This window comes from Onychostruthus taczanowskii, unplaced genomic scaffold, assembly GCF_017590055.1.
Source record: "Onychostruthus taczanowskii isolate IOZ18803 unplaced genomic scaffold, ASM1759005v1 scaffold76, whole genome shotgun sequence".
Lineage (NCBI taxonomy): Eukaryota > Metazoa > Chordata > Aves > Passeriformes > Passeridae > Onychostruthus > Onychostruthus taczanowskii.
In genome coordinates, this window is record NW_024505450.1 from 50028 (window position 1) to 338385 (window position 288358).

General features: G+C 37.5%; 1 protein-coding gene across 1 annotated transcript; it reads left to right on the forward strand.

Annotated features, from left to right (window-relative positions):
- Nucleotides 1-27189: 27189 nt before the first annotated feature.
- LUZP2 (leucine zipper protein 2) lies at nucleotides 27190-179986 on the forward strand. Its single transcript, XM_041423248.1, has 12 exons — nucleotides 27190-27310; nucleotides 93577-93694; nucleotides 95792-95862; nucleotides 98825-98903; nucleotides 106748-106810; nucleotides 124432-124494; nucleotides 128706-128768; nucleotides 143873-143947; nucleotides 148528-148692; nucleotides 172008-172100; nucleotides 178710-178787; nucleotides 179352-179986. Exons 1-12 carry the CDS (start codon nucleotides 27249-27251, stop codon nucleotides 179454-179456), a joined length of 1035 nt encoding a protein of 344 aa, XP_041279182.1. The 5' UTR covers nucleotides 27190-27248; the 3' UTR covers nucleotides 179457-179986.
- Nucleotides 179987-288358: the final 108372 nt, after the last annotated feature.

A 288358-nucleotide genomic window follows, 5' to 3' on the forward strand; every position in this document is an offset into this window, starting at 1 on the left:
ATTAATGAAAACATATTAAAATGGGTGGTCCTTCATTATAAGTTTTTTGATAGTGGTAACAGAGCAGTCTCATGGCATTGTTAAACACTTCAGACTTTATCACTAGGCAGTCTTGTGTAGTGTGCATCATCAGCATGTTCATCATCATAATCAGCAAATTAAGCAAGCTGTATGTTTCCACCCATTCAGATCACAAGGTGTGACTATTTTATATATGTATATATAAAAAAATAAAACATGGGTACATATCCATGTTATTTTAGCAACAAGAACAGCGTCAAACTTTGATTAAACACTCTGGGCAGTGTTGGCTCTTATTACTTATTGTTTTGTGAAGTAATAAAAAGACTGCTCTTCAGTGAATGAAATCTGACCTGGTGTTGAAAATCCAAATATGGTGAGAACACAGTATTCTGTTTTGCTGGTGCTGAACTGCTCTTTTAAAAATTGCTGAAGTTTAAACTTTTGACTCCAGGAATGCAGAGAACTCTGTGGAAGTCATCTAGAGTTAATTGTACTTGAACTTGGGATTCTGGAAAGATCTTGTCTTGAGTCAGTCTGTCTAGTGTGTGTGAAATGGGTTATCCTCTATAGATGCTTCATTGCTTGTAGCAATTGCAGGGAGGGTTTAGACTTCCCTTTAGGTGTTTATAAATTGGTGTCTCCATTGAGCTAAGATGAATCTCTCAATATCTTTGGAATAGGAGAAACCAAGCAGACTTTGCCATTACAGCTGAGGCTTTCCTAATGGCTACCTTGCTTCATATTAGTCTTTAATAATTGCTAAATATGTTTGGAGGACTACACCAGATGAGGATTAGTAAATAGCTTTGGGGTTTTTTTTATTATTATCAGTTGAACTAAAAATTATTTTTTCCTCATTCTGAATGAATTTTTTTTTCTTCCTTTGCTGGTTTTTGTCTCTTTCTTTGATTTTTTTTTTTCATCTGTCTTCTTTTCCTTCCCTTATGCTTTTTTTCTGACTCTATCCTTCCTTTTGCTTCCTGGCTGGAACATCCAAATTGGTGTTTTAATCAGCGAAGAACCGCAACATAAAACACAATCTTTCATCTGCAAAATCACAAACGCATATGTGCTATGAAGGAGATTGCTAAGAAGACTTTTGATACTGTTTCAGGTGCTGTTTAAATCATGTGAATAAGTATGCAGCTAACAAATGTTTGGGAGTCCTGGGCATCAAGAGGATAAGGAATTCATTGTGCAGTATTTCTTTCCCTAAGAACAGGTGAAAGGTCACAGTTTTTAATATTTCAGTTTTCCCTGCACAGATGCATAAAATCTCTTTTATTTGTGTTATGTTGTTTTGGACATTATTTTCTATGTAAAAATGTTTATCCCATCTCTGTTTTCTGATACCTTTTTTTTTTCTAAATTCTGGCAACTGAGCTTCTAGCTTCAGTTTTCTTAACACAACATTGTTTGGGGAGCTACTGCCCCTGAGACATACTAATGTCTGTGAAACAGTTGATTCATTCTGCAGCCTGAAACAGTTTGGGCTCCACAGACTGCCAGCATTATCAGCGTGCCATGGACTCCCATTCCAAGGAGCTGTCACACCAGATCACTGACAGCTCTCACATAGCCATTTCCCATATTATCATCTCCTTAGAGCTTCCAGTTGGCAGCACTGGAGACTCCAATGAAAGAAAGCAGGCAGTAAAACATTTGCCAATTTTTTAAAATAAGGAAACCCCAGCTGAAATGAACAGTAAAGCTACACTTGGGTAATGAATAAACATTCATTCAAATGTAAAGTTTGTTGCCTCACTCTATTTATTACGGAAGTTGATTGGTGCTGCTTAACTCACCTGAAATGAAGCATGGTATATGTCAACAGAAACAGAAGAACTGGGAGGATGACCATAATTTTGCAGAGTTATATGTTGTGTTTGGTATTCAAACATAATGGTACACACTTGAAGAGCTGAGTAATGAAAAAGAAATATCTTCAACAGTGGCCAAAATCTGTGATATTGTGATGCAAATATCTCATCAATGCAAAAAGAACTGGTCCACCCAGAGGTTGCTAATGTTTATGTATTTTAAACTGTAATAGTATAGGGTATTATTTGTGTTGTTGTAAATGCATTGTTTCTATCTTTCCAAAATTTTTCAGAAAGGCTGGGACCTTCACTGGGAAATAGAAAATTCACCTCTACTATTTAATTTTGAAAGCATTTTTTTGAGGCTTAATTATTTTAAGGCCTGATCGATACAGTAAATTGAATTTTCCTGATTCAGATGTTGATCGTATTAGTAACTTTCTTAGACTTCATAAAGAGTATCTCAGCTTTCTTCTCAGCAAAGCCATTGCAGAAGTGTTAAAAATGCTGTTGCATAATAATAAAAAAATTGTGTAAAGTTAAGCCTATATATGAAGTCTTTTTCAGTCATGTTATTTTCTACCTCTGTTATAAGGGACTTCAAGTCCCTTTATCTCTAAAATCTGCATTTTGATGAAAGATGGGTAGGAAAAGAGTATTAAGGAAAAGTCCCAGCTTGAGGAAGATATGCAATAAAACAGTCTTTTAAAGCTGGTGATAGCTACTTTTTTTAATCAATGATAAAAAAAAAAATAAACCCAAGAAAATAAGAACATTGAGGTACTGATTTGGCAAGGTTCTGTTGAATAATGAACTGTGCTGGAATTTCATATGCATACCAGCTCCTTTTAGAATGTGCTTAAAGAGCAAGTCTTGATTAATGAAAATTTTTTAAAAATAATTTATTTAATAAATGGTCCTTCCCCTCTACCCTCTCCCCTTAGTAGTCATTTGTCTTGGTTATCCTTTGGTATGGAAGCTGATTGTGTTGAGTACAGAAGAAAACTTTGCAGACACCATATATCAAAATTGTCTACTGTTTCTGGATAGTCTTTAGGAGGATTTTCTTCACCCAAATTACTTGCAGTAATGAAGAGGGCTATTTTTTGTCTCCTACAGTTTATTTTCCTCCTGTAATTACTTAAATAAGCTAAGACTTCAAAAGATACTGGGCCAAGCCCTCTAGTATGAATTGATTGTGTATATGTGTCTCAAAGGACTTAAAATGTCTCAAAGGACTTAAAAAGGACTCAAAGGACATCTCTATTTTGTTGAGGCTTTGGATAGAATAGGTCTAAAAATAGTATTTATGCCAGATTATGGCTGAAAGGACATAACTTGATTTTAAAAGAGAAGAAAAAGTTTCCAAGGGTGTCACTGTCTTGTGATAAACATTGTGAGAAGAACTGGAGATAAATCAGATAAAACCCAGACATCTCAATGTCATTGTGACAGTGGGGATTTTGCCTCTTTTGTGAATCAACACATACAGGTAACCAGGGCAACTACCGAGCCTCGGCTGAAATGCAAAGAGTAGATTTATTTAATTACGGCTCTAACAACGCCCAGTTGAAATGCAGATTTATTTCATTCCCTCTCTAACAATGTCAGGTGGCAGAGACACGTGGCTCCATCAGGCTTAGCTAAACCTGGAGGGCAGCAGGGAGGGGAGGCCCACTGCCAGTCCAATATAACAAACGACTTCCCACGTGCACAGATGATCTCCAGGCTGTGCTTTTATGATTTCTCTCTGTCCCAGCAGGAGGCTCAGGCATGTCTGTGAGAGTGTTATCTCTACACAGGAATTCTGCTTCTCCAAACAGGCAGAGTATGAACGCACATGTCATGCACTCAGGAATTTCCCACCACTGGGGCAGATCTCTGGGCAACCTTTCTGGAAATCTCAGCCCTAATTCTGAAAGTGTTGCAGGCTGTACAGAGGAGACATAGCAGAATTATCAAAAAAGCATGGTGTCTTCAATATTTACAGGGAAGGAACACTTTCAAAAGATAATGTGTCAGACCTAAAGGGGAGAAGGAGGTGAATGGCTGGGAAAGATCATTCCCTACTGGTCCACCAAGAGACTGTGTGAAATTTTTGCTAAACCCCTGGAAGTAGCAGCTGAGATCAGGACAGGCAAACAGCAATGAATACACATCCCAAATAATATTCATTGTCTCTGATGTTGTTTTGATGTAAGCTGGTACCACAGAGTATATCAACAAAGCAATCTAGACTTGTGCCCCTGATCCAGAAAAGATTCATCTTGTGGGCAAATTGTCCAATATCTAGTATACAAGATTCAGGATTCAGTGCTGCATCCTCATGATCAGACTGAGCAGTATGGTGACCAGTGAGATCTGTACACAATGTATAAATATTTTGGACAAAATTGTTATTTTTACACTTTCTTTCTCATGCCCCTTTAGCTGGGCAACAAATTTGTCATTTTTTTAGGACAATTTTAAGAGGTGGACATTCTAAAATGAGTTGTGTCCCCTTATAGCTTTAACCAGTCCCTTTCCACCAATAGGGAGAAATGAATGCAAGTGGATACTAGTAAAAAAATTACAGCTGACTAGAAAGACTTTTACTTCTTAATCTAAATCAGCAGTAAAGACAGTGGACAGCTTTTAGGAAAAAAAGAGAACTCAAAATGGGACCTTCCACCTGTGCTGCCTCTGCTCTACAGCAAAAACCAAGAGGCAAGAAGCAAGAAAGATACAAGACACAGCCAAGAGGCAATCCAAGAGGAGAGAGAGGTGTCCCTGAGTGCTCCTCCAAGCTTAAAAAGCCCAGGGCACCCCCTGCTCTTCCATTCTGTTTCTCAGCTACAGGCTCTTAAACAGGTAGTGACAATTTTGAGCACAGTTATACATGGAATACAGTAAGATTTGAGGTTACCTAGGACAATAGTAAATATCAAATTCTGATGAATGAATCAGAATTTGAGTGAAGTGCCAGACTAGCTGATATAGAGATTTAGGCGGCCTAATTTTAACCAAAACCTTGCTGTTTGCATTTCTTTTTAAGTAATTTGATCTCTACCTTTTAGAGAACTACATCTAATAATTAGAATTTGGTCTACTGAATATATTCTAAACAGGTTTTGAACTGCACCAAGCAACTCTGAATACATCAGTTAAATTAGACTGCTTTCTTCGAATTGAATGTGTATTCATAATATTAAAAATAAAACTTTATCAATATGCAGGTAGTTTTTTGAGTGGCTTCCTTAGTTTTATGTCTTGAGGTCTTCCACAGTCAGTAAATCCTATGAACTGTGCAATAAAGAAGGATTGCATTATTATTAATCCCACAGAGTAAAAGAATGGTATCTAAGAGTTGTAATGGGCTGGTTTCAGCATCTTTGTGATTTACAGTCTTTTTCCAGCAGGTCTATCCTTAGGAGGCTAAAACTAGGAATTCAGTATGCTTAGGAGGCATTGTATAATTAATGAACAACTATTCTGAGTTATGCATTAAATTTCCTGCCTTTGAGACTGTGTTAATTAGCTAAATGCAGTCTCTTCTGTAAGTACACAGACAGAATGTGATATTTTGAAAACAAAAATATGATAAAAAATGTTTATGATGTTCATGTCATGTAAAAATGACTAGCGAATGTATCACAGATTGTTCAGGGTGCTATTCTTTGGAGACTTTTTGTTCCACGTAGTTCTGCTGTTTTGCATAGCTAATGTATAAGAAGACTTGGATGTGGCATAAATGTTTGATGTAGTTGAAGCATGTCCTAGATGGATGGTGGAAAACCTTGGATGTACTTGAAACTCATGTGGATTTCCCTAAAGGATGGGCCAAATCAGACAAGTGACTGTGACAGCGATTACGTAGTATTGGGGTTTTCAACACTGTCAGTAGAGTGCAGGAAATCAAAACCTATTCTCAATGGTAAAAACTCCAACTTTATTAAAAAGATCACAGCTGCTTTTGCATTAGTTAATTTCATTTGCTAACTTAGTCTATTAACCTAGTCTTTAGTTGTTTTCATTAGGGCAGAATAAAGTGATTCTCTGTGAAACTTCTGTGTGCCCTTTCATTTTCAGAGCAGAAATTAGTTAATACTCTCTCCAAACACAAGTGAAAATCCACAGGAGCTTTGAAGTGTCCCAGCATTTCTAGAGTTATCCTAGGCAATTCTGGCAGCAAACCAAGAGTAGATGAACAGCACTTCAAACTGAACTGATTTCCGTGTGTTCACAAGAATGTGTACATCTGCCACAACTAGTCACCGTGACTCTGGAGTTTTTACTTGGCTCTGAGATAGATATAAATATAGATATAGATATAGATATAGATATAGATACAGATATATACAGATATATGGGAAAATCTCTGTATTGAAGAATCTTTAGCTCATACATTGCTCACTATTCCATCCATCATATTTTATTTTTCAAATACATCAGTTTTGACCGTCAATCAGTCAAAGTAGCATGGCAATTTTAAACACACACAGTATAAGTAGTTGCTAAAATTGTTACAAAATACTAATATTCCTCTTTACTCACATTAGTTTTCTTTTGTGAATATGAGTATGCCAGAAACTTGAATAATGTTTCTGGTAGCTTATGATTTATAAGTGCAGTTGATTACTTCTCTGAAATGAAAGGCTTTGAAATTGTTATCACCAGAATTCAGAGGGAAGCATTTGCTGCTTTCCTCTTCATTAGACTGAAGAAGCTAATCTCCTTTAATGAGTCATCTCCTTGGTTTGATCTCTGTTTGAAGCTGGAAGAAAGCTAAGCTGATTTTTGAGGTGTTATCCGCCATGCAACATTACTATGTTGCAAAAATAGTTTGGTTCTTGGCACTACTAAATATGGCTAGAAGATCAGGGAACTTCCATTCCAGCTTTGTTTTATATATTACTTGTATTGAAGTGCTGAACATATATATTCTACAAATATTTTAACAGTCTCTAAAACAGTCAAGAAACATGGGAGTGAAGGACAAGCAGTGAGGTATTGGAAAGCAGTGTTCTGTTCTACATTATAATAAATAATAAAAAAAAGCCTAGTGAAACCATCTGTAATCTGGACTGGTAAAATACTGCCACTCACAGAAATATGTTCTTGGTTGTTAACATGCCCCAATAAGGTCTTTCGTTTTCAGTATTTGGGGGGTTTGGGTTTTGTTGTTGTTTTATGTTTGTTTGTTTGGGTCATTGTTTTTTGTTTTGTTTTCTTGTATTTTACTTGGCTCCAGTGTATGCTTAATTAAAAGAATAAAATTGCTTATAGTCTGAGAAGCTTCTGATTCAGTATTTTCAGTTTTATAGAGGAAGTATTGAGATTTCATCATCAGCCTGATGAATATCTCCATTCAAAGTCTTCCAAACCTGCCTTCCTCAATAGCCTCTTACTCATAAATGTGTGCTTGCTTTTTGCATGTTATTTAGGTTAGGTGCTGTCAGCACACACTCTGTATCTCAATATGTTGAGTCTAAATTCAAAAATAATCAAGAAACTCATGCTAAGACTTCAGAAGAAGTTTCTCTGCCTTGTCCTGTACTGTTCAGGAATGCTCCAACATTATTCAGCATTCTATAAACCAGAATTGTAGAACAAAAGCTTTTGAGGTGAGGAAAGGTTTGAACTGTGCCACTGCTTGGTAAAGGGCTCTGACCTGTAGCTTTCATCAAAGAGTTTGTAAGGGAAGCAACAACACTGTATTGTTAGACATTTTCTAAGAAAAATTTAACCTGTTTGGCTTATTTCTGTAATAAAATTATGAACTTTCTTGAGTGGATACTGGTGCGTGTTTGAAGGCTGAGGAATTAGGAAACATCTTTTACTTTTCTGCTATTTAAATTGCTTGTAAAGAATGCAAACATTTTTAGTAATCTCAGTAGACTTTTGCAGAAATTTTGAATCCTTATCACTCTGACAATGCTAACTATATGGTTTTGATAGCTGCCCTTGGTGACCACAATAACTGTCAGGCAGTCTGGTTAACATGGTTTCTGTTTTCCAAGTCACTCATTGTGTGAGAAAAAAATGACATGGTTAGTGTGTTGAATTGCACCTTTACTCTCTTATTTCATAGTATGGGTTTTAGTCTGCTGTAGTTAAGAGTGTAGAGTCTGTGACATCCTAACTTCTAAATTCAGCAATGCTTCAGGTGAACAACAGTACAGCTCTCTGAAGCTATTTTTGTAAAGAGTATTTTTAAAAGAGAAAACATATGTAAAATCATGTACATTTTTTTTGTCATTCTTATGACATATGAGGGAAAGAAATAATTTGGATGTGATGTTGAATTAATTTCCTATTAAACTCTTGATCCAGAATATTTTATACTGTTTTGACAGTTTGAGAAGTGGAAGAAAATCTTTCATTTGTCAGATTCATTATGTATCTGCCATCTTGGTTAGTAATTTCTCACTGTTCCTAACACATAGATAACCATGACAGTTGCTCACCAGTCTTAATACATTTTACATTACAATGAGTCTGTTACACTCAAGTATTAACCTGCATTCAGAACCCTGGCTACATTTTATTTTCATTTTCCTTTGATGCAGTACATTGATAATGAAAATCAGATCATTAGCTGGATTTATTAGTTGGGTCAAATCTATCTCTATGTAAGCAGCTTATGGCCAGAAAATTAATCTTTTCACTTACTCTTTTGCAATGTGCTCTCTTTGAAGAATCTGTTGAGTACACTCAACACAAGCAATGGAAATTACTACTATCAAGTTTCTGGTTTAACTTTGCAGGTTGTTACTTAAGTAGTTAAAACAGACTGGTATCTCAGAAAGCATTTCAATACTCTGAGTTTTGAATTTCCTGAATATTTTGAAATTTTTGAAGATTTCATTTCAATATACCGAGTTCTTAAATTCAAAATAGAATTTCAGAATTCTGAGTAACTGCTAATAACAGTTAATAGCAGATATCTAACAGCAGGTATTTAAGTAATATTTCGTGGTGGCAGCTCTTCTTAAATGAATGATTCCTGCATCTATATTTATTTTAAGTGAGTTCAAAGAGTTGTTCAAAGCACACCAAAAAACTACCAAAAACTACCAAAAACAAAACAAAACAAAACACCCTATAGTAAATTCTCAGCACATCATGACCAAGTTTTGTTAATATTACAAGAGGACTAAAGACTCAAGTATTTAGGAGTATAATGGCTTACGGTTTAAATTCTCATGGGATTGCTAAATTCTCAGCTGGATTTTTAATCCCTGATGGTGGAATAGGAGGATGATAGTACTTTTAAAATGCTGTCTTTGCTGCTAATAATGTGTATCATTAAAGTCAAGTTTTCCACACACAAGAATAGATTTGTGTGATTAAAAAAAAAGCAATGTTAGATATTGACAGATTGAAAAAGCTCCTACTATCCTTACGCATAATATTTCTTAGGAGAATAGCCATTTAATAGGAATTTGGGTGACTGGGGTTGTGTATCTGCTTTTTGCTTACCAATGCACTTACAGAGGCAACCACAAAATAAAGGTCATAGGTGATTTGGCAATAATATTCATAAAGACACCTGGTGGATCAGAAAGTACAGTGAGGATTACAGACCTGTCCTGGGGTGAATTTATCATGCTGATATCCACATCCGTGTGTTTAGCCCGGAAGTAAGTTCCGCACCGTTAAAACTGGATCCGAGAGCGAAAGGCGGGGCGGGGGAGAAGCGCGCGGTTTGTCTGCGGAACCTTCACTTCTGCTGCCCCGGCATTCCTCTCTCAGGGACAGCGAGAGAGAGATAAGGCTCTCAGTGCCCTTGGAGTTCTCAGCTTGTGCAGAAAGGGAGACAGGTTTTCAAGAGATGGAGAGACTTAGCCGCACCCACAGAAGGACTCTTTCTGGATTTGCCATCTCTTCAGAACAGCGAGAGGTTCCATTGTTTAATATTACCCTTTTTTTTTTTTTTTTTTCAAGCTTGTGAATACTGTGCTTGTTAAATAAGCAGTTTTTTTCCACTTTTCTCGAAGGTGATTATCTCTAGAACCTGTTGGGGGAGGGGCCACTGAAATCTGCTTTCTAGAGGACACCCTTTCAGAGGTTTCCTCCCAAATTTGCCCTAAATCAGGACACGTTCAACACCTGATCTGGTAAGCAGATCACTGTCTCTTTTGACTATTCTGATTTAACATGACTATTGTTGTAAATAAGATGAGGGTAGATTTATTATTATCGCCAATTTTAAAGATGCAGCATGAACTATTACATAAAATGATGTTTCACTATATTGCCAAAGTTACAAAAACTGAAAATCTTAATTTATTTAAAAATTTGGATAAACTGAAAATATATCATAACAACCTAGGAATGTTAATGGAATGTTATCATCCTATTTCTGCAAGATAGGCAAATATGCAGCATGATATCAAACAGAATAAGGTATTAGTGATGGAATTGTCAAGAATATATTAATATTCTTGATTCTGCCTAGAAAGAATTTGTATATGAATAAGGCAAATGACCCACACTGACATCCTGAGAAAACTGTGCCTAATTAAATATGAAAGCCTGAATAGGCCTATTTTTGCATGTAGAAGAGGATGTCTTTGATAAAAGGATCATTACAAGATCTGCAAGAAATTATGAAATTGCAACCTGGGTGTTACAAAGTTTTCTTCTCTAGGTATTAGCAGTTATAATATTGACCAAGGAAAGTAGTCCTACACATTATTCTTCTATTATCCAAGTCTCTGTGTAATACAACAGCAAGTATTGGTGCTTTTGGTGCTTCTTCCAAAGGATTCATGCAGAACTGGTGAAAATTCACTCAAAAATGGGAAATGCAGCCTATTGGGTTACTTTAATATATGTAGGACTGATGTACAGCACTTCCTTTTTTATGGAGGTAAACTGCTGAAAAATACTTTAAGTGTTGAAAAATTTTATGCTGAAACAGCATTAAATAAGAAACAAAAAAAAAATGGACAGTCCAACCAGCTTAAAGGAATTTGTGAGAACCACTGTTTCATAGTACATCTTTAATATATGAATGTTATAAAACACATTAATGTGATCACTAACAGCAAATGACAGAAAGCTGCTTAAAGCATAAGGTGAAGTAATGTTCCATGTAATATCAAGTGTCTCTTGAGTACTTCAAAAACACTTTCATTTGTTCTCCAAAACTTAAATTATGAACCAACAAGGCTGAAGGATGGACTAGGAGACATATCTGCTTTACAGATGGATAGGCAGATCACAAAAGAGTGACTGATATAGATCTGCATGAGCTAGTACCCAAAGTTGTTATACTTGAATTGCTAAACATGCTGCGTCTCAGAACTGCTTGTTCCCTGCATGGAGGGTGGGTTGGTTGTTTGCATGGGTCTTTTTTTTGAAAAATGGTATGGTCTTCCAGTCTTTTCTAAATTCTAAATAGTTGCAGCAGGACTATGTACTCTAACATTTCTTCACAGTTATGTCTCACATATATTAGGTTTTCAGCATTGCTAAAGCAGTAGTTCGAATTTTTTTTCCCCATGTAGCTACTACAGTAGGAATCTGATATAGTGTAGAAGCTTCAGATCATAATTTTTTATGCTGTTATACATTAATTTGTTGCCATGTACTGTTCTTAATATTTATTATTGCCCTGAAATTATTATCTTTATAAATTAATAGTAAATACTATTAAAATTAAGTGTAATAAAACCTGCAATTAAAAATTCCTGTTTCATGACTGAAATACTTTATCAAATTATCTGTAATGGAAATAAATATCATTCTCTTGCTACTGCACTGGGTAGTGTAGGAGGAATGACTGAAACTGGGAATGTCTATGAGTGGTTTTACCAGCACAAAGTACTCATTTGCTGTTATGGTGGCAGCTGCTTCCAGTGCCAGGTACTTGACAGAATCAGTAAAAAGTAAAGAGTAAGTTTGCTCCCGAAAGCAGCTTCTTAGGGAGGAGTACTACAGAACTAGCCTCTGTAAACAGAGAGGAAGCAAAGCTGAGGGACAAATGTGACATCAAGCAAAGGTCCAGGCTATAGCTGAAAGTAATGCAAGGTGGACCTTTCGCCTGACTGCTGTCTGCAGACTACTCTGTGTAGCTACCAGCTCGTCTTTGACTCATGGGTCAGCACTACTCTGTGTAGCTACCAGCTCGTCTTTGACTCATGGGTCAGCACTACTCTGTGTAGCTACCAGCTCGTCTTTGACTCATGGGTCAGCACTACTCTGTGTAGCTACCAGCTCGTCTTTGACTCATGGGTCAGCCCTCGCAATAGGTGACTGCAGCAGAAACAGAGTAAATGAAGAGCGAGCAATATCTCTCTTGTTGGAAAGTCAATCCAACTAGGATGGAAGTCTGTGGGTTTAAGGAAGCCCTGTGAAAGATGTTGAAAGAGAAATAGAGTGAGGGCTGTGTAAAGACCTAGGAAGTCTGCTCTTCCCATTTTTCAGTGGTTTGCACTACAGCTGGGGGGAGTTCTTAAACTGTCCTTCAGACATCTCTCCTTTTGCTGTCAGAAGCAGGGATGGATTTATGTGTCTGTGGAACTAGTCCTGTGTCCTCATGACTTGTTTTGTCTGCTGAATTAGTGCTGAATAATAAATGAAAGCAAAACACAGCCCTCAATTGCAGTACTTGCAAGTATTGCAGTATTCAAGGACTGAAACTCTCTTCAGATTTATGAGATATGATACTAATTTGATATGTTTTATTTTTGATGCTAATATGATACACTTTATTTAGAAAGTGTAATAAAGGGATTTGTGGCAATTTTGAAAGAGTTAATACTTGTTATCTATTTTGTGACATATTAAGGGGGTTGTTTTGAAAAGGAGGGAATAAATAAACAGTATGTATTTAACTATAAATTTCATATAACTTGATTTACACTTTAAACACTTCTTACAGACAGTTCTTACAGACCTTCTTACAGGTAGTTGCCTAATATTTTTACAAAAGATTCTTTCCTTTAGGTTTGGCTTTAATAAAGTTCTCTAAACATTTCTTTGATCAACACATTTGTGTTGGTTTTGCATGGTCTGGTTTTTGGTAGCAGGGGGGCCACAAAGGTGGCTCCTGTGAGAAGATGCTAGAAGATTCCACCGTGTCTGACAGAACCAGTCTCTAATGGATTAGAAGATGGACATGCTGCTGACCAAGACTGGGACAATTACAGATTATGGTAATGCCTCTGTGAAAACATAGTTAAGAAGAAATAAAAGCAAAAGGTGTAGGGCAGTTGTAATTTTCCAGGAAGAGAAGGAGTAAGAACATGTAAGAGAAACAACAATAGAGACACCAAGGTCAGTAAACGGGGAGGAGGAAGAGGTGCTTCAGTAGCTGGTGCTGAGATTCCTCTGCAGCCGTGGTGAGACCATGGTGAAGCAGCTGTGTCCCTGCAGCCCCTGGGGATCCAGGGGGATGCAGAGATCCACCCACAGCCCCTGGGGAAGGTGACTGTGTGTCTTGGTTTGAAAGACAGGTGTCTGCTAGGGAAAGCAGAAGCCTCACTTGGAATGGAAAGTATGACCCCTTTCACTCTGAATTATTATAATTTTGAAGTTAGGAGGCTCTCAGGCAAAGGTAAGGGACTAGCAACAGCAGTTCTTTACCGGTGTGTATCCGAAGGCAAGGAAAGAGCAGCCCCCGCGCTGGCAGCACGCAGGGCCCGAGCCCAGGTCCCAGCCGCGCTCGGCCGGGCGCTTTCCCCTCGCTGCAGTTCCGGGCACAGCCAGCAGGGGCGCTGCTGCTCCCGGCGGGCAGGGCTGCAGTCCCCCCCCGCGCCGCCGGGAGTAATGGCGGACACAGGTGGCAGAAAGGGACGGAGAAGGTGCTTCCTTTATGATCTCACAGGCGACGCCAATCCTGGTGCCCACTCTGGATAGCAAAAAGGAGCTGTAGCAGGCACCTCGGAGTAGCAAATTGGAAAAGCATGGATGGGTAGATGAGATGCATCATGAACTCGGCAGTTGCAGCTGGAACTGCGGGAAGTCAGGGTAGCAAAGAAACCACTGAGCAGTGGCTGAGAAAGGTCGGGGGCTGGCCAGCGGCCACCCAGCTCCAAACAGGGCCGAGAGAGGCCCCCTTGGGGATGGAGGAGGCTTGGGCATCCCTGGGTTTCCCCTGAGGCACGGGAGCAGAAGGTGGAGGGTGCTTTGTTTGGTGGGGTAGGGTGTTAGGAAGGTCGCAGTGCAGTGGCCGCTCTTAGGAGTGAAGGCTCACCCCACAGCAGAAGAGGTAGGACTGGGCTCGGCTCCGGTGTCGGCAGTGAATCCCACCCCGTCAGGAGGCCGGCCATCCTCCTCAGAAGCCCAGAGAGCAAGAGACCTAGCAGCTGCACCAGGCCCCTCTTTTCCCAGCCCAGCTCTCCGCTCTTCCCAGAGAAACCCCCGGGTGAAGAGAGAGAGCAGCCAGCTGCGTCCCTCCCCTGAGCTGTGACAACTTCTTTTGTCTCTCTTAAGTACCCGGTCCTTATCGTCCCTTAGCAACAAAAATGGGGGAAAATTCCCTAAGAGAAAAGAAAAATAAAAGTAAAAACCCCAGCCCTAAGCTCTAACATCGCAGCTGAATGGGTGGATGCCTGGAGGAGGCTGTGATCCAGCCGGTTTTCCAAGCAGGACAGCTGATTGATAGAGGCGGCCCTGCTTGCAGGCTGGAGTAACCTGCTCTTGGAGAACTGCACCCTGTGGAAGAGTGACCCACACCACAGTAGTTTTGGGAGGATTGCTACTTGTGAGATTGGAGACACGCTGGAGAAGGTCACAGAGAACTGTCTCCCGTGGGAAGAGACCTCACAGTGTCACAGGGGAACTTCTCTGCCCGAGCAGTGGAAGAAAACCGTGGGTGAGGAACTGACCAAACCCCCCACGCCCTCTCCCCTGCACTGTCGTTGGGAAGGAGGGGAGCGTTGTGGGGATAAAAGGTGGTTTTAAGGGCTTATTTATAATTTTTCGGCTCTGATCTCGTAAGTAATAAATTCATTTTATATCTTCAAGTTGAGCCTGTTTTGCCCTTGGAGTGTTTTCTCCCAGTCCTTGACTCATGAAGCCTTCCTTAAATTTTCACTTAGCCCAGCTGTAGCAGGGGAGGGTGACTGTGTGGCTTTCATAGATGTCTGGCATTTGGCTAGTGTCAACCCCCAACAACAATACACCAAGTTCTGATCTTAATTGACACCATTAGTAAATCAGAAATTTCTCTACAGCAAAGAAAATTTAGCTTTTCTGATGACAGAAGACTGTCTCTCCATTGCAGAAAAAGTCATTAATGTATTTGTCCAGTAAAGAATAATCTTAAACAGAAATATGATCAAGTGAAAGAGTATAGCAGAGGAGCTGATAAGTATTACAGGGCTTGATTTTTTTTTTTTTTTTTTTTTTTTTTTTTTTTTTTTTTTGTAGGAGGGGGTTTGGACTCTTTTTCTTTCCATGCTATTGAATATAAAGGTTTTGCTTGTGCTCTGTAGGGTTTTTGTCTAAATCTAATTTTATGAACTCTGAATAAAAGATAAAGTATTCACACTTCTTGAAAAATTGTCAATGAAAATGTATAACTTCTTTCTGGTTTAGTTGAATATTATTGTCAGGGACCAAAAAATTGAAGGAAAGACATTTGAAATCTTACTATCATATTAGGGATGGCAAATTTATTTTCAAGCCAGCTGTACTGAAGTACATTATAACAGTATTTTTCAGAAGTATGAATAAAAGAGGATGATTGAAGTGGCAAAATTATAGCAATTTTAATGCATAGATCTCAGCTGAATTAACTTTCTGGATGACTTAATTCTGATAGACTCAAACAGTACAGTTTGAGGTGCAGTTCAGTAATTTGAATTAGGTCTGATTGCTGTTTTATGTAAGGTAGACACACATCTGATGACTAACCTACACTACATGGAGTGATGCATCTGCTGACTTAGTCACGTCACTTGAGTTCTCCAATTTTGTAAATACTTCCAGCTGTAAAATTTTTGAGTTCCAAATTCCCTAAGCATCTGGATAATGATTCATGCTGTTACTGTTTATAACCTCTTATAGAAGTGGATTTCTAGTGTCTAGCTGACTAATGTATTTATAACTTGAAGCAGAGGCGGGGGAGCGGGGATAAATTTGTAACAACTTCTTTTATGTCAAGTATCAAAATCTCAAGAACAGTCTTTTCCCTGAAAACTTGACATATATAAGGGGAAAGTTAAGGTGCTTTATAGCAACATCAGTTCAAGCTCATTCTTTGTGGATTAGTAAGCAGGGATTTTTATTCAAGATCTGACCTCAAGTTACATGCAATAAAAAAAATACAAAGTGCTATATCTGAAGAAAAAATGTTCAACTTTTCCCTTCCTTCTCTGCAGAAGGAGTCAAGGGATTAAAGCTATGCGGTAAAGAGAACACATTGAAACCAGATTTTTTCCTACTATTTTGTTCCTTGTGAAAAAGGTGACTGTTTAACCTTTAAATTGCAGTTCACAGGGTTCTAAACTGTAGAAAGATGGGACTTGGACAGGAAGTAGCATTGTCACATATGGTTTACACTTGTAAATTAAATTGTAAACTGTACTACAGGTTTGTAGTCATCAATAATTTTATCTCATTCCCCTGACAGGTAAAATGCATGGGCTTCAAAGCATTTTTGTTGGCACTACTTCAGTCTGATCCTGAACGACAGCTAGCAAAAAATAAAACACTGAAAAAGAACAAAACAAAAACCAACAACAGCAAAAAACCACAAACAAAAATTCTAAGGAAGTTACTGCTTATAACTGGTGTTCCCTTAGCAAGGAGGCTGTCTTGATCAACTCCTCATGCCCCCCACCCTTTTTTAGAAAGAGAGAGATTAGTTTCAAATCCATTTTGTAGCTTTGTATTATATCCTACCTTTTGAAATACAATTACCCTGAATAACAACTGCTTCTGCAAGTCTCTAGCTGTTGTCATTTCCATACTGTCCAGGGACTTTTGTCTTGTTATTGTTTATTTTTACTTCTTTTTTTTTTTTTTCACATGGCGACTGGGGTGCCAGAAAAGGGGTACATAGATAAAGAAAGAGGAAGAGCTTACTCAGAACAGAGAGACATCTGTTTTGGTTTAGAATACATGGTAATTGAACCAGCAATGTGAATTTATTTCCAGGATAGTAATTCAGGAGAAATTGATCTTCCAAATATCTGTCCTGAATATTGGAAGAAAATTAAAAGTTGGCAGTTCTTTCTGGTAACTTAATCAGCTTTTGTGTTTGGTCTTTGCAAGAGACTGGCAATTACTGGAGCAGCTGAGAGACTGTTCCTTAATTGCTCTGAACTGCACAATAGAAAAATTCATCGATAATTTTCACAATTGTTTTTGGAAGAGAAGCTGCTTATCATGTCTCATTGTGCAAGAGCACAGTAGCACTAAGAGCAAATTGCATTGGACTTAAGTACTTTTCTAATTAGAATAGCAAATAGGGGAGTTGAGATGGTTTGGTTTAAGATATAATTATCCTTAGTGTGAGTATATTTAAATAGATAAAATGGAAAAATGGAGTGAGTACACTAGTTCTGTCTTCTGTTACATTTTAAAGCCATCTAAGCTATATAATATTTACTTGCCTCAGAGCATTTCTGCAGTCAAGCCTACTGAGATTATGGATCTAAAGGTTTGCCCAAGGTTGGGGAGAAATCATAACATAATATTATTGTGTACTGAATATAATCTGTAACTTTAAAAATAGAAAGACTTCTGTTGAGAATTATTGATTCTGAAGAAAGCTCAGTAGTTCCTTGTGTGGAAGAGTGCAAACAGGGAGAAGTCCATGATGTCTTTGAAGAGTTTAAAGGTCAGGACACTGGTATTTGGAAGACTGTGGTAAAGGAACACAGTTTCCCTGGAGGACAGCAAACAAGGAAACAGAACCTAGCTACCCTAGATACTATGTATAAAGGTTTTCAATCATGTTGATGTTATAAAACTAACTTGGATAATTGTCACTTGTCGTTATAGCGCTGTACCAGACTGTAGAATTAAAATTTCTATGTGACAAGCAGTTACAAGACAGCTGGAAGTGGCAAGGAAAAACAGATAATTATAAACCTGATTTGTGACCCCAATGCCTCTTCTTTATGTTAAAAGCTATAACAATAGCCCAAATTAAGCGCAAATTAAGAAACCACAGTAAGAAAGTCTTGGACCATTGAATATTAAAGGTCACTTAGTACAAAAGTATAAAGGTCAAAGAAAATATAGGAAGGTTGATTGGAGAGGGTTTAACTACTTAATGTGGAATGTAGGTTGTGATGTTTCTTAAGGGAATGCATAATGTTCTTAAAGAACACTAAGTATACATTTGCACTTTGTACATATGTGCTGATTTTTAAAGTTACTCATAACATTTATGGAACTCTCCAGGGTTAAATATTGATTTTAAAAAGATCAGCATTTTTATATTCCAGCCTTCACTAGCTAATAAAATGCTGAAAGATTATATAAAAAATTCTTCATAAACTAGTATGTCCCTCAATAGATTTCACAGTGTAGCTAGGGTAAAGATTTGAAATATCATGGTCTGCCCTAGATTAGTAACAAATCTCAGTAGAAATGCTGAAATAATGTATGGAGGGAGCTAATCTTTCCATCACACCTGTTTTGTTATGGGTGAAAACCACTAGCCAATAAAGTCTCTGTACAGCATAAATACATGCTGATAATTCTTTTATACTTCAGAAGGGTAAATAAGCCCTTTCTTCAATTCCTGTCCTTTAATTGGGTGATAGTAGATACAAATATATTGCTGCATACTTTGATTTGCTTTACCTTGATAATGGACTTGCCCTTTGGAGAGTCACAAAGCAGAAATTAATATTGATGACAATTTAGCTATAAAATTGATAATTCCAAAGGAATACAAAAATTACATTGTTTGGTTTTGAGGCTGAAGTAACATGAACAATTGAGCCTTGCTTGCTAATAATCATACCATCTCCTTCCGTAACTGCTGCTTTATTTAGAAACCAAAACACTCCACTATGCCTTCAACATAGATGGAATGTAAGACTAGATGAGCAAAAATGTGTCAGAGCAGATTTGCAGATAATGTGATGATGTAAATAATTATTTTTTTTAATAGTAAATTGTTTATATTACGTTTTTGGGTTTTTTTTGTTTTTTATATTTTCCCTAATTTTTATTCCAGCTGTCTTCATATAGGATAGCCTTGCATTGGTACCTTGGCTACGAAAAATGATCCCTATTTGAACTAGGCCTGTTACATTACCAGTCTTTCAACAGCTTATTGTAAAATATGAAAAATACACCAGATTAAATTCAGAGTTACCTACCCTGTGAGAAAGATGCAGAATAAAATTTCAGAAAGACTGATCTAGAAATGTCAAAAAACCTTGGGGTCTTTTGGTATCTTTTTAGTGAATGTGATATTAGAAAGTGAATATAACCACAAATTCAGGTGAAAATATAGGATCAGCTGGTTCCAAATACATGATTTCATAAATGTAAATTATGTAATAAAATAATATAATGTGTATTTAGCATGTGTCTTTAAGCAGACCATTAGGAAGCTCAGTATTGGTGGGTTTAGCAAGGTATTGTCACCTTTGAAATTCTGCCTGAATGTGTTTGCTCCCTATTTTAAACATAGGTGGATTAAATGCCTCAAGTGTCCTAAATGTAAAGTGCTCTATATCACAAAAAAACTATTCAATACAGGGTAGAATGAAGACTCAGTTTTTCTAGTGAATTACACTAAAAAGCACTTTTTCTAGAGGGTTTTGTAGAAATGCCAGTGTACCAGGGCCAAATCAGGCTACCACATGCATAGTTCAAATAAATTACTTTTCCACAGAACCTACTGTGGTTAAAGAATGGAATTTGAAAGCTTCATAGTTATGTGTGTACATGCCATGTTCTGTGCAGTGCTTCAACGCCTAACTTCTTTGTATGAACTTTTTCATGACCCAGTTCACTGCTATGACAAAAATGTCATATCCCTTCTCCAATCTTCTAGCCAGAGTATCTCCACAAAAATAGTTGTGAGATGTTGGACTCCCCATTACAGAAATCCTCACTCTTTCAGAAAGAAATGCAGCAATTCACCTAGCCATAAGGTAACTTAATAGAGGCTGACTTCCAGCTCGTGCCCTGACAGACAGTCCCTTGTGTTGTTGGCTATTTCTATGGCTGAGCTTTCCTGCCATTGGCACTGGTACATCTTGATTTTACTTCTGCTGGTAAAAACCTAGATCAGAGGGGAGAGATGGGAATGGACAAAAGATCTACAAAGTATTGTTCCTGTGCTACTGCTCAGTGGTTCAGATGCAACTCATTGGACAGGTATTTCCCCTAAAATCTTAAAGGACAGCTCATGAATGAATGAAAATTCATATTTACAAATTAAAGTAATAAAAGAAGAATATTCCTGTAGAAGGAAAATGTGTTTGTCTAGGAAAAAAAACCCAAAACCTATATATCTAGCTGGTTATAATAGGATTTAAGCTGCATTCATTTTGGCATCCTTTTAAGCATTGGAATTCCAACTTGGTTTTTGGAAAATAAGTCTCAGCTCTACTATTTTGCTATCTTGCCACCTTTACTTCTATAAGGTCTTGAAAAATTAGCATGTATGGGGTAGTGCCTTTCACACTTCTGAGTGTCTTTTCCTTCAGTTCTGCAGCAACCTCCACAAAGCAAGACAGGGCTTTTCTCTTTACCTTTTTTCATGTGGAAAAAGGTAAAGATAATGTGTTTATCCACATTAGCCTTTCAGGCTTTTCATCTACCTTAAAAGCAGGCTTATTTAGTCTTCCTTTAAAATTATTTTTTTTCCTTCTGCATTTATAACAGCTTTTATACTTACATGAGCATAATTTTTCATTCTACTTTACCTAAAAAAAAAAAAGAAACGAGGCAATGTCTTGATTTAAGATAAGTTAAGGGAACAAACACTCCAAAATGAATTACTGTCCTGGTTTAGAGACAAGTTTAGGAGGAAAATCACCCTGGATTGAAAGTTTTGTCAAAAAAAAAAGGTTTCCCACAATCCCTTTCTGCCAATAAGAAAATGAATACTAGTGGATGAAAGTAAAAAAAAAAAAAAATTACAAACAACTGTTTACTGACAAACAGACTGCTCACATGGCTCAGGGGAAAAAAAAAAGGTGAATAAATGTTAGATATTGAACTATCAGACCTTACACCCCCCTCCTCCTCCCAACCAGAACAAAAAAAAAACCCCAAAAAAAAAAAAAAAAAAATTACAAACAACTGTTTACTGACAAACAGACTGCTCACAGGGCTCAGGGGAAAAAAAAAGGTGAATAAATGTTAGATATTGAACTATCAGCCCTTACCCCCCCCTCCTCCTCCCAACCAGAACAAAAAAAAAACCCCAAAACAAACAAACAAAAAAAAAAACAAAAACACAAACAAACAAACAAACAAAAAATCTAAAAAAAACCACCAACCCCCAAAAAACCCCCCAAAAACCAAAAAACAAAGGGTTCACACAGCAGCTCAGGCAAAACAGATGTGAACCTGGTGAATCTCTGGTGTGGGTCCCCTTTTCACAGCAGATCAAGCTGGTGGATTTGGTGTCCTTTCTCGTGTTGGCTTGGCCATTCCAAGGTCTGGGGCCAGGACGGAGTGGTCCCTCACCATCCCACTGGTCCCTGGCTGTTTAAAGTCCCATCAGTTGTTCTTTCTGATCTCAGTCACCACAAACATATTATCTCATGAAGTGGTACTGTTAATGTGACAGGTTTCAATCAAGGGCACTAATAAGCCACATGGATTAATTGTACATATGTGTTTTTGTTGATTTTGTGGATTCGTAAGTGGATGTGAAAAGTTAGGCTCAGTGTATTGAGATGCTTCTCCAATGAGACTTATGCTTTGTCTTCCTATTTTGCTAAGAGCATTTTCCCCTTTGATAGCTTAACAGATTCGTTAAGAATTGAATTAAATCAAGAAGCATTTCCAAACATAAAAACCCACTCAGTTTGGGGTGAAAGAATGAGAAGATGGAGTGGGAAAATCCAAGAGAAAAATTGGGAAAAGGGATGTCAAATTTATTTTCAAAGTTAAAGTAAATCTTTGAGAGGAGAGACTTATGCACAGAAGAGCTGAAGCAGTGTCTCTTGTAAGTCACTTGTCCCTTCTGCTCTTCCTCAACCAGTACTTGACTCAGAACTCTCCTTGCATCGCTGAGTCCTGCAACAATAACTAGTCCACAGCAATTATCCTTAAGTAAGAGAGTACTGATGTGTGTGGCTTTGCCCTTGTTATAGATATATAATGTCATAGTTGGCTCTCACAATTAAGAGATAGATATAATGTAGAATGTTATTTTAATGTCATCCCATAGTCCTCTTCACCCTTGTAATAGCCTTAGTAGTCAAGACAATTAGAAGAGGCTGGCTTGTTAAACCTTTGGAATTTTAAAAGTGAGCAGTTGCTTCTCACACCCTTTTTCTGTTATTTAAGATGCTTTTTATCATACTGTATTTCAGAGGTTTTGTTATTACTTGGAAACTCAAGTGTGTCTGACCAGTCTTTTTAAGACACAGAAATGTGGTATGTTGTGTAGAGTGTAAAATGTATCAAATTGCTGTTACAGTTTGTTACAGTTCCCTAAAGTGGTACTTCAATACAACAAAAATATAGATACATGTGCTTTTGCATGTGTACGAATATGTCTATGCATGCATGGCTATACAAGTGCATAGGAAAGCTGACATCCTCTGTGCTGCAGTGCTGATACGGTATCTGCCTCATAATGTACTTTGCTTCACAGAGCACGGGACTTGAAATTGGAACACTTGAATCCTACTTGTAGCTTTGCCTTAGTTGTAGGGTTTCCTCCCAAATAAAATTTAAGAGTTGCATTTTTAAATTACTCTAAAATAAAGTTCTGATTGGAGGCCAGGTGTTACCACAGTAACCAACCTTCCCAAATGCCCGGATTACCAAGACCATCCCGTGATAATAAATACTATACATCTACAAAACTTCTCTTAACATACATATAATGTTATGTAGGGGCTCTCACCCCTTAATTGTGAAAGCCAACCATCTGATTACTCATTTATAACACTTCCATTCCCTTCCTTCTGGGCAAAGAAAAACAAAATCCGTGACTAAAGTTAATTAAAAAAATGTTAGAAGTTTACATCATTTTGATAGGGAAGATTTGTGCTAATGTCTTTACAAACAATTCCATAGGTGAGGGTATGGGTGTTATTGTGTTAGGGTTGAAATGGGTCTTTGCGTCTCTACCAACTTCAAGCAGCAGGTTTCTTCTAGAACCCAGACAGTTTGACAAATGGGTCTGAACAAGCCTGCTTTCTGAACTTGGCAGGAAATTGACATGTTTAAGGGGGGAATATATTTAAGGTGGTTTGGGAAGGCTGTACCTTTCTAGTACCTCAGCCAATGGGGAAAGGAAGAGAGCAAGATGTGGCTGGGAGTTTTAAAAAGGAGGCAGCATCCTCTAAAACCTTGAGAGAGAAAACCCCAAAGGTGTGTGCCCCAGTGGACTCTCCCTTTATTCAAATAAAGTTGCAGGACTCCTCTGTCTCCTTTATGGACACTGTCTTTTCATAGCATCATTTTCTGTGCAAACCCAACATCCTGGCCATAATAAAGCAATGCCTTAATTCTCTAACACTAAAAAATGTTGTTGGAGAGTTTGGGGTTTTTTTTTCCCCTGCAGTTCCGGTGACATTTCTGCTCGGACAAGCATAAGCTTGTGTTGTATTTTGCAAAGGGAGACAGTTGGTTCATTTTCCTCTCCAAGGCAGGCAGTAATATTCCTACGCTATTGGTGTATTTGGCTAAAATTGCAAGAACCTATGTGACGAGTGGTTGAAGTGCCTTGGAATTTTGCAGTGAAACTTCTGTATTTCCTAAGCATTTTTAAAATGGCACATAAAATCATCTTTTGTTTGATAAACTAGGAGTAATTATTTATTTAGTAATATTGTCAATTAATTTGAACCAAAAAATAGAAAGCCTTTAATTACAAGAGTAAAAATATGATATTTCTATGGAGTTCTGCATGTCTTGTGTTCATATAGAATATTTCTATAACATCTTTGAAGTTGTTGCACATTAATATTTGATCTCTAAGTGTACACAGCGCAATAAATCAACTACAGTCTATGTCTAGAAAAAAGAAAAATCTGGAAGCGATTCTCTCTCATTTTTTGGTATTGGTATATTCTTGTTAAGATGTACATTACTAATCTCAAATAAACATTATAAATACATATTATAATGTTGGCTTTTTGCAAATATTAAAATGGATGCTATATATATAATGTTAAAGTAACATTGCTATAAAGATATAGTTTCTATTTCTGCTATTAACTAAACTTAGAGTAGTGAAATAGCTGATATAGTTATGCTTGTGGTAATTGAACTGCTTGCTTGGTTGGGATAACATCCAATGAATGTATGATGGAGACCCCTGCTACTGATATGCCAACTATCAGCACCTGCTCTCTATAGAAAGTATGACCAAAGTCCAAGCTGGAAGTGACAATAAGAATGGACTAAAACCACAGCTGAGAAGTGCACATGCTCTAAAAAGGTGGACCCGAAGAAGAGCCATGCTAAACAGTTCTTGGAAAATGTAATCTAGTTTGGGGAAACGTTTAAATATGCAGAATTTTTTATGAATATGGAATAGGCTTATGCAATAGAAAAGGTATGTAAAAAGTGTCTGTGAAATAGCAGGTGTGCTCTTGGCTGAATGCTAAGCACCCTACATTAAACTTTTGCTCTATTTTTGTATCCTATTGTCTTTTATTAAACATTTAAATTCACTCGTTTTTCACACAAACAACTGACCAACCAACAAAACACAAAACCCCCTCCAACTTGTCAAGATCAAGGTCATTTATCTCAACAGGAGGGAGGAAAAGGATGCTTCTTTGTGTCTTTAGGCAAGCAGCTGGGGTACAATCAGGTATGACAAGAACAGCGTTGAAGATTAAGTTCCCAGCCTTTAATTATAGAAATTTACCTCTAAAAAGGCAGGTTTTCATTTTGTCCCACATGCAGTTACTGCTAAGCATTGTCTTCACAGTGATGCAATTGTACCTGTGTCTAGCTCAGTATTTAGGCGTACAGTTGCTGCAGTCTCTGCTTGGCCTGGCTGTGTATATGCTGTGCTCAAGTTGATTGAGGGTTCCCATGGGCTGACCTGAGTTGGGAAAGATTGCTACAACCCTGTTCACTGAGTTCTTGAGGTGTTTACAGGCTCAAACTGAGCTGCGACAGTCTTTATAGAATATTCACATCAGAGCAGGACTAAAGCAACAGTGCAGGGAAGCATGAAAGCTTGCTGATTGTTCAATCAATTCTGAACAGGATGGAGAAATTATGCATGGAATGGCAATGTTGTATCTGGGTGTAGCTGCAGACTGCCTATACACTCAACCACTTGTGGAGATATTCTCCCATGCAAGCCTGTTAAAACCCCTTGAGGTGAAACCAAGAAGCAGCAGTAGACCTCCCTATTCCACCCCCCACTTCCCAAAGGAAAAGGCAGAGCAGTAACAGAATTATAAAATAGTTCCTCAAGTTACAAAATTTCACAGGGTTCCTTAAAGTCACTCAGCATTTTTTACTGCCTTGATGCACAAGTACCTTCCCCTCTGTTCCACCCTGTATGAATGCACATAAAAGGAAGATGAAAGAAGTATTAGCTGCTGATACATTACTATGAAGTGCCTAGTAGACTGGAAAGGTTGGCTTTTTCTAGAAAAGAAAATTACAAGCTAACATTTATTTTTATGACCTTTTTACCATGCTATCATAAGTATCCATGGTAACATGACTGTTCATTCCAGTTGGTACATAGCATCAAAATAACAGTAAATAAAGGTTTAATTCATGTGGTTGAATAGAATGTGCTGCCAGGTGTGCTGAAAAAGATACCAGAGTTGGGACACAGAAAGTCAGAAATTAATTATTTTGTTCCTTTTTGGCTGTGTATATCACCTTTTCATTTTTTTCTTTTACCTCCCATCATTCTCAGTTTGCTATTGAAGGATGTAATTTATTAATTTTGTTTGTATTCACCATGTGCATATTTATTAAGGGACAATACTGATTTTTAAAAGCCTTCCATTAATTTAAAACAGTGAATTTCTGTTTTCTGTGATGGAATACAAAATTACTCTGCAATAAATAGCTGAATGCAATGACTAACCAGGTTAAACTAAGGAAATTTTTGTTTTATGCTTGTGATGTATAATGTAGTTTCTGGATGTCTTTTGTAAGAGCAGAGAAGCCCATAGGTGACCAGATATCTTTCTTGTTATGACCACAATTCATTCACTTGCAGACAAGTTTGTTTGATTGGGTTTGCAGTCTTGCGGAGAAAGATTCCTTCTCTTTAAATGTTGTACTTTCATGTGATTTGCCATCAGATGAACTTGTGTTAAGGTAGGCAATTATCTACACGCTGAAAACATTTTTAACCAAATTTGCTGATTTATGTAATTTTTGATTAAGACTGGCAGAATACAAACCCAGGGAACAGGAAAAGGGTATTTATTTCTTTGAAGGTCTTGCCCATTGTTTCAGGTGATGAAGGGCTTTTAGAGATGACATTGTTCTGAATCTTGTTCTGGAAGCTATTTCTGCTCCTACCTTCAACTTGATATGGGGTGAATGAACACCTGATTGAAATAGTAGCTTGTGTGTTCCTGCTTTGCAGAAATGACACGTGTAGTGACAGGCTGCTCTGGGGCTTGACACCTACTTGGAACAGCTCCTGCCTCTCTATCACCTGTTTTGTTTATAGTCGCATCACATAAAGACATTAACTGCAAAATACCGGTGGTGTTTTTACTGCGGCTTTCTCAATTTTGACTTCCAGGGAGGATTTCTCGGCCGTGTCCCGCTGTCCCCTCGGAATGAAGCTTCGAGCATCACGCCGTAATCCCTCCTCGGCCGCCCCTAAGGGGCGCGTCCTGGCGCAGCCGACGGGGCGGGCTGGAGCGGCCGCGGGGCGGGCTCCGGGCTGCCGGCGGCTCGGCTGGCTGTGCCCGCGGTGCCGCTCCGGAGCTCAGACATCCCCGCTCGGCTGGCTGTGCCCGCGGTGCCGCTCCGGAGCTCAAACATCGCCGCTCGGCTGGCTGTGCCCGCGGTGCCGCTCCGGAGCTCAAACATCGCCGCTCGGCTGGCTGTGCCCGCGGTGCCGCTCCGGAGCTCAAACATCGCCGCTCGGCTGGCTGTGCCCGCGGTGCCGCTCCGGAGCTCAAACATCGCTGTGCCCGCGGTGCCGCTCCGGAGCTCAAACATCGCTGCTCGGCCGTCCCCTCCTCGCGCCGTCTGTCTGTCTGCGCTGGCGGAGGTGGAACCTTTCCGCGGCTCCCTTGGGGAGGTGAGGTTGGAGGAGACGGGGCCAGCGTCGCTGTGAAGAAGCGGAACGAACGGAGCAGTATGAAATTCATCGCTGCTTATTACGTGCTGCCGCTCTTTTCTGCTCTGGTCATTGGCACTAGGTGAGTACCGACAGCCGTTTTCCTTAGAGTGCTCCTGCTTTGTTTCCTTTCTCAGATTCAGTGCTTTGAAGAGAAATAATACAGATTTCAGGTCTTACTGGGGTGTTAAGTTTAGAGCAAAGATCGTCTCTGAGTCTTATCAGTCTCGCTCCCGCTCCTGATCGTCTCAAGATTGAATGTTCTCTTGGTGGTTGTTTGTTTGTTTGGGTTTTTTGGTTGGTTTTTTTTGGGTTTTTTTTGGTTGGTTGGTCGATTTTTTTTTTTTTTTTTTAATTTAAATGCTGGGGAAGAGATGCTCCTGTATAATTTGACCCACAGCTTGTGCGGCGTAACAAGGCAGTGACAAATGTAAGCTTTATCTATAGAGCAGTTAAACCAGACAGACTCTATCTTTTTAAAGAAAGGCAAACAGGTGAAACTGAGAATTGCTAACGTTTTCCTTTATAGAGTGCAAAAAAATTAAAAACACTTGAACAATCTCATCTCAGGAGTCTATATCTGAATAAAGACTGGGGACTTACTTTTTTTACTGTAAGACATTGTAGTGTTATCTCAATGCCAGTAAATGTATAAAAAGTTGCTGCAATCTAGAAGAATAATTGATTTCTGTGAAAGTGTAAGTGTGAGAAAATATGAACAAACTATATTGCAGCTTAAAAATAAACCTGGTCTGACCATGCAGTGTTCTGATAATGTGATAGATAATGTGTTCTGCTCACTTGCTCAGAGATAGTATATTGTCTGTGTTGTCAATATAATATGTTCAGCAAAGAAAAGGTAAAGCTGAGATGTTATCCCATTGTATTGATGTACATAGATGAGAAATTAATGTTGGGTATAGAGCAGATCTATTATGATGCTGCTGTTAAGACTGCTCAACTTCCAGTTCCTCATCAGTAAATCAAGCTGAAATTTTGACTATGGAGTTTCTCTGCTGTGTTGGAAATAACACAGAAATAAATGCATAATAAATAGTAATGAGTCTTTAAAGCATGTTCTTGGAGGATATATGCATGTATATTTTTCAGGAAAATGTGACTTTTTCCTTTATGCTATGTCTCCTTCTTTAAAATGCTTATCAAAGCAGCCTTTTGCAGAAGCACTGCACGTTTTAAGGCTTAAAACATGAGGTGTTCACATGAGATGTAAAAAGAAAAGAAAAATGTGTGCCTGCTATATAGTCAAGTAAGGGACAGCAGGAGCTGCACACACAGGCAAATAATAACTGAAAATTTCTGAATGGGAAATGTGCAAATGCAGGGAGAAATCAGGAAATTGCTTCAATTAGCCAGTAACTTCATTACTTTAGAATGGGTTTTTATTGGCACAAGGAGGGTACTTTTTTTGGTAACATTTCTGGTTAGGGGTTCCACAGTGCTGGTCCATATGAGCCATGCTGATGTGCTTTGGAATATAGCCCTTGGAGGAATATATTGTGGTTCAAATCTTCTAATTTAATAAAAGATCTAAGGAAACTTTCACCAGCAGTCATGTGAATTAATTTGGATTAATAATTTTATGCTCATTAAAGAGTGATGCATCCTTGGAAGAAGAGTTAAAATGGAGAGGAAGCACCAAACCAGCTTTTGCAGATGCAGGTTTGTGTCTTGCATGAGCTTGTGCAGATTAACCAGTACAGAAAAGGGATATGGAAAGCTTAAAAACTGCCTGAACATTCATGGGAGTCACAGTATTTACTGTAGAGCCCTAAAATTGAGTCCTTATCTTCTTGAGCAAAAGTTACCAGTATGAGAAATGAAGCGTAATTAATTCTGGGTAGTTGTAAAAAAACCCCTAATATATTCAAATCCTCCCTCAACTTACAAAAAATAGTTGTAAAGAATATAAAGAAGTTGAAATTGGCATGTGGATGCTAATTATGAAAATCATAATTCTGAGGAGTGTGTATATTTTTGTAAGAGCACAATGTTGTGGCCTGTGATGGCTTATGTTCTTATGTAATTGAGAGATGAAAATTATCAGCGGGAGAGAAATTCCAGTTAAAATTCCACCCAAGTATAGTATGTGTTGCATAGTATGCAAGTATAGTATGAGTTTTGGTACCAGATTGTTCATCCTGTTACAAAGGAGACTGAAATTTGGATGTAGAATTGGAGATTTGTAAAAGTCCTGGTCTACTTTCTTCAGCAGTCACTTGGTTTTTAACTGGCTGTGTAGAAGATTGAGTTCAACATTTCAACAGCATATACAGGAGGTTTAAAGAATGCAGTGCTGTCAACATGCCATTTACTGGAAAGAGATTATGCTTTAATCTCCTTCAGCAGAAGGCAGTTGTGGCTCTGGCAGTTCATACTTGTAAACCTATGCCTAACTGATTGGTTGGACCCAGCAAGGCAGGTTTGCAGGACTAGTTCTTCGTGCAAAAAAGCAGGGTACAATATCTTTCCACATGAAATTGCTTAGCTAAGGCAAAATATTAACTTTGCAGGACACAGTTTTCTGTCATGAGGATTTATTTTTGTAAAAGTTTGTACTCTATTTCATGCATTGGTACTGAGATGAGTGAGCACTGTAATTGTTGCAGAGGTGGACAACTCACGGATTTTTGTTCCTTGTCAGGTAGTGATGCCATCCTTTTCTCATCATGTTATGGTGATTGTTTTGAAAGATCTCAGCATGTCTTCAAGCCTAATTGCAAACAAATATGAATTAATGAGTTAAGCTACGTTAAGGCAACATGTAATATTTTCTTATTTGATAACATTGTTAGGAAGAGGAAAGTCCACAGCTATTACCATTATTTCATAATTGTATGTAGCTTCTAAACTTGGTCTAAAATCATACGCATTAATCAAATGCCCTTTAAATTACAGAAAGTTCATGATTTTGAAATGAATTATCTTTTTGCATTATCTAAACTGGATTTTGGTATGGCTTTGAGATGCAATGATAAGTCCTAATCATATTTCTGGTCGGTTGTGGTGCCAAAGAGGTCATAAGACTGGTCTATTCAGTTAAACATGTATGTTTTGATGGCATAATTAAAAATTCCTGCTCTAAAATTGGTCTCTCAAAATGCAAAGAGGAACATGTTTGAAGATTAATGTAGCTTGGCAAAAATTATGAAATTGGTGTTTTCCTGTCCACTTTTATATTTCCTTTGACATTGCAGTTTTGGCAGTTTTAATGTGATAGATGTTATAAGCTGATTTTTTTCAAATGAAGCTGAAGACAATAGAGGGTTTTCATATGACATCAGAAATGATTTTCACTGCTCTTAGAGTTCATGGAGTAGACACAGTGCACAATAAGCTAATGATCTTATTCTGTGGCCACTTGCTTCCTTTTGTGGCCCCAGACACCTGAATAATCTGACTGGAATGCTGCTTGTAAAAGGGATTCTTACATGAGGGCAGTCATTGGGGTCAGTAACTATAGTCCAGATGATCTTGTCTAGTTATACCTCCCTATTTTTAGCTGAAAGGACAGTTTTCTGAATATTATCTAAGCATTACTATTAAAATGCTGTATACCAATTTTTTTTTTGTCTAAACAACAAAAAACAACTTAGAAGAAACCTGATGTGAAACAGAGCTTTCCTTTTCTTTTTTCTTTTTATTTTTTCTTGTGACAGTGCATTCCTTTCTGTTCATATCTGAAATATGACAAAGATACAAGACACTGAATAATTTGATTACAGTAGAATGCTTCGTAGCAGAGAACAGGACCATAAACGCAACAAGATGCACTTCAATAACAATTGTAATATTTCTACTACAGCAACTCATTAAATGAATGTAAAAATAACAGGGCTGTAAAAGGCTGAAATTTTTAATTGTGGAGAAGTAGCTGCTGGTAGTTTTTTTTTCCTAAAAGTACAGTTCATTGTCAGTCTTACTGCACTGGTATTACAAAGCAATCTGTAATACAATGGCTTAAGAATAATGCATCTTCTGTTTTTAGCAGGATAAAAGTAGTGTGCTCATTTCAAGCTGATTAATGAATGTTCAGATGTTGATCTGGTATATGTCTATTGCTGGAAGTGATTAAAAAATGATGAATTTCCTAATTAGGCTTGAGAATGGTTGAGCTTTCCTTGGATGTATTTTTAAGGTCAGCTATTTTCTTTACATTCGTTGAGTTTGGTAATTATTTTCAAGGGACTTGAAAATAATTTGTCTCTCCTTTCAGATAAAGGTGTATAAATAACTCAGCCCATGACTTGAAAAGATACAGAGGAACCTGTCTGATGTTACTGTACTGGCATGGAAAGTTGAAAATCCTCATTTCTAGTTTTTAAGATCATTGTGTTTATAAAAACATCATCAGATGTTGAAAGTAACTGTTTTTCATTTAGACTGATACGAGAGTAGATGGAGCCCTTCTTTATAGACTTTGAGGTGAAGTATGAGGCCCATTGAATGTTAATGCTCTTGGCCATACCCTCGCCATTGTAACATTTGGTCTGGCAGGTAGCCAGAACTGATTCTCACTCGTGAGATCTCAGACTAAGGTCCAGTAGTGTCTCTTCCCCACAATTGAAGATTAATTCTGCACAGTGGTAGTAGGCTACTTATTTAGGAGAAAATATGATACCTTGTTTTGCTCTAGGTTCTTAACATGCTTTCTGAATTCTTTCAGAAATGCAGGGGTAATAAATAGAAATATTTTTCTCATGTGTGGAGTTCACAATTTTGTTGTCTAAATTTTCTGGGCCCTAAAAGCTTTCTGATTTCTGTCAGTGTGGATGATGATGCTTATTTGGTTAATGGCTTGTAAGGATTTCTATCTGAGGTAGAGATGTACTATATAGGATGTGACTTGTGGCTGTACTTTACCTGTAAACTATGTGCTTTTGTTGTGGACCGTGTTTAAGTATAATGGGTGCTTACACCAGTGGTGCAACTCCATAATTTCATGGAATGTGTTTGGCTTGATGGCTTTATTTTGATGTCTTATAAGAAAGTGCCTAACACAGCAAGCTAGAAGCTACTTGCACCTTGGCAATATTGGCAATATCGATGGTGCTCCATACATGTAAGATTGTGAACCTAAACTAAAAATTCAGAAAGAAAGTCTCAGTGTGGCCAGAAAAACTAAAAAAATTCTTCTGTAATGTTGGAATTCTGCTTATTATGCTATGTATAATGCATTTCTTCTGCCCAAGAGACTTGACATGGAGTTACTTTTGACATTTTAGTATATTCTTTAGTGTTTAGAAAAATTAGAATGCTGACACTTTCCTGTGTCTCATGTATTAATTTACAGTCAGAACAGAAGATAAGGATATCTTTACCTAAATTGTAATCCCTTTTTCAGGGAGATTGTGAGCTCGATATTGTTTTCTATATTTAGTAGAAAACTGTTCACAGACAGTATTATGATGTACCACTCTGCAGACAAAGAAATCTCATTTATGCCACTTATCAAAGCAATGTTTCTTCCCATTGTCTAGTTTTGCACAATGGGTGTGCTGTCTGTCTTGAAGGGTCAGGTTGTAAATATTCTGTATTTGGAAATCAAGTAATATGTTTATGAGAAAGCAAGAGAAAATTTTCATACCATCCTTCAATATTAACACTGTGCAAAGTTTTAAGATATGTATTGTTATATTTGCTGTTTCAAATGCATTGGAGGGCAAAGTACCTTTTGGAAATACTGAAGAATAAATATGACATTTAATCAAATAGCAGTTTTTATGTGCTTCTGTGATTCTCTTTACTCTTTCCTTACTTGCTCATCTTCCCCTTTACATAGTTCCAGTGTTTTTTAAATGTTTACTTTTACTGTTTTTTTAGCAATATTTTTGTAGTGTTCCCTCTTTTCCTGCTGTATTTGTAGATACAAACAATACAGTCAATCATTAGAAATATCAGTACATGAATCTTACAAGCTGAAGAAGTAGGTGTGTACAGAATTTATTAATATCTTACTTGTTGATATTGATTAATCATTTCTATGGAAAAAAGTAGAGAAGTGTCAAAAAATTCTGGTGTGTTTTGTCTTCATGTGCTGTCTTTGGAAAATTCATTTGCTGCCAGCTAGTGTATATTACCCAAAGTGTTGATTTTTCCAGCCATTTCCATAGTCTTGTTGTTATTTTTGAATGGTCATATTTGGTCAATTTGTGGTCAGTTTCTTTGCAGGAAATAGGTAGGTTTTCTTTGCATTTCCTAACTGTGGAAGTGGAAATACAAAGTAAACCTGCTTTGGACAAACTGAAGCACTTAGAAAATGGAGCATGTATTTGCTGAGTCACATGTAATTGCAGAACTAACACCTTTCCCTTTTAGTTGGAGATGGAACTGCAGGAGAATATCTTTCTAGTGTCTCCATATAAAAGTCTTCCAGGCCACCACACTTCTATCCATGACCCAGATATATGCTCTTGCTTTGACAGCATCAAAATGCCTTCTATGCAACAACAGGGAAACAGGGATTTATGGTGGGGCCCAGTCTCTGTAATTTCCCCATTGTAAAATCATATATAAACAAATCATCAGTAGTTTTTATGGGTGTTTCTTTGGTGGTGGGAGGGGAGACAAAACAAAATAGTTTACTCATGCTTTATATTGTTGAATTCTCTATTGCCGATACAGTTCTTCAGGTGATTGTGTTTTTGTCTATAGGAAAGACTACAGAAATAGGAGCTGTGACTTTGTACCTCAGAATTGCTTGGTGAACCAAGAGCAGCAATAAACCCAGCAATTACACTGTGCCCACCATGTATGCATCATCCTCATCGTGTTTGAATGATTTTGCAGCCATGTGTTTGTTTCAGGCTAGTCTGTGGCAATAAACATGGGGAAAAAAATCCTCAGATTTGACTGAAATGTCAAAAGAGAAAAGAAAAAAATATGTGAAGGAATTGAGCTGACAAGACTGAAAAGCAGCAGCTGTGCTCTGGGTAGCATTAGATTGTTAAGGAAGTTTCTTCCTCCTGAGGCAGTGTAATGAAATGTGTGCTTGATGTGCAAAGAGAGAAAATGGAGAAGTAAAATCAATTTTTATACTGCTTCACTTAGATTTTTTTGTTAAGAAGTATTTTTCAGGAAGAGGTGAAACTCAGCAAGGGTGCATTATGTTTATGTGTTTAGTAGCTGAACCTTTGTGATGCTATGCTGAAATGAATCAGTTGATAATTACTTGTTATTTTCAGTGCAAAAATGTCCAAAATAGCCACTGTATTCTTTACTGCTTATCAATGGCTGGCATAGTCCATCAGACCTGCTGTACTTCTACCCCTCTGTTCTGTGAAGAGTACAGAAGTTCCTGTTATTTCCTCGTCTGAAAATAGGTACTGTTGCTTTTTTGTTGGTTTTGATTTGTTTTCTTCCCCCTTCTGTGTAAGGAACCAACATTTGCTGAGGGGCCAGATATTTTTGAGAGGCTTAATACCTATAATCTGCAATGGATTTTCCTTAAGTGATCTGAAAGAGTCTAATCTGATGACTTCTGAATTTCAGAAGGAGACAGCTGGTTGACTGCAGTAACCTTTTGAAACTCCGAAACAAGAGCTATATTTTTTGAAACTTAGACTGTTCTTTAGGTGCTGAACGGCATGGGGGATACCAAATAGTTGTGATTGTTAGGAAGCCATCCTGACCTCTTTTAGAAAGTTTAGCCATGCAGCTGTCTTCATTTTACCCTCAGTTGAGGAATACGATTTTTGGCTTAATGCAAAGGGTAAGGCTTGGGTAATTAATCTGTAACCATGGTGTCTCAATGACAGTGAAGTGAGGAGGGGTCAGAACCCATTACAGCATTGCTGCTTTCCTTCAGCATATTTACTGTTGCAGTTAGTTCAGTCTATGCAATTTAATTTGGTGAAAAATCAGTCTCCAATACTGCTTTCTGTGAGATCACTGCATTCATATATAAAGCTATATGAATATATATGCATTCATATATGAAAAAACCCACTGTCTTCAAGTGCATAGATAGTGAATAGAGAGACTCATCTGCTTGTTTGTTTACTTATAAAACCACTCTCTGCTCTTCGGTACACAGATGTGCTCTATTTGGCTCAGGAAAATTCATGAAAGCAGACATTTAATTTAATATAATTTATGGTATTTCTTTTACTCTGTTCCTGTTTTGAACATCCTAGTTCTTTCCCTAATTTTTACTTAGATGGAGCTCCTTTGGCACAAGGGCAGATTGTTATCTGTTCCTGGGCACAGAAATAATTAAAATGCTGTAAAAATTAAATAGTAAGACCAGTTTTAAAGATATGATAGTCAGTCCATTTGACTCAGAAAAAACCCTTGCATTTCTATCTGTTTTAATGTCGAAGGGTGTAGTATTGTCAGCTGCATATGTACCTAAACTAACAAAATTTAAATAGCTTCTGAAAAGTGCTAGGAAGAGATACAGGACATGTATAGCAGAAGTAAGGGTTTAAGGAATATCTGTTTCCTTTGTATGAGAGGACTACTGCATCCCTGGCTTATAAAACATAATCATAAATGTTTAAGCCATTCCCATCAAATAGTGATGTACAGAAGTTGATACTGCAGTCAGGTTTAAATATTTTAGTGTTCACTCACATTGTGTGTTTCTTTGCTGCTCAATCTTGCTGGTAATGTCACATGTTAAAATGGTACTTTTAATGGGAAACTGTTCCCAATACTATTCAGTAATTACAGGAACATGGAAGTTTTTAGCACACTAGATTAAACCTGATGATACCTTGGAAGCAGTATGGAATAATTTAATCTGCCTTAATTCTTTTAGTGGTTTAAGGAATTAAAAGGTCCTTAAGGTATCTTGCACCGTTCTTTTAGAAGACTATTCAGTATCTATAACAGAGTCTTTGTTTGTGAGAATATTTGCAAGGATGCATCTGGAGAAATAAGCAGATGTGTTTTCAGAAGTTTAGCTGCCAGGTAGGCCAGAAACAAACATACATGTCCGAGCAATCCGCTCAACCACCTGCTTTTCAAGAAAGCCATTGAGAAAAATCACTTCACCAAGTCAGATTTGTGGAACTGCCAGAGCCTTTCGGGGACCTGATAGGATGAGATACCAAAGGAGGGTGATGGGAAAACAGTCTCATTTCAAAGAAGGAGGTAGACAGAAAGGGACATTGTGTAGTGAATTAATAAGTTGAAACATTGATGCTATTCTAGAAACACGTTTTTTCACCTGTATCTTACCAGATGCTAATGGTACCTGGTGCTGCTTTTTCTAAACAAAGGTTTTAAAAATGCTGTTTATGTAGAGAGACAATATTGGAGAGAAGGAGACTTTTTAGGCTCTTCCTGTTACAGTTCAGGACTTAGAAATTATAGTATTGACATAGCTTTAATTCTTTAAAGTAAAAGCTTAAAAATTGTTTTAAAAATATGTCTTAAAAGTCTCCTAATAAGAAAGCAGTAAAAAACCTAGCATTTTCACTTCAATTTTTGGGCAATAGAAGAGGTTCTTCTTGTGCTACAGATATCTATTCTCCATACATTTAAATTTCATAAATTATGTATACTTAGTGCTAAAACTTTTGGGGTTCTTCAGACAACACTGTTTTATAGATAGTGTATCTGTGTATGTGTGGAAATCTGAGTGTTCATTACTAATGAGGATGGAAAGAACTCCTACCTGATTCTTGTTACTTTAATGAAAATGAGTGGCAGTAAGAAAGTCTCCTCATTTGGAGCAGATATCAAAATGTCATTGTGGATGCTGATAAAAAGAAATTAAGAATTGCAAAATTGTAATTAATTTCTTTGGTGTATATATATATATATATAAATTCTACAGAATAACGTATATATATATATATTAATTCTACAGAATTAAACACTTCAAAACAGCTGAATTTTTTTTTCAGCAGCTAAGGCTGAAATTTGACTTAATTTTTGCAGATAAAAATACCAAATTATTTCTACAGGTAACATTAAGGGTTTTTTTTTTTTTTTTTATATCCTGCCACTTCCTTCAAATGCAAGAAATTTTATTGGATACAAGCATTGTTTCTGGCAAATATATTAACCTGGAATTATTCTGCCAACTTCCACTTTTGCAGTCTTTCAGTTAGACAGCCTTGCATTTCAGTGTCTAAAAATATGTTCACTTTCTTTAAAATGCTTGTATTTCAACAGAATTTTATGTTTATGTTGATAATGGCCATTAGTTCCTGTCATTATGGCATAGATCACACTGCTGAAAGAGAAGCTTGAGCAATTGGTGTATTGTTAAATGCTCACTCAGCTGTTGGTAATTTTGGTGTGTGTTTCTTTGTGGCCCAGTTATCAATATAAGCTCCTGTTGCAGCGGCATCTGATATCCTGAAGTTGTTCCAAATAACTCCCACAGGGATGCAAAGCAGTGGATGCTTTTGCAAAGTCTCTCTTCTTAACAGGCTCTGAAGCTTTTTCAGGGTTTGCTTGGAGGTAACCTTCTAAATCTTCTTTATAGAAAGATCTGAATCTCTTCAGAGCTCCAGTGCTTTTACATGTCACTGGATATGAGGAAGAACTTCTTTACTGTGCACTGGAGCAAGTGGCCCAGACAGCTTGTGGAGTTCCCCTCACTGGGCATCTTGAGGAACTCTCTGGACATGGTCCTGTGCCATGTGCTCTAGGGTGACCCTGCTTAAGCAGGGAAGTTGGGCTGGATGACCCACTGTGGTCCCCTCCAACTTTATCCATTCTGTGATAATCTGAAAGAAGGGTGTTCATTCTTTTACCATCATTTCATTGACTTGCAGCATAGTTTTCAGTCAAGATAATTTGTAGCAAATTAAGTGGCTTATGTTGGGCTTCAAATTCTTATTTGTGTGGAGGCAAAAAGTGGAATGATTGCTCTTCCTATTTTCTTTCCTTTGTTTTCTTCTTCCAAAAGCCTGTGTTGGAATTAATATATAAAGCTTGATTTAGGTGAAAAAACTGATGAAATCCTGCCTTCATAAAAAGGCAGCTGTGGTTGTTTGTGGGCACAGTAAGGCTTGCTTCTTCTTCATTTGATTTGGGTTTTCATCTTGGAGCTAGTCTGAGGATCATTTTAATAAGCTTGTGTAAATGCCTGTTTCTTAAAATATCCAGAAGACCTGGAATTTCCATAACAGCTTCATTTGGTGTATGAAAAATTAAAATAAATGGTAGAAAACAAAATTATTTTATGTTTTTATATGTTTCTGGATAAACTAAACTGATACTTTTTCTGTATAAACCTGTATAATCCATGTTTGTTGCTATAGCCTAGGATATGTATAAGAAATGGAGGTTATTGAAACAGGAATAATAGAAGAGGATAACTCTTTCAGTAATATATTAAAACATATATATGTATATATTCATAGTGAACATCAAGATGCAATCTTTAAAATGCTAATCTTAAAAATGAGGGAGGACCATTGGCTCTTAGCTTAAAAACAGCAAGCCACCAAAACTCTGATTTGCACTATGGATCAAGGTGTGACATCCCAACCTCAAGGGGAAGGATGCACCCAAGATTCATAGGTGCTTATGGTTAAAAGGGATGACAAAAGTCACAGAGACCACAAAAACTCACTAAAGTTTTGTTAATAAATTACACAATTGACATGGAAATTGGTATGTTAGTGCCTGTCATACTATAAAAGCACATTGGAGGATGAAAAAAAGAGGAAGGAAGGAAAGGAAGGGAAGGGGAGGGAGGGAGCCTGAGCTTGATGGGGGTGCCTTTCCACAGATAGCTCTAGGGTGGGAAAACCTAAGTTTCTCACTTTCTATTCAAGTTAGTTCCCATAATGAGTCTATTCTTTCAGATCTTTCTGGAAATGAGTCAGAGGGCTTCAGAGGTCTTTGGTGGTCCCGTGCCCACTTCTTGGCCACATTCTTGCCCTTGAGCTGCACTGCATTGCACTTATTTCCAAGAACTAGAACAGGCATGTTTGTCCTGGAAAAGTGCTGCCCTGCCTCTGCATGGCCCCCTTCTCCAGCAGCCTCTTTTCCTTTCCTGCAGTTATACCACCATTTGGGATTCTACACAAGGTCGCGGGAGTTTGTCTTGTTCGGATGATGTGTAGCCTTGAGAATATTGAGTGGCTTGGCAGGATTACTAAAGTAAACTTGAATAACAGCCTGTAGCTTTAAATCAATTATTTGATTACCTTCAGTAATTACTAAATGAATCACATATTTGATCCCTTTGTAGTCATTGTGACATCCATTGAGTTCACGAATCCCCACTGATGGTAGAACAATATCATTAGCATCTTTCTAGCAAGTGTGAAAAGAGAAATTGGCATTCAGTTTAGCAACACCTGAACCAAGACAACACTCAGATTTTTTTAAAAGACATAACTATTCTCTTATTTAAATAAGAGAGAGTTACAAACTTTTTTTAAAATTCAGCCTTTGATATTTAGCTCTAATTTTTCTGAAATAGAAAACCTCAGAGTTAAAGTTTCTTGTGTGAAAGTGGGCTTTTTAATTTTTTAAAAATTTGCTTAATATTTAGATCCTGAAGTACCAACATATACATTGAGTGAATTCTAGTTTTTCTTTCTTTCCTTATAGCCTTGATATTTTGTTAATGCACACTGGATTTACTATTCCCTTTAAAGTCTGTGGAACAACAGTAGCTGTGGAATGCATAATATACAGATCTGTCTTTTTTTGGTCAACAGGTTTCTTGTTTTATAACCAGCTAGCATATTTACTCGAGTTCTGTGGGAAAAGTTCATGCATCTTGTTTATTTCATTCTGGGGAAATAAGGAGAAAAGGGACACTCTTGATACAAGATTTTGTCACTTGTGTTATGGAAGTATTCTTTCAGGCTTTGCCCTCTTCCCATTTTGCTTTTAACATGTGGTATTCTGAAGGATACTGTTCTTCGGCAATTTTATAACATTTTATTTGTGTAAGGAGTACAAGAATTAACTGTCCCAACTTTATGGCATCCCACTGCCAAACACACAAGAGCTCTCAGGTATACAAACCTCTCTAACTTACCTTCCTTTTATATTTCTCTGAGAGTCATCTTATTCTGGGAAATAAAAGCCATTGTTCTTCCAAGTTTGTGGAATTTATTTTTATTTTCTGAATGGTATTTATGAAAAGTTTGTGCTTAATGGGTACCTCAATTTTGCCCTTAATTCACTACCTTCATGGGTACTGAATGGGCGTTATTGTAGTAGCAAGACACCTAGTGTCCCAGGTACACCTTTAACGGCTCCAGTTTATTATTTTAACATTTTAAGCCTTTGTTTTAGAAGTTGTTTTCCTTTTGTTTTTCTTAGTGTTTTCTGTTTAGAGTGGTTCATAGGATAATGCTAGCCCTCTACATAATTTGAGTAGGGGAAATACCAGCACTCATCACATTAGTACTGGGCTTAATTCTGTGCCTTCTAATATGCTAAAGTGAACAATGCAGCCGTGGCAAGGCTGTATTTCCATTTCTCTTAGAATTCAACAGGCAAGGCAAAAAAACTGTATGTATCTGCAAGTAATTGGGAATTGAATGTCATTAGGAAGAGTTGCACATCATAGCTGAAGGATGTTTCCGTTGAAAATTGAATCTGGATAATTAATGTTTAGATTGTGGCAGGGTCTGTGCCACCAAGAAAAGAGGAAAACAATACTGGTCATGTATGACCCACTATCTGAGGTCAGTGACATAGTTCCCTGTGGAGGGCACCAGTTTGGAGAAGGAGTCATCCCTGTTTCAGAGAAAAAAGCAGATATGCTAAAAAAGGCTACAGATGCAATTGTCAAACTTCTTCATATATCCTGTATAATTTCCCAGTAACAGTATAGATTTAGACCTGTGAAATTGCTACAGAGGTGTCAGGTACAGAGGGAAAGAAAATAGCAAAGCAGTCCAACGAGTACTTGTGCTATGCATTTAACCTGCACAACATTCATGGAGTAATGAGGACAGGGTGAGGCTTTTAAATAAGTTCACCATGAAAAAGTCTGGCTTTTACACTCAATTTTTAAGCCACCAACTCTTCTGGTTAGTTTTAATACCAGCAGTCAGAAAGGATCTATTTCCAAGTTCAGCTGTTAATGAAATTGCATGCGGAACAGTGTGCATTAAATGGTGTCTACAGCAAGTAAATGGAAAAAAGCAGCGCCAGGAATTGTGAATTTTAAGGCTGCTATCATACAGAAGAGTATTTCAGACCTGTTTTTTCAGGGTTTTGGCATTAATTAGGAGCTTTTTGGTTTTGGACTTGGTGTATCGTTAGCAATCTGATGTCAGCAGATTAACTTTGGCTTTAATTTGTGCAGTGTAATAACTGGCTGTTTTTTCTAATGAGTGTAATAATTCCTTTTCTTATTAATTTAAAATCATGACATAGGTGTCCTTCCAATTGAAATGAAGGAAAGACAAAATATGTGTAATTTTTTCCTACTTTTGTACATTCTAATGTCGTATCATAGGAATTTCTCATCTCTTTCTTTCAAGTGAATGTCAGGTTGATAGTTAAATTTGACTTGAAAAAAACATTAAGGGAAAATGTATTTGTATATTCTTGGATAACATGACATTAAATCAATGAGTTCAGTAGAACTATATAGTTACTATTTAAAGGACTATATGAATCACACTTCCTTGCTGCTTTCCTTTCCAGTGCGGACATACATGATACTGTATAATACCAAACTTGTTACAGGTGCACCTACTTGGTCTGCAGGTAGCTGATAGCTGGGCAGGGTAACAATTTTACAGACTGTAACATTGAGGTCAAATTGAGGTAGGACTTCAGGTTAAAAATTCATGGCAAAGAAAAATATTTGATTGTTGTTTCAACTTTTTTTTTCAACAGAATATTCAGCATGGCAGAATAGCATGTTATTTTTACTTGGTATCTTAAAAGGGTGTGCCTAAATTTATTGCAACAACCTATATTATTGACTACAAAGAAATAGATTTGTTTTCTCCTCTTCAGAGATTGCATTTCAAATTTAGAAAAAAAATATTTTTAACAATTGGAAGGAATACTCTTTTTTTTTTTAAACAGTGTAGGCAGCTTTTCTACGCTGATCAAAATATTGAAGTATATCTATCATGAGTAGGCTAAGGTGATGCCTAGTGAATTAGGAAATATAAAACAAAGCTAGCATAGATTGTTTCTATAGCTTTAAAATGCTCACACTTATTTTTCTAAATAATCTGTTGGATACAGGTATATTAGATGATCTAAAAGGATTGTACTGTACTGATTATCAGGAGCACTGTCAAGATAAATAGGAAACCTGATTTTACTGCTTTTCATGCCTCTATGAAACTTCTGTTCTTGTACCTTTAGCAAACAGGACTGTTACTGCAGAAGAAGGTAGAAGTGATAGAAATTTGGAGTGTACAGGACTGTGGAGGCTGTGGACAGCATTGCAGGTTGTTATTGTGGAAGTGTACATTGCTGGAGAACCCAAGAGATCTGTGGCTGGAGACTCCCCTTATTCATTGTTACAGGAAATGCTGGACTGTATTTTATAATACTCTCTTTCTCTTTTAAGAAATTTATTTCATATATTTTTAACGACTAGAAACTTTATTTTAATTTTTGTAAATTAATCACTAGTTGAGCAGAATCTTAGCCAACTATATTGAAGGGCTCATAATATACATAAACACAAGTGCAGGCAGGAGCAGCGTTATGTGTAGACAAACATGTAAGAACCACAGGTAGAGGCAACCAGCAGATCAGATGATTTTGAAAAGACAATTCATAGTATCATTAAACAAAGGGATTAATCATAAAACATCAGTTTGATGTTTTATTTCTTTTCTTTGGCTTAGCTTTGATTAGTCAATTTGGAATTTAACGGAGAGTAAGAGGATTGCTTTTGTAGAAATTATAGGATGAATTAACATCCTTCTGTTCTTTTAATGTCTTGTAAACCATAATTCCAGAATCATAGTGTGTAACAAGCTATTTGTACAGTCATTGGGTGACTTACAAATTTGATATGCTGTAGTTGAGATGAATTTAATTAGAACTTTTTTCTAAAGGTATTTCAATGCAGACTTTTAATTTTGTTTGATTCTTCTCTTCATGTTATTGAATAGAAATGCTATATGATGTGCAGTAGGACATGATGCAGTTGCCATCAGAGAAGTGTGTTGGGATGACCTACATGACCGGAGTTCTGCAATGGATGGCTTACAAGCCCTTCAGACAAGCAAGGAGAGGTGGTGGGGTCGCTCTGTACATGAGAGAGTGTTTTGACTTTACAGATTATAGGGCTGAGCCTCTGTAAGAATCAGTGGGAATGCTAGCAAGGTAGATACTGTGATTGGGAGTCTGTTATAGACCATCCAACCAGGATGAAGAGGGAGATAACTATTCTGTGAGAAGCTGGCTAATGTTTCATAATTCCTAGCCATTTTTCTTTTGGGAGACTTACTTGCCAGATGTCTGCTGGAAAGACAACAGAGAGAAGGCAGTCTAGGAGGTTCCTGGAGTGTGTGGAAGAGAACTGTACTTAGCTGATACATGAGTCTACTGGGGCGGTGCCTTGCTAGACCTGCTCTTTACAGAAAGGGAAGGGCTGGTGGGAGATGTGGTGGTTGGGGGCTATTCTGATTTGAAAGCAAAACCAGTGAGAGACTCTAAGTCAGAAATACAATTTATTAGGAAAAGGGAAAAAAACCCAAATACATGCAGTAATGCAAAAGAAAAACCACTGACACAGTCAGAATACAACCTGACACACTGCTAGTTAGGGTGGCGGTAGCAGTCCAGATGAAATGGTCTTGTGAAGTGGTGATCCTGTAGGAACAATCTGGTAGCTCTTGTCCTCTGGAAACCAGTGGGTAAGGGCAGCCGTTCCTCTGGGAATCCAGTGGAAAGACTGCTTGTTATGTCCCAAACCCCAGATTATGTCCAGGTGGAAATGCTTGGCTCCTCCCCCTGGGCGGAGCGTCTCCCAATGGGCTGTTGTCATTCTCTGAGTCCTGCCCGGGTCCATTAAACAGAAAGGGCTCCTGGGGGGAGTTATCTCTGGGTCACAGGGAAAGGCATTGGTGGGCCCATTAAGGGGAGAGAAGGAAAAAATAATGCCCCTCCTGTTTTCAACAGCTTGAGGATGGGAATAGAAGACATCTTTATCTTGTAACCTAGGACAGGGGCTGTCTTGGGCACAGTGAGCCTGAAATGATGGTTTTTGATTTGTGGGGAGGTAAGGAAGGATGTCAGCTCAATATCTGTCTTGGGCTTTCTGAGGGTGGACTTTGTTCTATTCAGGACAGTGGTTTGGAGAATCCATTGTGAAGCAGTCCTTAATAACAAAGAGGTCCAGGAAAGCTAGAAAGAAATACTAAGGAAGAAATCTTAAAGGTGCAGGAGCAGGCCATCCCCATTGTGCTGCAAGATGAGCCAGCAGGGAAGAAGACTGACCTGGCTGAACAGAGAGCTTCTGCAGGAGCTCAGGGAAGAAATAAAAAGAGGCTTGACTCAGAAAGAGTACAAGGATGTTATGTCATGTAGAAAGAAAATCAGAAAGTCCAAAGCTCAACTAGAACTCAATCTGGCCACTGTTGTAAGAGATAATAAGAAAAGCTCTTATAAATACATTAACATCAATAGAAGAGCCATGGAATATCTCCATTCTCTATTGGGTGTGGAGGGGGGACTCTGTGACCAAGAATGAGGAAAAGGTTGAGGTACTTAACACCTTCTTTGCCTCAGTCTTTAAAATACCAGTATCTTCAGGGCAATCAACTCCATGAGCTGGTAGGCAGGGCCAGGGAGCAGAATAGGCCCCCTGCAATCCACCAAGTTGGGTGGGAGTGTGATCTGCTGGAGGGCAAAGGATCTGGACAGGACAGAAAGGTTGATAAATAGGTAGGTAGGTGGATAGAAGGATAGACAGACAGAGGCCAATGCATGAGGTTCAACAAGGTCCAGGTCCTACGCTTCAACCACAACAGCCCTTCCTGGCACTAGGCTGGGGGAGGAGTGGGTGGAAAGTGGCCCAGTGAAAAAGGACCTGGGGATGCTGGTCTACAGCCAGCTGAACATGAGCCAGTGTGTGCACAAGGCAGCCAATGGCATCCAGACTTGTATTAAGAACAGTGTGACCAGAAGGACCAAGGCCTTGGACAAGTGATTGTCCCCCTGCACCTGGCACTGCTGACACCACACCTCCAGTCCTGTATCCAGTTCTGGGCCCCTCAGTGCAAGACAGACATGGAGGTGATGGAGTCCAGAGAAGGGCAGTGAAGCTGACAAAAGGTCTAGAGTCTCGTGAGAGACAGCTGAGGGAGCTGGGGTGTTTAACATAGAGAAAAGGAGGTTCAGGGGTGACCATATTTATTTCTGCAGCTGTCTGAAAGGAGATTGTAGTAAGGTGGCTGTTGAGAGGATCAGCCTCTTCTCAAAGACAGTTAGCAACAAGATGAGGATATAGCCTCAAGCTGTGCCAGGGGAGGTTCAAGTTCAAAAACAGGAGGAATTTCTTCACAGAAGGGGTTGTTAAGCATGGGAATGGACTTCACAGGGAGGTGGTGGATTCACCATTCCTGGAGGTGTTCATGAAGTGACTAGATGTGGCATTCAGTGCATGGTCTAGTTGACAAGGTCATGTTCTGTCAAAGGTTGAACTCTGTCTCAGATGTCTTTTCCAATTGAATTGATTCTGTGATTCTGTGCAGGTGTGGTTTCTCTAGACTACTAGAAATAAACATAACTAATAAAAGGTACTAAAAAAAGCCAAGTGCAAAATATGTTCCTTATGCTTAATCAGATACATTTGCATTAAGGATCTAAAGCAGTAGTTACAATGTCATCCAAGAATCAGAAATTAGTGAGACTTAATAGTGTACCTTTCATTTAAATCTAGTTAAGATTTTACGATCAAGATTTAAGTTCTGTCTAGAAAAGCTAAGAATATCTGTTCTCACAGGAATATGCATTGAAACTTGTGCTGTAGCTTTGCCATAAACATTTGCCTGTTTCAGGAGTTGTAGCATCTTCTGTCAGCCCTGATCTGCACTATGTCTCATGTTACTAGTATTATGTACTGTGAGTACTGGTAGATCACATAAATTATATGAGGATTTAAAATTAATGTGACTAAACATCACAGCATATAATACTGATTTTCTAGTAACACTGTTAGACAGAGCCAGGGTGAACAAATCTTCAGAACATTAATTTGTATTTATAATTGTGCTGTTTAATACAGACTATAATGATTCTGACCTTTGTGCACAAGAAAAAACTAATCCTCAGGTTTAAAGTAATTGCCACGCTATATTTGGTATTGACTAAGCAGTTACATTGCCTTCAGCATCAAATAGAAGCAACTTGCTAGACGTAGTCTCAGACAATTATAGTTTAACAGATTATGATTTTTATGTAATTACTAAGATTGCAGACTTTGAAGGATACCATGAAAACAGACCTGACTTTGACATTTAATTTAGACTTGAAGAGCCAAATTAGTTGGGAAGATACTGTCTTTCCTCTCCCCCATAGAGAAGACTACTCCTAGCTTTCATGCCTGTGTGTCAGAGGCAGCAGAAGTAATTTTTATAATTTCTAGGAGCATGTTTTGCTCAATATATATATAGATATATGTAGAGGAGAAAGGATTAAGTATTTGCAAAGAGAATTCATGGAGCATACTTAAAAATTGAAGAGAGAAAATACAAAGACTGTATGATGAAGTTTCCTTTGTTATGTTGGATGTTTAGCTATTTTGGTCCTACCTCACTTCTTTTAAGTGAAAATGTTGCTTTTTGTGTTTCATGGTGGCTGTTGCTTTTAATAATTACTTCTGAGAGAGGGTTATTCAGTTTTGGAATAAAAAAATGTGTCTTTCATTTTGGCTACTAAAGGGGCCATGTTGAAACCATTCTGTTGAGAACTAGAAAGAAAAATTGTTTGAACACTATGAACATCAGATAACTGTACTGATTAGATAACTGTACTGACTTCCCCTGTGAGGTTTTATTAATGATCTTATCTGTGATGGGAGTAGAGAGATTGACCTGAAAGTGGGGAAATTTTGTGCAGAAGTTTTGTATCTGTTGGAAACATCCTTATAATTCCTATATTAACAAGGGTATTACCTTTCTATAGCTTTTTGTTATTTATGTTTTTTCATAAGTTGATCATGCAGATTGTGGCTGCTGTGGTGTAGAAATGTATCAGTGCTGCTTTCCTTAATTGCAAAAACAGATCAGCTCCAATTCTTTCCATTTCAAGGTAGTAGAACTACTTGCAAATAATTGACTCTTGCAAATAACTTCCATCACATTCTCTATTTCTATGTTTTTTATACAATCAACCAGTTTTGGAGGACAGAGGGCAGGAAAAAGGGCTTGATTATTAAATGAACTGTTTTAGCATATATGTTATTAAGGTAGTATGAGATTAAATGGGGATTATGACTTGGCATGAGAGAGGCATTATGTAGATAAACAGGTTTTTCCAAGACTTGTTCATTTCAATTTAATACTTAGTCATTTGCTTTAATATCTTCCAGTTTTTCAGAGAAGTGTTTCCTAGTTAGTACTAAGATTTTTTTTCCTAAACCAAAGAAGGAACTTTTTGGTGGGTTGTGAACTTCCTTGGAATGAAAATAGATTATTTTCAGAATTAAATTAAACCAAACCAACAACCAAACAAAACAAAAAGAAGAAAACAAACAAACAAACAAAAACCCCCAAGAAACCCAAACAAAAGCACACAAAACTTGCTAGGAGCTCATTCTCTGGTGGTAAGGTTTTGATTGTTGGTTTTTTTTTCAGGGTGGTGGGGGTGTAGATTGCTTTTTGCTGTTGTGTTTTGGGGGGTTTTTTCTTGTTGGGGTTTTTTTCTTTGGAGGAGGTTTAGATATTTCTGGCTTTGGGGAGTTCCTTTGGAGAGAGCTTTTTTTTTGCTGTGTAGAGGGAGGATTACTGTCTGGAGCATTTTTGGAGCAAAAATGCTGTCTGGAGCATTTTTGTTGGTAGACGAATTCTTATTTAATGAATGGCATAATGATGCCTGAAAGATTATTTTTTCCCCCCTTTCTTCTCTGCATAGGTGTTATGGAAGCGGTTTATGGAAGTAATGGAGTTCTGTGAAAGTTTGTTTGTGAGTTAGTTTAAGGCAGAAAATATTTAGGGTTCTTACTGAAAGCTTAAGCAACTTGACTCCTTGAATTGTTGAAGTTATGCCAGAAAAAAATCAATCCAGAAAAAAATCAATCATGTACTTGGGTTGTTCTGGTTCTTAGGAAGGACTGGAAGTGTTCAGCAGTACCTCTGCTAGGATTCTCTGGCTGCTTCTGCTGTTTCTTTAGTTTCTATGCATCATTTCATCTTGCTTGTCTTCACCAAAGAGTTAATCTTACTGTAAAAATACTCTGTAGATGAAGAATGTGCTTAAACTTTCTGTGTAAGAAACAACAGAAAGCAAGCCAGCTAGTTTTGCTTTCACCTGTTTGATTCTGTATTATTTTCTGTACCTCTTCTCATAAAACATCCTTGCATAGAGTTACATACGGACTGAAGTAATTTTAATCTCTTGAGAGAATAATGAAGTTCAGGAAAGACATCAAAGAGTACAGAAAACAAGAATTCAAACAATGTGGGATGTATTCCCAATTCTGCATATTTTTTTTTCTATGAGATTGTTATTTTTTATTTATTTTTACTTTTCTACAGTTCTTTAGAGTATGTTTATGAAAAATGCTTGAGGGTTCAACAGTATTAATTGATTAGACAAAATGCTTCACGTAGCAGAGGACATGTCTGTTGTAGTGGTAAAATGTGAGCTAGCAGACCAGTTGAAAATTGAGTTATAAAAGTATCTAAGATATAGCAAGTTAATTGTACGACTAGAAACAAGCTGCTTTTTGGTTTGGGGTCAATCTGAAATCTCTGTATTATGTTGCAGAAAAATAGTCGTTTCAAGTCCAGAATCCATTCCCTGTACTGTTAGAATACATTTGGATTGAAATAAAATTGAGAACTTAATGCACCCGAGCAGAATGGTCAGTCATTCTCTTCAAACAGAATGAAGTAAGAAAGCACTGTCACCCACCTTGCATAAAGCCCAGCAATCAGTTTGAGGCCTATGATATTTTTCATACTAATGTATTTGTAAGGCCTTCATAAAAATAGAATTTTGAGTTGTTGGAATTATTGCTATATATTGTTACATTGAGTCCTAAAAGTTAGACCTTATTTTATACTCTAGAAATTGTTAAAGAATTCAGTTTTGGAACACAAAATGATCTTGGTGAAATATGAAAAGTGAAGTTGAACCTTTTTATAATTAATGTTAGTAGGGAATTAAATTTTTCATGCTTTCCTTAAGGAAGCACTAAAAGCCACAATTTTTTTTTTTTTTTTACATTGTATATGTATATTCTATGTAAACGTGTTCATGAAAACTTCAAAACTCCAAAAACTCTGCTCAGAGTCTCCAAAACACCTGCCCATAACAGCTGGTGCAATGCTATTTACATTAATAGAAACACATGACAGATCCAAACTACATGGCAACATCCAATTCTTGAATGTTCTGTGTTTAAAAATTGATTGAGTACACATTTGATTGTAGAAACCACTGAAGTGTGTTGAGTCCTCCCCTCCAAAAAAAAGTCATGGTTGATGCGTGTTTGCAGGAATTTATCTTGGAGCTCTCCTGAGCTGGTGACCATGGTCAAGAGGCAGAGAGAGTAGCCAGGAGGATCACCAAGGCAGGCAGCAGAAGAGTAAAAACCTAGGTCCTGAGTCACAAGATGAAGCATGCATTCCTTTCAGCAGTAAAAAGTGATTCCCAAGAATTTCTGCTACTGCACAAAACACTTCAGGTTTCTGGGATTGATGTGTGAAAATGCACTGTGAAGCAGTTAGAAATATTTAAAATATGGAGCAGTCCTGCTGTCAAACTCAATGGGTATCACCAAACCATCCCATGAAATATGCACATTTCAAGCTTTCTTCCACAGGTCTGCTAGCTAAAGGATATTTAGGTAGTTTCTGTGTTGTATGAATAATGAATCCCCCCCATGGCTTAAAAAAATACTAAGCATAGCAAAACCTGTTTAGGATAAAGGACCACAGTAAAACAGAAGTAACTTCTTGCACAGCTGATGCTGTTGAGAGAACAGACTGCTTTCAATATTCTGCCTGAACAGTGTAAATTCTATATTACAGTGTCAAACAAGTATTTGGAAAATATAAGAATAAGATTTATGTGGCAATATTTGGCAATGACTCTTCATGAAGTACAAAAATATAAAGTGTAAAAGTTCTGACATTGACAGTTTCAGGGAGAAAAAATTCATCAACTCTCTAAAGTCAATATTGCAATGGATTTTTTTCATTTATTAATGAGCATATTAAGCAAAATGGCATTGTTACAAATCATTACATTACATTACATTATTAATCATTACAAATGTAAATGTATTGGTCAGAGAAATGCTAAATTAGAAACATTCACCTTGGATATTTTGTTTGATTGCTATTTCAAAACAGGAAGCAAGTGGTGTTTAAAATTCAGTGTGCGCTTGAGATTTTTGACAAAAGAAATTGGCAAATGAATCTGTAAGTTCTTTGTAAGATTGAAAATATGGAGAATGTGGACTGTAGAGCACAGTAATTTGCTGAATATTCTTACTTAGAAAAGTGATTTAATGCAAAGTAAAAACAAAACTTCAATCTCCTCAAACCTCAAATCATGTAATATGTTTTAATTGCTGAATTCCTGCTTAGTGTCAAGTTGTATTCAGTAATCTCCACTTTATGAGATCTCAGCTAATCACAGAATTCTTAGGATTGGAAGTAACCTCTGGAGATCATCTAGTGCAGCCCACCCTCCAAGGCAGGCTCACCTAGTGTGAGTGACACAGGAATGCACCCAGGTGGGTTTTGAACATTTTCAGGGTGGAGACTTCCCTGGGCAGCTGTTCCAGTGCTCTGTTACCTTCAGCATAAAGTTCTCCCGCGTGTTGTGTGAAACTTTTTCGTTTATGTCCTGTCACTGGACACCACTGCCAAGGGCTGGCACCATCCTATTGGCAGCTGACCTTGAGATATTTATATGTATTAATGACATGCCCTCCCAGTGTTCTCTAGTTCAAATAGGCCAGGCTCCCACAGCCTCCTCACAGGAGAGATGCTCCAGACCCCTCATGATCTTTGTGACCTCTGCTGGATCCTCTCCTGTACCTCCTTGTCTTTCTTGTACTGAGGAGCCCACAGGAGTTGAGATGCTAGAGCATATTAGAAGTCTGATTCGTATCAATATGCAAAATCCCTTTTTTACCTTGACTGTTGCTCTTGGGGTAGAAATTTTGTACCTATAAATTTTAACTTAGATTATAGGTATATGTTAAGGTTCTCTTTTTACTTTCTGTATGTAGATGTGAATGAGAGAAAATAAATTTGAAAGCTCATTTTGACAGGTTAATCACTGTGTATTTGTAAGGAACTAAAAAACCAATTTTGTTGGAAGAATAGAGATTTGTCAATTATTTAATTCTATACATAGAATTAACTGTACTTGCTCTGATCTAAGTAGATAGGGTCACTGGAACTGGAGCTTCTTGAAATGGCTTTTAAAAAGAAATTAAAGCATTCTGTGTGTTCTGGCAGTGTAATTTTAAACTGGTGTTTAGGCTTTAAGGTGTAAGTGATTTACCTTCTAAAAAAGATTTCTGAAATGTGGAAATCTGTTACTTTATGGTTACTTTAGCATTGTAGTACTGAATATGTGTGTAAGTGTTCAAGGCCAGGTCGGATGGAACTCTGCTCTGGTGATATGTGTCCCTGCCCATGGCAGGTTGGTTGGAGCTAGATGGTCTTTAAGGCTCCTTCCAACCAGGCCATTTTATGTACGGTTGAGCATCACTTTTTCTGGTATCTCTCAAATCAGAAAATATATTTACTTGATGTACAAACACTTTCTTTTACTTTTTTTCCTTTTCTTCTCAATGAGCAATTAAAAAAGTATAATTTTAAGTTAGATGGAGCAGCATACTTAGAGCAACATACTGGTCATGGATCTGTACCCTACAGAAAAGCATTCAACCAGCTTATCTAGAAGCTGCAGCCAGTTTTGAATCTGGAAAATAGCCAGGATTTTGTGATTTAGTCTGAGGTAAAACACCAATTTAAACAGTTGTAGTTCATAAACCATGAAGGAGGGAGGAAAAAATACCACAAACAAACCAAAACCACATAAAAACCAACCCAAATGCAAAAAATCCCATCAAACTCAAGCAGAGGAATTAATGAAAGCTGTTTTTTTCTGGCTTGGAGTATTTTGAGATGCCAGCTAAATTTCCTTGTCAATTTTAAGATAAAACTTATTTTTCAAGTGCAGTATTAGAAATATTATGGTCTGGCTGGTGGTTTGAAATACCTCATCTTTTGGAAAGGCCTCTTTTCTGTACCTAAATGTTTTTCCAACCCAGAGCATGTCAGATTTCATGACTGTACTTCAGTAACTGGTTGTAGCATATCAAGCAGATTAATTAGGATCACATATATTTCTCCATATTTACTAAATGGGTTTTGATTGCTTGTACATGTACTGTTTCCCAGCTCTTTATGTTTATGCTTCGTTTTACTGGTAATTATATTTCTTGGCCCATAAAGAGAGTCTTCAATATGTTAGCAAGTTTTCTGGCAATAAAAAGTTGCAACTGAGAGGGATGTACTGATGGAAGAAAAGATTAGGAAAATACCATGAGGTCCTCCCTATTTGTGGAATTTCTTGTGCTCAAGCTTTTGCTTCCTCTATGAGGGTGAGTGAGTGAACAGTGGAGATTTCAAATAAACAATGCTCACATGATTGCCTGGCAAGCCTCTCTGTCCCCATTTTGGGGACCAAGGCCTTCAGATTGTGAGAGTCCGTAGAGCTATATACAGGCACTCAAAATATCCAAGAATAGCAGACCTTTTAGCAGAATTATTTTAGGTCTGTGCAGTAGCTGCACAGGTTTTATCTTTGCCTACCAATGCAAGCAGACCTTTAAATTTAGTTGAGCAAAAGTTGTCAGAAGAGAACTGGGTATTGATGGCCTGTCTCATGATTGAACAAGAAAAGAAAGCCCTATTACATTTATTTCTGGAGGAAGATGGAGGAGTAGAAATATCTGGTAACTCTGTATCACATATGCAGTAAGATTGTGCGGCTATAAGGAGATTCCTTATTCCTAACACAAAAAAGAAAACCCAGCCTGCTTGTCTGCTTTGCACATGTCAAATGTTTTTTCTGGTCTTCATTCTGATGGAGGCTCCTGGGGGTTCCAGGAATTGTACTCTGTGTTTTAATAAATAAAATTGCATCTGGTGCTAACAGTGCTACATAGAGAAGTGACAGTGCTCTGCATTCAAATGACTCTGCAGTACAGAAGGAAGTGAATATCCCTGAAATGGTCAAGGAAGCGGTAGTGGAATCCATACAGTCTGCCTATTCAGTGCTGCTCTGTAGGAAAGAATGAATAATGCTAGAATTTGGCATGATCAACTAGGTTCCTAAATGATGTGCTAATTAGGAAAGCAGACAAAATGAGAACTGTGGAAGCAAAATGTAACTTTAAACAAAAGCATCAGTTGTATGAGTTGATACGAACGGGAGGGTTTTTTTTAATTAAAGGAGTCTGCCCTGGGTTTATATACTGTTCAGTTTTTAAAACCTGTTACTCCTTGGCAGGCATTCTCCAAGGAAGAGATAATCTGCTATTTCATCAGTTAGAATGAGAAATCTGTATGGTGTGATTAATAAACATGAACCTGCAATTAAGTAAAAGAGAAAGAGCTTTGTGTGGTAAAATAAAAGAGGAAATAAAAATGGTCCTTTGCTCATTTTTGCTCTAACAAATCTCAGTGGAATTGTCCTTACCTGCAGGGATCTACATCTCTTTATTTAGTACCTGCAATTATAGACATGAAGTACCATGTCTATAATTCCAGAAGTACTGGAATAAGACTTCCAATCTTTCTAGTACAGCTTCAACTAAGCAGAGAAAGTGTTGTCCCGAAATAGGTACTTTCACCTGGTGTGCAATAGGCCAGTCCACACACAGAGTCGAGGTATGTGATTTATTTACAGTTCTGCATGGAAAGGGAAGGGTATGCTGGCACATCCATGAAGTCAGCACAAGAACTACCAGAACTTTTCACTATTTATAAATGTTAATAAACAAAAGCATTAATGTTCATTGGGTACAAGTTACCTAGCTCTTTTGTTAATTCATATTCTCTCTACTATTGGTCAGTATTGCTCTCACTTCTCTTGCTAAGTAGTCTGCATGCTCTTTCTGCTTTGAGTTGGTTGGTTTCTTGGGTCAGTAGTTGAGATCTTTTTGCCAGAATTACCTTTTACCCAGCCAGAGCTGATTCAGCACAGTTGTTGAGTTCTCCTTATTAGGTTTTTCCTCAGTGGTTCTGCCAAATGTCCTTCTGGCCTGTAAATTTTGAATTATTTGTGTCCACTGTCAGTGGTACATCCTTCTTCCCAAGACCCCCTAGGTCTGAGATAATTGAAGCATGTCCAGCCCTAAATGGTAATGAAGTAATTCTGCCAACAAGTAATTTGCCTTTGTAACACCTGGACCTCACTTAAATATTAGCTGCGCTCTGTTCCGTGGATTAAATCTCCCTTCTTGTTGATGAGGCTTGAAAAGTATACAAAGGACAAACACCAAAATCATCCTTTCTTAAGAAAATATTACATCAACCAAATTTTGCGGCAAGAGGAATGCCTTTACAAGTACAAATCACAGCTGCAAGAATGTAATATAGAAGCCTATTCATAATGCTTGCACATTCATTTTTCATTTATTTTAATCTTTGCAGGGGAATAAATTCACAGAACTGTTCAGTAAGTAGGGCTATAAATCAAGCAAGGCCTAGAAAGAGTATTCTTAGAAATGCTCAAAATTTCAAAATCTGTTTTGAGATGACTCTAAAGCAGTTATCAGTACCTCCATTGCTCCCAGCTTATGCAGCCACTACCCATAAAAGCCCAAACCATCTCCTGTGCAAAAGGCACTTAAGTATTACTAAAATTGGACCACAGAATCTCTTTCTGGGTAGATACTGAGGCTTATAAAGGCACAGTTTATCCTAATACAGAAGTGTGCTCTCTCAAATATGAAGTTGGATGTGTAATATATAAAGTTTTTTGCTAGTGTGGAGGGTTTCTCTGAGTACCGTAAACTGAGAAAACTATACTGAGCAAGGAGCTGTGCTGGTTCCTCCTCATTCCACCTGAGCATCTTCTACTACAATATAGGTAATCTGCACTTCCAGAAAGCTTGCCCAGAAAGATCCAGAAAGATTGTCTTTATCTCCTTTCCCCTTATTTGTCTCAACTTTCCCATCTCACATAAAATCTCAGTGATTATTAATATGAATGTCAGCTTTCAGGTAGGTGCAACTGTGTCATTGATGTAATTTCTTCTATTTTGCTCGTGATCTCAGTGAAGTAGCTGTTTTCTGAGGTGTTAGTATAGCATCTTGGGAAACCTTGATCCTTGTCATACAGGATTTTCATAAACAGTAGTAGCAATAGTTGAGGTAGAGAGACAGAATAGCTGCAAATGGAACTTGATAGTTACAAACATTGCAGATGCTTACAATTCAGGTTCTTTTTGAGGGGTCTCAGGGTTTTCTCATGGCTGTGGTTTGCAAGGATTTTTATTGTTGTTGTTGGTTGGAGTGCTTGTTTTCTTTTTTCAACTGCACCTAATTAAAAATGAAGGCACTTGTAGCAGTTTTTAAAAATTTCTGTTATAATCAGGTAATAGCCTCTAAAGAAAAGTAATAGAAATATTAGTTTATTAAAGCAGTCTCCCCTATAATTTTAGTATATAGGGAGATATAAATCCTGAAAATTTAGGAATGACATTCAGTGCATGGGTTTTTGGCCAAGGGTATGAAATTAGTAATCTTCCTCAATGTAATTATTTTAGAAGCCAATAGCCTTTCACCTGAAGGAAACTGTCATTTTTGTACATCCTTGATGAAAGAGTTCTTATCTAGTGGAGCTGGCATTGTACCATCCGCTTTCGAAGGCTGGGGAAAGAAGAGGACTGCTAATCCTAGACATGGTGTTGAAACATTTCCTCATTTACCAAAACTTAGTTCTATAAAGGACACAGTTTTTTTTTTTTTTTTTAAATCACACTTGATCAGCTTATTTCAATAAATACAGTAGTACAATTGATACCAAGATACCCAGTTCCTGTTCTCAGCTCTGCTGCAGACCTGCTGGATAACCTTGAGCAAGTTACTGCACTTTGCATGTGCCTCTCTGGGCCGCTTGTCACTTGTGTGTTTTATCTGTTAAGCAGTGTAGGGCACAAATAATTGCATTTCATAGTATATGGAGTTGAGCCTTTCTTATAAGTGCCTAACTAGCAATGTCAGTATTTCAGTCCTATGGGCGCTACTGTGGTGCAAATAAATAGAATATTAATTGTTGTATTGTGTTTTGTTATATTATATGCTGATTTGGTTTGTTCCTTGTACCCCTGGTGCTGGCCACAGCTAGCCGGGACATACCTAAAGGTCAGCCGCCGCTGCAATTAATAATAATAATAAGAATAGAATTTTGAATGGTAAAGTGGAAAGAATACCTGAGTTCTAAGTTTTTCACAATAAATTATAATGGAGACTTTATCTTGCTTTTACTGTATGTATTAGAAATGGTTATCTTTCCTTTGTTTACCTGCAAACCTTGGTTTGAAAAAACAAAATCAGAAATTGGAAAAATAAAATCAGAAATTAATAGCTTTAATCTCTAAGGCTCGGAAATGACAGTACATTTATCAATGAGGCACTTTACACCATTGAAGATTGTGCTGTATTTCTCCAGTTAGATTTTCATTATCTTTGAAAACTATAAACTTTGCTTATCTTAAGTCATAGACTAGACAAAACATACGTTTTTAGTGTATTCTCAGTGTTTATATATATATATATCTATATCTATATGTCTGTTATATATGTCTTCAGTGTATACATTTCTTGAAAAATCTCTGGAGTTCTAGCTAGTGCTTGTTTTAAATTCAAACTTATTGGTCAGTAAGACTAATCAATTGTATTAGTGGGAAGTAGTTAACTGCGATACTTCATTAGTAACAAAGTTGAATAGACTTTACATAGCTTTTAAAATAGTGTGACTTCTTCGTGGATTTGTCCTGATTAAGTTTGACCCCTGTTTGTCTAGGATCTAAATGTTTGAGTACTACAGGTAACGCTTTCTCCCAAAATAGTAAAATATCAGTCAGTAGCCATTATACAAAATAGATGTAGTTTTGCAGGTGTACAATAATGTAGATTTATGCTATAAACTCTTCTCAGACTCAGGGTTTGTTCTGTTCATTCTATTGCATGCTCTATACTGCCTGAGTCAAATTATTCATACCAAAATTCCTTCAAAAAAGTTATCAGTGAGCGACAGAAAGTTCTTGTTTACACTGAGATGCTCTTTGATGTGTATTGCCTTTTTTTATGCGGTGTCATTAGTCAACCTCTGCTCAAGCACACCAAGACTGCAAAGTCTTTGGTCACTTTGTTCTTGAATGAGAGTACAGGGAAATAACATATACAATGAATACACCATGATAGTGAAGAGTCCAAGTCTGTGCTACCTGTCATTTAAGTGACTGAAAAGTTCAGCTTACTGTAGTTAAAGCAAAACCCATTCAGCACAAAGAAGATTTTTGTGTTTCATGCGAAAGACAATAATAGGTAGCTTCAAAAAAACCCACATAAGTAGATTGTATTGCTGAATTGATGCACTGTCAATGAGATTATCCAAAACAGCAGTTGTTTGCTAATGGAAATAAAAGTTGGCATTTGCATCCTGAAACTCTGAAAGCTTCAATAAAGTTTGGAAGTTTTGACTGATGCTCTGAGAAGCAGAGGTAAAGAATGAAAAGAGTAGATCAAGGTAGGAGTTCAGAATGCAGATTTATTGAAGGTAGAAGATTTCTCTTAAATTTCCATCACAAGAATAACTTATCTAGAATTGTATATATGTTTTATATCTATATATAGATATAGATATATAGATATGATATAGATATATAGATACAGGCATAGTGGCAGTTTTAGCATATGTAATATCAACTTTGAAAAAAGCATCAACTCTGTTTTTTTGTGAATGTTTATTAGTCTCTGAAAAACATAATTTTCTAGGTGAAATCCAACAATGTTTTAATCACTTCTGTAAATGATAATGGTTTTTCTTATTTCTGGATATGCCAGGTGTGAAACACAGCTTACAGAATAAGCAAATTAGAACTTGTGAACAAATGCTCTGTAAATGCTGGATCTCTTCCAAAGATCCAACTTCTTTAATTTCAAGTTATGTTTGAGCACCTCTTCTTACAGAAATGGCTTAGCATCCTCTGTATGCCATCTGTGATGTATGATACGATTTTCCTGTGGGTGGTATGAAATGGAGAGGAAGCTTTGGGATGTTTTCCAAGCTTATTAACATTTTCCCAGTGCCTGGTCCACTTGAAAGCTGGAATCACCATCATCATGTTCAAGTTTTCAAAAAACCTACAAAATCCTGGTAATTTGTTAGTGTCTGATAGAGGTGATGTAGGAGAAAGGTTTCATGAGCAGTTAAATTTTATCTTGCGTTGATTTAGTTTACTTTGAAAGGAACGAAGGACTGATCTGGTTGGAAGATATTTTCGTTAGTAAGAAGGGCTTTAGTCCTGTCCAGTGCGTAGCAATAATAATGAATAATTATTGCAAGGTAAATCAGTCAACCTGGGTAATAGCTGTAAGTGTTTCTAAACCTGAAAACCAGGCAAGCAGTTCATCCCTTGGTATTAAAGTTTCATGAAGCATGAACTCTGAAGTTTAACACATCAATGTATTTTGATTTTAATCATGAGACATATCTTGGAAAATATCGTATCTGCATCTGAGCCCATTTCTGATACAGATTCTTAAATAATTTTTACTATTAACTGTATGGTATTAGTATCCATACTAATATTTACCATTAGCCTTTGCTTCTATTTTTCTTTCCATCATTTGGAAGGAAAGTGAGGAGACCAAGGATTTTAATTTACAAACTTGGAGCATTTTTCTAATATAATTTCTAATATTTTTCTAATATACTCTAAACTGACTGACTTCATTTTATCTGGTCTATTTTTTTTCTTTGATGACAGGACAGGTTGATTTCTTGAGTGAAAGGACAGGTATAATGATTGAAATTACTTAAATAGAAGGAGTTCTGCTCTTTGGTGTCAGCAATTTCATGAGAAGTTAGCGCTTAACCATATAGGAAAACATTGTCATGCTTCTTTTGTTGGCAGGCATACATTTCCTTTTGCATGCATTACAGGGAATATCAAGGAGCAATCTTACTACAATTTTATCCAAACCCTGCTCCTCTCTCTCTCTCTATGGATGATCATACATACTCACTGGTGTTGACATGGAAAAGGAGAGAAGATCAGCTGGTAACAGTCTGCCTTAATACAGGGACAAAAGAAAGGGAAAGATGCTCCTGGGTGTTGTCTTTCATTTGCTAAGTTAACCAGTCTGACATTAAGGTCTGTATAAGGCCCTGACAAACTAATTCCAAATATATTTCTAGTGTTGTATGCTGTGATGTATTTTATCTGGACTGAGAGACAAAAAACTTTCACGAACAGTTGAGTATGTTGTGTCACCTGTCTGCACAGGCTCCTTTGTTCACAGGCTGATCTCTGTGTGCAGCAGCGCTGTGACTGATGCTGGCAGAGCCTTGCAGTTACCCCTGTGCATCTGTGCACATGTGGCTTTGGTCTGGAGCCACATCTGGACTGCTGGCCACAGTTTGCACACTGCTAGCCCTTGTAGTTGTGGTGGTTTTCAGGTGGTAGGATTTTCATCAACTGCTCTGGTGACTCTGCTTAATTGTGGTAAAGGGCTTCGTAGTCTGTACTGGTAAAGCAGTTTTTCTTTCCTGGATTTTGGAGTCCCAGTGGAGATTTCCAAGTACAATTTCTAGACCTATATTATTAATTGACTTGATAATTCTTTTTATTGATAACCTTGAAAGCAGAATGATGTGGCCATTAACAGTACCAAGAAACTGAAGGCTAAATGAACTTGCAGTTGAGTAGATGAAAATTCCACTCTTTACATTAACTGATTACCACCATCTAGATGATAATGCCTAGATAATTTAGAGATAAAGTTTAATTTAGATAGCTTACCACCAATTTTATTAAAGCTGTGTAGTCAAAGTTTCTAAACTTAAATGGATTTTTCTAAGATTTCTTACTTACTAGCCGTCTGTCAACACAGGAACAGGTGCACGTCCTTGGTAATTACATGGTCATGTAAGTAAAATACTAGTGAGGGGTATTTTATTTTTTCATTTCGAAACAAAAACAGCATTATTAAAAGCCCTTCTAATTGTTCAGAAAATGCTAAGCTACAGTTAGTAGAGCCTTGTATCTACCACATGCAGTACTGTAAAGATAAATTTTTCTCCTCCATTATCTGCCAATTCAAGTTAACTGGCTCTTAGTTTATCTGTTACGTGTTGTGGAGACCCTGAGGGACATTCCCTGGGTTAGGAAGACACAAGAAGCTTCCCTCAAAAGATTCCCTGTTCTGTTAGACCCCACTGGCTCCTTCCCTTGTTCCTGTGTCCCTCAGCCACTCACTCTCTATTCCCCCTCTGATCTTTGTACGGCCCCATGCCACTGTTCAGCCCCTACCTCTGGGGACACAGAAACATGGACTGTCCCCGTGAGTGGCCCTGGGACCCTGAGCATCTTACCTTGTGGCTGAATTAAACATCTGTGGATATTGTACAAAAGCCCTTTTTGCTTCCTTACCCTGGGCTTTATTAGCAGCTGTTTTGGCTGCTACAACGTGTTATATTTAATGCAATGGAACAATTTCATAATTTGAGCACCTAGCATGGTATCAGCCTAAATATCCTTCAACTGATTTAATTAGCAAAGCTCCATGTTGATCACTTTGCAATTAAACTTTCAGATTGTATGAGGAAAAAAGGAATCCTTTTACAAAACAAGAAATTAGAATAAGACCTGTGATAGCAGTAATTTACATTGCTGTTCTAGGAAATTTGTTGAACAGTTAATGAATTATTCAGTTCTAGTTGTGTGTAACATTTATAGATTTTAGTAAGTTTTCCCATACTAAATTGTACTATTTCTTGCATATTTATTAGCAGAAAAGGGCTCATTAAGAAAGTATATTCATTAACATATTATCTCTTACAAAGCATAGCACTATGTTTTCTGTGATCCGTATATTTCTAAATATTATTCCATATATAGGTATATAAAATATATGTATTATCATTACTTCTGAGATGCAAAAAAAAAAAAAAAATTCTATGGGCTAAGATTATTTAACTATTTTGCTCACTTCTGTTTTCAAAGTTCTCCTCTGGAAGTATTTAATTTTCAGGAGTCTGAGACAGACTTGGGGGTGCTGGTGGATGAGAGGCTGAGCATGACCCAGCCATGTGTGCCCAACGTGTAAAAGCCAAACGTGTCCTGGGCTACACCCAGAGCAGCGTGGGCATGCAGGGTGAGGGAGGGGCTTCTGCCCCTCTGCTCCGCTTGGGTGAGATCCCACCCCGAGTGCTGCATCCACCCCAGGGTCCCCAGCAGACAAAGGACATTGACCCATTGCACTGAGGAGGCCACTAGGTTGATCAGAGGGATGAAGCAATTCTCCTACGAGGAAAGGCTGGGAGAGTTGGGATTGTTCAGCCTGGAACGGACAAGACTTTGAGATGACCTTATTGCAGCCTTCCAGCCCCTCAAGGGAACTTGCATGAAAGATGGAGAGACTTTCTGCAAGAGCACGTAGTGATAGGGCACGGGAAAGAATTCAAAATGAAAGATAGTAGGTTCACATTAGATATTGGGAAAAAAAACACTTTACTTTGAGGGTGCTGAGGCATTGGAAAGAGTTGCAAAGAGAAGCTGTGGATGGCCCATGCCTGGAAGTGTTCTATCCCTGGTTGAATGTGGTTCCCTTGATCTAGTGCAAAAATCTAGTGAAAAATATCCCTGTCCATGGCAGGGAGCTTGAAACTAGATGATATCTAAGGTCCTTTCCAAACTAGGCCATTCTGTGCTTCTGTGAATATTGGAGCTAGGTGTAGGTGCTTCATCTTGATTGCTGCTCTTCTATCTGAAAGATACCAAGCGCTTCACATTGGTGCATTGGGTGATAAATTTCTGAGCCGACAGAAATCCTTCCCTGGGTTGCTACTTCCCCAGCATATCAGAAGACCCATTTTCTCAAAATCAGCCTTGACTTTGTCAGTGAGATGCTCTGGGCTCTTACTGCAGTCAGTAACATGTATGGACAACGAAGTGTGTATTCATGAGACAGATTTTTGCTCCTGCACTCCTTGGGTTACCCAGGAGATCTGGGAAGAGATGTTATGTGTTTGTAGAATTATTCACATACCTTTCTGCTGTGTGAGCTGTGCATCAGCTGTCGTAGTGCTATATTTACAGTGCTAAAACAGTAATACTTTATTAATCTGAGCACTGAGCTTTCTAGGAATTGCATCTATTTGTCCATTCTAAAAAATCCTGGAAAGTTAGGAGTTTCTTTTTTTCTTTTTGTTTTGCCCATCTTTTTCTGTGGACAATTTCGTGGGAATATTTATTTTTTCACAGATTTCACAGAGTCTTCAGTATAAGGATTAGAATAATTAATTGTGACTAGAAAATTGTTATGTTTGCCCAATTATCCAATCACAAATAAAAGGCCAAACAAAATTAAATGTAACAATAATTTTAATGAAATTTAAATGAAATAGTTTAAAATATATAAAATGGAATACATTCAATAAATGGGCAGTATAATTTGGTTATAATAAAATATAGTCTGGTTCGGGTAATGACGCATAAGCAAAATTACTGCGGGGTACGGAGTGTGAGGGCCTTGGGACCCCTGCCACCTCACGTACCAGCTTGCCAAGCCCAAAATTCCCCCCTTTATCCTGTCTATTATCAGCATCCCCTCCTATTTTCGATTCATCACTCTGGTGTCTCCACCCTCATCTTCATCTTCACCATCTTTTTGGGGGTCACACCACTCTTTGGGGGTCATCCAGATGAAGGCCGCTCCTCTTCCTCAGGTGTCCTTTATTTCACCTTTGGGTTACACATGCGCACCAAGCTAATATCATATATGCCAAAACCAAAATTATATAAGCCAATATAATAAATCTGGTAAATTAACATATTTCTGATTTCCACCCAAGTTTTCCCTCTTTCAGTTAATTTTAGCAAGCTTTATCTGACTCCTTTTCCTGCCTCGAACATCTGCAGAAGATAAAGCGGGGGCGGACCCTTCCCCTCCGCTTTCCTAGCTTTTTACCTTTTTAACCATTTTGTTATCTCCAAATATTGATTACTATATCCATATTGATTCCTGTTTGAATTTTATCAGCCCGAATCACACCTATTTATCACAAAATGATGCTTATTTTCTACATAAATTTTGAAGTGTCTGAAATATCAAATTCTCATTTGTACTAACTGCTATGTAAATTTGAGCAGTAGCTTATTCATTTGTGTACTCCAAAGAGAAATGAGGGAAAGAAGAAGAGACTAGCAGCTAGCAGGATGGTGATATCATGCAAAAAATCAGTTCTGCTTTCTAGGAGGTGGTGGGATAATTTATTTAATTGATACAGGAAGCCAAAGAGACCAGGTACCATGGGAGGTAAGAAAGTTAAAAATTATGTTCCGAAACTTTGGATTTTTTACCTGTTTTTTGTGAAATTATTCTGGATAACCACAAAGACTCCCTAGAACTGTTCATGCCAAAAAAAAAGCACAGTTCTAATGATAAGACATCTTAGTAGATCCAAGAGAATTGTGTTGTAAAAAACCCAAAAACTGAAAAACAAAACCCACCAAAACAATAACAAAATAAAAGAAATGGCAAACAATAATCAGCTATTTCTCCCACTTGCCTTGCTTTTAATTTTCTTTTCAGTATGTATGTTGAAGCCATCTCAAACCCATCATTGTTGCTGAAAATCTGTGGTTAGTTGCTCAGTTTTTATACTTTGTATATTTTCACCTCCACATATTCACCCCCAGCACCACCTTTTCCCCCCCTACTGGTCTGGCTAATTCAGGCTTCCACACACTCCTAAGGAATTGGGGAAGAAGCATTTTTACCACTGGTTATCTACTCAACTGTGACATATTTAATTGATCTGCTCAGCTCTTACCTAAAACATCCATCCTCTGTCCCCTGTGCTGAGATAATCAGCTCATTTTGCAATTGCTTGGTCAGTCATAACCTGGGCTATTCTCTTCAGTTTCATGGGTACATTGCTCACGGCCATCTCCTCTGGGCCTTCCCTCATTGTAGGGGTTTATTGGCAGCCGTGCTGGGTCAAGAACTGTGTTAACCTGCATTCTTACACCTTACTAACAAAAAGTTCTCAGCTTCTTTGGGTTAGCTGCAGGGGTTTAATGAATGCAGTCATTGAAGAAGTTGATGCCACAGTTTACACAGTGTTTCTGTTGATGTTCTCTAGTAGAAAAAGTATAGATGACTGCTGCCATTTATATAGTCCTAGAATGGTTTGGGTTAGGAAGAGACCTTAAAGATAATTTCATTCCAACCTTACCCGCCATGGCTGCTAATGTGTCTAGTAATAGAGATGAGGTTGAGCTCTATTGGTAAAATTCAATATGAAATTTCCCTAGACATTCTCATTTAAATGAATTGAGCCATGAAAAATACAACCATTTGCTACTGTAAATTACATTAATGTAACTATAGGCTTTCATTTTCTCAAAAGTATTTAAAATCTATTTTCCTTTGTACTTTATACACTTAATGAATTTTAATTATTTGTTATTGCTGTTTTATATTAACTTAGAATTTTCAAGACAACCTAGGTATTGTGTAATTATGATGCTTTTCCATCCCTTTGAAAATATTATTCTTAGAGTATAACAGATTTTTTTTTCCCCAAATGATTCAGGAAAAAAGAATTCCTTAAATACTTCAGTGAAGTGTGGCATAAAGTGTAAAGTGAAGTTTACAACACTGAAACAATGTTCAGTTTTCTTAACTTGTGGTTCATGTCACTGGGAAAATATTAAAGGACATACCTAAAGTTGTAGTAGATTTCAGGATGCAAAGTATTTTAAGGGCAGTGCACATCTCAGTGCAGAAGGGAGGAGACCTGATTCATACAAGTGGTTTCTGCAGATGGAAAGACTGGCTCTCTTGGAGTTTCATGTGTTTTGGGGAATTTTCTAGTGGTACACAGTTACCAAGTACATCAAGTGAGCAATCACTTTTGAAGACATTCTCCCATTATTATTCCCTTGTACACTGTTAAGTGGCCATTTGTGATACCAGAATTAATTTGGGATCTGAACTTTTTCCTTGAATAACTTGGAAATTTTACTGTAAACACTTCATTTGAGGGTAAATAAATTTTACTGTTTTATTTAGTGTAAGTAATTTGTGTGCCTTTATTTTGGCTTACACAATAGTTTTTTCTCTTTCGTTGTCTCTGTAGTCTTTCTGCTGTTTCATTATCTCTGTCTTTTCTCCAGTAAATGTTGTTTTTTTTCTTCAGGGGCATGTAGGTAATGTCATAAACTTCTTGGCAGCAGGCCTCTATTCCTTTTGCATACCTGGGTACCATGTCTTCTGCATTCAGGGACTTTTGGGAATGCTGTTACTGGTTTACAGGCAGGTACCTGAACAGGCATCCAAGCCGTAGATCAAAAGGCTCAGACAATTCCATTCCAGAGAAATACTTGCTTCATTTGTGTCTAATACATAATAAACATTCATCATTCATATATGTTAAAAACCCTAGGATTTGCATTGGACAGCTCAGAATTCCTATTGTCACAATTTCTTGAGAAAAGTCAAACTAGTCTAACTAAACTAATAAGTATCAAAATGCTGAACCATAAATGCAAAAAAAAAATTACTTAAGTATTTTTGATCAGAATTAAAAGCTTAATTCAGATAAGATTAACATTTAATATTTGTGGCCTTCTTGCCTTGTACCTTTATGTTGTATTTAGGAATAATACTGCTTAATTCAGTGCCCCCACTGAGATTCTCCCAAAACAAACACCATTGGCTCACTCCCTCTTTCCATTCCAGTGGGATGGAGTTGAGAATTGGAGGCAAAAAAGGTAAAAATCACAGGTTGAGATAATTTACTGGAAACAGTAGTGATACAAGAAAAGGGGTAGTAAAGCAACAATATTAGTAAAAAAAGATGTAAGGCAAATAAACTGTTTACACAGAAAGACTGACAAATCATGACTGACTCTTCCCCACTATGCTTTCTCCAGAACAGAAATCTTGTCCTTCTGGGAAGCAAGAGTCTCTTACTCCTACCCCTGGCAATGACACGGTGGTATGAAATAACACCCACTCATCACAGGGCATGGCAGACCAGAATTCCTGGGCTCAAGTGATCCTACGGGATCATCCTCCATCATATAGCTGGGACTACAAGCCACTGTGCTCAGCTACTGTAAAAAATTAGCCCTGTCCTGGCTGAAACTGGGACACTCTGGGAAATGAGTTTGGTGGTTCTTTTCTTGTAAGGCCTGTTCTCCCTTTAGCCCATTTACCCACTCACCCATTCTTAGGTTGATTTTATGGTGTTCTATTCCTGATGTCTACTTTAAGTCCAGAAAAGGTTGCTGTGAATTTAAGGTGGGACCTGGGGAGGGGCAGGAGCTTTGGGGGCTCCTGCAAGGTCTTTGTTCAAAGCCTTGCTCCCGGGCATGTTCCCTGGGGGTACTTCGGGGGGTACTTTGTTGCTTAGCTAGCTTGGTTTTTTTGGTAGCTTAAGCAAGGATTTTCTTTTTCCTCTTTCCTTGGCCTGTAGAGACTGCAGCAGCGATCCTTCAGCCGGCTTTTGTTTTTTCTTGAAGCGTTCAGCTTGCTTTTGGTCCAATATCAGACAATCTCTGAGAGATGGTTGGTGGGGACCTGCGCGGAGCCATGGCAACCACTCTGCCTGGCCCCAGGAAAAGATGAACCAACCAAAGGACCTCAAAATCTACCTGCTGTGGATTCAAAAATCCACAAATTCAAAATCACCAAAATTCATCTGCTGTAAGGAGGAGACCAATGCCAGGTGTTCAACAAGTTCCCATCTGTTTTGCCTGAGCTGCTGCATGAAATTTTTTCCTTCCCTGAGACAAAAGCATGGTGCCATTTTGTTCCCCCCCAGCCCCAGCCAAAATTTGCAGCCAGCCAATTTGTTTCTTCTCCTGACATGCTGGGTTTTTTTTGTTCTGCTGTGGGTGGGTGTGTGGGGAGGTGGGGTTCTGATGGTTCAATATCTAGCGTGTCTTCAATTTTTTTTCCCATGCCATGTTGGCACTTTGTTTGTCAATTAACAGTTGGATTTTTTCACTTTCATCCACTGCTGTTTGTTTTCTCCTTGATAGAAAAGGGATTGCTGAGGCACTTTGCTTTTGGAGGAAACACTTGTTCTAGAGCATTTTCTCTCCTAAACTTGTCTTTAAACCGAGACACCCAGAAGGATTAATTCTGGGATAGCTGAGAGTAGCAGACTGAATGAAATGTCTCATTTGATTTGTTGATTCTGGTATTACACTTTAGCTGTTGTTTTCTGGATGAGTTTGCAATTATTGTTTTAGTTTAAACTAAATTGGAGGAAAATGTCCATCATATACAGCAAATCCGCTGCAGTACATTGCTCCCGGTTGGCTTTGCTTGAGTTAATTTATTAAAAAGAATTTTAAAAAAGAGAGAAAGCAGAATCAATTCCATAGATCATATGTAAGGTTGATAGCTCATATATTGGAAGAAAGGCAGTGCTGCTATGCTTGGACAAATGCTACTTTTTTAATGTTTCTAATCTGAGGTAAAACAGTAGATATGAGCTTCTCAGATCAGAAATTCAAGGTAAAGATCATATTGAGATTATTGTAATAAACTTCTTATCACCTCTCTTTTTTCTGCTGCGCAGTGGAAGGAGTAATAATAAACAAAATCTATAGAAAAAGACCCAGTACTTCAGGAAAGTGACTTACCAGTGCCATGAGGTGAGAATACCATGGGGACAGAATGTCTGTATTCTGAGTTATGTAGAAAACTGGAATCTTTGATTTCATGCTCAGTTGTAGTCCCTTCATTAAAATTAAGGAAGAATTCAAGACAAAGTGACTATTTGGAAGAGGGAAAGTCTTCTTTGTGTCTGTGTCTAATAGAGCTTTATATATAGCAATATTAGGTACAGCTCTTGGGTTTTATGTCAACACAAAGTAAGTATAAGTCCTAAAAGTATAAGTTTATAGGACTATAAGTCCTATAAGTATAAGCTGACTAAAAAGCATGGAAAATCTCCTTGTACAAGTGGATAACTGCTTGCTCAAAGTAGAGAATGGTAGAGGTTGTTTTCCTGCTTATTTATTTCTTAGTGATTTATTGAGACCTTTCTAGTAACCTTTTCTGTTCCCAGTATAGCATCACAGTTCTGCAGGAGAAAGATCTGTCTGAGAAAGACACATACGCAGTTTCGGACCCATTCCCAGGTGCTTTTCCTGAGTCTCTTCAGAAGATAAAATGCATAGCCCTACAAAACACTTAGCTTTGAGAAGTATGGGCCAGTACACCTTCTGTTAAAGTTCACATTTAGCTGATATCCCTTCATAGTAGGAGAAAACTATTAAAAATCAAAATACTTTTCCTGAAGCATGTAAACAAACTTAAAATATCTACTAATTTTCAGTGATGTGTGAAAACAATTTTTTATTAGTGTTTTTTACAGTGTTGTTTTTTTTTTTTTTTTCATCCTCTTCTGGGGAAAAGTTTCTCAACAGCAAGCTCAGGGATGCAGGTTATTGACCGGTAGTAGAAATAAAAACACAGCACTATGGAACAGTTTCCAGTCTTTCAACTTGAATCAGGAAATGTGCTTTCTTGATTTATCCTAGCTTTCTCTCTTGTGTATTTTCTGGAATGACTAAACCTTGAAGACAGTTATTTTTGAGCTGAACTGGTTTGTAGTTATACAACCATCCCTTTTTGAGTTCTGTGATATTTAATGATTGAAATCTGTTAGAGGGACTTGCAAGTCTTTTCCTCTCTGGTTGATCTTTTACAGTTTTTCTCTACTGCAAATTCCTGGAAGTGCTTATCAACAAGACAAATGGTGGCAAAGGAAATATTTGTTTCATGAGGCATTACACTCCAGTTTCTGCAGTGATGAGATGTGTGTGCTTGCATAGGAAAATAGTTCTCAACCCATCTCAATTTTTTCCTCTAAAGTGGAGCACAATGTCTGTGATTTTGCTTTCCTCCAGCACTCTTTGGCTTGCTGTACTACTCAAATTTTGTTACTGTATCTATATTAATTCCCTGACTGTCTTTTAAATGGTAGTTCTGGTTAAAGATGAGGTTGAATTTTCATAGCTTCTCAAAACTAAAGATGCCTTTTATTTTACTTTTACTCACTGTCCTTTATTTTACTTTTACTTTACTTTTTTTACTTTTTTTTTTACTTTTTTTACTTTTACTTTACTTTTACTTTATTTTACTTTTACTTTTTATTTTACTTTACTTTATTTTACTTTTACTCACTGTCCTTTATAATCTTCCTTTTAACTATAGACTAGTCAAATCTACCAGACTATTTAACTTCCAGTTGTTACTGTGCCACACATTTGCTACTTTACCCCTCTGACCTACATTTTTTGATAGTGGGTCACCTCACTGTTGCTGCATTTTGTTTTGCATGAATTGATTGCAAATTATGCTGCTCATGCATGTGTATAATTAAATATTAAAATATAAAAATATTGCCAGTTATGTAATTTTCTGCTACTAGAAAGAATGGCATTTCCAATATACTATTGTTGTTCATTAACTGGAGTATAGAAGATACTTATCTGAGAGATAAAGAATGGCAAAAATCTCTTCATCTCTTCTGTTTTGCCAGGTGATAACTTGACAAGAATTTTGTATTTTCCTACATATGCATATTAATTTCAACAGGTGCTTAATAAATGTTCTGATGAAGTTCTCAGGTTACAGTTAAAAAGTTAAATAACCAATTACAAATAGAGCAATGTGAGAAGCTCTTTTTTTGTGGGTTCTTTCTTTAATTCATTGGGAGTTTGGGTTGCTTTGGTTTGGTTTGGGGGGAGAGGGTTGCATAAGTGTAATAATATTTGCAATATAGTTCTGTAACTAAAAAAAGACAGGAAAGCATTATGTTTCGATTTTATTTGTTTGGTATATCCACAGATATTTTGACTTCAGTTGTTCATAAAATGTATTGAAGTGTTTGAATTCCACTGTACTTCTTTCTATTGCACAAGCTTCTAGATGAGGCTATTTCATTTCCTTTTAAAAATAGTATGAAAATATGCAACCATCATCATTGCCTGAAGTGTGTTTATTATTGTTATCTTTTATAAATATTTATATTTGTAAAATATAAATATTTATAAAATAATACTTTATAAATGGAGCAGTAGCAATGGCTTAAGTTCATGTTAGCAGTCCTTGTAACTGTGGAGACTACAGGGACTTGAGAAGCTCTGAAGTTTACAGCCTTTAGCAGTATTCATTGTAAGGATATTTAGAAATGTTTGTTTAAAACCAAGAAAAAAGCCTAAACCAAAAACTGAAAGGAAAGGAAATCTATTAAACTTCCATTCTGAAGTTGTATCCTACTGTTTATTTCTTGCATTTCAGTATAATCTTAAAAAAGGATGTTTAATACTGCAGAGCACCTAGTTATGAAAGCAATGTCATTAAGTCGTTGAGAGCTATCCACATTTTAAAAAAATAGAATCTTCCTGAGGAATTGTCTGCATCATATTTTTAGAGAGAGTCTGTTTCTCAGAGTGTGAGGGACAAGAATAAGAAACTAGAAACAAGCTTCCCAGCAGTAGGTTCTGTATGTGGGAATGTGTGTGTTTAGGTATTTGCAAGCTCTAACATAATCAGATTATTTTGGAGTGAAATTCTCGATGCCTCACTTTGCTTCCTAAATATTAAGATTTTTTTTTAATATTAAGATGTATCCTTTCCTAATTTATAATAGGATGTCAAGATGTTCTGATTGACTTTGGTTGTTTCCTAGGTAAGTGACACCAACCAGTTTAAATATAGCCTTGGCTCAGAGCTTGATGGTGTGCTCCAGCTCAGTAATGTGCTTGGTGAGCGTTCTAGGAAAGGATCACAGTTTATATTTAGCTCCTGATATAATTAGCATACCTCTGCTTCCCTAGGAGGAGGGAGTAGTAGCAGCATCTTGTTATCTTGTTGGTTTTGTGGTGTAGAGCTTGGTCTGTTAAAGGTTGTCACTGGCCAAAATGTCAAAGAAAAATTAGCGGAATTATGTAAAAAAGTTAACACACAGATTTCACGTGAAGAGCAATGAGTTGAAAATAAGCATCAGTTGAAAATAAGGTCAAGTGCTTGTTTCTACCCTTCCTAAAATTTCCAAAACAAGGCAATGATTTAGGAATTCTGATTTCAAAGGAGTGAGTCATCATTGTGAGAGTTTTTTCTTGTGCATGAGATGGTTTATATGTATCTGAAAAGACAAAATAGGTGCATAGAAATGTCTGGTTAATGTAAACAAATACTGAATGGTTCTTTGTCTGAAACTGTCAATATGGAAGTTTATATATACATATATACTTTTGTTGTAAATATACATACAAATTTAAACTGTAAATGTATGTAAAGGAATAACTAAATTATAAAAAACCCCATAATATGCCATAATGCCTGAACCTCTCTGAGAGGGGAGAGAGAACTAATTTTTGTAATGTGCTGTCGCACAGCTAAAATACTTCTACTTTCACTTGGTTCTATTTTAAAGATTGTGATATGCTTTCTCAAATACTGGAATGTTTTTTCTCCTCTTCGGAATGTGAAATAAGTATTTTAAAGCCAAGTCTTTTATTCCTGTCAGCAGAATATGAATTGAGAACACTCAAGGCAGGTAGCAGGAGTAGTAATGGGCACCTTTATAAAAACTAATTTAGTGAAAATACAAAAAACTTGGAGGGATTCCATGACGTACCTAAAAATAGATGCATAAACAAGAAAAATATTTATTTAACAGGTTGATGGGAAGTATGTGACAGCAGTGTCAACACTACCAAAATACATAAAAATCCTTTGACATAAATGTGTATGTACATGTAGTTATTGGTGTGGTTGTATTCGAGTGTGTATGTATGCACATACATATACAAATTAATTGTGTTCCCCAATGGGAAAAAAGGTTAGGAACTATAGTAAGAACTAGTACTGATGAAGACTCTATGTGAAATATTATAAAATTATTTATTATCACGTGTATTTCTCCCACTGAATGCTGCATTCCGAGAATGCAGAATTCTGCGCCACCGGCAGAAGATTATAATGTTCAATTTAAAATGTCGGCATATTCTAAGAAAGGAAAAGGAATGAAGGACAAAGGGCTTGAAACAAGATTCTTCTGCGCAAATTCAGAATGTGCAGAAGTAGAATATCCTGTTGATTTGATTAACAGAAATCTTCAAGTGTTTTATGCATATCCAAATATTACATTCATGAGTGAGAATCAACATTGGTCAACTTAAGTACTTCTGAAGATGTTTTCGTTATTAAATTTGAGAAATCTCTGCTTCAGTGTGTTCTTGAATCATCTAAAGATACTTGAATTTTCAAAGGCCAAGTGCTGCATGAAAATCAGTATGCTTTGGGCATTTTTTTCTAAGCCAGATTCTCTAATAACCTATAAAATAAGTTCAGGTCAAACTTACAGCTTTTAAGCTTTTTCAGTAAAGGTATTGTTTCTGAACTTACGTTCAACCCGTAACCTCCTCTCTGTTGCAGAAATCTGGAAGGATGGTTGTATAGGAAAAAGCTTTTGTTCACGTACATGTAATAGTTTTTATTAGAATTACACATCTCAACAAAGGAAATGGAAGAAGAGCATATGGTGACTTACTGATGATGAAATATTACTGGGATATGTCTGGTTCTTTATGTAAAATGTAGGGAAGGGTGTTACAAGATGAGTTATATATATTATACATAGCTAACTATTTTTTTTTAAAGCAACTGTAGCTGTCAGAGCAAATATCTACCAATTTACACAGCTTTAAAGTTACCTGTGGTGATTTGGTCAGCTTGATTATTATATTTAGATGCCAGTCTTGAACATGGTCTAGTTCTGATTATCTCAGACATAAATTTAATTCTGGGGTACTATAAGGATCCAATTAGCATAATAATATTATGTTATGAAAATAAATTATTAGTGTGTTTTGGGGAGAATTTATGAGCAAAATCGTTTTCAGTAGGTGAAAGGGAAAATATGATAATGGGGGGGGTAAATTAACAGGATTTCAGTTAGAATTCTTAAAGTTTATAGATGTCTGTTCTGTATAATTTCTGAACCTATTGAATTTAGAATCCAGAAGAAATCTATTGATTTGTTCTTACGGCTCTTGTGCAGTTCCTGAGGGTTGGCACATGGGGCAGGATGCTCTTCATGGTTTATCTTATTAATAAACAGGTCTACTCATTAACGACAGAAATGGTCCACATTATTTCAAAGAAGTAGATGAAATCTTGTATTTTTTGTGGCAACTACTTGCTGTGGTATTGGCTAAGCTCTGAAAAGGTTGACAAGTTAGGTTGCTTCATCTAATTCAAATAAATTTCTTGAGCTAAGTAATCAAACCTCTATGTGCTTTATGTTGTGGGTTTTGGTGTTGGTTTCTTTTTTCTTCAATGTAGGGGTTTTTTTTTTTTAATTTTAGATATTCCTTTTTTTCTTCTGCATGTGGATTCCTGCCATATGAATTTTAATGTCTTATTACCAGTTGTAGGGTATTCAGGGAAAGCCTGATAGCAGGCAGCAGAATGAACAGTTACCTGGAAAGGAGAGGGGACTGCTTAGGTATTTAAATAAATGAGAGTTTCCTCTGTCCCTTGCTCAAATACAAGGATGAACAGTAGTAGAAATAAATGGGATATTTGTACGCTTCTTAAAAAATAATTGTGTAGCTGGAGACTTCAAAATAAATTGGAAGATTTTGGGGTGGCAGTGAAACACTTTTCCTGTTAGCTTAGTCTTAAACTCATCATTCTGCAGTGACAGGAGCTGAGGGTGACTCTTGGGGACCGTCCTGTGCCAGGTCAGGAGCCAGACTCACTGATCCTTATGGATCCCTTCAAACTCAGATGATTCTGTGATCCTGCATTCTTTTAGTTTGCCTTTTTTTATTTGGCAACCTGATAGATGCCTATCCTCTTTTCTCTTTCAAGTACATAAGTACTATGTGTGTTCAGTACGGAACAGAAAATAAAGGCTAGATTGGTAGATAGATCAAACTTTAAATAAATGCTTGTAGGTCAGTGTTGGCATGAAGTTTGTTTTTTTTACAGGTTACAGATCTAGAAAGTAATTGACAAATCTGCTCTCTCCTAAGTTCAGATAAATCTATAAATCTATATATCAGAAAAATTTGTGTTTTCCTTGGTCAATGTAAGTGCAAGATATGACTGTCATCTTGGTGGTGCTTCTGCTTTCCTGTCATGGATTTTGCTTCTTTTTTAAATTTAAAACTCTTTATAAAAATTATTTTTAGGGAATGAAATAATACAGCCTATATTTTATCCTGTTGTCAATCCTTGGTTTTCTAACTTTAAAAAAAACACCCAAAAACAGAGAGAGAATTTGAGAGTAATACAGATTTACATTTCCTACATTTTCCACACCATAATTGCTCAAACTTAAAGCAGACTTATATATTCATAATTTGCATAGTATCATATTTGCCTCCTTCATTGTGTTTGACAGCTGAAGGTGTCCTTCCCTACCATGGAAATCCTAACATAGTCTGTTTGTAAGCTAACGGCCATATATAACATAAAATTCAGTTCCTTGAGGTGTAAATTGCTCATACAATTCCTATTGGATGTCAATTCATAGTTGTCCAGTGTACCTGGAGTGCTAATTATAACAGTAATAAAAATAGTCTGTTTGTACCTCTGGAACCTACATGCTGAGAGCAGCTGAGGTGGGTTTATTAGGATCTGAATCATTAATTAACAGATTTAAAAAAAAATCAGCCTTTGCACCTTTTAGCATAAAATTAATAATAAATTCCTAGCTCCTGAAGAGAGTGCATTTTTATTTTCTATTCAGTTGCTGAAACCCTGAGGACAATTAGCCCTCACACTTGATAGTGTGATGTGCTTACTTAGGTGGGCTGTTGGCAGTGCATATGAATTTTGTGAACTGAGTGCCATAAAAAGAAACTGCAGAAAACCTGCTTAACATAATAGATCATCTGTTAATCTTTAAAAATATCTATTTAACTGACAGCAGTATTGCGCTCAGGATAGTAAAAATAAAATGGACAATGCTTGCTAAAAGAGAGCCAGACGTGTTTTGTTTTATTTTATTTTTTAAATAAGGGTTCATTTTCCTTTTTCTTCCATGATGTACTTACAATTCTGCTCCACTGGTAGATAAAAGAGTAGATGCAATAAAGGCCTCCAGGCCTTAGGGTTCTGCTTTCTGTAGCTATCATCCTGACATATACTTTAAATATGATGCTGTTCTGACTGTTTTCAGTTTTCAACTTTCAGAGAAAGCATTTGGAAAAAAGGAGGCTAAGAAACACTGTGGGTGGACTTAATGGGCACAAGCTGCTCCACTGGCTTTGGATTACAACGGAGATCCTGCAAGTTAAATTTGATAGGAAAAAAATATTGTAATCTTAACAAGAGATTATAGCACCAGGAATAGGTTCTTTCTTGCCTTTAATACCTACATATTACAGAGCAAAGAGAGCTTCGTCCTTGAGTTTCTCATTAGACAAAAATAATGTCTATGAAAGATATTCTGTTTTAAGATTCATCTTTGAAGCCATCAGATTCAGAAGTTTTTCCTTTTCCACTCAATTTTGTCTGCTAATGTAAATATTTTTATGCTGTTCTAATTAAAAATCTGCACTACATAAACAGATAGCTTTGCCAAAGATTTTTTTAAGTGCAAATTGTAAATGGGATTTACAGGGCCAAGCTTAAATACATAGATGAGAATATTGCATTTATCAGGAAGAGTTCCAGTTCATTAGACAACTAGATTGTTTTTTGCTGGAAGCAATTAAAAATGTAGCTCCACACCTCCCTCTGCTAAAAAAGAAATAAAGCAAGCAAGCAATGTGTTTCCTTCTCTTGTCTTTTTTCCTTCTGAATCATGTGTGCTGAAGAGTCTTAACTATACAAACCATTTCAGACTGAGCAGTAGAAAATGAGCCATGAATGATGTTTTAAACATCAGTTTTTGAAGACCCAGGGTTCAGTGATGATAATTGCTTCAGTTTTGGCTACATTAAAAGCATTAAAATACTTAAACTATATGAAATTAATACTGGACTTTAAAACACAGATTCCAATATGACTGATAATGGATGATAATTGGATATATCTTCAGAAACTAGGAGTAGGGAACTGTTCAAAGATCTCTCAAGGAAGTATAAGCTTTCTGAGTACAACACTGAAGCAAAACTATATGCACATAAAGCTTATATAGAAATTCACCACTTGCAGCTGTCCTGCTGAAAATAAAACTTTTCCCCCACACTCCTCCTCTAAACTTTGGATGTCTGATACTAGCCAAAGGCACTTTGAGAGTGTTTAGCTGTGAAAAATTGCTAATGGTTAATTGCTTTTGTACAGTTTTTATTTTAAAATGCTAGTAGTGTATTGCTGGTAGCAGAGTGCTTTGGACACTGCCAGTCCCTCCTTTCCCAAAGAAATGTATATCCTATATAACTGATGTTGGAGGAGCTATCTAAGAAACCAACTTGAGATACTCATTAGGTATCTTTTACAGAAAGTGAAGGTTATTATTTTATGGACAGTTCTGAACTATACCAAAATCCAGATTGCCCGTTTTATGACAGACGTGAACTGCAAACTCTGACTTCTGTAGCTGTTAAATAATGAGAAAGAGAAATTTGCTTTCTAATTTGTCAATCTGAATTCAGAACAGTGCCTTTTGAGCTCATCAGTGCATTCAAAATTTGGGACTAAAATAAGAATGTTTTAAAAAGAGTTGAAGAGCTGGACAAAAAAAATATTGAACTGAATTTTCTTTTAAATTACTTATTGATATTTGTTGCTTTCCAAAAGTTTGTCATACTAATGAGTGATGAATAATTAGAAATCTTTGCAAATTACCCTGTAAAAGCAGTGTGTATCAAAAAGCTGCAGTTGAGGAAGAACTCTTGCTTCAGACTTGCAAACACACAGAGACACTAGGCTGCAAATACAAAGTAATTGACTGATTCCAATCCACCTGTCCATTCTCTTCCTTAATCTTCTATAGTTAAGCAGTAAAAGTGAACTAATTTGAAAAGAATTTGAAAAGTGACTTATCTTCAACAAAAAACTTGGTGCCAAATATGTTGCCTTCAGTGGAACCGTGCCATCTTGTGTAATGGGTAGTCTTTCCTTAGGGTGAAATAAAACACTAGCACAAGATGCCAAAGCTACCATTCTCCTAGGAGCATGCCTGTGAAGGTTGTGAGGAAGAATTAGTATCACACTACACTTGTTTCTCAAGCACTGTTAAGAAGGCCCTGCATACCAACACTTGGTTTTAACTATTTTAACTAATCTATTTTGGGGCTAAGATTTTTTTTCTCCCTTCCTCAGATGTACTGTACCAGGATATACTGCCAGCTTGCTGTTGATTTCATGCACCTTTCTTCCAGTCATACTTGCCTAAAAAGAGCACAATGATTGAGCTCATTTTTTTATCTACCAATGAGTGACATTTGTTTTTCTTACCCTAAAGGTATTGGTGTTACTACATGCAATGAAACAAGTGTATCAAAACAAAACAATCTCAGGAGCCTCAAAGGAAACTCCTCCTTTCTAGGGTTAGGGGATTTACAAATAATAGGCTGCATTAAGCATCTCCTATTTTTAAGCATAAACTTTTTAATATAGGTTAAAAGTAGCAAGGTAGAATGCTAATTAGTTCTGATTCATTAACTACGACATCCTTGCCCTCTCCAGTGTTAGAGAGTCTTTAAAGTGTTCTCTGTGTTGTACTGGGTGTGGATTTGTACTAAGCTTGAGGTTTAATATATGAAATAGGAGTTGATCAGCTACTTCAAAAGGTGTGGTAAGTACCCATTGATCCTATCTATTTAGAGCTGGTTTACTTTTTTAACAAATAGGCTAATGCATTGCAAATGGTTCTTTCTCTTTCAAAGAGTCATTCGTGTGAGGGATGAGATAGTTTTACTCATTCCGTGATGCTTAATTCTCTGTGAAGTGTGAGCCACATTAGCAAGAACTCCAGTGTTACCTGTAAGTGCTTTAAAACTGTGTTGTTTACATTATTATTAGAGATAAGAACTGAAGTAGCTCCAAGTATTATCACGCATCTTCTACATACTAATAAGTGGGCTAATGAATATGAGGGTTATAGCTCTTCCTCCTTCTGTTTTACAGATTTGTTGAAACTTTTTACTGCCAGCAATAGCCATTTAATGAATCAGATCAAATTAAAATAATTTTGAAATTGCTCAGACCTCATAATTTCATGTTGTAATCTCTCTTTTCTCATATTTTTCCAGCTTGAAGTAAAAATCTGTGTGTCTTCAGAAGACGATTTATTGAGTACAGCAGGTAGTTTTCTTTGGAAAATGTCTAGTGATGCAGCACGACACAGTATTGCATTACTGCCTGCTTTGTGCATGCAGACACAGCACTAATAATAGTGAGAATGGCTTTATCAGGAAGACTAGTTCAGCTATAAATAGTTAGAAATTAATAACTGACCCTTTAAGAAAAGAGATTACACACATGCATTATCCTAAAGCTAAGTGTTAATTTAACAGGCTGTGTAAGGAGAAGAAGGGAAATGCTGTCATATTTTGCTTTCAGAATGTCAAATGTACAGTTGCTATAGGAAGGCACATTTCTTGTGGCTGTTTTGTGTCCAGAAGGGCTGTGAGGGGAAAAAAGCTAATACTAAACCTGTTACTGTTTTTACCTCTTATGTTCAGAAAATTCATCACAATAGGAGGATAAACATAAAAATTCCAAATTTTTATTTATAATAAATACAAAAGATAGCAAGTTAGGCATCAATCACAGAGTTGTGTAAAGACTATGTAATTTTTGGTGACTTTGCCACTAGTTTTGTAATATAAGCAGTGAGTGTTACACTACAAAACATTTAGATCTGTTTTACTCAAGTAGATTTCACAAGGTTCTGTCCTTTGATGTGTACAAGATGTGCACGTGAAATTAAGTTTATTTATTTTTCTTACTGGACAGCATGTTACTGAAAAAATATGCTGGTTTTATGTAGCATTATTTCTGTAAAATTCCATTAAAATATTTAGAATACTTACTGCACTTAATGTGCTGAACTATCTGGGTTTTTAGTAATGAATGGAAGATCTTGACCAATATCAAAGAGTTTCATTATGATTGCCACAAAATGTTTATTAGGATGGTGTGGTGCTCAACAAACTTTGACTTTAAAACCTGACTTTTGTTATTAGCAACCAGTTTTAATACTAAGTGGACATAACTTATTGATGCATAAGTATTCATCCAAACAGAACGACACAGGTTGTTGTATAGCTCCTCATGTACCTTCCACTGGGGTCGATGTCAACCACACTGTAGACATAATTGACAAGTTTGCCTCTTTGCTGTAAATAATGTGCTGCAACTCCGTTCCCTGTTTTCACATTTGCAGTCTCTGAAACCCTGGCGTATGGTTAGGAGTGTACTGTATGCAAATAAAGATAATCTCTGTCCAAAGAACAGACCTGCAGCTCTGAGGGGTGTTCCACCTCTCTTTGCTACTGTTGTGCTTCAGTTATTTGATCTTAATATGAGTTTTACTAATTGAACTGCATTTTATAAATAAACTCAGACAGGCAAGCATGATGATTGTTTCCTGAAAATATTGATCAAGTCTTGCAGCAAGAATAGGGAAGATGAGATACTGTGAAAGCCATGTTGGGCTGCGAGCAAGCCTGTAAGAAGTGGATTCTTCATTTTGATCCTAGTAATGCTCTTCGGGTCATGTCTCCTAACTCTGGCATTTCTGCACAATCATAAGGGAATTTGTGCTGGGTTTTGCTTGCAGCACAAATGGATGTGTGAAGCAGAAGTTTGAATTATGACTATCCAAAGGTTTTTATCACAAATATCACTTTTAATTCCTGAGATGCATAGTAATGCATAATTTTTTATGTGCAGACATTTTTTTCTAAATTCACCCAACTGGGAATGTATAAATATATCATCAAGGATCTACATCACCTCTTCTTTTCTGAAATTTTTGAAAAAATACAGGGTTCTTCCCATGATAATGGGTAGTGCATATAACTAGAAAAAGGTTTGTAAATTTTCAAATGTTTTCATTTTGGTCCCCAGGAAAAAGAAATATAAAAGGACATACCTGGTATTTTGGCTCATTGAAGTTTTAGAAATATTTATGCTTGTACATACAAAGGCTCTTTTACCCTGATGTTCAATTACTTTCTTGGTTACTTGTAAGAAAGTGTACCAGGTGGAAGGAAAAATTGGTCTGAAAATGCAGCTGTTACTTTCTGATGGTTTTTTTGGAGTAATGAACCACTCACAGCAGGAGAGAGCAAATAATGGTAGAATTATCAGAAAGTTGATAATCCATATTTTATAATCAGCACAAATAATAAAGTGCATATGTTTGATATAACTTCCACCCTGTAAGCAACTAATCCTTTCCATATCTAATAATACCATAATTTTCCATAATTCAAATCCTTCATGTTTTAGCTATTGTGTTGATTTAGCACAGCCTGGTTTTCTGTAGCAGGGGAACACAGAGGTGACTCCTGGAAGCTTCCACCAGTCTGACAGAGCCAACGGCTGATGGCTCTCAAGAGGGACATGCTGCTGGCCCACTTAGAGAGGCTGGTAATGCCTCTGTGGTGATGTATTTGAGAAGAAATTCAAAGCAGTGCAGGCACGTTTTTTTCCAGGAGCGGGGCCATTCCCGGTGCAGGCCGTGGCGATGCGCCCCCACAGCCTCCACCACCCCGGTGTGGCCCGTGCCAGCCTTGCCTGCCTGGCCACCACTGGCCAGATGTGCTGCAGGCAGGGCTGGCAGCAGCAGCTTCTTCTTCCTGGCGCCCTGCATTGCCATCATTCAGGAACACGTTCACGGGGTGATTATATGCAGGTGCTTTTATTGAAGAGCTCTGGGTGTCAGGGGTACAGAGCCAAATCTGACTCTGACATGGGTTTGTGATGAACACGTTTTTATACCCTTATCGTTATGTAATTGCATATTAATTATTCAGCTTACATTGTTCTATTGTATACATTGATTTCATCTGAGCATGGATTTTTGTAATTTCCATCAAACCCCCGCAAACATAGTTTCTCATGATTCTTGTTACGATTAAACAATAATTATATCCAATTACCAAACAATCATCGCATTTAACAATCATGTAATTTATCACAGTCATTAAATGATTATACAGGTGCAGTTTCGCATGATCCAGTAAAGTCTAACATTTTCCCAAGGCCTACCCTAACATTTTCCCAGGGCCTACCAGGCCCAACCTTTCTTTCCAACTCCCCTGAATATCCTGTAATTTTAGAAACATTTTATCCCTATACTATCAGCATGAGGAGAGGTGTTAAAATAGTGCCAGCGCCGTGGCTGCTGCCACTGCCTGCTCAGTGGCAATAGGGCCGCGTGGCTGACGGCAAGAACACGGCGAGTGAACCTGGAAGAGATCGACCTCCTGACACTGCAAAATCCTACAGAAATATTTGAATTTGTGAAACTTGTTGGCAGTGGTACCTATCAGCAGTTTTTCTTCTAGTCAGAGAAGAGGAGGAAGTGAAGACATGTGAGGGAGAATAACATGGCACCACCAGGGGCAGTGGAAAAAGAAGGGGAGGAGGTGCTCCAGGCGCCAAAGCTGAGATTCTCTGCAGGCTGTGGCGAGGACTGTGGTGAGCAGGTTGCCCTGCAGCCCGTGAGCTCCACAGGGGATGTGAGAGAAGCGCTCACACCAGAGCAGGTGGGTGCTGGAGCAAGCTGTGACCCAGTGGGAGACTCGAATGGAGAGAGTGCCCCTGCTTCCAGAGACAGAGGGCTCTTGCTTCCAAACTAGAGCAGCCTGTCCTTAGAGGATTGCATTCTGTGGACAAGTGACCCACGCCACAGCAGTTTTGAGAAAACTGTTTGCCTGTGTGAGGGACTCATGTTGCGACCGTTTTGGCAGGACTGCTGCTCATGAAATTAGAGCCACGCTGGAGAAGTTCATGGAGAACTGTCTCCCATGGGAGGGACCCCACGGCATAACGAAGACTCTTCTGTCTGAGTGAACAGAAGATCTCAAATGACAAACTGACCAAACCCCCCACACCCTCTCTCCCTGAGCTGTCAGTGAGAAAGAGGGAGTGGGCTGGGGGAGAAAAAAGGTGGTTTAAAAGTTTATTTTACTTCTCATTACCCTCATCTTTTAATAATACATTTACCTTATACCTTTAAATTTGAACCTGTTTTGCCCTTAGAGTGTTTTCTCCCAGTCCTCTTCTCAACTCATGGGGCCTTCATTAATTTTTTTTTTTTTTTTTTCCTCACCTCTGCCCAGCTACAGCAGCAGAGAGCCAGCAAACGGCTTTCATGGGTGCCTGGCATTTGGCCAGTGTCAAACCACAGCAGTTAGATATCTGTGTATAGATGCTACAAGGCAAAACACATCACTCTGAAAAAGAGTGGAGTTGTCCTTGGTAAGTGATCTCATACTGCAGTTGCCCTTGAGAAAACCATTCTACAGCTCAGGTAGAAGCTAAATCAATAAACCGTTAAAATTGCTGTTGAATTATACAGGTTAAACTTGTTCTCTAGCTTTCTTGGAATGTATAGTAGTAAACAGGAGTGTCTATTTTACAGTCTCCTGATGGACTGGTACTGCTCACTTTGTGGGAATTTGGAACTAATTTTTGCTAAAGCCTGCGTAGTTTCTCACAGTCTGTATTTCCAGGTACAGACAGGAAGGCAGGTACTTGTACTGGGGGTAGGATCTTCTCCAGGACTCTGTCTGTATCATCCGAGGTCCAGCACTGTTAGGTTGCACATGGGGGAGGTGAGAGGCAAGGAGATGAAGACACCTCCCCTCCAGATGTTCATGTGCCAACAGAGAGATTTATTTTCCACACCTTCCCTTATAAAGGGCATTTTGAAAGACCCAGTGCAGATATTCTCACTGGTCTGAACTCCACACCCCCTCAGGATCTGGCCAGTGAAATGCTTGCAGCTTCATAAGAGATATGTCAGTCAATCCCGGGGTTTGGTATGTGATATCCAGTAACACAGCACCAGCAAAAAAGTTCAGTTGTCTAAAGTTTTTTACCTCCTTCAAGACCAAGCCATTATCAGAGGGAAGTTGAATATAGGTTCAAAATAAATGATGCAAGCTATTAAAATAAGTTACTTAACATTAAATATATTTAAATGGAGTTTGACCATTACCTTTCTTACTAGTGTAGGGAAATCTCTACATTTACTGTACAGGAGCACAGCTTTAACAGAGATGAGAATATATGCAAACTAGCTGCTGTAAACATTTCCAGAATCTTTGTTTTTCTTTTTGGGAATTAGGAGGATTTTTAAGTTAGACCTAGAGTTGCTCAAATTTCAATTCAGTTCCTGAACATATTTTGAATTGAATTTTTACTTTTAAGTTATATATTAATTTAATATATGAAAATTAATAATGAGGATAGAATTATGAAATCTGATATTTGGGGCATTTAGTTAAGTTTAAATTCTACAGTGACATTTGCAGGCTGGAGTTTGGACAACCTATGATGATAGTGTGGGAAATTTTTTCAGAGTGAATTTAGAATACTTCAGCATTTCTACACTAATGCCGCATTCCATCCTTTCTAATTTTGATTTGATTATTTTGGAGATCACTTAAGTGAAGATCACAAAAGCCGATGCAAAATACAGAAAAACATATGATAGTCATGATAAGAAAAAGTGTACATATAGACAATAAAGTTATGTATGTTTCAAGATTGATCTTGAAAATGTGATGAATACAGAGTGAAGGAAGATCTTTTCCAGGAGAAATAATATCTTGAACCATCATCTTTACATATATTGTAAATTTCAGGCATGTTCATGTACCATTCCTTCAAAGAAACTTCATCTCACTGTCTTGCTGAAGAATTTAGTTATGTAGCATTTTCTTTCATTGAACTAGCAGTGGAAATGTCATTCAAAGAACATGTGGAAGGAGAAGGAAAAAAAAAATATATGGACACAGCTGTTCTGTAAGTTACATATTCTCTGAGCAGGTTTAGTTCACATAGTTCTTGGTGCAGCTCAAGAAGCACTTATGTCACTGGGAACCTGATAAAAATAAGAACTTAGGAGTGGAGTTCCATTTAGCTCCATCTAGAAAACATACCAGATGCTGGCTGCTGATGGAGCCATCTGCTATGGGAAGACTTAATGTCTGAGAAAAGGGAAGTCTGTAGGAAGTGAGCTGGGCATTTGTTGTCAGCATTTGCTTTTTATATCTGCTTGTTAACATAGCTGCATTTCAGCAATTCAGAAGGATTTTCTCAACAGCAAACACAAATTTGACTGAAACGTGATAAGCTTAGCACTTAAATTTGCATTTGCTATGTGGTAAATTTAGCTGTTTCTTCCCTCCCCATGTAATTTTCATTATGGTATAGTCAGAAAATAGATGTTTTTAAATTTTGAAAGATTATAGTGGGAAGAGATAGAAATGTTAATATTTGCACTTGGTAATGCTTTCCATTATATTTATATTCCATTTTTATTCCATTATATTTATTCCATTATTTAATATTCAATTTTTTAATCCATTCCATTTTTTTCCATATTTGTATAATATATTTATATTCCATTTTACAGTTTGAAAAATATCTCATCTATCTGTAGTTCCCATAGACTCTCAAAAAAGAAGAGAAGTTGTGAAGGTAGTGATGTTTCTTTAATGTTCTGAGTCATTTAAAGATGAAGTAGCTATGGAATCAGTGTCCAAATGTAGGTATGGCATACAACTGTAGTTTTTCTTTTAGTTTGTTCTTTGTCCATGTCACAAGGACATCACGGCTTTGTCTTGATCAAGAGTTGAGCAACTGAGTGTGGTGAGCCCTGGCAAACGTGATGGCTTAAACAGGAACCAAATGTGACGAGTGTTGATATGGTCTGCAGATCAACAAAAATTACAGCTACTGAACTCAGATACTGCAGTTGTAGATGAAAATCAAACAACAAACAAATAATAATGTTTTTAACTGCTTTAGGCACTGGATGAGTGCCTAAACACAGTGAGAACACTGATAGAAAGAAGGGGGCAATTTGCCTGAATGTTTTGTCATAGATCTTCAGTGTGTTTCAAAATAGAAACATTAAGTGAAAACCACCAAAGATTTAATTAAGAATTGATCTAAATATCACCAAAGTCCTACACACCAGTAAGATAAGTTTACAAATGGATGGATGAAATGGTGATTAATAAATATCATTCCTATTAACCTAAAATGATTATTAGAAACATAAAATTTTATATTAAAAAGAAAACTCAAACAAAATATAAAAAAGTAAAGTATGCTTGTTTGGCTGTTCTATCATGTTATCCATGTTTGGAGTTTGTACATTCACATGTTATTCTGTTTCTTCAGATAGATTGCTGATGACTTATCAAGCTATAAATATCACAATCAGTTTTTATTAGACAATGAAATGTTACTGAGCTCAGTTGTATGAAGATGAACTTCAAAGAGAAGTCTTTAACTTCTTTAAAGGGAAAAGTCAATATGGTTTTAGTGTCTGGCTGAATGGGAAGAGTAGCTGTTACTTATTACATATCACTTCTTATAAACTTTAGTTTCAGTACATTTTGGAACTGAAAGGAAACAGAAAGAGCCATTTAACAGGATCAAGAGTTGTTGAATTAATACACATAGCTCTGTATGTCATCTGTTGAAAGAAGAGACTCAAAGTAGATGCTGTGCTATATTGCAATGTTTTCTGCATAGAGCCATTTCTGAATAACTTCCTGTCATTTAATCTGAGAGGATTATGTATCTCTTATAGAAGTTTGCAATATTTAGGAAGTGTTAGAGAAATAATTTTGCTTTTATATCCCTTTCATTTATTTTGCATTTCTTGTTCTTTAAAATCTATCCCTTTTTTCAGTATTTGTCTTTAATGTTTCACAAGCTAACAGATTTTTTAAATTGCTGGTTCTCTTGTTTCCCAGGTGCTTGTGTGTTCCTCATAATTTGTATTCACTAGTTGGGCTACATTTTGTTACTCCAAACTTCCCTCATGTAAATTATGCTGAAAGCATTATTGATTAGAATTGTGTTGTCGGTGAACTTTACTGAACTAAGTAATTAAACACTGAAATAGACTTTCAGGGGATACTCACTGACAGTTTTGTCAAGTAAAGTAGAAATTTTCCAGCTTGATATCAACTGAGATAACAGTTTAGACTGAGAGATTTTCTGTCATTTTCTATAGATTTCATGATGTTGTTAGGTTGCCTTTTTAATTAAATGTCATCAAAATATGGTAGTGTCCATCAGAATTAAAGTTCCAAAGCAGCTACAGGATCAAATAATACAGGAAGCTGTAACAGGAATGGTAACGTGACTCTGTTGTAAGAGATGTTATCTGAGGAGACAGTATTAACAGTGCTGTATTTAAGGGTGGTAGCACTGAGGTCTTAGTCAAAAGTTTTAGATGGGCAGTGGAAAATCAGATCAAAGGTGGTATAATGGACATAAATTATAAAGAGTATCAGAACTGAAAAGGGTAAATTGAGGAGAAGAATGAGTTGGTGTGCTAAATTTAAAGATTAAATCCTGTAGAACTGGTGTGAAAAATCACTTCTATGTACAGAGGATAAGTCCATATTTATGCAGTCTGTATTTGAATAGCTGAAAAGAGTTTAGGAATTTCCTTTTCTGAAGATGTCTGCCCCATATTAGAGCTGCATAAATACAGTAAGTATTCTTTGCTGTAGACACAGTGCCTACTGAATTACAACTTGAAGAAAGAAAAAGTCTCAACACACCTATCTATATGTTTGGAAGGAGGAATTATTTTTATATGGGTTAATCACATGTGGGTTTGCACAGTCCTTCCTCATATTAAATCTCTGGAGTTTTGTGCCTGTGCACTTTCTAGTGGATGAATACAACTCTTTTTCTTTGGGTCATATTTTCAGTGTCATGTTGTTCATGATGATTCAACTTGCTATTTCATTTCTTGGGGCCAAATATCTATGCCCGCTTCAAATTTTCAGAAATCTCCTTCTTCTTTACTCATTGATGGGAACTGACAACTGCATCCTTTTCCTGCTGGGTCATTGATTCTACACTGCCAAAAGTCTGCTAGGTTGTTTTGGTTTGTTTACCATTAGTGTGTTAAAACATCAGAATAAATAGATGCAAAGGGCCTGATTCTCTAGATGCTAGCTGTGTAAAAGCAAAATAAAATATGCCAGCACTGCTAATATTTTGTGGGCTATTAAACTTAGAATGGGTTGGCCTCTGAAGTCTACTTAAGTAGTCATAACCTGCTGTAGTCATATACGTCCTGACAATGGGATTTTTATTTCAATTGTTAATTAATCAAGCCTGGACCACAAGGTTATATACATTATTCTCAGTAAATCATAGAATCATAAAATGGCTTGGGTTGTAAGGGACCTTAAAGATGATAGTTCCCACCCACTTGCCTTGGTCAGGGACATCTTTCACTAGATCAAGTTGCTCAAAGCCTCTTCCTGCTTGGCCTTGAACACTTCCAGGGGTGGGGCATCCACAGCATCTCGCGTCAACCTGTTCCAGTGCCTCAGCACTCTCAGAGTAATAATTTCTTCCTAATATCTAATCTAAACCTACACTCTTTCAGTTTCAATCCATTCCCCCTTGTCCTATCACTATATGCCCTCGTAAAGTCTTTCTCCATCTTTCTCTGCCCTTTGGGTATTGGAAGCCACAATTAGATCATCCCAAAGCCTCCTCTTCTCTGGGCTGAAAAATTAAAATTCTCTCAGCCTTTCATTGCAGGAGAGATGCTGCACCCCTCTAATAATCGTTGTGACCTCCTGTGGACTCACTCCAACAGCTCCATGTCCTTCCTGTGCTGGGGCCCCAGAGCTGGATGCAGCCCTGCAGGTGGGGTCTCACCAGAGGGGAGGGGCAGAATGCCCTCCCTCTCCCACTGCCCACCGTGCTTTGGATGCAGCCCAGGACACAGGTGGCTTTCTGAGCTGCAGTTAAACATTCCTGGCTCCAGCACCCCCAAATCCTTCTCACAGGGCTACTCTGGATCTGTTCATCAGCCTGGATTGATAGGTTGCCCTGACCCAGGTGCAGCTCCTTGCATGAAGTCTTATTAGACCTCATGAGATTCCCATGGGTCCAGCTGTCAAGCTTGTCCAGGTCCCTCTGGATGGCTTCCCATCCTTCAGGCATGTCAGCTTTATCCTTAGCTTGGTGTCATCTGCAAACTTGCTGAGGGTGTACTCAATACCTTCATCTGTGACTATAATGAAGGTATTAAATAATAGTCATCCCAGTATGGACCCCTGAGAGACACTACTTGTCAGTCCTCATCATCACTATGATCACTACTCTCTGGATACATCCGTCCAACTAATTCCTTATCCATCCAGCAGTCCCTCTGTCAAATCCATCTCTTTCCAGTGTGGTGGGGTACTCTGTCAAAGGCTTTACAGAAGTCCGGATAAATGGCATCGGTAGCCCTTCTCTTGTGCACCGATGTAGTCATCCCACCACAGAAGGCCACTGGGTTGGTCAGAGAGGTCTGGTGCTTGGTGAAGATGTGCTGGCTGTCCCAAATCACCTCTCTGTCCCCCATGTGCCTCAGCACAGCTTCTAAGAGGATCTGGTCCATGACCTTCCCAGTGCAGAGGTGAGATGGACAGGTCAGTAGTTCCCAGGGTCCTCCTTTCTATCCCTTTTAAAGATGGTTGCAATGTTTCCCTTTTTTTTCACCACTCTGGGACTTAACCTGACTGCCATGACTTTGCAGGTACCATGGACTGTGGCATAGGAGCTAAATCAGCCAATTCTCTCAGGACTCTAATGCATCCTCTTGGGTCACATAGATTTGTTTGTGTCTGGATTGGTCAGGTGATCATGAACCTCATTTTCTACACCCATTTTGCACAACTACTAAAGGTCAGGTAATTAATAATTTTCTTCATTTCTCCTAAATCCCCAGTTCCTCCCTGTTCCCCGTCCCCACTTCCCCCCCTCTCCTCACCCTACTCTGAAACACAGTGTTCAGGTAATGCCCAGGTACAACATGTATCATGTAAGTGTCATTTGAGGATGAAGAATAGTTGTATCTGACAAAGGCTGCATTTCAGCAAAAGCATATCTGCTGAACAGCTTAATGCTATATGACTTTCCCCAAGTCTGATAGTTAATGCAGAATTAAATCAGGTAGGAGTGTTTGAAACTCAGGTTGGATACTGTTATAATACTATATCTGTCTATCTATTTATCTGTCTATCTGTATATATAGATATAGATATATGTTGTAATTATATGTAGCATTCTTTATCTAGATAACCTGATCATTCTGGGGTTTGATTAAGAAAAAATTTCACAGGTTTTCTAGATTTAAAATGTTCATGCTTAGGAAAATCAGCATTGCAGTTCTCTGTTGCATTACAAATTATTTCAATCTCATTTGATTATTGTGCAATTTTAAATATTCTTATCTTCAGCTTCCATATTGCTGACTTAGAATTATGATTAATCTTTTTTTCACTTGAATATAAACCAGATTCATCTGCCCACTTCCACTACCAAGAGTACCTTCAAAAGATTGCTTTAGAAACACCCATGTGATCATGCACTTTGCAAGGGTACTTTGTGAGCAGTATTTGTTACAATTTGTTGCACTCTAATCAAATTATCTAATTTTCTCAGAATTTACAGTAGAATGCCCTAAACTAGTAATTATAATTGGACCAGAAAAAGTTTTTTAAAAAGAGGAGCTTAAAAATAAACTGTTGCATGATTGCTGAAAGAATGTCTCAGTTTAGAGACAAATTTTAGGAGAAAATGCTCTGGAAGAAGTGTTTCCTCCAAAGAGTAGGGCTTTGGGGTTCCTTTTTTTGCCAATGAGAAATGAATACCAGTGAGTGAAAGTGAAAAAAAGTAAAACTGTTATTATTATTCTACTTTAATTTGTCCTAAACCACAGACTTTATTTCACTTTTCTCTTGTTTTAGAGGCTGAGTTTTTTTTCAGTCAGGGACATCTATGCACCAGAAATAATGAAATTATTTATAGGAGTTTTATGCAAGCTTTTTAAACCTAGCAGGAAAACAAAATCAATAGTCACTTGTCCTGACATAGTCCATGTGAAAAATTAATTCAGTCCTTATTTTGAAGACCAGAAGGTTAATTTCTAATATTTAAGGAAGAAACAGTCAGAGGTGGAGTGATCTCTGGGGCGCACGTCTTTCTAGTTACTAGATATTTGCCTCAGTTGTATACTGAAAATTAGAATCTGTTGGAATGTTTATTGATATCTATTTAATTGTGTCAGTAGAAGAGTAAGAGAGCTGACTAATCTTAAAACAGTAGGTAAATATCCTTCCTTTGAAAACAGATTATGTTGAAATTCGTATGTACACTACATTACTAAGCTGATGGCAAAAGTGAAGCAACTTGCAATTAGAGTACTACAGATAATTGTAACAAGCAGAGTATTGCTCAATTGTTCTATTTTATAATGAACATTTCTAAAATCCCATTAATCAGATCTGTGTATAGTTTCATATTTTCCCAGGAATGGGTTTAATTATATGTTACATATAATTATGTAACATATATTTCAAAATGTGTAAGAGAACCTGACAGTATTTGAGGATTTGAAGTTTTCAGAAAATCACTGGAATTTGATGATGTTGTGGTGACACATCACAAGCACTGAGTCAGCTTCTTTCAGAACTGTCCTGTAGTATAAAACTGGCATCCAAGTTCACCATAAGGAAGTTGTTCAATTTAGAGATCATTTTTTGGGCTGCAAAAATCCACTAGGCCAGGATGCTCAAAACTCCATTCAGCTGGCCTTGAACTTATGTTTTGATAACATCCAGTTATCACAGTTTGTCAAGTGCTGCGGTATGTTTATACAGTATTGCTTAGTGTTACTGTGTCACTGTAACATCATCACATACACACCAGAACTAATTTACATGGAATGATTTCATGGTTATTAGATAGTTCCTTTACACTGCGATTGTGCCTCCCCAGTTCAGGGGTCGTTGGGGGTCTTTGATGAAGGCTTCCACAATCATCTTTGCGTCTGAACTTTGTCTTCGGAGCATGTGCAGTTATGGTGTTCCTTGGTCTATCTGGTCCTAACCGGCCTAAGTTTTTTTTTTGTGGCTAATTGGCTTTACATTTGCTAATTTCTCATTAGTACTATACTTACCTATCTCTGAAACTATCCATCTAGTGCGGTTTTTTCTTTTTTTTGTCTATTCAGCATGAAGCAAGTAGTTAACCATATACTACCCGTTACATTGTATAGGAAGTTTATATCATGTTATCCTGGTATAAAAAGCTATGATTCAAGTTACGTAAGTGTAAAAAGCTATTATTCAGGTTATATAAGTATAGAAAGTTGTGATTCAGGTTATATTGATATCAGATTATATTGATGTCTTATTACTCAGGTTGTATAAGCACCTTGTAACTTTGACCTAAGTTACATAGGTAATATGGTTAACACCACACTCCATGTGCATCTCTGCATGCTTATCCTACAGTGGTTATTTATTCATTTACAAGCTTGGCATCCAATGTGTCGGAGGCAGGAAAGCGACAAACACACAAAGATCATGCAGCAGCGCCGTTAATTATTGAGACCTCTCTTCCTTAGGTAGATCAGAAGGTCCATGAGGCTAATCTTCACTGGTCGAGCTAGCTGCCACCTGGCCAACCAGCCAATAGCAGCCTGAATCTCCAGCAGCCTAGGCTTGCTCTCCTAGGAGCCTTACTGGTGGAGTTACCTAAGTAAGCTAATTATGCAATCAACGACATTTCAGTTAAAAAGTTGGAATAATTTGCAACTGGGATGCCTACAGGCCGGCTGTAGGCCACCACAATGTTGATATCAGGCTATATTGATATCTTTGAACTCAGGCTATATAAGCACCTGGTAGCTTTGATCTAAGTTATATAGGTGTCATGGTTAACACCACACCTCCATGTTCATCTTACAGTGGTTATTTATTCATTTACAAGTTTGGCATCTGCCCTCTTTGTTTGTTTATCTAAAAGTTACAGTCTTAAGGGGTTCGGGTCTTCTGTAACTTGTGATTTTCTTATCTTACATTACAAACATGGCACACTATTCTTATCTAATACATTCATCACACCTATTTTGCTACTGCTTACTGGTATTATTACAGATTTTATTGCTATATCAGTTATACTTCATCTGACATTGTGCAATAATTATGTTCCCATTCTTCTTTTGCATTTTTCTGTGCTTTGTGACATCCCTTCTATTAGTCATAAAAATGGCAGCTAGTAAGCGTTCTTCCGTATCGCTTAGCGCATGCGGATGAAGCCCGTGTCCTGCAGAAAAAGTGGTTAGCCATTAACTCGCATTCCTTTCCCTCATCATCTTGGTCCACTTGTTTTTTGTTTCTTCTCCAAGAGCAGTTAGTATTAGGCATGGCATCCACCTTTTGCTTATCATCTGAGGCTGGTCTTCTTTTTTACCAAAAGCGGTTGCGATCTAGCACAGTCGGTAACACCTAACTTTTATTAATCTATACTTTATACTAAGGTGCTTGTGTTTAACGAGTCCTGTGTTTCATTTACCAGCTTATAATAAAATAGAATTGTTTTTACTGATGTCTCAAAATTTCATGCTTTCAAAGTTTTGCTTTGTTTCTTGTGTGGTATATATTTTAAGGTAAGAAAAGTCTCACACTGTCACTCATGCTAAATACATCCCTTTATGTCTCCTGTTCATCACAGGCGATCCATCATTTGCAGTGCTTCAGTCTGGTAATTTGCTCACTCAGAATCAGGAGATCATTTCAATGTATAATCATCTATATTAGGAAAAATTAAGTTCTATAGGTGAACAAGGGGACATAGTCCCCTTGAAATCTATACAGGATGTTGGAATTAATTAAATTTGGATTAACTAAGACATGTTTTCAGTTGCATTGGCAAATGTTTTGAAATTATCTCATGCTTTTATTCTTTGTGTTAGGCAGGGCTATGAAGAACTGGAAAGACAGCTGAAAGAAGTATTTAAGGAGAGGAGCAACATACTTCATCAACTGTTAAAGACTTCTAAAGAACTTCAGGGAATTAAAGTAAACCTTCAGGTTAGACTCTGTCTCAGTTTCTATAAGATTACTTGCTTACCTCTATATTTTCTTATAGGTGTTTTTTAATGACAAAAAATATGTTTCTTTTTAAAAATCATTAAATATGTGAATAATTCCTATTTTGTTTATTTTGTTGATCTTCTACTTAACATAAACCTGATGGTTTCATGGAAAATTTCATCCTAACATGCTGGGGCCTTTGTCAACTTAATAAAAATAAAGAAAATATGGAAATAGAACACACGAAAAGGAAGGGAAGGACAAGAAATATGCAGTATTAACGGAGCTGACACACATTTGAAGCACAGACAGACAACTCTTCCACTAATTAAAGTTAAGTAAAGTAAAGTTGAAAAGAAGGGTATTTTATTGCAGTGCTGGACGCATGTGGAATCATTTCCAGATACATGTGCATGGAGTTGCAGACTCCTGCCCTCTATTTATACAGAAAATGTTTTACATATCCATGTGGTTCCTGAGGACTCATAATACATAATCATTACCTGCCCACTTCGTATTATAATCAGCTGAGTATCCGTTATGGCTGCACTGTTTGCTCCCTTAATTGGGTTGGTGGGATTTTGAAATAGGGGAGTAGGCATGTGGGAAGAAGAAAGTCCTCTTCCTCATGGTGAACTCTTCACCCATGGCCAGTTAGCAGGACCTTTTGACCTGCTGGTCATGGTCCAAGTCTCTCTTACTGTTTGGTTATTCTTGAGGCAAGGTATCTCTATGGTCTCTGCTTCTTCACAATTGCTTCATCTATCCCTGTCACTTCTAGCTTCTCTTACTTAATATATTTGTTACTCTTTAACTAAGGTACATGATCTTAGTTAGCTAACTTAATTTTTTACCTAATTTTAAAATCTTAGCTAAAATATGTGATCTTCTGCTATCCCAGTTATATTCCCAGCTGGCCCCTTGACTCACATTTGTACGGGCAGCTACTGCAAAGGATGGCCTTTGCTGTTGCAGGTTGGATCTTTGCTGCTGAATTCCATGCACTCAACTTAGTTTAGTTGCTCAATTTACCTTTCTGACATGCCATCTACACAGTCTGACTGGATTTACTGCAGGGCATTGCTTTACAAGTTCAGCTGACAAACTGTGCTAGATGAGCCTGAAGCGAGAGCTGAGACTTCTCTTCATTTAACTTCTGGATGCTGTGGTTAGACTGAAAGGTCAATAAAATAACCCTGAACTCATATCAGCTCCTAGAGGAAATCTAGTTTTTCTAGAGGAAAAACTAGATTGAAAATGCTTCCCTGGATTTGAGGTCCAGATATTCTGCTGAGGGAGCACCTCTCTTTTCCCAGCAGAGACTGTTAGTCTGGTGAAAACATTTAGACTCATTATCAATTGAATTTGGTCTCAGTATTTCATGCCATTTTACAGGAAATTATTTTTCTGACAATACGTCTTTGTCTTCATTGATGCAAGCTAGCTGGGTAAAATAAAAGGAGGAGAATACTAGTGGTGTGTATCAGTACTGTGCTATATTATACTATTCTGTTATATTTGCCTATGTTCCAGACTTCTCTGGTTTTAATTAATCAACCCCTTGATCTTTGAGGTATTTGGTTTGGGAATTGGGTTTAATTTGGGGGTTTTTTTAAGTCTTTATCACTTTTATTGTAGGCTTTTTCTTACTTTTTAGAGAAATATGCTCTCCTTGTAGGAAATTTATTTTAGAATGTAGCACAGTTGAAGGTAGTATTCAGCAAAATTACACTGTGAAATATTATAGACTCAACACTACAAAGATCTTGAAATGAGCAAAGAGCTGTAGTGTTATCTTCTGCATATACACACTTACTTGGTCATAAAGTTCTTATACTTTCAGTCACTTGTCTGTTTCTAAATCTGCTTATTGTGTTTATCTCTCATTTAGTATTTGAAAAATATACAGCTGTGTACAGTTAATTGTGTTTGAGCTACAGTAAAGAAAAATCAGAGTATTCTTCCAATTTTCTTAAGTGGTAATGTCTGCAATTCACCAAGACCATTTTATGGACGAGGGCTAAATACTTTCACAGATTATTAATAAAAAGGATCTCTTTAATGGAGTTTTGTTTTTTTTTTTGTTGCTATCAGTCTTTAAAAAATGATGAAGCGTCAACCAAAAGTGATGTACAGAAACTTCTGGAGCTGAGCCAAAACCAAAGGTAAGACCCTCACTTCTTTTCTTCTCATTCCATTTCCTGACTAAAAGCTGTGTGACTAGCAAATTCCACCTTTCCTTTTACTGTATAGATAAACAATGCTGTATTCCAGAGTCTGCTAATTGTAACAGTAAAATAAAGGCAGGAAATACTCTTTTTGAAACAAATTATAGATTTGCTGATATTTAACATATGGTAGGAAAATGTATTAAAATGGTATGGTGAGATATCCGCTAAAGAAAGGTATTTTGAATTTTAAAGGAAGACTTAGTAATGAAGTATTCCTAAAAATAAATTCAGGATTTTTAGAAAATTAAATTACTAAAGTGTCTAAATCTTTAAGTTTGGAGATGACATTTATTCAAACCTCTTAATTAAGTGTTTATGTGTGTAGACACTCAAAATTGCTAATCCATGTGCAAACAGGAATATTTCCAGTGGATATTTGTGATGAATGGAGTTAGAAAGAAGTAATAATCTCAAATTATTCATTGAGCACTTAAAAAATTAATTCCCATGGCTGGGAAGGCAAGTTCCCAGCCTAGTGCTTAGTCTCAGTTTCCCTAGTGCTTCATTGTGAATAAGTCTCATCATTCTGTGTCTCTTAATTCTTGAAATTCAGCCCAGCAAATAGCAACATCAATACAATTTCAGTTAGCAGAACACATAACTAATACAGCAACTACTTTTGCTGGAAAAATAGTATATAATGAGTGCATCTATACTTCGTATTTCTCCCTAGGAAAAATGTTTAGTAAGAAAAATTATTAAGTTCGTACTTACTTCATTGTTAAAAATGCAATAATTAAATTCCATGGCCATCTCACATCTACATTTGCTGTAGAAGTACACATGGAAGTACATATGAAATTGCATTGCTACATAGAAACTTTGTGAGAAAATTACCTTCATATCTTAAATACCCAATATAGAAGGTCTGCAATACAATACCAGTAGAATTTCTTATTTTTACTGTGATACATAACAATCTTTCAGGTATTCCAGATAAATATATTAAATTATAAATGAAAGACTTTAGCTACTGTCCTGTTTAAATACTTATGTGGCTTGGATATGACTGAAGGTGTACATCTCAGCTGTCCTTCACACAGACAAAATCCTTCATCATACATGAATGCAGTTTCGTGGTGGTTTGATTGTTGTGCAACTTTCCTTTATGAAATTGAGACATCAGTTGATTAAAAATATTAATTGACTGTTTACTAAACAGATCTTAGTTGCAGGTGAGAAAATAAAGTCTGCTAAAAGAAAGTTTTATTACATATTTCAAATATTTTTCCTAATCTCCTCTGTAAATCACCACTTGCAGTCTCTCAAGCTCCACCCAAAAATGCATGCTGACTTTTGCTTCTAAGGCATCCAGACATCCAGAGTGTACTGCACAAGAACAGTTCCCAGAAATAAAAAGTGGATCAGTGCAATCTGCTGCTGAGCAGCCCACTCCATCATTCAGAAGATGAAAAGTTTTTACAGTTTTTACAAGGAAATGCTTTGGGGCTACTACTGTTGCCAGCAGTTTACAGACTTACTAGATTTCATTTCTAGAATGGTGTAAATTTCAACATATGAAAGTGGTATTAAAAAGTGCCAGGGAATCTTCCTCATAGAATTTCACTGGGGAAAGGTGACAGTTTTACCTTTTATCTGCAGTAAATGAAGAAAAGTGAACGTGCTTAAATCTACTGCATTGTAGCCAAAATTCAAAATATATCCCAATATTAATGTTATGATCTTTCTTTGAACAAACATGAGATGCAAACTTGGTTTGAGCGTGACTTTGATTATACTCTGCAATGCTGGATGATACAGTAAAGTTTAGAGTACTAGAATTTCTGCTTTTGTAAGTAAATGTTCTACTGACTTGAAAATAGGTTTTTTAAAATTCCTTTTGTGCAAATTCTTCAATAATTCCCAAGTTGCATGTAAAACTTGGTCACTTACTATGATGCCCCGTTTTATTCCATCTGTGTATCATCAACACTGTGAAATGATGGCATCTGTGAGTGCTGATGGTATATTGTTTTCATGTTGCTCAATCACTTTTTCAATTAAATCTGTTCAGTACTTGTCGGGGTCTGCTGTTACACAGTGATGTGCTGAGATCCCACAAGTACTAGTGTTGCCGAAATTGCTGAAAGTATTGATGATTGAGCAGGTAGCAAGTTCTTTTAAAATTATGTGGTTTCCATTCAGTTTAGTTTTCACAGGGCTAAATTTTTATGTGTTACTGTATGTAAATCCAGTTTTGGCTTGATCTTCATTGAGAGTTTATCCATGGAAGCAGCAATCCTCCAAAAGCTCTACAGGTGTTATGAAATACGTCATTTTACTACTTTGCAACAATTTCAAAGTGTGTCACATGCTGTGGGTAGAAAATTCTCACAGTTTGGGGGAAAATCTTTGTCTGAATCCGTAATGCAAAGGGTTTTCACTTGATTCATATAAAGCCCAATCCAAGCAATTATCCTGTTCTTTTTTCTTTTTATGCCAGAATCTTCTACTGAATTTTTTGTTGCTTGTCTCTAGAAAGTGCTGTATGAGGTTGAATTTCATCAGAGCATGATTTATTTGTTTTACAGCAGATATAAACTAGTTCTTATTGATAATAGTATGTCTCGATGTCAGTGGATTTTCACTTGCCTACTTTCCTTATTTTTTTGGTGCCAATCATTTTTGTTAGAAATTATGCACTGGCAGATGTTTTGTACAGCAGGCCATTCAGCAGATATAAACAGTGGCCACTTTGTATCATAGATAATTTTTATTTTTTTTTTTGCATTGGCACTATACTTCATGGAGTCATTATGATTTAATTTGTGAGACTCATAGACAAAGTACCTCTGTTTGCTACTCTGAATAATTAAAGGTCTATATTTAATCTGAATAAGGATTTCCTAGTGGTCACTTGTGTTGAAATTTGTATTCTATGTTTTCAATAACCTAGGGAAATGAAATCTCTCCAGGAAGCCTTTCAAAAGCAGCTTAATGAGGCAGCTGAGAAGGCGGAGAAGCAGCAGGCTACCGTGAGTGCTTCTCTTTCTTTCCTTATTTTTGTTTTTTCTTCTGTTTTTTTTCTTAATCTTGCCTTGAGAATTTGTTAGCTCAAAAAACTATAAAAAAGAATGTTAGTACTCTGTAAGCTTCAGAAGAAAGGATCTGGAAAAAGTTTTAATGTTCTAAAATATTAAGATTCCTGTCTTCCCTTATTTCTGTGGAATTTAGGGATGTTTATACACTTTTGGAGACTTTAGACAGGAAATTTTGGCCTGAGTTCTCTCCCTGGTGAGGTGATCTTTATGGACCCTCATTCTCGTCTATACTAATGTAGACTGTCATACATCTATTGACTTTGTAGGAATTACTATGGATTTTCAGCAATAAAATAGATGGTAGAGTGTCTGATTTTGACCATAGTAGAACTAATTATCACTCTAGAGGGTATTATTAAGTCCCATTAAGATTTCATGCTTTATTGAAATTCTGTTTCTGGACAAGCTGCACAATTGTTCTGACTATAATGTAGCAATGTAATGTTTCGGAGCATAAATAGACACATTTTGCTGCTGTAGGGAAACAAAAGTGGAATCATGTTTACTAAGATGAAAGAAGGAAATTTTTCATATATTGGTTATTAATACTTCTGCAACATGGACACAAATGAGCATAAATTGACTAGATAAACTCCAGAGGTTCCTTTAAACCTTAAGTGATTTGTGATTTGAACTCTGGATTTGAAAACAACCTACTTGAAGTGTTTATAGATCTATTTTCTATTTCATATTGGATAATTACTGATTTTTTTTACTAAGATTTTGCTGTCTTCCAGGGTCACAAAGCAAGGGTTTGTCCAAGACAAAGGTTTAAATGTAATTATTAAATTCAGAAAATATTGTATTGCCTTATTTCGTATGACTATGATTTCTATGTGGCTTTATTCCCTTGGTGAACAGAATGTGAGAGTGTATGTTTTCCTACCTTCTAATTAGAAACAGCTTAGATTGTAGACCACATTATTCCTATTGTAAGTTTCTTCCAGTTAATCTTATTTTTGAAAACACATTTTTCCCCTTTGTTGCTCAGAAGTATGTAAAGATACTTTTTGTTCTTGTGTACCACACAAGAACTGTTTTTGAACTGGCTTTGAACACTGTCAGGGTTGGACAACAGGTACAACCTGTTCCAGTGCCTCACCCCTCTCTCACAGTGTCCCCTCTGTTAATTTATACCCTTTATTCCCTGTCCTGTCACTACAGCTCTTGATGAAGGGTCTCTCTCCAGCTTCTCATACTGGGAGGTTGTGGCAGGCCCAGGGCCTGCAAGGCCTCCGTGGAGGGCAGAAGCCTGAGCTGGGAAATGCCACGTCACGATGGCTTGGGCCTTAGAAGCCCCTCTCTTCCGCCTTTTGGACCCTGCTTATCTCTCTGTGAGCCCAGAGGTCACTTTCCCCTGACACTTACTATTGGACAGTTTCCAAAACCTCTGTAGGGCATAAAAACCCCTAATTCTGCCTGGTTTGGCAGAAGAGCTGTCACTGAGACCCTTCGTGGAAGACCCTAATAAAGAATCCTGCGGAACCTCACAAAGAGCTGATAATCACTGAGAGCTGAAATCACTATAGTTTGCTTAGGCTGCCTGCAGCTGGGAACTGCTGGGGAATTCTGCCACTGTGCTGAGCCTCCCTGAGTTATCCTGGCCAGGGCAGCCCACGGGGCACAGCCCGGCTGGAAACTGCCGCGGTAGGAGGTTGCTCTGAGATCTCCATGCAGCCTTCTTCTCTCCAGGCTGAACAGCTACGACTCTCTCAGCCTGTCTTCATAGGGGATGTGCTCCAGTCCTCTTATCAGCTTTGTTGCCCTCCTCTGAGCTTGCTCTGACAGTTCCATGTTGTTCTTACCCTGGGGACACCAGAACTGTACGCAGGACTCCAGGTGGGGTTTCACAAGAGCAGAGTAGGGGGGCAGAATTGCCTCCTTCAGTATAGTTCTGAAATAAGAAAACAATTAGTATCTAGTTGTCTCTGATAAGTACTCAGAACATACTAGTTGAAAGTTGACATTTTCTCAGGTGCATTGAATGCATTCCTATTGACTTTATCAGCACAATGAGTTCTAGTCCTACAAATGGAAGGTGGACAACATATTTCATTATTGAATCTCTTTATTAGATTTTGATACTCAAAACTAATTCAGGTGTGGATTACATAAATCTCAGATATAGTGAATGGACTTGTTGGTGTTTGTTGTATAGTGTTTTGTTTTTTTTTTTTGAGCAACAGTGCTTTGTGTACATTCAGTCCCATTCTAGCACTTTGAAGAGCACAAGATTTGTTCTACACAAAACAATATCTGCCATTAACTGTGAGAAGAATATCATCTGGTGTAAAAGCCCAGAAAAGCACTTCTGAATGTATAAGAGAATCTGGCTTGGAGTGGTGGCAGATGCTTCAAGAATCTCAATTGTTGAGCTGTATTCCAATAGTCGACACTAAAAGCATATTAAACTTGCTAATAATTCTGAGGAAATCAGAACTGTGTCCTTGGTTTGTGATTTACTTCTTTATGCCTCAGAGTGCAATATACATAGTGGAGCTCAGCAGTACAGTGAGACTAAATGAACATTCAAAAAGTACCTCAGGATCCTCAGATGAAAATTGCAATAGAAATGGCGATAGATATTACTGACACACAAGGTTATTTTATACCTGTTTTCGCTATGTGTTCCATGTTTTCCTGAAAACAATGTGAAATCTATGAAAGAAGGTCTAAGTACTTTAATGCAAGACTAGTGAGAGAATGGGAGCTTGAATTTAATTCTAATTTAATTAATTGTCAAACTTGTTTCTAGTCCAATTTAAGGACATTTTATATTAAAGGACTTGGTGAAATAAATCTTGCTTTTCATCAGAGTAAATGAAAGTAGAATTACATTTCACAAAGACTGTAATTCTACTGTAAATAAAGCACTGGTGGGAGGGGGAAGGGTGGAAAGACATTTTTCTGCATTTGTGCAGGAGGCATAATACAATGCTTGCTGTATGTATGGCTGAATAAATTCAACACGTAAGACCTGCCTGAAGGTGTTCTTTATTATATCAATGTAAAAGTGTAAGTAAAAATTCACAAGAATTAAGTCAAATTAAAAGAAAAATAACTGGGAAATTACCTAAGGAGTCTGACTAAAACAGAAGAAAAAAGGAGTCACAACAGCTGTACATGAGACTTTACATTCATGTCTTCTTGTGCAATGTGCGGCAAGGCTTTTCACTACTGTTATATGAATGATTCATCAGAAACATAGATATCAATTTTATTATGCTTATCCATTAAATGGATATCCATTAAATGCATATCCATTTTTTTCATCCTTTAAGACTAAACAAACCGAGAACTGTAGGCAGCAAAAAAGTTGCTGTTCTGAGCAGCTGCTGAAGTGTTGGTGGGTGCCACCCCTGGTTGGTAGAGGGCAGCCAGTGGAGCTGTGCTGGGTGGTAACAACCTTCTGGGGATAGAAACAGCAGCTCAGGCCTGAGAAAAGTAAAAGGACGTGTAAAGATATTCCTGTCCTTTAGGGCCGTACTCACACTGAGGGCTGGCCTGGGGATCTTAACAGGAGTGAGCGCTGCCTTTCTGGATTGTGTCTTGCATCTGTAGCACTAACAAAGAGCAGCAGCAGTTTGTCTTGGGACAAGTCTTTCCTAGAAAATTTATGGCAGATCTCAGATACATGTATGCCTATTGTTTCAGCTGTTGTGTCTGGGATAATAAAATGTGCAGAGAAACACTAGAAAAACTATAAGGACGGTTTAAATTTTAGACTAGTCCTACATTGCAAACTTCAAGGTCAAATACAGTCTTCCAGAATGAGTTTGGTTATGAAGGAGCTTCTCCACAGATCATCTCACACTAGAACTGTAGATTAATTTTACATCTAAAAGCATTTCAGAAGGACCATACTGGGTTTAGTTATACAATATGCATATAAAATATGTATGACATCATTCCAAATAACCTGATGTCATCTTTAAGATCATTAAAGGTTGAAAGAGTTTTTGGTTCTGTATTTAGCCTCAAATATACCTAAGCAATTTGTACTAAGTTTCCATGCAGTGAAAAAAATATTTGTAATGTCAAGCTACTATTTCTAAATGTGAAGTGGAGCCACTTCTTCCAGAAACAGAGTTGGAGATCATGGACTGATTTTCACTTTTGTTAACAAGAAGGCACAGAGCAAATGGTACATGTAACTTGAAAGTGTCTTGTTTTGTTTGTTTGGGGTTTTTCAATGAATTTGAATAAATAGAGTAAGTATTGATTCTGTATGTCTTCATTAGGTTAAAAGGCTCTTAGAGCTTTTGGGAGACTGATTCTTTGCTTGGCTGTACTTCATGCTAATGTTTGCTTGTTAATTTTTAGCAAGTTTGAAAACTTAATTCACATTAACTGCAGCTAAAGTTTATATAAAGAGCTGGCTGGCTCTGGATGAGGGAGAAGATAAAGAAATATGGAAACACTCAAAAATAGTTTGGCTAAGTAGAGTAAGTTTAATTTACCTTTTCTATTTTATTCTGTTGGTATTTTATATCATGCTAGCAATTTTAAAGAAGATATTCTAACAGATTATCTGGCAGTACAGTTACAGTACTGTCTGTCACAATAAAGGAGAAAATTTGTCTGTGTAATTTCCTTTTTTGCTCACTGTTCATTATGAGAAATGAGAATTAAGTAACACTTCATGTATAACTTACATAAAGGAACCATAAACAATATGGGTATTTTAACATCAGTAAGATTTTTGTAGTAATAAAACGTTAACAGAATGTGGAAAATTTGATTCAGTATTATCTCCATACTTGGAAAATTTTTAGTGAAAAGATCTGATGTTCTTTTCCCTTCAAAAATATTAGTTTTTTCTAGTAAAAGCTTTTATGACTATTCATAAAGTTCTAAATGTTCCTCTGATGAAAGTTTCATTTACTAATCAAGCTATAACTTGCAGCTTAAAAGTTACATTCATCTTAGTAAGACTAATAGGTGAAATGTATTTAGCTTTGCTTTTAAAAGTATTTAGCACTCTGTAGAACACTTTTTGCCCAAAGGAAAGAATATTTTCTGTGTTTTACATAATAGCCTAGACAGTCCTCTCTGGCTTCTGAAGTAAATTTTTACACTATATCATGAAAAGTAGACCAGGAAAATGAACACTGAGTATGTTAGGGTTTCCAGATATGGCCAAAATAGTCAGGTGTTAATGAAGGAATTTCAGTTAAACCTTAACTGCTCCTTTTAGTCCTGAACAAGACACGGGAAGTCTGGAGGTAAGTGAATATGATTACAGTTGAGCCATGACTGTGCACTAGTGATGTTATATTGGATATAATAACAGGATTTTACCATCCTGTCATGAATAACTACTATTGTCTGACTCTTACTATTAGATCACTACCATCTGCTAAAGCATTCTCTATTTTGATGGGGGAAAATTTAATTTACATTTCAAGGTCACCAACTGCTGTGAGTAAAGTCCACTGGGTGGAAACTGTTGTCTTTAATAAACATAATGAGCTCCAAAACACACAAAGCTCTGAGTGTCTTGAGTGACTGTCTCCAGGATATGGAAGCAGTGTCCTTGCTTAGTACTGAAAAGTTCAGCTTTAGAACAATATATTTTCATTAAGTACTGTCATAATTGCAGCCAGATAGCAATTAAAGGCAGACAACATGTGGAAAGAGGTGAATGTTATTTTTTTCTCTGTTAATTTAGAGCTGGGTATAAATGTCTATTCTTGCTTATTATACTATGAGGATTTGATGCCTGAAAGGAGTATTTTTACATCTCTCCTTGTAAATTATATTATCCTTGAGACTTACTAAAAGCATCATGCAGATAGTCTGATGCAGACTGATCTGCCTTAAAGCATGAAGCTATACATATGGTACACTTAAATGGATAGGTGAAGTTATCCCTTTAATGGCTCTAGCAGACAAGTACCTGTGTAACTCTCCATATCTATACTTTGTGACTAAAGGCAAAATTAATGAGTTCCTAAATAATACTTCTGTTATTTTTGAAAAGGAAGTGATGTAAAAATATTTTTTAATTTGTTAATTTGTTCGTTTTAATTTTTGTTTTTTCAGCTAAGCTAAAATGGTATGTTTGCACTATGTAAGATGTCCATATCAGTGATGCATGTTTATGGTAATAGTAATTAACAAAATTTAACTAGCATAGATTACTGGATAAATTTATAGTACTGGACTGTCTTAAATGTCTCTTCCCTAAAAGATTCAAGCTATGTAGAGATAATAATTTTGGTATCACATCTCTTTAATTATTTCATATATATTCATAGCTAGAAGTGAAGTGCCTTGAAGGAATATTAATATCCCTGAGAGATAGATCTAAGAAAGGAAGCACTCTTTAATGGAAGTCAGTATATTTTTTCAGTATTTAAAGGTAGGTAGCTGGCAATTCCTTTGAATAGCTGAAAAAACAAAGTAACCACAATAAATAGCTGTATTGTGCTTCTCCCCATTCATCTTGATCTGATATTTTGATTATGACCTTTATTTTTTGTTGTGCAAAATCTTCATACTTATTATCTATACATGTTAATTTCAGTATTTGTGGATGTCATTACTTGGCAGATGCATCATTCTCTGCCAGTAGGTGGATGTGGAATCAATATTTCCACAGTCAAAGTACTTAGACAGAACTTTGGAAGAGTTTGTAAAGAAGTTCTGCTTATGTATGTCAGGAGGCACTAGTTTCATGGACCCCTAGCCTACGTTTCTGTCATCAGTGATGATAGTGTTCTCTGGCTTCGCTTTTGATACAGGTGAGAGTGCTGTCAGTTCAGTGATGTGTTTTAGATTACTGACACATCTACTTGAGTGTGGACATGATTATAAGAACAGCTGTCATATCATGTAGATTCAGGGTTCATTTTTTTATGTACTTGACATCCAAACCATTAACCTTTGGGTCAATGTCTCTATAATCTGAATCTGTTTTCTTACAGGAGTTTTGTTTATCTGTTGTGATGTCAGAACACTTATAGTTTCCCTTCACTGTGGGTAGAGTTTTGTATCAACAGCATGGACATAGGGTAAAATGGGATGAGTATTTTGCTAATTAAACAATCCAAAAGCATCTTCCTTCAAAGTAACAGAAATGTCTTCTTTTAATCCTAGTTGTTTACAATTATGTCCTCCTTCCTCCCATTGTATTCCATAAGCTGTGATTAAAGCTCAGTCCTGAAAAAACTCTTTTGTAAAAATAATTTCTAAAACTGTGTTTGATTAAATTCAGTCTCAAGCCTTGTGACTGGAATTTCCACTTTCCAAGTCAAGTCATTTACTTAAGTAACTTCTAAAGACCATATTTGAATGCTTTCATGTGCAACACACTTTACTCCACAGGTGGGTCTGAATAGAAGCAAGGTCTTTGTCTAATTAGGACCAGCACTGTAGCATTGAAATAAAATAACTGTGTTAGAAATCTGCTCTCATAGATATGTTCTTTTCGTCAGAAAATCAGTTAATATTGTTTCAAAAATCCTCAGTTATTGATGATCACATTGAACTACCTTGTGAAAAATAAACACTATGTCTACTGGTACAAAACAAAAGTAAGCCTATTACATACAGCAGTTTTCTTCTTTTGATTATAAGTTTTCTAGAAAATATGCTAAATATTTGTAGATTATCCAATACTTGATTGTGGCCTTTTTGTACCAATTTGGTATGTAAGCAAAGTTTTTTGATTTGGTGGTTGCTTTTTTTCCAAAACTTTTTAAAGCATTAAAAAAAAAATAGTGTTTACAATTACATCTGAACAACTCCTACTCAACATTTCTTTAAAATTGTAGATTAACTTTTTGAAGACTGAAATGGAAAGGAAGAGCAAAATGATTCGAGACCTCCAAAACGAGGTAAGAGGAACATTTGATTGTCATCCAAATTCAGATTTCATATTGGAAGAGAATGTGGTTTGGCTTCATATGTAAAACACATTATTGTAGTAGGCAAAAAAGGCACCAGTGAAATTCTCTGAACATAAAAGCCATCAAAAATTACTGTGTGCGTTTAGAAATAGTGTTTTATTGAAGGCAGTGGTTGACTCCATGCTAGTGGTGTTTAGTTTGATAGCACACTTCTCCTGCTTTTTCAGAAAGGAAGTTCTGTAGGTTATTGAAACACAGTGAAAGTTTGTTCTTATTTTTATTGCTTACTTTAGAAATAAACAGCAAGAGGAGGAGAAAGGAACTGCAATATCGGAACTGAGATTCTTAATAAAATTTAAAAAAACCTCAGACTTCTAAAATGTTTTTTTAAGCTTTGTGTGCCATGAATACCAATCCCCGATTGATCCCAAAATACTAAATAAAATATAAAACATATTTTAAATAATGTTTATTGCTATTAAACTGAATTTATTTTGAAATTTGGTCTTGGAGTGAAACATGAAATATTTGAGCAGCATTATATTTCTTTTCTCCCTTATCCCTTTCTCTCCACATAACTTGCCTAAATCAGGCTGTACTTTCTCTTTCCATTCCTTCATTTTGCAAAGAACATTGCATTTAAAAATATTTTATTCATATGATGCCTTGTTCTCTTACCAACCAGGCTTCTTGTCTTTATCTGCTTTGTTCAGTTCTTTTGCTTTTCTAAACTATTCTGAATCTATGTGTGTGAAAACTTAATCTCTTTAAAGCTGTCATTTAAACAGGAATCTCTGATTTCTTTGGTCTATGAGATTATATGTATATGGTCAATCTGAAAAATGTGTACATTGCTTTTTAAGTCATAAATGTATCCTAGTTTTGGATTAATTTTTTACAGTAGAAAGGAAGGGGGCATGGCCGGACCATAATGTTATTTGATACCATGTCGCATCGCTTGCCAGGGGCAGGAAGAGGGGACTCTCTCATTTCTGGTTCTGTTTGAGAGAGAAGAGCATGGTGACTGAAATGGTCTGGTACAGTTTTACTTTCTGTGTAATTTGTTTTTCTCATACCTTTTGTTATTAATATTATTGCTGTTACCGTTCATTTTCTTATCTTATTGATATTTCTAGTAAATTGTTCTTATCTCAACCTGTAATTCTCACCTTTGTGCCTCCAGTCCCCAAATCCTTTCCAGGAGTGGAAAGTGGGAGGGGAAGGAGGTGAGTGACGAGCTGGTTTGGGAGAGTCTCACTGGGTCCTAGCAAGTTATTTAGGCCATGCTCTCAGTTTCCTTTATCTGCAGTCAAAAATGCCTTGCTTTCTCTTCTCATCTGTTATCATTGGATGCTTTGCAATTGAGCCTTTAAACTTTAATAAATCATATCAGCCTCATCCTATTGAGCAGTTATTAAAAAAATCTTCTTTCTTATTGAGCACAAATACATCATTAATCAGCATTCAAACTGTCTGACTGTTAATGATTTGCTTAGGTGGGTCAGTAGACTTCTCTAATATTTTCCGTATTTATAGCAAGTTTTAGAAAATCTACTTTGAAAGGAATCTTTCTTTTGGCACCAAATATCAGCTACTATGTGGAAAAGGAACCAAAAGCTATACCTACCTAATGGCTTCTATTACATTTTTATACCATGTTCGCTAGTTCCCTGAAAGTAACCACTTATATAAGTTTTTTTTTTAAATTTGACTGAATTTAGATTATATGATTTTGGAGAAAGTATTATGTTATTTAGATCCTGCCTCCAAACACCGAACAAGCATTGCTTTTAAAAATCTCATAAATTTGGATATGGTATCTATATAAATAATTGATAGCATTTTATGTGTAGGTTTTGAAACAATAACCTGCATACAGCTATATAGAGACAGGTAAGGAAAATGCTTCCTTCATAGCTGCTCTTGTTCTTTCAAATACTGCATTCACCCCCATTTTGTATTGCCAAATTGTGAATTTTGCAATCTTAGGCTCTTCCATGACTGTAAAAATAATTTCCTATTTAGTTCTGCTCTTTCGGCACATACCCTAGTGCCATTCAGCTTTTCTGTTTGGAGATTCAAATAGATGGCAGCAGCCTTCCAGCTGAATGCAGCAGCTGTCATGTAGTGTGTGAGGAGAGGACATTGTGCAGAAAGGCAAATTTTAGCCTATTCAAGGCTTTGGGAGAAAAAAAAAAAAACCAAAAAAATTGTCTGTGGTATTGAGATAAAAATGAGCCAGGTAGAGCACAAAGGAATTAGGTGTCTCAAAGTCATCTGGGTTTTAGAAGTCTTTAAGTGCTTCCTGCAAATACCACAAAATAGCTGTCAGACTTCCAGCTGTAACATCATGTGGACTGTGTTAATTTAGTCTTAAAGGATTGGCATGTAAACAGATATGCTCTTCTTTCAAGCAATTTCTGATATTGACAAAGAAACCTAGAAGTTTGGAAATGCAGAAGCACAGGTAGAACTAAGAAGCCGAAATGTAGAATAAAATGTAAAAATGCAAAAATGTAGAATAATATAGAATATGTATAAAAAGAGATACTTTAAAAATTTTCACTTTTGTAAATGGCCTGATACAGAGTGAGCAGCTCACTTCTAGCATATCATATGGTTTGTGGGAAATTGTGCCTGTATTGGGTCTGATAGTTACTCATATTTGCCAGGAATATAAGCCTGTAAGTGTTTCTGTTTAAATCCTGAACTGCTGGGATTTTGGAATGACACGGCTTTATCATCAATGGGGGTTTTGGATTTTGAGAAATAATTATGGATAATGAGACGTGCAGCTGTTGAGCAATAAGTTCATTAAAAGATTGCTTCTCTGCAAATTCAGCTGCCTTCAGAAATCTGGACATATACTTTGCAGATAAAAATATACCACTTTTAAATAATATGCATAGTCAGCTGTAGCTTAAAGAAACATTCATGAGAAGTGCACCTGCTGTGACCTAGACCCAGCTCTTTACAATAGTTCTGAAAAGTATATGAGCATAAAAGTTATGAAATTTCCTGGCTAGACGCATTACTTAGATTGTCTGCCTATGACGGACAGACCAATATTCAATTTGATGTAATTGGACTGGATAAATCACATTTTTATATCCCTTCTTTTCCAACAAAGTATTAATGTGAAATCTACTGACAGTCAGATTTGTTTTCTTGTCCAAACCTATTAATGATTAATTTCAAGTAAAAAATCTAATAGGTATTGAAATGTATCTATTGAAATAGAAAATTCGGTTGAAGAAAAAAAGGCGAAAAATGATTCCACAGCTCTTTGTGTGTATTCTGTTAGACTAATTTTCTTCAATGTTTTTTTTTGTTTCGTGCAAGATGCAAAACTTTCGAAGAGGGGATTAAAATCTCTGTGTTTTTTCTTTCATGACCTTGAAATACCAAAAAAAAAATTCAGGACTAGAGCATCTATTTGAAAGTAGATGTGCAAGTATTGAATCTGTGTTGAGAGCTTTGTAACAAGCTGGCTCCTGGATAAGGGCCACGGCCAGATTAATCTGCCTGAGATACAAACTGGAGGAATGTAGAGGATTTTGTAGATAGTTAGCTAGCTAACAAAGATCATGCTGGAAGCAAGAAGGAGACGAGGATAAAAGCGGCAAGGTCACTGTGCCCTTGCCGAAACTTGAGGTTGTGGGAGAAGCTCGTTAGCTAGCAAGAATGAAGGAACGATAGTAGAAACCATAACAAGGTGAACACAAGAATGTAAACGTAGACGTAGTTGACTGATAAATGACTAACCAATGATGAGCTCAATTTTTGCAATATGCATTAGCCTTATTAACACTGCTATAAATGTGTGTGCCTATTCAATAAACTTTGAGGCTTGTTGTTCATCATCTGGTGTGCAAGTCTTCCTTCTCCATCAAATCTGCACTCATTAAGAAGCCAAGCTTGGATCTTCCACAAGCTCATTGTCATGCAGGATGACAGCTCTCATTCTGTGAGTCTGTGAGGTAAAGCTGAGCTGCTGAATGCTGGTGAGGCATGACCTGCCCAGGGGCACTGTGTTAGTAATTTGAGGTTTAAATACTGTGAATTGAAGGACTAGAGAACAGAGAGAGAGGGAGAGAGAAGATGAACTAGAATGTATGTATTTAAAGCATCTCTGAGAGTGGTTACAACTTTCTGGGTGTGACTTGTTTAGATTTTATATAATATTGAAAAACTCAAACCCAGTAAGATCTGCTGTACGACACTTGCTTAGCCTTAAATCCCTGCAATTCAGTTAGTTAACTATTTTCAGCTAAGCTGCCTGACTGTACAACAATTACTCAGATCAATATTGAAGAATTGCCCCAAAAAACCCCCCCCCCCCCCGCCACTGGTTTAGAGGTTTGTTTGTTTGTTCGTTTGCTTATTGTTCTTTCTCAGTCCTTACTAGCTAATTTTACTGTTTTCATATCACCCCAGAACCTGTACCTAAAGTGCATAATTGACATGCTTGGTCTTTTGCTTTCTGTGTAAGCCTTTTCCTCTTACAGAACCAGTCAACAGCAGCTGGGCTGTTCTACATAATTTACCTCCCTGTGCCTTTGTAGATGAGGCATCGCTCAAATCTATGTGCACATGGGGTTTCTTAATGTATTTGTATTTCTTAGATACACAGAATGGTTTGGGTTGGAAGGGACCTTAAATATCATCTAGTTCCAACCTCTCTGCATTAAAATTTCACTGTTTAATTCAAGGCCCTACACAGGAATGATGAACCTGTTGTATAGTCATCTTAAATAACCAGACAGACAAATTAATCCCTTCCCCTGGCCTGCTTTTGGGCTAGCAGTTTGGGTTTGGTTTGAAGCTATTTTTGTCATCATCACTTACAATGTCCATATGTACTCGCTGTGGTTGGTTAGCTCTGCTAACTGGTGCCTGGGGGCAGACAATGAGTGCAGCTCATGTCAGACACAGCACATGCTGATGAAGTCCTCAAAGGATAGACTGTATGGCTGTTTCTCTTGTAGTTTTCGTGGTCTTTCTTCAGATAGATTTGTCTTTCTCTTTATTTTTGGGTTTGCAACACTTTTGTCTTAACCAGATGAGGTTTTTAATGGTATAGGTTTTTAAGAGATGAAGTTTTTAGTATTCATGATAGTTCTCCAGGTTCATAAACTTTATTCAATTTTTCCAATCCAATCCATCAGCATTTTCCTATCTTGGTTTGTAATCCAGAAGGTATCTCAAGAAAATACAACTAGTTACTTCTGATATAATTTTATGGATCACTTACCACACTCAGCAAATTATTTTGCATTCTGATAATCTCAAGGAGGAATATAAGCATTCTTTATGCACATTCATAGGCCTCTGCATATTTTAGTGGCTTTGAGTTGAGGTAGAAGTGAAGAATTATTTCTCTTACTCACCAGATATTTTTGGTTCTGTTTTTAGTAAAAAGGTCCTGTGAAGGTTGAATCAAATTCAGAATAATTGCTGTTGTAATTAATAAGCCTATATTCTATTCAGCAAAATAACTAACAGCAAGCCCCTGTTTTTCATAAAACATGTTTACAGTCCTAAAAATACCTTGCCAATGCATATAGACTGCTCTTAATCTAGAGGAAACAGAGTCAAGCAGATTTTATTAATACCATTTGAAAAAATACTGAGCCATCACATAGTGACAGTTGATATTTTGCCAGTGTTAAAGTAAGGAAATAAAGACTTCTAGAAAGTTACTACCTGCAAACCACTTTCCTGTGTTTAAAAGACAGAGCAGACTAACTTGGAAAGTAAGAACATCGTAACATTTTACTTACTTTGCTGTTTACCATGATCTGCTTTGCCTGCTTAATATTTTAAACTGTGATAACCATTCAAGAATGGATGTAAAATCATGCAGTTCCTTTTAAACTTCTTCAGAGAAGATTTTAAATACTTTGCTACACAGCATTCAAACTCAGACCATGAAAGCAAAGTTTTTTCATTGTTACCTGATGTAGGAAGAGTAGTTCCTTAGCCCTACTTTGCAGATACTGGCTGCTCTGTTCTCTGTTATTAGATCTTGCTGTGCATCCCACATGGCTTTGGCTTGGATATTCATAGCCAGGAGAAAAAGTGCTGTAGTCTCAAGGGAAAATCTGGACTCCTTTCAATGGGCATCATGAGGAGCTGAGTAAATGGGACATTTTAGGAAGATAAAGTACAGCTTTTTAGTCTGTTTTGACTAAATGGTGGCTCCCATCCAAAATGTCAAAAGTGTTGAAATTACAGCTTGTCATGGCAATATTTGTTTTATATTTTAAAACACATCTTGTCTGCACACATTTTGATCTGTCTGTACGGACCTTTACATCTGTCCTTTAGATGACTAAAACGTGGTCTGTGAGGCAAGCAATGCTCTTCCAATCTAGCCTCTTCTTCTGGGTGTGTATGGAGTTGAACACATTTATCATTGATATAAAAAGCTCATTCTTCTAATTAATAATTTGTCTTTATTACATTGTTTGCAGTAAAATTACACACATTGTTATATGCAAAATGCAGTGTGGATATTTACACTAGTTACACTGAAGCTAATCTAGTAGACTGGCTGAAACACTGTATTTTTATTTTGGAAATTTCACCAAAAATGAAAGTTTTTTTGATCTTAGCAATGCTTGCCAAAGATGATCAAAGGAAACTCAAAACAGAATAGAATGAAATATATTGTGTCATTTATCTTCTGCTTTGAGAAGGTGAAAGTATGTCAAAAAAGGGGAAGATACTGGTTTAGAGATGCTAATTCAACATGCCAAGCATTACAAACTAGATGGACTCATGGCTGAGCTTCTGACATATGAAGTCTGACACACTGACATAAATGCAGTAGCTTGAACTGAAGAGATTATGATCTAATTTATGAAAATAGATTTAGAGGAAATTTTAGTATCAAGCAGTCTGAATCTTGCTTTTTGCAGAAAAAAGAAAACCAGGAAAAAAATTTAAATCCTTAAGTAATTGTAGAGTTGGGTTTTTTACATTCAACTACAGTAAACAGCTTCAGTACATGGAGCCAAATTTCTTTTTGTAGCTTTTGCATCAATGCAGCTGTTCAGAGAATATTATCAATAATAGGTGACATTTGGAATGTGCACAAGAAGCAGGATGCCGGGAGATAGCAAAAAAGATTAATAGTCTGGTTAGAAACGAAGAGACTTCTTTGACAGTTCCCTGTATGCTAAAAGATATAGGAAAATACTAGAAATGCATTTTTCTGAAAACACAAGCATGTGCTTTTCATTTCTAGGCACAGTTCAGTGCCAAACTTTGGAGGTATACCTTTGCCAAATGTTGTAGTGTGGTGGGGCAGAAATTCAGAATGGAAACCAACACATATTCTTTGGATGTTTGGGGCTTTGTCCTTTTTAATATAATTCAGAATGGTGATCTGTCTAATTTCAGTGTTACATAGTACAACCTCTGTTGTTTAGTAATATATTGTCTGAGGTAATGATCAACAAATTACCTTTTTTCTTTGCTGAGCACAAGTAGTGAATGAAGACATCAACAGGAAAGGTTTTGTGGGAATAATTTTAAAAAACTTTGGAACATCACATCACATCGCATCATCACATCACATCACATCACATCACAAAAATACATCTAAAAATTACTAAGAAAATGTTTATTTCTCAATATGCAACTGTTACCATTTTCGGGCATGACTCCAATCTCACTGAAATGCTTCCTTGACTTTGGGATATTCACTCAAGTCCATATTTCATGGCAGGATTAATGAAAAGGTGATATTCATGTCAGAACCAGGAACTGATTGGAAGATGATCAGACAGATCACCTTGTGTTCCAGATGTTCTTAGGGGCTAGGTGTCCCTTAATAGATTAGGCTGGTTTATAAGTACTAGGAAATGTTGCCTCCAACTCTCTTTTATGCTAGTCTTTAACTTCCTCAGCTTTCTGCTGAAATATTATTTAGTGCGTTTGGTTTGAGATTTTTTTTCTGAAAATGTTTAGTTTGCAAATACATGCTATTTACTCTCAAAAACCAAAGAAGTTTAAGCTGTACTCAGAGCCTTCTTTTTATTTTTTCATAATACTTAGAAGCCTGGTACGAAGTATCTTATCTGATATTGCTGTGCTGAGCTTAAATAGGGGGAAAGACTTTTCAAAAGCAAGCTAAAATAGCTAATTTTAAATTAGAATATTCTGCTTTCTTACCCTTTTCCCAAGACAAGGGATTCTGGCATAAAATGTAAGTTCAGTATCATGGGTAGGTCAATGATTCATGAAGACATAGTGTTAATGGCTCAAAAAAAGTCGGTTGGATCCTCTAAATTAGACTTCACTTCATCTTGTTAAATGACTTTTAGGAAATCATTAAATATTAATGGTGATTAAATTGGAGTTCTGTGTCACTAGAATAAGAATACCCCTAGGTGCCCATTCAAACTGTCCCATGTCTGTGCTTTCATTAAGTGAACTCTTTACGGATTTACTTGAAGATCCTTATAGAGGACAGAGCTTCCCTGCTAATGCAGCTGGGCCACCTCAAGGCTGAAGGTACCTCACGTCGTGCCAGCTTTGCACACTGATAGAATGTGTTGCTGCCTGCACCTGATAGAGTAGGACACGGATGATACCTCGTTCCCACTACTGATATTTTGAAGATACATGGATTTAACTTATGATTTTGGTACACACGTGCTTACTGTGGTAAATTGCCACCATGATTTGCTTATCAAGATATAAGAGTATGTCACCTCATTTTTACCTCATCCGTCCCAAAGATGGAGCCAAACACATTGCCTCCTAATACAAACTCTGTGCTGAGAGAATTCTCACCTTTCAAACATTGTAGCACTGGTGATAGTGCTTGCATAGGATTTGTGAATTAAAAATAATATTTTGGAAAGTGCTGGGATATCCTAATATGGAAATATTACACTTCTAGAAATGGTGTTGTATTCTCTAAGTATGGATTATCGAATCAAGGTGACCCCAATATAGGGAATAATGTGCTCCGACTCCATGAATCAGAAAGCTGAACAATTGCTTTATTAGGCTATACTATATTACACTAATGCTATACTAAATTACATATTAAAGAGATAATATATTAAAGAGATACTAAAGAAAAACCCGTGACTTTCTGGAGACAGCCAGGACACAGCTTTGACCCCACTGGCCAAGGAAACAAAACAACCTTCACCAGTGTCCAGTAACCATATCACTCTTGGTAAACAATCTCCATAACACATTCCACATGGGCCAAACAACAGGAGCAGAGATAAGAATTGTTTTCTCTTTTTCTCTGAGCTTCTCACTGCCTTCTCCAGGAAAATTCCTGAGAGAGAGAATTATGTCTCTCTGTTCAGAGAATGTGAATACCACTTGTGGATAGACCATATCAAGATGGAAGTAAGAAGAAAGTTGTGTAGGTACTTACAGCTCTGAGTGTAATGCCAATGACTATGGCATGGTGAAAATACATTTGGCACGTGAATCAATCCAGTAAAACTGCCTCAGGAATATCTTTTTTTCTTACTGAAAGATATTGTAGTAGCTTCTTCAATACAGCTTATATAAATTTCAGATGTCTGTAGATTGTACTTGCAAGACTTCTTCTAAAAATTGTATATATTTGCCAAAAAGTTCTGTAGCAGCAAATATTCAGTGCGCTGCTACTGACAGAATTCAGGAGACAGAGCCCATTAAAATGAAAGCATAACTGAATGGTGTGACTCCACAGAGAGCCACATAAATGTATTCCTTAGTCATCTCCTGCCCTTCTCCTTTCATAACTGTCATTTCATAACTTCCATAATATGTCATTTCTGGTTTAAGACAGATGTTCACAGTTCTGCCTAATGCAGTGTTTCATGTCCTGCTGCTCTTACATCAGAAAAAATGACGTTGTAGAAAGTCATGACCTTTTACTCCACTAGTGATAAAGGACCTAATTTTTTTTGAAGTCAGAAATGTGTTTTATATTTAAATTGTTTTTGTTGACATACTTGATTACAGCACATTATTCATTCCTGCAACAGTATTTTAATAGAGCTTTCACTGTGATTTTTGATTTTTTAAAGCTCAACCTACAGCTTGCAGCAGCACCAACTTCTTATCATCATTCTGTTCACAAATGTCAAACAAATGGAAAGACCTTCAGGTTAACATCTACTTAACTAGGTGTTCTGTTTTCCTGATCCTGCAAATCATCTGCAAGGCACTTAGCCACCACACTACCAAGGGAAAAAATCTAAGAATTGCTAGGTTTTTTCCCTAAATAACCTTGCCTGGCAAAGGCAATTGCCTTTCATTGCAGATATAAATTCTGCACAATGGAGTTCTGTATCTAATATGCTGCTGTTTTTAATTAGACTATCTGACTCGGAAAGAATTAGAAATAGCATTTGCTTACCCATAGCAATCATTGAAATTATTGGAGCATCAACAAAAACACAACCCACACAAACCTCCTGCCAAAAGCTTGAATAGAAGATTTTTGTGTTGCTTATCAAGTTGTTCAGGTCAGCTGGACTACATGAAATACAAGAAAAAATAAACAACCTTTAGCATTAGCAGAGATAGGCAGAGAAAAAGAAATATATACTGTTTGTTTTGGAAAGCTTGTTTTTAAGTACCTTTTCCTGTAACATAAGAGTATAAGGCTGGGGGACAGGTTATAGAAAAAAAAAAAGCTGAAAATGCATGAAACAGTCCAAATATGTCCAAACTTACAGCAGTGGCAATGTGATGTATTTGCAGGGGTTACTGAGTTTGGCTGTCAGCTTCTGAATTTCGCCAGAAATAAAACTTGCGTCTTAAATAACAGTATTAGAGTATTAGTGCACAGAGAGGCTGAAGCCTGACCATAGTGAAAGTGGGCTTTTCCCAGGAATTCAGAGCTAGAAGGTCAATGGTTCTTAGTAAGTTTTGATTCAGACAGACATGAAAAGTCATTCATATATATATATATATATATATGTGTGTGTGTGTGTGTGTGTGTATGTTGTAGTTCGTTTGCGGGAGGGGGCTCCCCGGGGAGTCCCCGAAAAGCCCCCTAAGCTGAGAGTTCACTGGCAGCAGCAGGCAGGCAAGGAGACTCCACACGGCTTCTGAGGGTGCTGATTAGATGAGAGTTTATTTGGGATCCCATCCCTGGGAGCATGGTGGCTACTGAGGGAGGAGGGGAAAGGGGGAGGGAGGGGGAGAGGGAAAGGGCCTAGGGGAGGGCCAAGAGGGGAGAAAAAGGGGCTAAGAGAGGGAAAAGGCTAAGAGAGGAGAAAGGCTAAGAGAGCGGCTGATTTCATAGCACAGCTTAAGAGGGGAATTGAAGTGGGAGCGGAATGACATTGGGCCAATGGGATGACAGGTACAGGATGGTTCAGGGCAGGACCACAGGCTTAGAATACACCATACATTTTGGAGGGGTGAGACAGAGCATACCATTTAAACAAAATGCAATACTACATATGTATATATATGCATCTTCACTACTAAAATTCATTGATGGGGCAGAGTCTTTCAGCTCTTTGACACACTTGGCCGTCAAAAAACTGTGAGGAAAAAAAACTTAAGCATGCTCAAGAATGTCAAGGCAAACACCCTTTACAAAAAGTCATGGTGTCTTCACTGACCATAATGAAAGGTAGAAAAACAGTTTTAAGGCTCTTAACTAATAAACTTAAGTATCGAAAACTCAATTTATCTGTCTCAGAAAGATGAAGGGCTTAGCCAACCCTGCTGGGATTAAAGCACTGTTTCATGAGATAGAAAACATTTTTCATCGTTGTAAAATATAAAACTAATATCCAAAGCAAACTGGATACCAATACATTGATATCAGATAAATCCAGTTACGTGATTTTAGTCTATTGATGTCGTCTGATTTCTGTCCTAAATGCACAGTGAACAACTCTGGCTTCACAGGAGATGGGAAACCATTCATCTTGGCAGTTGGCCCTGACACTCCTGCTGACCAGAGTCCAGGGGGTTTTTTTGTGTTTTTGTGTTTGAATGGTTTTTTTAATGTATTGTGCATAAGAGAGAAAGGTTTACATGATGAGCAGGTGCTTAACATGGTTGGATTTGCACTGTTTATCAGGGGGAAGGAGAGCCAAATTTATCTTTTACACAACAAAAATAATGTCAGAGCTCAGATACAGTGTCTGAATTGAATTGCTGAGAATAATTTTCTGAGAGAGAAAGTGATTGTCTTTGCTCGAACATACTTTATGTCTTGTGCTTTCAATTACTTTGTAATGGTGATGTCTAGGTTTGTTCATTCTGGATTTAGATCCTGATGCAGATTCAAATAGGTAATACAGGTATTTCAGATAATAAAATCTAACATAAAAGTATTAAAGCACTCATTGTGTGACCAGGAATCAAGATAAAGTAACTTCAAAAAATGACATCTGAAATTTTCTAACTTTCACTTTGGACGTGTAAGTTTAGCCTTCTCTTAGTAGAATGTATGATTCACCAGATAAATGTTAATCACCCTAACTTCACATTTACTCAGTTTACATGATACAGTGATAATAAACCCCTCTAAACTGGATCTAGGGGTAGTTTGTCACTGTTAACAATGCCTATAAACTGTGACTGTTGAGGTTTTTACTATATATGCTAAAATCAGATGGAGAAATTATAAAAAATACAATATGCCACGTGTATAGCTGCATAATGATTTAATGTTTTTTACAAAACTTATTTGCAGAAAAGGAACTAACTAAAACTGCAACTGTAAAAGTGGTTTTATTGAGCTTTCAAGTGTATAGTTAGTGCTTTTCTTTGTAAGCCTTTGTCCAAGTTTTCTGATTGGCATCATAGTTATTGTTTTTTAAGAATGCTGAAGTAGTCACAATCTCTCCCTCTTCTCTAGAGAGGGGGAATGCTCAGTCTGTTACGGTAGGAAATGCTGCTTTTTTAAAAACATGGGTGATGGTCTTGAGGTGTTACATGTTTATTTGGCCAGCCTACTGGCATTTGATTCAGGAAAACAGATGCAGAAGAGAAAGGTTTATTTTCCAAAGTTAGGAAGAGAAAGGAACATATACCCTTGTAGCCAGAAAGCAAGGATTTTTTTTTCTTCAGGTTCCAAAAGCATGTTGACAAAACAAGTATGACACTACATCTTCTTTTCTATGCTTTTATATTGGAGGTAGAGCTTTAGGCAACATAGATAAAGTCAATGATTATATATAATGAATATATCTTTCATTAAGTCTAGTCTCACATTTTGAAAATATTACCAGAACCCTAACAACATATAGGAATGTTATGCCACTGTAAGAGAAAAGGAAAAAAAATGCCTAGGGACTGTGGCAGAAAGCTTTTTATTTTCAGTATGGAAGCTCTGTGAAGAACATGTTTACAAGTTTAGCAAGTTGTCTTTAAGAGTTCTGACTTTTGTGGGCTGTTACAATCCAGTTACGAAAATTGTTAGAGAGATGCCTCTGCCCAAATTGAGGTACAAATGAGACCATATGCCCAAGTCAATAGTATGGATTTTTATTAATAGTAAATATGAGGTAAATAGAGAGAGATACAAAGAAATAGAAAAAGGTAGAGTTGAGAAAGAGAGTGACAGAAAGACAGATTAAGGAGAAAAACTTACCACTGTAGACCTCAACATCATTCCATTGATGCTCTTCTTCTGGTCTTCTTGGTGTTGAGGGTCCCACAAAACACAGAGTTCAGTGGATTTATATATGGTTTGGGCCAGGTGGGAATGCACTGGGAGGGCAAGTTTATCAGTGTCTCATGCAACAGAGACTCTGGATCTGTTGCATCATGTACAGTCATCCTGTGCAAGGCCTCAGGAATTACTCTGGAGGGCACTTCAGGGGTGTTTGATGGTTTGTGACACTCCCTCAGCTGCCTTCACATGAGTGTTCCACTTGGATGTCGCCTTCCCAGGATGTACAGGGGCTTACAACAGAGCTGGTTTGTTGTAAGGGGGGATGGGTATTCACTGCCTCTCACCAGAGGTTATGCCACACATCCAAAACTCTCCTCCTCCCCGTTTGGTTGGGCAGGGAGTGTGTGCAAACCTGGCCTCAGCAGATGAGCCTGGGGGCTGTGGCCTGCCCCACCCTGAGCCCAGCCAGAGCTGATTTTCAGCAGAGCTGCTGGGTCTGGCTTTCCTGTGGATGCTTTCTCCCTCAGCCTTGTTTTCTTCTACCTAGACCTGAGGTAACTGGATAGCAGTGTCACCTTCACCTTATCTCATGTTCAATTAGGCAGCTTAACTCTCAGTCCACAGTTCCATCAGGAGGCATATTCAGGAAGGCTTGGGCATTGGTGGTAGCAGATTTTTTACACAGTTTTGGCATCATGGGCAACAAGTCCTTCATAACAAAGTTTAAGCCATTAGCCGTAACATTTCGGTCTCTCACAGTGGACAAGGAATGGACGCTGGACTTGCGTGATGTTATTGAGCATAGGTCCAGGACAGTAAGAACATATGGGAAGAGACAGCAGGATTCTTGCCCAGAAGGCAAACACTGACAGCAAGTTTTTGCACCTCAGTTTTCTATTGCACTGAAACTATTGGTGTAAATGGTGCAGATGAGCTAAAAGATTTCATAGAGTAAGAATTGGGTACAAGAGTAACTTGGCTGAATGATATGATTGTATGCAAGTGCTCCAGCTTACAGCTTTTGCTGTAAGCTTTTGAAGATGTTCAAATACATTAAAATATCTATTTATTTTGAATATAATGATATTTTAACTCCAAGTCTAGAAGGCCATTCCTAAATTATTTTATATAATTTTAAAATTGATTGCTAAAGATATATTTACAGACACTTCATTTCTTATTTTTCAGACTGAAATGTCCAGAATCTTCTCCATTGAAGTACTTAATTACAAATGAAATATTTGAAGTTAAAACTGCATAAAATTCGGATTAGTTTATTTGTTCTTGCTCTTTGAGGGATGCTTAATAAGAAAATGAGCATAATCTTTAATCCGTGTATGTCTTAGAAGTCAGAACTTCTGTACTGAATCAACAGGCCTTTGTAAATTTAAAATTTCATTGATTAATTAATATGGCTTTGAATAGCACCTTTCTAGCAAATGGGGCTTATTCTTTCAGAATATGTACCTGATTAGACTTCTTTCAGAAGAAAAAAGATTTTAATTCAGAATTAAAAAAAAAAAAAAAGCTCTGTTATACTTCATATGTTTTTACTGGTATGCTTCATATTCTGCTATAAAAATTAGTACTATTAATCAGGATGCAAAGCTTTTTTTCAACAGTGATATGTGATTTGTGAAGTCATGTAAAATCATCCAAATTGTAGCCAAGAAGTTGTCATCTACTTCTGACAATCTCCTACTTATTATACTCTGGATAATATTAATTTTTAGTACTTGTTCTCATTTGTAGAAACATTATTAAGTTGAGATCAAATCAGGACTATTTTCCTTGCATTGTGATAACCCTGCTGGGTGTTTTTGTTGCAAATAGATTGGATAATGAGACAGAATCAGGAAATCATGTTAAACCTAACTAAATCTCAAAAATTGAGTCCATCTCCTAACTTTGAATATTTTCATCAAGTTTTGTTTTTGGACAAGTTCTGTATATATATAACTATATACTTGTGTCAGGTTTATTTGGCACAAAATGTGGAAATTGTGACAACTGTCTAGTACATTGTGTGTCCTGTTGCCGCACAGTTTTTCACATTCTGGGTTACTGCATGGTGTTCTCAAAATAGCCTATGTAGAAATTACTTACAAAAGATTAATGTATTAGTAGAAGTTATTTCTTACAATAGTTTATATTGGGCAAAAGGAAGATAAATGTATAAAAATGTAGTGATTACAATTCATTCTTTCTTTGCTTCCGAAATACGGACAGAGTGCTACTGAACCGACTGTCACCAGTCTGTGGAGGGAGTGGAGGATAATGAGTTAGTCAAACCAAAAGGATTACTTGATATCCTGAGTTAATTAAGCACAAGTCCCTAATGAAACAGTGCGTTTGGCATATCTGTTTTAATGTCATCCCAAAAGGTGATGCTGATCTTTATGTGAAACCATTAAGATGCGTGCAAAACACATTCACTTTGTGTTCACAAATACAGCATGGTTCTTCAGGTGTACCCCTGGTGAGCAATAGATGAGTCAGGTGTGCTTCATGTCTTTGATTTTTATTTTGTTTATCTTTGTTCATCTTGTGTCTGCTATACAGTACCATTTTTTTCAGAGCCAGTTGTCTTACTCTGAATTTCTGTAGTGGTCAGTACAATAGGCTATTGCTCTTTGGTGAGTTACAACACAAATTGTCAAACAAAGAACCAAAAGAGGTAATTGACTGTTACACTTACTAGAGCAACATCCAGCTCTTTGCAAATCATATTTTGAAAGACTGGATTGTTGGATTGTCTCATTCAAAATAACATCCTAGTTCCTTTCTGTTGTATCAGAGAACTATGAGCATCCAAATCAAACAGCTGGGAAAAATTTATTGTTTCTGCAGTGATGTATACTGTTGCATGGTAGCCAGCAACAGTGAAATGTGAAATTATGTCAGATCTCCTCCTTATTTTGGAAATGTGAAAATGAGTTTTCAAATGAAATTTTAGTTTCTTTGCATTTGCCTTAAAATTAAAGTTGTTTTTTTTTTTTCTTTTTCAAGAGAAACTCAAAGTTTCTAATTGTGGAATTAAAGCTTCCAGTGGGATGCAGACCTAAATTTGAACTGGAATGGAATTACATTTTTTGCTCTAATGACAGCTTGTTCTTAGGCACAATGTACAGGAAAGCTATTGCTGTTCAGTAATAAACATACATTCCTGAAATGTGGTGGGTTCTGTTTCTGTTTGTATATTTACAGTTCATTAACCAGGAATAGTTGGGTTTTGTATTCTTTTAATTTATTTTTTTTTGTGTTAAGCGTGTTATGTTCAGCACTTGTTGATCTGCTCATAGAATACTTATGGTTTTGATCAGTTTTAAAAGATGTTCACACTGCAGAGAAATCTTCAGCCTTGACTGTCAGTTATGGGATAATATGAGTGAGGAGTGGAAAAATAATTACAATGAAGAATTAATTTTGTCAGGGTTTGTTATTTTCCCTGAAAATGAGAAGAAATACATTTAAAACTCCTACATGGAAAACCATATTGAGCAGGCAGAATGCTATCAGGTACCTAACTTTCTATTGGTTTTGTTACTTGCAGTTTTAAATTATAAAATTTAGCAGAAACACCTTGATTTTGATGAGACCTTGGCCCTGTTACTCAGGTGTTAAAATGATTTATAGAAAATAATACTGAGCTATGGAGTTGACACCAAGCAAGGATTAGAGGGTTTTTTTCTGCCCTTTTGTACCTCAGCTTATTAAATCTAAATTGCTTTGAGTTGCCAGTGTTCTGGGAAGGTCTGTATGGGCAGTCCTGTTCCTGTTGAAGCAAATTTTAATGCAAATGCCTTTAAGAATTCTGTAAGAGAATACTGTGCCTTGATTAATCTCTCTTGTTTTATTTATATCTTTGTTGGTGACTTGAAGATGTTATCCATATTAAAAAATAAAGTCAGTATGGTCAAATAGTTAGATGGTCCCTTAATATTTTAGTAACACTTACTAATAAACTATTTTGGGGTTTTTTTTGTCCCATTCTCAGAACAAAAGCCTCAAAAACAAGCTCTTGTCAGGAAACAAGCTTTGTGGAATGCACGCAGAAGAGGTAAGGAAGATTGCTCTCTATTCTAAATCTAATGTACCCAAAAAAGTTTGCATCAAAGTGTTTTGTACCGAGATTCTGGTGTATTATACATATACACAAGAATATATATATATATATATATATATATATATATATATGTACACATAGACCAGAATACAGAATATATATTATGCTTATGTGGTGAGTGTTCCTGAAGTGCTGTCATCCCAACTAATTTTTGTGACTTCACATGAAGCAGCTGAAATGTATTAGAAAGCAAGTTGCAAACTCAAGTTTTAGACAAATAAAATCATTTGGGCGTGCCTATGATATAACTCTATAGATATATACATATATAACATATATAAAACTGATTTCATTTGCATGAACTCCATGCCTGCACTAAGCCAGGAATTGCCAAAGGCCAGTTTTGAAATTAACATAGAGACAGGAAAGCTCTATTATTATTGATTCCCAGAATGTTTCATTATTTCAAGGAGAAAAGGGTCACTATGAAACTAAGGGAAAGAAATCTCCCTCTACTGAAGAGTGAGATAGATAGTCAATGATACAAAAGCCCTATTTTTGGCAAATTCCTCAATGTAGAAGTACCTGCACTCATGTGAGCATTCCCTTTATTTTTCTTTTCATTTAAAAAATGTGAATCTGATTTACTCATTACTTTAGTCTGGGTTTTTTGCATATATAATCTCTGTTAAGGTCATTGCACCTTGCCAGAATGAATCCAAAGCATAAAAAATTTTCTCCGTACTAAAATTTTCCTAATGATTATTGAATGCATTTTCTTCATTAGAGATCAGTACTCTTAGTTGGTCAAGTTTCTGATAAATTCTCAAAGGTAGGAAATAATAGGGTTAGGAGTATTTTTTTAAGTCTTTCAAAATGTTATCTTCCTTTATCCCCAATATTGGTCTCAAACATGCCAGTAGGTAGGAATACACATGTATTTTCTTCCCTTCTTTACTGCTTAAAAAAGAGCAGTGTGTACAAATACCCTTCTTTTTCAAGTGTTTTTAGTGCATTGGGTTTGCAAGGCAAGGCTTTGGTACTGGGGAGAGCTATTGGGGTGGCTTATTCTGGGAAGCTTCCAGAAGCTTCCCATGTCCAACACTGCCAAGGTAAGCCTGCTCCACTGTCAACCTGCCACTGGCCCAGGCTGAGGCAATCAGAGATGGTAGTAACCCCTTTGTGATAATATATTTAAAAAAAAAAAAAAAGTTACTGCACAGTAATAATTGTTGACAGAGAAGAGGGGAGTGAGAATATGTGAAAGAATCATCTCTGCAGATGCCAAGGTCAGTGCAGAAGGAAGGAGAGGAGCTGCTCCAGGCACTGGAGCTGAGATTCCCCTACAGTCTAGGGACAAAAGGCCATGGTGAAGCAGCTGTGCCCCTGCAACCTTCGGAAAGACCAGCAGGAGTGCAGAGATCCACCTGCAGCCTGTGGAGGAGCCCCGTGTCAGAGCAAGTGGATGCCCTTAAAGAAGGTTGTGACCTTGTGGGAAACCAGTTCTGGAGCCTGTGAGTCCGTGGAGAGGGGAGCCCGTGCTGGAGCAGGTTTCCTGGCAGGACTTGTGACCCCATGGAGAACCCATGCTGGAGCAACCTGTTGTGAAGGGCTGCACCCTGTGAAAAGGGATCATGCTGGGGCAGTTTGTAAAGAATTGTAGCCCGTGGGAAGGACTGACATTGAACAAGTTTGTAGAGGACTGTGTCCTGTGGAAATACGTTTCCCCATGATGGAGCAGGGGAAATCCTCTCCCTGAGGAGGAAGCAGCAACAGAAATGTGATTAACTGGGGGCATAATCCTCATTCCCTCCTGTGCTGCTGAAGGTGGAGGAGGTAGAAGCTGGGAAGTAGAGGGGCGAAACTGTTTCTAAGATTTCTTTTACTTCTTATTATCCTGCTCTGATTTTGAATGGTAATAAATGAAATTAATTTCCCCAAGTCAAGTCTGTTTTGCCCATGATGGTAATTGGTGAGCAGCCTCTCTCTATCCTTATCTCATGAACCTTTTGCTGTATTTTCTGTTCCCTGGCCAGTTGAGGAGGGAAGTGATAGAGTGGCTTTGGTGGGCACCTCGCATCCAGACAGGGTCAAATCACCACACCTGGCTTCATAATATTTGAACCTTTGGTAATTAACTTGAAGATATTTTCTCTGATTATGTCTCTTTTAATATTTGCATCTAAGGATGTAGCTTAAGAATAATTTAATTTTATTACAGTGTAACAAGGCCTGGAAGTCAGAGGTCTTCAGAAAATTAAACATAAGTTAAGTAATAGTCAAGACAGCAGATTGTGAGTGTATTTCAAAGTGTGAGAATCTCTTACTTTATGAATCATCCTGGCAAATTTGCTGCTGTTAAGCATGTTACCATTGGAACAAGCAGAAATGCTACTGGAGCATCCTTTTTTTTGCAGTCATTTTGCCAGTTAAGTTGTGCCAGCCAGAGAAACACTGTGTGTTTTCTGTTTTTAGTTAAGTACTATGCTCACCAAGCATAACAGGTGTGTGAACTCAGTATCCTTTCAATTATTATATCCAATACCTTTTGTGGGTAGAATTGCCTACCAGGAAGCTCCTGCTTCGTTTTGCTACCTCAGGCTGCATGCGGACAGAGACACAGATAGTGAGTGATTCCTTGTTGCATCAGTGGGAGCATGCTTGTGATCCTGCACAGTTTTAGCATGGCTGGATTTTCTTCTCCAAGAAGTCAGGGCCTTGGAAAGAGGAAGGCAGAGTGGTGCAAACGCTGGGGTTTCCAGGACACAGAAAGGGACACATGCCAGGGCAATGCTACCAGACTCTATATTTTAGAGACCTGTGTTTAATGGTAATTTTATCTGTCTGACTCTACTAAGAGGTCCTCTCCCTTGAAGCACAGAAAATTTGCAAAATAACCAAATTTTATCACAAAGAGTTACAGGTCATACACATGCTTTTGACTTGCACTGAATGCATTTAGCTTTATGACTCTTAATCTCATCACAGGCTTCATATTTAGCAAATGAGTTATACCTTAATTGTAACTCTCAGATTCCTCTACAGCCTGTTTGGATACCTTGTATATCACAGAACTGTACATTTTATTAAACACAGCCCTCGGAATAATTAAAATTGGTGAACATCTTCTCATTGGTTTTTAGGTGATGTGGAATATATTCCTTAGCTCAATTAATTGCATTGCCCAGATCGGAGAACAGTGCTATTGAATGAAGTAACAGTGGATAAAGTCACTGAACAAAGAATTCTGCTGGACTGATCTTGGCTATTAGTTTCAGATTTTACAGAATACCATAACTATTTTCACCTTACTATTTAAACATTTAAAGCAGGTTCTAAATTTTTAGATTCTTCCCAAAAGTCTGTCACTGAATTTGACTGCATCGACTGGAAAGAGATGAAATCTTTCTAAAAAATCCATCTTAAGAAAGATATACTGCTTTTGTAATATAATATGTTTATGGAATGCTCTTTCAGTAAATGTGAAACAGACAAGGATTGCTCCAAGGACTTCAAAACACTTGGCATGAATTAATACAAGAAAATTTATTGAGTATCAGTTGGGACTGTGGATTTTATTTAAAAAAAAATACTGCTTTGGGAGAATTCTTAGATGAATGGTGAAATAATGTTCCTTGGATATCTGGGTTTAGTACAAAAAACCCATTGCTATTTATTTTGTTTAAATTAATAATATGTAGACTACTAGTTAGAATTATTTTAAGGATATGTTTCACAATATACAAAGTAAATATCATCTTAAACTGATATAAATAAGCATAACTATGCCTGTATATTCCTTTGGATACCAGATGGAATGCTCTGGTCTTTACAAAGACCTGTATAAGCCTATGGAGCCTTTTTACTTCTAAGAATAAGATTGTTGACTTTGAAGGTGATTCCTTCAGTTATGCTTCATGGAAAGTATTAATAACAGCTCATGTCTAAATTGTGTAAGTCCAGCTGCTATTCTTTACAATACCAACTCAGGTATGTGCTTTAGGTGAGTGCCATCTTGCATTTGCCTCCGTGCTTTTGGTTGGTTTGACTTGTGAACCTGGAAAAGCAATTGAAATTATTTGGAGGGGGGTGTTCTGCATTTTAAATCTGTTCTAGATTCTGCTGTTTTCAGAATTCACAATGTTTTTTTTAATGTTTAAAATTAGAAAAAAAACCAAACCTGATTTGATTATCCTCACTTTCAGTCAAAAAAGATCCAAGCCCAGCTGAAAGAGCTTCGTTATGGGAAAAAGGATTTGATTTTTAAGGTAAGTTTTATTTCACTATAGTTAGCTAAAGTATTAGGGTTAATATAGCATTGGAGTAAAGTAGAAATATGATAGCTGCCTTTATTATTGCAGTTCTAAGGAATAAGTTTGTTCTGAAAAGAGCTCAAAACACCAAGACAGCCATAATACCATAGTGCATTTTCAGAAATATATACCTATATTTTTGTGCTCCCAAAAAGCAAAATTCTAGGTTACTGCTGATGAATAAAACCTATTGCCCTAGTCCTTACATTCTGTAACATGTCTTTCATCTTTCTAACTGAATGATATAGTATTTTACAGATGATTCTTGTTTTTCCTTTAATTAGCACTCCTCCATGGCAAATTCATGTATTGTTGAAATTTAAAGCAAATCTCTGTGTTTATGATAAGCTTGAGCAATGTAATGTTCTGTAGGTCTGAAGATTTAAGAAAAAAGAAATGTCTGTTGCCTAAATAATCCAAATGAATAGTCTGTTCTAGCTAGCACATTTAAAAAAAAATAATAAATTTTTTTAAAATAAAAGAGGGAAGAACAAAAATTAAAGACATTGCTGAAGGGCATCAAGTCCTTGTTAACACAGGGAGAAGTTAATCCCTGTTGAAAGGAAAAGGAGAGAGATGCAGATCACCTGACTGAAGGCTGTTAATGGAGTAGTCCTTTTATATATTCCCAGCATAGAGGATGGAGATTAAGTAGTCATCTTCAAAGTGACTAGATCTAGAATTACTTACAAAGTCATTCATGTCAATATGAGTTCTAAATTGTCTTCTGGAAGTGTTTAACTCTCTCCACTGTCTCTCTGTTGTATATACAGTGCTGTAAATATGTAAATATAGAGTAATGTAAGTTTTTTTGCTTTATTGCTTTTTTTTTTTTTTTTTTGCTTTTTTTTTCCCAATGCATAGGATTATTCCAAGGTTCTTCAGGGACATTTATTTCTGCTCTACATAAGACCAAAATCAGAAAACAGAAACAGACCAAAATTAGGTATATTATAGATCTAGGCATTTAACGCCATCTAGCATTAACAAAAGTAGTACATTTTTCTTTAAATTCAGTATAATGGAGAGCTTGAGTAGAGGTAAAGATCAAAAATTCTAATCTTGCCTTGCTGTGAAAGTTTGTTTTCTTTGGCTGAAGCAGTAGGATTGCTCAGCACTATTATCTACTTGTTGTTTTCAATATGCTAATACACAGTGATCCCTAAAAAGGATCTGAGTTATGGTAGGATGTACACTAATGCTTAGCAAGGGAACTGCCCACCTGAAAAAAGCTTACAGAAGATGAAAAAGAAAACAGGAACATAAACAAGGGAACATGGCAGAAAGGCTGTCCAGCAAGTCACTGACATACATGCAGTGAAATCCACCTTCTCCTAATACTGCTTCAGTAAACTATGGCAATGTAGGAGTTGAGGCACACATGTAGAGAACTGTACTAAAGGGAGGAAATGTGTCTAGTGTGAATGGGAGTAGATGTGGTTTCATCTGACTGGGTATGGCTTTATCCATCACAGTCTACACTTCAAATCCTTGGAGCATTGTCTTCTGAAGACTATGTCTACATTTGACCACATGAATTACACCTTAAAGTCCTTGATTTACTTTGAATAGGCATAGTTCTTTGTTGGACAATACCCTTTTCCTGACCCAGAGATGGGGCAACTGAGAGGCATTTTAAAAACTTTTATTCCATTTTCAGTCTCATGAGAAGGGTGAGACAATACAGATGTTATAATTCACACCATCACAATCAGAAGCCAACTATTTCCTAATTACAATACACTGTAAGTGTTTCTTGGCCTGTCAGCTTTTTGCCATGCCATGCTGTAGATGCCTTAAAGCCAATCATCTAAAACTACCCCTCATGGGTCCCACTACAATGCATCTTTCATAGTTCTATTTCTCCAAAGTATCTAGTCTTATGTGCAGGCCATCTTTTGAAACATTTTTCTATTTCCATTTCTCTCTCAACAGCATCTGTCCTATTCCATGGCATTTCTAAATCAGCATTTCTTGTCTCAAAGTTTGCATAGAGATGCACACTGTGTGGGCCTTCTGTCAAGCCCTGAGAACTCTCTACAAATCCATTTCCCACTGTTCTTGATTATGAATGAACACTAGAGCCACCAGCTGAGATGTAGGTCCCAAATTAGGTAGTGTGGGTTCTCCTCTGAGTGCTCTTATTGCAAAATAAGGATATTTACTTGCCTTCTAGGTAAACTATGATCTAATTTAATTAAAAAAAAACTCTAAGAACTTTAGATGGAAAATGTTGATGACTTGTGGATTCCAAAGCCCCACATACTGAGAAATGTGTATTATATATTTATATATAAATAATTGAAACATCTCTTGACAGCGTGCAATTATGTATGAGATTGAATGCCTTCTTTGCTAATATTGACATATCCTTTATATGTAACCAGAAATATTTTTGCAGGTTTATTCATCAATTTTTTCCTGTCCAAGAAAATTTGATTTGTGAAGCAGAGGGAGCAGCAGCCTTATGCTATCCTCCTAAATCATATGAGATGGGGGAGGGCAGGTTCAGTGTGACTGTTTGTGTGTGTGTCATGTCTGAAGACAGACATGCTAAGCAGAGTAGAAGCCATTTGGTGTAGTCTGGAAAGTTTTTTAAGTATCTGCTTGTGCTGAGTGGAAGGTAAACCAGTGGAAGGAATGAACCCCACAGAAATAGCTTGTGAAAGATTTCAAGTCAGAGCTACAATTTAATAAGAAAATTACAATAAAGGCAATAGTACAGAAACACTGGTTTTAAACTGACAAAGTCAGAACACGACCTGATACCCTGTTGGTCAGTGTGGTGGTAGCAGTCCAATTAAATGGTGGTTGCAGTCCCTTTGGAGTGATGGATGTGGTCTTGTCAAAGCAGTGAGGCTGTGGAAAGGTCTGGTCCTTCTCTGGAGGTCCAGTGGTGGTGGTGGTGGTGGTGGAGAGTTCTTGTGATTCTTGGGAATCCAGTGGTACGTGTTGTTGTGTCCCAAACTCCAGGTTATATGGCGGCAGGAGTGTTCAGTACCTGCCCTAGGGTGGGGAATTTCACAGTGGGCTGATGTGATTCTATGAATCATTCTGTGCAATCCTTGATGGCCCATTAGCAGAAATGACCCCTCAGGTGGCTGCTGCTTCATGGTTGAGTCATGGCAAAGATAGAGAAACAGTGCTCCACCCACCGTAACAGCTCATCAGGAGGTAATGTGGGTGGTGGTGGAATTGGTACTTTGGTTACACCCCATATTGTAACCCAGGACACTGCTTGGTCAGAAAGAGGCTGCTAGGTTTGGGCAAGAGCAGGTGATGTTTCATTTCTAATTGCTTTGATACTGGAAACATAACAGATTTAGTGTTAGCATTGCTGTTGTGGCTGTTTTATGAAGCTGTTACTCTTTCTGATAAATGGAATGGATAGTCTTCCTGTTGGCACAGCCTGAATGTTTGGGATAAAATCCTGGCTGCTAGCTACTTTCACGTTACTGGACTTTTACCTTTTCCCCTTCCACTTCCTTCCCATCCCAGTAAATTTTATTTTCTGTGTGACTTACTGAGGATTTCAGGGAAGTCTGTTCTCCATATAGAACTGAACATTGCAAGCCTCTTGGAGCAGTTCACCAGAAGGATGTACGCTGCAGGCTATTAGATTTCTGAAGGGCATGAAGGAAAGCTGCAGTTCCTGTCCATCAAAATAACGCTTTCTCTGAAGGAATCAATTCTGCACATATATGTAAAACAAATAGGGAGGGATTGTTTGATTTTTATTTTACATAATTGACATCACTAAACTATTTCTTAAATTCTGGTACCAATTACTGTCAATGGCTCTGGTCTGAGCTAGACCTCTGGAGATTAAGTGGGGGAGGAAGAGAAAATGGGAAAAAAGGCAGCTTTCTCCTTAACATTCCATTGAATTGGTAGATCATATCCTCTTTATCATATCTTACTTACACTTATCTTTTCAAAGTGTTTTATAATCTAGCTGATTAATTAGGGAGCATATGTGTGTATGTTTATATTTTTAAAACTCTCCCTATGTGATATAAAGCCATGGAACAGATAAGTAATGAGCATCACAAAAATTAATTCATGCACCCAAGGCTATAGAGCTTGTCGGTATCTCTGCTGAAATTACAATTTGAGCTTCTGTCTCTTTTTCAGATTTAAAGTGTGCAGCATGTTATCTTTAAAGAATTGACAATTGAAGTTGAAATTTGCTTTGTATTATAATGAGAAAGCCAAGAAATTATTAATAAAATTTTCCACTGAATGTTCTTAATTTTATCATTGCCTTTGTAAGTAGGTACTTACTAGTTCTGAATGACACTACTCTAAATTGCAATAATTTAAATTATCATCCTAAACCCCTGATTCAGTGAAGTACTTCTGAGTTTAAGTGCTTTGCTAGATTGAGGTCTGCATTTGTTTCAGGCATTACAGACCACCTCTTTTTAAAATTACTTCTCCTTCATTAACTGTATTCCCATTATTAGGCTATATTGCCCTGGAAAAAGTCTCACATTTTACTAAAATAGGAAAGAATTAAAAATAGTATGGTTTTTTGTTCATGAAACGCAAACGTGTGTATATGATAGTAATAAGAGATGAATAAAAATAAATCAATGATTTCCAATGTCAGTTTGTACAAGTACCTTGTATTATTGAAATTCCTCTTGTAAATGTATAAGGTGACCATGTTTCAGTGGTGTGGTTTGAGTCTACCTTTGCTTTTTTCTAAGGCTTTTGTTACAGATTCAGACATTTTTGATTTACCACTTCAGCTCTTTTCCCTTTTGTTCAAATTCTAAGACAAAGTATCTTGATAGGCAGCCCTGAAAAAACAAGAAGTTTGAATGTGAGTAGCAACCAACAGCGCCTGGCCTGCCAATGCATTTAATCTTTGTTCCATGGCAGAATTTAACTTCAAATGAGCAAGCAAATAGGATTGGCTGTTACAACAAATAATACAACAGCTTAGTACCTTAACAAACACTAATCAGCTTACAACAAGTCAGGTAACTGCTAATATGTATTCTGTAGATGGATTTACTATGAGTGCCATGGTTTATAATTTTGCACCTTCTTCTGAGGAGCAAACCATGTGGGGTCCAGTTGGGTACACAGACACGATCAGTTCCTGCTGAAACCTTGTGGTCAGGGTGGGTGTGTACTGAATAAAGATCTGCTCTTGGCCCTGGGGAGTCCTTAAGGCTTCTTCACATGTTCAGAACCACCCAGTGCCCATTTGACAGTGTCAAACTAGAGGATGTCTGCCAAGTCCGGTGCATGGCTGGAAGCAGTGGCTTCAGGAGCAGCAAAGACAGAGGTGTGCAGATAGAAATGGCAAGCAGAAGGCAAGCAGAGGTTGTAGTGGGGATGACTGGGAGAGAGGAGCAATGGGTGGAAGAGGGAGCAAGGAGGGAGGGTAGTGGAGAACCTGGCTCCCGGCAACCTCTGCTGCTCCTTATAGTCCTTTTATCTTGTTTCCATGATGATACTCTTGAACTCACATGTGTCTTTGAAGTGCAGCTTCACAAAGTAAGAACAGGATTGTAATTTACATTCAGTACTCATACTCCTCAGTAATGTTTCAAGTACTATGAGTGCTCAGTGCCTCTAAAGAACTAAGGACCATATCACTATTGCAAATTTAGAGCCAAGGCTATTTTCCACATTCTTTGAAACACCCAGTTCTACACAGATTAGGTCATTATTTGACATGTGAAAACCATTTAAATAATTTGCTGTGGTAGAGTCAAATGCAAAACTATGTGAAATTATTTTTGCATCATCTTTACTGGATTTGGTAAATATCTGTACCATTCCTCCCGCTGAAGTAAAACTGATGCCATGTGTGTTTCCTTCTCTATAAGCAAAGTTAATTACATGCCACAGTAAACTGATTTCCCAAAATTTTAAATTACTTATTTCTCTAATGAAGGCAATGAGATTCCATAATTCATACAGAGAAAGAAATTAAATAATAAAATAAAAAAAAAGGGAAAAAAAAAGCAGAAAACCACCAAAGACCTGCTTTGGCAGAGAACTTGTGTAAACATTAGGATTGCTTTCTAAGCTTGTAATAATTTATTAAATATTTTAAATTTGTGAAAATCTTTTACAGAAGTACTTTTTGTGCTGGCACATATATGCAGATGCAAGTTTCAGGCTTTCCAATACGGTTTTATTTGTATACTGCTGGTGACTAGGCTTGATCCTAAACCACCCCATTTCACATATGTACATCCACTTCCCCCATGATTTGCATCTGCATATATTAAAATTATCAGCTGCAGAATTCAGCTGACTTTGCATATTTGAAAAATTTAACAGATTTTAAAGATTCTTCATTATGTTCAAAGTACCATTACACTTCTATTTTCCTGGCAGAAAGCTTTCCAACAACAACAACAACAACAACAACAACAAAAAGCAGTGTCACTTTCTTATAACTTTATTTGTGAATTAGTGCACAGAAAGAATGCTGTTATCTTTCTTGCTGCTTTTACATTGCCCTGTAACGGTAAATATAATTTCTGTAGTTCAGTCTTCGAAAGAGATGATAAGTGAAAATTGGGAACATTTTCCTTTTTGGCCTGTTGTATAACTTCCCTGAGAGAATACTGCAATTTCTCTTGCTTTCAGACAGGATCTTTAGTCTGTGGTGTGTTTATTCATCCAGTGTGTTTCTTCAGCATTTGGATCTTGTGCAACCTCCCTTGGAAGATTTACTAGAACCATATAGGAAAGACATAACTAAACTAAAAAACTATTATAAAATACCAGTTATAAACATAAATGCAATGCAAAATACTAAGAGATTTTTTTTTCCCCAGAGATGTTGCAACACACTGTCAGGGATAATAAGTTCTATAAGCTACAGGCTGACTTCATGATGCTACATAACAACTGATAGAGTCTGGAAAAGGACGCTTTCTTATTGTTATACATTTAATGGGTAGCTTTTTTAAGCATATTGATTTGAGACAATAACTATCAAAGACTTCACATAAGACAATGCTCTCTAAAAAGTTTCTGTCTCTACTTCCTGTTTCCCTGATGGCTGATGTGGTGGTCATGGTAACAGCACTGAAAATGGCCCTTGTAATGGCTCTGCTGCTTCTCGCTATTTTTTTCCTGCACGTCTTCACTAGCAGAGCATGAGACACAAAAAATAAACATTACATAGCAGCAACCAAAACATCAGTGTGTTACCAACATTACAACTAAATCCAAAATGCAGCAGTGTACCATCTACACTGAGAAGAAATTAACTCTTTATACAGACTTATTAATTAAATAATAATTCAATTATTATTAATAATAATTTAATAATAATTATTAAATTATTATTATTATTATACTAATACAGACTTATTATCTGTCCCAACAGAAATGAGGACAAAAGTAGATGTCACTGTTTACATCGGCATCTTTTTATTGGTGCATATTCTTGTTTCAAATGTCATATTTAGCATTTGTATGTTGTTGCCATAGTGCTATATATAATTGCTAGTAATATGTTAATGTTGACAACACAGGAGTGGCCTGAACATCTAAACTCAACTTGCTGCTGAAAAACACTTACAGGACAGGAATTTTTTAATATTTTTGTACAAGAAGGTGGACGAGTGTTATCATATATATTTCTCAGTAAGAACATTGGATTATCTATTAACATAATTTATTGGTGTCATTATTGAAACAAATATCTTTCTACTATTTTTTAATGGTTTAATGCAGTTTTGGGGAACATAAATATGAAAAATGTGAATATCATTTCAGTACCTAGTAACTTAGGTCTATTTGGTATTGTCAGTACATTTTTTTACAACATAACTTTGAGCATGAAAAATTGTAGCTTTTTAAATGAATTGAAAAATCCCATTTAAAAATTTCTGTATGGATCTGAGGATGTGGCCTTAGTGATCTGGTCCTGCATTGGATGGTTTTGCAGTCTTAAATAGCTTGTCTGCATTTCTATGAGAGACAAATCTAGATAAAAGCTACCATGAGACAAGTTGGATCCAATAGTACATGATCCACATGTGCCATTATGTGCTGCTGAGACAACAGCTGCCAAGGTACTGTGCGATTGTATGCTAATGCCAGAAGTACACTTTGACTCACAAGGATTATCAGAGTCCAGCTCCTGGCCCTGCACAGGAAAGCCATGCACAAGAATCATGCCATGTGCCCCAGAGTGTTGTCCAAGCACTTCGTGAGCTCTCTCAGGCTTGGTGCTTGTGACCATTTCCCTGGAGAGCCTGTTCCAGTGTCCAGCCACTCTGGGTGAAGAGCCCTTCTTAATGTACAACCTAAACCTCCCCTGACACAATGTCATGACATCCCCTCAGGTCTTGTCTTTGTAGCCCCCTTTTGAACACTGTCTCATAGCTTGATCTCTTTCTTATGTGTCTCTTGGTGTCCAAAACTACTCACGGGACTCAAGGTGAGGCCATACCAGTGCAGAGCAGAGTGGGACAATCTCACCAGCTGGTCTAGAGAAAACCTGATGAAGAAGAGGAAGAAGCTGATGATACTTTGTCTGATGCCCCCCAGGACCCAATTGGCCCCCCTGGCTGCCAGGGCACTGTGGACTCACATTCAACTTGCTATTGACCAGGATCCCCAGGTCGCTTTTTACAACACTGATTTCCCCCATCACCTTCCCCAGTCCGTATGTACATCCAGAGTTTTCCTATTCCAGGAGCAGAATCCAGCACTTTCCCCTGTTAAACCTCATATAGTTGGTGGCTGCCCAAGAACACAGTGGGTCTGAATCTGGAGCACATGTATTATTCCAAACTGGGTGTTTTTCCTAGAAAACAGTGTTGAATACCTTGCCATTTGGTCCAAATCAGAAAGAAATTAAGTTATTTGAGAGGATACTTCCGCATCACTTAATGTCCCCACTTAGAATCATAGAATCATCAAAGTTGGAAGAATACTTTAAGATCAAGTCCAACCATCATCAGTCCAACCACAGTTATCCCTAAGCCACTAAACCCCTAAACCATATCACTCAACACTGGATCCAGGCACCTCTTAAACACTTCCAGAGTTGTTGACTCCATCACCTTCCTGGGCAGCATATTCCAAAGTCCAACCACCCTAACAGTGATTTTTTTTCTAGTTTCTAATTGTCATGGTTTAGGAATTATATTCTCCAATTCAGTGTTACAGATAATGCACTGCTTGCACTCCCTCTCTCCTTCAGTGGACTGGAGGGGAGAACTGAAGGCAGAAAATGTAAAGATCATGAGTTGAGATAAGAACAGTTTATTGGAAACAGCAGTGAGATAACAAAATGAACAGTAGCAGCAGCCATACTAAAGACAGAGTGTACATGTAAAGATCACTTATCCCATGGAAACCCCCAACCACTCTCTCTGCCACACTGTCCCAGCCTGGAAGGGATCCCAGATCTCCTGTCCCTGCAGAATTATCTGAGGTGATATTGAGTAACCTCCAAGTCCTGGCCATGCCCCCCTCCTGGCTACTGCAAAAATTATCCCTGTCCTGGCCAGCACCAGGACACTAATCTGAATCTCCTCTGTCCCAGTTTAAGATCATTTTCTCTAGTCATCTCACTCAGAAGAGACTGGCCCCCAACTCACCCACAACCTCCTTTCAGGTATGACTACTGGCAGCATAAAAGCATTGTCCTCAAAAGAAATACAATGAATTTTGGCATTTGGGTAGAGTTTTTTTTTTTTTTATTTCAGTGTTGCTCATTGTTGCTGATTTGCAGGCAGTTCGGAATAATGAATATGTTTGTGTTAGTGAATTCTGTCACTGCAAGGTTTCGCTTTTACTTTCTTAGCAGCAGAACATTTCGAAATGAGAAGTTTTAAGAAATTACCTCTTTACAAACACTTTTAAGTGATACTGCCAATAAAGTAGTTTTGTTTCCTTTGTTCCACATTTTCCTGGCTGAATTATACTATTTGCTGAAATGGTCAAATCCTACAAAGAAGCACCAAAACCAAAAAGCTGAAGCTTTGAGCAAGTTGTAAACTAATCCTCTCTGAAGAAAAGATAAAATAAATGTTTCTAGTGCACTTCTGACAGTGGTGTAGAGCATAACTGGTATGCCTAAATTTAATTTTAAAATACTTCCTCCCACAGTGCTTGTATTAAAATAAACAAGCTAATTTTTAAAAGAGGATTGACTTAAAAAAGAAAGAACATCAGGTTGTTGTGATCGTTTGGATGGGCTATCCATTGTAAAGTACAACTCATGCTGAAATGTGTGGTGCTCTGGCCTGATGTAAGGGAAGAAAATCCCCCCATTGGAATTAAGTGGCAGACCAGGCCCAAGTGTGAGTGATGTGGCTCTTTGTGCACATCTTCTGAATATTTTTCTGCAAGAAATCAGTGTTTTTCCTTTAGTTAAAAGCTAAATACTGAAACCCTGGCAAACTGCAGTTTTCCATTCATGGTAACAAATTTTATATGAGGACTGGGGAAGGAAAAGAAGAATTTCAGCTAATAAAAACCACAAAGGACTTATTTCCTTTTTTAATGTACATCCAGAATAATAAAAAATGAGAGATAGAATTAGAGCAGTAATAAGCATTAATAAAATGTACAAGCTGTAAGACTTTGCAGAAATGCTATTTTTAACTGAATTTTCTTTGTGTTGTAAATGCTTGAAATCTAATTCATATGTTCACTGATTATCTAGGTTTTGCTGCATGCCTGAATAAATGCAATAGAGTCCAAAAAGTGCTTTTCTCATTTACATTTAACACCTTATGTTACAGTAAATGGTGCAATTTAGAGCAACTCTCTGTTTTTGTAAGATACAAATAATGCTTATAGAATAAACACAGAAGAATTGTGTTTATTGAATAATTTATCCACCTTTACAGTTACATGGTTTTCAATTGTAAAATGTGTCCTCATTAGAAAAGATAATAAATTATAAAAGTTGTAAAGATTTTTTTTTCTTAAACATTTATTTAAGACCTGTGCAAAGATAAAACAGAGTTGAGAATATTCAATCTATTTAACCAGTGTTTTAAATATCACAATCATGTTTTCTAATTAATTCTAAGTAGCATGTGTGGTAATGTTACCCTTAATAAACAACAATCCCTTGCATGAAATTAGAAGCATTCTTATAAGTTTTGAAATAATCAAATTAAATTCCAATTTATCATGCCTTGAAATAAAGAGAACCTAAACATGACTATGTTTGTCTCTGCTCATCTTCGGAATCCTTCTAGTGTGAAGCCATATCTTACTCTTTTCTGGGGGAAAAAGACCCAGCAAACTAACCTTTGAATGTTTTTATTTTTTCTGATGTGACTAAGGAAGTGAGAAGCATAAAGGTTCTAGCCACCATTTTTTCAGATAACAAAACTTGTCTCATCCCCACTTTGTTGCTTCCAAGTTACTTTGAGGAATATGAACAACTCAATATTAGTTATAAATTATTATAATATTAGTTTATAAATTCTTGAACATTCAAAGCAATTATTCCAAAAACATGTAGGCATTTAGTCTAATGTGATTCATAATAGGTAAAGGTTAGTATATTAATTTAAGAGATTTTTTAGGAAAGAGTGCCTCACTGACAGTAATTGCTCAGTGAACTCTTTCAAAGAATGAATAAGATGTTTTTCATAGAAGGAGAATGGTTTTTGTTTGAAGGGACCTTAAACATCATCTAGTTTCAACTCCCTCTGCCATGTGCAGTGACGCCTTCCACTAGACCAGGTTGTGCAAATCTCCATCCAACCTGGCCTTGAACACTTCCACTGATGGAACATCCCCAGCTTCTCTGGGCAGCCTGGGCCAATGCCTCAACATCCTCACAGTAAAGAATAAAACAGAAAGTGTATTTCTTCCTAACATCTAATCTAAACCTATCCTCTTTCAGATTAGAGCCTCTTGACCTATCACTCCATGACCTTGTAAAAAGTCCCTTTCCAGCTTTCCTTTAGGCACCCGTTAGGCATTGGAAGGCTTCTGTTTATTTCACTGTTTCCTGTCAAGGACCTCATTCTGTAAGAATACCTAAGACAAATTTAGTACTTTTTTAGTTCTTCCAGTCTAGTTTTTTTTAAAGACTCTTTGCAGTTTATTAAAATTGGGCTTGAGTACTCCTGTTGTTCATCCTTTTTTTTTACTAAGTTTCAAAGCCATATTAGTTCATTTAGGCTCCCTAAAAACCTTCAAAATTGCAGCAGCAGTGTTGCAATATGAATTTAGCAGACAAAAACTTTCAGAAAAGCACCTCAGATTATTCTGCAGATTTGGTACTGAGATGTAAATAACTATCACTACTTTCAAGTGAATGGTTCATCAAAATGTATTTTTAATGCCAGAATTTTAGTGTTACTTAGTGTCAGTTGGATTGGTATCACTGAGCTATTTGCTCAGTACTCTGTGAAATGAAATAAGTATACATGAATGTTATACATAAAATTTTAGTCCATCAACATAGGACAGTTATATGAAAAATGAGAATAAGTCTTGGTAAATGACGCATTCAGAAAACCTTCACTCATATATTTGAAACCTGTTCTTTGGAAGAATAACTTTTCACCATAAACCACAAATGTTTTCCTGTATGTGAACAGTGTTACTAGAATATAGTAATTCTTTGTCACAGAAGATATCTGTTCAAGAGCTTAAGTGCTTTTCCTCCTACTTGATTTTTGATATGGAAGCCGTTTCGTTGAGTTCAATGTGTTTTATATCACCAGACCTTCCCCTGCACGGAAGAAGACGGTGGTCACTTCTAACCACCATTGCCTGCTTTCTGTCAACTATCCAGACTTTCAGATGCCTATGTAATTCATATTGAAGGAAACCAGACACCCTCTAATTCAGAACTGTAGCTCTGGTTTTCCACTGATTTAAACTGTAACTGTGACGGTGCTGAAGGAAGAAGTTGCCTAGTTGTATGAGCCTCGCCATCTTCCATGTGATTCTAATTCTTCAGCAATACGCACTATTAGAGGTGCCATCCTAGCCTCATATTTGTCATATGTTATTCTGTGTAATTTCCTTTTCAGTGGCAATTGAAATTATGCAGTTTTTCAAATCTTGAATCTCTTTAGTTGAGAATTGATTAATTTGTATAGCTGTACTGAAACTTAATTTAACAAGTAACAATATAAAAATGCTAATGATGTGAGAAATTTCTTGGTCTAGTTCTGTGAGAAGTGTCTCTGCATCACATAGAGTCAATGTTCAATCTTTCAGACATTGTCTGTGTCCATGTTTATTGTGGGTGATATTGTATCCCATATTTAGGAAAAAATCCAAAAAGTTACTGAATTCTAGCCATTTCTTGCATCTTAGTAATTTTTTTCTCTAGTAAATCAGTGATAAGTCCACTTAAATTTTTCAAACTGTTAAAACAGAAGGATTACTTGTGAAGTGAATTCTCTCTGTTGCCAGGTTAAAGGATCAAACCAATGGTCTGATATGTGTGTTGTGACAGTGACTGGTGTTAGCTGTAAGGAATGCGATGCAGTGTAAATTATGGATTGCAATTCACAAGAGACTTTCCCACACCTGAGCAAGCAGGTGACTTCCACTTTGAAGCAAGTTTGGTTTTGACTAATGAAATTGTGACTGGTGATCAATCTGAAAATGAATGCCTAATCCTGTTTTAAAATGCAACTACGCAGTTCTTTACATGAGTTGGGAACTGAAAATTCCAGGCTTTTGGCATTTCATTTGGTAGTACAGCCTATGCCCAATGCTAATAAGCATCACAGTAGTTGTCTGCTGAGGACTACAGGCTTGCCTAAGTTCATCACCTCATCTATGACGTGCTGGAAGGAGTGTCATTACCCCAGCAGAAACTGAGTTAACCACCTTTATAGGACTTACACTAAACAGCATTTGTGCTGTGTGGCTATCCATTAAGCTATGCTACCATCAGCAGAATGCAGGAGATCTTGAAAGGTTTGTCAAGAAAAAAATCTCGTGCTGGATTGAACTCCAGAAACCTGGGAGCATGGAATGGTGTTGAGGGAAAATGCACTTTTATTTCAACAAATATTGGGTTGAAATAAAAATGTGTCACTCTTTATCTGAAAAATGATAATTTTGTCCAATTATTCTGCATGCACAAAATGTATATTTACTTAATCAGAATTTCCAAGAGAAAAGTGGCTTGTCCAGTGTCCTTCTCTATGGTTTCCTTTTCAAAATGGGAAAACAATGACTAGGCTGGTTTTTTTGCATGTACAACAGAAAAAGAATCCTTATTCCTTTTGGTTGAATAGTAATATATCACTAATTGCAAGGCTGAGAACTGCAGGAATTTGCTTCCCTGAAACAGGAAATTCTGGCAGAGAATATATTTCCTTCAAGTGAACAGGCTGGGTTTACACACCTCCTAGGCAAAGAGAGAGAAAAATATTTGTCTCTATTTACTGAACGTTTAAAAGCATCTTTTGAACCCCTGCACTCCATGAATGACATATACATTATTTAGAGCCAGAAGTCCTTCCACTCAGGGTGCAGGCCACTAGCCTGACCCTGACTTCAAACACCAATCTCCCAAAATGCTTTCCTGCTGTGTAGTTGCATAGTTAGCTATTCTTGTGAATTTTCCTTTTATATTTCCAGGGAAAGACATGGAGAAAAAAAAATCTGGAGTTACCTCCTTGTATACTAGTAGGTAGTATAATTTCATAAGGTGTCTGTATGTAGGAATGTTTAAGTGTTTTCTAATTTGTCTGTTTATGCCCAGTTAGCTTAATGTTGGCATCTCAATGTTTAAAACTACAAAATAATGTTCAAATTGCATTCAGAAGTCAGACAAATGAGCAAAATTATTAAAAAACATTTGAATACCTTGAATTTTCCAGAGGGATATTATGGCATAATATTAAATGTATTGTAGTATGGAATTAATTTTGCTATTGACATTGAATTATTATAAACTTGCATTCACATCAATGGACCACGTTTGACCATAATTTTTTTTTTTCCTCAGGAAAAGCAAATCTGACCCAACCCATATATATTACTTGTAAATTTTCTGTACTTAGCTGTCTCACATGAAAAAATGTGTTGGACGTTGCATCAGCTTTTTTTCTTGATTCCCACAGGCACAACAGCTAACGGATCTGGAACAAAAACTGTCAGTTGCAAAAGACAAACTGGAAAACGCAGCCCTTGACAAAGTAAGAAGTGTCATGTAATGTAAGTGTGTTTACCTATATCAGCTGTGGATGTTTTGGTGTAATTTGACAAAAACAAATGAAAGCCTTGCAGTTATTTAGATGCATACTAAGTTGCATCTGAATTGCACCTGAGAGTGATGCTACTGAAATCAGTGGAATTAATTATGATACATGAAGTTAAGTACATCTGCAAAGTTATTTAAGAAGAGGATGGTCAAATTAGAAAAAAAAAAAAAAACTCAAAAAATGTTTGCGCTGATTTTTAGTAGATTTAGACATTTATTGAACTATAGTTTGTGCTGACAGTAGACTTAGTGTCTGTCATAAGTTTATTTACACTAGAGCAGTTTTCTATTTCCCACCATGGATCCTTAGAATGCTTACACATTTTTTATTAACAGGCCCCAAATACCAAAAATAGTGTTGTCAGTAGGACTAGGAAAGTGATTGTCCCCCTGTACTCAGAACTGGTAAGGCCACACCTCACGTAGTGTTCTGGTTGGGCCACTCACTTAAAAAATGGCATTTTGGAGTGAGTTCAGGGGAGGGCAATGAAGCTGGTGAACAGCCTAGAACACGTCTTCTGAGGAGCATCTGAGGGAACTGTCGGTGTTTAGTTTGAAGAAGAGGAGGCTCATGCTCCTTGTTCTCCTCAGCTGTCTGAAAGGAGGCCATCCTGAGGCAGGGGTTGGTTTCTTCTGCCATGCCTCAAGTGAAGGGATGAGAGGAAATTATGTTAAGTTGTGCCAGGGGAGGTTTAGATTAGAAGTAAGAAATTTTATTTTCACTGCAGAAGTGGTTAGCTATTGGAATAAGCTGCCAAGGAAGGTGGTGGAGGTACCATCTCTAGAAGTGTTCAAGAGGCATCTGGATGTGGCACTTGGGTTTAGGGGTGATTAAAATGATGCTATGTTGACAGATGGTCTTAAAGGTCTCTTCCGGTCTTGATGATTCTATGGATCTAGCCATGTGATAGGAATACAAATAGATCAGGGAAATATGAAGACATGCATCATACGTGGGCAGTATTTTGGCCAGTAAGCAGCCTATTTTGACCACAATCACATCTATGCAAGATTATAAAGAACTTTGTCAAATTACATCCCTGGTTCCAATAGTGTTTCCTTCACCTGTGCTTTCATGATGTTCATTTATGGATCTACCATCAGCAAAGTCAATATTGAATTATGCTATCCACAGGATGGAAACAAATTTACTTGTCCTTCTTTTAGCTTTGGAATGGCAAAATTGGAATGGCTGCAGCTAAGGAAGAATGAGTACGGGATGGCAGGATTAAGAGATGAGAGGATGAGAAATTATCCAGAGAAAATTCTGGGTGAGAGGAGAGTGATTTGAGATTGGTGCAATCTGCAGGAAGCACGAGGGTCATATCAGACTAGATTGACTGAGTCCATATCATTATGTAAAATTAGACAGTCTTTTACCTCTGCCCATTTAACCATAATAAATGGTGATTTATGCTGTCTGTGAAGTCACTAACTTGAAAAGTTAGAATTAAAGACATGTTACATTGAAAAGAAGTATGCTGGTATCTTCTGCTGCCGATTAGAAATTAAAGGGCCTTGAGTCAAATGGATGAATGGATGGGCAGGGAGGTTTTGGAGGAACTTAGGAATAAAAAGAGGATGTATCATCTTTGGAAGGAGGGTCAGGTCTCGCAGGTAGTTTTTAAGGGGGCTGCTAGACTGTGTAGGACAAAAAAATTAGGGGGGGCCAAAGCTCAGTTCGAACTTAAAATGGCAGCTTCTGTAAAGGATAATAAAAAATGTTTTTACAAATATATCAATGGCAAAAGGAAGGGTAAGACCTTCTTTATTAGATGTAGGGGGGAACTTAAAAACTGCAGATGAAGAGAAAGCAGAGGTGCTAAATGCCTTCTTTGCCTCAGTTTTTAGTGAGAAGATGACTTGCCTTCAGGACAGCTGTCCTCCTGGGTTGGTCGATGGTGTCAGGGAGCAGAGTGGTCCCCCATTATCCAAGAGGAGGCAGTCAGAGAACTGCTGAGCTGCTTGTGTGTTCACAAATCCATGGGACCAGATGGGATCCATCCCAGTGTTGGAGACCCCTCAGTTTGGGAAGGACATTGAGACGCTGGAGCGCATCCAGAGGAGGCAACGAGGCTGGAGAGGGGCTGGGAACACAAACCCTGTGAGGAATGACTGAGGGAGCTGGGGGTGTTCAACCTGGAGAAAAGGAGACTCAGGGATGACCTTATCACTGCTGGCAACTTCCTGAAAGGTGGCTGTGGTCAGGTGGGGATTGGTCTCTTTCTCCAGGCAGCACTGACAGAACAAAAGGACAGTCTTAAGCTGTACCAAGGGAAATATAGGTTGGATATTAGGAAAAAGTTTTTCATGGAAATGGTGATAAAGTACTGTATTGGTCTGCCCAGGGAGGTGGTGTAGTCACCATCCCTGGATGTGTTTAAAAAGAGACTGGATGTGGCACTCAGTGCCATGGTGTGTTTGAGGTGTTAGGACATGGGTTGGACTTGATGGTCTTGAAGGTCTCTTCCAACCCAGTGATTCTGTGAATTCTTTGAATGATTGGCTCAGTAGTAAAACTCCTCTCCCCAGGGAAGGTGAGAGGGCACTCACATTCGCACGGGACATTCAGTGGGCTTGAGGGTATTCATCCCTTCTGATGGGGCATAACTGGCTCAACTATGCTCATGTGGGAGGCAGCTGTCATGTCTTAGAAGGTGTAGTAAACCATCAAAGATGCCCAGAGTGTCCCCAGACTCTTTCTGGGACCTTCCATTATCCACAATGTTGCACCAGACAGGGTAAACTGTTCCCTAAGGAGAGGTACCCTAGGCACTCCCACATAAGCCTAAACACTGAACTCTGTGTTTTGTGGGCTTTCCCTCATCTCTGAGGAACCAAGACTGTGAATATCACTTTGACCAATGGACATCACAGTTGCAATGATCAAGTCTCATAACTGGATCCATGGGTAGTGATACTTTCTTTTCTCTTTCTTTCTTTCTTTCTTTCTCTTTCTCTTTCTTTCTTCTTCCCTTCCCTTCCCTTCCCTTCCCTTCCCTTCCCTTTCTATGCTTTTATATTGATATGTTACTGCAGGTAATGACCAAAGCAGTTACATATTTGTTTTCCATTGCAACCAAATTGTTCTAAAAGAAAACCTATACATATATAAAAACCACAAATAATTCTGTGTTTTTTCACTCTAATCTGCCCCGGGGATCTATTAACAAGAACCTGAGTTACCGACTTGGCTTAAGGGGCCGGTCATAACAAGTTCCATCTCCTATTTCTTTAATGTTCCCTATTGTCTGCATTAATGGTCTTTCTATGGTTGTCTTTTGTCCTACTCTTAAAATACACTCTACTAACTGGCTTTGTTTGTTTTTTAAGAAACACTCAGAGATACAGTCCCTGCTTTCACTTCAGGGGAGTTCAGTTCATCAGTCATCTGATGTAAAACAAAATATTTGTCATGTTCTCAAAAATATTTGCTAAGAAAATAAACTAAAAAGTGCTGTGTGCCATTGCTTAGGATTAATATGACTATGAAATATTTTTATTTTATATGTAATATTTCACATAATTTATATGTAGTATATATAACATTATATACTTGTTTTCCACCAGCTTTTGCCATGGTATACCTTGATTTTTGTACCTTAAAAAAACTCTTTGATGATTGAAATGTGAACATATTCTGTATTTACAGGTGCATTTTTAATAAAAAGAAAAAACCTAGAAATTAGGGTTTTTTAATGTCAGATGCTGGTAACTCCCCCTGAAGTGAGTAAGAAGTTACCTCAATGGCTAACATTTGACACGTCTTGCTTTGATGAATTAAAGATTTAAAATATGACTTCCTCACTGCTGTAGTTATCTCATTGTTCTTGCTCTCTCAGCTTATTTCAATTACAGACTTCTATTTCCATTAATATATCTATCTCTGTTTCTGGGAGTAAAATACAAATGTTCTAACATGAGTCACAAGCACTTCACCACTTAGAAGTTTTATTTTGGCTTAATGGACAGTAGTGGGTCTGGACAAATATATTTTAACTGTTAAAAAGACCTATGTTTTTTTACTATATAGTGCAAAAGTATAATACGCCCATGAGGGAGGCCATCTTAGTTGGATTATAATCTATCTATAATGTGGAAAAAACCCAATTATTAAAAATGTTATAGAGAAAACTCCATGCAAAGTCTGTGTCTTGCAACACTTATGACTTCTCTGTAGATATTATCCATAAAAGGCTGGACACTGTATGATATTTTATAAATTGTGTTTTTCTTATCAGAAAAAAAATTATATTTAAGTACTGTTTGCAATAATCAATATGGATAAAACTGCATGAAGGGATGGGAAGAGGTGCAGTGACTTCCTAGGCAGTTTGGTGTCTAAAGTACGGTAACCTAATCACATAAAAATTCTGCTTTAGTCTTAATTCCTTCCATCACTAAGAAGAAGCAGTAGCTACTCATAAGTGTATGGTTTAATACAGATGGAGAAAGTAAGCCATTGTGTTCATCATAGCACAACTTAGAGAAGTGATGGTGTCTTGTTTTCCCCAGGAGTCACAGCTGAAAGCTCTGAAGGAGACTGTGCAGCTTTGCCTGTCTTCTGTTCTGCGCAATCAGCCTCCCACAAGGAATGCAATCTCTTCAAAACCAGCTGAGAAGCTGACTTCCTCAAATACAAAGGGCTCCAGAGTTCCATTTCAAGTGACAAGCACCAAGGTATGATTTCACTCTTGGGTCGGGATTTTTTTTAACATCTTTGAAAGTTTGTCCTGTAAGAGCATCAGACTGAAACTAAGGAGGATTTCAAACTCATTGGAAGATTACAACAAATTTTGAGGATAATCGTAAAACTGTTTCTGATGTCAATAAATTGGTTTTTTAGTTGGGAAGCAGCTACATTTTATTGTGTAACAAAATTCTATCACTTGGTAAATGGATCGTGTCTGCACGACAAATCTACAATGAAGATGGATTTGCATTTAAAATAAATGAGGGTGCTAATTCGTAGGATCATTTACCTGCCAGGCACTGAAAGTGAGTTTGTGATAATACAGTACTAAACAGTAATATGGGGTTTGCTTATCATGGTTTCTTTCAGTGGAAAAAAAAAAATATATATATATATCTAAAAAAACATAAACTAATCTGGGACACCAATCAAAATTGCCAAAATAGATCAATGAACTTGACAATAGGAAATGGAATATTCCAGTCTTGCAAGTAGAGAAGGGCAGTTTCAGAGAAAGCATGAGGAAAGAAAAAGATGAAAACTGGTTTGAGTCAATAAATTCAAACATTATAATACTGTCAAGATTCATATTGATTAACAACTGTCCTAGTAATTTTCATCTCCAGTGTTGCATTTTGCTCCTGAATTCAACTGATTGAATAGATAGATCTAGAAGAAATCTGTAATTTCAGTGAAAATAAAGTTTTACAGAATGACTTAAGGACACTTCAATGTCCCCCTTTCATTACAAAACTGAAATAAAAATAGGAATTGCTAACTCATAGCCAATTTGCTATTTGTATATGGCAGCTGTTGGTATTTACTGTTAGTGCACAGGCTGAAGCCAAAAATTAGTAATCTTTCTATATGTAATTAAAATACAATTTCAGAAAGCAGAATATAATTATAAAACTGGATATCACATCACTACTCTTAAAATTATGGTTGTCGGTTTATTAATAACTGTTTTGCAGGAAGAAACCATCATTCCCAAAAATTATTACCTCCGGGAAAAAAGCACTGTATTAATTATTAGCAGCACATGAGTATGATAGCGTTCATTTAGATTAAGCTCACTGGATCTGTGTTCTACAGGATGGCAGACTGTTCTTTCGTAGGTCGTGCAAGCTGAGCTGCACTCTGGGATCTCAGGAGCATATTGCTCCTAATTAATGTGGCTGTAGAATTGTTTATCTTGCTCTTATTGTCCTTTTCTTCAGGTAGGAAGTGCTTGTGCCTCTGTCGTGAGAGAAGTACTGAAGAATAAGGGCCAGCTAGACAGTATGTTTCTGTTTAAGACTGGTCTGGAGTCAGAGCCTTTGGAGAATTTGGGGTCTCCTTGATGTTGCACATAGGGACATGAGAATACAGAATAGGGATTAGAATTAGATTTTTGATATGTGGCTGAAATAGAGTATTCTTCCTTCTTTTTTTTTATAAATTATCATAATAGATTTTGTGTTTAATATACTTGGTAAAATGTGTCAGTACTTCTGTGCTATAGCCTTTTGAGAAACCAGCCTCTAGTCCTCTGTATCCAGAAGTGCTTGAATAAGTCAAACTGCCTCTTAATAGGCAGTTCTGATGTTTCTCTGCACTTGGCATATGCCATGAAAACGTCTGAAAGAATAATGGTCTGCAAACCTCTTCTTCCACACATTGACATCTCATTATTAAAAATCTGTGTATTATCTGTGATTATAAAACTAATGAAATCTGCTACTGTGAATAAAGTTGTTGAAGAATGATAGCCAGTCATCCTCTGCACTTGAGCTGTATAGGTGTTTTTTTTTAATTATGATATCCTTTCTTGTATTTCTTCTCCTTAGCTTTTTTTTTCCCTTCGACACAAACGAATTAACTCTTAAATAAAGATGTATAGCTATCTTCTTCATTATTATGAGATTTGCATAAATATTTTGGTACAGCAGCCTAGTATTTGGGGGAGGAATATAAATGTATGTGATTAATTAAATGTGTTACCATACATAAAAGTGGGAACTTAAGATGCAGCACTTACACATCTTGTCATGTCTGATAAGCAGCAGTTTCACCTTCAGGCAACAAATGATAATTTGTCTGGTAACTATCTTAAGATATTCTCTTCCAGACTAAAAATTACTTTCTAAAATGTCAAACTTACTTTAAATCTATGGAAGGATAAATCATACAGTGTATGTATGTAGCAGCTGTACCACTTGGGGGCAATTATCCCTGGGATGGGGTTTCTTCCTCATTAAAAAAAAAGTTCCCAAATAAGTAAGTTGTGTATTTGTAGTCATTATTGGTAACCGTGGTACCTGAGAGCTTTTTAGAGATATTTAGCACAAGAACCTGATATAGCAAGGATAACTAGGAAAGCAAGTTACCACATTTCTTGACAAGAAAGTACTTGGGCATTTTGTTTTTTTCTGGACAATGTGATATAAAAAAGCAGTATAAGTCTGAGGTCTGCTTTATGACATGCCTTCAATAAATTAATATTTGCAGAAAAAGAATGTAAAATACAGAATCTACCGTGTAAATTGGCACTAATATTTCAGCTCAAAGCCATTTTGCCTGTCATGTACCTGTCATAAGACAAGACTGGTGCCAAAAGTACGCACTGACAAATGGATTTAGGGCACTGTGCATACAAGTTCAATGACACGACTAAAATCAAGCATAACCAGAAGGCAGATCATTAATCCTTAACCATGAGATTTTATCTTTCTGTGTTAGTGACTATTACTTTTACTATATAGTTTCTTTTGCACTGTAATTTCAGTAACCGTTCTATGTTCTGCCAGTGGAAAATGCTTCAGAACTAGTTGAGAGTTGGATCTGTCTTTTGTTGTAGTACTTGTCCTGCCTCATTCCCATTACGGAGGTGGTGATGAAAGAGAAAAATGAAAACAAAAGACAACTGAAACTCTGCTTTCCTTTTTATTCTCCAGATGAATGCCTGAGGACCTGGATACTTAAAGAGTATAGTTTAGGGATGGAAATCATAACATTGACTAGCATGGGAAGTGTGGGTTGGGGTAATCAGAGAATCAAAGCACTGCTACTGAAGACCTAGTGATGCATTTTCTGCACTTAGTCTTGGCGTGACAAAAAAACTCTGTGAATTTATGTGGAGCTAGAGGAGATATTGCATTCTTACTCCATTTCTATTAATTCCTCTTTCTGAAAAAGGTTAACATTACACCTTAAAAAAAAACCCCAAAAATTGTAATAATGTCTTTGGATGTGCTGTGCAAAGATGCCTGTGCTCCAAATACAACAAAATGAGCTTTAGCAGCACTCTGGAAAATTAATGGCAAACCAAAACCAAAAGTGAAACAAGAAAATTCCATTTCCAGTACTGAGCTTGAATACAAAAATCATGGGAAACACAGTGATACCAAAATAATAGGGGATAGCTTGTTCCATAGTGATTTTTTGTAATGCCAAAACATTGTTCCATGTATTCCCCAAATTAATTTCTTGTTTACAAATGCCCTGCAGGCTTTGTGTATATTCTAATAGTGGAAATGGACTTGAATTTCAAACTGTAAACAATAGCACCCATATTGTACATAGCATAGGTTGAAAGACAACCTATGAATGCCACATCAGAGTCCTTGTATCAATGGTGAAAATACAGGCTGAATGGAATGGGATTCGATGATCTCAAAGGTTTTTTCCAACCTAGTTAATTCTGTGATTCTGTAATTGGGGTTATTATTTGAAAGTAGTTGTATGCTCACAGTTGGGGGTAAAAATAACATGTAACCTCATAAATTTATTTTAGATTGGAAACCTAACAGGCACAAAATATTGCATATGTGGTTTTATATTAGATATATAATATAAAAAACATCTAGATATGGTGCTTGGGGACATGGTCTGGTGGTGGACCTTGCAGTATTAGGTGATGGTTGGACTTGATCTTAAGAGGTCTTTTCCTACCTCAGTTTTCCTGTGTTTCTATTTATGGTCAGCTGTAAGTGAGCAGCAGGAGTATTGAGGGCAGCGTATGGATTTGTGCTCCATCTAGGTCTTAGGAGTCAGCTGCTGGTAACTCAGAACTTACTGACTTCTGTTGCCTCCAACTTTACTTCTGTCACAGTTAGTGATATCACCAAAACCTGCAGTTTCAGTGACCTGTAGATAGTTTAGTTTAACCAGGGGATTAGAAAACTAAAAAAAGGCAATTACTAAAAAATTATTTAAAAGACTTTATTAAATTACTAAAAAGAAAAAATTATTAATTAGAATTATTATTAAAAAGAAAAACATTAAAAATTATTAAAATATTTAATTATTAGAAAAATTATTAAAAATAAAAAAAGGCAATTACTAAATGTAGAGTCAGACACATTCTGCACTGTGCAGCAATGACGTGCAATCATATAAGCTTTTCTTAATGCATAAACATTACAGGAATAAAATGGCATTGAAAAATGATGCTGTCCATTGTTTTAGGATTTAATTTCAAAGATAAGGAAATACATGTCTCCTATGATACTTACCTCAGAAATGTCAGGTACTGTGAGTGTCTGTAAGACTAATGGAGAAAGAATTTTGTTTTTAAATAGACAGAAGGTAATTTAATTGCAAACACATGACTAGCATGACTTATTTATTCATGTAGTCTCTCCTGTTCTGCTTTTCATAGCTACCTTTGGGCTAATAGAGTCTTATCCTCATTATGATCATCTACACAGCAGCTATAATCCTGTATTAACATTAATGGTGGTACACAAGGTTATGGCAACTCTAGTTCATATCTTTTATTTCTGGAATTTACACTAGATTTCGTTTTTGCTGTTGCCTCATAAAGATTCCACAGAACTTCTTCTACAGCCTTTTTTCTTCTGTTCCTAATTTTTTATAAAATTTTATTACATGCTGGAAAAATGTTTAACACCAGAGACCATGAAATTGTAACCTAAAGCTCTTTGGGTTTATTACTTACTCTACAGAAGTCTTCATTATTAGTACATTATATTGACAGTAAATTAGCTCTAGATGGGTTTTTTTCCCAACTGAATACAATCAAGGGAAATGGAAGAAAGTACCTGGTATCTCTTATTTAGTCTGTAACACACCCCACCCCCCAACACACACACACACACACTCACACACTCACACTCCTTTTCCTTCAAGTTTTAACTATTTGACCTCACTGCTCTTTGTTGAAGAGTGTAAGTAGCTGGGATTGCCCTTTACCCCAGGGTTCAACTCTGAAATTAGCAATGTGCTAATGGGTTGAAGAGGTAACTGTTAATTGTTTATTGCTGCACTTTTTGTGTCTGTTAACTGCAGATCTGTTTGCCTGTAAATTAAAATTACTCCATAGCCTCACTCCAAATATCCTTTTTAATTAACTCTTTACCTCTCAGATGTTTCAATAAAGCCTCCCATAATCTATTACATAATATGTCTCAAAATACTGTACTCAAAATACTGCTTGACAGTGGTTGAAAAGGTATATGTATATACAAAATTTAAATTTATTAAGTAATGTTTTAAATAACATCAAAATTCAGATTGTTAGGTATGGTGAATGGTCTCACGTGGACTTGTGGATTAGCATTTACAGCATACATCCAGTTTACCTAATTTTGCTTCAGTCTAAAGCCAGGACCCCAAACTAGAGCAGCCTCAAGCTTGCTGTGATGCTCTGCAGATTTCTGGACAAGCTTTTTCTCTATCAGAAACAGAGAAGACCCCTTAATTACTTTTCAGATGTTATTATTTTAGACAGATCTTTCCTCACCTACTCACATCAAGTGATTTTTTTTTATTGTTTCTCTTTTCTTTTTTTTTTTTTCTTTTTTTTTTTTGCCTGGTGGCAGCAGAGATGATTGGTAAAATGTACACTATTTCTAATTTTAGTTGAAGTTGCATTTAGCAGAAAAATAGTAATATATTTTTCATCTTTTTACTTTTCTAGGTGATGTGTTTGTTATATGTTCTGTTAAAAAATATGTGCATGTAAGCAATGACAATAAGACTGAATTTATCTGTCTTTGCAGTTGCACATTAGTAACCCCATTTTCTTTTTCTTTTTTTTTAAAATATTATCAATATTTTCTGTGGATGTTCTATGTAAATGAAAGCAGAAAATGTGCAGAGGAGCTAAAGGATCATTTTAAATGATTTACAAAATAGAGTGTAATTTTGAAAGTACTCCCATGGGAATTTTGCTACCCAAAGATATATTGAAGATTTATTAGAAAATTATTAATGCATGTATCCTTTATAAAATATGTGTTATTAATCTTAAAAAGTTTGCCTTGATATGTGTATAGGCAGCCAAGTGGGAAACATTAGAGAAAGTTAAAATTGTTTTTTGTTAAAACAGTTAAGATCCTTTTCTTTGATTTGATCAAAGGTGTGGTTTGGAAAATATTCATAAAGAAAATATTAATTGGGCATTTTGGCCATTTTTAGGAATTTTCTAGTAAGTTGATTAGAAGTATTGCATTGAATCTTAAGGCATAAGAATTGAGGAATGAACTAGTGATTAAATCCAAGCCATTTAACTTCAATTTAGCCCTGAGCAATATAAAATACTACTTACTTCCTTACACCTGGAATTTCATTATCTTCCAAAATGTAATCTCCCCTTTTTTCTACATTTATTATTTTATGCTAAAACAATAATAGATAAAATGCAAACCAAAAAATAGTTAATTAAATGTCATTTAGTCTCAAGGAATGTGCTCTCATATAATGGAAAAACAGACATTCGTTGCAACAAAAAACTTCTAACATCAAGCGTATTTTGGTAAAAATCCTTGAAAATTATTTCAAGGATTGGTGCTCAAATTGAGTGTTTGAAGCAATGGAGTAGTATAATTAATTACTAATAAGTATTTGATCATTACATATTTTGAGGTAATTTATAAATTATTTATTAAGTCCTTTTTCTCTCATATATTTTGAAAGACAATAGCCCATATCTCTGTTGGTGGAACTGTTGTCATGTTATTATATTGTCAGGTAATTTTTTATAAGTGCAACTGTTTAGAAGGGACTTAAATAAACAGGCAAATAGAGGGTTTTTTAAAAAAAAGTTTCCTTTACCATACTTAGGTCAATAAAAAAGCCACTTTTAAAGCAGAATTGCAGAAGAAAAGTCAAAACCTCAAAAGGAACAGCACGTGTCCAAGTGACCCCATTTATGGAATTCAGGTTGTGATTCAGAAGGATTCCAGATTCACCAAACTGGTCTTCCTAGGGTCTGTACCTTGTCCAGAGTTGAGTATCTTTGTCTTTGCCTTCCTGGAAATACAGATGTTCATGTCTGTGCCTGTCACTTGAATAGCTGTTGGGAAGACTGTAATTGCCTATTAAGTGTATTCTGGTGGTGTGTATTATTGCTGCTCTGAGTGAAAGGAATGTTATACAGTGTTCATTATCCCATGGATAATTGCTTTTCCCTTTATGATGGCTTTAGAAAATGAAGAGTGTTGCTGAATGAATGTGTTTGTTTGGTGGTTTCAGTTTCTTAAGTATTACAACATCAACTGCCCACACACAACTGAAGATGCTCAGTATCTTAATAGTTATAGAAAAGAAAGTTCCTTTCCCTGCAGTGAAGGATGAAGGGTGCCTCTTTTAAGATTTCAAAAGTAGTGGAAAAATGAGGCAGAAGGTGTATTTATACATGTAGTTTATATATACATATATTTGCAAGAGAATATACCAATATCTCTAGCAATCCTTGAGCTTTGCATCTATAAAGTACTAGGTATTTGAACTTGCCCATTCTGTAAGAAAAAAATATCTTAAAATGTAGCTATTAATAAGAGAATGTGATATTACAGGATTAGCTATAATCTAATATAGGTAATTGACTTACTAAAACTTACTAACAAGGTTTTTTATCTAGTAATAATATTTATTATACGCATGAGTATTCAACAAAACCATATGTTTTCAAACCTAATTAATTCTATTTCCTTTTTTTTTTCCTGTTTTAGCTACAGGTAAATTTTAAAAATACATTTAGAGTTACTGCTAAGCAAATGATTATTAGAAGAACTCTGAAGAGAAATGATCCATACGAAGTGAGCTAACTTTATTCTGGCATTAGACATAAGTGTTCATGAGCAACTAAGCCACTAAAAAAAAGTTTTGCTTTCGACCCCCACTCTCTGATGCCATATTTTGGAATCACTGATAGTTGCTTTATGCTGTGAATTTTTAATGTCATCATAAGCATTAAGGACAGAAGTATCCCCTGTGGACATCTTGTCTCACCTGGCATAATATTTGCCACAAAGATTATCTGTACAATTCTTGATGTGTACACCTTGAAAGTTTTATTCTACCATTTTACCACTTGTATAAAAACTCCTAGGTAATGCTTTCATCTATGACCTCAGTAGCTGAAATTCAGCAAAAAAGGAGCTATAAACATGTAACTCAGACCTTTCCTGTTTTGCTGCTGAGATCCAGTGTAACAGAAGTCCAGATTTTGCCTGTTAGTACACGGACATTCATTACGGAAAAAAAACCCAGATGAAACAAAATGACTAGGTAACTCTGAAATCCAGTCAGCTGGACAGACTTCTAACCATCCCTTATTCTCTATTAACCTTAAGCATATTTTGGTTTTCAGATATTAAAGAGCTGAACAGGTAAAATTTTACAGGACAGTAAATTTCCTTATGGAATAATTTAACATCTGATTCTGTATTATCATTGCTGACTCCTAGTGCCACCTGACTTTGCTGTCCAGCCCATTATTATTTATTATTTAAATAGGTGAGTCAGGCTCTTTCCAAACACATGGAATGATGCAGTTTTTATTTTTAACAGCCTGCATGGAAATGTCTTTCCCTGTCAAGCCAATATATCACAACTGAATTCAGTGCAGCCCTGGCAAATTACACACTGGCATGTAATCCAGGCAGCAGCCAAAAACACTGAAGAAAAAGAACACATCAAGTGTCAAGCCAAAAAACTTAGGCCAAAGTTACTAGGAAAAATGTGGTTAAACAAACAGTGTTGAAATAAACACGTTAGTAAACATTATGTCCAACAGCTGCCTCTTTCTCTTGTAAACCCTGCCAGCTCTTTATAATGAAAATTGTCACTATCTTAATGAAATTTGAGTTTAGACTGCCTTTCATTGTTCATGTTTACCAGAGAAATCATTAAGCACAAAATCAAGAACAATGGAAAGGTTTGAAAGGTAGAGATATTAAAACTTAAGGTCTTCTAATTGTAGTCCTACATTTTTATTTCATTTTCTTCATTCATTTAAGATTTTATAATGACAGCGTCTTGCTTAATATTTCACTAATCACTTAATGCAAAGGGTTGTATGAGTACATGTATTTTGCAGAATGACTTAAAAAAAAATTTTATTTATGGGAATACAAATACAGATCTTGAGGATTTCTTATTTGTCAGAAAATATACTTGCCTTCTGGAACAGAAGTGCTGGAAGTTACAGACAATGGCATTCATCTTGGCTGACTTTATGTACAAGTACTAGTGTGCTGTTTATTGAGGCAGCCAGGACTGTTCAAATTTGGAAATATATGATGGCATTCTAGTAGAAATAAATTTTTTTGTAGTTTTAGTACATTTCAGATAATTAGTAGAAGGTAACAGAGAGCTTTACAATTGTTATTTTTCCTTTCATAAATTTATGTTCCTGATACAGTAATAAAGTACAAACAATAACCCCAGCTGTCTGTAATTTAGCTGTCCTTATCATCCAGAGCAGTCTAGCTCCAGCTGATGGATACTGTAGCAGAAACAGCTGAAGGAGGAAAATGAGCAGCTTAGCTTCTCTCAAGCAAACTCTAGACACAGCAGCATGCCACACAATATTTCTGATTATCAATGCTTTATGCTGCCTTTGCTGCCTTTTTTTAGAGTTTTCCAGTAGTTCCAGTTCATTACAAAAGCTCTCAGCAGGAATGTAGATAAATATTGCCCAAATAAGTTGTGAATACCCTATCCCTAGAAGTGTTCAAGAGCAGCTTGGATGGGGCTGTGAGCAACCTGGTCTAGCAGAAGGCGTCCCTATGGAAGTGGGACACTTCCATAATAAGAGTGGAAGGTGGCTGGGTGATTGAACTAGATTACTGAAGATCCTTCCCTTTCCAATCCAAATCATTCTATGGTGCTCTATCAGCAGACCTCTAGGCATGTATGGCCCTGAGCAGATCATGAACTGTGCTTGTTAGCACAACCAATAGCTCACAAGCAATAAAGGAACTAATTTCTGTTATATAGGGTCTAAAACTTCTACACCCATCCCTAACATCTGTGAAGTATTTTTTGATTTTTGCCTAATACCTTCAGTTTCTTTACTCCCTTTTACTGTGAAGCTACATTTAGTTCATGATGTGTTCATTTAAGTACTAGAACTTTTTATGTATCACCTCTCCTATGTTGTAGCTCCTGATGTGAAGTCTACAATTGTTTAAACATATACATTCTGTTTCTTCTTGAAAATACAAAATTTCTTCTTCAACTCATTGGCATAAATTTTGCCATGCAGGAATGTCTATTATTGAAATTTCAGTTGCTAGGTCAAACTAAAATTATTCTGGCTTCAAATAGGACTCCTATCCTGCATTTTTTTAATTGCAAGATCTTTATTCCTGGTCTAAATGAAAGGTGGTTTTTGTTATTATTCATTGTTACCCAATGTGACTGGTTAAGTGCAATTAGAATGAAAAAAAACAATGGTTATCTGTATGTTTTTAAGTTTCTTACTATCTTTATTTATCTGTACTGATTATCTTTCTAATCTAATAGTCTGGCTTTGAATTAGCACTGGTATTTCACAGTCTGTTTTGCTCTGCTTGAATATAGCAGTTTCTCTGTGCTTGTACAGCAAACAGCAATGGTTCTCACACAGCATGAATAAAATCTCTTCCTCTACCAACAACAAACTTGTCATGAGTTTTTGGACACAGCTGTTCTAGGAAGAAAAATTAATAAGAGGAAAATTATTCAGTCGTTTCCCTAATATCAATATTGTGAAACTGTTTTAATCAGTGAATGTTAGATTAGAGATGCCTCCTCCCTGGGTCAGAATTCCATTAGCTGCTCATTGAATCCAAGAGAGAAGAGCAACAAAATGTGTTTTCATACATACATATTGTATATATGTATATAGATATGTATATAGAGGTAGATAATGGATGGATGGATGGATGGATAGATAGATAGATAGATAGATAGATAGATAGATAGATAGATAGATAGATAGATAGATAATACATGGATAGATAAACAGGTAGATAGATCTATCTGAGGTAACCAAATGCCTTCTTCACCATTCCTAGTTGTGAATGTAATACCATAGTTTAAACTGTCATAATAGCAGTAGTTGTAGCTCTGAGTCATGAGGCATTTGGAGGGGAAAAGAGTGTGATTTCATGGTTCCATTTTTTATCTTCCTTCATATTTCTGTCATGCTATGTTAGAACATCCCCTAGAGAATCACATGGGTAGACAGAAAAGTTTAAAGTTTAACTCCCACTCCAGATCAAGTGGAAGAAAAAAAGTGAAAAATCATCACAAATGCATGATCTAAGAATAAACTGGCCTCTGCAGAGTTGCATAAAATTGTTTCTGTGTGAATTTAGAGCCAAAAATAGCAGAAACACATTGCCTAGCTTTTTAAAAAGGTATTGACTTGCATAAAGTTCTGTTGAAAGGCAGTAAAAGTGTTACATAAATACCAAGAGCAATTTAACTTGGCCAAGGTGACCCTAAAACTTCAGACAATAATACTGTGCCTAGATATTTGCAGTGTATTTGGTGTACTATATCACACATGCTAATCTGAGATCTTCAGCCACAGCAAGCAAGTCTAAATCTGTGTCAGGAAGATGTAACAACCCCAGCCTGTGTCCAGATACATCATTTAGAGATTAAAATTTATATAATATTTATTGAAGAAGTTTTGGTGGTTGGTTTATTTTTTTTTTTTTCTCTTAACAGTTTTTTTCCCAAAATGCTAGGAGATCTGGAGAAATGTAAAATACTAATGGGATAGATATCATAGCTTATGATACAAACATAATACAAATGAAACTCCAGGTTGTCCAGGTTCACCCTGCTGCTACACAGTTTGTATTGTACAAATGATGTGCAACCTGTGCTTTGCAGTTGGATATTTATTCATTTTTTAAATTTTATTACAGTGTATTTCTAAAGTTTTTCTGTTCCTATGCAGAACATAAACCACAGTTTACTTGCAATTTTGATTTTTATTTATTCCCATTTTTTTTTATTTCTCATGCGTGAAGTCTCAGGAAGCCAAAAATGTATTCATTCATTTTTCATGTTCAGGGCCTGAAAGAAGACTTGTATGTGTTTGGAGATGGAATTATTTCTATATTTTGCCATAACTTTCTTAATTTTGATGGACTGCTGTTTCATTTATTGCCCCTGAGTAGGGTAAGGGCTGTAAAATGCAGCATGGGCAACTGAATGAAACAAAGCTCTATTCCTAATATTTGCACTAATCAGTTGATACTGGATTTTGCCATTCGGTACTTCTGTTTTCTCATTTATTAAATCAGGTGCAATGTTCACTGCAAAACACAGTAGGTGAGCTCTTTCAAGCATGCTGATTCTTATCAGATCCATGCTTTTTCATTGTTCCAAATGGGTTTTGATTTATGTGACAAGCAACATCTAAAGATCAGGAGACAAGATGAAGACAACATTTCATTAATATCTGCTGTTGGTAGTGACAAGCAGGCACTTTATCAAAACATTCCTGGTTTTGAACTTATATTTTCCAATGCCTCTGTCTTTTTTCTTCCTTTTTTAAATGTTGCTATGGATGCCCTTTTCCTTATACGCTTTCTGCCATCTTGTCCTTCTTATCTGGGGGTGTGGAAGGTTGGTTGGGGGGTGAGGTTTTGCTTCATTTTGTTTGTTTTAATGAGTGGCACTATCTAGGTGATGAATTTTCAGCTACCCCAAGGCTCTGATTTGCACAGGTCAGTCACACAGTGCTCTATATCTATCTTTGTAATTCTTCAGCTATTCTGACTGCTAAATTGCTGATGAATGTGGGTTGGTGTTTGCAGGTGGCAGTGTAAGTAGGTAGAAAGTATAATATCCAGAACAGTGGGAGTGTTCTGGAGGTACTGGCAGTAGCTGTAGGGGACTCTGCAGACTTGTTGTATATTCAGGACTATAGTAATCAAGGTATATTGGGGGAAAACATTTTCAAATAATTTTTTATACTTAGAAAGATCGCCTGAATAAATAAATTTTTGTCATATATTGCCAGACAGTAATAGAAGACCCTGAAATCTGAAGTTTATATTCAGAAATGAGACTTGAAGGACACTTTCGTTACTGTCAGGCAGAAAAACATAGTAGAGCTATCCTGCCTTTAAAGAAATATTATAAAAATATTGATGTCTAAGTGTTTTTTTTTATCAGATCTGTAGTAAAGATAATATTCCACACAACTGAACCATTAAATATCTACAGGGCATCAAAAGCAGATACAGCTTTTGCTGCATGCTAAGCCAGTTATTTCTCAAGTTGCCCTAATTTTTTGTTTTGCTAAGGAAAACAACAAATTAAAACTTCATAATTTAAATAGAAAGGATTAATGATGTGCATGACAAAAGTTTATTACAAAGTCCTTTGAAAGAACAATAATTCAAGAAGGCCTTTATATGTCGTGTGGCAAATCCAGTCATATTTCTGGGTGAGCTATTTCTGGAGGCCATAAAGCCTTCAGTAATAAATGCAATTCTTTCCTTGCCATTTAGAGGTTATTCTACTTTTCCTTTTATCTAGGTATTATATGCTCAAGTGTATTTACTGCAGTAAAGTGCCTTGAAAGCAATTTAGGAATGGTATGTCTATGCTCTTAAATATATCCAACTGCATATGCATGCCTGCACAATTTAAATGAAGGTTTTAGGACCCTGTTCTCTTGAGGTATCTTTGCAAATGATGTCCATGGACCTTAGCAACACACTATCAGATTAGTTATAAAAATGACTGTGGCATAACTTTATGATAAACAAGTGATCCAGCTACAGTGGCATGAGATCTGAACTCAGGATTCCAATCCTGTAATACTACACAAATATTTTCTTTAAAACATGTGCCAGGATGGAAAATTAATCTGAGGAAAATGTCAGAACAGAAATGTCCTATAAAAATGATGCATTTGGAGATTAAATAAATAGAGGCAAGGAAAGTCTTACAGGAAGCCTTTCCCTTTTTGTGAAGGCAGTGAGCCTTCTCAGCTTCCACTGAAATTGCTGTGGTTGTGCTTAGGACTTTCAGGACCAAACCCCAAATGTATTGTCAGCAGCTTTCCCACAGCAGTACGCTCTCCTCCAAATCCATAATATGTTATTGAGATCTCACATTGCTACATTGTTATAAGCAGCACTGGCTTTCGGCAAATATTTTTATCATTAGCCCAGACTTCAAAGAACATTAGACTTCAAAGAACGCGAATTGAGCAGCAATAGAGCATTTCTTTTACCTATTAAAGTCAGAAGACTCCTGACGTGTAATGTAGTAGCATCTACCTACTGAGTAGTAGACATCTTAGAGGACTTTGTTAAATTTTCAAACTTTATATGATTATATGAAGTGTAATTTAGTTGTTGTTTTGTAAGGCATAAACTTACGTATCTTGGAATGCATTCAAAATGTAGATGCTTTTCAAGAGATACTTTTCTCCTCTTTAAATATCAGCTAAATGACTAAAGTGAGACAGAAGCTGTAGATAGCTGTGGGAACACCTACCTGGTTACAGATGATCATAGAAAGCAAATATTTCACCAGTTTCACTGGCTGCTCTTATGGAATAAAGTGTAGCTGATGGTAAGACTGAAATCTTGTATTGCCTTTTACTGAAAAGATGTAGTTTCCGTTTCCTTGGACTCATTTTACAGATGCTTACATATGTACAAATTTTAATCTGGTATTTATATTAACATATTTTGATTGAATTTGCTACCTGAAGAACAACTTTGGCTATTTTTAGCAAAGGAAAGCCTGTTTGGGTCTTGGCAGAATGATAAGTCAAGTGTGCTTTAAATTCATTTTGCAATTATATCCTCTACAAAAATAGAGCAGGTAAACAATAGCCTAATTACTACAGGTAATAAATGAGAAATTTGGAAGATGCAAATTACGGAGCTCTTGTAAATGGTATAATTTGGAAAATTTTAATGTTCAGTGACCCATAAAGATGAATAGCTGGATTTTGTGGTGGTGTTGTGCAATTTCAGGTAATGTTGCATCTGTTTGCAAATTTCAATAATTTTTCTTGTATAAGACTACTTCCACGTGTGTGTAACTGCAGATCTCAGTTCTGTTATCTGCAGAAAATTAAATTCTTTTTTATTAAGAATATTTCTGGTAACTGCTCAAAAGTGTGTAGCAGTGGAACGCACTGTACAGAGCTCACACCTGAATGTCCTCCATGGTAGGCTATTAATAAATTCTAGACTTTTACAGGTTAGTCCTCTTATTAGCACACTGTATCAATCCACACTTTAAATTATTTATTTTCTTTGTTTAGTTTGTTTTTAAGTAGTAAGGAGGCACGCTTTCAGATATGTGTGCACTAAGCACTTCTTAAACCATTTGGATTCTTTTTGCTGGCCATTGTTGATTAAAATATAATTTTGGCTGTAAATGTTTAATCTCACTAGACTACAAAACTGTGTGACGTGGGGTTCTATTTAGTGAGAATTTTCCTGAACAGCCAGCCTAAACAACTGACTCCAATAATTTCAGGTTTTCATTGTCTCATATATTTCATTCCAACATATGCTATGCAACAAGAACGTGATGATGTTTTGTCCACAGTTCAGCATAAATTATTTATGACTTCCACAAGGTTAATACAAGGAAAAAGTATTTCTAAATTGTTTTCAGTTAAGTAATTTTATCTCTTTCTCTTGTATAATCTTACCAGAACTTTGATTTGTTTCCTTTTGTTTATTTTTGTGTAAGCATGTGACTTAGATATTCTCTCTTTTGTTTTGGCAGTTGAATAGAAATAAATACGTAATTCTGACTCTGTTGGAAGTGATCAATGAATCATCACAGAGATGCTCTTACTCATCCAGAAAAAAATGCTTGCATACATTTTCACAAGGGCTTTCACACTGTCAGCAGCATGAAAATACAAATAAGAAACTGCAGTTGTTCCAAGGAAGTGAGGCGACTGGAAAGTGTTGGTTTAAGGTTCTGTTAGAAAACTGAAATTATCTCAAATATGGAATGCTTTCAAAATGAGCTGTATTAGAAAAAAAAAAAAACAGCAGAATTCAATGCACAATAGCAAACACATGGAACTTCTTTGTATGTGTAGCTAGGCATTTTTAGAATGGCATTCCTCTCTTGTGAGTGTTTTCTCCTTTATCATTCCCCTGCTATCCTGGAGGCATTTTGGGTGTAAACTTAAATACTAGCTGCCTGTGAATAATTAATAGACTTCCACTCCATACAGTAAATGCAAATGCATTCTGTATATTAGCAGAAGGCTACTACCTGTTATTATTTTTATCTTCTGTTTCTGTGGTACTTTCTTATCTTTGAGCACATTTGTGAGTTTGCTGCATGTCGTACTGGACTACCCCCGAAAGGATGCTTTGCTCTGGTCTCTGACAGACATTGACATCCTCCAGCTCACTGTAGTTCAGGGAGAGTTCATCCTTTCTGTATGTATAGCTTTAATATAGAAAGGATGTTAGCTATGAGATCCTCTGGTTTGAGGTGGTTAGGAACTAGTTTTATCCCCAAGGAGAGTGAAAGTAGAAGACTTATTAAGTAGGAAATACTAAAAATAGTGTTTGAAAACTTCAGTACCTTCCCTAGCCCTTGACAAGCGAAACTTTTAATTATTTTTTTCTTTTAGAATAGTTTTTTTTTTTTTTTCAAAAGATAAAGGACTCCAGAAGACTTACAAAGCAAAAATGTAAATTAATAGTGTATATAATGTCTAATATAATATACTGCTACGAGGCAGTTGCATGTATGAGAGGAAATTCTGCACTATTAGATGAAAAGAACAATTCAGGAAATTGACGTCTAGATATGTCATCTATCATCGCAAATGAAGTATCGAAAGAAAAATCTTTCACTTTGATGGATGTTCAGCTATTTGAGATCATTGTGGATGTTCATCTTGGAGAAACGCCTTTATAACCAATACAAATGTCTGTGAAATGTGAAGAAAATGAAATGTGATCTTTTAGTATCCATGTTGAATATACCTAACAATTTCCACTTCTAATCAGAGTGGAATTGTTCTACAATATGCGCAAAGCTTAGACCCATGCTCAATGCTGAGTGCTGACGTAAAAGTAAGCAGCTATTTTACACATTAAAGATAGTTGAATACAGTGCAAATTGGAACAAAAAGGAAATAACTATAACGACAAACGTGCTTACTTTAGAAACAGTATGTAGAAGTTTAAAGATCTTGCACATTATAGGATTTGCAGTCCTTTAAAAGGAAATGTCCTATAAAATTATATCTCTGTAGATGTGCATTAAATAGATATAAAAACTAAAGTCTTTCTCACTTACTATTGAATAATATTGACCATGCAGTAGAGAAAAGTTAGTTATCTCTACTCTAAAACATGCCAAATATATGTCTATACATATCCAGTGACCTTCACTTGTAGAAATATTCAGTTTTATTACTGTTTTTTGTATTGACTTCTCATTTATTTTTGCATGGGAGTTACTGTGGAAGATTTTTAATCAGGATATAAAGAAATACAATTATTTTTCTTTTTATATATCAATATATACATATCAATTACATATTTGTCTGTGAATTCTGTTGTGGAAAGGCATTATAGATACTCAATTACTTTACAATGTCTCTAATTTGGAATAAGGTGTCCTTTAAGGTCCTGTCCAACCCAAGCCAGTCTGTGATTCTATGAAAGTTGGAGGGCTAGGAGGATAACTCACAGGTCTATAATACACTTCAAAGTTATGTGAACTTTTGTAATTGAAAATGATGCTACTCAAAGAAGAAGAATTAAAGAAAAGGTATTAGGTTTAGCATCTTTTCCTTGGCTAAAATTAATATATGAGGCATTAACGTGGCAGTTGCCTGTGTGTATGTGCAATGTACAGACATGGTTTCCAGGAGCAGTCAGAACTGACTTTGGAAAGGTGATACTTCCAGCTCTTCATCAATGTGCCTTGCCCAGAAAAGCTCTGACAGCTTCATCCACTTGCTATGTACAAAACTGCTTGGTTTTTACAGTAAGTGCAACAAATTCGTGAGCAACTTGTGACCTCGCAGACATGACAAAAGCCACTTCCATCTCAAAAGAATAAGACATGTCCTAGAAGAGTAAAAAACTGAGTGCTCTGAGAAGTGGGGATGACCCCTGCCTAAGCTGTTCCTTAGTTTTAGCCTCTTGGCAGACCATCTGGGTAGTAATCTTGGTGGAGTTGCTAAAGAGAAGCAACCCCAGTCCAGGGGGATCTCTCAGACTGGCCTGACTCAACATGCCAAACAGATATCACTAAGTGCAGATCGGTGCAGCCAGCACACCAAAGACAGGCTGGCAAGTCTTTGCTGTAGGTAGTTTTTGAATGTTTGCAGTTTGGGTCCATGAAACCTTCAGTAGCAAAAAATGTGTTCTGGGCAAACTCCTTGATTTCAGTATATGAAGTTCATCAAAATGGGCATATCAAGATATTGCCCATCATTAGAGGAAAACCATCATGGCTGTCATGAACTGGGGTTTTTTGGTCCTTGGATATCATGAACTTGCACTCTGCTAGAAACTGCTTAGTTTGTTTGCTTACATTGAAAATGCTGTGCAATCCTGTTAAATCAGTATGAGTGCCCAAATTTTTTTTTTTTGTTAATGTGGCAATTGATTATCACTAGAAACCCTTAGTGTAGAAAAGATTAATCTGTAGCTCTAACAAATAGGGGAAAATTGCATTGATGTGACCCATGTTGTGTTGGCAAGCTGTCTGGCAAGTCCTGTTCCTAGCACTCTGGCATCTCATGTGAAAAACTGCTGACTGCAGAGTAAGGGTTGTGCAGTCATGCCAAAAAGTGGCATGAGAAGAAAGAGCCAGTAAGACTATTTATAATATGGCAAATAATTGAGCTACATATCAATGTTTAAAAATCTTTTGAAAGATGGGATTCAGCTGACTGAATTTTGCAGTTTTATTTAGCAGTGAAGATTAAGGGTATTATAAAAATAGTGCACCCTTTCAGAAAAGCTGTTTGGTATTAGAAATTAAAAATATATAATGCATAACTGAAGGAAATTTCAAGGGCATGAAGAAGAAGTGGGGTCTTATTTATTCCACTGCAAACTTTGGAAGAGATCTCAAAGAAATAAGAAATTTGGTTTGCTTCTCTTCAAGTATTATGCAAGTTTTGCTGTAAGCAAAGAAGTCATCAACAGAGTCTAGTTTCCTCTGCAAGCACATACCTTCAATACATTTTAAACAATTACTTCAAGGATCTGAAAAGCAAAGCTTGGGTTTTAGTCAAGCTTGTAAGGTCTCACCACGATGATGCTTCTAAATTATTTCAAAGAGAAAAACAAAATAGAAGATTTCATGTTCCTTGAAAAAATATTTGCGTTTGAAATCCCATACTGAAAAGATTTGAGGACAGTTTAGAAAGCTTTAAGTAAATTGGGAAGGAGTTCATAATCTTTATCCAAATAATTTCACTGTGGAATACTTGATGTCATTTTTATTACGTAAGGTGTTGGTCTAGTAAATAGGCCCCACTCAGATAAGTACTAGCATATTCATTTTTATATGAGAGGTTATTTTTAAAAATAAAACATCCTCTCTGCAAAGTCTTCCTGTAAGACTCACACATTATCAGCAAGTATATAAGTCTCTAAAATTTTTTTTCATGTAAATAGTCAGTGTTGCTCCTAAAATTTTATAGAATAAAACTGCCTAAGTAGATGCAGTATGCCCTCTGGTGTTTTGGCCAGATTTAAAGGACTGTGTTGATTTGGCGTGGCCTGGGTTTTTGGTAATGGGGGGGGGGGGGGGTCCCACAGGGGTCTTATGTAAGAAACTACTGGGAGCTTCCACCATGTCCAACGGAGCCAAGCTCTGACGGCGCTGAAGGTGGACATGCTGCTGGCCCAACTGGAGATGTTGGTAGCGCCTCTGAGATAACATATTTAAGAAAATCAAAGCAGCACAAGTGCAGTTTTCTCAGGACTGGCACAGCACCTCTGCCAGGGGCATCCCTGGTGCAGTGATGTGCCACGGCTGCCTCCATCTCGGTGCGGCCTGCAGGGAGCCTTGCCTGCCTGGCAGCCCCTCGCCAGCTACGCCGCAGGCAGGGCAGGGGCAGCAGCAGCAGCTTCTCCTTCCTGGTGCCCTGCATGAGGAGAGGTGTTGAATAGCACCAGTGCCATGGTGGCTGCCTCTGCCCACGTGGTGGCTGCAGGGCCGCGAGACCAATGGCGAAGACACGGCAAGTGATTCCCCAGTGTGGAGCCTGGATGAAATCAACCTCTGAGCACTACAGGATCCTGCAGGAATCTTTGAATTAATGGAACTTGTTGGCAATGGTACCTACCAGAAGCAATTTTTCTTCTAGTCAGAGAAGAGGAGGAAGTGAGGAAATGTGAGGGAAAAACAACATGGCCGCTCCAGGGTCAGTGGAAAAATAAAAGAGGCGGAGGAGGTGCTCCAAGCGTTGGAGCTAAGATTCCTCTGCAAGGCGCAGTGAGGACTGTGGTGGACAGGCTGGCCTCCTGAAATGTATGAAGTCCACAGGGAATGCAGAGATCCACTTGCAGCCCATGGGAAAAGTGCTCATGCTGGAGCGGGTGGATGCCGGAGCAAGCTGTGATCCAGTGGGAGACCGAATGGAGAGAGAGTGCTCCTGCTGCCAGAGACAGAGACAGAGGGCCCTTGCTCCCAGACTAGAGCAGCCTGTCCTCAGAAGACTGCACCTTGTGGACGAGTGACCCACATCACAGCAGTTTTGGGAAGACTGTTTGCTGTGGGAAGGACCTAACTGCACAGCAGAGAAAAGACTCCATGAGCAAACAGATCTCGAACGACAAACTGACCAAAATCTCCACATCCTGTCCCTTCACTGCCATTGGGAATGAGCGAGGGGCTGGGGAGAAAAAAAGGTGTTTTAAGGGATTCTTTTACTTTTCATTATCCTCTGACTCTCTTAGTAATAAATTTACTTTATACCTTTAAATGTGAACTTGTTTTGCCCTTAGATTGTTTTTCTCCCTGTCCTTATCTCAAGTCATGAGCCCTTTGTTATTTTTTTTCCCTTTCCTCTGTCCAGCTGTAGCAGCAGAGGAAAAGTGAATTACTTTCCTGGGTGCCTGTCTTTTGCCCAGTGCCAAACCACGACAGGGACCCAGCCAGGGTCTTGCCCTCTTCTTCTGCTTTCCCCCTTTGGTATTTGTGAGAAGTGTGATGGTGTTTTAAACCTGGTGGTGAACTTAAGACATGCAGATCAGTGTCACCTTAGGCTAACAGCAGGAAAAGTAATTGGAGATGATGGCTGTGTGATAGATGAAGGGATGCAATGTCCATCAGTTAGAAAACAGGGGGAGTTCACTGCTCCCACGTTTGGCTGGTGTTTGAGCAGTGCAGCTCTGGTAAGTGATTTTAAAAGTTTGTTACAGAATCTGATCCTACTGGCTAAGGCAATCCTATAGAAATTGAAAAACCTCATAAAATCTTGTCTTTTGTTTTGAGAGAGAGAACAGAAGAGTTGTAGTATGTAATAATGGCTTTTCTTTTAAAGATGAAACAGGAGACAGCTGGAAATTTTCCTGTTTTCCAATTTCCTAGAAATAGGAAATGCTTTAAACATCTGAAAATGTGACACTAGGAATCCATTTTTTTATGACAACTTACCTAAAATCTCAAACTTCCCCCTTGTTCTGTAGAAATGAGTACAACATGCTGAGAAATGGTGTATCATTTGCTCAGGTACAACCTTAAGCAAGAATCAAATTCTGAAATAAGAATTACTAGGCACAGGCCTTTATTCTGCTCAGTTAGTAGTGCTTAAAGCTGTCTGGTCTTGCTGGTATCCCATGGGATTTCACTGTGTCAGGTAGTCAGGAATTATAAGTTTTATAATTTATTGAACATATGCTTCTTTTATTCCATGGGAAGAAATTTAGGTTTGAAGAACTGTAATTTCTTTCAGTCCAAACAGACAGGTCACTCAATACTGGTGTTAAATGGCATTTATTATTTAACAAAACAATTATTTATATTGATCTTTTAAATTTGTTTATCTCCACATTACTTCCTCCCATAGTCAGTTGCTCTGTAAAACTAGCAAATCCTCATTGGAGAGCTGTTAACCAGAGACTATTTGAACTATTTTGTTTCAACTATGAAGTTCATTTTTCATGGTTCAAATTAAATTGTAAATAGTGACCTGCTTAGTTTGGTTTGTCCTGTTCATAATTTCTGATCATCATTTATATTATTTAGTAATTCCATGCAGTATAAGTGACATGAGAAAGGTTTCCAAACTGGTGTCTGAAGTTTTAACTTCCCTTTACAGAAAAGTTATTTTGCTTTGTTTCCTGTCACCACCCCCCTGAAGAATTTCAATATGTCTTGCAGACAATTTGATGATTTCAGGATCGTTTCAGTGCATGTTCTTTCTTTTTTGTCCTTTTCAATCTTAAAAGCTTCAGCAAATACAGGCAGTTATGCTTAAAACAAGCAGCAATTCAGTGGAAGTTCACTGCTTATAAAGCAATATTTGAGTGCCTTGCCCATACAGCAGTTCATTTTGTGTGTAAGGAGAGAAAGGCATGGAAAGGAACATGTTTTGCCATCTTGCAGCTTGGGAGGTCCCAGCAGAGAGAGAAGCTGTGGACAGCTGAAGTAAGCTAAAGAAGTTCATGAACATGTCAACGCACAGCCTCAGTCTTTCCCAGAATCCACAAGAGTCACAGGAACATGCATTCTGAAAATGCTTTTTTCCCTCCTTTGGCATGTAGATAGAATATCTTGATTATGTATACAGAAGTATAGCACATATATATTTATATATATATATATGTGATTTATATATATATATATATATATATATATATATACAGCACTAACAAGGGAGTGCTGTAACGAGAATGTATCTTAAGACATTCCCTTGTACAAAATTTGCTGAAAATGCAGTATATAAAGTAGTTAACACTTTGCAGTATATGACCTCTTGGTTTTTCATTGTTATCCTGAATTTTCAGATGTGACTTATTTGATATTTTATTTCAATTATATTAATGTCTTTTAATCATTAGTTTATATTTTTATTTTTCAGGTCTGGCAAAATGTCTCATCAGAGAAAGAGAATTTTCATGTGGCCTTGAAAAAGGAAGAAAATCAAAGCACCCAGGAGTGTGATTCTCAAGATGTAAGATTAGCTCACCTGAAAAACAAGGCCTAATTTAGGCTTTATGAAAACATGAATGCTTTAGGCAACTGTTATTGGGACTTTTCCTATTCAGGATGGTAGGCGTATATTATAAGCCCACTATGTTCTGTATTAAAGTGCTGAGGAGCAAGTGCTCTTTGCTATCAACCTGTGCATATATATTATCATGGTTTCTTTTAAAAACTGCTTAATAGAACTGGAAGAGCTGTTGCAGGAAGAGCACTGGTGGAAAGTGGTGTCATTTGATGTTTAACCATTTCAAAAATTCCTTTGTTCCTGGTTGAAGTGTTGCCTGCATTATAGTGAAATGAAAAACCCTTATTTACATATCATTATTACTAATTTATTTCTAATAATCAGGCACAGCCTTCACAGATGCTTTGTTTAACAAAGCAAAGCCTTTGGGGAGGTGTAAGACATGACAGCATAATAGTAGAAAGGATGTGCTATCGTTCACTGCCAGTCTAGGAAAGCTGTAAGCTGTCTTTTTCTTATGACAGCTCTGACAGAAAGCTAAATCTGGTGCTTTTACTGAGACAATACACTCAGTCAAACAGCACGGTATGAGCTCTTAGCAGAAATCTCGAATGCATGTATTGGGGCTGTAATTATAAAGATACAAATAGGAAAAAAAAAAAAAATGCGCAAGACAAATTCTGTTGTGAGAGTCTGCTCTGACTGTTGAGGATTTTCTTTTCAATAGTTCAAAAAGTATAGTGCTACTCAGACTAATTTGCAGGTGAAATATATATATTGAATATTCAGTATATATTGAATATATTGTTATATCTTGAGATAAAACCAAATCCTGTGCAGGTAACTGAGTGTCTTGCTGTCAGTGATCATGACAGTGTGAAGAAAATTCTGGAAAAAAAATCTTAGATAATTCAATATACAATAAATTTGTAAAAAATTATACAGCATCCATTTATTACAAAGGTGTTACAAGTTCGTTCAGTTATAAGTTACCTCCCTTCTGCCATATCCTCTACAGTAAAAGGAGAAATTGCACATCCATAAGAGTGCATACTTTGCTGTTGCATGATTCTTAATATCTAAAGGTAAAAGAAGCTTCAGTTGTTAATAAAATTTGAAGGAAGGAAAGAAAAACATGTAAAATTATGAAGCTGGAGTGAACTTCATTGAGATTATGACTAGAGGTTAGCTATTCCTTGGAAAAGTTGTGTATGGCTTGATGAAATGCAGAATACTTTCAGTAGAGACTGAAATAATTTAGGCTAAATACTTGTGTCAGAAAGTTTAAACGGCTCTTTTTTACAGAAATGAATACATTAAAAGAGAAAGAAAAAGAAAATAACTCTTAATATATTTCAAAAATCAAAAGTATTTAATTTATGTATCAAGTACTGCGATGAAAGACACCTAAAAGATTAATTTTTCCATAAAAACAAGGTTTTATTTATTTAGATTAGCTGGTGGTCGTTTTTTGTACTTCTAGCAACTAGTATTTTTAACTGTTTAGTCAGTCAGCAGATGGACATGCTGTCCCTCTTAACATAGGTTAAAATGGACATAAAATAGTGCAGGTGATGACATTGGTCTGGCAACTTTTTCATCATCATCATCATCATCATCATCATCATCATCATCATCTCACATTAACAAAGAAAGAAAGAAAGAAAGAAAGAAAGAAAGAAAGAAAGAAAGAAAGAAAGAAAGAAAGAAAGACACAAGGAAGAATTCAGATTAATTCTTTGAGAACTGAACTAAAAATGTCTCTTTCCACAATTAGCCTCCATGTATTGGCATTGGAGGTCCCACCTTAAGTTCTGAAAGAACTGGAAGGAATTTATTTTCCCGAAGGATCATGTTAATTCAGTAATACAAAGCTGCAATTTGCACCTGTGAACACTATCACTTGGAGAAAGTTCAACACTTAGGAAGAGTTTTAATTGTGTTTTTTCATTACTTGGCTGTGTGTAATTTTTTCTGAAGGTTTTACAGCTGCTTAACTTCCAATGAAGGAAGATTAAGGTTGGATGGTTAAGGTTTTTAAGAAAAATTAGTGAAGATGTACTTAACTCTGTTGCTTAGAAACCTAATATTTCAGCAATCCTTTCTCAGAACTTTACAAAGATCCTTTTATTGTGTCTCATAAAATGTGATTTATATTTTGGAAGAATTAAGGCAGTGAAGACTAACTAGAGAAGAACATGCAATCTTACAGATACTGAGGCAAAAAATAAAGCAAAATGGTTAGTTGCTAGTTCCAGCTGGTATTTTTAAGTCTGTATGGCTTAAATTTGTGATCTTTCTGCAATTTTGTATTTGTGGAATTACTGTTCACACTAATTAGTGTAGTTTACATTAGAGCAAATATAAATGAAAATTTATTGACAAATGACATACAGAGTAGCAAATTTGGAAATTAGACACTACTGATATTTATCTGTAGTGAAATTTGACATAGAACCAGTAATAGTCAGAAGTAGGTAGAATATCCTGTGATACATCATCTGAAATTAATAAAAAACAACAAAAAATATGAACTTCAGTATTGTAAAAGTTTCTGTTCTTTAGATTTTTTGTACTTTATTAGAGGCATCTTGTCAATACTACTTTTTCTTAGCCTTATCCAGAGGTGTTTTCCTGTGTCTGACTTCTGAAAGTCTCTTTGCAGAACCAGAGTTCTGCAGAGCTTTTTCTCCTGTATCCCTTCCTTTTGGGATTTTGGCTCTTACACCATAATTTACTTCATTCCCTTTTCATGTCAAACAATTCTTATGCACGTAACATATCATTTTAAACCACCTAGTTGGTATTGCTAAAGCATTGAAGAATTTATAAAATTATTCTTTGTTCTCTGTTGTCATATTAGATATTTTGCTTTGTCCTTATAGAATCTTCTCTGATAAATAGAAGTCATAGTGCTTTTATTTACTGCCTTAATTTCGTGCAGTAAAAAAACACTGTATGTTCATTAATCGTTCAGTGACAAAGGACATTCAGTATTGAAGCCAAAATTGTACACATTTCTAAGCAAATACAGCATTTTGCTATTTCTTAAATCAGTTTCAGTTTCAGATTTGATCACATTGCACTTTCCAGTTGTTTTCCAAAGGGCGTAATAAGAGAAAAAAAAATAGCCATCTTTATGACAAAATTTCAAACTAATAAAATCCTTAAAGTAAATTTGATTCTGTAAATGAGGACTAGGAAGGTCGTAAGAAGTTGCATCATCTGAGTTTAACCATCCCCTTAGCACACTGTGATCTAAAACAGGAAAAAGATATGAAAAACTGCAGAGGTGTCTTCTGAAAAGGTATACGCACATTTCACATACTTCTTGTTCTGTATCTTTATCCTAAACAGTGATTAAAGCAACTTCCAATATAGATCTGTAACAAATTCGTGAGCAAATCTGATGAAACATGTCTATGTGACATGAACTGTTAACCTAACCTGGTTATTGACAACTAAGATAACTAGTTTGTCAGTTGACCTAACCACACCATCCTTTTCACCTGTATCTGCTTTATTTTCTTCAGAATTAACTCAGTACTTTCTCCCCCATCACTCTCTACAAACAACTTCCATATCTGCTTTTTGTGCCTTCTGAAGCCAAAAGGAGCAGCAATGCAAAGGGACACTGAAACTCCAGTGTCTGGGCAACTAAATCTGTAGCATGCACTTTAGGAGGAGCAAAATTATTTTCTAACAGCAAAAGCTGTGATAATACCACTTATTTAAACTTGATTTCCTGTCTACTTGTAAATTGATTATTTGACCTTAAATTGTTATGATATTTTCAACCATAAAGCCAGTTCTGATTTGCTGAGTTGATGCAGTAGAAAACACTTGTAGTTACATTGTTCAGGTGTTTGCAGATAAAGTTGCATGATTTAATAGCCAGTGGACATGCTGAGTTCTGACAGGCTTGTTGAAATTTTTTTTTAATTAAAGATGCACCCTTAGTTTATCTGCCTTTGTCATTTATGCATCCAGCTGTGAAGCTCTCCAGCTTTGCAGTGTTATTTACTAGGACAGTTGAATACCATAACTTCTCAAATTTTGTATACATTACCAATCAAGATGCAGATTTTATAACCAGAATTTCACGCGCAGATACTTTGTTACTTGGGCTGCGTGCTAAGCTGATGAAAGCAGTACAGCAAATTATTTTTGGTTTTTGATAGTTTCTACCATGTCAAGCTCTCATTCTCTCCTTTTGTAATGAGTGTACCTCTCATGGGAGGGAATCTGACAGACAGAGAGTCACTCAGACGAACATACGAAACAATCCACTAATTGGCATAGAGGGACCTAACAGCAATAACAAAAGTTTAATATTTTGCTTTCTTTGTTTGTCACCTTTGGTTGTGAAAGGTATTCTAGTTCATTGGGTTTAAATTACTCCACTGATCTTTAGCTGAGGGACATAAAAATATATATGTGTTGTGTGTATTTATATATTCATGTGTTTATATATGCATATATACATATATATATATATATATATATATGTATATACATATAAAAGCCCATAAATACACACATTGGGGTGCGGGGAGGGTGTGTGTGTACGTATGCCTGAGGTCATACGTGGATGGGATTCAGTTTGGGTTCTGTTAAACCCAGTCCTGTGTGTGTGTCAGTGTGTCAGTGTGTCTGTGTGTCTGTGTGTACACCTCATCCATAGGAACTGGTTACAATCCTGGCTATTGAACTGTTGTTGTTCAATCTGTAATTTATTTGGTAATGATATACAGTGTTTCACAGTGACAAGGAGTCAATAATGAATATGTTATGCTTTAACATCATGAAGACATTTCTGTGAAAAAGTCCCTACTATCTTCCTCCAACAGTGATCCATATGATGTGCTACTAAAAAGAAAAGATCTCTGAGTGAAAAAATATGAAATACTACAGACATAAGTCTTTATTGCTCTTTTTCTATGAAGATAGCCTTTGTTATCTGGTCTATGAAAAGAGTATGCAAGAGTACTCACTCATAAAGCATTTTTATCCTTTGCTTTTATTTTCTCTAAAGCAGATCTGGTTATTTTATTTTCTTCCTTTGCATATGTCTTAAGAAGTTGACCTTTAGCTTTATTAATGCAATTAAAAGGTTTTGCTTCCTATCTCCTATAAATTATGTTGATGATATAGGCTACCTGATTTCATGTTCTGGTATGTACAGTCAGAGAAAATTCTGGATATGTAAATTATCATATTTAATTAACATTATTTCTATCCTCTTCATTACACATTTTGTCATACTATTGATTGTTTGACCTATAGTATCTTTTGTCCTCAAGCTGCACACCTGGAAGTCACCTAAATCCTCATTTTTTCTGAATATGATTCAGCTTGAAATATTTTTTAAAAATCTAGATTAAGAGTAAATAATTTAAATTGAAGTCTTGACAGGACCCCACTTATAAGGTTTTGAATTCTTAAAAGTCTACTAACAATTGCTACTCTGTCATCTGACTTTTTAGTCTTTATCTAAGACATAAACCACGCTTGTCTGATGTTTTATTTGATTTTTTGTCATAAAAGTAGTAGGTGCTTTATCAATAGACTTTATTTTAATCAATACTGCCTTGATTATTCCCTGTATGAATCCAACTTTTATTTGCTACTGTTTAGAGTGGGAAAATATGAAAAAATCAAATCCATCTGCATCATCTCAGAAGCTCACTTCAGTAGCTTAAACATTAATAAACCCCCCCACTGTTACACTGGAAAGAGTCTTGATGACTTAAAACTTTAAAAAAAACCCTGTCATTTTCACTCCATTTAAATGTATTACTTTTCATAGCAAAACAAATAGAGAAATTTCAGTGTGAACTCATTTTAGAGTAATGACCAAGTATTATGAATATTTGACTGTATTTCATATTTCAATTCCTTTTCTTATGGCACCTTAATCCTACTCCTGAAGGGACTTTGATTTAAGTACAGTAGAATTTTCAGTGTTGAGTAAATCTCTGGTTTCATATCTGGAGATATCCTTGGTTCGAAAATCTACTTTGTAATTAATTTTATTTATGCTGTGCAACTCTGTTTCCCAGATCCTAAAAAGCATATTGGCAAAGAATATAACATTATTCCTTGAATAAAATGACAGCAATTAATACAACAAGATTTTTCGCCTTGAGAGTCATCTGACTTCCCCATTCAGTGACTTTATATTCCTATTCAGGGATTATTATACCTAAGAGATCTAGAGTTTAGACAAGAGAATGGTAATAGAGAAGTTCTAACTGTAATGCTGATTTTCTACTGTTTGTTACTATTCCCTCACCCATAAAGGACACTTGTAATTAATTTTCTGTTCCCTAGGACCACTTGTAGAAGTAAACTTCACTATTGGTGATGAGATTTAAGCATGAACAAAATAAGCTGAATTGATAAGTATCAAGTTGTAAAACTTGCTGTCACTAGACTATATTGTTAAAGATCATTACAGGGATGATGGGAGTCTGGGATAAGCTTAGCTATGAAAACTTTGTTCCATTTCATCAAGTAGGTTTAAAAGAAGACCTGATGATTTTTTTTTTTTAAACTGAATATTTTTGGAAAAAAATATGAAGTAGTTATCTCTGCCATTGCTATTGACAGGTTGCCAAGACATGTCTGGGGAATCGTAATGATTCAGCATCTCGTTTGAAGGCAGCAGAAACAGGGACAAGCTTTCAGGTATTCTCTTTCACAGTAATTGTTGGGGTTTTACTAAAAGGTCTTGTGAAATGCAGTTACTTGAAGTATACTTTTGCATTCTTCACCAAGTTCTGTCTCAAAAGAGAAGACTACTTAGTTCAGACTTTGCATCTGATTGCAATTCATCTGTTCAAAATGTTTTCTGGCTGGTAAAAATTTGCAACCTATTAAATATTTTAAGAGCTAGTAGTCAAATGAATTAGTAGTCAAAATACTTAATTTGATATTGTGATGTCTGTAGCCCTGGGAGCAGGAGTAGGGAGAGATTTCAAAAATAATTAAATATTAAATACATACATAATTGGTTTTTATGTGTGTGTATATATATATATATATATATATATAATATGCAATAATATGAAGCTGTATGCAGCATCAGACTTGTATGGTTTTGCACTGGGAAGGTTGTTAACTATGCTTTCTTTAATAAAGATCAGGACCCTTTTCTAGGGAAAATTCCATTGCCATGGAATTTTAACATACTTTTTTTAATTTCTGCTTATGCATATATGTATTCTACACACCATGTTTTTACCTCTACAGAAATTTCACAGCCCTCCATGGACTACACCTGAAGATAAAAAATCACCTGAAAAAAAGGAGAAAAAATATGAAGAATCAGTTAGTACACCAGAAAAAAAACTCTAAATGCTACTAATCTACATTGAAAAATGCCATTCGCTTCCATCCTCATGTTCTGTTAGCACAAAGGCATGAAATGTCCCAGGTTTCTAAAGCATGGATTTTTCACTATTTTATGAATGTCTGTAAATTAGTCTAGAACAGACCAATTAGTACCTTACAGCAATAAGCCAGAATGGATGTTTGAAGAGATGCTTTGTAATGCAGTCCAGGTTTTGAATTCTTGTTCTACCTTATCAGTATTGTATACTATAAATTACCATCTTTGTAAACAACAGTCATTCTCAAGTATATTTCTCAGTCTGTTTTATTTAATGTAATTTTGTGGCAGATTAGGTTCTAATATTAAGGGACAGTCAGTGTGTGTGGGGAAAGATAACCATATTTGTGTAACCATATTTGAAGTACAACCCTTAAGTGCAACTGTAAAAAGAGAACTGTGTGCATGGGGGTCCATGTATACTTACCCTTTAGTAATTCCATCTCAAATCTACTTACTTACACAATAAAATATGTTTATTTTGTTCTTTTTTTCCTCACTGCTATCTTAATTATCTCATTTTTGAACACTGAAAAGCTGTAAGAATTGGAGTTTAAGGGATGGGGATAGAGAAGATCATTGCTTTGGGGATTGAAGCAAAATTTTGCAGGTGGTACTGAGTTACAGTTTCATAGCTGGATGACAGCCATGAGAAGTCAGTTTCATCTCTTATATTTGTGCTGATCTCAATAGGATAAAATATACTTTAAAGGGTAAAGCCCTGCTTTGTCCACTACAGTTGGCCTTTGATTACTCCATCAGGGAGGATTGATTGGAGTAAGCTCTGTCACTCATGAATTCTTTCAGTTTCTTCTCAGTCACATACTCTATGACAAGAAAGCAGAAAGAAAGGGAGGAGGAGAATGTTTTGCTTGTTTGTGTGTATGTCATTATTGGTCTAATTTAAGAATTCATATGCCATATCTTTTTGAGATGCAAATCTTTCAAGAACAGTTGGAATAGTAAACTGCCAGATGCAATGCTATGCTATCCCTAGCAAAAAGTGTTTTAAGCATTTCTGACTTGTAAACTTCCACCTTTGTCTTAATGCACACCCCATTACATTTTTCACTAAATTTAAAGTAGTTATAATAATTTACTTTTTCTTGCTTTGTGTCAGTTTAAAAGCAGATAGAAAAATATTTTATTTGACTTAGTGGTGCTCTGTCTTCAGTTTTAGCATTTAAGACGTGACCTCTCCTTCAACAGTCTCCTTCAGTACCTGCCTTTTCCTTGTTGGTATGAATAATCTTTCACCCTGACACTTTGTTTATGCTCCTCTACTCAATCCTCTACTCAAAGGTAGATAGTTGCAGTTCCTCTGCCTTGAGAAAATACAATTTTAAAAAGAAAAAAAGCTCATGAGCTAACTAAATGGTGACAAAGTACGGCTTAAGACTATCCATGTTAGGAGTCAAAAGAAATTCAATTCTGGCCATAAAATTATTCACAAAAGAGACGTGGCTTTTTGCATCTGGTCCTAAATCTTGCTGAAGACAGTTTGCTGTCTTTCAAAATTTTCAGTGTGCAAGAGACTTGTGATCTTGTAATATCTACAGCTGGCATTAATTTCTAGTGATGCCAAAAGCAACATTTCTTTGCATATGACACACCTTAACTGAAAAGGTCACTGAAACTCTGTTTCAGTCATCTGTCAAGAAAGGATCTCCACTGCACAGAGGGTGAAGCCCTCCAGCAGGACAAAAGCCTGTGAGCACAATGCTTCCTGTAGCTTTAGAAAGAAACCTTTGTCAATAGGATCCCCTTCATCAGGCAGCCTGCAGTAGATACCAACCACAAGGTTCCTTCGCTGCCTTGGTCACTGATTCTTACCTACAGTCTTTTGACTTGCTCGTGGGTGTTCTTCAAAGGCAGCTCCTCGCATGGAATCCACTTCTTGATGTAGAGGGCAATCCCTCCATCTCTCCTTCCTCCCCTGTGTCTTCTGAGCAGGCTGTAACTTAGTGACACTCCAGTCATGGGATTCATCCCACCAAGTTCCAGTAATGCAACAAGGTCATAACTTTCTTGCAGCACAGTGGCTTCCAGCTCCTCCTGTTTGTTGCCCGTGCTGCATGTGTTGATTTGAAGGCCCCTCAGCCTGCCTGTCAGCCATGTCACCTTCCCAAAGGAACACCCCTTTTCTTCCTTTGACATAATTTTCTGATGTTTTCCTTGTCAGCTTTTGTTACCTTGCCTTTCCTGACAAAGCCAACCCTAGACTTGCCTTGGCCTCTTACTCCCTTGCACTTCATTGCCTTGCATGCCCATCTCCTGCCTTGACTTGCTTACAACTTTTGTCCCTGGCCTTTCTTAGCTTTGTCCACCCTTCTTTTGCCTTGCCTTTCCCATCTGAACCTTGCATTTCCTTGCTTACACCTCCATGTCCTTCCCTTGCCCTTCCTACCATTCCATGGTCTTGCTTTGCCATAGTCAGTCACACTTCGCCTTGACTTTCCTGCCCCTTCTTTCCTGTCTTTGCCTTGCCTTGCTTTCTTCTCCTATGACTCTCATTGCCTTGCCTACCCTTACCTTGCTGTGTTTTGCCTTTCTCTGATTGGTAGACTGTATCTTGCACTAGAAACACTCAAGAGAAGTGCTTTCCTTCCCAAAGAGTGGAACTGATGTTCTCTTGCAAGAGTTCACCATCAACATTTAGATACCACTAGCAATAAAGATCACACAAATAGATAGACCCCAAATGAAAGGTGGTAGGACAGAAAGTCCTCCTGATGTCAGCTCCCTGGGCAGCCTATAACCACCTTAAACAGTGGCATTACATGCTTTCCTTTCCATGGAAAAGAACTTCCTGAATTTTTCAAAAGCCTGCCAAAACTTAGGTTTTGGCTTACAACAATGCATGTATTCAAGGATTGCTGTCACACAAGAGAGAGAAGGACAGAAGTAACTTGCTGGCATTTACTTCCCATGGGCAGCTTATAACCTACAATTTAGACACCAGGACTCCATGCTTTCCTTTCCAGGAAAAAGGCCTTTCTGACACTTCCACAGGCAAGCCACAAAATGAGAATACAACTTCCAATAATTAATACATCCAAGAATTGCTCTCACACAACAGAGAATAGAAAAAAAGTGATTGATGGCATTTCCCTCTCATGGACAGCTTATTAACTCACCTGAAACACAGTGGGTACATGCTTTCCTTTTCCCAAGGAAAAGCTCTTTCAACAGGCTAGCAATTATACGAGGATAAAGACTGGAAAGTATTGCTCCTTCACATGAGAGGGCAGGACAGAAGTGATTCTTCAGCATTTTCCTACCTCAGCATCCTATAACATGCACCTAAAACACTGTGGTGACATCCTTTCCCCTGGAAATGCTCTTTTTCATACTCTAAACAGGCCAGCACCAATACAAGGATACCACCTCCAAAAATGAATACGTCCAAAGATTGTTCTCACACAAAAGTGGGCAGAACAGAAGTGGCTTGCTGGCATTTACTGCCTGCTGGAAGGCTACAACCCACATGTGAAACACTGAGGCTGTATGCTTTTTGTCCCATTGAAGCCAGGCACCAACATTTAGGTACCGCAATCAAGAATGAGCATGTCTGAGCATAGTCCTAACACAAAAGTGGTAGGACAAAAATGTCTTGCTGATCTTTACCTCCCAGGGCAGGTAAAGATGTAATCTTTACAATCTGTACGTGAACCACTGTGGCTACATGCTTTCATTCCAATGGCAAACCACTTGTGGACATCCGAAAGTGTATGCTGAATATAGCTGAGAAGGAAATTGCACACCACAATAAGGTGGGTGCCCTTTACATGTTGCAAGGGAAAGGTGTGTGCCACTTCATGTTCGAATACATGTTTGAAAATAAAAGAGTAATGTCAGTGCAATCTTTCTTTCCTGGAACATTTTGTTTTGAGAGTAGAGACAAGACTTTTCCCACTTTTGATCTGCATATTTTGTGGTTTAAAAATACCATGATACATTTACTTCTTTGGCAAGTGCACACCACCATCTAGTGGAGCTCTTGAAAGGCAGCTGTCCTGGTTTAGGGCATATTTTGGAGGAAACCTCTGAATTAGGGTCCCTCTAGAAAGCAGATCCAAGTGGCCCCTCCCCCAATTGGTTCAGGAAAAAATTTATTTGGAAAAAAGTGGAAAAAAACCTGTTTATTTAACAGGCAAAGCATTCACCAGCACAAAAATTGAACAATATTAAACAATAAAACCTCCTGCCAGTCTGAAGAGATGACAAACTCCCCTTTATGGGCTGTAGCTCAGCTCTCTCAGTCTGTGATCTGTAACTTCAGGACAGCAGCACTGGGAAGGTAAAAGCCAACAAATGCTTTCTCCTGGTACCCTTAGGGATCAGTAAATGGGGCCGTTCCTTTTTGGATCCTGCATTGGCGAGAGAGAAAAAATGTGAAGGCATATAAACCTGAGAAGAAAGTGAATTTACGCTGTGTTATGTGAGGGACAAAACAGTTTTTGGGTTTAACATACACATCAAAGAATATCAATAACAGCACACCGCCGGGGCTTTGAGCTTTCCTGTCCTACCATTCTTCCTCAGCCCTATGTACAACTGTACATTTTCAGTCTTGCAAAGACTAGTTACAAAATTAAAAACAAAAACATTCAGCAGCTAGTCTTACAGATCAAGGTGTGGAAGAAGGAGTGAGTACTGGACTGAACCCTTCTTTTTCAACCTATAAACTGCACTGCCAACGATGTGACTATTCTTTTCCCTTCCCAGATATACGCAGGATCTCATTCTTTCAGTCTTAAAAACTGAGAAAAACAGAATCCAAAACCGCAGCCCTCCACTTACTGCTCCCAAACAAAGGTGCTAGGAGAAAAAGATCTTGAATTTTACCCTGCCTTTGTCACCGTTCGACAGTTCCACTGCACAATGATGTGTATTTGCAAAAAAGTAAATGGACAATGGCTAACTAAGCAACTCAAAGTACAGATCCAAAGCTGAAAATGTCACTACTCAAACACAGCATGACAGGACAGAAAGATGCTTGGTTTCAATTTCTGGATTCAACAAATGAAATTTATAGCTGAGTTCATCTATTGAATACAATCCAGGGCTTGCTTCCACAAAAAAGTTGCTAGGTTAGAAAGTGTTTAGCAGGCCTTTACCTACCATTGACAGCCAGAAGAGAACTAGAAACACTAGAGCTGGATACTTTCCTTCCCATAGAAAAGAGCTTTCAAACACTTTCAAATTTTGTGTAATGTATCCAGTAATTAATATGTCCAAGGCTTGCTCCAACACAAAATTTTCAGGACAGACACAACTTGATGACCTTTGCCTCCGATGGGCAGCTGCAGTAGATCAGTTGTTTCACTTCCTAAGGAAAGGGACACCCACTTTCGATATCTGGTGTACAGCTAACATTGAATATTTCCACTGAATTGCTCCCACATAAAAGGTCCCGGGATATGATGGTCTTGCTGGCCTTTAACTCCCATGAGAGTATTTGATCATCTATACCTGTGTTGAGAAATACATGGAGAGGCACAAAAGGACCCTACATTTTGATAGCATAGGGCATGAAGACCAGTGGTGCCTCCTAGGTGGATGGACACTGAAGGTCTCAGGGGAAAGCGTGGAATTTGTGCATGGGTGGACTGTGAAGGTTAAAAAACCAAGGGGTTCCTCTGCTTGGGGTCCCTGGTCCGAGGCACCAGTGGGAGCTCTTTCTGTGTTTAGCATGACTAAGTTGCTTAACGGAACAGTTTAATGCTATATTATGGAAAATCCAGTATTGAACAGGTAAGGAGACCTGGTCTGTCTGTCTGAGAGTATGGGTGTTTAGGGAGTCCACCAAGACACCCACAAGGCTCACTGGCATTCCCACTACGAAGAGGATGCAGTCCCACCAGTTAAAGTATCTGGTAGTGGGAGTGTGACTGCAAGAGTGCTTCCTGAATGGTCTGAAAGGGAAGTTTCCCTAATACAGAAATGCAGAAAATGTGAGAAAACACTGAAGTTCTTAAGATACTAGCCCACCTGTGCTCTTTCAAAAGTATTTCAATCATAACTACATTTGATGCCTCTTAAATGAATCTAAATTCACAAGTTTGCATTTGTAAGAGACCAGAGGAAAGCCTGAGTGGCTCAAAACAACAAGGTGGGAAAGCAGCAGAGGAAAAGGGTGAGCTCTGCATGGGTGGGACAGTTAGCTCACCTCCTCCTCCCAGCCCTGCCCTGGCTCTTTGAGCTTTCTCACGCTTGGCTAAGCAGTGATTGCTCATTTCAGAAGTCAGCAGCAGGTGAACACTGTAACAGGTGTGGCCGAACATGTGGGACCTTCATAAGTCCCAAAATGTTGCCAGAAATGTGTAATGCACCAGGTGCAAGACTTTGAAGCTGAAATTAACATCGACCTGCCTGGGAGAGGACCCCAGGGGTCTGAAGCTGATAAAGAGCAGCAAGGTGTATGTCCTGTGATGCACTCTCCAGCCTTGGATTTAAATCTGTTGACACAATGCTGGATTTCTCTCTCTCACCCTCTCCCTCACCCTTACAGTCTTCTCTTTGAAATGTATTTTATGCCTGATGGAAAAAAATTCAAATCATCAAAGATTCAAAACCTTGCCAAGTGTCTCATTCTATCTGGATATTCCAAAATTGTCAAGTGCCTTATCCTGTCTGTTTTTTCTAAAGTCTGCAAGTAAAAGTTCTTTATACCAAAATCACGGAGAACTTAGTTTTTTTCTTCCTCACACCACCTATATTATATCCAACTAACCTTCTCCTAAATCCTCTGAAGAAGACCAGATATAGACCAGATTAGAAGTCTTCCTTGAGGGAATTTCAGCAAGATTAAAATCTTGTCAAAATTAAGTCAGGATTTAAAACATTAAAACGATCTTGAACTTTTTTTGCCCATGCATCTGCCTCCTAAATTTCCAAATGGGGCAGGATTTTTCCCAGACAAAAGCTGCCACAACCAAGAACTCAGGCTGCCTTTGGAGTGCCAAATGCCTCCTCTGAACGGACATCAACACACTGGGGGGATTAGTTTTGTTTGACAGGGAAAAGGGCCGGCCTTCGTTTCCAAGGGCATGTGGCCCCAAGTGGGTGGCCACCTCCTAAAATTCCAAATGGTGCAGGATTTCTCACAGACCCAACCTGCCACCACCTACAACTCAGGCTGCCCTTGGAGTGCCAAACACCCCCTGCAAACTGGCATCAGGATGAGTTTTGCCTGAGGTGATGAGTTTTGTTTCCCATGGAAAAGGGCTGGTGTACGTGCCGAGGAGGCTGTGCCCTGCTCAGGGCCCTGTGGCCCCAAGGGGTCTTCTGCCTCCTAAAATTCCAAATGGCACAAGATTTCTCTCTTCCACAACCAAGATCACAGGCTGTCCTTGGAGTGCCAAAGGCCTCCTCCAGAAGTACATCAACGCTCTCTGGGGATGAGACTTGTTTGATAGGGAAAAGGGCCAGCATTCACGTCCAGGACACATGTGGCCCTCTGTGGGCTGTCGCCTCCTGAAATTCCCAATGGCACAGGATTTCTCCCAGACCAAACCTGCCACCACATACAACTTGGGCAGCCCTGGGAGTGCCAAATGCCTCCTGCAAACTGTCATCGAGAAAACAGGAGGGTTAGTCTTGTTTCCCATGAAAAAGGGCCAGGGTTCATGTCCAGGGACTTGCCCCACCCAGGGGCCTGTGACCCTGAATGGCCTTCTGCCTCCTAAAATTCTGAATGGTGCAGGATATCTCCCAGACCAAAGCTGCCACAACAAGGAACTCAGGCTCTCCTTGGAGTGCCAGACATCTCCTCTAAACTGACCTCAACACACTGGGGGGATGAGTTTTGTTTGACAGGGAAAAGGGCCAGCGTTCGTGTCCAGGGGCCCATGGCCTTACATGGGCTGCTGCCTCCTAAAATTCTGAATGGTACAGGATGTATCCCAGACCCAACCTGCCACCACCTACAACTCAGGCAGATCTGGGAGTGCCAAATGCTTCCTGCAAACTGACATCAGGACATTGTGGGAACTCAGCACATCACTCCGGATGTCCAGGGTTGCCGAGAGAACCCTTGGGGGGCTAGGAGGCCTTGGAATGTTGCCAAAAGTGTCTGGTGGCTTGACTTTGACCCTTCTAGAGATGTATCATCTGTATGGGGAAATGAGAAATCTTAGGGTTTGAATGGTGTATTCACAGGGTGAAATATAGATTTTAGAGTTTTGATACACGGGGGTTATGGAGACAAGATGGAGGATTCAGGACGTGGTTCAAGTTCTTCTTTCTTCTTCTTGTCTTCCATTTTCTGTGGTGATGTTGCCACTTGTGGATTAGTTCATGGTGAAGATGCACTTGTTAATAAGGGTGAAAGGTACTGGGAAATAAAGGTAAATATGTTAGACGTAGTTTTCACTATAAAAGACACAGCCTCCCCGTGAGTGGGAGAGAGTGCACTGGGCTGCCTTGCTGAACAGACCTCGGCTGGCCAGACAGAAAATATTGTAGATAAGAAATAATAAACAAGATCGAAGACCAAAATCTCAAGAGTCCAGACTCGTCCTTCGAAGCACGGCCTGCCCAGAACCACCTTTCCCATATTGGGGCAGAGACAAATAACAGCGAACCCCGAGAGACATCACATTTCATTGAGTGAGAGCTCCATGGAGAGTTTGGACTGTGTGGAACAAAAAGGATATGAGTGTACCTAAAGCTGAGAAAAAACTGCTCATGGCACACAGTGGTTGTGAGTAGTATACACGCAGAAAAGCGGCAAAGCTGAATGCCATTGCTGTGCTTCAGTTCTGTCCGGATCACATACGGCAAAGAACAAAGCGGCAGAACACCGGGCTGGTTTGAGCAGCGCAACAAATTGCAAAATTCCAGCTGCAGTTCACAATCAGAGCTAGCTGAGAATGCTCTTGCTGCTTCAAAAAGTAACGTGCAGCCATTGAAACGTGGGGATAAGCTTCTTCTTCACCCTCAGCGTTACCAAGTTCTACAGAACAGAAAACGTTCCTAAAGTAGGTGTTCTCTAAACAGCTGTGAAACAGCACACTGCCTCTCTGTTCCTTCCTTCTCAGAGAGGCATTCCATCTGCATTTTCCACTCTCGCAGCTCAGTTGCCAACTTTCAGCAGCTGCTTTCCTAGCAAAAGGCTCTAGAAATACAAACCAGTGCGGGGCATCATTTTTGGCTCTTCCCACGTAAGTCACATCGAACTCACCCCAGCTCTGCTCCACTGCATCTACAATTTTGTTCACTGCATGTCAGAGCCTAAAGGCAAGTGCAATTATTTCCAGAGAAAGAAGAGGAATAAGTAGCAGCAGCACAAGTACTCTTCCTTACCCCTTGCCACTGTGCATTTGGCTGAAAGGGCAGAGGCAGCCAGGCTTTTCTCACAGCCGCTACGTTGCACACAGCAGCCGGCTGCTATGCGGATTTGTCTTTTGCCGTTTGTAACCTGCTGCACTTTCATTCTCCTGGAGGCCAATCGTTGTCTACTTCTTGCACAGAGCACTGTGGAGCCAAGCGCTCCTAGGTTTTGCTTCTGCCGAAACACCTCTGGCTCTAAGAGCACTGTATTCCACCTCACTTTCCATCTGAATGTACACAGACAGCTTCTCAGCTAGATGTCTAGCAGAGAGCTGTGCCAGGACAAAAACCAGTCACCTTCTCATCACCCAGATTCTGGTGCTGTGTTGAATGTCTCATATATAGAACAACTCACCCAGGAACTGCTTTGCTCGTGCCACATTCTGCTGAGCAAAAGCTCCAAGGAGAGCTTTGACTCTGCAGAGCAGAAAACATACAAGCGTACCTAAAGCAGAGGAAAAACCATGCACAAAACAGAGTAGTTCTATAGAGTAGATGCACAGAAAAGCAGCAAAGCTGAATGCCACGGCCGGGCTTCAGGGCTTCAGTACTGTTCGGATCACATAGGGAGAAGACTGAAGCTTCCATGTGTGATCCTTCCCTCATGCCATTCTGTTTGGATCCTAACTGAGCAAAACTGAAAGATTAGGACAGTATCCACAGCTGAGAAGGATGAGTGGTCATAGCAGGCGTGTGTTTGAATTTTGATGGCTGCAGTTGAAATTGTAGGCAGCAAGCAATTTTCTCAGCTGGCACTTTTGTGAGCTCGGTTTTTGCCCCATGTTTTCAAGTGTTAGCAGACTCAGGGCGAAAAACTTTGTTAAGGTAAAAGCGTTTGTTTTTTCCTTTGCGTGTTGTGTAAAGAGGAATATGCAGCTAGAAGGGGAAGATCAGAGAAATCTTTGTGTGCTACACTGTAGATTTGAGAACTGATACCTTTGCAACTGAGCTGTGCACTCGGCTTGTTGCCAAGGTGGGCTGGCTAAGTTTCCCTCATTTGGGAGTGGACAGCGCCATCGTGTGATTCTTTTTCACTGGCGCTGACAGTGCCCGGGAAAAAGGCAAGCGCTTTCCTGGCCCTGACCCATTCGTGCTGGGGCAGATGCGCTGTGGATGCTGGCTCTTGGAGACTGACAGGATGGGCTCCTGCGTGTAGCACAGAAGGAAGAGAAATCGTTTCATTGTTGGCTGAGCAGCTTATAAGCTGGAAAAAAAAGGCAATTGCAGCACGGCCTCTTCCTTTTAGAACATTTTCTGTGTGATCAGCTGCTCAACATGTAACTCGCACGCACTGAACTGCACCCACCTCTCTAGAGATATGCACTTTCTCTCAAACTCTATGTACCATCCTACGGTCTCAGTCTCACAGATCCCAAACCCCTTCAAAAGATCCAGCAGCCAGTTGCAAAAAAAAAAAAAAAATAGTCCTGCAACAGTGAAAAGCTATTGCTGGCTTGCATAGTCCCTTTGCAGTTTGTAAAGCAAGACAAAACACACCAGTGATTTGCACTTTCCTTCTCAACTACATATATCAGCACATTTTCTCAAAGTTGCAGAGTCCATCATGGAGTGAAGCGTTTCCAGCTGCAGTTGAGACACTGAGAGATGTGCCAGGAGAGAAAGCATTTGTTGCCTTGCCCACTTCCCTGTGAAACCCAATATCCGCTGCTCAATCACTTTCACATTACTTTTGGTGTTGTTTGGAGTCCATGCAGCAAGAGATCTCACAGAAGTGCTAGGACAGAAGACCTTTTTAAGGTACTCCCTTGTCGTAGCCGCATTTGAGTTGAGCACAAGGCACTGTATCTTCTTTTCCAGCTAGACCTGCCATCCCTTTTTTCACTCTCACATCTTTGTTGGAAACGTCCAGCAGCTGCACTTACTCAGAAAGGCTAGAGAAGAAAAAGCCAGTACAGAGCTGCACCTTCCCCTTGCCTTATGTAAGGCACATCAAACTCACTTGTGCCTTCTGTCTACGCCTTTTCTGCTGCAGCTATTTCCACAGAGGGCTGGAAGAAGAATAGGTAGCAGCACTAATACCTCTCGTTGAACTGCCTCCTTATTTCTGCCACCATGAATTCTGCTGGCAGGCCAGTGGCAGCCACGCTTGTCTTGCAGCCAGCACGCTGCACACAGCAGCCCGGTGCTCTGCCACTTCCTTCTTGGCCTTTTGAGTCCTGTTGCGTTTCATTCTCCCAGAGGAGAACCATCGTCTTCTTCACACAGGCCACTGTGCTGGTTGCCGAGTGCTCCTAAGCATTGCTTCTGCCAAAACACACCTGGGCCATGCACTTTCCTTCTAAACACTTCATACCGTAGCATTCTAGAAGCCTTTCTTGTCATCGGAATCAAAATGGAAATCTTCTCGGCTGCACCTCGCTTCAAGAACTGTGCCAAGAGATCAAGCTTGCCTGGAGCTTGCCTCTGAGACTTGTATTTGCACCACATTCAAGGGGCAGTCCTCTTTCTTTTATGAGCTGCAAAGCACCACCAAATTGCTGCACAATTTGCAAGGCTCTCTCCAGCTAGAAGCAGCGTATCCCAAATTACAGCCTCACAAGGACTAAAGTCCTGGAGAGATGTCTCGCACAGCAGAATGTGCCAGGATAAAATCATGTCCTTCACATTCCTTTCTCATCCATCTGACTGTGTTGTGTTGAATGTCTCGGGCATAGAATGGCTATGTACTTCCCTCCTGCCACATTTCGCTGCGCGAGGGCTACTTAGAGAGTTTGGACTCTGCAGAAACAAAAAGTGATATGAGTGCACATAAAAGCTGAGGAAAAACCCTACAGAAAACTCAGTAGTTTTGTTTAGTAACACTCTGAAAAGAGGAAAAGCTGAATGCCATCACTAGGCTTCAGTTCTGTCTGGATCACATCAGGTGAAAAATGAATTGGCAGAACACCGGGCTCCTTTGAGCAGCGTACCGAATTGCAAAAGTCCAGCTACAGCTCATTCACAATCGGAGTCAGGTCAGAATGCACTTGTTTCCTCAGAAAGTAGTGCACAGCTGTTGAAACGTGGGGATAAGCTTCTTCTTCCACCCTCAGCGTTACCGAGTTCTACAGAACAAAAAGCTTTCCTAAAGTATGCGTTCTCCAAACTGCTATGAAACAGCATGCTCTGTACCTTCCTTCCTTCTGGCAAATACTCCTACAACAACTGCCTAAAGCAGGACAAGAAAGGATGCTTGCCAGAAAATGCTCTTTGCATCCTAGAAGTTGAATTTCCTGGCATTTAATACAGCTGCAGGCAGGTAGGAGAACTGTTGAAATACTCTTTTAGGTGGGAATGGCCTTATTAGTTCATGAAGTGGCTGTGTAGTTTATAATCTGTGTTTTGTATTTTCAAGATCTTCCTGCTTTCTGCACTACTTTCTTATAAAAATTGCCTTAATCATAAATTCATTTTCCTATCTTTAGAGTAATAACATGTTTCTGTAGAACTAGATAAGATGCATAGATTTTTCTGAATCCAGATTTGATATGGCACTCTAATAGTTTTCATCCATTTTTTCTTTACTAGAACAATTAAGCAAATAGATTAAAACAGATTTTCTGGATTCCTTTATAAGAAAAGCCGGGTAAGAGTAGGAAGCTGGAATTCTGAGAATGCTTTGTGTTTTCTTCTCTACCACTTTCAAGATGTTAGTGATAATTTTTCTTGATTTAATTGTATACCACAAAATTCTGTGTTAATTTTAAGATGTGTAAACACTGAACCCTGTGGCTCTCAGGTGTTTTGTTAAAGCATGGAAATAACTGAGTTTAAATCTCATTTTCCAAAGTGAAATCGGAAACAACCTTGTGTCCTCTTTTCACAGAGATTGGGTGTGGCTGTCATTGCATTGATTAAAGGGATGGGACCACGATCAGACTAAACAATTTATTGCATAGAAAACGTCAGGCTCAAAAGCCATGAGATTTATAAGACAGCCAGCAGTCAGCCATAGTCTAAGATGGTCACAAGTTCTTTGTTTCAAGACAGTATATAACTTTCTAATGCAATGGACAGTCACCACAGAGTATGTTTTGCTTTTCTAACGTGTCACCCTTACTTCTTTCTACTCCAATGTGGATAATTTTGTCCAATAAGGTCTGATTACTTGTACACATATATTTCTCTATTATAATATCTAAACTCTCAGCTTATTCTATTGCAACCACATGACTACATTACTACACTATAAAACCCCCTCATCACTTTGTCTAATAGTTTCTTGTTTACTTAAGGCATATTCTTACTTATAACTACAGAAATATAAGTGTATGATTTCTCTGTTCAATGTTTGTGTACCTTCCTTCCCCATCAATCTAGACTTCTTCCAAGGCCTGCAAATCAAACCCTCTTGAGTCTGTAAAGATTTCTATCTTTCTGATTCTCACAAATGGGGACTCATCTGTGGCTGTGTAAAAGCTCTGTGGTGCTGTAATGGCCAATTCACAAAGGCATCTGTGGTGAAGTGCTAATAAAAGCTACCACACTCAGCACTGTGGTGTGGTGCTCTGGTGATGCTTCAGGTTTTAGCTTTTATATATTTCAGAGTCTGTGCTGCTTTAGTGTGTAGTTCTGATCTTCATTTCAGGGGATCGCAAGCTCTCTTCACAGAGTAGGGAGACAAAACAATTCCTTCTTTAGCTGGGGACAAAGGACAAATTATCCAAGTTTCAGGCCCAAGAGCATAAATAATGGTGGGCTGAAGAGAGAAAACAAGAAGGATTTCATAACCTGAAGCTATAATTGGGCAATTAACTCCATTATGCAAATGGACCAGAATTTATAAAAGTGAGAGGTCCTGTGACCAGTTGTCCATTTTGTGACCATTTTGGTTCATCTTGGATGCAGTCCTAGCTGGGCTCTTGTGCTGCCCAAGTGGATCCATTGAGGCCTTCTGATAAATCCCTACTTTACTCTTCAACTCTGTCTAGTCTCTGTTCTAGGTCAGCCTCCACAAGGCATCAATTTCTGGTGACCCAGATGGGACAGAAGGCATCTGGAAAACACAACAGACCAAGCCAGAGGAACACCCAGCTCTTGCCACCCCCTCCTACCGACACTCCTGCGTGGCAGGTGAGAATTCTACTGAACCACCAATACATCACAAGGCTTTACTGGTAAATCCCCTTCTTGCTCCTTCTGCCAGTGAAGTGGGTCAAGGGGTGACAGAAGGAAGAATCCTCCATATTTGCAGGATGTAAACGTCTTGGCATGAGGTTGTTTCTGGTAGTCAACAGGGAAATATCAAATAACACATGGCTCAGCACTTGGAGTAGGGAATGCCAGATGCTGGCCCATGATGCTGGGATTTAGATGACCTTCTGCCCCATGGGAACAAAAATTCTCAGGAGATGCTTGACGCTCCTGAAATATATTTTGAACAACGTTTGTGCCAACTGAAAGTCATCTCCTGTTTCAAGTTCCCACTGGGCAAAATTGTTTATCCTAATGTAAGCCATTTGACTGATTGATTTCACAACACCTTTTACTGTTTCTTTCCCTGAGTTACAATTTTTGCCTTTACCTCTCCTGAACAGTCATGGGTTTCCCTGCCTATGAAATTCCAGTATTAAGCTTCTTTATGAAATGGGGAGAATTTAAGGATTTGTTTAGCATAAAGTGTAACATCAACTTTAATAGATGGAGCTCAGAAATTACACATTTAGTTATTTTTAACTGTAGTTAATGACACTTACTTATGCTTTTCACATTAATTTATTTAGATTTCTAAGGTGGCAAATTCTAATCAGTAGTCAGTTTTTATTATTTTTTGACTCCTGAGGAAGGGACTTCCATTAGCTCTTATATAAACAAATCAAATCATGCTTTACAACATGCCTTTATTGCCTGACTAGTTCTTGTATTTCATATTTGTCAAGATTTCTGCCATTTTATTCATTGTGTTTCCATTGCAATGCTCGAAGACAGCTCTTCCTTTTCTAGCCTAGAGCCTTAATTATGTTTAGCCCTTGAGCCAGAGATAAGCCCATGTTAACAAAATGTTTGTGTGTATCTTGGAAACATAATTAGAATGGTGTTAACCAGGTTCATGTATTACATGTCATACAGGCAAAACCAGCAGCCTTCTTCCTCAGAGCAAGTAATAACACTTATCTGATTTATTCTCCAAAGAGCTGCCAGATCCAAGAGCTATTTGATAACCAGTGAAAGGGATTTTGCTGACAAAAGTACGTTACAAGTTTCCAATCCAATAAAAAAAAATATTTACTGTGTATACCTAAAATCAATGGGACAATTGCTCTGTTTTAAACAAGTGTTTGCTAGATTGAGGCTCAAAAGCTCAATGTATGAGGTGTGGAAGGTGTGGATGTTGCTATGGCTTGCATGAATTACACAGCGAAAAAGGATTAATATTTAAGGATTAATATTAACTCTGTCTTCATGTGCACATATACTTGCATATTTTGATTGTTCTTGATAACACCATAAGTATATATTGCTAATAATCTGAAAAATCGTGGAAATTCCATTGATTAAGTTATTTCTTCTGTTTTTGTTGGAAGAAAATACTTCAGTGTCTGTGGAAGCTGTGGTGACTCCCACTGTGGTTTAGTGTGTAGTTCTCACATATGCACCCACAGCGACTCACACTGGGGTTACAACAGAAAGGGGTAAGACTTTATGGACAGCTCTTGCTAAATGCCGCTTTTCCATTTTAGTTGCAATAAGGCCGATAGATGGACATGATAAAGCAGAGAGAGTGCTCCAATGCGCTCATCAAGTTTTCTGTCCATCAAAGCAGACAGAGAAAAAATAGTCAGTTGAATGTTATCTCATCATCACCAAGTGGGAAGTAGCACAGGAGAGAAAAAGGTTTACCATGGTCATATAGCCTGCTCTTGGTTTTGGATATTAAATGATGGGGAGATGGCAGAGGGAGAAGAATGTAAGGCAGAGGAGTTTTATATTTCTTTTGTCAAAAATAGATAAAATTTAGGCAACTTGGTCTCAAGCATTTGCTATTAATGTGGATGGAAAGCCTCAAGTACACATAAAAGCTCTTGTAACATATGTGAATTTTCCTTTTATTTGTTTCCCAACTAACGTGCTTATTGTTATCTGTTCTCAAAATTTTCAAATTTTTTTTCTCTTTTAGCTTGCCCACACCTGTCTTAGGAGTGATTTCAGAACAATTGGTTGAAGTGTTCCATTGTGTGGAGAAGTGATTCCAAATGTGATATGACTGTGTTCTTTTGGGATGACTGGTCTTCCTGTTTCCCTTTCGTGGGACAGGCAAAAAGCTAAGAAAGGCTATCTCCACAACTGAAACAGACGACAACATTCCTCCACTGTGTTTCACAAGATATTTTTTGTATTTCCTGGTCCCTCTGCAGGGCTTTTCAAGGAAAAGAATTAATTTAACACAAAGGAACACTGAGACAATAGACTTACTAGAGGAAGAAGGATGGATTCAGTAATGTTTTGATTTAAATCAGAAAATGAATTCCCAGTGTATTTTCCAGCACACAACTTTAAACCCAGCTATTATTTTTCTAGCAGAATAGCAGTGGCTTGAAAACATGTTGATTTTACAGACATGTATTTTATGTCAATCCCTCAGTATTTGAAGGCAGACTGAACATGTGAGCTGGTTTGCTGGGGTCTCTGTGGTTATCCAGAACTCATTCCTTGACCATCAGCTTTCCAGTGCTGCCAGTTGTCCTGTGTGAGGGCTGCCTGGCACAGCAAGAACACTTATCAAGGGGTAAGGCTAAAGCTAAGTAGAGATTCAGGAACAGCACAAAAAATAACCCATTCCTTCAATCACAAATACCTTCAGTGGGTATGATGAATTTTGCTTGTTTTGGCATCTTGGTTTTCTGGTGACATTAGATTTTTTTTTTGTGGCTAAAACCACAATATATTTAAGGGAACTGGAATTACTAGAAAAGGCATTACACAGATGTCTGACTGGTACCACTGAAATCAATACACTGAGTCATAATCTTACAATAATTGTATAGATATTTGTATATTGTATAGATTGTATAGATTCTCTTTGTTAGGTTCAGAGAGTTCAACTTAAGCAACAGGTGTAAGGGGAAAAAAAGATCCTAAGCCTTATAATCATATAGGATGTATAGGAAACTCTTTGCCTAAGAAACACAATATTTATGATGCTTTTTTAATTGTTTTATTTCATGAAAGTAAAGAAATTCACATGGTTTTTAGTGAATATTTTTAAAAGATAAAAGTACAATTCTTTCAGTACTGACTAAAATTTTCTAATGTTGCATAAAAATAGGTTGCTCAAATAGATTGCACGTTACTCTGCTCTGTTAAATCTTTGAAAATTAATATATATGGCTATGTTTTTTGCATTAAAATGGAGATATATGTGTAGATGTATATATGCTCAATCTGCTAGAACAGCTTTCAAAGAAAATAGTGCCTGTTCTTGTTTAAATATTAAAATTGAATTATGTTTCCTTTTGAGTTGAAGAAATTAGTGCTGCTCCACTTCCACTGTCATAGAAACTGCAAATTAGAACAGTGTGTTGAAGATAATCATCAGTAGAAATTCTGAATATTGAAAGGAGTTTTCTTAAGTTTCTACCTGAATCTGTCAAGTACAGTAGCAGCAGCAGCAATTTGATTGTTACTTAAGGCTTAATTGTAGCAATGGTTAGTATTTAAGTAAAAGTCTACTCTGCTTTTGCTGTCTACCCTCTATCAATGAAATATGTTTTCTGCCATTGAAAAAATCCCTCTGATTTGTAATGCAGTAGAGTTTATGCCTTCTAAACCAGAGAAAGATAGAACTTGAAGATATTCTTCTACGGTTAGATGACAACGTTTGTTATGAGCATATGGCCTTATCTTTATAGCTGAAATATAGAAATTGGGGTTTAAAATTCTACACTGAGTACCTACATAGACTCCAAAAATGTACTAGCTGTCTGAAAAATATGTAAACAAGAATATTATCAGATCTGTAGCTCTAAATAATACAATTACAGACACTGATGAAGTAATTGGGTATGAAATTAGTAATCATACGATTGTGTGGAATTGTCTGATCTGATTTGCATGCTTGTCTGTTAAGAATTATGCATGTGAATCAAGCTTGGTAAATAATTCATAATTTATCCTATAGCTAATTATTGTAACCTCATTTTTCTTGGTCTGCATTTGGCAGAAGTGCAACATTTCCCTGAAATTAGCAATTTTTCCATAGCAATTGCCTATATTGAGGAATAAGGTCTGGTTTTCAAACTTCAATGTATAACAACCACCATTCAATACCCAAAAAGTGTTGGTTAATTCTAATTGGTCAAACAAACCTCCTTCTTTTTCTCTGTTTTTCACCTGATGAAAATAATGCTTGGGTATAAAGCACTGGTGTGATAACGTGCTTTATGAACAGGCTTCCTGCATGTTTTTAATATGCTCCCCTTGCCTCTAAATCACAGCCTTTGTTGTCCTGGAGTCAAAATAATTGATAGTGGGGAGTGGAAGTAAAGATCAGCAGCTTGGTTATTTGCCATAGGAAGTAAATGAAAATTAGTACAGTGAAAATTAGTACTGGGAAAATGTTTTCATGGGTTTAACAGCAGAATTTGGCTCCAGGTAAATAATTAGATACCAGTGGGGCTCATGGTGTTTTAAGACATTTACTGCTGTAGATTGGGCAATTGCTTGCATCCAATGATATTGCAGAAACCACAGTGAATCTATTATAAAGCTATAGGTTTGGCCAAGAAAAGAGAGATCTGAGTGAGGCAGTGCACCAGCAAAGTGAAGGGAAGTGTGTGCAAGGCTCCTCCATGTGTATGTTTGCTATTCCCATCAGAATCTTGGGCCAGAACTAAAGGAATGGTAAGTATTTTCTAAAGGATCATATATCTGTTCCCAAAGGCTTGAAATGTGGAAACCAGACAGCCTTTTGAGAGCCTCAGTGCACTGTGGGATCCTTAAACTTTTGAAAGCAGTCACAGGAATTTGGATTGCTCTCTGGAGTACTGTCAACATTTAATAACAAGGAAAGGGCAAAATAGAATTTGGTGGCAGGCAAGTGAGTATCACAATGTTAATTTGATAGTCCAGGAAAGGAACACTGTATAATTTCTCCATTTTGGATTTATGTATTTATTGATTTATATGCCAGAAGGGATATGTATCCCCACAAGCTGTAGGATTTTTAAAAGACAGCAGATACAGTTGCAATAATTTAACTAATTCACAATGAAAAATGTTTAACATTGTTCTTACGGTATTTCTCTGCTGGCAGAGGTATTTCAAGGGGAATCAGCATTCAAACAAAATCAACATTTTCTTGATTAAATGCATGCTAGCTTTAAAGAGGAATAAGGATTAAAAAAACCCCAAAACTAAAAAAAAAGGCAAGTTTTGAAATAACTTTCTAATCTGAAAGAAGAGAGGAAGGAATTATCCCAGTGAAATCTTCAATTTTGCTGTTGCAGTTCAAAGAGTGAAGAGGCCAAAGAGCTCTTTACTGTGTATCAAAGGATTGACAGCTTGGAGTTGAGACGGAGCTCTTATTTCTGATCTAAGATTAATAAATATGCAAATGATCAATCTTGAAAAAAACCCTTATAGAATCCAATTTTTAGCTGATGTAATTGAATGTTTGTTTGAAATGACTAGTGTATTTCAGCTTAAGAAGGCGTCACATTGTAAAATTTGTCAAACTCCAACCACGGCAGGCTGCTGCAGTCGGAAGATATTTCAGCAAATTTCAAGTTACAAATACATGCTCTTCTTGAGATACGGAACCATTTGGAATACCAGCTGGAAAAAGAGGAGGTCATAAAGATGTAAAGTGCCACTTATAGTTATTTATGGCCTGTGATATTTTTGAAACAGTGGGTGCCCACATCTGTGGCCTCAATTATTTCTCTTCACAAGTATTGCAGGTCAATCCTTCATGTTCTGAACAAGAAAAGAATGGAACTCAGCATTTGCTAAATGCTCTAGAACGGCAAATGGCTTTTCAAATACCACACTAAGTCACACCAATTCCGTGTTATGTCAAATATTTGTTTACTCTCACCTCATTTTTTGCAAGTGGGTTCAGTCACTCTTCAAGGGAGAATCACCTGGCCAAAACCACAGTGAGACAGGCTTGGCAGCTGGTCTGCAGCCCAAAGGACTGAGCTAACAGCAGAAGAAATTGATAAAATATGGGTTTATCCATAGCAAGGAAGAAAGCAAGGCCGTTAGCATGGAAACCAATAAAATAGACAAATAAGGGATGCTTGCAGGTAGAGGATAGGTGCCTTAGTGAGCAGCATGGGTGACTTAATAATTTGTTGTAATCTCTTGCCAATTAATTATTGACGTTAATTGCTTTGTACCAATAAAATACAATATGCTACTGCTTTCTCCAATTAGCATAATGAACTGTTTTGATGTAACTAATGACTTAAGATCACTCTTTGTTAGGGGTATAAAACTTAAGAACAACTTGTAATAAAAGAGGAGCCATTGCTGTTGCTGCACAAGTGTGTGTGTTTGTCCTGTGTCCATCCCTACAGCAACAAGCTCAGTTAGTAGAAAGTTGGTGGACCAATTTTTAACTCACCTTTGCTAGGATGATGCTCAGAGCTATATAAAATTGGGATGTCTTTTATACTATAAAAATCTTACACAAAGTAACATAGAAACTTAAATTACCTTTTGCATTTACCTTAAAATAAAGTATCTGATGGCAGTCATCCATAACTAAATGTGGTGGTTTTTGCTTTTGCGTACAAATATTTCTATTTTTGAAGAAAGATGTCATGTACTTTGAAAACATCTCCAAGCATTTTGTTATCATAGCTGTTTAGCTTAAAAATAAGCATTTCATTACCAGATTTTACCAACTCTCCAGGCTGCAGTCAGGAAGTTCATCAGAATGCAACTGACACTTACAGGTACTTTTTCTGGAGGGAACGTACTCTACCTGTGGGCTTCATTTCAAGGTGTCATTCAAGGAATTTTTTTTAAATTTATGAAGTACTTTAATAGTTTATGCCCTGGTTTTCTCCAGGCTTGCACTCTTTCCTGTAATAGGGGCAGGATGGAGTATTTTGAGTATGGAACATGCACAGTGCAAGAAGATTTATAAAAATCTTAAAATGTTAACAATATAGTTATGAAATGTTTTGTTGTTTGGGATTCCCATAGAATAGAAGATCTAATTCCTTCTATGATTTTTTTTAGGGAGGAAATACTTTCCATCTTCCCACTTTAGTACAGTGGGCTCTTGTTCAAGATTTGGAGAGGTTTTATTTGAAATTTTGTGAAAGCTCACATTGTTTCTCTAAGTTCTTTGTGTAGGTTTTATAATTAGTGCATGTCTAATACTTTGTATATGTTGCCTTTTTATAAAGTCACTGGAGGCAAAAGATGTATACACTGTCGGTGATAGTCTGCCGTGCTTATATTTGAATTTGTGTCTTGAAAGGGAGGGCAAAGGGTGAAAAATCAATTTGTGGACCTTTTCACTGAGAAAATACTGCAGAGAAATTATTTCACTGCAGTCCATTGCTCATGAAGAGAAGCAGCTCAGAGAAATCTTTACAACCAAGGGAATCTTAAACCCAGTGAAGCAGGAAGGTATGAAGCCATCCCTAGGTTAGAAAGGGAGGTTTCTAAAATTAGATTATTATTCAAACAAGTCTGCTGTAAGTCAGCAGATGGATACTTCTTCTGAGTTCATGCATTTTGGATAAAAAATGTAAAAATTGTCCCTCCTCATTGACGTAACTGCTGACCTTGTAGATTCGGGGTTTTTTCTGTCTTCTCATTTTATATTTTTAGAATTCCATTGAGACCTTGCTGATCAACACTCAAAACATCTGAGTAGTGTCAGTTTTCCCCCATCAGATCTGCAGAACTGAGTTTTTTCCTAAAGTATGGATACCTCTCCAGCACGTTTTATGCTTGAAATGCACGACATCAGCTATAGTCAGAGGTATGAAAATGGCATTGGTCCTCCAGGTGGGATGGAAGGAATGGATGCTTGGCTAAGGACATACACTGTAGCTGTGTCAAGACAGATCAGGCCCTTCAGAACAGAGAAGGGACAATTTGTTGAATTATTTCTCTTCCCTCTGTTTTACAGGAGGGCCCAGTGCTGGACGGGAACTGTAACACCCATGTGAGGTGCAGAAATTCTGAGATTCTGGGTGTGACTTGTCCAGCTGAAATTTGTATAGGTAATATCTGCAGACAGAGCTTGCAGTTCCCTCTCCTACTTTATCCTTCTCCTTCCACTGCCATTAAAGCTAGAAAGTCCTTTCTTTTCCAAACACAAACCAGGTTACATTTAGTCTGGGTAATTTTATCCATGGTTGGTCTATGTCCTCTCTCTCTTTTATTTTTTTTATCTTTTCTTTTTTTTTTTTTTTTTTCTTTTCTTAGTTTATTTTATTTAAAAGAAACCTGTTTTTTTAAATTCCAATTTTACAGGGAAATCTCCTGTAACTGCCTAATCACACTTCCCAGCTGATTTCTAAGACCGCTTTCAGCTTCTGTTATTGTCACACCTACTCTTTGAAGGTAACACAAAGATTGGTTGAAGATAAGCTTTATTTAAGAAATAGCATTTTTTTTGACATCTTTTTTGCCTTTTTTGGTTTTGCAAAAAAATGCACCAATGTTTTAGCAAATATTAAGTTCCTGTTAAAAAATATTCTGTCTGCTTCACTCCAGAAATATATGCAAGAAACCCCACACAGCTACCTGTGTGCTCCATAGGGAGAGATCTTTCGAGTTCTGTTATTTTGGGCATAATTGGTTAGAAGCAAGGCTGGCTTTCTGCCTGTCTTTCCTTGATCTCTGAGGAGAAAATGATGTATGCAGAGAAGCATTTTCAATTATAAATTATTTCAAGTTTTCAACTGACTGGTTTGAGATTTGATATCCTGTCATGATTCAAAGATGAGAGGATTAGGTTGAGCAAACCTTTCTTATAGCAGCAGATGAGCAGATGAGCAGTACAGTAAAGATGGTTACTGCAACTTAAGTGGGATTTTGTATTGGGTGAAATGATTTTTTCACAGTTACTTAATTTGAGACACAGATCAGAAAAATGGATGACAAACATTATGATTTTTCTGTTTACTTTATTGTCAAAAGAGAAACCATTCTTTGTCAAAGTTGGAAAAAACCTTTTTCTTCCACAAACTTATGCATTTGAGATTTAACATGGATTTTGAATAAAATGGGCATGTAAATGCTTTATCATAAGTAGAAAACTTGTGAAAATACAATCCTAAGCCCATGTTTTCAGTGTGCTAACCTAAAGGACACGATATAAATAAAAACTGAAATATTCTCTATAGTTGTGGGGATAAGAGACACCCAATAGTGTTCCAGTAGGGCACAAAATTTGCAGACTTTGGGACAAAACCAAGCCTCCACAGATGTTCTTCATGGAGACTGTCGATTAAGAGAATAAACCAGCTGGGTTAGACCATTGCGAGTGGGAATGTTTCAGAACCTGTATTTTTTTTTTTAAATTTGTTTCTTTTGAAAAGAGACATTTCCTGTTCATTCACACAAAGCAGTGTCAACAATACTGTCAGTAAGAAACATTCCTCTGCATTAATATGAAATTTTAATTTGAATAGACACTGGGTGACTGGGAACTGGCACAGGTTACGTCAAGAGGTTGTGGAGTCTCAATCTTTGAAGATACTGCAAAGCCCCCTTTTCTGGGGGCCTGAATTCCAGAGGCACTCCCTACCTCAGGCATTCAGCGATTCCATGGAAAGCAAATTAATTGCTCACCATTGTTTCAGGGCACTCAAAGCAACAATGCCCAAGTCCACACTAACCCTGTAGTATAGTTCTTCTCTCTGCTTTTGACAGGCCTCTGAGAGGTTTTGTTTTTTCCCTTTTGTTTGTTTGTGTCCATTTTTTTCTATATGCCCATAATTTAAATTTCCTTTATATCCAATTTTCTTTTAATATTTTTTAATTGCTTGGTTTTAATTGAAATGTATCTGTTGCCTCATTCTGACTGAAGGAATTCTTGTGGCTCTTCTCTGATAAGAACTTTAAACACTTTGTGCTGACAAACTAGTCCCATCCTTGCAAATTTCATTATTGGCTGTGAAGACTTCCAAGGTTTGTTGCTTTAGCAATTAAGGTTCTATCCCAAGCTCACTGAAAATGAATGACAAAGTTTAACAACCTTAAATGTGGGATCAATCAGTCTCAACAGGGAGATAAAGAGTGATACAGTGTAGCAATGTCACCACAAGAAGCAAAATGCAATTTAATCTAAACCAATTTTTCTTTTTTTCTGTGGTTTTGTTGTTGTTGTGGTTTTTTTGTTTGTTTGTTTGTTTTTGTTTCTTTTTTTTTTAACTTACAAAAAGCCTAATAAAGCTTGCTGTTGAATAATCAATGAAAATAACTGGTATCAAATTTTGTCAAAATTACATCCTCCATTCTAGGTTTCGTGCCCCTTCAAATGGTTGAAAATAATATCAGACTTTCCACCTGTAGTTTAATTATGCTTTTTATATTATCATAGGTTTATTGTTATGTCTGTATAGATTGTTGGTCTTAGAACAAAAATTAGTTTGTTATTATTTCCCTTCTATTCTATTTATTTCAATAAATTTTGAAATGAGAGCCTAATCAGCCATCAGGCATTCATTTCAACTGCATTTAATTTCTTGAGCAGAGCAAGCACCCTATGATATCTGATTGGCCAAAAGAGGCATTTTATTAGTTTGCATTCTGAATGCAGACAGGATAAATAATTATAAATGTACTACAGTGTGAAATATCTAACAAAAAGTGTAGTTTCATGAAAAATATTCGAAGAGGCAGTCTAATATATTTGCAAATGTATTCCAATTACTGGATTTGGTTTTGTGTGCTTTAAAGGGGTGAGGAGTTGAGAGAGAAAGCTGCAAGAAGTGTTCCATACTTGATTCCCTTTTCCTTCTACTTGAGTAATGAAAACAGAACACATTCAGATTTGAAGAATATGTTTTGACAATTATATAAATGAAACCAATAAAAGGAAAAACTTATCTCTATGAAACAAGCTTCTGTTTATTTTCCTCAAATTGCTCTGCATACTGGCACAATAAAAAAGTAGAGATTATTTGTTCTAGAAAATGTACAGAAAAGTTTTTGTGATCAAATCCGTGCAAAACATATATTTTTAAGATAAATATATAATGTTGTTTACTCTGCTGGTTTTTATAGCTTTTAATAATTTTATATCCATCTGCCTGCTCCAGCTTCTAGAAGTTTACTGCAGGCTGTTATGGCATTTAGATATCTGATGATCACAATGTGATTGGTGCTTGTTTTAAGGAAGAAACCTTTCAGTATTCCAGTTTCGTTAGTTTGTGACAAAGGATTAAGATAAAACATACTAATACATACCTTGACTTCCAATCTTACTGTAAAGCTGCTGCATTTTTTGTGTCTTAGTAGAAGTATATGCAATCCCACCAGTCATTATGTACATATATATTTTCATACATTTAAGTAATTATATTTGCTCTAGTTGACCATTACATGAGTCAGACTGTTTGACTTCTGTATAAGTCTTTGTTCAGCTCTTGATGAAGACTTTATCATGAGGTTCTCCTTGAAATAAGTGAACTCATTGAAATAATTTTCATTTCAGTATAATTTAAATAGAATTGGGATGGAGTATCTTGAGATCCCAAGAGATAATAATTGTCTGCATTTCAAAATCTTGCCCTGGAATCTTCACTGGAGAAGAAATTGTATTACATCTACTCCGACATAGCCTTGAACACAAGTATATATGTGTAGAATTACAGTGAGGAGGCTGCGAAAACCTGAGTTGCATCTAGAATATTGGAGGAGGTGGAGGGCACTTAAGGTCCTCCATTCAGTAGTAGTGTTTTGAATCATCAGCATCCATTGAGTCAACCTTAGCTCTTAAATATTCTCTGCTCTTTAGGTGCTAGATTAATAGCTTGTGTTGCCTGGTGCTGCAGCACAGTGACTTACATTTCCCCTGTGTTGTAGGTACATTACACTTGGCCTGAATTAAATGATCTTGAATCTGACTACATCAAAATTTTCAATACTCATGCCATAATCATATCTGGATCTAACTAAACTAGCTCAACTTTTTATTTTCTCAATGAAATAACAATATTACTCCCCATTTGTGATTTGTTTTATGCATAAATTTCACACGTTTTTAGGTGGATTAAATAAATTGCAAAGATTAGGACAACAAACCTGAATCCCACTACTGTAGATTGTGGTATTAAAGAAAAATTTGAAGAAGATGACAGGAAGAACAGAGTAAGTAGGATCAGAAAAAAAATATGTTATAACTGGATTGATAAGTCAAATGCCATCCTTATGGTGAAGCTGATATTTTAATGACATCCCAGTGGGATGTTTGCTATATGTGAGGAAAGCATTACTCATTGTTTAGAGAACTTTTTTTGCCCTGGTCAAGGGTGATGTTGGTGGAGACAAGAGATGGAGCATTATCCAGAGCTGGTATAGTTGGTGCTATCCCCAGTGCTTAAAACATGGGATTACACTGAACTCCAAAACTCACTCCCTAAGGAAAGCCTTTGTCAAAATAAGCATAAAGAATAGTAACTAGAAGTGCTTATAATTTCATAAGGATCTAAGGAGAGACTAGGTTTTGGTCAGGTTGGTTTTCCTGTTTTACAGTTGCCCAAATCAAAAGGAAATAGTAAGTATTTTCGGTGTGGGGGCATTGTCTTGACAGCACGTGGATTTGCTATTTGCTATGCTCAGAATGCTATAGTTCTATCTGTGCCTCAGATGATAAAGGGAGGATTTCATATCCATGGCATGGGGACCCAGGGTTAAGTAATTTCTTCGATATTTTGTACAGTTTAATGTGACATAAATGCCAGTTCCATTTCAGGCCTTGTGTTGGCAGAATCTGTTAGACCCTGGCTTGTGAAAATCCTGCAGAAGGTTGTAAAAGATAGCAAGAATCCCAGTGTTGTGTGGTCTTTAGTGAAATTGGTCTAGAAAAAACATGAAGGAACTACATACCTTATTCCTTTTCCCTAGGATGAGACAAGGTATTCTGACACATTTTTGACAGAAATCTGGTTTTCTCTGCAAATGGAGAATCACAGGTTTGCTGGGCAGTAATCTAATACTTCCCTAGTCTTTCTATCACTGAGTTTTATATACATCCTGATTTTAAACACTTCCCTCCCCTTTCCTGCATCTGAAACATTCTTTTCTACCTAAGTCCCACACAGAGGGGGCTTAGATAGAAATGTGTTAATTTCTTAATTTGAAACCTTGCCTTCTCTAATTCTTTCATTTTTAGACTGTTGAAAGCCCAGTGCATTTGTCATTCCATATGTCATGCACTGTCGCCTACTAGGACTCTGTGCTCACATTTCTATTTTTTGGCTTTCCAAATGAGACATATTACTGTGAGGAGCTGGGTGGAATTTAGCTGGCTTTGTTTACTGCTGCAATAAAGACCTGCTTAAAACTACCTGTAGTGGGATGCATATTCCATTAGCTGTGGCAATGATTAGTAAAGAAAATGTGACTGAAGTGGCTGAATCCTTCAGTGGATTCCCTTCTACATTTTACAGTATTTTATTGCTTCTGTTGTTTTGAATTCTCCATATAAAAATAAAAATTAGTATTCTATTTTAGATATTCTGTTCAAAGGTTCTGAGCTTTTAACTCAGCATTTTGCTTTTATTTCTGTGTAAAAGTGCCTATTATATGATACTCTGGACGTTATGAACTCCTTTTTCATTCTCCTAAAAGCAATTCCCTTTTTTGTCCTTTTTAATCTCTCATAATCTCACTTTTTTCTTCCTAGATAGCTGGAAGAATTTTTACTGTGTAATGTCTCCCTAGGCTGAGTATTTGATATTTGAGATGGATTTGATAATTCTTCCCAGTGCGTCAAAACCAGTGTGCCTCCATTTAGCTCTCCTACTTGTTCCATTAAGTCTTCTGGCTGGAATGTGTTTGCTTTTCCCCAGGTTTGAGTATAGCAAGAAAGTTGGTGAGGTTACCTGGGGAAACCAAATGCAAATGTGCTGAAGTGTTTAAGTAATCATACATCAAAGGGGGTAAAGTCCCTCCTTCCCCCAAAATCTCAAGAAAGTTTGCAGATTGATAGCAATGAAAAAATTAGGGCATCTATAAAGTGAGAACTTCTAAACAGCTTTGACGACACACTGAAACTGAGTGTTCAGATGTCTAGGAACTGCAGTGGATTGTCACTGAATGCAAAATGTTTTTCTGCAGAGTCAAAATTCAGGGTATACCTGTACATTCAATCTTTATGAGAGTGCTGTAACAAAGCAGAGACATTTTTATTAGTTTTTACTTAGACAAAATTCATAATAGAATCCAGAAACCACAATCAGTCAGAAGAGTAGCCAAGAGGCCGATACCAGGGATGAATTCAGCCTGCTGTATCCATGTGTTTGTTGGCATTACACTCTAAGGAATGTCCAGAGAGGTTTTCCCAGGAGATAACTACAGACCACTTCTTTACTCTTACAATAAATCAGTGGGAAAGAAATGAAATTCCCTTCATGTTCAGAGCCCGGCAGAATATTTTGTTTTGGTTTTGGCTTTAACTGTTCCAACATAAGCCAAGCAGTCTATGCTAATTCTTTCACATCTGAATACTTTACTACTTCCAAAGGAAACTTCTTTTCAAATTGAAGTTCATAAAAAACAACCTGGATGGTGGAGAGGACCGTTGCTTTTGAGATGAATAGCATTTTTGAAACTGCAAGTTTTTGCATGTCAGAAATTGCATTTTCTTCCCTCCTTGATTTTTAATCTTTGTTTCTGTTACCCTGGAATTAAAGGAAAATTGAAAATGTTAACAGGCTGGAACGGGATGGATGAGACCAGTATGTGTTTCACTCCTTGCCTGTATTATTTTATTCTTGGGTTTCTTTTGATTCTTCAGCAGTTACTGTTGAAGGTGTCAAATGTTTCAGAAATCTATGTAGATTACAGACATGACACAAGGGGTACCCACAACATAATACTCAAGAAATTCCTCCACCTCCTCTTCACCGTTAAACAGTCATATTTAACTGGTAAGACATTGTGTTCTTGTGTCAAAGAGACTCTGTTTTGAAGAGATATTTAATATTTCTAAGCTATGTATTATATGATCATATTGACTTCATGATTTAAGGCAGAAAATAAATTCAGTTAGAGAAGTAATTAACCACTTTCTCATCAGACATTTTAATTATGTTTTGGCTGATGGTCAATCTATTTGAGTTTGTGTTTGTTTGGGGGTTTTCTCCCCTTTTTTACAAGAGCTATTCCATTAAATAGAGTTACTTCTGGACATCCATATGCTTATAGAGTTTATTGCTTTTATTAATTTCCAAGAGTCAAGACTCCATTGATCAACAGAAAGAATAGGTATAAAATAGTAGTAAATTTTTTCCACTGGAGTCTTGATAAAATCTATATTTTGTCAATGTACCTCTCTAGGTAGTTGAAAGTATCTTCCATTTAGAAGTGTTTATGTTACCAGAGGGTGAAGAAACAGCCCAGTTTTACAAAGGTGATGTATAGTTTCTGGCCTATTTTAGAAATAGATAATATGAGGTAACTCATGCTGAGATCTCTCGGAGTAGGAAGGGACATTGAGAAGTGAAGACTCTTGGATCTAATGGAGTGAACTTTATCTGTTGGATTTAATAGAACCGATAGAATCAGTAATTTCTCCATCTAAAATCTTCATGACTTCTTTAAAACCCCCATATTATATACATATATACACATTTTCTTTTTCATGTCTGTGTTGAATTGGCTTTATAACCTTTTAAATTTCCATGGCCATTGTGGTTAAGTACTCCATACATCACTACAGACTTGGGGCAGTGTGGCTGGGAATGGTCCTGGACAAAGGACCTGGGGGTGCTGGTCAGGAACTGCTGAAAATGAGCCAGTGTGCCCAGGGAGAGTGACACCCTGGCCTGTATCAGCAATAGCGTGGCCAGCAGGAGCAGGGCAGTGGCTGTCCCCTACACTGGGCACTGGTGAGGCCACACCTCCAGTGCTGTGTCCAGTTCTGGGGTCCCTCAGTTCCAGAAGTACACTGAGGGGCTGGAGCAGACCCAGAGAAGGGCAGTGGAGCTGGGAGGGTCTGGAGGGTAAAAGCCCTGTGAGAAGAAGTTGAGGGAGCTGGGAGTGCTCAGCCTGGAGAAAAGGAGTCTCGGGTGGAATTTTATTGCTCCCCACAACTGCCTGAAGGGAGGATGTAGCCAGGTGAGGGTCAGCCTTTTTTCCCAGGAAAGCAGTGATAGGATAAGAGAAAATTACCTCAAACTGCACCAGGGGAGGCCCAGGTTGGACATCAAGAAGGTCTTATCCAACCTAAATCATCTTATGTTTCTGTTCTATGATTCTGAATATCCTACTGAATGTCCCTGACGAATGCTATTGGCATTACATACTTATGTGCTGTATCTGTTGAACCTATTGGCTGGTTTTACCCAAAGTTTAAGGACATAGATAAAACTATTCGTGATTCAAGTCTTTTTAATTTCTAAAAAATTAAATTCTTTAATAGAAATGCCTTCAGAACTGAGAGCAGATGGTTCTTTTGAAAGCAGCCCATGACCTGGAGGGAAGGTGTGGGGAGTGGCACATGTTAGTGGGCTCTGAATATCAAAGAGTGTCTGCTGGACAAGTGAACTATTTTAGACCTTTGCTATTGTAATTTACTGGTATTGTGGGTGTTTTTAGCTGGATGTCTCAAAACTCCAGCCAGGTCAGGGGTCAGCATAAGTAGACATTTATAAGGAAGAGTTTTCAGTCTTCAACAGATAAGTCTAAAGCACTAGACAGAGCAGATAAATGAAACCAACAGATGGAAGAAGTGTAGGAAGAGAACAAGTAGCAGAAATAGCTACGTAATCAAACAGCATTCACTGACATATCATAATATCTGACTTCTACAGCACTGCATGTTCAGTGTAGGTAGTTTGAATCCCTTCAGCCAGCAATACAAAGTCCACATGGCATCTTTTGCTGGATAGCATCCTTCAGTTTTACATTTGGAAAAATTGCTTTGTTCTTGGTGCCAACATAAGTTGCTGACTTTTCAAAAAGCAGTGATCGTGGAATCTTTTAGCACTAGCTTTTGATTTACCTGAGAAATGCCAGCTTGTTTTCAGGAAGAGGAACTGTTTTCAGCTGAACTTGCAGTTCTGCTTTTAATGTAGTACAATATTGTTGCAGGATACTGGATTCATGCCAAAGTTAAAGGTTTCTAAAATAAAAAATAAGAAAAATATCTGAACCACAGATAAAAATTTGTTATTGAACGAGTTATTATTGCAGATAACCAAAGAGCTGCACATTTTGTCTGATGGTAGGAACACAGTAGAATGGTAGATACTTCAGTGTTGAGCCAACGTATTAAAACACTATGCAATAAACCAGTTTAGGAGGTGATTGTGCCCAAGAAAGTCTTCTGGAATTTAGAATGCTCTTTAAATTAAAGAAAGACTCTTTTATAAGCAAGCCATACTTATATATAGGTGTTAGGTATTATATCTATATCTATTACTATATCTATATCTGTAGCCTTATATTACTGAATATTTAACCAGCCACAGTAATGTCAGAGAAAGCTGACACTAGACTTGCTCTGGAGGTGTCTTTTATTGCTCTCTCTGTTGACTAATTTTTCCTCCTAAGCAAGAACATCCAGCTTAGGCTACATGTTTAAATTCTATGTGTCAGAAGGCTGGTCAAAGGAATGCCTCCCTCAAACTTTGTACTTAAAATGTAAGGATATCAGGAATTATCTTCAGCTGAACTCATAAACCGAGTTTGTTTAATGAAGCAAAAAATGTCAAATCCTTAGGCACTCTGAGATTGCTTTATCCATACACTTGACCTAGAGCAAAGTCTGAGTAAGTAGCCCAATGTGTTCTGGGCCATCAGGCTTGCCTTTGAAACCATGAAGGATAGAAATCTGCCTGGAGAGCAGATATTCGTGTTTTTAAGTTTGCACTTTCAAGAGCAGTTCTTGTTGGGTCTTCAGCTGTTGCCATGGGCACATAGGATTCCAGGCATCTTAGTCTTGTCTTGTCGTGGTTGTAAGTCTTGCCTAGGGATTCAGTAGGATTGTATATGTTTTTTGGGCTTAGTTCTTCATGTTATACCATGTTGTTTTGGAATTTGACTTCAACTTGCCACCTTTGAGCCTTATTTAATAAAAGTTTTTACATTTCCTCCCATTTTCATAGGTATCTATGTCTCGTATCCTGCATATGGAAGAATATAATTTGCCTTCTTGGTCTGAATCTTTGCCTTAATCTCCTTTCCAAACTGTTACGAATTATTGCTCCTTCTTGCTGTTTCGCATGCTGATATTTTTGGTTGTTGGCTGATCAGTAATCTGCTTAATAGCTCTTCATCTTGAAGATCCCTCTTGATCTGAACTCATACTTTGCTTTTTTTTTTTTTCTTGGAGCCTGCAGAATATTCTCAGACCCCTAAAGCAGGCAGCTCACCTGCAAGAATTGCTCAATCTGCTTGATTCATCCCATTCAGAAAATGACATCATGAAGACATTAATTTTTTCATGGTCAAGTTAAAGAGTATCAAGGATGGGGAATTCCTCCTCATTGTTTACATACTAGTATTAAATTAGACTAATTTTAACTTTCTCACACACCAATATTCATAAACAAACAGTTGTGCTGTCTCAATATATAAAAGTGATTATTTAATATCCTGTCATGATAAAAGGACTATTTCAGAAGTTATTTGTTTGTTGTGGTTTTTTTTTAATTTTTTTTTTTTTTTTATTCTGAAAACTGGGTATTCTGAAAGCTTTTTTAGCAGTGGACTAATATGTGTCACTGTCTCTTATGCATCCCCTATTTATTCAGGTAGAATTCGAAAAGATGCTGTAATGAGAAGATGCCTCTGTAGTTTTGTATTCACTGGGCCTGATTTCTGAAATGCAGGATGCCAGAATTTATTTGTAATTTTTTTTTTTTTTTTTTTTTTTTTTTACATCTTGCTACTCATTATTACTACATACTATTTTTCCTTATTATTTCGTCTAACAATTCAGTGACAACACTGTCAGCAGTGGATGTTTTTATTATTTCTGATCATTCTAGAATCTCATTGAAGCTGCATTTCTTGTAGATAATTAATTGGAAAACAGCTATTTGTTCCTGCCCTCTAGAAATTTCAGCATTGAAGAACTTATTAAAGTACTAGATTGAGCTTTGTAAGGATGTGTTTTTCAAACTGAATTTTTCCCCCCATCCTTTACAGTCTTCCTTTCAGATAGTGTAATCTCCTTCATATATATTTGTATCTTGTATATTTCCCGAATATTTTTTACTCTGTTACTCTTCACGTTTTTCCAGCAAATAATGAATACTCTGGATTTTGTGTGTTACTTCCTATTGCTTTATTCACTGATTATATTTCAATACTTTCATGGTATTTTTCATGTTACCATGTTTGTCATCTTCAAAGCTGTTCTTTGCAACTGCCTGGAATTCCTGTACACTGTGTTCCTCTGAAATTCCTACTGCCTGTTTTTGGGCTCTTGTTGCAAGGGATGACAGGAATTAAACCTGCCTCTCTGCTCTCTTTCAAGATGCTGGGCAGCACATTTGTATCCTGAGTCAATAATTAATTACAGTGGGATTTTTCAGGATTCTTGTTCATGCTTGTGAAATTTTTTTATAAGAGATTTTGTTTTTCACAAGGGTAACATCAGATACTAAAATGAATCCCTCATATTTTGCTCTAATGCATTACGAAGGACCTTAATCCATAATTTCCACAGGCAAAACTTTATTTTTTGTAATGTAGTAACTTGGAGCCATTCCTGTGATGCATCTTGGGCACGTTCACTACATTGATTCAAGTATCTAGAACACATTATAATGTACAGAGAATATTTATCTCTTTTTTCTTCCCTGTAAATTGATATCATCCCAACTTAATGGGTAGCACAATAGTCTTCACTATAGAGTTATAGTCATTCCTGTCCTCCTGCCTGATAAGGATCTAAATTCACTAATTTTGAGAGCCTCTATTTTTTTTTTCTTTTGCAAAGCTATGACATAGCATACATGCTGCATCCAAACTCTGGAGAGATCAAAACACTGATATGAATATCCCAAGTGCCATCTCTTCCTTTTTGAGGCCTGCTTAAACATTTCTTGTTTTGGTTTTTATAACATAGAATCACAGAACAGTCTGGGTTGGAAGGGACTTCAAGGATCACTCATTTCCAACCCCCTGGCATTGGCAGGGACATCTCCACCAGAACAGGTTTCTCAGAGCCCCATCCAACTTGGCCTTGAACATTTCCAGGGCTTCCACAACTTCTCTGGACAGCCTGTGCCTCACAACCCTCACAGTAAATATTTTTTCGTATTATCCAACATAAACCTGCTCTCTCTTAGTCTGAAGCCATTCCCCCTTGTCCTATGTAATTTCAGGGCTTTCAGAAGTTCATATAGTTTTAGTTAGGATCCATACAAAAATGTGGCAATTCAATTAGAAATGGAGCCAGAGAAGTAAGAGCCAGGACAGGGAAGGAAAGCCCCATTTCTGCAGCTGTTTCTTCACACATAGATCCTCATGCCCATGCTGAGGTTCATGGAGGTCATTGAGATTCTGTGTGGATTCAACAGCAACAGTCTCAAGCTCCAGAGACTTCCCTGATTCAGGTGCTCAGAGAAAAATTATGTATGTGTGCATTTCTTGTTCATTTGAGTTAGAAAACTAAATACAAATCCTATCCTTGCTAATTCAGATTCAATTCAAGCAATGCAAACTCAGTTGAATGAATTTTCCATATAATTAGCTTTATCTGTGAAGCTATAGAGTAACACAACTTTTTTGTGACACTTAACACTAAAATATATCTGCTTGATACCCAAGAGTAGTTATGTGGTTTCAAAAGGAGTAGAGATAACCTGATTTAATAGAAATCATTCTGTATTTGTTCTGTTTTGTGCAAGATGGAAAACGGTGATTTTAATTAAAATGCATCAATGTCAAGCAGTATTTCGGATAAATTTTATGGAAACAATTTCCTCAAATACGTTTGTAACTGAGATGTATGCTAGGGAACAGCTCTTATTTTCAAACAGTTTGCTTTTCTGAAAGGGTCATAAACCTCACAGAGAGGTTTATTCAAGCCATTGAACTAAGCTAGTGAATAATATCCAGCCCAGGCATCATTGAGAGGTGCAGGCTTTTAACATTACTGGCATGCAGAAAAAATAGTGACTGACTGGCAGTGCCATTTTCTGTCTGGTTAAGGTACACACACACTGCTGAGTGATGATTGTTGACTCAGAGGGACACCTGCATGCTTCAGGTGGGACAGAGGCCTGCTGCACCATGAAAAACTTAGAATGATGTAACAGTATATGTGCAGAGCCCTGGGCTGCCCTTTTCTAGGTAAATTATATATATGTGCATGAAACACATTATTCCTATTAGACCTTACTGGTTGCTTTGTACCACCAATAAATTATTAAAAGCTTACATTTTTTACGCTTGCTCATGTCAGGGAATGGGGTTGGAATTAGATGATCTCTAAGGTCCCTTCCAACCAAAACCATTTGATGACTCTGTGATTTTCTTTAGGCCCAGATTTGTCACATAAAAATATTCCTGCCTTGTCGGTCCTGTATCCTTTCCATGCTGCAGAAATATTGAGAGTAATTGGCCCATCCCCTGCATGTGTCTGGCTTTGCTAGAAGATTCATGGTTTTCCAGACACACATTTTTACCCCCTGGATGGTGCCTTTTTAAAATATTGTTGTTGTTACTTGTACTTTTTTTTGTATGCCAGCTTCCTCTATGGATTTTTACAGCAGGACACCTGGTTTGACTCAAATTATATCTAAGCATGTAGTAAGCTTCTGATTCTCTGGAATAGTTTTAAAAAATTATTATGCTAAATGATAAAATCATTAGGTTGTAAGTAATTTCAATTTTATGCAATGGTTAGAGACAGTGGTTATTTTAATCACTGAAGTGTAAGAAACATCTGACTGACTATATTTAAACCTACCTTTAAATATTTTCTACAAGGATACATGGGCATGTCTCAAGGTTTCCTTTTGATAGATTTTTTTGAAGATGCAAGTAATAAGTACTAATAATTGTCATCAATATATCAGTTGGTTTTATGGACAAAACTATAAAAATATGTAGATTAATGAAGTGGTCTGCATGAGAAATAGGACAATATAAAAGATGGATAAGGGGAGTGGGTACCTTGGAGTGAAGGAACTATTTGCCCTTTGTACTGAGCCTTTGCTCCTGTTTGTGTAGCAGTGAAAGAATGTGATCTCAGGAGTTATACATTTATTCTCAACAAACAATATCAAAGGCCTGTGGTGTTACAAAGCCCTCCAAATTCTACAGCAAAAAAAGGAAGAGTCAAAATAGGCCATAAATAAAGATCAGTCCTGAAACATTTTGCCCCACTGGATCCTGACCAGAATAATGGTGTGGTAACAAGCTTAGCACCCAACATATTTGAGGTTAAATTCCCAACCAGAGCAGAAAATTCCTGCATGACCTTGGACGAATCTTTTAATCTGTGGTGCCTCAATGTCCTCCCAAAGAAGTGGTGCAGGTATTCTCTCAGTTTTCCTGTTCCACACATACATGTTACAAACTTCGTGGGATCTGCCCCTTGCGCGGCACAATGATACCCTGAGACAGAAGGCTCCTGTGTACCCTGAGAGCCCAAAGACACTTCCCTCGTCAAGTTCTTGATGGAAAAATCTTCATTGATCTTAGCAATGAGACTTCAGATTCTCACTAAGGATTGATGAACCATGAAGGTTTTCCACATAAACATATGCATGTCTGTGTTCCTTGCATTGTTTGCAACCTGTTTTGGTCAACAGGCTCTGGACAGATGTGACACCATTGCTCTTGTTGATAGCCATGAGTCAAAAATGCTTTTCTCAGTGGCTTGATGAAATGACAGGTAGTGAGAAGGCAAATCTGAGAAAGGGAGTATATCTGAAAATCTGATTTTTTTATTCCCAGGAGTTATCAATTGCTATAATAAAAACACTGCTTCTCCTAATGACTCTTGCCTAATAATTATTAGGTGTTTAAAACAAACAAACAAACAAAAAACAAAACAAACAAAAAGAAAAACTACAACAAATCAGACAGAACCTTTTCTTGGTGAACTTGTCATAAAAGTAGAAATAGTGCTTTTCCAGAAATATTTTGCAATGCCAGCAGCATGAACCAGGTTAAGAAAAGAACCATAGGTTAGCAAACTACCTCTTTCCACAGCAATGATTGCATGCTGGTGCATTGACAATGCTGTAACAGTACTCATCACTTACTGAAGCATGCTATGAAATACAAGGTGGAGCACAAATAGAAAACACCTCTGACCTTGTTCCTCTGCTGTGAGGAACATCTCATCTGTAGCCTGGTCAGAATTGATCACAAAATCAGGACCACAGGCTCAGGTTGGAGAAGCCTCAGTGCCTCAGCCTATAAACTTCTGCGAAATACATTTGAGCACGGAGTTCACATCATGTTGCTCAGGACCTTTTCCTGTCAGGTCCTGAAGGATGGAGGGTGGCCCCCTCTTCCAGGGCACGGCTGTCCTCTTGTCTTACAGGGCTAATTTCTTCTACCTGAAGTCTCTGTTCTAGATACATTCCACCTCTTTTGGAGCTCACAGGTCCCTCCACAGAATTATAGAGTGATTTGGATTAGAAGGGACCCTTGGAGATCATCTAATCCAACCCCCCTGACCTAGAGCAGGTTGCACAGAGATGTACCCATGCTGGTTTTTAATATCTCCGAAGAAGGAGAGTCCCCAAACTTTCTGGGCACTGTTCCAGTTCTGTCATCTTCAGAGCAAGAAAGCTCCTCTTCCTATTCAGAAGGGTCTTTCTGTGTTTCAGTTTGTGTGCCTTGCCTATTTTCCTGCTGTGGGGCCCTGAAAGAACTTGACTGAAAAGAACCTGGCCTCGTCTTCTTGAGGCTCGAGGCTGTTTGACCAGAGGCTGTGGATCCACCAGAGCACACTTGGAGTGAGCTGTGCAAATCTTTCTTGGCCACCCTTACATTACACAGCTTTCTTGCTGTCTCCTGCAGTGCAGCCACCTGCTGCAGTGGGATGTCCTCTACCTGGGCACACTTTTTGCAGGCACCTCTGCTGCCTGTCCCTGCTCCAGGAGAAAGGTTCCTGTACTTCCTGCACTGCAGCCTCTCTCCCCAGCAGCCCTGTGTGGGCAGGGGCACCCAGGCTGCAATGATACAAATTCTGCTATGGGTTGGTTTGTTGGGTGCATGAGGCCTTGGGAGGTTGGCACAAACATGCTATGAAGAAAGGGCAGGAGGCACATTATGCTGGGTTCAAAGCTGTGAGTGTTGGGTAAACTCAGATGCTGGAAACCCCGTTCACAGTTTGTTAGTTTATGGTGTTACTCCAACACAGGGGCCATCCTGCAGGTAGTAAGGATGCTCCGGGATTTATTCAGGTCCTATGGAAGCAAGGGAAAGCAATTTGCCCAGCAGCTTCTGTCAGCCTGAAGAATTATAATGGACAATTTCTCCATTCGAAATCTGTTCCCCATACTCCTTGAGTCTCCACAGATATACCAGGAAGAGGCAATTACCAACTATTCTTCTCTTTTTAAATTTTTTTTAATTTTTTTTAAAGTCCAGAGGAAAGTTAATTACACCTCAGTGTACTGTCACATAAAATGACCCAAACCAAGTGCAACTACTGTTGGGGAAAAGGAAAATAAAAACCCAGCTGTAACTCTGCTCTAGAGCAAAACAAGAGGGAGATTTCTCACCTGCATGTCAAGATTTATAGTGTCCTCAGAAGTTACCTAGTCCTAAAGTAGAGAGCACTAACTAAGGCACAGGTACGTGAAGCCACACTTCCCTTTCACTTGGAGGGGCTTGCAGTACTGCTGGGAACAATGTTTCTGTGAAGAAAACAAGCCTGACGAGGTCACAAAACGAGTCCCGGGGGGTATCTCGGCCAGATTGCTTTAATTTAAAGGTCTTAATTGCAAATGAACAAGAACAACCAGAGCAGCTTTTGACCTAAAGAGAGACGGTAAATTGCAGCAAAGAGGCACAGCAAGAGCAAACACTGCAGCAGCAGAGGGAAATGTTCAGGAGCTGCTCTGTCACACTCGTGCCAGCAGAGAGCAGTGGCAGAATGGCAAAGGATCCTGCCGGGATGCAGGGATGTACCAGCACATCTCGTTCAACCTGCTGGCTGATTTAGCATTACCGCTGCTGCATCTCATACTGTGTGTGCAGGGCTAGCTCTTCACCTCCTTTCCTTACATGGTTACACCGTAGCTCAAATTCTCTTAAAGTAGATGTTTAGTAAGCTGAAAAATGACAAAAAGGTACATTTTCTGCACCAAATCTGAAGCACCACTTTAACAATGTAGGAGCTTTTTTCATGACATAGACCACATATTTTGTGATGTAGGTCCTGTTTGGATAATCATATTTCAAGGTGTTACAAATTTGAAGCCAAATTTTGATTCTGTATTTTGAGGGTTTACCCAGGATATTTAATTTAAGAGGCTATTGATTTTAAAAGGTACCAGCTGTTCCTCGACAGTTAAATCTGCTCAGAAGTAGAAAACTTAGACAATGTCAGCATAAAAATATGCCATATGTTTTGAAACACAACTGATGACACTGGCATTGTGTGCTTGGAATTTACAGATCTTAGGTGCTGGACACCCCTGAGTCACTTCTGAATTGTCATTCCATTGAGAAAGAATATCCCAGGAGAGAACTGACTGTTCTTGGTACATACAGAGAGAATTTAGTCTAAATTTGGTCAAGTAATTTCCTTCTTTCATTTTGCATGCGTGTTAGTTATTTCATTCTCTGGAGATGCAATTTGCATTTCTGCTTATCTCCATTATCACAATATGGGGATTTGCTGTTTCTTCCTCTGTGAGCTTTACTGTTCACTCCCAACTGTGAAGGCATAGCACCCTCACACAATCGGTAACTACTTGTGCATCAAATTCTATTATTCATGTTTATCAATTAGTACATATGTTGTATTGTTTATAGGAATAAAACACTTCTCTAGTGAGGCAAATGTATTTATTGCCCTTACAAGGAAAATGTTCTTACTAAAAATCAATATGCATACATAAAAATACAGTAGAACAGTGTAACATACGTAAGGTATGTTTGCACTTGTGTCCCTTTAAATCAAGAAACGTTGTTTTTCTTGCTAAGATTTTTCTTGTTTCACATGTGTGTGTCTGTATGGCAGTGCCCTGAAAGAGCATTGAAAGGCCACTCATTTGCAAGTGCAGCAGGTCTGCTTCTGGCACAGAAAGCTGTTCCACAGAAGGGGTTTGGGAATCACTGGCTGCTCATACAAATTCACCTTGTCAGTCTAGCGGTGAAAGACAGCTGTGCAGAGCAGACACTGCTACCAAGGCTGGCAGGCAACATCTGGCCCTCTGCTCAACCACCTATCGCTCAAGCATATTAAACTGCAAGCCAGAAATGTTACTTCTTCCACCATGCTCTAAGTAAAACCTCAGGCACTCAGAATGGTCACAGTCATAACTTGTGACAAGAAAATGGTGTCTGAATAAAAGGTGAATAGTGCTTTGAGGAGTGCTCACAGAATTAATATTATATTTAAACAGTTCTACATTTACCATTACATTAATAGTGACAATGGCAGAATTATACAGCAGAAGATTATAAGCTGAGAACCAAACAAAGCCACGTGCTTTGAGTGAATTATTTTGGGCGGTTTATTTGTTTTTGCATATGTCATTGCATTTTTAAGTGGAGATATAGACCAAGCTGCTGGAATATATTCTGATCTTCGGTAAGCAACATTTATCCAGAATAACTACAGGAGTTAATATTGATGAAAATCACAATTTTACATATCACAGAAACCTGACATGACATTTTCAGTGGAGATATTTTACTTCGCTTTCAATAATTTGCTATTTAGAATCTGAAAGGCAGCTTGGTAAATTAAGGCCTTTATCCTTGGTAGCTTTTAGTGGTTAAAATTGTGAGAGTGTTCTGTTGTCAGCTGAAATATTTAAACCAGTAGCATTCAATACTGGTATTTTATATTGGCTGCTGGTACTGGCATTCCAGAAGTGCCTTCTGCAGAGATGACCTTGCCTTCAGGCAGAGATATGGGCTTGGTGATGAAATTGATTGCCGGCCATTTAGTCATGATCCATTGCCTTCTTGTCTTCCCTGCAGAAATGTGTACTTGCTGCTACTTTTTACTAGGAGTACAGGTGTATTTCAAGAATTTCAGATCCACTATTCTGTGAACTGTCACAGCAATGAAAAAATTAGAATAAGAGATACCTGTAAAAGAAATAATAATGTCCCTGATTACTCCATCTTTACTTACAGATGTGGGATAGCCTCCACTCATAAAAGATACCTGTCACTTGAGTCCCAAACTGGCATTTTTAAGTGTTGAGTCATGTGATCTCAGTATTAACCCTGTGATCTGAAAACTATGCCCTTTTCAGGTACCACAGGCTGGACACCCAGAAAATTATTGATTCATAATTCATACATTTTGGAAGGGACACATTTTAATACTAATTTAGAGCTAACACGAGGAAAAAATGAGTTTGTGTTTTGATGAATTTGAGCTGTTGTTGCCCTGATGGCTGCTGTGGATGAGGCCAATGATACAAGGTTTTAATGTAATGTGCCTGAGATTTTTGGTTTAGCATTAGGTGGAAGACTTATGTATGTAAGATGGTCAGGTATGGTCTTGTTACTATTTAAAATTCAGTGTGCTTTCAGTTCTTCACTGAAAGCAGACTTTTTTACTATTCTGGGGTTAAAAAACTTGATGTGAATTGGCAGAGGAAAAAATTGGAGGCAACAGTGAATTAATGTGTGTGTGTCCAAATGGAAATATATATGTCACTTCAGTAAATAACTACTAGGTACATTAACATTTGTAACACTATACACAAAGCATGATTTAATATCTTTTTTTGCTGTCTGGTAAAAGGTAAAGAAAATCTCATAAATGCTTTTGTGTGCATACAATTATACATGTCTAAAATGCACTCATTCTTGATTCAGCAAGTGATTGAGAATGTGAGCTCAGTCAGCACAGACTGAAAGAATATGATTACTATACATCAGTGATATGTACCTTACAGATGAGATAATGCTTCTAATGTACTAAACATTTCCAGAATACCTTACAGAATGCAAAGTTTAAACGTGTTGTTCCAAAAGCTGGTCAGAAGGCAGGACCGTTACCTGGATGCACCTTGTGTGATATTTAAATTTTTTGCTGGCCATTATTAGCTACTCTAAAACACTTTGTGGCTAATAAGAAAGGCATTAATGTAGCAGAGGGATTCAGGAGAGGATAAACAGCATAAACAAATACTTATTTTGTAAAAATTATCCTGATAAGCTTTTGAATTTAGTCCAATCCCGTTAATGAAGATGGTAGCTTGCAGTACTTTAGAATAAAGCAATATGAAAAATCAAATTGTATCAATTAAAAGCCTGTATTAAACACAATAAGCCACTGTTGAGTTAATATATTTTTGAGGTAAGTGACTTCACTCAACATATGTAAAACGAAATGGTGAGAAAAATTTCAGTTTGGATGCTCTTTGCAAAATTTCAAGTGTGGCCAGAGCTAGTTATTTAGATGGTTACTAGGAGATAGTAGAGGTCAGTCCTCTGTTATTTTGAGGGAAGTTTTGTGTAATGGATTTGTCAAAGTAGAGAGGTAATGGTAATTACAGGATGAGGAAACCGCAAAGAGAAAGGGACCAGGAGAACTAGATTGTGCCAGAAGCACAAGGAAACATAAAAACCTGGTAACTGCATAGCGTGGGTACTTCAAGGCTAAGATATGTTGGTAATTAGTACCCTTGTTCCTAGAAAACTGCACAAGGATTACTTTTTGTACCATTTACTTGTTTAAAGGAAGGAATTCTGAGAATGATAACCAAAAATGCACAATAAAAGCTAACATTTAGTGAAAAATGCTTCTACTGATTCCTTTTCACAATCCCTCTGAGGGAAGTAAGATTCCTTAGCTCTAGCAGTATGAGGTAAATGACATGCAATGTCTGGTACACCTTCCTAGGCTTTATTCCCACACTCACCACTGATACTGTAAAGGTTCTTTTCCCCACCCGGGTTACTTCCACCCAGCAAAGAGAAAAAGCCCCTTTTAAAAATAAAAAAGAAGAAGAAGACAATAAAAATCAGTGAACCTAGGTAAACATTGGGAAGTTTACCACTGCAGACCTGCTGATGATGACTGTGTGTGAATACAGAAACTTTCCTTAGCTGTGTCACTTAGCTGTGACACTCCATCTGCAGAGCAGCCCTTAAACCTCTGTCTGTTCAGTTATCTATCATACCCCTTTATTTTTTTATCTGCTTTTTGCCTTCTTCTCTTCCTTGAAATGGGTTCTTAAGATTCCGGTAGCATTCAAAGTAATGATGTGGTAAACTTTTGGCATCTTCACACTGTACAACCCTGAGACAGGTCTGCAAACTTCACTGTAAATTTATCCATTAATTACACCGAGATGTATCACCCTTATCAAAAGAAACAGGATGAGGGAATGACAGTTAACCAAACAGAAGCACAGTATCAAACAAAACACCTCTCTGAGAAAAAAAAAAAAAAAAGGATTTGGCAAACCAAAGGAAAGCAAGGAATTCATAGTAAACAGAGCATATGTTTCTCTGCAATAAATTAGCATAAGCATAGTCTATTTGCATTCCACTTTGTGCTATTGTAGCTGTGCAAATTATTATGCAGAAAAAGACAGCAAAATCTTGCTGCAGGCAGAACCAAATCAAGCATTTACTTTGGTTGCTTGGATAAAAAAAGTTGCTAGATTTTCCCAGTGCATTTTCAGAGCTTATTTCTATGAGGTCAATTTTTGGGGGTTTTTATTTTGTTTTATTTTTTGTGGGGTTTTTTTTTTGTTTGTTTATTTTGTGGTTTTGGGGTTTTTTTTGGTTTTTTTTTGTTTTGGTTTGGGGGTTTTTTTCTTTGTTTTCTTTGTTTTGTTTTGTTTTTTTCTGTTTTCAGATTTTGGGGGCTTTTTAGGTTTTTTCTTTTTTTTTTAATTTTTGTTTTGTTTTTTCTAGTTGTTGTTGTTGTTGTTGCTGGTTTTATTCATGAATGTCAGTGCTGGTACTGGACATGGCAGTTTACTGTCACAGAAAAATAGCTTGAGCACCCTGCAATCCAGAGGCCACAGCGATGAATTAGAGTTTAGGAGTCTTGGGATCTTTTTAATTGTACATCTGCTATTTGGCTTCTGTCTCTCCCATTTTCTCCAGTTTGGCGAATCCAGAAGAGTGAGGACTGTGTTCTGCAAGGTGTTCATGTACTACGGGGCTTCTTCATGGCCATGCTCATCTTGGTTGTGACCTCAGTACAATAAAATAAACAGAAGTCAGTTCAACAGTCCATTCACCAGGTAACTGAAGCAGAGGATCACTAGCTAATGCTGGTTTTTCTATCATGCTGTAAAACCTGGCACACCATTCTGGCTAGTTAGATGCTTGAAGTATAGTAAGTCTGATCAGTACTGAAGTCCAAGTTAAAACTTTTACTTGCAGATTCTGGCAACATCTTGCTTTCTGTTGTTTAAATGTTTATCATTCAAATGGTCTATGAAATATATAATGTAGACATTTGAATGTATCTCCACCTTAACCCATAGGGAGGAAAAATGGGGAAATCAGAGAGAAAAACATGATTTTACAATTTGTGACTTGAGACAAAGAGCCAATAGACCTTAGCTAGTATAGTAATTGAGAAAAAATTCTGAGAAAATAGTCTAATATTGTGTCTTTTCATGCCACACCACTGTAAAAATTACCATCAGTACAGAAATCATAAAAGTAAATGCAGTGTTGCCATTGACTTTACTATATGCAAGAACTAGTCAATACCACAAATTTCATCTGAGGTAGCATTCTTTGCACAGTGAATGCAAACATTTCCATTAGAGCTAAAGAAAAGCTACTGTGAACTCCATTTTAAAACACAGATTACAGTTTATACAAAATCCTTCATGTTTTACAGGTTATTGTTTTTCATTTCTCAGAATCTGACAGAGGCAGAATGTTCCATGAAGTTTCCTGCTTTAAGAAATCTTGATGGAATTGTTCCAGTTCTACCTGTACAGCTTCAAGTACATTTCTTTTCTAACTGATTTTAAGACCAGATGACAAAGAGCTGAGCCAAGCACAGTAGAAAGCAAAGTGAGGACTTTGTCCTACCTGGCCAGTGGCTGGATGTCCAGATGTGAAAAAAAAAAAAAAAAACCAAAAAAAAACAAAAAAAGAGAAATACTTTCTTAAAGACTTAAGTCATAGTTAGATTATATTTTTCAGTGTTTGATTTCTGTATTTGGTAGACCCTGCAACAATACATTAAGATGTAAGGATGCAAGGAAGTTAAAAGTCTGTCTTAGAATGGACAAAGTAAGGGACAAAGTAAGATGTGGTATACATTTAAATACAATGATTTGTTTATCTAATAAAATTATTTTACAAAACTTCACGCTATTGCAGTTATTCAAATTTTTCAGTGTGTAAGCCTCTGAAAATTTTTCACTGATGGTCTGAGTCCTGATTAATTAAATCTTATTGGCCTGAGCCTGTTTCCTTTGATAATATGTCTTGTAGACAGGAAAAATATTAATGGATTCTCAAATATCTGCAGGCTACAGGTTTTCAACATCTTTGTTGCTTTTTAATAAAGGAATTTAGAAAATAAATTTGTAATTAGAATAAGGACAAATTTTTTGGGTGTTTCCCTCTGGTGATTGTTATTATTATCTCTGATCATGCTAAGTGGAAGTAAATCTGGATCTAAACTCCATGATCCAGAAGGATCTCCCTCTTATGAGTGGGAAAGTAATAATTCTTGTCTAGACAACTAGAACAAGTATTTCTTCTTGAAGAGAAGTGAAAACCGTGAAAGCCATGAAACAGTGATCACACTTGAGTTTGTTTGGGGCAATAGAATAAAGCTCAGTTGGTCTGATACGCCCTCCAACACTCTCAGGTGCCTTTTCACTGCCTCCTTTGCAGGGGGTTGTGCCTGTGATGGAAGCCTTGACTGAGCATCTCTAAACCAGATGAAGGTGAATCTCAGCTCTTACTCTACTTCCTGCTGGGAGGCAGAATTTGTACTTTAGGCAGGCAAAATTTGCTTCTACTTGTACATTTTTTTCATCTGTGCAAAGACTGATTCAAGACAGAGCAGTGAAAATTTATTCCCTTGTCCTTCTTGCCATCCTTTCCTGACAACTGGCAGGATTTTACACATGTGTATTAACAATTGTCTTTTTCTGAGGAGCAGATTATCAGAACTCTGAATCAAACACAGTTACCTTCCTTTTTTTTATCTTTCAAAATGTTGCATGTTGCAGCTGGAAACAGCTGCTAACAAAGTCCAGGGTAAGGAAGCAAAAAGGACCTTTGCATAATATCCACAGATGTTTAATTCAGCCACAAGGTAAGATGCTCAGGGTCCCAGGGCCACTCACGGGGACAGTCCATGTTTCTGTGTCCCCAGAGGTAGGGGCTGAACAGTGGCATGGGGCCATACAAAGATCAGAGCCAATGGGGGAATATGGCTGAGGGACACAGGAACAAGGGAAGGAGCCAGTGGGGTCTTAACAGCTTTTGAAAGAAGCTTCTTGTGTCTCTGTAACCCAGGGAATGCCCCTCAGGGCACCCACAATTACATCTGGGAAATATTTCAGGATTCTCACATACTTCCTTGGTACTGATACACTTTGAATTATTGGAGTGTATTTTGAATTATCTCTGTGGAAGGTGAGAAGGAATCAGATGAGGTCCTTTACTGCTGGAAGAAGTTTGTTGGGGTATCTTTATGGATATCATTTGCAGAGGTGAGCAGGCCCCATTTCTCTTTTCATTCTCTGTCCTTGAGCTGCAATGGATTCACTGTATTTCTAGAGAAGGCCCAGCTGAGTTTCTCTTTGATGATCAGCCAGCCAAACTTTACCTGTGAGTTTGAAAAAAAAGAAAACAGAGCTGATGTTTCAAATGCTGCACAGGGTCTTTTGTTTTATCTCCTTACATATTTATAACCATGGGCTACCTTGGGGAGACAGGAAGAGCAAGAACCCCAGCTTGATAGCATTTGTGGTGGCTCTTAGCAAAGTAAAGGAAAAAACCATGGAACTTCAAATGCACCAGAACATTCTCTAGCTGAAGAGTAGGTGGGCAGGTCTTACCTCCTCAGAACATCTGAGCTGTTCTCTTACAGCTTCTCTGTGCCTCTGTTTCTGTACTGGTTTTAATTGACAGATAGTAATACTCTCCTGCCCACAGGAGAAATATGAAGATTATTCAGTTCTTCTAAAAAGCTTTGAAGGTGAACAAAGATGCCCCTGTAGAGCTGTCTGTGTTTTCAGCAGGGCTGGAAACCTTGCTGGTTTATTTTGCTGGCAGTTAGAATATGTTTTGCTGCTCACTGGAGAAAAAAGTTGTTTTTCCTCACTGTTTGATGGGCTGCACTGCCCTGTGAGACTGGAAGCAGAGCAGGTGGCGTGTGATGCACGAGCTGGGCTACACGGCAGAGCTGCCAGACAAACTCTGGTTCTCTGAAGGACTGCTCGAGGTCGCCCACAGGACCCACTCGTTCAGGGACTGTAGCATCAGCAATTTAGGACATCTCTGCACCAGTCTCTGTGATGGGAAGGTGAGGCTAAGTGTTTTCCCTTTCCTGACCACTGGTCTTTTCTTGGGGGAGAGTTAAGCAGCAGTTCATAACTAGGCATGCCTGGAATCATGCACAAACTCTCATCCTCTTAGATATTACTTTGGAGAAGAGAACAACACCCACCTTACCACAACTTCTTTTCAAGTATTTGTAGAGCCTGATCAGATGATCGGATACTTTTTCTTCAGAATAAACATTCCCTGTGGGCAATGGTGAATATTCCATCTACTTTGAGCCCTTTTGTGTAGAAAATAGAAAAAGTAAATTCTTGTTGCCTGTTCTTTGGTTTCTGCATCAGCTGCAGTATAAATCTTGATTTAGAAGCTCAGTATGGAAGAGACACTGGCTTTTAACACAGGTCTCTGGAGAACTGCAGAGCTGCAATAAAACAATGGGCAGCATTTATTCTATTCTACAGCATTTCTATGCAGCAAAGTATCAGAACCTCTTTTTTTAAGAGCAATGTAATATTTTGGGGTTTGAGTAATGTTCCCACATAAAAACATGCATTAATCATCAGTTATCTTACAAGGAGAGAATAAAGTAGATATCCATTAGTATATTAACACATTGGCAGTAATAGCAAATAATTATTCATTATTGCAATCTCTTCTCGACCTTTCTGCTGCTGGAATTTTTAGAAATACAAAATGTTCTCAGGTATATTAGAAATCTATTGATGGATGTTTAGTTGGTATCAAGCCCTCAGAGCAAGCTGGTCTTCTGGATTGCTGCCTAGTTAATTTGTGATTAATGAATGCTTCCATTTTGTATAGGAATTTGGGAGCCTGTGTTCTTGGCATTGTTGAACTATGTAAATGTCTTCCTTGGATAAAACATGACAGACAACACCTAAAATACAAGTGCTTTGTTCTGCTACCTGTCAGATCGAGGGAAAGGTTTGCATTCTTAATGCTATGAATTTAATTGGAAGAGGAAATGAGCTGGCAAATGCTTTGTATTCCATTCTTTTTGTGGCATCCTCTCGAGTAATTTTGCATATTGAAGGGAAAACCAGCAGATAAGATATATTGATGTCCTTAAATATAATGCATTTGTAAATAAAGACCTCTAAACCCTTTAATGTAAAGAGCAAATATACCTTCTTTAAACAAACAAAAAAAAAAAGCAGATGACCTTATCAAGGTCTTATGAAGGTCTGTCTGGATGTCTGAAATTTCAGAAGTAATTACTCTGAGTGAGTGAAATCCTGAGTGGTGATAAGTGCTGGAAAGGTCCTTTGGAATGAATGGGAATTGTAGGGACTTCACAATTCCTAGAATTTGCACCAGTGTCCATAGAAAAGGCCTCTTTTAATTGTTGGTAATTAAAAGGTTATTCTTGTCATGGAACAGCAAGCTGCACTTACACTGTGTTGCAGTCATTACCTTGCAATTATTTCTTCTTTAGGGCTTTCAGAAGTAGCTCTTGGAGCTGACAGCTGCAGCCTACAACACATCAAGTGTTTTAGATAGCTACTTTAATGAAAACTTAGATTAGTGTAAGGTCAGTCTGTCCACAGTACATTCTAATTATATTTCCACTTTCCTTCAGAATGCAGATCACATCTGGCCCAAAGACAGAAGCCCATTGTGCCAGACGTGGAATAGAATAGGTGTTGTTCTGTACTTCCCATCTCACAAAGATAATGACATGGGAAATTAATTCTCTTCCTCTCTTTACTAATCTTCCATCTGTTATCATGTTTGTGTACAACTGGATACAAAAGCTAATCACAAACTTCTGTTTAAAAGGGTTTTTTTGTTGGCTCTCACACCAACTTTAGCTGATATAGACAAGGTTGTTGAAGCAGAAATGTTGCAAAGCAGTGTGGAACATTGCTCAACTGCATGTGCAAGACAGGATTAATAATATCTGCTGCTGGATCCTGGCAAACCAGGTAAAAACCAGATGTGCACCAGACTTTTCACTTAGTGATATGTGTCAAAATGTGGGAGTGAAGGAAACAAATCTGCATAAAGTCTTGATTCCTTTAAAGTGCCCGGAATTTCAGAAGAACAGAATTTCACTACAGTATTTTCAAAGAAATTGAAATTACTGCAAGGGGAATTGACAGCTATGGAGGAAACATTCAATGCATGTGTGGAAAGTGTTCCTGATTCTGTTACTCATTTATTTTTGCTTTGTGTCTCAATAGCACCAAAGGGAGTAATTTCTCTCTTGAGCTGTTGGTCAGAAAAGCCAAGTGAACTTCCAGAAACCATCTTAGGATGAGAAGACTTGCTATGAAGATGCAACAGCCACACCATGATGGGGTATTTGCTCACAAGGGATGAAGAACATGAGAGAAGTCTGTAAGAGCCTGGAAAGCAACACTGAGTTGAGTGACAAGCACAGCAAGAGAATAAATCACAAACTGTTCTTCTGGAAAGCAAAACCTTTGCTTGTCCATTCTCCCCTGGGGTCCTCAAGATGCTGTATGCTAAGCAGTTAATAAACATTGTCTTTCTGAACAGACTGCCCTATGTCACTGTAAAATGTCTCCTTCTGCATCTGAATCATGAAAAGGCAAACTCTCCGTGGAGATCCACCCGGTAAGTGAAAGAACCCAAAGTGAGAAATAAGGTGTATGGGAGGAATCCAGTCAGAATGGATCAAAAGATTTGGCAAAAAAAAAAAAAAAACCAAACAAAAAAAAAAAGGAGTGCTGATAGGTTTTGGTATTGCATTGCTCTTTGAGGCAGTCAGTTGCAGGAGCTGCAGCAACAACAAAATACTGATTTAAAGACTTTCGTGAACAATTGATGCTCTGGAGGGCTGTGATTTTTTCCCCTTTTACTTTGTGTAAACATACTCCAGGAAGCATAATTGAAGCATGTGAATAGTTCCATTGAAAGTAATAAGATTAATCATGCTGGAAGCAAAAAACGTTGTTAAATATCTTCCTAAACAAAGGCTTGAGCTTCCTTAGGGCCCTTCCATTGTTGCAGTACCTCCAGTGGAAAAAATACACACAGTGAACTATGGAGATGATAAATCCTGTTTCTTCCCAAGAATGCTGTCTGTAATTTCCCTGAATGTCAAAACTTTGTTAGCATTTTCAATTTTATTTTTCAGTACAGCCATCTTCTCCATTATGTTGTCCATATTTTTGAATCAATTTCAAAGCTTGTAAGAATGTTTTATAGATAAATCATTGGTTATTTATAGGTTACAATAAAAACCAGTGTAGAATATATATGAATATCAGGATACAGAGATATAAGTAAAATGGATATGCTGCTGTTAGCTGGGAAGGTAAACCCTTTACTCATCTTATTTAAGTTTTTATTTTCTGTGTCTTTCATCCTAGGATGTATGTGAATATAAATTTGGTAGAAGATTTTCCTGTCCTTTTCTGTCTGTGAGCAATGTGCATGATGGAAGAGATGGTTCATTCTGCAAAGAACAATCTCTTTGGGGAAATGCCACAGGATCACTTGTGCTGATGGGGACACATGAGCTCCAGGGTGCAGATAACAGTGAAAGTCACCAGGCCCAGGGGGAGCTGGGAACTTTGACTGTGGCCATCCCCTTTCAAATCTGAGTTTTGTTTTCCTGAGCAGATTTGTCTATGAATACTGTACCCCATTAGATTTTACGTGGAAAAACAACCGCTTCTGGTCCTACCATATGTGCTGGGTATTCAAGATCAAACACACATGCTAAAATGGAATTCCAGGTTTCAGAGTAGCAGGAAGGTGCATCAACTTAACTCTGTCTTTGGAGCCAGTGAGGTGTGGATATTTCTAGGAAACCTTCCTGACCTGATGGCTCATGAGGCCCAAACTGGGGGTAAGGAAAGGGCATGAAGTAGCGAAAAGTGGGACCATGTGTTAAAAGATGCCCTTCTGTTTCTGGCGACTTTTATGCATGGATATGTTCTGTTGCAAAGGAGCACACTATTAAAGAGATAAAATTGTAAACAGTTGGCCTGAAAACTGTGCAAACCAGGCTTAAGCTGGGCACTGTATATGCTTTTTAGATTAACTTTGGGTTAAAGAGGAAGGAAAGCTGGTAGCCAGTTTGTAATTTGCATTTTTGGCAGCTTCACACATGAGTTCCAGTCTGTGCCCTGGGCTGAGCTCTCCAGAAGAGACAGACTGAAGACAGTCACAGTTTGTGATTCATTTCCTGACACGTGAAAAATTTTCTGATGATGGTTGTGCTTCAGAGTTTGTGTATCTCACAGAGAATGGTTAAGGAACAGTCTGCCCATATTGAGCACAGGATCTAAGTGGCTCACAAGCACTGGATGAGCAATTAATTTTCAGTCAGAAGTAGTAATGGTGTGGGAGAGAAAGAATGCAATTTGCAGCAAAGGGTTTTAATGCAATCCTGAGAATATTAAATAGAAGTTTTGTTTTATTTGACACTTTCAGTGATCTCCCAGTGGAAGACAAATGTTCGCAATTCAGTAAGGCTGTTGATCACCAGTGAGAAGAGCCAGTGGAATAATTAAAGCATATGAAAAATGTTATTAAAGAGGAAGTATTCCAGGAGCTCAATCTACTTAATCTATCAAATCTAAGGTGAAAGGGTGGTTGCAGTAGTTATGATATGAGAAATATAATTTATATGTCCTCATAACCAATGACAAATACAATTTTCCTACAGAGAGCATTCTGAAATCTATCAGATGAAAATAAAGCAAGTTCTGATGTTTGAAATAGATAAATTGAGGGGCAGGGATTAAATATTTTTTTAAAAATTGGACCCCCACTTTCTAGCAAGCCATGGATTATGTCTTGCTGGACACGTCTTAAATCAAGAACAGACATTGCTTCATAGAATATGAATTGCTGGAATGACTTGTGCCTTTGACTCTCTCTCATGGCTTTTTCAGTTTTGTGCAACTCCTGACAAGAAAGTACATGCTATATGTTGGTTACAATGGTTTTGGATGTGGACTAATGGCCTTTAATGCATGCTTGTTTTTCCCTTAGGACCTACTAGAATTGTAAAAGTACGTTTACAGAAAGAAATAGAAAAACCATCCCTTTTCCTACTTAAGCACATTAATTTGAAGTGTGTTAAACTTTTGAATATTGTTTACAAATTGAGTTCTGTAAAACATCCTGACTGCATGGAAATGACAGTGATTGAAAGGAAGTAACACACACACAATTAATAGACTGAATTGCTAATTACAGGATTGACATCTCATTTGCAATGAGATGCTGCAGGTCTTTTGCAAAAAGAGCTGGCAGTATTGTCATGTTATTTTGCCTTTTCCTTCAGCTGGTATTTTGATGTCCTGTAGTTAAAATTCAACTGAAGATTCATTCTCATCTTGTAAAATTCTGTTGCAACGTGAGAAAGGCCTTAAGAGGAAAAGCAGTTACCACTCCCCAAGAATTAACTCTCTCCTGAGGCTTTCTCCTACCAAATATAAATTGTGCTACACTGTTTTTACTTGTTTTATTAGTTTCACCAGCTTTCTCACCCTTTCTGCAGAAAAAGTAAATAGTGCTGTTGCAGAGAAAGGTTACACAGGCTTAAAAAGAAAGTTCATTCGAAACAGTACATTTTATTAAGGAAACCCTTGAGCTGGAAAAAGTTAAGTTCAGCAGAGATGCTAAGTGGCCCTTAAATTGTAGGTACATGTCCCAGATGCTGGGGTTCACAGAAATGGGCTGGCCGGATGCAATCTGACAGATTTGTGTTAATCTGGTCACCTTGGCCTGGCCACATGGATACAGAGATCAGCGTGGCTCTTCCATGGCCTGGGCAGGATTATGTGTTACAAGGTGAGGAGGGTTTGAAAGGATTTTAAAGTAAATGCAATGGTCTGGCATAAAAGGGAACAGTAGGAGAGAAGCAGACAATGGCAGCATCAACACTTACAATGGAACCAGAAGCTGCAGGGCATAAAAAACTGACTCTCTGGTGTGTTCTCAATGCTGCAGGGTTGCCACTATTTCTTCACTGCCTTAATGAATAGGGAAGCCAGTGAGATGTATCCCCAGCACTCTTCCAGATTTTGCCTCAGGCTTTCTCAGCAGAAGAAGCAGAAACCCAAGTTTTGTAAGAAAAGAGTCTTTTGGCTCAGGTGATTTCTGAGGTATGTGCACACCCTTTGATATGATCCCACCCTTCATCTGTTAACATCATTAATTTACAAAAGTGATGTATGAAATGTGCTCCCTGTAGCCTATGGAGAGGATCAAAAATGGGCTCAGTCAAATCCAGCAGAGTGCAGAAATATCTACAAGTCTGAGACATGAGAAAACTCAAGAGGAAACACAGAGGAGGCTGAGCTATGAATGGGCATTCTAGGGCAGAATTATTTCCTCTGGGAATAACAGTGTGCAGAGGAGACCTCTGCATTCCCCCAAGCATTCTGCACGTCTTCCCTACCTGTCATGAAGAAGATTCAAGCATGGCTTTTAATTACAAGCCTTGCAAATGAAAATTAATATTTTTTTTCAAGAAATAAAACTAAGCAGCTGCATTGTTATTTGAATGGCCTAACTGAGACATATAGCTTCAATAACAGGCCTAAGAGTACGCACCCAGTAGAAGAGACTTAAAGACATGCTTTCCTTTTACCCTTTTTTGGGTGCTTGTAGCATTGCAGACAATGCTGCAGAAGGATACTCTTGGTTTGGTCTGCATCCTCATCATGGCTTGTTCGGTGGGATGAATGAGTGGCCTCACAACTAGGTAAAAGACACCAAAATCCTTAATATTGAGGTTTTATAATGGAGGGAATAGAGTCAAAAAGTGTTCAAGTTTCCCCATGTCTTTCTGAGGACTAGTTAGAACAGTGGGGAGACAGAAATGTTGTCTTGTAAGGAATTATTCAAACAGTGGGAGATGCACTTGCAGCTAATCACCCTAACTGCAGTATTCACTCAGAAAATCAATCCAAACTGGAACTGGTTTATGGAGGGAGTACATACAGGGTCAGTCTCCTGTCACTGATGGTGGAGACAGGAATGTGACATACACACACTGAAGTTCATGCAGCAGCAGGCGGACTTTATTGTTGGGTGCCCCCTGCTAAGGAGCTTTGAATTTGCCAGGTTTGCACCCACGACTGGACAAGGGTCCCAACTCCCCCCAGCTCCATGATGGCAATGATGTGGGTGCATCCTTGGTTCAGAGGGATTGGCTGGGGTCTCCTCTTTGAGCTTGGATTCAGCCAATCACTTTCATACCTGGGGACTTGTTTTTCTCGATTCTCTAATGAGTGAATCTCTCTGTCATGGCCAAATTATCTGTCCAGCTGTAGACCTGTTATAGCTGTCATAGTCTCCCGTGGCACATAGCCTTTTACCTTTCAGGCTCAGTAGTAACAGGAATGGAAAAGAAAAATTTTGGTTTCCTAGAAGCTATAGTACTGTTTTCTATGACAGAATCTTAGAAACTCCTAAGTATTTTGAAATAGAAAAATAACCTATACTGTTTTTGAGAATTGGAGTAAGAACCGTGTCTGACAACTGTGATCCTTTACTGGTCCTTGTAACAAAATATGGTATGACAGGAGTGCTAAGTGCCTTCAGCTTAGCAAATGGACCTCTAATTCCTTCTTCAAAAGTATCTAGTTTACTCATTTTGACAGCTAAAATGTGAGAATAGCTAGTAGGACACGTACCCATATGATTTAAAAATGCCATAGTTTACCTAATAACCAAGATCTACCAGAAGGAGAATGTTCCCTGTATTTTCCTGTATCCATCAGTTCTTTTACTCTCCTGATATGTGGCATAAGGAATGGAAATGCCATAGTGTTCATTCAGTTTTATATACAGTTTGCTTCCATGGCTGACACAGACAATACGTATTTACTAATGGTAGAGGAAGAAATGCAGCCCTCAGAGGTTCAGAAGAGTTTTTGATTAATTTTGTGCTTATTCAACCTTCTGTCCAACTCCTCCCCAGGTGAAGTCCTGTGGAATATGGCTTTACATCCAAGGCAGGAGGATAATGTACTTATGTTTGCTGACTGAGGTCCTGGATATTTTTAACGTGATAGACAGGCACAGCCAAGGCAGAGCACAGCAGCTCATACATTGCTGAATGCACAAAAGCCACCCGGGCCTGTCAGGGAAATCTCCTCTTTTCTTGTTCACACTTGCACAACACAGTCATTTCATTCCTTCTATCCCTGTAGGGGGACAAATATTTTGAGGCAGATTAACTGACATGACCTACCTAATAAGTTATTAGTAAAGTAAGTCTGTGGTTGGCAATATTTATGCAAACACAGTATGGGTTTATGATAGTAAAAGTGCCTGACAGGCTTGTCCTTGTGCGAGGAAAGTTACTGCAAGCCATTGAAGGAGGTGGAAGAGGTGATGTTGAAGAAGTAGAACTGTTTTCTTGGCCTGAAAGCAAACAGAACTGAGATGCTTTTTTCAGCAAGATCCAGCAGACGGAATGATAAAGTTTTCCTGGCAAAGGCAGTTTATTATGCTGATAAAAGGAACTTAAATAAAGTAGTAATAATGACGAAAAAAGCTTCACAGAAAATTGTAGGTGACTTGCAATTAGCACTTTTGTAAGTGATGGACACTCTTTCTTCTGGTTATTTCTGTGAAGTACTTGTATGCATTACATGTGTACATTAGATTATTAATGTGTGCATTACACATTGTCTTCAGAGGCTTGATTTTCCTAAGAGTCATGTGAGAATATCTGCAATTTTAAATGAAATTATTGAGTAAAATGGCTGAAGCCAAGTGTGATTTTGTGTTCGGAAGATGAGATGAAGTAGTGAATCAAGAGAACTAACAGTTTCCTGCTTATGTTTGAGGTGAGTGAAGGACACAAGGAGTTTTTTCCTGAAAAGGTGCTTGTATGTGAGTGTGTGCAGGTAGAGAGAATCCCCGTGTTTTCACTCAGTCTGTCTTAATAACCACAGCCCTCATCAGGCAGGCTACAAGCTGTCTGTGGAAGGAGGTCAGGAAAGAGACAAACCCTGTGAGGGGGGAACTGTCTGTCTCCTCACCCAAAAGAGCTCAGCTATGATAGCTCCCCTGCCAGGGAAGTGTCAGGGGCACTCACACAAACCCTGAAACTGTTAATCTCTGCTGACTGTGGGCCATCATCCCATCAGGTGTGGGGGACTCCCAAAGTGTCCAGTGATTCACAACATGATATCATCCAGTGTGAAACTCCACCTCAAGGAGAGGTACCTGGGCATTCCCACCTGCACTGGAGTGACTATAAGCCCAGTGGAATCTGTGTTCCATGGATTTCCCTCATGGCCAGGTGGATCCAGTCTGCAGCCATCACGTTAACCAGCAGACATTGACACAAACTGCAACAACCAAATCTCATTGCAAGGGCCTCAGGTGGCGAGATCTTTCTACTCTAATCCTTCCTTCTCTTTCTTTTCCCCAAGAAAAATGTTTCCTTAAGTGATATTTTTATGCTTTTGTATTGTCATCCTACTAAAGCTAATGATAACCAAAACGGCTACATGCCTGCTTTCCATTGCTACCAAATTGTTCTAAAAAAACCTTACAGATTTACATTTATAAACACCCAGTCATTCAGCGTGGTTCCACTCTAATCCACCCCAAGGGATCCATTAATAAAAACCTGGGTTGCTCTCTCCTTCATGGGGTTGAAGTGCCCTGTTCAGTTGCCTCATTTGAATTTTTCTTGTGAATACAGAAGATCTAATTTGTCTGTGTACCTAATTACTGGCACTATGCAGAGCCATAAGAGGCAATGAGGTGCCTTGTGCACAGATCTCTTGGAACACATCATTCATACTCACAGGAAAACAGCAGGTGAAAAGCAGGGGTAAAGTATAGGGAAACAGGATATTTGGCATTGTGTTAGATCATAACACTGCTTAAAATAAACACAGTTCTCCACTTTTTATTAGAAAAAATTGCCTCCGAGAAAAAAAAACCCTACATATTTTATGGGCATTTAAAGATATTAATAAATTTTAAATGATTAAATATTAAATGTTATTGCAATCAGCAGGAAATTATTTATTAATAATATTTAAATATAGTTATAAAATGATCTCAATTATTTTATAACACTTAGTCACATGCACTTTCTAAAAGGATATTTCTGATTACACTCTTGAAAAAGGTCATTTTAATAGCAGGCCTTCCTGTACCTCAGATAACATGCAAAAGTTTGCAAAGCTATAAAATTTACTGGACCAAACCTGCTAGGATGACAAAGAGTGTCCCTCAACTGAATGTTGTTCATAACCAGCACTTTTTGTTCTGGGATCAGGATTGGGGGCCAGGATACAAGGATGGTAGGTTTCTATGAGGTGAGATAAGTAAAACATTAGGTTCCAGCTCCAAACTTCAAACTTTCTTCATACTTAAGGATGGAGTGTTGAGATACATATGCCAACGAAAAATAGACACAATGGTTAACAGATTTATTCCTGAAAAGAATTTCCTTATTCACAGTATATAGTAGAAGAAAAATGAGGAACACCACACTTTGTCAAGCAGTATTAAAATACAAGTTAATCTAGCTGAGAATTTAGGGATGCAATTTTAAAATAGTTATTTCAGTATTTTATAATTTTTCCCACTGGATGCTTTGATTTGCCTAACAGGTTTGTGCTTTATCTGGTTCTCTTTTAACAGGCTTTCAGTGTGTAGCTTTGATCTGGAATAACTAGGACAGAGGAAAGTTTTTAGCAATTCTTTTCTTGCATGGTAAATGGCATTTCTCCACAGAAATTATATTCATAGATATATTAAGAAATCATTTTTATTGGGTCTAGTCGCATAAAAGAGCTGGAAGTGCAAGTACTCAAACTCTATAAATTATGGAGATACAAGGGCTAAATTTCCTTTACTGAGAATGTCTGTTTTGGATGGGAATGGCAAATGAGGCAGGGCAGCTTACAGGAAAATGTGCTTAGCTGTGTGCTGTGCATGGTTAACTGTGTCCAGACCGACAGAACTGGCCAGTATTTGATTCCCATTGACCTCAGTGAGCCAAAAATACATAATTCAGTGTTTTGCTGAACTGGGCCCACCTTCATTTGACTCCAGGTGTCTGTGTAGTTTGGAAAGCTAAAGTTGAGAGGAACACAAGATATTCCCAGTAAAACGAAAGTAGGTCCTAAAGAACCCAGTACCATTCCTTGTTTATAAATAGAAGACCAAAAACATTTCAAAATTTAAAAACTAATTCTAAGGGCAGAAAAGAGATATTTTCATTATCTCTTTCCTAAAGTGCTAGTTCATATAAAGAGCAAAATTGCTGTGGGAACAGAAACCCTGCCTGCATATAAAAGTAAATACCTTTGCAACACTGTAAATGGATTTTTCAGAAATGGAGAAACAGTTAGTCAGAGCATACTTTCTCTAACAGTTCCCAGTTTGGTGCTTAGCTAGGCCATTTCACTCTATTTAAAGAGTCATGATTAAAATAATATCTAGAAAGAACTGAAGAGTAGAATCTTTCCTAAGGGAAATGCCACTTCAACATTGCTTTCAGCCGGAACTAACTAAAAAGTGCAAGTATCAAAATATTTTGCTGAATTGAAAGGCTCAGAAAGATCTCAGATTGATAGTATCAGAATAAACCCCTCTGATTTAAAATGTTATAATCTCTATGTTAGTGTCTCCATAGGGCTGAATGGGAACTTCAGGTTTGGGCATTCAGCCTCTTTGACTGGGCCATTCACTCAAGACCTGGACTCGGTGATCCCTGTGGCTGCCTTCCAACTTAGGATGTTCTGTGATTCTGCTTTAAGCGTTTCACCTCACTTGGGGAGTTACTTTGAGGGTGCCAGCTCAGGGAGCAGCATCCCTGCAGCTTGCCCAAAACCCCCATGGAGTCACACATCCGCCTTGTGCTGCCTCCTGCTTGCCCTCACTTACTGGGAGCTGGTTGTAGGCTGTGGTTCCAAATAAATTTGCTGTAACAAACAATAGTAATCCCAAAATCTTCTTTGGTGAGGGGAAGAGACAGCTGTGAGAGTCCCCAGCCAGGCTGGGTCACAAGAGTCATGCCGTATTCCCTCCATCCCCGTCGTGTGCTTTTCATTGAAAAGACCAATTCTTTTGGTGATCAACCCTTTTCAAAGACTTCTTTATATTTCAAGGGCTATTAATTAGCCTTCATTCCTCTTTTGCAGCCTATACCATGATTGCAATGGCATGTATGTAGTAGGTAGCTTACTTGTCAATTTGTTGTAATAATGTTGTTGGGGTTGCATACAAAAAATAGAGAAATTCTGCTTGGTTCTGTCTGTGGAGCTGTGTTAATGTCTGTGTGGAATGACACAGTGTGCCCTGCATGTAACCTTCTGCCACGCTGGGACTCATGTTCAAGGTGTGAGTGTACACAACAGTCTGCTCTTGAGCAGTGCCTGAAAAGAAGGGGCAGTGTGAAGCCAAGGCATCTCCAGAGATCTCTGTGACACTGAGAAAAGAGGGGAACTTTAAAAAAAAATTAACAAAAAACTAGAGCAGTAACTATTTCTGTAACTATTGTGGAATTGTCCTCTATAGAGTTGGTTGAAATATTACTTTTATTCTGGAATAAATATTTTATTTTAACCTCAATTTTGATATGTGGTTTGAATGTATTTTTATTCCCAGAAGCTGTATCAGCTTTATCTGCAGCATTAGAGCAGAATAAAGAGCAGAATCATATTGTGCCACAGCTGTTCAGAGTGACAGTCTCCCTGCACATAGAAGTATTCCTCTCTAACAATGCTAATTCCTTCTGACCTGCTTACCAAAAGATGATGGAAAGCTGCAGAAACAATTGTGTTTACAGATTCTTGGTTGCACTTTTTTTTGTTGCTTGCTAGGATTTTATGGAAACTGGGAAAGATACTGATTACAAATAGGAGATGCTGCAGGGTTGTGCTTTTCTCTCCCCTTTTGCAAAGAAAAATATATGTTTTGTAGCATTTCATGTCACATTGCTTGTTTCCCTGGTCCATTTGTTTTTGCTGCAATGCTCAGTTGTTACCTGCATAGGTGTAGAAAGTTTTATTTCATCTGGTCCTGTAAAGAAACCGTAAGGATTATAGGTACAGCCTCTTGCAATTCACTGTAATGGAAATAAACCTATAGTTTATTGTATTTATATATTTCCAAACTTCTCCCAGCCTTTCCAGTGAGGGTGAGTTAGTGCTGGCATCCTACAGCTCTTTGTTTTGTCACTAAATCAGATCTGGGGAAAGATTTTTCCCAGCAAGGGTGGAAGCTGGAAGTTCTCAGGCTGGCATTGTGACTTCAGGAATTAGGCAGGAGTACACTGTAATAACACAGTGGGCACAAATTCTGGGCACAAATTAGTCTGCAGCTTTTGCTGTCGCCTTAGCACACAAATGTTGTCTATTTGGAGCCCAGAGAGATGCCCAGATGCAGACTTGAGGCAGAGGGGCAAGTGGAGATGAAGCCCTGTTGAGCTCAGCAGGAATTCTGTCATGGTTATTCCTTCTCCAGCAGTGAGACTGCTTTTGGAGGAAGACAACTATTTTTATGGGAACTTCTATTAAAAGTCAAATAGTTGCTTTCTGTGTATTTTAAATTTCAAGGCCTTTGGGTTGATCTTTTTCTAGCACCCATCAAACAGTGTTCCGGTATAGTCACATAAAGCTATTCCTGAAAAAAGTCACTCTATCAGGTTTTTTCCCTCTGGTTGTCAAGTTACTTTAATGTTTGCTGCTGCTGACAAATGACTTTTTAAGACTGATTTAAATGCATCTTCCTATTTTTGCTGAATCATATAATTGTGACCGTACTACTTTTAATCTAAACCATTCATTTATTTGAATTATTTGATTTTTATTCTAGTTCTTCTTGGTACATGATTCATAGTTCTGAATGCATTTAAGAAAAGTAGCACTTATTTTGATAAATTTGGAGATGAAATTTTCTGCCCTACAAGACCATTCTGTAATTCCCCAAGAAAATGAGCTGTGCTAGTTCTGGGTAATCTCTTTTTTTATGTAGAGGGTTTTTTCTATATTACAGTAGATTCTGCAGATTCTGCTCAGACATTCTTTTATTCATATGATTGGCTTCAACAAAAATGTTTGTAGTGGACAGGGCTGTGTATTTCTCAGCACAAAAAAACTACTGAAAAGCCTATGTAAAAGAATTTATAAAATTCTTTTATAAAATTAATTTATAAAATAGAAAACCCAAACCAAAAAAAAAATACACCTATCACGTTTTAGCATTGACTAGTTAATAGCACATGTAAGCAAGTGTCACACTCAATGTCACAAATATGAGATTCATATCTCACTTGAGTTTGCCTTAGCTTCAGTTATTGATTTATATATTTTTCTTTTAGGTTGTTTTTTTTTTTTTTCCTTAAGAGCCCAAGCATCTCTTCCTCAGGACAGGCTAACAAACGAATTTGTTACTGAACAAATTAAACAAATTGTTCATTGAACAAGTGAAGAAAGCAGGTTTCTCAGAGTTTTTTTCCAGTCTGGATCTGAAAACATCAAAGGACTCCACAAGCTCTTTGGGCAATGTGTGACCACTGTCTCTCAGCTGCCTGCTGTGCAGCTCAGTAAAAGTTGCACCCATCCTCTCAGTCACCTCCTCTGAGGATTGGAACAGGGCAAATTGCTCGGCCGGGGAACAGGCATGAGTAACTCCCAAACATCCCTTATATCTGATGCTTGAGGATCACAAGATCCCAGGGGTTTCTGACACACAAACCAGCCTGATTAGCACAACAGGAATAGGCAAAATCTGCTATGAAAAATATGAAAGAGCTGACCTGAAGTATAGTGTTAAGTGTAATTTCCCCAAGGTGATTCCAACATGGCAAAAGACCAAAAAAGAGGTTAACATGTAAGCCTGAATAGTTTTCACTTTTGTAAACAATATGTATTAAATTAATTTTTGTCTGTATTGATGGTACTCATAGTTCCTTACACTCTTCTATAGGTATTTTACACTATTCTTTGAAAGTCTCATAAAAAATTCAGCACACAGAAAGATATACTGTAATTTCTGAGAGAAGTTCCAGAAAATGTGAATGGAACTCTTTCTGGATGAATGTGCATGATTAAGGAATCACTTGTATTTTGAAAAAGTGTATCACAAACAGAGGAAAAGAAACTCTGCAGCATAAATGAATCTTTGTCATACCATCTTAAAGAAATTACAATGTCTAAGAAAAGAGCCCGTAATAACAAGATTTCATAAATGGTTACCATGTAGGTTTTTTACTATTTAATAAAAGCTGTTCATTATTATATAAAATGCAAGCTTGGATAATTCAAGAAGGATAGCAGTAGTTTTGAATGGAAAAAAACTGAGTTCTGAGAGCAGTTTAGAATGGGACACATTCATTTTTTTAAATAGAGAGACAAAAATTCTCCCTCCCAAAAAATGCCTCCCTGCCAAATGTTCTTCCAGGAGTACTTGAGTCCTGCTCTGCAGTAAGGGAATCTCCATTATGGACAACACTCTGCCTTTTTTTCTGAAAGGCACACTCCAAAATTCTGACTCTTAAGCAGAAGAATATAATGGCCCACATAGATTTTATGAGGATGGGCAGCTGCTTCTGTTGACACGGGGAAAAAGTTCCTTGAGCCACTCAATTTACTCTTGGCAGATTTCCAGTTGGTGCTGTGTGGCATCGACTCTAAGGCTGTACTAGGAATATTTATTTTTAACATTCCAGGCTGCTGCCAGGTAGAATAATGAATGAGTCTGCAGTAAATTAAGCACAACATGCCTTTAATCTGATGATGTATGATGGGAAGACTGCTGTATCTGTGATGTTAAAAAATTTCTCTGCTACTTGGCTGGTTTTATCTCGTCTTTGTAGAAGGTAAAAAATTAATAAAATGAAAGGTGTGCCTTCATGTTTATTCACCCATCAGTCTTAGCTTCTGCTTGTGAATTTCATATATTTTGTGTATTTTTTTATTTTTATTCCTCTTTTACCGAATGATTCTGATTCATATGGAATTACTGATTTCAAAGGAAGCTGTCCTGCAGTGGGGAGGTCATGTTGCTGGAAGAAGTCCTTGAGCAGTGTGTCAGGATTAGTATGTACCTGTTCTGCCACCCTGTCCAGCAATCAGTTAAGAAACATAAATTTGTGAAATGACATCACAAAATATACCTGTAAATTTAGTTCTCTTAAACCTTGTGTGCACTGGAAGTTGGTACTGATGTAGCTAGAGTTGCAGTAATACCAATCTCCCCATTTTTGTCCCCTCCAACCAGCCAGGCACATTGTGTGTACACAGTCAATTTTAGTGCTCTGCTGCACTCAGGCATTCTCTGCCTGGGGGATGAAAGGTTTGGTACAAAGCAAGTTTTATACCTCCTAAATTGTGGCCATTCCTGGCTTGTGGAGTGGCATAATCAATGATTGTCTCACTCAATGAAACAGCAGTTTTGTGACTGGAGGAGTCACAGCAGTCCCAGTTTGAAGCTGCAGGCTGATGTGTTTACAAAAGCACTGCCCCTAGCACTTCTGATGCAATTTCCACTTAATGTTTCTCAGATAGAAAGTGTCTCGTATGAGGGTCTCAGTTACGTTATCCCTGATGCATATCTTATTTATGTGTTGGAAATACAAGATTAGAGTTGGTCTTCTGAGGATTACTGATCATTGCTTTAGCTGAGGAAATGAGTTACATTGGTCTGCTCCCTTGCACTATATATTTTTTTCTTGCTTCAGGTAGGTTTGTCTCTACCACTATTTTAACAGCTTTTGATACTTTAAAAAACCTTTTTGGTTCAATATTTCATTATTCATTAAAAATTTGAAACACCTTCTTCTCTGGATGAAGAGCTTAGTTGGATATAAAACATGACATTTTGCATTTTGTAGTATTGTGGTATTAATGCTCTGAATTATACATGGATTGTTAGTATGTGGATCATTGGTAGGGTGCAAGGTTTACTGCTTCTGTCATGCATTACCTTAAAACTGGGAATCATTCATTTATTTTTATGGCAAACCTATTATGAGCTTATTTAATACTACATTTTTAGTCAGCAGTGCTTCACATGATGCTCCAGCTCAGAGGTACAGGCTTGCTTTGGCTTAACTATTTTCCCAAAGCTTGTATTAATGCGTTTACTTAAAGCTATGGTCACACTAAGAAGGAAAATTACAGACTGCATGCAGACTCTTGATAAGGAAACAGGGAAAATCTATATCAGGAAGATCAAAGAAGCACCTGAAGTTAATTATAAATTAGCACTGAAGTGTAGCTACCAAAGCGCTTTAATTATTACTGGAGGTTAAACAACCCCGGTGTGATCTTGTGTGTTGGTTAAGTTTACACCAGAGATCTTTCCTTGTGTTCCTTTACACATAAGATAACTGAAGGATTAATGACTTCCAGTCTGAAAGAAGACACTGGAGATGTCATTTCCATAGGAATGTTCTACATTTTTAGATGTTCTTTACATCGTAGTGCCTTCTACAGTGGGGGTGATTAGAAAACCCCATTAAAATAAGATGTAGGATTGATAAGTAAAACTGTTAAGATAATTTTTCCATGCTGAGATCAGTCAAGAACTTAAAACTTTGTCATTGATTTATTTTCAAAGCTGAAACCTACCAGAGCATGGTGTCTCTGAGGTTGTAGTACACACTTTCCCTGTAACCAAAGGTACAAAGTGGCAGCCAGGCTTCAGTGAAGATCAGGAACCTTAATCATGAGGCCAACCTTAGCCAAGATGCCATGACCCTCTCTGACATAATTTTTACCCATCATAAATGAATAAGGATTGAAAGCTCTTATTTACAGTTCTGTTTTGCAGAAGAGTCATCCTTTGTCCATAAGTGATACTGTTATCCACAAAGACCCAGCAGAAAGTTAAAGGAATTCAAGCATTCTGCTTTGGAATACATCTGGTCAAGAAATAAGTATTAATTTGATGACTTATCACCTGCATTTTCTAAAATATGCTTTCTTTCAATGTGAAAGGTATAATTTTATACTCATGCTAAATGACTTATTCAAAGAGTTTTATTTAGTTGATTCATATGAGATTATTTTCTTGCTTATAAATCAGCAAGGAAGTTATAATTAGAGCCAATTGAAAAATTTTTAATGTCATTTACTCTGTTCTCTACCATTGGTGGTCCCTATGGTTTCAGTGTAACTATTGCAGTTTTTTAAAAAACTACAGTTGTCCACATTCATGTAGAAATTCTAGCTCCTCAGTTCATGTCATATCTTCTGTGTAGCTGGAAAAAAATATTTTTGCAGCAGTTCTTTATATATTTGAAGGTTGTTATTGTATATTCCCTAACGTTTTCTGTAGGTGAAACAACTCCAGATCTTTCAGGTTTTCCCACAGAATGTGGTCAGATTTTATTCATATCCTTTATTCATACCACTATCTTTTATCCCCAAGGGATCTGCCTGAAAAATATTAATAAACAACAAATGATGGACTCCTGTAGGAATGCATCGGAACAACTTAGGCCCCATTGTGCGCCAGCCAATGCTGGTAGCTATTCTTATCAGAGTTCTCTCAGAGCCCTCTGGAATGCATCAAAGTTGCTAAGACATAAACTGTGCTACATTAAGAAAGAAGAGGCTGAGAAACAGAATACCAAGACCACAAGGACTAGATAACAGAGGGCTGTGAACCACCTGGACTGCAACCAGTCACACACTCTGAGAAGTGCATGCAGAATGTGTGGACAAGATAGAGGCACCAATGAAGAAGAGCGTGATCAGTGTGTGCAGTAGAGTTAGAATGTATAAATAAGTGCATTATGTAAGTAATGAAGGGCTTCTGCTTAATCATATTGGTCAGTCGTACAGGAGTTCTGTTTTGTGCAGACTCCAATGATTGCAGAATGAAAAGAATTTGAGAATTTTCATATGATTGTGCCTCACAATAGTTATTTATTTCCAGGGGGTTTTTGGGAAAGTTTAACAAAAGTATGTCCCATAAAATGAAATTTTCATATGAAAAGGGAAACAAAATCTAAAATGATACATCTGCAGAAAAGCTGGGGGTCGTCTTCTTCAGTATGAAATCAAGCTGCATAATGAGTAATAGACTCTTACAGTAATAATTGATTTAGAATAGTCAATGGAAATTAGATACATGAATAGATAAAAAAATAGCTGAACCAGAATATGCTTACTTCTGTGTCATTCTGGATCTCCCTTTGGCTCTCTCTCTATTATCCTGCTACTACCTGAATATAGTGAAACTTTTTTGCTTCCACGGAAAAATCACTTGTGTAAGAACCAGAACACCCGTTGGAATATTGTAATGGATGGGAGAAACTTGGCCAGTGTGACAGAGCATTGATCTTCAGCTGCAAGGTGGAAGTTACTGCTGGAAGCTTGGTGGGAGGTTAGCAAGTCTCTCAAGAAACAATGCACTGAAACTGGTCATAGCACTGAACCGGTGCATTTCCACTGCACTGTTGATAGAGGGATACTCCCAATCCAAGTATGCAAAATGCAGCTGCCACAATAGTCTATGTTGATGGGTGCCTAGATGGCCAAAAATGTGTGCTTGGGGATAATACTGAAAAGCTATTTATGTATATTTCTGTTGAAAAAGTTACACACATATTTAAGCGTGATAACACTTCACTGTACTTTGATTTCTGTTCCTGGCTGCTGCTTGCAACAGCACTCAGAATAAACATGCAAAGTGCCCACCTGCAGTTTTGTGGATTGTTTTCAGTATCCTCCAGTATTCCTCCAGAGAATCCTCCAGCAATGCATTTTTCCTTTTCTCAATCCACTGGGGTCATCCTGAACAAAACTCACAAGGGAAGCCAAATTCATCAATATTTCAAGCAGAAAATGTACTGGCATCTGCCTGTCTTTCCATCCCAAACTCAGATTAATTTGGCTGTGTGCTTCACAAAAAATGTTCCAATTTGTGGATTCTTGCATTTGAAAACTAAGCAAAAAAATATCCCAAGGAGTGTTTTTAGTATTCACAACGTGCCTCTAAATTTCTGTGTGTCTTTGATATCCTCAGGCAATATTTGTGTCATTGCTTTCTTCCTGAGGCTTTAGTCTGCAATTTAAGGTGCCTTATGATTATCTCAGAAATACAGGTGTGGATTTTTCTAAAAAAATTTAAAACAAGATGTTTCTGAGGCACAGGATGAGCTGTTATGGTATTAAAAAACCTTACTATATGAAGCTCTTACTGGCTACTGTTTCTGTCCTCTCTATTCTTAAATCCTATAAAATTTCCAACTCTAAGTAGTGTTTACTGGAGAGATTATTTCAGTCAGATCCTTATGCATGTTTCTCTACCCGATGGCCAGTTTTGTGTACCAGATGCATTGGTTTCATTCTCAACATCTTCCAAGTCTTTCTGCCTGCTTTTCAGGATGACTTGGTAGATGAAGTTTGTGCGCTTCAGTGGTAATCCTGGAATTTGTTACTGGTTTTTCTTTTCTTTTTCCCTTATATCGCATTTAATTATTTCATTGGCAACTTTTTTCTTTAGCTTTTTGAAACCTGTCTATAAACAAATTAGGGGGAACAAATTTTGATGCAACTGGATTAGGAACCATGAACACAGCATCAATTACATACATTTGAACTAATAAATCCGTTTTCTTATTTCCTTCCATGTATTAATAAGAGATGCACAAAGAAATTAAATTTTTAACATTTAAATGACTACTCCATTAGTTTTTCAATTAGGATTGATTTTTTTTTTCATTAAGAAGGAATTTACCTTTTTATAAAAAAACCGTTTGGTCTGAGTTTTTCAAGCATGAACTAAACATGATTCAATTTTATGTAACATGGCCTCTTAGTCATACTTATGTTAGGGAGTTTTTAGCCTTTAAGAACAGCAGGAAGTTTTAAAAATTAATTTGTAATTTCTGTAACATTTGCTAATGTAGCATGCATTGTGTGACATATAAAAATCATGTTGCAACTGTCTGGAAAAACTTAAGAGACCATTATTGACATACACACAGCTTGAACCTAAGTTGCCAAATGTACCTGCAATGTCTGCTCAGAATGAATTGCTGCTTTTTTCTGGTAATTCAGGACATCCTTTGCAATTAGATAGGTAAATTTAATTCTTTTTCTCTAATGCACATGTGATGAAAACAGATGAGCAAGAAAAAATAGCACTTTCTTCGGCAAAAAGGCTTTTAGGGTAATTGCTCAGGACTCTTGAGGGGCTTGGGGTGTTTTTCCTCTCTTTTAAAAGCATGATCTTTCACAGAAGGATGATTTAAAAGATGCAGTAGTGTTTGCAAGCAATGATCTACTAGGAGGTTTGGTGGCATTTGAGGCATTATCAGGATGTATTGTGTTCTGAGAAAGAACTGCCTTGTGTGAATCATAAAGATAAACACATATCTTGAAACTAGGCAACTTTCTCTTACACCATTCCAGCCCCATTACTTGCAGGGACCAGAGTGTCCAGTCATGTAATGGAAACCATTTGCAGAGAGAAAAAATTTCAAGAGTCCCAAAAAAATACAGGCTCTAGGAGACAATGAGAAACCCCATGCTGATGTTGTTGTTAGCAATTTACAAATTGATTAATATGCAGCACTTTTGGAAAAAAGAGTGTCACTATATTTGGTTAAACTGCTGTCAGAGTTATGTGATCACAACGTTTGTTTGTCACGTGCTTTCACAGGATTTTGGTCCTTGTGGGCCTTTGAGGGGGTACCCTTCCATGGTAACCCTGGTACGCAGTTTGGTAGCTCCAGAGATTATCCACAGGGATGGAATCCAGGGCTGGAGTAGAGCTGCAGAACTGAACATTGCTCACTCCTTACATGTGGCTTTTCAGTTGTAACTGGATGCTTCCAGGTCAATGTTCCCTGCCATATTTTAATTGCCAGTCTGAAGCTGGTATGAGCCGTGAGGGATGGGGGCATTGGGTGTAAATCCTGAGTGAAGAAGGCTGCAAACTGAAAACAGATTTTATTTATTTATGCTTTTAAAGCTATCAGAGTCAAATAATCAAAATGACTTTTGTGTGGCTGACAAGCAGGAAGGCAGGGAAGAAAAAGATGGAATCTCAGCGTCTTGGTCCCATGACTGTTGCATAAACTCCTTGACCAGACCGTGTCAAAGCAGACGAATGCAGTAGTTATCAGCCACAGCTGTAAGCAGGCAGTTGTATAAATGGTACATGGGATACTGCCTGCAGGACTCCAGACTAGGCCCTTCTGTGGGCAGCAATTCACTCTGGCAAATTTTGGTTTGAAAGCAGAGGGCAGGCTCAGCTGGTTCCCTCGTCTTTTATACCAATCTAACAGATCACCTCCTTTCCATTTCTCCCTCCACTTCCCTTCCATTTCTTCATTTCTCCAGCCTGACACTCTGCCAGGGTTTCCTTAACTGGCCAGGAAATGAGATTATGTTGTTGACCCTCTTTGCACCACTTGGCTGAAGAGTGGTACTACCAACATTGCGCTGCATTTGGGTATCACTACTGGGCAAATTAATAAGAATCGGTGCAGATTTTAATTTTAAACAAGTTTCTTCTGTACTACTAGACCCTAATTATAAAAACAGCCAATAATTTTTTGATGGAAATAGATGATACTGGCTTTTGCTTTCCTTTAAAAGATAAAATAGTTCATGGTTTCTGGGGTCATATTTTTCCATTTGTTTTGAAACAGAGGGGACTTTGCCTTACAAATGACATCCAAATGCAGCCCATTCTCTTTTAAAAATTTTTGTTTCTTTCTTTCTTTTTCAACATTTTCTCTACCTTGTCTTCAGCTGTGCTAAAAGCTGTTCAAAGTGACATTAAATTACAGGACTCTTGCACCCCTCTGTTCCAGGGATAAGAATTATTAGTCTATAAACACTTTGCCCTTTGAGGTTCATTTCAGAGCACATTTAAGTTTCCACAGCCTTCTGTGCTCTCTCTCATTCTGGTGAGATGCAGAATGACTGACTGATGTGCTGGACAGGTAAGATCACAGTCTTGATGAGAAGGAACTCTAATTCACTTTACAAAATCGTGGAGCAGGTGACAGAGAATGTTTCCAGGAGGGAAAATTTAGGAAATGGGGAAAGCCTGTGATAATGCCTAGTCTCTGTCTGCCCTTGCCTTGTAACTTTGTGCGTCAGATGTAGGGTGCATTAGTAGAGTGAGCACTTTACATGAGTTCTGCATCCCCTGGACAAGATTTCAAGTCATAATTGGAGGCAGCCTGAATAAATATGAATCAGTAATGAGAGATATCAGACCAGAATCCGTTCAGATTCGTTCAATTCCCAAGTGGGAGGGAGTGAGAAACACTTTGCAGAACACCAGTGGGGCACTTGCTACACCCTTTGTGGCTGCTGATGCTTGTTTCTCTGTATCACAAACTCTTAGCAGAGTGGGCAATGAGAACACTGCTGGAGCTCAAGCCTGAAATCTTTCTTTGCCCTGAGAACCATATGCTGTTTTTCATGCCTCTGATATTTAATTTGTCTCACCCCAGATGAAATTTGACCTAGTGAAACAAAGGTTTATGTTTTTCCTACTGTTGTCTCATAATCATGGAATCTCAATTGTAGTAGAAATGATATTTTAAGTATTCAAGTGGTGGTTGTTTTTCTAATAGAGGCATTAGAATCCCTGCCTGTCTGTTAGATTTTACTTGTTCTGCAGCTGCAGTGAATTTTGTGAATAACAGTTCTTTAACCAAATAATAGTCTGGGATTTTAACACTTCCAGTCCTACACTCTTGCATACTCCATCCACTTCCCTTAAAAACAATCCCTTGTAAAAGGAAGGCACCTCTTTTACCCCCAAAATCCTTTCCAGGGTTGGGAGTAAAGTCAGTGAAATAAATTTAAAATTGTATGTTTTGTGTGCTTTTTTCTTGGATGCAGAAAACTTCCAGTTTTCTGTAGTATGATTACTTCCCTATAAGTAAATAGGACAGATTAGCCTTGCTTGGTGTTAGGAAGCTCAGTCAGACCTTAATGGACTGTTGCATAGAAATTGGCCTTTGAAGAATTATCTGTCAGCTGCTAGTGAGATAGATTAAAAAATTCCAAAATTTACTTGAAATTATTTGAACCTCTCTATGCCTCATGTAAATAAGATTCTGTTAGCTTATAAAACGAGATTTTTTTAAAAATGGAATGCAAATCAGATTGGTTCATAGGCTGTGGCTCAGTACATCCTACTTGATCCAATTGTAAGATCCAATAGACAGAGGTAGGCTCTGCTTCTACTCTGAATACACAAATGTTACTGCCATTAATGAGAACAAATCCCTGAATTGCTTTTAAGTACTCCAGAAAGCAAAAGTCACTTACTGCAGTTGACTACTTTGCACAATTAGTGGATCCTCATCCTAAGCTAATGGCACTTACCTGCCAACACAAAGTCAATTAACACCTCTGAAGACATCACGAGATAGCAGTAATTTCTGTTACCACAGGGATATTAGTACATTTCAGGAAAGGACCTGAAGGAGTGTGGCTATTAGTAAATGCCTACATTTTTATGCACTCAAAGTCAGTTTCATGTGGGTTGATCCCACTACAGTATTGTAGCTATACATTCATAATGAGTGTCGTGTTCCATTTGATGAAGTCAGTGCAAATACAGGAAGATTACACTGAGGTGATGAAAGAATCATGTGTTGACTGAAGTTAATGGGACTTGCTTTTCAAGCATTTAAATGAAGAGGTAGTGCTAGGTTCAGAGTCCCTAGATAACGGGATTCTATTAACATATTGGGATTACCAAACAAAGACAGCAAGGCAGCAGGATAATTTCTGTGCAGGCAGCTGGAGACAGGACTCCCTTCTCCCTTTTCCTAGAACATGAAGAAATTGATAACTGGTTACAGGATGGCCAAGGAAATTTATTTAGAAGAGAGAACCATGGACGACAATGTCAAGGTCAGCAAGGACGTTGCTGACAGTAGTGATATCTGGTTTAGGAGAGGGAAGGGGCACCTGACAGAAGTAAGTGGGGAATATTCTTTAATCTGGATAAAACCGGTGGAAGTTCCAAGTGCTGTGCAGGGCCCTGTTTTCAGCTGAGCTCACAGGCTGGCTCCTGCCTGCCTCTTCTGAGACAGTTACATGCTGGAGGCAAAAACAGTCGCTTCAAAATTGATGTGTAGAAGTGATGATCAAGAGTGGAAATTTCTTTAGAAACTACTGTGAGATCTTAATCCCCTTCGATGAGAATTTTAACTCTGTCATGAGATAGCTGTAAGCCACAGGACACAAACCAGAAAGAATGGAATAGTTCTCAATACCATGGGATCAGTTGTGTGGAACTCAATGGCCTGGAAATTTCTTTCCTCTTTTTCCTTCAGTGTGTGAGGTGTCCTTTCAGGCGCTCTGGAAAAGCAGCATTGCATTCTGCTGCTTTTATTTCAGATAGTCTGAATCACACCAGGAGGTATCTGATTAAGATGCAGATGTTTGTGTATGTGTAATCTGAGACTGAAACAGAAAAAAAATACAGAATATGTACAATATTGCAAGTTTTTCTTTGATTAAAGGGCATGCATGTCCACATTAATCAAAAAACCTACACTTTTATTTTTCTAAGGTGCTTTCATTGCTAAGGACACAACAAATCAATCCTAATTAGAAACCTAATTGAACAGCCCAAGGAGTAATCAATATTAAACCAAATGTTTCTAATGATGATCGGTCAGTTTTCTTTTTAGGCAGCTGCCAAAGTCATATCTTTAATTGCTTGTTTTAAATTGATTTCTACAAAGATCTTTCAGCTGGATTTTAAACCAGCACCTAGTGGAGTATCTGGGCTCATCAGAAATTAGTAGCCTTATTAGTAATTTGAAAGTCAAATGACCAGGGTGACATCTAGTATATTAATGAAAAGTAATAGGTGGAAAAATATTATTTAGATCTTTATAAAAACCCCACCACTCTCAGCTAAATCCCAAACTCTCTCTGGGACAGCATCTATCAGCTGATTTATGCCAGCTAAGGATCTTATTATGCTTACAGGAGGAGACAAATTATGAGTTTTCCTTTTTTGTTCCAAATAATTTACACTAACATGTGAATAAAAGACAGTATGAGAAATACTGTAGTAATCAAGAATTGAAAGAATGATGCTTGACTGTCTCAACAGCAATGGCAGCAAACAGTCAGTACAAAAACCCAGGGTACTGAAAGCTGTGTATTGCCAGGAGAAATCCTTTCAGTTTGAAGGAACTTATTGCAAAATTCCATAAGAATTAAAAATTTTCCTATGAAAATACAAATTACTTTTTTTTTAAATGAGCATTCAACTGAATTTTTTTTTTAATTTCTCTGAAATATGTGGCAGATCCTGACACCTCTGTTACCTCTGTGGAAACAATAAATCAATGTGTTGTGGAGCAAAGAAATGCAACAACACTCTCTTCCTCTTCAACCAAAAATCAAGTTCTAAACTTTGGAAATGTTCATATGTATATATCCAGTAACAAAATTTCAATCCACACCTGCATAGTATGTTTGCTGAAAAAAATTTTGGCTATGTATTTTTAGCATTAAAAATATGTCTTTAAGCCTAAAAAAGAACTATTTGATGGGTAATCATAATATAACATTTAAACTGAAATCTTAAAAAAATACAATAATTTGTTTCTTTCTTATGTCCAACATTTTAAGAAGCTGTGAAGTGCTCTTCAAAGCTTCCATTTGAAAGTTGCTGTTAGAGCTGTGAGCCTTGCCTTGCTGCAGCCACAGTTCATTCATTGAACTTAGCCAGATCTGATTTCTGTTTCTGTTTGAATCATAAGTCATTGCATTTTTCGATGCTGAAGGAGAGGATTATTTCCTTACAATGCCAAGATCTCATTCTTGTCCTCTATTATATGAATTCAATCAAATAATCCCATAAGTTGTTTATTTCATCAAGTAAATCAAAGTAACATCTGAAGGAACAGGTGTCATCCATAAAGAAGGTACAAAAGTATTAATCTGGTTTTAAATTATGAAGTACCTTGCCATTAGTAACTGTAATTTACAGATTAAATCCTTCTGCCAATTCTGAACCTGCAGTTTAAACCAGTCTCCTTTGCTCTCTAAGGCTCTTGTGAGGGAAGAAAACAGCTATTATTCCCAAAATATCCTAGCACTGATCTTGAGATGATCCATAAGATGCTGCTATCCAAAGTGGAATTGAGATAACAGTGATCCTCTCTGGAATTTTTTTTCTGGATTTTATTAATTAATTATTTCATTAATTCATTAATATTCATTAATATTAATGAATATTAATGATATTAATGTTCTTCTATTACAATCAATTAAGATACCCGTTTCCCACTGGATTTGTTTACAGTGGGAGTTTTCCTAGAGGATTGTCAGTGAAAAGTTGCACAGGTATGTTGTTTGGGACCTTAACTGATTACATCTTTAGTCTTCACAAAAATACTGTGAGTTTTATAAAATAACTTATGGAATCTAAGAACAAAACAAAAAAAGTAGGATTTTCAAAAACAAAGTCCCTCCTCAAGGGACAGGGAGGATGAAAGTCTGCAAAGCTTTCAATATGTTTTGAGAAAAAGGAAAAAAAGAGTTTAAGTCACATATGTTGAGAGTAATGGAGATGTGCTTAACATCTGCAAAGAAAGAGTGGCAAATGCCCAAAATGATACTGATACATCAAGCAAAATCTCTGTGAAGGGAAAATAAATTGATCTCTAAGTGAAAAATGTAATTTTGGAAAATGACTTTGCATTCATTTAATATCCCTGTAGCTTATGTGCAGTAAAACCAAACCAAACACAAAAAAATCCCAAACCAAACCAAAACAAACTAAACCAAAACAAACCAAAACAAAAATCCACACAAACCCAACTTCAGGGAAACTAAAAATATTCACCTATATGCCTTATGTTTTGCTTGGTTTGGTTTGTTACTAAATACTTGTCTGGCATCCTGGACACCCCATGTAATTATTCTGATATCAACACATTTAGTAAAGTAATGTGTATTATATTTATGGCCAACTGAAACTTGCTATGTGCAATGAGTAACTCCTTTCCATTTTGATGTGGGTGAGGCAGATGTGACAGTACAGACAAAAGGACCTGGAGCTTTGCATCTTGTCAGGATGAGAAATGCATGCAGCACATGTCATGCATTTTGACTGCATCATGGGTATTGATGAACTTGGTTGGGTAATTTTCCCAAATACAGCGAAATACAGACAGAAGATTTAGATTTTCAAGGAGATTTTAGGCAGATTCCTGCTACCTCACACTTCATGTCCTACAGATGACCTTCTCAGGGTCCTAAGAGTGGCTGTAATGTCTGCCCACCTTACTGTGCTTGTGAACATAACTAAACCCTGAAATTCCTGCCTTCAGAAAGATTCCTGCTCTTGGACCTGGAATTTGAAGCCATTCTAAGTATGTGTTATGGAGGATGGAAACTTGAATGGAAGTGTAAAAATTCTGTTATAAAAAGGAGTGTAGAAATTTTTTTTTTTGTTAAGTCTTGAGTCTTTTGCTCAGGGTTTGAGAAGAGGGGTGAGTTTATAAATAATTTGAGCATTTTAACAACGCGCCTGAAGTAGAAAAAGAATCAGAGTTTTGGTCAGGAGCACCTGTGATCTGTCAGTGTGTGATCACAAAATAACAGCAGAAGTTAGAAGTCTTGGTCTCATCTTTCTCCCCTCTTCCCTTTTTAAGAGCATCATTTTGCACTATTAGAATATGACCTGTTTTCCACCTTTAAAACTTGGTGCCAGTTAGATTTTTGTTTTATCAAGCAGAGAAGGAGGCAAGTCAAGGATAGAGATTTGAGAAATAGGTGATGTTCTTTCCTAGGTTTAACTCCTTTTTCCCCCTCTATACATCCCTGAATGTAAAAAAGAATTTTATAGCCAAGAGTGCCAAGTGAGCTGCTCCGTGTCAGTAGAGAAAATGGCAGTCAACTGTTCCAGTTCTTATCACTTAACACAAGAAAATTCTTTCACTTCAGAGTTAACATTTTCCTAAGTATGTGGAACAGGAGACAAGGGGACTGAGATGTGCAGAACTCTGAAGAGCCCGTGGAGCTGCATAGTGCTGCATAGCGTCAGGATGTAGAAAGTCTTTAGGAATCAAAGGAAGGACAGGAGACCTTCCAGGGAACCATTCAGCTTCAGTCATTCTCCACACATGCCTTCTATGCCTGTTTATTGTTTATTCTAATGTGTTACCCTGCACTGTAAATATATGCATCTTGATTTGTCAAGTGTCTTGATAGCTAATATGCTGCTACACCTGGGTGGGACATTTTCATAAACAAATATTTACAGCTCGCATTATATTGTCCTGTATCATTATATAAAAACACTTCATTTGTTTAAATTCTGTTCAGAATACATCCACTGGGACAGCAGTTTCTTTAAAGAAATGCATCTGAGGAAATAAGGGCTTAAGATATGCAAAGCTGAAAATAGTAAACACTTAGTAACAATTGCAGTCTTGATAATAGTAAAGTCACCAAGAAAGAGAAATTGTGTGTCCTTCACTGTCCATTTGTCTTGCTCCTGTGTGTGCAGCTATAAAAATAAGGGTCTTTTTTTTCACTTTTGCTTTTAAGACCCCTTTTCATATATGAAAGCAAACTCTCTTTATGGTAACAGCTTTTGTAGCCTTTTATAACCTACACTCTCATAAAGCAGTTTTTCTTCATATTTTCTTTATGAAACTGATTGTTTTAGCATGTGTTTATTTTTTAGGTATGAAAAAAAGAGAAGTGTCTTGTAGCAAAGCAGAATCAGGTAACAGCATCAGTTAATGTCTGATCACCAAAAAAGGACTTTTTGGACTTGCCCTTCTTTCACAGTGCACACCCAAGCCTGGCCTTAGAGTTCCAAAATTTTTACAGACCACACCCACCCACTGGTGCTTGTCAAGTTTCTCTTCACCTTTGTTCTGTCTTCTGAGCTAAGCGACATCCCTGAGCTTGGTGTATCTTAGGACTGCAGTCATGCTGTCTTACTGAGGAGGCAAAATCCTAGGAAGGTCTTATCAGGGTTAACAATAAACTCAGCAGTGATTTGAAGCCATGTAAAGGCACCCCACTAATTCCTATGACAAGTTTTGCAGAGGAACTGCAGCACTGACTTTTTCTTCTTGTCATCTATGCTGTGGAGGCCTTTTATTTTAAGGATTTTTTTTTCTGTTTATTTTCATCTCTGCATTAACAAAATAAAGCAGATGGTTGTCTGTCATCTTCCTTTTTAATATATTTTTTTACACACATCTATGCCAGATTCAGAGAGATAATTGTGAAAAGGCTTTGTCTTACAAAGCAAGTCTTTTCAAGTATAAATTGATTTTGAATATATCGGGTGACACAATCACAGATGGCCCTTTCTTGAAGGGTTCAAGGCAACTTTTAAACACCAGGGGAATGGAGTTTTTAATGAATCTTGAGCAGTGAAATCTAATGTACCTTTTGGAAACTAAGTGACTGAAATAGACTGTGCATCTAGGAAGTGATTTATGATTTTTCAGAGCTCATATATATATATATATATATAAACCAAATAAAAACCCAAACCAGCAAAAAACCTCAAATCCCCGAAAGGATAACCAAGGCCCAAGCCCCCACATTTTCCCTAATACTCCTTAATCATTGGTATTCCACTAAAGAAACATTGCTTGAATAAAATTTAAGTAAGATCTTACCCCCAAATAAATGTATTAGATGTTAATTACTAAACTTCAGTCTCCTTTAATCTACAGTGTTTTTACATAATTATTTACGAAATTATTTGCTTACTGTGAAGGATTTGTGAGCCTAAAATATTTTTTCCAGCTGCATTATTTGACTTAGTGAAAGACACTCTGTTTTTCTGCATCATTCAGTCCTCATTAAAGTTATTTGTTTAGCTCACTTAGCTGAGAGGTGCCTAGAGAGAACAATCAGTCCTGGCCAATGAAAAGTCTGAATCTGTGACCCTGAACTTGTAAGATAGGAATCTCCCAGAAGTGTTTCATAAATCAAGCTTCTCCCAGTGGTCATTTGCTAGGCAGAACAAATTTTAAACAGTACACTTTGGAGAATTTTTTTTTGAAAATGACTGATTTTCTAGTGTGTGATGATTTATATTTAAAAAAAAAAAAAAGAAAGACAGGACAGTGATTGCTCTTAGAAACCATTGAGCATCTACTTTGTTTGACTTTATTTACTCTTGGAAGGACAGGTGAGAAGCAAATCAAAGCCTCTTAAAGGTATTTCAGATTAGCCATCCAAAATCATGAATTGTTGGTGAAAAGGACATGTTTTGTCACCATGTTTGATTTCAGTTATTCAGCACTTCTGGATTAAATCCCAGATATCCCCACGTACCCAGGGACTGCTCTTAGTGCTTTCTATTTCCACATAGTAGTAGAAAGAGAGGGCAGAGTTTATTTTTCAATGAGAAATACCTTAAAGTAATATAAATTAAAATTACATTGGGATTACCAGATTGGAAAATTTAATGAACTCTTGCTTTTCAGAGCAGGCATTCAGTTACTTGCCACATACTTCTAAGAGCTTCTGAGTTATCAGCAATTTAAATTTTGGCACATTTCTTTTGGTATCATATCATTATCTTCAAATACTAAAGAATTTCAGACTTTGGCTTAGCATTCCTAAGTATAAGAATTGTATTAAACTGCTGTTTTTGAAGTACAGTGGACATCAAATTCATCAAGAATTCTCTCTCCCTCTTGTTACCAAATTTCAGTGATCACATTTAGGTACTTAAATAGGTTAAATGATACAAGGCCTGAATAAAATTAGAATCTTGATTAATACTTAATGTTTTCTAATCTCTAGGTTTTCTGTAAATCAATATGACTCTTGAAACCATATTTAATCTCTGAGAAGTACCTTAGCTCATAGGGTTATATCTCTATAGGGATAGGCTTACTTTTCATAATTCAGAGTAACCTCAGTGGAATATCACGTCAAATAGAATCTCATTTCTTATTTAAAGTATCTAAACTTTTAAATACATCTATGAGCAGAGCAAAAGGCAATGTATACTACATGAAAGATTTCTTCAGACAGTTCTGGGCCAGCATTATATGAAACTCTCTTAACATATTCATGAGGTCTGAACACCACAGTAATCTTACCTTGTGTTACTGGTTTAATAACAGTATTCTCTTTAAAAGTTAATTTTACTTTAACCTTTCTTTTTTTATTATTAAATAGAGTTTGTTTCAAACCAGTCTGTGAAAATAATAGTGTATACGTATTTCTGGCACATCTTATTTGCATAGAAATAAAAGATTAGACAGAACTAACTATTAGTTGCCTGTCTTCAATGTGGTGGTTGGTGTTATAGCTGAAGAGAGGAAATTGCCATTCTATTGTATTGAAAGTTGCTCTGTGATTTTCAAGGGTTAGTTTTCTGTCTTGAATGTATCTAAATAAATGGGAAATAAAATTAGATAGGTGAAATACTGAATGTAGTTACACAGAAGGTTGGGAAAAATCGACAGCTCTTTATCAGGGAGAACATGTTTCACAGGTATCACATATCAGACCTCCTATTTCATAAATCTAACTCTTAGTCTTCAAGGGAGATTTACAAAGTGCTTTTAAAGTCCAGGATGTAAAATCTGTAACTGCTCCTTACTAAAAATACAGGGGAGCAACAGAACCATCTGTGCTACGGCCCACTAAAACCTACTGATCCCTCTTTGTTGCAAATGTGCTGTTCACTCTTCCTTTGGTTTCACGGGCCTGTCTCATCTTCCCTTTCTGACACAAAGGGCTGCTCTGAGCACTACCTGTGCTCTTGCTTACCTGGTCTTTCTGAGTAACCAAAGACATCAGTAGATTTTCTTCTGTTAGCCACACCTGTTCCACTAACAGCTCATTCTTCACATAAAGAGGGAAGGGCTTTTTCATCCGTGGTCTATTTTCTCCCATGACACCCTCATTTCTCACTTCATGCTCTTAGCATTTACCTTCTACTGGCTGTGGAGTTCAGGGACCCATTTTGGATAGATATAACTCACAATGAGGTTCTGTTGTATTTGCTGGACATGCTTTTAAAAAAGAAACTGGATGTTACTCTTCAAACTGTCTTTTGATATTTGCACTGCCTGATGTTTTGTGTTATGTGGGATGGTATTTCTTCATACAGATTACTTTGGCTGTATGAGCTTTATTGCTTTATAGAAAAACATTAACTTTTTTCTAATGTTTAACATTTTCTATTAAGAATCTATTTCCAAGCAAAGTACATATTTATTCAGCAGCAGATTGTAAAGATAATTTCCTGTCAAATCTCCTTCCCACAGAACATGGTTTAGCTCTTCCTGTGTTTTAACATTCAGAGGTCCACTTTGTTTTCAAAAGAGGTTAGACTTTGATTATTAGTGCCCACATATGAGGCTGAAATAATACTGTAACATTTCTGCCAGCCTGGAAATTATGAGTGGAAGCAAATAAAATCCACCATGTATATTTTAGTAATGTGTGCATAAGGAAAAGCAATTTAATGCTGAGCCATGCATATCACTGTCCCTTATGGAATCCACCCTATATCCAGCTCAGGACTTCTGTCCCCTTTTAGAGAACATCCTGCAGGTTGTCTTGTGCGTCTTCCATTGCTGGTGTTCTTCTCTTGGATATTGCATTGAATTTGCATAAGCCCAAAATTTTTTTCCTTGCTTGAATTTCAAAATAAAATATCTGAACTTTTGATATGCCGTCTCTTCTTTCTCAGTTGCCATGTATATGCAGAAGGAATATATGTGGTTAATATGCAGAGTATCTATACAGTACCAAGTAAAATAGGAGCTGGTTCTAATGAGGAGCGGATGAAGAGGTTTGATACAAAATCATCAGCAAAGTAGAACATTTATTGTGAGCATGTTTTTAAACAGTTTATTTCCTTGGATGCATGTCTTTAACAGTGGAGGCAAATTTTCGTTTGAATATGAGATAAATTTTGGGTTTAAAAAAATTGTATTTCCCAATGTTAATTGCGAAGCATTCATTAATTTCTCAGTTATAAACCAAAATAATTTTCTGATTTGCAGCAGTCTTTCACCTACATCTGCAGAGTATACCAGAGAGAGGTAGCAAGATTCCAGGAGAATAAGGAATGAAATTTATTCCAGATATAGGAAAACAGAGAAAAATACAACTAAAACATTTTCTGTTCCATTCTATGAGAATTTTTATATCTTTTCTATTCACATGCCTATTTTTTAAGTGTATTAATGCTCAGGGAGAAAAGACAGTACTGCACTGAAGGTGGTAATATATTCAGACACTTTTGATTGCTACTGCTTTTATCCCCATGTAAAAGAAACAAACAAAAAAAACCCCAAACCATAGCAAATAAAATGAAATTTCAAACATTAGTAAAAACCAAAACTACAGGGAAAGCTATGGAATTTGCTGGCCACTGAAGCTGCAGTAATGTTTTGTTTCTGATTCACATCCTGCCTCTCCAAAAACACTCAACCATAAAACTTCCCCCACCCAAAACCAAAAACCCAACCTCAAAACCTTCCATCGACCCATTCCCCCCCCCCACCAAAAAAACCCCCAAAACAACACCCTAAATACTCCCAAAAGCACGGCTCTCCACACAAGAACATATAAAACTGGGACAGGAGAGAGCGGAACCTTATGGAAGAGTGCAAGGCTAGAAGTTCTGTGCCCTAGAAGTCCCAATATTTAATTTTATTTTTTTTTTAAGTGGAGCTCAAACTATGGCTGCAGACCCTCAAAACAAATACTTGTCAAGTTCAGTTCCACATCTAAGTTTGTATCTGTCAGAAGTGTTCATCTCTACAAAACAATCAAATGAAACCTAGAATTGAATATCCAGGATGTCAGTAAGGCTTCATCCCGATCAAATTCTGAGGAATTTTTTATTCTTTTATGATTTTCAAGATTCCTTAACCTTTTATTGTACCTAGAATTTCCCCAAGAGAAAGGAAAATTTTTATTTCTAGTAGGCCAATAATTTTTTGCTTTAAAAGATTTATTCAGTGGACGGTAAGCAAAATTTAACATTAAGTTCATTTTTAAACCCTTGGGTTTATTTTGCTTACCAAAAATGAAGCCTGCACTTAGGTACTTTGATGAGTAAAAATGCTTTTCTAATGAAGAAGTAAATACATAATTAAAGCACAAGTAGTGATCTGGGATTGGACTTTGTTGACTGAAGAACATTGCTACTACTGTAAGTAGCAGTAATAACACTAGTAATTATTGAATAATATATTGTGCTCTGGATGGCATAAATGCTCTAATTCCACTATTTAGATTTTTCTAGGGAGATGTAATCATTTTTTTGGGTTTTTTCTTTATTCTCTCCATCTGTTAAGGACCTTTCTTCCCCTCCCTTCCACCCCCCCCATTGTCCAGACCCCTGGTATATTGATATCACTGTATGTGGCAGAACTCTTCCTTTTCTAAGAATGACATCCTCTTGTCTAATAAAAGACTGTGGGAAATATGTAGCTCCTATTCGAGCTTTTATTTTGCTGGCATTTTGGTTAGATACAGAATGCAGAGCAGAACTTCAGCTATACATACAGACTTGTAGAAGCTTTCCAATGCTTCCGAAATTGTTTTAGCATTTTAAATATTCACAGTGTTTTATTCAGAATATGAAGACTATATGAAATGCAATAGAAAAGCAAGATTCACAATGAAAGGCAATATGCTTTAAAAGATAATTTTGAAGCAGGAAAATGACTTTCCATTTTAGATTCAGTGGGGTTTGGTTTGATATGACCTGATTATTTAATATATCAAAGGAAATCTGTGTGGATCTTTCTTGCTCTGAATTGAAGAAGTCAGCTGTCTCAGCTCTGACCCACAGAAACTCCTACAGGTTGCTAGAAAGCCCTAGGGAGAGGATATTTTTCTGGGATCAATGCAGCTTCTCTTCAAAAATACCGTACAGACTGCGACAGAAATTGAATCTATGACTGCAGAGTGACACTGCCAAGCTGTTTAATATGTACTTGTTCCTTTCTGTACAGTTTTGCTGACCATGAGAGTCCTCCACAATATCACAGAATTGCATTTTGTTTGATATCACAGAATTGCATTTTGTTTGGTTCCTAACAACAGTAGCTGTTGAGACCAATTTGATTATTATATCAAGTTATGATTAGTACCATATAGAAAAAGTAAATTGGGATAGTTATGCAAATTATTTTATTTCCTCTTTGCAAACCAACGGCTGGCAGTTTTAAATTGTATATAATTTATAAGTGACAGGTCAGTGAAATATTGTGCTATGATTAGCAGATACACACAGGGCTCTGAAAGCTGTTTCACAATAACAGTGTCTTAATCTCAAGAGTTCAATAATGTGACTTAAAGGCTCTCTGAAGATATTCTTGTATGATAAATATGTTCTTGTATTACATACAGCAGGTACAGGAGGACCTTTCACTGTGTTCCAAGTCAGGTTGTACCATCTGTTTCCTTTTGATAACTCATTATCTGTTACTATATTTAATTCTACAATGGTGCAAATCTTCATATCTGACTTTATTGTATTTTATTTTACTACATAAAATACTATTTTATACTTTAAGGATTTCTATCAACTTTCTTTGGTGTATAACAGTGTCTTAATCTCAAGAGTTCAATAATGTGACTTAAAGGCTCTCTGAAGATATTCTTGTATGATAAATATGTTCTTGTATTACATACAGCAGGTACAGGAGGACCTTTCACTGTGTTCCAAGTCAGGTTGTACCATCTGTTTCCTTTTGATAACTCATTATCTGTTACTATATTTAATTCTACAATGGTGCAAATCTTCATATCTGACTTTATTGTATTTTATTTTACTACATAAATTTTATACTTTAAGGATTTCTATCAACTTTCTTTGGTGTCAGAATAAATTACAGCATTGGAAAGATCTGTGGTGCTATCAGAAGACATTTTATTTGAAATACCCTTAAAATTAATTTTCAGAGCTTTTTTTGAGACTAGGTGTTGAGAACAGAAGATATTCTGGAAAAAAATTCATGCTAGCATGAAGGTTTTACTTACATGAACTGAAAACCACTAGAAAAATCATTAGGGGTTTACTTTTTTAATAACCAAGAACATTGTTTTCTTCAGATTATTTCACTTGAAAGGTGACAAAACACAAAAACCTACAAATCCATTCAAGTTGCTTTTGAACCATTCCCAAAATGCCCTTTTAATTACAATTTTCAGTAGAAATGGCAGCCAGCTGGAAATATCCTTGGAAATAGTACACATTCTAGATTTGAAAGGTCCTGATGCGGCTTGCCACCACCCAGAATGGCAGGGGTATTTAATTTACTGGCATTGCCAGCTTACACAGTAAGTTCCAACAAATGCTCAGCCTTTTCCTTTGCTGAGTGACTAGTGCTCCTTGGTCTGAATGGCTGTATAATGAATTTTGGAACTCTTACAAGTAGTTGTGGCTTCCTTAAGCTGGATGTCAGAACAGAGCATTTTGATAAGTATCTTGACTAGAATTTAAAAGTAAGTCTCTAGTAATTTCTGAGAACAAAAGCAACACACTTTTCAGTAACTGTGGATTTTATCAGCACGAATCACACCTATTTATCACAATATCTCACTGCTTGGATACAAGGTTTTGCTTCTCTTTGCCCTTACTTTTTTTGGACTGACAACCATTACTTCTGTTGGAGAAGCTGGCAGTTGAAGTGTTGATTAATTTACCTCAAGTGGAATAAAAAAGTAGAGAGATAAACAGGATGAACATGAAGATTAGTTTAGACCCTGGAGAACACACACAAAATCCTGGAAGGCTAAAAGTCATGGTATTTAACCAATTAACAGCATCCCAAATTAAACACTTTACTATTAAATCTACAGCAAGTTCTTTCATTGAAAGAATTGTAGAGCAGGCATTTAATTTAACTAAAATTATATTTCCGCAAGATCTGGGAACAAATCTCTGGAAGGTTTAAAAGTTGTTCATTTTTTTGGATGATAAAAATGGTAATTCCCTTTTTACTAAGTATTTCTTTACTTATACTAGAAAACAGTAGGATCAAAATCAGTCTATAACAGTGGCTGCACACAAAGTCTTTACCCAGAAGAGGTTATGATGTCAATATACAAGACAAACTGAAGCTGAGAAAAAAGGAGAATCAGTATTTCTCTTTTAGTAGAGAAACGCAAATGGGAAATAATTAGCACTTTAGATTCTTAGGGCTCAGTAATGGCACGGAAACCAACTAGGTGAGTTGCTTGTGATGAATATCAAGGGTTAACTGTCTTGTCCAGTAGACTTTTCAGAGTCACTCTGAACACCTGGAGAGCCTGGGGTGTAACTGAGATCTGTTACCTGCCCCAATGCTTCCCTGAACTGCTGTCATGGATTGACTCTGGCAGTGCCCCCAATGAAAGGTGTATTCCTTAAAATGGTCACTGTGAGATGTGACCCAGGAACAGAACAAAGCAGGCTCTAACTTGGGAATGGAGGGAAAAAAACAACACTTTATTAATCTACACAGACACAAAAAGGAAGGAGAAAACTACACACACACAACAATCCACAATAGAACACTTTCAAAACATTCCTCCTCCTCCCCCCAGTCCTCTAACATTCAAATCCTCTCTAACGTATTAATTTTCACTCCAATACCCTCCTTTCACACAAGCACCACCCCCCCCCCCCCCCACCCTTGCGGCAATCGAAAATGCCCATCCAAGTCCCCAGTGGCCACACCAGGTGCCAACCTGAAATTTGGCCACTGATTGGTTTGACCATAACTTCCCAAAACCTCACTTCCGGGTCAAACCATGACAACTACAAAACCAGAGCAGTGAGCAGTTCAGGGCTCCAGCATCATGACAGCCCAGCAAAAAATTGCTGGGAAGGAGGGGACAGCTGAGCAGCTCCAGCAGGGAAATGTCCAGCTTCTGTGACTTTACAATCAAGTATTCACAGCAAAGTGAAGAGGATGTCAAGGTCTGTTGTTTCAGAAAGAGAAAAAAACCTCGGACCACGTGAATTCTTTCCCACGGGTATGTTCAAATTTGGAGTTTAAATTGGAGGAAATGAAAGGCAGAATGTAATGAAAGATGTACTTTTGAGAGAAAGTACTTTGGAAATACTTTGGAGATTTTTTTGAGAATTTCTTGCATTTGATGTTTTAAATCAATTTTCCAAGGAGCAATAAACTGAACTAAATTAAAAGCTACATGGAACAAAATTTTTAATTTGATTAACCAAGCTAACTGTGTGATAAACTCTTGCTCCTTATTCTCATGCTCACCATCAACCTCCCTTAGGTACTTTCTATGCTGCACAGTACACTCTCTGCTATCACAAAATACGTTGTCTGATTGAAAAGCATCTTAAATATGTGGCACATTCATCTTGAACTTGTTGCCAGTGCAATAGAAAAACTAATATTTCCAGTGACCTATCATTTGAGCTTCTCATTTATTGTTCCACATTTAAGTTAAAAGCTCACATGTGTATCTCAAAAAGCATTCAGAGCTTTTTTTTGCAATAAACAAATAAAATATCAACACTAAATCACAAATATTTGCAAACATTTCATGTAATTGCAATGGCAAAAGAAACAAAGTGCAGGTTACAAGATCCAGTATTAATAAATACCTGTTTCCTTAGAGCTGGTACACACATAATGAACATTTGCAATCTGCATTGCAGGCTTTTGAGAAGATTATTGCAGCCTGACATCAATAGTCACATACTGCAATTTGAATTTTAATAAATGAATAATTGATTTTAGATATCTGTAAACAAATCTTCTCCTCTAAAAATTTGAGCAGTGCCTTATCTGGTGGTGAACAACAGCAGCTTTTCTACTAGTTTGCACTCACCAGTTCTGAGGCCTCCTGATTTCTGTGGGTTCCACTGATGGTGGGTTTGTCTCACTGCCTCTACAGTCAGATGTCCCTATATCCAAATGACAGGCTACACAGTGAATTTTTTTTAGACATTTAAACACATGGACAAGCTAGTTATGAAATTTTTATGTTCAACAAATAAAGCAGTAGGTTTAGCTTGAACTATTAACATCTACACAGTAAAATGGTACAGTTTTCTTAGTGGAAAGACAAAGTCTTGGACTAACACCTTTGAAAATAACAGACATTCTGAAAAGATATAAACTGAAAATTGTGCTGCTACTTAGCACATCTTGGACATCTTCCTGAAAGTTCTGCATGACCAGTTCCAGTGAGCAGAGGGTCATATGAGGAATGACAGTGTGAAAATCACGGGCAGACCTGCAAACTGTGGTCTTGTTCCTTTTCCACTAAACCATCTGCTGCCCTTCAATGAATCTCTCATTAACACACTGTAAAGGAGATCTTTAGCATTGTCAGCAAGGGGTCCTGCTCTCCTCTAGTTACAGGAATTTTATATGGTGTGGAAGCTGCCATTTTATAGATTTAAATTTTTGTAATTTTTTTTTTAATCTCACTGTGATCAATTTACCTTAGCCAGCAGCTAAGCACCACATTTCCCCACACAGTGACAAAACTTCTGTTGAGATAAACAGTTTAATAAAGAAAGAGAGAGAAGAAACCTCCTTAGATAATGATGTGAAGGCCACCACTACCCACTTCCCAAAAGCAAACTAACAGGTCTAGCCAGCTCTGAGCAATGTCTTCTTCTGCAAAAACCCCTTTATTGCTGATCATGACGTTGTACAACATGGACTATCCCTTTGCTCGGTTTGGGATGGCTGTCCAGGTTGTGTCCCCGCTCAAATTCTTGCTCACCTCCAGCCTACTCATTGAGTAAGGGCTAGGAAAAAAGCAAGCCCTGAGGCTGTGCAAGTGCTGCTGAGCAGTGCAGCAGCCACAGTCAGACCCAGTCATTCAACTCCACGGGGTAGTACATATTCTAATGACTTCCACAGGAAGTCATCAGCAGTGGAATAACAGGGCATGGATGGATAGTCAGTCAGGGAATGAAGCTCATGTTCTCAAAGTCAAGGCTCTTTCAGAGATGGCACCACATCTGTTCTTCCTGGCATTCTTGTCAAGTAGATAATGTAATACTGATATTTTCTCTATTAAGCTGCTTGTTTTCTAGTAGAAAACAAGGAGAAAGGAAACTTCTGTGTCCCTTTGTAATTTCATTATATTAAACAAGGCTGTTTAAGGGGGAAAAAGCCATGAGCTGCGCCTCATAATCTAAAGTCACTGATGCCAGCAGTTTCCAAACCATTGCTCTGATTGTGCTTTAGTTAAATATGTAGGTTATTTGACTGCATGTGGAGGGAAGCATTGCAGGGCAAGGTAGCAAGCTAAGAAATTGGAATTATTTTCTCCAGTTCCTTTTTGCATGTTGGTATAATTCAATCACAAGAGTATATCATTTGGAATATGTTTTTAATAGACTGTATTGTCTGTCTCTGTTTCTCTCACTGCATACCTGTCTTGTAAAGCATTCTGAGGTCTGCTCATGTGTTACTGTTATTTATTATCTTTGAATTATTCCCAGTGGATTCTACCTGGATGTTTTCAGAAAGTTCTCCACAGAGTTTGGCCGCTGCAGAGTGCCAGTGAGAATGTTCTGGAGGATCTTTCTTCCTTCTGTTCGCACAATCCTGATGTGAGCTAGTCCAATGAATTTGGTGCAACCAAATATCCATTGTCTTTCTTCAGGAATGGACTGTAGGATCTTGGATCAGAAATGGTCTATAGTAATGTTGATGCATTCAGTCCTTAAGCTGTTGCAGTGGAACAAGTTTATGGAACTATTATCTTTGTTGCATTCATATAACAGCGTCTAAAGTCTTACCCTTTGCTGAAATATCAACCCTGGTATAAGTTTATGTTTTAAAGATCCACAGATGTCCAGTTGTTTATCTGTAATAAATAATAGAAATTTTTTCTATTCTAGGCTGTGAATAAAACAATAAGTCTTGAAAAACAGTTACTGAATTGGTTTTTAATTATTATTATTATTTAGGCTCAGGTTATACTCCATAAAGACCTTAAGCTGAATTAACCTTCTCTCAAGCAATTTGAATAATTGCATAGATGCTTTTCACAGTCATCCACTCCCAGATGAAAAGGTTCAGCCTTCTGTGTATAATATTGTATCAGCCATTTGATACAGAAATGAACCTCTCTGAATCACACAGGATCAATCTGAGTGTGCTGCCCTTGCTGCAAATGGGGGCTTTGGATCAGAATGGCCATACTCTGCCAAACTGAGAAAAACCCCCAAACTCTGTGTATGCTGAATGTGCTGGGTAGAAAAGGCGATGTTCAGTCGTAGCTGCTGCTAAAGCAAAAGTTCTCTCCAGTGCTACTGCTGACCTCTCATATGGCACCCTCCCCCTACAAGAAAACTGTATCAATTAGCCCATTTAACAATCTGAATGGCAGCCTTGGATCTCTAGATCTGTCTCTGTTTAAATACTCCTGCCAAGCAGAAAAGTAGAAACCTATGTTTGCTCTCACTTCCCTTTGTAATTTGGTCTCCTAAAATGCCTTTTGTGTAGTCTTAGGAAGGTACAGGCTATCCCAAAACCTGTAATGTGCAGAGAGAATGGAAGTTAATATTTTCAAAGCAAACATCTCTTTCCCATTCTTTTAAAGAAGCCTGCACAGTTGAAAGGAGTACTTTTCTTGGCTGACTGTAATGGATTCAAATGGTGAGGAGTATGGAGTGAGCTGCCGAGCTCTGTACATCACTGCAGATTTGTCTTTGGTAGCCAGTTGGCTGGCAAATTAACCCTGTCATGTTATTATCCTGAGAGGTACATGACTTTTTGCTTCAGTAAGATCTGAGATTGTAAAAAGTTCCAGGATATCATTGGAATAGGCTTGAATGTTGTATGGGCACACGTAAAATGTACATGGCTTTGGTATGGAATCTAAGATTCTTCACTGGCCTACTTCTAAAGTCTTGGTTTAGAAAATTTTGAGAAAAATGCAACTGTAGAATTATTTTGCATTTTCTCTAGAGATCTGCCCTTTTGTTTCTTCCTTCTTGCCCTTTTAACCATGATTATTGCATAGAAATCTTATGCTGTGAAAAATAGCTTTTAATTATCATGTGTGGAAGTTGCTTCTTGGAAATGGATGGTGCAATAAGTAATAACATTTAATTTCTTGTGATCTGAGTGTAAAACTTAGGTAAAAAACTAAAGGGAAGGTTTCTGGCTCTATAGTAAAGGAAAGGAAATAATTGGTTTGATGTGCGAAACACTTCACATCAGAATTGCGAAGAGACAAGCAATTGACTGAAAATATCCAGACAATTAAGTGGAGAACAATTAAGTGGAGAACATTCTCAGGAACCCAGATGTCCCAGAATCATCTCAATGTCAAAGATGAGTGTGGTTCCAGGATTCAATGACTCTAGCATTCCACAAATCTAGAACTCTGGGATTCCATGGCTCTGCAACCCCGTGGATGGATTCGAGGACTGTCTCCAAGGCAAGAAGGCAATGCTGCTGCTGCCTGTGGGAGTGCTGCTGGCAGCGGCAGCGTCCTGGTGTGGCTGAGCATTGCCATCTGTAGCCTGCTAGCTCCTGGGAGTTCAGGCAGAGCCCACTGACACAGTTTGGCACTGCACTTGAGGACAGACACAGAGAACTGAAAGCGTGCCCATGGAGTGGTTCAGAGCAGGTGGGAAGGAGGAGGGAGGATGAATCCCCTGTCCAAGGCTGCCAAGGGCTTTGGGAGGGGAAGGAACCTTGACCTGACACTAAGCCCTTCAAGGACCCTCCTGCTTGGGCGACTGGGCTTGCTTTCTTCTGTTATCTGCAATGCTGAACTTCTCTCTCTTCAAACCTGGCTGTTCAGGGTTTGTGTCCCTGTGCCTCGCATCTTCCTCTTCACCACATACTCATGGAGCCTCTTTGGGCAACTGGATTTGGAATTTACAGCACCAGGTGTGCCCTGAGGAGCACCTCTGGCCTCCAGCCTTTCTGCAAGGCTAGCCAGAGCTTTTGTTCTAGAGGTGAGCCTCTTTCCTTTCCCTTCCCAAGGCAATATAGTCTGTATCTTGTCTAATTTCTCTTTTCTTTCTCTTTCAAGAAAGGATCAGCCATGGTTGAAGGAATCTTCCCTACTTACCTGGTGCTGATGGCCATTGTCAGCATCAACCAGCCCTCTGTGAGCCACTGCAGAAAATAATGTGTGATGAACTGACCATAATGCCCCTTCCCTGTCTCCCTGCCCCACGGGGTGGGAGGAAGTAGAGTGGGGGAGGAAGGGAAGGGTGGTAAGAAGCTGTTTTTAAGATTTGTTTTACTTCTCATTATCCTGCTTTGGTTTTCATTGGTAATAAATTCAATTAATTTCCCCAAGCTGAGTCTGTTTGGCCCAGGATGGTAACTGGTGAGTGATGTGTGTGTCCCTGTCGTTCAGCTGATGAAGCTTTCATTATATTCTCTCTCACCTGTCCAGTTGTGGAGGAAAGTGATAGAGCACCTTTGGTAGGTGCATGGAATCCAGCCAGGGTCAACCCACTTGACCTTAAAGATCCAAAGGGCCATTTATTTATGTTATGCATAACTTAACAAATGTATTAATATAGAGATAAAAGTTTAGATCAATAAAAATTAAGGAACTTGGGGCAGAATTGCCACTGAAGATAAAATGATAGCCCTTCTTGAAAAATCTTAAGTGACCTAGTGGATGTACAGTTTAGTGTCTCAGTATTTCACACCCCTGTTTGTTAAGGAACATTTTGGTACTTGTGCTGCCTAAGGAGTTCTCAGCTTGCATTCTCAGTCCTAATATTATACAGATATGAACAGAATATGGCTGGTCTTTTCAGGGCATTATTCCTAGGTTTAGGAAAGGAAAACCATCTCCACATGCAACTCCCTAAACATGCAATTCACAGTGTCTGTTCTTGTTTCCTGTGGTGAAAAATGGAAGTATGCATCCCCCTCAACTGCAGTCTCTGTCAGTGTTGCTACACAGAAGGCAAACTTGGCAGCTGTATGACCACACTCCGGAATATTTTCCACTTGTAGAATCTGCTTGTTGGTTGTTCATTTAAAAAATTATATTTTCTGCTGCCTGAATTTTAACTGAACTGCTCTGTGCAAGCTTGTAGATATAATCATCCAATGCTTTTCTTTAAAAGTAGATGCAGCCAAAAATTATTATTCTAAGTGAGGAATTTCCTAATGACTTACAAAACTTCTCAGTAAACAGGTTATATTATAGACTCATATTATGCAAGAACTGTTGCATGTTCTTTCAGTTTCAGTAAAAATAGATAAAGGGTTATGATGAAGCCTCAGTACCTATTTTAAATGGTATCTTGAATAGTTTTTGGCATCACTGATTAAGGTCATACTGTACAATGCACTGGAACTGAGTAATCAGATGATCTGCAGTATTCATAAACCAGATCTGATGGCACTCTTAAATCTCTAAGTTTTAAAATATGCATGGATAGTTAACTGAGTGTTGTTTCTTGTTTAAATCCATACCTTATGTCAAGCACTTTTCTTGCTGCCTACTTTCATGCCAGGAAGAATTTCCCCCTCAGTACATACATAAACGAGCTATAGGAAGGTCACCCTTTTCATTAATTATTTGCTGTGGAAAACAAAAGTGATTTAAAGCTGTGTAATGTTTTTACTAGCAGGTTTCTTGCATTGTTAAGCAGAAAAGAAGAGGGAGGTTAAAAAGTGGCTCAATAGGTATAAATGGGTCACAGATACATTCTGATGGTAAAAGAGACAGTAAGCATGTTACACTTTATGTAGATAAAGCAGGCTATTACAGAGTGAACTGTTTATCCATATCTTTTAGCTAATGTACTTTGTTGAAGATATAGTGTTTTATCTTAGATAGAGTGCCTAATTTTTTCTAAAAATTGTCAAATGTTGCCTAATTTTTGCTGGTAGGAAGTGTGAGATTTAGCTATTCATAACCTCAGCAATTCTCATTCAGTCCAAATTACTCTCTGTATTTGAGCAAATAACATGTGACTATCTCATTAAGATCACACTTCTCCTGTACTTCTCAGAATGCCCTCAGATGGGGCAGCCCTGGATGTATGAACAGACTGGGCTCAGCATTACTGAGATGCTTTCGATTTCCTTTGATGTAAAAGATCGTTTATTTATTAATAATTCTGTTGATGTCACAGTTGCTGTGGTTCAGGTGAATCCCATGAGATGACAGGAAAGTGCAGTCTATGAGAAACAGAGTAAGCCTCGCTGTGAAGTAGGTCAGGCAAGAGCAAGGTGAAATTGGTGCTGTCATGGATTGACTCTGGCACAGTGCTAGTGCCCCCATGAAAGGTGTATCCCCCAAAATGGTTGCTGTGAGATGTGACCCGGGAACAGAACAAAGCAGGCTCTAACTTGGGAATGGAGGGAAAAGACAACACTTTATTAATCTACACAGACACAAAAGGGAAGGGAAAACTACACACACACAACAATCCACAATAGAACACTTTCAAAACACTCCTCCTCCACCCCCCAGTCCTCTAACATTCAAATCCCCTCTAACACATTAATTCTCAACCCAATACCCTCCTTTCACACAAGCACCCCCCAGTCCATCAGGAGAGAGAGAATCCTCCCTCTTGTGCCATAGGCTTCCCCCTGGAAACACAGCAGAACCTCTGTGCCCAAGGTGCAGTCTCTGTATTAATGGAAGAAACTGGCTTCGCCCGTGGCTATGTAAGAGGAAAAGTCCGGCCCAAAGCCACTCCAATCATCTCCTCCATCTCGGGTGCTTTATCTGCTGGCATTCTTTCACTTACTCAAACCTTCTTCATCTTTCCCCTCCTCCATCCCTTCTCAATTTCCAGCTGAGGAGGATCAGTGTTTTTACAGCTTCTATTGTCTCAACACTAAAAGGGTTAAAAGCACAGCCGGGTCTGGCAGCGGCTGGGCACCTTGCCCACCCCTTCTCCTCCCGACCGCTTATCCTTCTCTCCGGGGGGCTGCCCAAACCATCCGAGGAACTCCTCCACCTCTGCATCTTGCAGCGGCTCCGGCTTCCCTTCCTCAGGCCGCAGGCCTTCCCCCCTTCCCCACCCAGACGCAGCTGGGCAGGGGAGAGGTCCGACCTGCTCACCTGCCGGACTCCAAAAAGAGAGTCTCTCTGGGAGTGCTCTGCTTTTAACCCCTCTGTGTTCTCAGAGGCATATCCAAGTCCCCAGTGGCCACACCAGGTGCCAACCTGAAATTTGGCCACTGATTGGTTTGACCATAACTTCCCAAAACCTTACTTCCGGGTCAAACCATGACAGGTGCAAAGTAAAAGGAGACTGGAGAACAATGTCTTATTCAAAATAAAGCAAGATTTTATATTAGAGACCTATTTGATGTTCCTAGACCTAGAGCTTAATTTAGGTTTAAATATGGTAATAAAGAAAAATGTTGGTTATGGATATATTGTGGCCAACGCCTTGTCTTTTTCAGAACTTTTTTAGGGAAAAAAAGTTCTTTATTCTTAGAATAAAAGTGAGGTGTTCTCGGTCAGGTCTGTAATTTAAAATGGGCAAGGAAAGCAGACATTATTCATTTGGACTTCATTAGTAAACAACAGCAGCATTTTCTGATCTGTAACAACAGTGAAATAAATCAGTGCACTGGGACCAGTCCTGAGCACTCAAAAATTAGAGTGTAGATTTCGAGATGAGAACGGTTATATTGAAAATTTATAGTGGTGGACAGAGAAAGTTTGAGAGAATCCCTTCTACCAAGAGGCCTTGGCATCATCTGAGCTTAAAACAGGTGAGAATAAGAGGATGAATGTGTGTGGCACAGGTCCACCTTTGATAGAAAATCTCTGAGCCTGATAATGAACTTAGAACTGTTTTGAGGATGGTGAGACAGGCCAAAATTGTTGCACCAGTGGTGAGTGGAGAAAATGCCAGAGGTAACCATGTTAAAAAAATATTATTTGGGCTGCTACCCAATGGCTCTTCTGCCTCTAACTACATTACCTTTGTCCCTGCAAGTCAGGTCAGACATTTCAGACATTTAGTGATGTAAAACTATTCTGACTCTGTAGCAGAACTAGCCAGCACTAGATCTGTTGGTAGAATACTCAATGCAAAGCAGCTGGAAAGTGTTTACATTGTTTCTGGGTCTCCTCCTGCAAGAGGACACTGCAATATGATTTTAAACACCAGTGGTAATACAATTTACTGAAATGTTGAGGGAGCCAAAGGCAGCTCTGCACCATTCTTTCTCTAGAGACATTTGTCTTCTGTAGATTGGCATGTTCTCTAGAATGAAAGACTCATTCAGATATGAATCACCAGTAGGCTTTATCACCAGTAAGCCTTTATCATCAGCAAGCCTTTCGCTGGCAATAATAATGAAATTTGAAGAAAATACCAAAACAACTGAGTTTTGAGGGTAGATTGTATCAAACGGTTGTGATTTGTGTTTCCAGAATAAACCTCAGGTTTAACTCCATCTTTCTCATCCCTTCTCCTTTTTCATTCTACCTCTCTTCCCCTCTCCAGGAAGGAAAGGAAACAACAGAACTGTGTTGCCAAGCCAGTTTAATTGTCAACCATCCAAGTCCCAGGATACACCACCTTGTAATACTCACATATCATTATAAAATGGCTGCACTGATGAAAGCATAATTTTACTTTGCTAACTCACTAATTTATCATGCTCCTCCAAGTGTTAATTTTTATAGCACTCAGAAACGTGCATGATACTTCACAGATACATATATGAATAAATGGCAGTGTAGGTAACCTGGAGCACTTAGGTATAAACAACAACACTATATACACACAAAGTTCACAGGAACAGTTCCTGTGATTAACAGAAAAGGAGAAAACCAAATTATTTTATCTGGCAATGTTTCATTTTGGGCAATTAGTAAAGTTCAGATTATTCCTTCTGGGAAAAATAGCTTAAATTAATGATTTTTTCTACTAAACTGTGACATTTCGTATTTGCTGTTTATTACTCATTACATTAAGGAATTGACTTGAACTTAATAAAAATTAATTATTTTATGATATTAAACACAGGAGTATTACAAATTCTACTCTGCTGCCAACCACACCGAAGAACAGGGTCCTGTGATGCCTCTTTCTTTCCCTGAAGCCACCTGTGTAACCATAAATTCTAACTTCTGTAGTCAGAAAGTTTAAATTATCCTGTGAAGCTGTGTCTGAACATCTTGAGAAATGCCTCATTCATCAACTCTGACAAAGGTTGTCAGAGCTGTCCTAAGTAGCATTAAGGACTTTCATAGTCTTGGTTTTCCCCGTGTTCCTTTGTCCCATGCAGTAACAAAGCTACGGCTGCTCATTTCCTATTGAGCTGACAAGCGACACAACACTTTGGTTCAGTCAGCAGATATTTTGTTTATTCTGTTAGAAGTTAAGTGTCAGGCAGGGTTTGTCTCTGTTATTCTGTGTAAATTCGGAGTTGCTTAAACCCAGCCTGACACCAGCACTTTGCCGTCAGCGAACTCTTTCTTTGTTTCTATTTTAAAGATGTCTAATTTTGTTTCTAGAAATATTAGTATGTCTTTTGCTATTAAGAAGGTTGTAATGTTTGGCACCATTAATTGAGCTGCATCACTGCTAGTAACAGAGTATCAGTCACACATATCTGGGATAATATGTTATTAGAAGGACCCATTAATTAAGTGTGCCAATTTGTTTATCATTAACTGAAGAAAGTTATGGCATTAGAAAAATTATTATAGTAGCTGACATAAACACATTTAGCAATAATAGCAATGCCAAATGTAAAAGCTTCCAAGAGGAATTACTGATATTAATACAATGATCACTATTCATGTCTGACAGCTCTGTGTACGTGTGGCAATTATTAATTCTATGTTCTTTTAAATCCCCTTTAAATATCAACTTGCAAGCTATTAGCATCGTTTTAGAAATTTTGCAGAAAGCCCCTCAAAGCCTCTTAAACTTTGTAGCACAAAATATACATTCTGAATAATAAAAAAAATCTCTGAAATCTCAACACATACAAATCAAAGAAAAACACATGGATTTATCTTGCTTTTGCCCTTTCTGACATCATTGTGCACTTAAAGATAAGGTGGGGAATTGTGCTTGGGAAAAACGCATCCCAGTAAATACTGAAAATGAGAAAAAAAATCTTGGTTAGAATGTGTGAAAAATTGCTCTTCCATTTGAAGGTTGTATAGATCGGATTTTTAAAATAAACTACCCATTAGCCAAGTATTTCTGTTTTGTCTCTATGCTAGCAAGAAAGTGATCTTTCCTTTTGTGGCTGAAAAAAGGCCAACATTTCAGAAAAAAAACTACTGCTTTGTCTTAGCTATGCTAGAAATTTGATGAAAAAATTGTCCTTGATTCTAGAAGTGTTGTGACTGAGGTGGGAAAAAATCAGGATATAAAAAAGCAAGATGTTTGCTGTATTGGTCGTAGATGGGAAAAGTCAGGGTGTAACAATTCAAAGGTGAATGTGGGTTTACTGCTGTCTTGAATTACATTTTGTTACTGGTACCAGGATTACAGGCATATTGCACAGTTTACACACACACATCCATAATTTTGGACTGGATTTCTCAAAGATCTAAGTGCTGCTAATCCTACTGATATTAAGGAATCACTTAATAACCCACAGTTTTGAATGTCGGATCATTTGAATCTAAAAAGAAGCACAGTAAACACCACCTACAGGAAAGGCTGAGGGGTTTTTTGGTGATTAGGCACTGTGGATTTTTTAGTGTTATGAGCCAAACAGTGTTAGACACAGGCTTTAAAAAGATTATTTTTAGGGAAAAACCCTTTCCAGGGATCTGTACTAAATAGAGAGCATATGTCTAAGCTTTTAGAATATATCTTGTTTTTTATAATTGCATGGATAAGACTAATTATGCCTGTTATACAGAGACAAAAATACTATCTGTCTAGATGCAACTTCAGGGCTTCAGTTTGGAATTTTGTTCACAAAAAAAGTGAAAAGTAAATTCCAAGGCTTCCCTAAAAATATGGCAGTAATTAAACCTCACGGTTAGGTAATATGACTTTCTCCTATGTGTACAGGCAGAGAAAAGAAAGAGAATCCTCCCAGTATTTCTAATATGGAATTATTTGGCTGTAACATTTTCTTTTGGATTATAAAATGAAATTCATATTCACTGCCTGGAAAAGTGATTCTTGGATGCAGTAGTATCTGTGCTCAAAAGCAAAAAAGCCAACTCAAACAAACTCACTGCCTGTTTTTCTGTTTTTCCATCACCTGAGAGTAATAGCCGCTATTTCTTAGAGGAACTTGTTAAAGAGTACAGCAAGGCAGGAAAATGGTAAAAGGAAAAAAAAGTGCATGCATGAGAGAAACTCGAGTAAAATGCATTGAGTTGTTGTGAATCGGATAAATAAATTGTGTAAATGAAAAATTTAGATTTAAATTGTTTTTATTTCTTCATTTATTCCATAGTTACTGGAGATTATTACAGGTTGTCCAACTGACAAAGTAAAAATTAATCTTTTAGACAACTTTAAAAGGAATCATTTGTTGTTTTTTTCAATGTTGCACTTGTGTTTTTAGCTCTTGCTCAATCACACAAAGGAAAGCTTTTGAAGACAAAATAAAGAAAAATTCTTATGTCACAAGATATTTCTCATCTGCTTTGCCAGAATGACTGTGCAATTTGAACCTAGGATCTAGGCACTCAGCTGAGGAGTCAGAGATCACATCACCAAAGAGGAGTTTGTGTGAAGTGTCTAATTAAAATACAGCAAATCCCAGAGGTGAAGGCATCTCTGTTTCTAGACCTGGGCTGTAAAGCCTCACAGATCTGTGGCAAGAAATCAAGTGGAACTGTGCTGTACCTCACTCAGACCAAGGAAATCTTCAATTCAGAGATTCATACGCTTTTATATATTGTTACAGGCACTCAGTTTTCTTACTCAGAACTCTTAAGGACTGTGAGTGCTGTTGGATGTCCCCAGATGAAGTTTTAGTCCATCAAGGCATTCAGAAGGTGGATGAACTCAATTTCTCTTTGATTACAATCACACACTTCGTAGTCTCATGCTTACGATGAAGCAGAGGATAGGTTTTAGTCTGTAGTTTTCACCTTCTCCATCTTTCTTCAGTGCTTCCCTTTCCCTGAGAGAATTTTCCCTGATGTAATTTTCCAATGTCTTTACAGTGATTTAACAGCTCACAACCTAAAGAAAATCTGAGGAGGTCATATACATAATCTTCCAGGGCTGTCCCTTAAATAACAACATGAGGGCACACTGCCTTCATGGCCAGATCTTCTTGTGACCACATGCTGATCGAGATGTTGCTTTACAGCTCTACCTCTGTTTAGATTTTTGCTGTGTACAAATGGCAACAGGGAGAAAGAGAGAGCAGTTTTATTCTCTGGAGTGCAATTAGGGAATAGATTGTGATCAAAGACCTTACAGAGCTGCATAAAATGCTTCAGAAGAAATTTCACTGTGTGTCCTCAATCCAGTGACCCATACAGAGGACATTTTTAATATTGTGCTGTGGACAAGTGCCACACCATCTTGCTGTGTCCCTCAACATCTTCAAATTAAGAAGCAGAATTCTGTGCCCCTTCTAAAAATCCGTGAAAAGGGATGATTTATTTCCATAGGGATATGCATTCTGGAACTGCTGTGCAGCTGTCTGCAAACCGGTGTGAGATCTGACATTGTCTCTTCTCCAGATGTCTGATAGAAAGATTTTGTTTGCTTTAGTTTTTAAGGCAAAAAATTCCAGCAGATGTTTAGAATTTCTGGTCTCTTACTCTGGTATCCTATTTTCATTCCAGGGATTGACTGCTGATGTAGCAAACTGTCTTCTAGTTCTTAAGGGAAAAGATCAACCAAACTACAATTAAAAATACAAAGCATCACGACATATAATGTACTTAATTTAGTTTAGTACATAAATTCTGAGATATTATACTATTTAGTATTTATTTTAAAGTAATGCATAGCACTACACATAGAGATAAGTGTCTAAGCAGGTTATTTCAAGGTCTGGAAGCTCAAGTCAATTCTATCTTTCAAGCTGATTGTCATTGCTGCTATCTTGAAGCAAGGCCTAATACCTGACATCACTTATCATACCTAAATATGAAAATTATGAAGGAAGTTCAAGGGGGAACATCAATATTACAGTCACAGAGAAGGTAAATCTGTACTGGAGCAGTAGTAGCGGATTCTTATTTATACCACCCTGCCAGTGGAGATAAGTCCATTGTGAACAAAGTTGTTTATGTGTAGCAGCTACAGATATTTTATTGCTGCAACTGTTGCATGTTGTTCTACAACCACTAACTAAGCTTCTGTCAGTGGAAATCAAAGGAATCAACCAGTTAGCATCAACTTCACTTTGCCAAACTGGTACTGGATTAACTTTATAGGGAAGTTCTGTGTGTAAGGTTATAGAATCATAGAACAGTGGGAATCATTTCTATTGAAAAAGATCTCCAAGATCAATGAGTCCAACTGTCAGGCCTGCCAAGTCCACCATTAAACCATGTCCCTAAGTGCCACATCTACATGGCTTTAAAAGTCCTCCAAGAATGGTGACTCAAACACTTCCCTGGGCAGTCTGTTCCAGTGCTTGACAACACTTCCAGTGAATATTTTTTTCCTGATATCCAATTCAAACTTTCCTTGGTGTAACCTAAGGCCATTTCCTCTCTTCCTATCGCTTGCTACTTGGGAGACCAGCCACATCAGGCTACAATCTCCTCTCATGTTCAGAGTCAATTGTAAATAGTCATTAAACTCCTAAGCCCACTATGTTTCCTCAGCCAAATGCTTCTAACTTAAAATCCTAAACCCACAGCCACATGGAAATATATCCATGACACCAAATGCTTTAGAAAAACCTCTGTCTGTGTTAGTGGGATATCCTTATGAGTAAATAAGTCAGCTTGCTTACTACCTCTTTACCACTCACACTTAAAATTGCATACTATAGAGATAGAAGGTGAAATCTGAGTTAAATCCCTTGTAAAGATACATTATTTTCATAGTGAACAAAATCCCACAAGAGTTTGGGTTCATAGGTTAAGGTGATAACAAACAATGCACACATTATCTACCATTTCCTATGTTTCATGTAGAAGTACAATAATTTCCTTTTAAAGATGCAGTCAGAGCAGTATGATCATCATCATTAGGGTTTACATAAATAAGCAAAATGGTAATTTGGATGTAGTATCCACAGCAGTACTTTCTGCAAAGTGAAAGAGACCCATTAACCAGCATTACAATTTCCAAAGAAAAGCAGGACTGTAAATGTGTAAAACTAGGCAGTTTGGTTGCTGGAGAAAATATCCTGATTTTAATTTGAAACTGGATAAAATACTTTTAAAAACTCACGAAGAAGAAAAGGAAATAAAAAAAAAGCCTGTGGCTATTACTCTACCAATAATACAATACTGAGGATTCCAGTTAATTTGAGAGTAAAATTAACTACACAGGCAGGAACCATTAACATTCAGGTACGAAATAATATCATTTTTAGTACTGGGCCACAAATTGCTTATTCAAATACTGTTTTTCATAACATAGAACAGTCTTAAAGTTCCTTGCAATTTCATAGGTTTTAAATGGAACTATACAGCCATACACTTCCCAAACTTACTGAAAGGTAAAAGAAGTTGAAGTACTGATACAGTGTCAGCTCTGTATTGTCCATGTAATGGAATATAATGTATTTTTTTTTAAAAATAACCTTAATTATGAAATTCAAGGGACAAACACACTGGTATTTGCAACACATCCCATTAGGTTATGCTTCCAGTCCTGTGTCTGATTCCCAACAAACCAAACCAGCAGCAGGTCCCATGTAAGACTGAATGTAATCCAGCCGCAGCGCTTAAAGCTTTTTTGTTTCAGTCCTCTGAAATTCTGCTGGAGTACAAATCTCAGAACATAATCCAGCATCAGGATCTTCACAGGCTGCTGTGGTTTTTGCTTGGTTTTATTTCAGAAGGAGTTTTCAAAAGGAACCAATGCCTAAATTCTTACTTATTAATACTGACTGTGCTCTTTGTAAGTAAAAGTGAGGGGGGAAAAAAGGCGATACAAATTAAAGCTGTTCCACACCTGAGGAAGAACAATGCTGCTAGAGTCTAGATAAATTTTACCTAGGTAAATTCTAGATTGAATATGTTTTCTGTACTTGTAGTTCATTTACACTAAGCATTTAAGCTCTGAGTGACAGTTAGCTTGAAAACCCATATAAATATTGCCAAGGATGTAATTTGTCAGAACATACAAAAAAAAGGCATCATGGCAACAAAACGTGAAAATGCCATGAAACGTGAAGAATTTTTTAGTCTTTATTGTAGTCTCAAAATGCTAGCAATACTGAATTTGTTGCCAAAATTGTCATAATATTCCCCAGCCCAGTTCTTAGTGCTTCCATGATTCCTTGTCATTCACTCAGTCTTGAAAGGAAAAAAATTAAACGGTACAGGCTTGATGATTTTCTATCAGAGCAAAGCTTATCTAAACTAGCATTTCTATAGTCAGAGGCAATGCTGTGGTGCTTTCTTGCTTGTGGACAACTTTATCTCAAAGAAAATGGCCTGAAGAAGAAAATGGTTCATTGTAAGCATCTTATTACCAGATGAAAGGAAGAACATAGAGATCTAAATGTAATATCTAAACAACCTCCCCAAAGCCAGCAGCAGTGTTTAACAAGTCTGTGTTGTCAGTCATCTCATATGATCATTCTGAGACGTGTTAAAAGCATGACAAACTAAAAAGAAACAAAAAGGACCCGCAGTTAACCATTCTTAGAAAGCAAGTACCCTTTTCTGCCAACCAATGTGGTAAAGAATATTAGGTAACAAACCTAGCATTGGACAATTTCCCTGGCATCAACAGAATTTTCTTTGCTTATAATTTGGTTTATTTTGGCCCTCTGGTATGTAACATACACAGATTAACTGCAAATGGAGAACTTACTTCTGCGTTGCACACAAAAAAACTGATTCAGGAGCTTACATTCAACAAAAGAATTTACAGTGAAGGGTGAATCTTTTCAGCTTCTACAACAAATAAACTGTGCTATATCAACATGTTCAGCATGCTCTTAATTTCTTCTGAAAAGGTTAGTCACAAAGAAGTACTGAATGCGATGGTTTAGATTTAATTTTTTCCCTGCATTTACAAACAAAAGTTAGGTCAATTAGAAGCAATCTAGCAGGGGGACTGACACTGGATTCTTCCTGAGAAACATATTTCACACAGATTAAATGAGCGCTTCTGTTCATACAAACAGACAGAAACATTTTCCCACAATACTGGAAGATCACAAAGATGGCACAGAAAAAAAAACCCCAATAAACTGGGTTTTAGTTTTTGCTCTTCAGCACTATCCACGACTCTTTCTCAGGGAACTTTAATACTGATGTTTGACCCACTATCTACCCTCTCAGGGAACATTTGTATTCTATTAACATTGGTTTTCCAGGTGATTTGTTATGCACCCTAGAATGCACATTTCCTCCTTGAATTGTTTTTTATGTACCCTTTGAGCTCAGAAATATATGCACACAAAGTTAGGACCAACACAACTGAGGGGGTCACACAGAAACTTTAGCTCCCCACATTAATTTATTGTAATGTCAACCAAATGAACAATGAGAAAATATATATTCACTCAGGAAGTATGTCATTAGTGCTGAATGTATCTACTCATATTTATTGTATAAATATACTTAAGAGTTAATCTTTGTATTCCCTTGTTTTTATTTACTTTCCAAGTTTCTCTTCAACTAAGATTAAAATATTCATCCTATGAATTCCTGATAAAAAACAGATGAGAGCAAACGTCTGTCTAAATACTGTTACACATTCGTCTTGCCTTAATCTTACATCTCACTGTTTTTTGGTTTTGTTTTTTTTTTTGTGGACCTGCACACTCCATTCACACCAGAAGATCATAACTTGGTAATTTTGTCAGCTGAATGGGTCTTTGTCTCTTCCTCCCTTGCCAGCCTGAGAACCAATCACACAACTGTAATGTGCTGATACATTTTTTGGGTTTGAGTCTTGCAAAAATTCAGAGACAAAAGCAGAGCAGCAGTTTCCATTCAAAAAAAAACAAAACCAAAAACTTCACACATTTAACCACACTGAAATCAATTTAGTTCTGTGGCAGTCCTGACAAAATCAACACTGGTACCCAGTGCATGTGCTTGAATAAGCCACTCTGTCACTCCCTTCTTCAGCTGGACTCAACATTCCCTCAATCTTCCCCTTTTCTGGATTCAGATTCCCCCCCCCATTTCTCTCCCTCCCTCCACCCACAGGGCAAAGAATAAGGAATGTATGTTGTAGTCAGTTAATCACATTTCTCTTTTTAACTGCAGGTATCAGAAAATACTAAATAACCTTGAGAAATTTTTTCCATTATTTCCATTAAAATCATCAAAGAGGCTCCATTTTGTTGTGTTTTATAGACAATTTTAACATTATGTTTTGACTGCAGACCTAAATTAAATTATGTCCAAAAATCATATAACACTGAAAACTTAACACTTTTCAGTGTTATATGATTTTTAAAAGGGTTTCAGGAAAAGCAATAGTTATTTACTTTAAGAGTCTAAACAACGCTATCTTTACATCTGGCTTTACATCTCCCTGTAGCTTTAGACTCTAATGAGTCTGTCCTTCATACTTAAAGTTTTTCTCCTCTGTAGAGTCTAGGAAAACTGAACATAGATCACCAGCAGATTTCTTGTACTGACCTGCCCACTTAATATCAGAAGTTGTGAGATTCTTAAAAACAGTGAGCTCTTTTTTGGAGAAAATAAAATATAAAATAAAATTAAAATAAAATAATAAATCTTTAGTGTCTCCAAAGCTTTGTGGATATCTCACACTAGTCTGTCTGAGAACAGGAAAACTTCCCTGTGCACCATTCCCATTGTAGTGAAACCCTTTAGATTAACAAAAGAGATTACAACCTGCTGAGACCTCCAGAGAGAAATTATGGGGCAGGGGGAGGATAGCTGGGAGTGCCCAGGTGCAAGCAATAAGATGGGATGGCACGCACCTGCAGCCTGTTAATGGCATCAGATTTCCACACCACGGCCCCCCTAGACCCCCACCCCGGCCCTCTCTGAAACTTGAGATGCTGCAGAGTACCTGACAAGGTCATGTGTGAGGGAATTGGAGAGAGATAATAACATTAGTGACTTTAACCCGTATCTGTTTTTATGTCCGTGTTTAACCGTGCTCTTCAGGTATTACTTATATAATCCTGGGGGTTTCGCACAATGACTGGGGTTTGTTTCTTGAGTAATGTCGTGACAGATATTGTGATAAATGTGATAACTTAGAAAAATTTAGAAGCTTAGAAACCTTTGAAAACTAGTGGATAAAGTAGCTACTATATAAAACTTTATAAGGCTTGTCTATTATATGTACCCAAAAAACCCCCAATGCACATGTCTCTACTTTTTTTCTTTTTTTTTAACATTTCTAAATTCTTATTCCTTTGCATCAGGTAAACTTCTGAAACTCTAATTTACTCAACTACTGCCCTGACAGGAAGCTGTACAGAGCTGTGCTGCTAAACTTAATAGGGTGATGCCCCCCTTACTTGTGCTTCTAGTTGTCCTATCCTATGAAAGGGAAATAGGAGATGTTAGCCAACAGCCCTTTAGAATTTTTTTTCTGAATTTCTGATGAGTACAGATGCACAAAATGAATCTAAGTACTTGAAGATAAATATGTACATCCTATTTGCTATCCTATTGTGAGAGACAACCTTGTCTTTTCCTGTGGGCTTTTTTTTCCCCCCCAAAGACTTTCTCTTTTAGCTCTCAGGAATCATTGTATTTGTCTTTAAAGTTTGTGATTATGGCTGCTTCCAGGGAAAAAGGTTTAAGGAGGGTTGAGATTCTTTAATCTTTGCAGATGCACAGCTGCTTGTTGTTAGTGCACTTGTAGTGGTTGATGCTGTTATTTTGTGCTGCTCATGAAAGCTTCGTTTAGGATCTGTGACCTCCTGCTTGGACAATTAATTTGGAAGTAATGAAAAACTGCTGCAGTGCAACATAGAGTTCTAAGCTGTGTAAACTTTTAATATGTATAAAACTATGTTACAATTCTCTACTGCTGCTTCTGCATTGCTGCTTTTATGATATAATAAATTGTGAAATCAGAGCCACTATTCTAGTGAAATAAATAAGTTAGGATTTTTTTTGACATAGTGACTTACTGCTGCTCCTGCATGTAAAAGTAACCACTTATTAGCTTGCCCTAGGGTATCTGCTTCAGGTTTTCCAGTGCCAAAAGATGTGGAGACTATCTCAACCTGTGGGGGTTTTTCATGGACCTGTACATGCCTTAATCAGCTGAATCAAAAAGTAGAAGAGAGGAGTTAAAGTTGTCATTAGCCTTCTGTAATGTAGCCCTTGTTTTTCTAGTGTGCTCAAAAGGGTCTGATGCAGAGGTACCATGAAAACAGGTGTGATCTGGACAAGCATCTCATGCTTTGGTCTCCTCTTGTCACAGCTTATGGAGCTGTTCCTTGGCTTCTTCCTGGCTGGTCACAGATGAAGGTGCAGCTTTCAGTAATAATTTCTATCTAATCAGGCAGTCATTGCTTTCTGGAGACAGAGGCTGTGAACTCAGCAGCCTCTCTCTGTCGGGGTTTTATGAGGTGTGTGAATCACTGCTTATTGGTGGTTTCAACAGGTCCCATCTCTCTCCTTCCTTCTCTCCTTTCAAAAGCTTCCCTTGTCTTTTCTATGCTGGGCCTTGTGTGCTTTTCTGTATTTTCTGGGCAATATAAAGTATGCAGGTCTGTAATGAAATGAATAATATTGAAGTGTATGAATATTTTAATTTCATTCTTGAGTATCTTTTCCACATGACCCTAAAAGGTTAATTGCTGTAATAATTAGAAGATGAAGTTACAGTAAAACACTGTGAATGCTGAGTCAGGGTCTCTTTAATTTTTTCTGTATCAGAGTTAAAGAATGTAAAAACATTTCTCTACACAGCTAGGTTTCCTCATGAGACAAGAGCAGTATTCCACACTGAGTAGTACATAAATTCAGTAAGAGGTGTCCTTGTGTTATTTAAGGCATAAATCCATTTTTGGATAATTTCTTATAATGCTGAACAGCTGTGAGACTCAGTTCTTTATCTGCTCTGGGGAGCTATTTGGCCTGACCAAGTAATGCAGGATTTGGCCTAGAACCTCTGCCAAATTAGTGTGTAGAATAAAAAAAAACCAGATGTAGCATTCCAAACTCAGCAGACTTACACTGTCTTTTTAGATTTTGTAAACCTCAAGGGCAAAATTATTAATGAGTATATTGAATTTTTCTATTGCATCTTGTTTCAGATTTTTGCATGTAAAATTGTTAAATCTAGTTGTTGTCATTCTAAAGGCTGGGCAATAAGGAAAGGTTCATGTGCTCCAATTTGGATAGCTACTCGGTCACTTCATGTGTTTTTTTCCTTTTTTCTCAATCAGAGATTGTGTTATGTTCTGACAATGAATGTGTTTAGTTTTTTAAAAATATAAATATTAATTGATATTACATGGTAAAACTTTAAACAAACTCTGACAAATGAGCATAAAACCCATGAGCACTCTTCCAGATTCACAAATCCTTTAGTTTAAATTTTAAAAAATCCCCTCTCTTCCAATGTAGAATGATACTGATGTATTTTTTTAAATTCACTGTGATCTCAGTAAAGTTTTTCAAAAGCTGCCTGAGACAGAAACCATACAGAAGCTCACTTTGAGTTTAAAAAAAATTAGATTAATTTTTGGGCTGAAAATGTAATAATTTTACTTGTGAACTAAACCTGGAATGTATTTTATAAAACAAAGAATTTGTCTTATTTCTGGCATGGCTCCCACTGTTGGAAATATTCTTGTTTATGCGCTACTTAGAAG

Coding starts and splice junctions, on each gene's coding strand:
- LUZP2 (XM_041423248.1), top strand. CDS start 27,249: ATGAAATTCATCGCTGCTTATTACGTGCTGCCGCTCTTTTCTGCTCTG. Junction 106,811..124,431: donor TTCGAGACCTCCAAAACGAG/GTAAGAGGAACA, acceptor TCCCATTCTCAG/AACAAAAGCCTCAAAAACAA. Junction 178,788..179,351: donor AAACAGGGACAAGCTTTCAG/GTATTCTCTTTC, acceptor TTACCTCTACAG/AAATTTCACAGCCCTCCATG.